The 270,244-nt window shown below is 44.1% G+C and overlaps 11 protein-coding genes across 20 annotated transcripts; 2 read left to right on the top strand and 9 right to left on the bottom strand.

Moving 5' to 3' along the window:
* Positions 1 to 70,633: 70,633 nt before the first annotated feature.
* Positions 70,634 to 189,165, bottom strand: snx29 (sorting nexin 29). The gene is made up of 21 exons (XM_079182051.1): positions 189,083 to 189,165; positions 187,311 to 187,375; positions 186,747 to 186,799; positions 186,070 to 186,194; positions 184,010 to 184,190; positions 183,701 to 183,771; positions 182,458 to 182,718; positions 181,123 to 181,516; positions 180,418 to 180,530; positions 179,909 to 180,005; positions 179,665 to 179,747; positions 174,886 to 174,949; positions 174,084 to 174,212; positions 161,758 to 161,843; positions 127,218 to 127,324; positions 113,492 to 113,608; positions 111,193 to 111,248; positions 110,688 to 110,769; positions 92,681 to 92,821; positions 80,562 to 80,701; positions 70,634 to 73,501 (listed from the first exon to the last, which is right to left on the bottom strand). Exons 1-21 carry the CDS (start codon positions 189,087 to 189,089, stop codon positions 73,375 to 73,377), a joined length of 2,499 nt encoding a protein of 832 aa, XP_079038177.1. The 5' UTR covers positions 189,090 to 189,165; the 3' UTR covers positions 70,634 to 73,374.
* Positions 189,166 to 191,505: 2,340 nt separating this feature from the next.
* LOC306713401 (transmembrane protein 238-like) lies at positions 191,506 to 192,826 on the bottom strand. The gene has a single exon (XM_079183075.1). The coding sequence runs from the start codon at positions 192,743 to 192,745 to the stop codon at positions 192,257 to 192,259; it is 489 nt and encodes a 162-aa protein (XP_079039201.1). The 5' UTR covers positions 192,746 to 192,826; the 3' UTR covers positions 191,506 to 192,256.
* A 1,738-nt stretch (positions 192,827 to 194,564) lies between these two features.
* On the bottom strand, positions 194,565 to 197,188 carry rsl1d1 (ribosomal L1 domain containing 1). 3 transcript variants are annotated; one of them, XM_079183233.1, is made up of 9 exons: positions 197,113 to 197,188; positions 196,702 to 196,841; positions 196,478 to 196,616; positions 196,145 to 196,293; positions 195,954 to 196,055; positions 195,446 to 195,599; positions 195,174 to 195,302; positions 194,935 to 195,078; positions 194,565 to 194,819 (listed from the first exon to the last, which is right to left on the bottom strand). In XM_079183233.1, the coding sequence occupies exons 1-9, from the start codon at positions 197,149 to 197,151 to the stop codon at positions 194,694 to 194,696; spliced, it is 1,122 nt and encodes a 373-aa protein (XP_079039359.1). In that variant the 5' UTR covers positions 197,152 to 197,188; the 3' UTR covers positions 194,565 to 194,693. The 3 variants fall into 3 exon arrangements, with proteins under 3 accessions (XP_079039359.1, XP_079039360.1, XP_079039361.1); XM_079183234.1 differs by having other exon boundaries at positions 194,565 to 194,816; XM_079183235.1 differs by having other exon boundaries at positions 195,446 to 195,539.
* A 418-nt stretch (positions 197,189 to 197,606) lies between these two features.
* Positions 197,607 to 206,251, bottom strand: gspt1 (G1 to S phase transition 1). Its single transcript, XM_079182969.1, is given in 16 exon segments — positions 197,607 to 198,361; positions 198,555 to 198,723; positions 198,867 to 198,956; positions 199,340 to 199,513; positions 199,747 to 199,827; positions 201,144 to 201,237; positions 202,319 to 202,459; positions 202,660 to 202,814; positions 203,083 to 203,263; positions 203,508 to 203,585; positions 203,887 to 203,920; positions 204,016 to 204,201; positions 204,204 to 204,231; positions 204,233 to 204,333; positions 205,536 to 205,580; positions 205,872 to 206,251. Coding segments are annotated over 16 exon segments (1,806 nt in total). The 5' UTR covers positions 206,068 to 206,251; the 3' UTR covers positions 197,607 to 198,308.
* Positions 206,252 to 206,622: 371 nt separating this feature from the next.
* Positions 206,623 to 210,521, bottom strand: dmc1 (DNA meiotic recombinase 1; the record flags this gene model as incomplete). 2 transcript variants are annotated; one of them, XM_079182714.1, is made up of 13 exons in its annotated part: positions 206,623 to 206,692; positions 207,512 to 207,628; positions 207,735 to 207,795; positions 207,971 to 208,085; positions 208,208 to 208,281; positions 208,378 to 208,469; positions 208,799 to 208,871; positions 208,963 to 209,004; positions 209,112 to 209,164; positions 209,643 to 209,725; positions 209,854 to 210,000; positions 210,103 to 210,147; positions 210,465 to 210,521. In XM_079182714.1, the coding sequence occupies 13 exons, from the start codon at positions 210,519 to 210,521 to the stop codon at positions 206,623 to 206,625; spliced, it is 1,029 nt and encodes a 342-aa protein (XP_079038840.1). The 2 variants fall into 2 exon arrangements, with proteins under 2 accessions (XP_079038840.1, XP_079038841.1); XM_079182715.1 differs by having other exon boundaries at positions 210,468 to 210,521.
* Positions 210,522 to 211,547: 1,026 nt separating this feature from the next.
* On the bottom strand, positions 211,548 to 214,099 carry tomm22 (translocase of outer mitochondrial membrane 22 homolog (yeast)). Its single transcript, XM_079182733.1, has 4 exons — positions 213,807 to 214,099; positions 213,224 to 213,342; positions 212,845 to 212,962; positions 211,548 to 212,744 (listed from the first exon to the last, which is right to left on the bottom strand). The coding sequence occupies exons 1-4, from the start codon at positions 213,912 to 213,914 to the stop codon at positions 212,670 to 212,672; spliced, it is 420 nt and encodes a 139-aa protein (XP_079038859.1). The 5' UTR covers positions 213,915 to 214,099; the 3' UTR covers positions 211,548 to 212,669.
* Positions 214,100 to 215,301: 1,202 nt separating this feature from the next.
* On the top strand, positions 215,302 to 218,943 carry maff (v-maf avian musculoaponeurotic fibrosarcoma oncogene homolog F; the record flags this gene model as incomplete). The annotated part of the gene is given in 4 exon segments (XM_079182029.1): positions 215,302 to 215,390; positions 218,256 to 218,278; positions 218,281 to 218,342; positions 218,500 to 218,943. Coding segments are annotated over 4 exon segments (618 nt in total).
* A 3,690-nt stretch (positions 218,944 to 222,633) lies between these two features.
* Positions 222,634 to 233,070, bottom strand: tmem184ba (transmembrane protein 184ba). 2 transcript variants are annotated; one of them, XM_079182064.1, is made up of 10 exons: positions 232,940 to 233,070; positions 232,809 to 232,859; positions 230,828 to 231,061; positions 229,846 to 230,011; positions 227,489 to 227,579; positions 227,116 to 227,283; positions 226,704 to 226,873; positions 226,408 to 226,602; positions 226,090 to 226,116; positions 222,634 to 225,402 (listed from the first exon to the last, which is right to left on the bottom strand). In XM_079182064.1, exons 3-10 carry the CDS (start codon positions 231,059 to 231,061, stop codon positions 225,173 to 225,175), a joined length of 1,281 nt encoding a protein of 426 aa, XP_079038190.1. In that variant the 5' UTR covers positions 232,809 to 232,859; positions 232,940 to 233,070; the 3' UTR covers positions 222,634 to 225,172. The 2 variants fall into 2 exon arrangements, with proteins under 2 accessions (XP_079038190.1, XP_079038191.1); XM_079182065.1 differs by lacking the exon at positions 226,090 to 226,116.
* A 3,175-nt stretch (positions 233,071 to 236,245) lies between these two features.
* On the bottom strand, positions 236,246 to 242,410 carry csnk1e (casein kinase 1, epsilon; the record flags this gene model as incomplete). The annotated part of the gene is made up of 10 exons (XM_079182871.1): positions 242,387 to 242,410; positions 241,024 to 241,121; positions 240,810 to 240,920; positions 239,788 to 239,936; positions 238,362 to 238,590; positions 237,937 to 238,107; positions 237,704 to 237,852; positions 237,386 to 237,584; positions 237,161 to 237,306; positions 236,246 to 236,278 (listed from the first exon to the last, which is right to left on the bottom strand). Exons 2-10 carry the CDS (start codon positions 241,097 to 241,099, stop codon positions 236,246 to 236,248), a joined length of 1,263 nt encoding a protein of 420 aa, XP_079038997.1. The 5' UTR covers positions 241,100 to 241,121; positions 242,387 to 242,410.
* A 1,548-nt stretch (positions 242,411 to 243,958) lies between these two features.
* tnrc6ba (trinucleotide repeat containing adaptor 6Ba) lies at positions 243,959 to 266,261 on the bottom strand. Of its 6 annotated transcripts, none has more exons than XM_079182607.1 (23): positions 265,988 to 266,261; positions 262,678 to 262,767; positions 260,321 to 260,342; positions 259,526 to 259,966; positions 259,213 to 259,406; positions 256,167 to 259,083; positions 255,007 to 255,171; positions 254,603 to 254,805; positions 254,266 to 254,340; positions 253,852 to 254,070; positions 253,521 to 253,640; positions 253,177 to 253,302; positions 251,534 to 251,704; positions 250,968 to 251,117; positions 250,668 to 250,875; positions 250,261 to 250,428; positions 249,980 to 250,126; positions 249,412 to 249,555; positions 248,780 to 248,872; positions 247,717 to 247,920; positions 247,242 to 247,309; positions 246,902 to 247,041; positions 243,959 to 246,395 (listed from the first exon to the last, which is right to left on the bottom strand). In XM_079182607.1, exons 2-23 carry the CDS (start codon positions 262,732 to 262,734, stop codon positions 245,852 to 245,854), a joined length of 6,576 nt encoding a protein of 2,191 aa, XP_079038733.1. In that variant the 5' UTR covers positions 262,735 to 262,767; positions 265,988 to 266,261; the 3' UTR covers positions 243,959 to 245,851. The 6 variants fall into 6 exon arrangements, with proteins under 6 accessions (XP_079038733.1, XP_079038734.1, XP_079038730.1 ...); XM_079182608.1 differs by having other exon boundaries at positions 254,603 to 254,802; XM_079182604.1 differs by having other exon boundaries at positions 256,167 to 259,406; positions 262,678 to 262,857.
* Positions 266,262 to 266,540: 279 nt separating this feature from the next.
* On the top strand, positions 266,541 to 269,229 carry LOC306713222 (putative endonuclease 4; the record flags this gene model as incomplete). Its single annotated transcript, XM_079182870.1, has 7 exons — positions 266,541 to 266,676; positions 266,769 to 266,978; positions 267,135 to 267,317; positions 268,199 to 268,330; positions 268,506 to 268,610; positions 268,758 to 268,887; positions 269,117 to 269,229. 7 exons carry the CDS (start codon positions 266,541 to 266,543, stop codon positions 269,175 to 269,177), a joined length of 957 nt encoding a protein of 318 aa, XP_079038996.1. The 3' UTR covers positions 269,178 to 269,229.
* Positions 269,230 to 270,244: the final 1,015 nt, after the last annotated feature.

Raw genomic sequence — 270,244 nt, 5'->3', positions numbered from 1 at the left:
AAATCTCCTGAGGGCTCTGAAACAGGCACACATGATGAGCGCTGGGCTTCAGACTGCAGACACGCAGGGCTTTGTACTGTGGCTATTCAGGAGCGCCTTCATAAGATCCGCAGCTGAAGGTCGCCCCTTTCTCCACAAGGCTCCAGCACAGAGAATGGAGGCTGTCACACCGGCATTGTTCTGTTCTGATCTCGTCTGCGCGGTGACAGCCGGCCCAGAGGAGGGATGAGGAGGCAGCGAGGCGGCATCTGGATGATGCCGCAGCTAGCAGAGGCTCTACGGAGCAGGATTTCTCGTGCCCGCACATACATTCACGCACATGCAGAAACATATTTTTACTCAAACACATGCAGAAACATATACTGTAGAAATACCGCACACCAGGGTGTGACCAACATGGCTTCTCAAAGAATGATACCAATCATTTCAGATTTGAATTGCGGACGGCTGACATTTCGTTTAATTTGCGCATATTTGTCATCATTCAATTTGACTGTTTTTAATTTCAAAAACTCAGTTCAGTGTTTCCCCAAACTGGTATTCTCAGCAGTGAATTTGGATCGCCACAGTACTCTAAAACTCTTCAATGAAACTCAAGAAAAATGTAACTTTCAGAAATGGCAGCTAAGTCCAAATGACCCGCCGTATCCATTCAAGGACAGGGTACAGTTTTGGATATATAAATATTTTGGAATCAGAAAACCATTTACAACAGGGTTACACAATTAAAGGTGTTGTTTGTTGTTAAGAGTTAGCTGAGAGGATTGATACCACTTATGTTTGCATGTTCAATACGACCCTACAGCCAGTAGTTGGTTAGCTTAGCACAAAGACTGGAAACGGGGGGAAACAGCTAGCCTGACAGCCTAATAACAAAATCTGCATATAAGCATTTCAAAAGATCACTAATTTATATGTTATATCTAGTTTGCTTTTAAAAAAATCTGAACAAAGACCAAACTGTACAATGTTTTATGTGCCAGACTATTTCTTTGCTGGACACAGTAACTTCCTGGAGTCTTATTGTCATCGTAAGGTTGTCAGGCAACTAAATAAAGTATTTCTTTGAAAGAATAAATACATTGTGCAAAAAATAAAGCAATTTTAATGTAGCTCTGTTCAGGAATGGCCTTCATCATATTAGAAGTGGACAAACTGACCTATTAAATGGAAAATGTGTTTTTATGTATGTATTAGTTTAATCAAACAGACAGCACACATAAAATATAGCTCAATTGAGCACCTATATTGTTCGGTAGAGCAAATGCAAGCTTTGGCTTTTCAATATTTCAGTTCTGCACAGATTTTTGCATCGGATGTTATACTTCTCTAGTTTTAGACAAAGGCAAGAAACTACTGTGAAAGGTGGATGTAACAGGAATGAAAAATACTATTTTTTTAGCTGGTGATAGAAGTCACTGCCACAAGGAGCTAGGATTGATTAGATCACTCACCGTCCTCGAGTTTTAGCTGAAAAAAAAAAAAGAAACATCACAACCAGCAGAAAAAGAAAAAAAAACTATCTGGGTTACATGACTCGAACACAAAAATAAATCCTAAAGTCTGACAAATAGGCCAAATCTTCTCGGGGCTTCTCCGAGCCTGTTTGCTTGTTTAGTAATGATGTAAGATGTATTAGCAGCTGCAGCCACACGTATCATATTGACCTTGTTATCTCATATTGACCTTGTTATCTCTAAGACCCTCTTTACGCTTGAGATTTAGACGCACTTTAAGCGATCAGATTGTAATCGGAATATGCTTGGCCACATTAAAATAGAACATAAAAGGCAGCGAGGATGAATTACTCGTCTACATCATCTCTGAAGCTGGTCAGAGAGCCATTTGGCTTCACAGTAAATGCCGTTGCATTATAAATGTGCGTGCAGGTCCAGCCTAGCACAAGCAAGAAAAAAGGTTAAAATAGTCCAATTTTACAGCATGTAAATGTAAGAGAGGTGCATATGACGACCTAATGAGAAAAACAACAACAACACTGCATTTCACATTTGATTGGGAGCTCCAGCAGAGCTACACTGCGTGTCCAGAAATGTAGATCTGACGTACCCCCCGTACGGGTGGTAGGTGGGGGGGGGGGGGGGGGGGGGGGGGGGATCTAACACTACAGCTTCTAAATCAAAAAGATGAAACGGCTAAGGCAGTTGAGAGTAACAGGAGGGGGTCTACAAGGGAACGTGTTTTTTTTCGCCACGCGCCGCGGAACCACCCGCTGCCTCGAGGGTCACATGACTGGAAACCTGGGACCAAATTGAAAGCATGAAACAGGATTTAAGAAGTCATCAGAGCATTCAAATGTGTCACCTTTTACACTCACAACTAAGACATGCACACGCACACACACACACACACACACACACACGCGCACACACGCGCGCAAACAGAATACATTACAGGGTGGACTCTGCTTTTCCCTCTGCTCCCACAAAAGAGTCGGTACTGTTACTGCTCCTGTTGTATATGAAAGACTGTGAAACTCCAGACCATGGCCCTTTGTAGCGATACCTGATTATGCTTTATACATAGCCTCCCTCTCAATCTCTTTGCTTTTTTAAAAAATGTTTCTTCTTCACTCCCCCCCCCTCTCCCTTTTCTTCTTTTGCTCCCTCGTGTCTGACTTGAGAAATATCTGCGAGAAACAAATACAGGGCTGTGATGAATCTTTTCTGCAACAGTGGAGTACACGTCGTGATGAGAAGGTGAATAAAAATAATTCACCCCGCATCTTGAAAGGCATGATTGGTTCCCCCCCCCCATGTGCATTGTTCGAGCAGGAAATGGAAGTGATTGATTCTGTGTGCCAAAAAAAAAAAAAATGTAATTCAGTTTGCAGTACCATTGTGTGTCCTCTTGAACACTGCATCACATTTCACTCTTTATAACTTTTTCTATGTCTGCGTATGTGTGTGTGGATCCAACTTTGGCATATGATTATTGTCTCTGAAGAAGTCAAAACTCAAACAAACGAGGCAAACAAAATGGATCGTATATAATTGGAGTTCACAATCCCATAAACCTGTTAGCTTCCGATGAGAATCCTTTGCAAATTTGTTTTGTTTTTTCCCCCTCCACCTTGTATTAATTTCCGGCCTTTTCTTGCCAGCTGGTGGTTTTGTTTGCGACAGAGTTGAGAAGCAGGTCAATGTTTTCCTGTGGATGTGCATTATCGGACCCAATTGACTTAATCCAGCGAGGCAGAAATGTGGAAATATGATCCCCCCTCGCCATCACGTACTGCTCCATCCTTAAAGCCCATTCAGCTCTGCAAGAGCAGCCGCTGGAACAATTGATAAGCAGACTGGGCAGTTGGTAAACAAAAAAAGAAAAAAAAAACCACCTCATCCCTCACGGTAACATCCAAAATAAACCCTGATAGAAAGCGGGGGAATTGGTTGCGCTTGCTGGGTCGCGGTTGATAGGGTCGGGGCCCACAGATGAGTGGGTTCAGGAGGCAGTCATGTCTGACATTTTTCATCAGACGAGTCAGTCGGACAAAAAAATGCCACAGCAGAGACTAAAGGACACTGGTAGTCTGCAGGCCCAAAACAGCCAGCTCAGTAACAAAGCCAGTGGGAGCTCTAAGAGCAGTGAGTGTTCATCTTTCATTGTGAGATTCGTTTTTTTTTCTACAGTTTGACAACACAATTTGGTGATGAAATGCAGCCTTTGTTTTTTATCATCGGTACCGGCTCAACATACTTTAATTATAAGTACGTTCAGTGGCTAATAAACAACTGTGAAACCAGCCAAGTCCAAAGAAACAGGGGAAGAATTTGCATAATTTATTATATATCATTATACCATTGTCTGGGTGAACACAAAGCAAAAAATAATTTGAATATCATATTTACAACACTGAGTGAAATGTGCATAAACTGCAGACAGTTTGAGGCAAGGGTTGCTGCTACAGATATGTCCTTATTTAGCAATATTTTAGCTCGCAAGCTAACAAGTTTTTTTTTCTTCTCCCCAATAACTCTTTATTGAAATCATGTACGATCTGAGAACAAAAAGCCAGCGGGTAAAAAAGCCTCGGAGAGCTACTGTGACTGACTAGCGCTAGCATGGGAAAGCTACGGTAGCTAACCCTGCCAGGAGCCATTACGTCACCAAACGTCTGTGGCACATTGCGGTTTGACCAGGCCTTGAGTCAAAACGAGTCAATCGAACAATTCCCTCCACCCAGCTGGCCACCTATAGTGTCAGTATAGTGTCAGTGATCACCTTCACCTCTTAGTGTCTTACCTACCGCGACACTGCCGAACGAGTTCCAAAATGAGGGATGACCTCTCAGTGTGAACACATTGCTCCAAACCATGTAGGTCCCGACTGCCCATGTGGGTGTGCGCTGCCTGCGCCAGCTCCGACGTCTTTCTGCATTATTCTTTTATTCCGTCCTGCCTGAATGGTCGTCAAGTGAGGAGCGGCGGTGCAAATGGCCTAATTATAGGAATCAGACCCCCCGAGTTAGAGGGCGCAGCGGTTCACCGGCGCATTGATCGGCAACAGAGGCGGGAGCAAGAGTTCGGGCCAGTCGAACAAGCGGCCCGAAGTGATGTGGAGTTAACGCTTCCCCTGGGTTCTCTTTGGCCTTGTGACCTGGAGTTAATGACTGATAGCATATTGTGTTTTTTTCCATGGATGAAATATTTTGACTGACTTTTACGCCCGTCTTGTCATTATTAATCAGAGTTAATCAAGCAAGACCTATCTGTCTGGTAAATTCCTGATGTCTGGCGACGACACTTTGCTTTCCGGAGTGCGTGACGAACGGAAACACAAACCGCAGGGAGCGCTGAGTTCAGCCTTGGTTTACTTTGCTGTGAAGCGACGGAGTCCAGCTACCTGAGGGAGGGTGGGGGGCTAGCGAGCTTAAGCCACGTGCAGTTTGTTGATTTCAATGATTTCTTTTACTGTATCTTTTTTCCTTGGCATGATCCACACTGCTACACTGTGTTCCTTGTTACTGCTGACCCCTACTGTCATATGTGTCCTCCGATACACTTCTTACCCAACAGTGAAGAGCTTTACTCTGGTTATTGACCCCCCCCCACAGATCCCGCCCCAACCATGAAGTAAGAGTCTCTAGTGCAACGACGAGGATCCCTCACAGCCATAAAGCCACCACTGTGCTCATCTTTGAAGTGTTTCTCTGTCTGGAGCCTCCTTAAGGAGCAAACAGCAAGGGTGTCAGATGAGGGAGAGGGTTTTTGACTTGACTCGAAACAAGACCGGAGGGCAAAAACACCTAACACACTCACCTGCCTACCTACGAAATGCACATTAACGAGAGATGGCAATGACATGACTGAGAATTACATCGGCGTACACTCCCACTAGCCCACGCGAGCTTCACTGAGAGGCAGAAAGTGGCGGGTGAGATGTGAACGGGATTTGAAAACTTCTCCCTTGCTTTAGCAGAGAGAGAGGCCTATTAATAGCAACAACAACAAAAAAAAGCAACCCCATTAGACCAGTTGTGCTGAAATCAAGCCTCTCTTGTTCGGCAGAGCAGACATGTCGCTGTGAGGAAAAACCACAGTCGAATATCTACATGGAATATTCAATAAGAGACCGAAAGAAAAAGGAGCTGTACGGGGACCAGTGGCCAGGGGGGCTTTACGAGTTTTTTTCACTGTGGTCTTTTAATCACCGGAAAACCCAGAGTGGGGAGAGCTCTGGTGCTGCGACGGGGACTCGGTCCACAGTGGCACACCAAGACAGAAAAGGGACTTAATGTCAACACTTGTTAGGGGGGGAGCTTTGAATTATTGATATCGCTAAATGTTGGCGGTGCGCGTGGCACGTGAGCCCTAACAGCTCCATTTGCAAAGCTGTGAATCAGAGATGACTGTTGACTCACACACACACACACACACACACACACACTTTATGTTGTGACAGTATTGTTACAGACTCTCAGACTTGTTTTGATTATTAATGCCGCGGCTCTATAGATTCCCCAAAATCAATCACTGATTCCTCCAGACAGATTGGCCATTACGAACATGCACAGCAACACGTATTTGTCGGCTCCTTTTTGGGCTGAGCGTTTGTTTACACTGTGTATCCCATTCAAGCTACAGATGTGAAGCACGGGTCGTCCTTGATGTCGGACTGAATCGGGACAATGCCGTTGTCTGTAAATATTAATTTCTTGGTGGGGAAGAAAGTCTTTTCTCCCCCTTAATCACGACAGATAAAATGCAAATACTCTTCAGTATACTCTCTTCATTAAAGAACAGAAGGAGCAGCGGTTCTCATGATCAGAAAGTGGGATATGTACAGTACATGTGGGATGACACTAAAGGGCTCAAACACAAGGTTACTTTCTTTTATTTACCAGGTTTTCCTCGACTCTGTTCTTTTCTATCCTTTTCGCTGGACTTGATAGCATTGTAAACATGTACAGCCTACGAGGAGCAGCATCTGTACGATCAAAAAAAAGAAAAAAAATCAATATTATCAGTATATTCAAAAGGGGTTCTCGTCAGCCATGTTTACGACTTTGTATAGCATCGGTCCTTATGCGCAATGTTTTCAACAATCCGGAGCTTCTGCACACGGAGACGGAGGAGACGCAGTGTTTGTTGTCCAGTAACGCTCGACATCTGTTTTAAAAAGGGTTTTTGCTCCAATGGTGTGCTTTATATGTATGATTATCATTTTTGTATTTATTTATTAATAAACCTGTATTAAATATACTTGCTGTTAGAGTTAACGGGACGGATATCAATCACAGCGGATGTGAAGGAAGCACTCTGGTTATTGACCTCTGCTCGGGATTTTCCATTACCTTTTGAAGAATCAATAAGCTATTTGCGATATGAATACTATCCATTAACAAGCCTATCCTTTTATAGAATAACCCATTGATTAACTCATTTTGGTGTTAATCATGCATTACATGCAAAGTTATATGAGATCCAATTTTCTATTTTTGATGTTCAGACCAGTTTGTGGTATTTATGCATATGTGTATATGGATACATATGGCCCCAACACTGCATTTATGCGTAACTACTAGTAAGGCATATTTTCTATGGTTAGAGCCCATCTCCCACTATTGTTTGCACAGTAGCTTATATTATGCACCGTGATGACCCATTGTCCTTTTACTGTTTACTGACTTTATAATTTGTGACATTAAGTTATGAAGAAGCTGTATTTTGGTACTATTCAGATATTGTTAGAAAAAGAGATATAGAAGACGTTTTGTCCCAGAAATATATTACCATAGTGTTTCTATGAATTTGTCTGTTTTATTTATTTTGGGAAGGGATGACAGGGATATTTTTGTTCTTCTTTTGTTGATGATTTGCCATCTGACAGTATATCACCATTGTTCTATATACGACTTTCTTACGTGGCAATAAAAGATGACTTCTGTAAAAAAAAAAAAAAAAAGATACGCACCTCTCTTTGCCGTCCTTCTGTGTCTGTTTTATTCTCTGTTGTTTCTCTGTCCTTTTGTCCTCAGGAGGAGACAAAAGAGAGACAGAGTGAGAGTGTACAGTCCTTCAGCTCTTCTTTACCCCCCCCCCTCCTTTTTCTCTTCATATCCTCCCTCCCACTTCCCTCCGCTCTGTTTCCCTTGGCGCTCTTCTACACAGCAAACATTTGATGTTAAATAGATGTTGTTAGAGCTGATTGAACTAACTTCGGAAACGCATATATAAATAGCAGCAAAGCAAAAGTCGAAGCGACGTTCAAACTCAGCTGCTTTTTTCTTTTTTTTTTGAGGTTGACATCTAAATGCCTCACAGATGTCAATTCAAACTAATTCCAAAGTATTTTTCTGTTATTCTTGTCCGTTGAGTGCTGCTAAATTGTCGCCTCTTTCTCTACTTTCTTCCCGGTGAGCATTTGACAGGCTGGAATGCGCAATATTATTAATAATTTAAAATTAACTTAAGCTTTTAATCCGATAAACACATTTTTGATCCTATTTATGGTCTGCATTTTTTCAGTAACAGTCATTCAAAGTATTTACATTTAGGGCCGGGCAATATGGCCAAAATCTTCTATCCCGATATAAGTAATTTAAAATCTCGATATCTATACATATCGCGATATAGCATGTTTTCTGGTAATTCAATAAATAAATAAAATACCATATGAAATAAGTATTTGTTTTATTAAATTAAGAACTTTAGAGCAAAAGGATCAGATTTTCTGAGAAATGTTAGTGAGTATGCGTGTGTTATCATCAATTCAGTTAATTTCGATATATGATTTCATCGCAATAGAATTAAATTGAAAGACGATAAATAATCCTATTTGCATTCAGTAATTACCTCTCTATACAGTAGTTTTCATTGTTAGTGGCCATTCCCGCACAGTATTTAAATATACCTTGACGTGGGAGTTTGTAAATTCATCTTATTCACGTCAGCTTCACTGTTACTTCCACTTCCCTGATCCCGGTAGCAGTGACTGCTAATGCTAACCCAACATCTCCTACTGGTGCTACTTCAGATACACTGCTCAAAGAGTGCAGAATTCTGGGATCTGAAGTGTTTAACCACATTATCCATCCATTTACTATCCGAGACTATCTGCACTATCCGGGGCCGGGTTCGCGGGGCCGGCAGGGTTAGTAGGGTATCCCAGATATCCCTCTACCCAGCAACGCTTTCCAGCTCTTCCTGGGTAAAACCACATTATTTTAGGACTGTAGTTGTATCAACATCACCTCTTAGAGTTTTAGAGTTTATTTTTGGCAGTATGCCTTTCACTTAAAAAGAACTCATACGACAAAGTCGCTGTATTCAAAATCGACATCTATTCACCATAAAATATTTCCTGGGTCTTCTCCTCTCAAACCTCTCCCCCCCCCCGCTGCTTTCTCGTCACGCATGCAGAGCTGAAGCCAGAGAGTTAATGTGTCCTTGGGCTTCAAACGTAAGATCACTGCCAGACAAAATCAAACCTACTGTTTCTGTTGTGTTTTTTTTTTTTTTTTTTCTTACCTTCAAATGAACCGTGCATGGCATGGCAAGGCAAAAAAAATTAAATAAGACTACACACAAATGTTGCCTTCCCACACATCCAAAAAACAAACACACACCACAGCAGACACACACATTCGCACAATGTGAGTTTACACTAATTACTCAGGCTGCCAGTGCTATTGGCAGCGAGGAAACAGTCCAGGGAATTTAACTCAAAACAAAGCAAACCTGCTTTTCCTCCCGTTCCCCTGGCATTCTCCCTCTACCTTCACGAATCCTGCTCAGCAGAGCAGAGCTGCACAACGAGAGCTTTCTGTGTGTTTTAAAGCCATCTGGCTCTGAATTCTACTTCTACTGTCAGGGGCATCATCATCATCCTCACCATCATCATCAACAATCTTTTTGGCTGTTTTTGGCTGTCACTGGTCTTTTTCATCACTTTTGCCAACAACATTGTCATCATCATCATCACCAATAATATCATCATCGGTCCCCCTCACTGTCATCCTCCCAATCTTTAGTGTATTTACTACAGTTATACAAATCCAATGTTAGTTCAAAGTTTAGTATTTGCATTTTTGCGATATTGGAGCCTGTTGTGTGCTGTCTGGATCATGCCTCATGAATAGTGGATATATTTTTTAGATGTTAACAACAAGACTGGACGACTTATCTGATATAATTGTTGACAGAATAAAGAAATACATCCAAGTATTTCACTCCAGGCTTGATGGTGGTCGCAATAGAACCAAGTTATGGCTTGATCTGTGCATGAAGGTGTTACTTAAAATTAGTTCAAATTGTAACAACCGTAACAATTTAACACAAACTGAAATTCAAATGATGTTTTTTGTAACCTAAAGAGCAATAGACTATATCTATGAATACATGTGGGCTCTTGTAAACAATAGTTTCACTCTTGTTCTAGCAGTTGTAGAATACAACGAAGTACATTTGGGCTATTCAGGAACTGTACTCGAGTACAACATGTGGGAATTGTACTCTATTTGAGTATTTTCCTTTTTATGTAACTTTATACTTGTACTCCACTAAATGTATGTGTCGCTATACTGTAAATTACTATTTAAGCTACTTTGCAGATTCCGATTCTTAATACAAATTATAAAGCAACTACCAAACTATGATGTGTTATTAAATAGTGTACATACCCTAATTATTAAGTATATTAAGTAGTTCAAATTAGCTACAACTTTACCAGCTGCAACATTAATGTGAACACACAATAATGCATCAACAACTATAATCTAATGATATGTGGCCGGACACTATTTGGCCATTTCTGCATAATGAGTATATTTTTAGTTTTAGTACCTAAAGTATATTTTGATGGACGGAGTGGCGAGCCAAACTAAAGCCGGTCACTGCGCCCCTCTGGAGCCAGCCAGCCAGCCCACCCGTGTAGAAATATATCCGGTCCATCATGAAGCTGTGGCAGGAAAACAATATCTCTATGTCTCTGTAAATTATTGGAAACACTAGAGTTAAATAATAAATGTACCGGCTCTGACAGCTTTGGGGAGTTATTAACACCTACAGTAGGTATCTTATAGTGTGTTTACCGGATTCAAACTATTTTTTAAGTTATTGGTCAAAAGAAGCTTGTGAGTTATGTAAGTAAAGTCAGATGTCATCTGCATATAAACGTATTTTCTGGTTTAGTCTCGTGGATTGCCATTTCCTGCGTGCGTTCCTTATCGGTCCATTGCCGAGTTGAGAGCTATGTTAAAATCCCCTCTGATCTCAATCCAATGCACTTTAATTCAATTGACTCCAATGACGATTCATGAGTCTGTGAAGTTATAAAGGGATGTGAAGAATATCCTATGAATCAATGCTGATACACCTCGTTTTATTGAATCATAAGGAAGCAGAGAAAAACTCGACTGAATTCTGGGAACTCAAATCGATGGTCGTTAGATTTTGATTAATGGGTTTCTTAAAGTAGCCATATGTCTGGATTTAATTTATTTATATGATTAAATATTTAATTCCTTTTATATTGCGAGCCAATCCCATGTATATTCCATTTTAGGAATTTAAATGGAACAATGATTTGAGGGTGTTTTGTGGCTTGTAAGCTAAGGTAAAGAACACATCTTATATTTAAACATTTCGGTCTTTTTTAATAAGTCCGCTGAGGCATTCCATTCCATTTCACTGCACAGCGCATCAATTATGTAGCACTCAGCTTTTCACAAATTGCATATGTTATTCTCATGGCCCAAGGCAGCAAAAATCAGCGTCTGTGAAAATGAACCATTCTCTTCTAAAGCTTTAGACCGGGAGGAGTCAGACTATAATCTGTGAAGAGACAGCAATGTACAGCCTGGAGGGAGACCACTGACAGCGACGCTGGGACTCACTTTGTCGTCTCCAACACTGTTTGTTTGAACTGCGAGATGCAACGGAGCTTCGCTTCATAACATAGTAATGCTGTCTGTTTGAAATGTGCCCTGATAGACAGAATATATCATGCTCGATTCTGTCGGGCTTTTATATTTGACATTTTCTGTTAAACTTGATTTTTTTTTCCGCTCTTTTTGCCCGTTCATCTTTTATCTTTCATAGTGAAAATACTACGACCAGGAAGAGGGTGTAAATAACCCAGAGAAAGATGCTTGATGTTCTGCAAATTAACGAGGTAAACTTGAATTTGCTGTAATAGTCGAAGTAGACCGTGACAAAAGAAGCATCTTTCACAGAGTCCATTTTCTTCTGGAGCGATCCTGCCTTGCAGACGCCTCCGGGCAAATTGTGAATGAAAAACAAGGAAAAAGTAATATTAGGAAAGAAAATGTCATGAAAATGTCATGACCAAAAAAATATGAATTCAAAGCCAGATATATATATATATATATATATATATATATATATATATATATATATATATATATATATATAAGGAAAAAAAAGGACTTAGATATGCATAGATGAGCAGAAACGGTAACCACTGAAGAGAAAGACAATGCACTGAGTAATAAATGCAGAAAACAGGGACACCGTACCAAATCACATTTCATGGCAGTTGTGAATCATCACTCCAAGCCACTGCAGCTCTAACCTTTAACCTTCTACTGCTATAAAGACATCTAATAAAAAGACATCAATGTCATACATGTCAGAATAATGTTAACGCTGAACTTGAGCAGCGTAGCTAAAGTCAAAGCCAGGCCTGTCACGTGGAGTGCGTGCTGCATCAAAGTGTCTCTCTCTCTCTCTCTCTCTCTCTCTCTCTCTCTCGTGACCCCGACAGAGAAACGATCTTATGCAGAAGGCGCGGTATGATGGGACTACCCTCCGCACAAAGTTCAATGAGTCATCTTGTCAAAAGAATTGACTGGACAATCACCCTCGAGACGGTTTCTCCTCTTCACACTCTCTCTCTCTCTCGGCCAAGATAATACAGTATTCAAAACACACGCAGAGGGACAGAGTGGGCTCTGGGCTCTGAGGGATAAACTGCACTGTGCTTAAGCTGGGATCCACTCCGTGCTCGTTTGAAGGGTATATAATGTGGAGGAGTTGAATAAATAAGTTCCTCTTTTCATACCCTTCTTTGTCAAGACTCCACACTTGTTCAGTAAAACATCTCGCTAGTGTAAATGAGAGGCAGTGTGTGTGTGTGTGTGTGTGTGTTTTTCTTTTCAGTATCTATCCTTGTGAGGGCAGTAAAAATGTTTTTTTTTAATGGTGGAACGTGGCATATGGCAGGTCACATATGACACAAGAGATCACTGAAACAGAGGTAGTGGTTCATATCATATCTAAACAGTGTGGTTCCAGTAATGTGTTTACAAAGATAAAGGGAAGGGATTTGGAATCGGTTCAGTGTTAGAAGACATTGTGTCATTGTGTGTTTTACGGACCGCCGAGTCCCGTTCAGTGCTGTGTAATAGTACTGTTCCACACCGCTGAGCTTTGTTGTGTTTGGATCAGAGTAAAGTTGGTAAACCGTATTCTATTAGTTATTATTATTATTATTATTAGTAGCGGCTGCTGAACCTGAGTTCGGTTACTGTAGTTTACTATGCCTGTCATTGTATCATCAATGTTATGTATATTATTGACTTTTGATCAGTATTGTTAAGATAAATAAACTCATAAGAGTTTTAAAGAGCAGTTTCTGTGATCATGTTGTGCATAATGTGTCGTGGTAATAGCTGGTTGCTATAGTCACTGCTCCAATTCAAACCTTCACAATTTTGAGACTTTATCTTTGGTTATTGGTCCCTGATCCCACAGTGGTGCCCCATTATTATTAATATGTAAATAGTCCCGTTGGTATTAATACTTTCATTAATATCAAAAATGTGTATACTTACTAATAACCCAACCCGCTCATGCCAGACCCCAACAGCTCTATTTATGCAGTATCAAATAAAATGTTGTTTGCAGCTTGTATTCTGCCTCCGTCAAAACATCAAATCAATAAAGGTTTGAGAAGCACGTGTGTGTGTGTGGTGTCTCTGATGCTGCAGTAAAATGCTCATAGAACCCAACGCATTAACAGGACTAGGAACACATAACAGTAGGTGACTTGACAATGAAATACACTTCTCGTGGGGAAATCAACGCATGTATTTCATGACTCCTTGTAGACCTCTGCCCATGGCATAGCATGGGCTCACCGTGATGAATCGATTTTGTGTGGAAATGTTGCTGCCGTGAGCACAGCATCATTCAGAGGAACCACAGCGCATACAGAGTGTTCCCCGGGTGCAGCGTTGAGATCCACAGGTGAACCCGTCCTTGTCATGTATTTAAAAGCTTTTGTTTCAGGATTCGCATTACTGCATCACCAAATACATCACACTGATTCTAAAAAGAATAAAAACTGTCACATCTACCCCCCCCCCCCTCTGTATTAACAAATTAGCCTGCCAACTAGCACATTTTGCTACGGATGAAGATGCGGAGACGAATGGTGCTGTCCGGAATGAAATGGACGGCAACAAGAACCGCACTTTAATCATTCCTTGCTGATGAGATCGATTTTACAAAAAGGAGAGAATGGGCTGCTGCCGGAGGTCAAGCAGCTTCCCGGGGGAAGAGAGAGAGCGGGACAGGGTGAGGGCGGGAGAAGTGAGAGAGAGAGATAGTGATGCATCTGGACACCAGATGGTTCATCAGCAGGTCTCTCTTTGTCCTCACGGACAGGAAATGGATCGCTGAGGGCCAGACTGTTACCTAATTACTACAGAACCACACACACACACACACACACACACACAACGCAAACGGACACAGACAGACTCAAAGTCACACACACAAGTACAACGCGTACACGCAGCATAAACACATTGATGCATGCTGTACAGTACACACCTGGAAGCACAAACACACACGGCAGGGCACCGGCTGTCAAATAGGCCACTATCTTGGTTTCCTCTTTGCTTTTCCCAGAGTGCATTTCAGCACTAGCTGTCAGATGGCTCTTCATTTCCAGCTGTCCCAGCGTGGCCTGCCAGGCCTACACACACATACACACACGTACACAGACACTAACACACACACAAAACTAAGGGTGCAAATGCACAAACACACAAAAGCTTCAAGATAGATTTTTTAAATATTCTTTTTCATACACACACTAGGGATGCTAATTAAAAAACAATGTTCCCTGACCAACAGCTAATCCTCGTTAGCCTATCGTTAACTGGCAGGATTAGTGCCTTGCGTGCAGCGTGCTGTGGTTGAAGTGGCCAACAAGCTGCCCAACAAGCTGCCCGGCTGCAACGACACAAACAGGTTAAATCCATCGTTTACCGGCAGCGGCGTACGCGCAAAACAGGCACAAAAGTTCCCAGTTCCCACATCCGAGACAGAAGTCACGGTGTTGCGTGAATTATTGTGGACACATGTGGACACTTCCCATTTATCTCCACCGCATCAGTTTGGCTGTGAGGTAGTCGGCTGTGTGTCTGCCTGGCGTACTCCATCAGGGTTTCCGCCAGTCTAATGCAAGCCCGGCCTAACGTTGGCAAACGTCTACCCAAGGACCTCGGGAAAGGAAATATTGAAACATGCAAGAAAAGTAGAATAAAAACAAATGCAAAATAATTGAAACAATAGCTGTACTTGCTTTGTTTTTGAACACTTGGACCTTATTTTTGTGCGTTTGAATGTGACTTTTTACAGTGCTATAAAATGCTTTTGTGCTCCTTTGGGTTCATGTAACCCATGCATTTCACCTGCCAGCTGCTCACTGTGAAAAAAATGATAAATAAGAGTTAGAGGAGCTAATAGGGTTGGGGCAATTTGCCCACGTATGTGATCACAAAAACACGATTTGCATAAAGTGCATCGGCGCATCGCAGGAATGGCTGCATCCGGTCAAAGCAGGCATTCGCCCCAGTTTTTGCTGCTAAAAAAACTCACCCACGTTTCTCTAAAGTGTGGATGTATGTTAGCTTAAAAGCTAAAGCATCCCAGAGCGCTTTGTCAAGAAGGCAGCAGGACCGCACCGACTGTTTACTTTTTGTCCCCACCAGACCACGATGTATTAGTACATGGTGGTTGGTACAACAACACGTGTTTCTGTTGGTAGTAGTCACTTAAAATCGATTTGCTGCTGCTACATATAAACGCAGAGAGCTGAGGGAAACAGACAGGGGGAAGTGGGAGGGGAGAGGAAGACTTCCTTCTACTATACCGGGCCTTTCACTTCTAAGAGAGAGATGCTTACTTAACAAAGAGCATAGCTAAACAGTACAAACCTGAAAACAACGACGCGGATTCCATTTTCTTTTGTGAAGAAAATACATTTTGTATGTTTGACTTTACAAAAAGAACAGAAGGAGACACGGCAAAGCAGAGCAGAAAAGAGAAGCGAACGACTGATCAGTTCAACAGGTGAAGTGGCGACGACTGCCTTTAACAGAGCGACGTCAAACCAAACCGGCATTCATGAGGAAATTCAATTGATCTTTGAGGTTGGAGTCTCAGTGACACGGCAGCTTCCAGCTGAGAGTTACCGCTGTGTCACCGTTTCCTTTGCCAGCAGCCCCTGAACTGTGACAGGAGCGTTTCTCTTCTCACAGCCCAGATTACATGGTGACGCAGTGGCATTAGTCTGTACATGTATACGTGTGTGTGTGTGTGTGTGTGTGTGTGTGTGTGTGTGTGTGTGTGTGTGTGTGTGTGTGTGTGTGTTTTTACCAATTTTACTGCTGGAATATGAAACTTTGGATCCAAAGCTCCCAATATGAAACTGGGTGTAAAACTATTTTTTTTTTATCATTTATGTTAAGTAATGATGACAGAGGAGGGACAATGACAATGACTCAATGACAAGAAGTCCCTGTATTATATGCATATGTATAGAGACTAAATCAAGCAGCACACTGTAGATGCCACCTAAATAGCAAACACCTATGTGATCCACTTTAAAAGGGACCAAATACACATATTGTCATCTTCATGTTCAATGTTCAAAGGACGCATTATTTTTCTTCTTCTTACTGTAACAGCTAGTATTCATAACTTCTTTTGTTTTTATTCCAAGCCTCAATTGAAGTGATTGTTTTTGTTGACAATGTGCCATTCACCATCACAATGACGGTGGGGGAGGAGACTAATCTGTCGACACGATGCCCTGAGAAATCTTTTCAGTAGTCCTTGATGCGAAGAAGAGGCAAAGTCGTGCAGTATTTGAAAAAAGGAGGGGAAACAAGAAACTCATTCACACTCAAACAAAAGACTCACACAACATCAAAACGCGGACACTCTTACACAAGTGTAATCAGTTGTCGGAGTGTTGATGCCAGGTTTTGGCCCTGGTAAACGTAGAAAATCCCAACCCCTGCCAGAACCGGCCTGCCAAAACACAATCCCAATTAGTGTGACATCTCTAAAGTGCATTTTACTCGTTGGCACAATACATCCAAAATGTCAAGTCTCCTGGTGCTGTTGTAATAAGCCCATTAGTTGCCAACTGGCGGCTGCACCTTGCGAGTGGCGCACAGTTTCGGCACCAGCTGTGCAGCATTAGCGATTTGCAGCAATATCTGTGTTCCACCAGCAGGGGTGTAGCAAGCAATTATGGGCCCGCATGGAAGGAAGCGACTCTCAGACACTTCTCTCTCTCCTCAACACTATCATAATGGATCTTTCTCCACAATTCAAACACCGGTTCAGTTATCAGACGTAACATTCTGGGCCTGTATGTCAACATAAATGAAGCAATGTGTGAGTAATCCAGCAATATAAGAACCATGCTGATGCGGCATTCTGAGCCAGATAATGTCAGAATATGTACTGGTGGTGAAAAATGAAGAAACAAAAGTTAACAATGAGTTTTGTGAGTCCTATTGTTTTCTTTTACTGACTTGTATTTGGGAGGAAATCATGTTCTAAGTTAAGATCTACTGAATTAAACGAAGATCTACAGTTCCCATAATGCTTTGGGCGAAGATGGAAAGTTGTGAAGAGGGAGGGCCGCTGGTTCCAGATGTGTTTTTACGCCGTCCGTATTTACATTTTGTATATAAATCTTTATACCATATCATTAAAAGTGCATCACCTGTTTGTGATCACCTGACCCGCCAGATGGTTTGTTATATGGAACCATCTTGGCAGGTGATTGGATGAACCATCTGTCAGTCAAACTCTTGCCAAAGCCAGTCGGGAGGAAAGCGAAAACATATTTCCCGTCGAGGAAAGCTTTCGGTGTTGTTCATTGCTCTTCTTTCGAATAAATACTCTCTAAATACTCCGTATCGCAGCATCTACGCTCACCTCTTCGGGAGCCGCCATTGTTGTTCAGGATGAACAGTCGCCTCTTGGTGTCTTCTGGGCAAACAAGCTGCGCCCGTAACTCAACCGTCCCAAACTCAGTGTGTTTGTTGTTGTGTACCAACGTAAATCTATCGTGCCAATCAGCTGCCGATCAAAACCAGCCTGTTTTCAGCTGATCAGCCTTCCAGCTAAAAAAAACGGGAATAAGAAACTAATCGGCCGGTCACCGGTCATGGCCAATCAGCTAAAAAAACCAGCTGGTTTTGATCGGCAGCTGATCGATCAGTCTCCAATGCTAAGCAGCTAGCCCCAGTACTTGTTCATACCACGTGTTCCTCGAAAGCTGATGGTGAGTCACTGTAGCGCACGTCTGTGCAGCTGCACTGAGGGCTTGTCAATAAAACATCCCTGGTATACCGTTTGATAGTTTGGTTATTGGATCAATTCAAAGCGCCATCGCCTCGTCTTCCCCCCTAACACTATTTGCCGGTAGAGCGTGCTGCAGCTCCTGGAGTCTGACGGACCTTCAATTAGGAGTTAGCTTGAATTCAGCCAGAGAAGACCCCAGCCTCGTGGGTCTGATCCCGGGGGGACTGCTGCATCGACTTCCCACCGGATCAGCACACTTTTTGTTGCTGCCAATACACAGGTCAGACCCAGCACTACACCATTTTTATAACTAATGACTGTAAACATATGTTGTATGGATCCAGTCGTAGAGTAGTATCTCTTTGGAGCCAACTTTGGAGCACCTTTGTTTCAGAGAAATCATGTTTTTCTGTCAGTTTGGCATGAAAAATACTTCCCATGAGCCTTGCTGCTATTGCTCTAGATGAGGAGCCAGTCAGAGGCATGGATGAGAGCTGTAGCTAAATCAAAAGTTCTTACTGTAGTAAACAAAGTCATCCAAAATCGACCCGGAATCAAAAACCCGGACACCAAACACCAGTGTAAGGCAAAACCAGAAAGTAATTCTAACAGACAGTAGATCCATTCCAGTCCACACACTCTGATAATCACCACAGTCCCAATCAAAACAACGATTCTGCAGCAGTTTCAGCACCACAGAGCCTCCATCTTGAGAGTATCTGCATCTCCTCCAGAGCCCACGGAGGCCCCGGCGCTTGAGCAGCTTCCAGCCAATGGATAGCCTCGATCCGGCGGTGGTCAGCGCAAGCCGGGCTGGAGCGGACCAGAGGGCGGCGCGCTTCCAACAACGGCCTGGAGGAAAGCCAAGCGTTGCCACGGTGACAGAGCTGCAAAGAAAAATCTCTTTGTATTGTTACCAAGGCAACAACTGTGGTGGGGAGGGAGGGAGGGAGGGAGGGATGGACTGATGGCGAGAGGGGAGACTAAAAGACAGAAGGGGAGAGATCGGGTAAAAAAAATAACAGGATGATCGGCGAGAGGAAGGAGAAGGGATGATGAGTGGTTGTTTGAGGTGCAGCGATATGAGCCAAGGCTTTATTATTCCCTCCATCTCTGCCTTGTTTATGCCGGGTGACTCTCCGCTGCGTGGGAGAATTTACAGTGTGCTGTAACCTCATCCCAAACAAAGTTACTCAGCAGATTCTTTTGAGTCAGATGGATACATAAGCGCTTCTTTGGGAAGGCAGTTCAAACAGGACACGATAAGTCAACGGCTCCTTAACCGACTCAATGTCTCCAGGCTGGGCGATGTCGTGAGCTCTTCTGCAGCATCTTCTCCTGTGTTTTTCTGCACAGTACGTGCCTCTATTCCTCAGTATTGCAACCCTTTACCTCTCCCTCTTTCTCCCCACTTCTTCTTCTCCCTCTGGAGCCGAGAACTGAGTTTCCGAGAGTTTTGAATTGTGACTTCCAAACGTTTATAAACGAGTCATTTTGATAACTTGTGTGATGCTTCGCTCCGGGAGGGGGCCTCACTAATTCCCACCGTGTTTGAATTGATCGCGTGAATCTAGCGGGGAAGAAGAACACCGAGGCCGTCTTTCTTCTCGGCATTTCTGGATTGAGCATACGCGAGCGCCAAAGTGTGTGAGATGAAAAACGTTCCTCTAAGTGGCTCCGTCGCAGCTGTATCTACACTTTAATACACATAATGAATAATGTAGTCAATTTACTTTCTTGCGAGGCCAGAGAAGTGTATGTTGACAGAGGGACTTGACAGGGAGAGGATGAATGACTTTATTTCTCTTTCTCGCTCTTGGATACATTTGGGTTGTATGTATGTAGATTTATGCAACCCTCTGTTTTTCAGGCTGCTCGTTACTCAAAGCAACTGGAAATTTCTCATCAGTACCCCCCCCCCCCCCCCCCCCCACACACACACACACACAATTCTACACTTCACACGCAGCTCCAGACATTCTAATGTGCACGAGGCGGCGAGATTAGAGGGAAATTGAATCAAATCGAATTGCCCCGAAATTGCGCGAAGCTCGGCAGAAAGAGGACAGATCCAAAAAAGGGAAAGGTATCCGTTATCCAACGCCAGCATCTCCTCTCTCCTCATCGCCTGGAGACAATCAGTGCAAGCTCCCGTGAAACCTCCCGCGGTGGTGCAAATTTGGTCAGCCTTTCAACGTGTCCACGTGAAGTGTTTTTTCTTTCTTTTTTTGCCTCAACACAATCAGGCCGCCGGAGTGACAGGAGAAACGAGCACAGCAGGAGAGGAGAGGGGAAAGAGAAGGCTGCGAGCGCCGCCTTGGTGTTAATTGATATTCCGGCCGAGGAGTCGGAATATTCAAATGTCAGTAAGCTCCGTTATCTCACTTGGGAGTCGGCAGAGATTAGGGGATAGGTGAACGAGGGGCGCCGGGAGGTACCACACTGCTTAAGCGCCTCGCATGCAAACACACACACACACACGCGCAAAATTGCACATGTGCACCCATGCATACTCCATCACAAACATGCAAATATGTGTACACACACACACACACACACACACACACACACACACACACACTCAGGCAGTCCAACTCCCTCCCACAGAGACTTCCCTCTCACAAACACGTCTCTACACTGAAAAACAGAGGAACACACACACGCAGACACGCAGACATACACTCACTTTGTCACTCACATGCTTCGCCTCTGTGTTCTCGTTGTGCGCTCTTTGTTTGCAGGGAGGTCGCTGAGTGACGGCTATTAGCTCAGAGGAGTCTCTCCTGCTGTCCACTCGGGCTCAACTACAAAGACTGATCACTGTTTCCAATCGATATCGCCGCGGACGGATCCTGGCTGTTACACAGAGAATAGTGTGCATTAACCCTCAGCTAATACCGAATCCTATTAGCTTCTTCCTGTTCCATCCCATACGAGCTGGTCGTATCTGATTCTCTCCATCTACAGTACTGGTCTCATGCAAGAACTATAAAAGAAAGGATTATTTTTTTTTATTTTCCAATTTCCTCATTTCATTTGTGACCAACAAACACAACTATGTACTTCAATGCTTGACACTCGTTGACAGAATACATTCCCAACCACCATAACCTTCACAAACGTTTACAAATTGTACTCACACTCCAAAACTCAAATTGATTCTCACAAAGATAGTTGTACAAGCACACACACACACACACACACACACTTAGAGACCATCGGAGGCCCACCTTCTTCTGCAGGCCATAGAGCTGAAGGGCAACTCCACTTCATTCACATGGTTTTCCACTGAGACTCATTGGAAAAACAATTACGGCACGAATAATCAAATGTATATGGATTCATACACACACTGTAGACACTTCGGACCTGCTGCTACCAAAGCGCTGCAAGAATCTACGGTTCGTTTCTCGCCAAACGGCGCTCACGTAAACACCCATACGCACCGCAGACGCAGCATGTGTTTATAGATAAACGCAAGGAGAGACAAGGAATGTAGAGAGAGAGCTCCTTTTCTGAAAGCATGCAAATTTCCCGTCTGTTACTAGTTATTAAAAGGACGCCAGGAGCTACGGTAGCAATCACATGTGTGCAGTTGTATGGGTGGTTTATGTTTCTCTTCCTGCATATCTCTACCTGCGAAAACAGGCACGTTTATCAGCCGCAGGGGAAAATACCAACAAAACAAAAAAAGTAAGGGGGGGGGGGGGGGGGTAATGAAGCTGCGTTTCAGCTCTCGTGGTGCTCATTTGATATCTTCCTTCTTGAATTTTACCAGTGTTCAACAAAAAAGCAAACCCTGATAATAATATTTGAGATGTGAAGGAAGGAAAGAAGGAAATGCAACTGGAATCCATGATGATAGATGTACATTATTATATTCTAGCCCCTGATGATAGTGTTATACTCTGTATTCATCTCACTCCACTACTCTACATCACTAAATTCACATCTGCCTCTATTCTTAGCCTAGCGCTTTACATCCTTCTTAAAAAGGACAGACAATGATGGTCCTCTGCCCACGAAGTAGTGCTTTTTGTTTGTCAAGACAGCAAGCCAATGGAGGTTCAACATACAATGCATCCAGTGGCGGCCGGTCGAGTAGAGGCTGCACATGCGGCGCCCCAACAGCCACAGAGCTTAAATTCAGTCTCAGCTTAATGCATTATTAATACATATTTTAAATGAGCAAAGTTATTATTTTTCTACATTTTACTATGATCTAAAATTAAGTTGTACAGCATAAAATGAACCGCAAATATGAGTTTATGTATTGCATCATGTATACGCTCTCCTAAACGGTGCCATACCAATTCAACGCTAGCTTCCTCCTGATCCCGCCTCTTATCTACAAAACCAATGGGATTTGTTGTGGAAAAGAAGTTCAGACCGGGCCACTTGATGAAGTCTGAACTACTGTTCCCCAACTCTATTCTTATTCTATACTTAATACATACTGCTGTCCTGATGATCTTTGAAGAACGCACTGGAATCAGACAGAGTTTGATGCAATAGTTTATTCTTCAAGCAAAGAACACAACCAAAGCCATTCTCCCGAAAATGACCAACTTATTCTGTTCTTACATAGTCTTATACAGCGTGGCCGACACCGGATTTGCCTGTTTTCCTTTAAAATTTCAAACTTTTAGATATAGTTAAGCAAATAGATATAGTTAATGGTGCTATTATGATGAATCAAACTCCAAAAGATTCACGAGTGATTAGCTGAGCAGCCAATCGAGACCTCACACCCGGAAGGCTGCTCCTGTTTGTACTTCTCACACTATCAATAGTTGTAGTTTGTTAATAGAAAAGCAGAGACTTTTAGCTACTCTTTTCTAAATTTCGAAGTGAATTTTGTGGACAAACGGTGGAATTGCAACTTTGGATCCGTCATGTGATGCCATTGGGCCCAAAAAAGACTTTTTCCCATTGACTAGCATTGGGAAAGAGACGTCTGTAAAACAGGTATAAGGACTGGAGCACCCTGGTTTTAACAAGTGGCATCTCCAAATTACCTCCTTCCATGACAGCAGCGGCGACTTCTACGAGAATCTGAAAGAAGGAAAAGAACATGCCATGCCTGTGACATTCCACACCTAGTCTGACAGAGACATTTCAGAGTTCAGAATGTGACTCCATTGTTGGCCTGTTTTAATGAGCTTTGGCAGTAGCCTGGGGTAAAAGTGCAGTTGGATCCAGTGATAATGAGAAGCATAATGCTGCTCCCGCTGCCTCTTCGTGGCCCCCCGTTAAAATAAGAACTGAGAGTTCGCTTCACTTGAAATTATAGTTGAAAGAAAGTCTGGGGCTCGCAACAGTTCGGTGAGGGGGGAAGGAATTAAAAATGCTTTGACAAGGGGTCTCAACAACAGGGTCAGATGGTACTTCGTGGCTGTTTATATAAGAGCAGCTCGTTTTGAGAACTTCGCTTCAAAGTGTCATCCTCACCAGCCTTCCTCAGGCAAAGCCATTTTACACAGTCTTCCTCTTTTTCATCATCAACATCCTGGCCAATTTTAGAATATTCAAACGTGTTCAGTTGTAAGATCTTGATCTTCAGCTTGAACGCAGTCGTAATTCAATAGCTAGCCGTCAGATGAATGAGTTTTTTCCCTGCGTCGTGAGTCGACTGTCTAATCTGATGAACCAGTAGATTTAAGCCTTTCGGTCCCACACTGTTTGACATCCCGTAACGACGGGACGTCATTTGTCTCGAGCCCTGACTGAACCTTAGTGGTACTTTCGCTAGCATAGAATATCAAGTTGCATCACAGAATCTTGGCATCGACTTGGTACCAAAGTATTTGTTCTCGTGACATCCCTAACTGCAGTTCACTTTTGTTCCACAAGCACCACATATGGGGTCCAACCAATCTGCCTGTTCTGAATGGGCACACACTCCATACAGGCACTGCACCAGTAGTAAAAAAGAAAATTGTGGTGGGCCGCCACAATTAAATCAATGTATAGGAAACACTGCTGGTAGTCCTTAGCAAGTTGGTCAAAATTGGCTATGAATAGAAGATGTGTTTACAGTTACATATAACATACATGCGGCTTTACCTCAACCATCAACTAAACAAGTGTACAGCGTCTTTAAACCTGAACGGATTTATTTTATGATCATGTGGCGGTAGCGTGTCACCTTAGATAGCTAATATGGCAAGAACGTTAGCAAACAGGTTGATTAGAGGAGGAGTTGCCTTTTAGCTTTTGGCTCATTTATGTTCAGACTGTCAAACTAAGTGAATTAGGGCTTGTAAACAAAAGTCCCATGGATAGGCAGATAGGCATTTAATGAGTTGGCATCCTGGTAAAATTAGAGGATTTGATGAAGGAGGGAAAGTCAGCATGATTGAGTGCGCTCTTTGTTGCGGGTAACGACTTGCGTTCTTAATGGGCATCTTAACTCTAATAGGTGTCACCATGCTCATTAAGAAACAGCAGAGAAAGCAAAAGGAGCAATCTTGAGTTGGTCAAAAGGGTAAACGTCCACAAAGTGAAGGCAGATCGATTTTTTTTTTTAGTCCTCATGAGCTGGAAATCAAGGAATACCACACATAGCACACACTGGAAAAACCTAATGATAAGATTATATTTCAATGGAAAATCTAACCTCCTCCATCATATACACTACAACAGAACATCACTCCATCTAGTCATCCTTCATTATGTTTTTACAAACGTGACACCACCCATCCTATGAATGTTAAAATTATAGTCTTTTATTACTATTATAGATTTTTGCCTGTCCATATATATATATACAGGACTGTCTCAGAAAATTAGAATATTGTGATAAAGTTCTTTATTTTGTGTAATGCAATTAAAAAAACAAAAATGTCATGCATTCTGGATTCATTACAAATCAACTGAAATATTGCAAGCCTTTTATTCTTTTAATATTGCTGATTATGGCTTACAGCTTAAGAAAACTCAAATATCCTATCTCTAAATATTAGAATATCATGAAAAAGTATACTAGTAGGGTATTCAACTAATCACTTGAATCGTCTAATTAACTCGAAACACCTGCAAGGGTTTCCTGAGCCTTGAAAAACACTCAGCTTGGTTCAGTAAACTAAATCACACGTATGGGGATTATCACAATATTCTAATTTTCTGAGACAGTCCTGTATATACATTTCTTTATACACACACACCACTCTGTTCTCCCATACACTGACTACATGATGTTAGCTGGTCTGTATTCACTGCTCTTGTCGTCCTCTTGTCGTTATGTTTATGTAATTGAAAATATAAATATATATATACATATATATATATTTTTTAAAAGTGAAATGTCAAAAATCGAGTAAAAATCTTCAGAACAAAAGCAAGCTGGGGGAAAAAAACGGACAACATGGATGGTCTGGTGGTCAGTGAGCAGCAGTAGTTCACTATATGAACTGAGACTAATTAGTTAGGTCAGTGACGTGGCTCAGTGGTGACTAGTGGACAGGTAAAGAATGACAGGACAGTGATGAATGACATGCTAAATATAGGAAATGGATGCTTATGGAAAAGAGGAGGATGGAGCAGATTAAACCACAACAGGTGACCATGCATGAGGTCCAGACTGCATTTTGTGCTCAGTTTATCTTGTTCCACTCAGCTCTTCCAATTATGAGGAGGTGCCGGCCAACAAACGTCAACATCTCTCCGCTCACAGCAGTAAACTCATGCATTTTGTAATTCTTTCCTGAAGATGGTTCGGAATACATTTTCTTCTCCCAACACAAAGTGCACAACACTTGGTATGGAAGAGCAAACTGGCTGGTTTCTTTTGGTGCCACCTGTGCTTAAAGAAAAAAGAAAATCAACTGAACTATGAACTATAAAATATGAACGTGCCCTCATTAACTCAACTCACCTGCCTGCCTACTCATTTTATCAGCCATCCACTCACTCTCACACACACACACACTCGGGGCCCCTCAGTGCCCGTCCGTCCTGCTCTGGGCGAGGTGCCAGTGCTCGCAGATGGCATTAGTAGAAGATGAAGTGCAGCCAGTGAAATGTGAATGACAGTTATTACTCTAACTGCCATCCGATCAGCCTCGCTGGGCGTCAAAGACTTGTTGACTTAAAGTAAAAAAGAGCTACAGGGGCACACTGTGCTACTTGTGCAAAAGAGTGTTTCCCGCTTGTTTCTTCACGATATTCGACTGTATTTTTACGAGGCGTGAACGAGATGAAGAGATTATTGTTAAGCAAGATATTGGTTCGCCCCGATAATAGTACTCACGTGTCCACGACGACAAAAATATATTCATTTGTGCAACTATATCGCATAAATCGGCATCTCTCTCTTCAGCTGCCTTTTGGACGATAATTTTGAATATCCTTGTTTTTCTCAAAATAATATCATGGGCAGGGGAATTTCAATATTGTGTTTGTTTGGTCACGCTTCCAACATATTTCTGATCCTCACTGTTATGTATAATATATATATATAACATTTAATATAGTACACCACACAACCTCTTTTATATTGTGTATTTTTAATTTATATCTTTGAATTAACGTGCAATATTTGTTATTACTGAAGGATACATGTGTTATTGACAATGAAACCAATGGAAAACATCGATTTTTTTTAAAGTGCAGCAAGCATACATTTCAGGGACATAGACATACACTTCTGAAGTTCTAATGCTCTGATGAACTTGATGCATCATTCATTACTTCATTTTGGGTTTTGAGGCCAAAATTAGTATTAGCATTAATAGTATTTTTCTGATTTGTTGTGAAAAGTGAGTCAAGGCAGTTGGAGACGTCGAACGACTGTGACTGCCAGGCAAAAGTGCTAATCAGTGCTAGGCGGTCCTCGCAGAAGAGAAGTGGGCTGTTTGTGGCTCCAGTGATTGGCTACTTCTCTTTTATTCCTTCCATCTCTGCCTTGTTTATGCCCGATTATGCGCGACTGCGTGGGTGCATTTACAGTTTGCTGTAACCCCATCCAAAACAAAGTTACTCACAGAATACTGAATCAGAGAGACGCAGCAGCAGTGCATCTCTGAGGCAGAAGCTCAAACAGAAACAGTACGAGTCTGTGCCTTTTCGCTTTTTTTTTTTCCTTCTTCTCTGATTCAGAGTATGCTTCCAAGCGGAAGATTACACAAGATGTTTTGTTGATGTTTATTATTAGTCCCGGGTTGAATTGTTTTACCTTGAATCTCTGAGGTGGATGTGTGTCTTTACAGTGCGAGCGACCTTCAGGTAAATACATATTTCTTCTTATACATCCACATCGTTGTAGCTCATCGATTGCCAATAACAGAGGCCCGATGCAACAGGTGACCGCTTCAAATCACAGCAGAGCGCGGATCCTTTCCGCTTCTGCTCCGACTCGCACACATCTGTCGCTATGGTAACACAGACACCTGGAGTACTTCAGGTGCTTGCCCACCAGATCAGATCCATCAGATCCATCAGATCCATCGGCCTGTCTCAATATTGTCTCATGGTATACGACAGGAGCATCTCCCACACTACCTCTTTTTTACTTCTACAAGCAATTTAAATCCTTCTCAACACGTTTTGTTTGAGAAAAACTCTTCATCAGCACTTCAGCGTCTTCAAGTATTCAAACCCGTTATCGCTTTGCTCGTTATTCTTGTGCCATTCATGTTATTTAGAATACTGGGAATGTATCGAGCCGTCTGGGTTCTCTGCAAAGCACTTTGTTCTATCAAAGAGATGTAATTTTGCTCTTTTAAAAACACCCACCAAAGCGGCTTAGTGAGTCTGTTGGTGCTCACACATTGACAAGTGGGTGTCCCCATAGAAGCTCTGCTGCTGATGTTATTCGTGTGGATATTTAGCCGCAATATTACTTCAATCTGAGCTGTCAAATTGCAGTAATATTTTTCACCACTGCAGTTTGTTCCCTATTCTTGCCTGATGCATGAAAATGTATTGTGTGCATTAAATCTGTTTACTAGTCATAGGGGAGTATTACCAGCAAAAACAGAGCACCAGCCTGTGAATAGGGACAAATAATGTCCGGTGTGGCTTTGGAGGAGCTTTGTCAAGTCTGAAATAAATAACAGCTGATGATATGTGAACGAGCGTTTACCAGACAGGGAGAGTCTAACAACAAGGTGACGAGCATGCAGCCACGCTACAGCGGCTCTGTCAGGTTGTACCGAGGCACAGTGGTCAGCATGTTAAAACGCTAACAGGCTGGTCTAATGTTTGACGATGTTCACCACCTATGTACAGTATGCAGCAATCTGATGTTCCTTATACTTGAGTTTGTCATGTCTTTGATAGCTAAGTTTACATTTGTAACCAGATGTCACATTAAGCAGCGTTTAGAAAATTGCTTTTTAATAAAAGCAAAACGTCTGCAAAGTTTCCCCACATGCCGTTCCTCAAAACCGGCACATCTGGAGTGAAGAATATCTGTTGTTGTAGCGGCACAACCAGCCTTTGTGCTTCTTCACTTTAAACGGACTCCGGACTACGGTACACAGAAATGCATTAACACTTAACACAGTGTGTTGATGTGGCAGCTTGTGCAGGTATCTCTGTTGTACGACATAAAACGGTTAACAGATAAATAAAGTAATCTATGGAGAGGCCGTGCACATCCTCAGATAACACGGATGAAAATGAAATCCACAGAATATAATGTGAACACTATCACACTATATGTCCATTACTTGACACCAAATGTAAACAACGCAGGTCTAAAAACAGCACAAAGAACTCCTCTTTGCAGCTAAACTCAGTTATAATAACAAATGATAAAGTAAGAGGTCATGTAGGCTACAGACACCTTAGATGCAGTAGGTTCAGACCAAGATGTGTACGTATAAATCATTATAATAATGTCGGCCACCTGTCCTGAAAAATGCATTTATTTGCTGTTTGATTCATATTACATGTGCCATCATCTTAGGCCTGTTCTTTGTAATTTCACTTGACACTCTTCTGTTCATTTTGCACTTAAGTTCTTGAAAAAACGCAGAAAGTGCTCTGTCCTTATCCAGTATTAAATGCACGCGGAACCACACAAAACACAAGCTTTACCACGTGGTTATTTCTCGTGATGTATATCGTTATCGAGATATGAAATCGAAGATTTTGGCCACATCGCCCAGCCTGACATGACAATGTTGCTGGAGCCTTTCCCAGCATGGACGCACTATCAAGTCACCAAGTTTGCTTCAAAGCTGACCTGCAGTCAAACACATTCACACCTACAGGCAAATTAATGTCTGAAATCAAACCTGAGTGGCCTTCTTCGCACTGTGGGAGGAGTGTGGGTTGTCTCACATTTACACATTGATTTAAAAACAGGAACAGCGCGGATGACTGTTACATATACAGTACGTGTTACATTCATCGCATGCACCTTGTTTGCCACATACTGAATTACAGCCTAACAAAAAGCTGCCTGTGTGTGCGTTTACATCTGCGTCGCTTTCCTCATCTGCACAACTCTAAAGCAATCAACACAGTACGCCATCAGCATTAACCAAGTCAACTGCGGGAGATTACTATGCATCTTGTCACACTTTTTCAGTGAGATGCCTTAATAAGGACTGGATTTATTCTGAGTAATTTGTGGCAATATTCCAGCGAGACACACACACACACACACACACACACACACACACACACACACACACACACACACACACACACACACGCACACTCCGTCTTCAAAAGCATTACATCTGTTCTGCAGTGACAGATTATCTCTCCTTTTTCAGAATACAGATTTATGAATTACAGCCAATAATGCTTTGATCGATGGGAAAAGAACAACAGCCCCATTTTCCAGGCGGTGAAAAACAGCAGCATATATCAGTGTCATGGCACATTTTGCAATCCTTTGGCTGTGAAAACATTTGTTTCGTGTTGTCTTATGGGCCTGTTAAATCACCTATAGACAGGCAGACGCGAAGGAGGATTTCAAATTTCTAATGGCCTACTTCAAAGGCCATTACCGTTTTGGATTTAGTCTTTTCTTAATACAGATCATTTTATCCAATATATAAAAAGTTATCGTCTCCTCTGTGCAGCGAAAGCTACGCCACAGACGACTGGAGGTTGAAGAGATTCGTCGCGAAGGTTAAAAGGGATTCTTTGTTGGTTATCCCAACAAGCGGAAACATCCATCACTGTCACAAACCATCAAAAGGGGCTCCTGATCAGTCTTCCACGCGTTAGCTCTTTGATACGATACGGGTTTTCATAAGCCGGCGCAGGTCAAACGCATGAATCACGGCGTGATGCTGAGGATGACACGACCGACGACGAACGCCGCCGGTGGAAATCACATTAACTTTCTGGCAGCATTTCTTTATGTCACCACTGTGCCTCGCGCAGGCACGGGTGAACAAGAAATAGCCCCCACACACACACACGGGCAGACGCGCGTGTACACGCGTGCACACTGAAAGCAAACAACAGACAAGCAAACAGACACACAGAGGCAGTCAAACACTCATCAATCTCTTTCAGCGCTGCGTTCTTCCTCTCCGTCTTGCCTTTTTTTTCTCTTTTCTCTCTTTTGCTTTCACATACAAACACGCAGACGCTCAGGTGGGGGGGTAATTGAATGTGACAGCAAATCCTGAGAGGGTTGTTGGCGGGTTATCAGGTTAACCTGTGAAATGTAACCCACCTGACACCGGCAGGTTGGCTCTGACACCTACAGCAGACACGGTTGAATCACTCCGGCAAAAGACTGGAGGCTAAACACAGTAGCTTCCTCTTCTTCAGCAGAGATTGTTCCACTTTTTTCATGGAGTCGTGGTGGATGTAATCGCAGAGCAACAAAATGAATGCTATCCCACTTTTCTTTTTTTTTATGACAGAAGACTGTAAACTCCATCTTCGTCTGAGTAGTGCTAGAATCCACCATGTTTTAAAAAGGCCCTGTGGTTGTAGAAAAATGGCGACTAGCTGCTAGTTTACCAACCAGCTAGCAAACTAATGGCTAATAGGCTAGTCAGTTGGGAACATGCTAGCACTAGTCAGTCACTCGCAGCACTTCTTTCTATTCCCTCTGAACTGGGCTGTTTACTCTGTTAAACCGGTTCCCAAAGCTAGCTTATCAGCTTGCTAAGTGGACAATAAGTTCACACAGCTCAAAATGTTTTTGTACGCTCAACCCCTCTCTCAACTTCCACCGTTCTTCCTCTGTGGTTATATAAATGTGGCTGGTGCAAACGCTGGTGCAAAACGCCTTCAGTTCTCTGTTCTCTCAAACGTTCTATCAAGATGGAGCGCTGTAGGAGCGCCGAAGTCCTGACGTCAGGTCTGGAAAGCAGCGTTACATTCAATTTAAGTGGTGGGCCCCGATGCACAGATTTATATTTAATGAGCAACTCCCACCCTGCCAACCAGCTTTTGATCAGCACCACGGACAGCAGCCCAATTACCAAATGTTTCATTTTATTGCCAATTTAGTTGCCAAATGTTATCACAGACACAGTTTACAGTAGGTGCGCATTGTCCAACATATGAGACGTAACAATTGCTACAGATTTAAATCCCTGATCCTACTGCATGATAGCGCAGAGGAACGTGTACACACCCATTAGAAGTTCATCCTACGGGCCTTGCACTCAGCAAAGACAACAACACTGCTCAAGAAGACGGTCAACGCACGAGAGCGCCCACCTACAATTGTAAATTGGCAAAAAGGTAATATCGCCTTCCTACAGGGGCCCCTGATAGCTTCTGGGGCCCCTGTGCCGCTGCAACGGTTCCACCGCCGATATTCAGGCCACTGCATCTGGGCTGGCCTCTATTCCACCAGCTCCTGTAACTCAGTGTAATCTCAGAATTTCTAAAAAATAATACATGTTGATCGGGTCTCCATATTCATTGACAAAGGGAGCATCCACTTGTGATGGTCTAGGATTAATGGGATCTGGCTAAATACCACTGAAACAGAAATATTGAAGATAAATCAATATCAGATTAAAATGCTGAACCGTTTCATTCTAATGAGAATTAAATCAAAGTGTTTTAAACCTTAACACAACCCAGTGGCCGGGACCAATTGAACTGGGGGCATTCAGCTTTCACAGGGGAACGGAATATAAGCATGGTTGGAAATATGGTAAAAATACTGTATAGTGACCATATGACAATAAAACCCCAAACTGCTAATATATAGAAATCATCATTGTTTAAGACCCGTGTTTGATACAACACACATTAGAAAATTTTAATTACTCACTCATTCATGTCTGCGTCAGAATACATCTAAAACATTTTCCAACTATGAACACAAGCTGTTTAATTCCACCACAATGCTAAAACATTACTCACGAGCCTGCATTTAACCACTACTGTCAACTCTTAAGATGTTGCGCAACAGACTTGCACACAGCCAGCACGCAGATCTGCGTTATACGGTGGACTCACCATTAGGGGGAGCTGAAAGCGACGCATCCCTCCACCTCATTGCGTCATCAGCGCGTGAGGTCTCTCTTGGAGGCCGTCTGCTCCACATGGCCGCTGGGACCGACGCTGGTCAGTAAAGCCGTTCTGAGGGGGGAATGTTCTCTCACTTTCAAGATCATTCTGGAGGCTGAAAGTTGTGGTCCCACAGACAGTCACACCCGCACTCCAGCTCCGCACAGCTCGTCTTTCTTCCGGCTCCATGCAGGACGTCTATTACGTTTATTTTTGTCGGTTGAATTTCCTTTTGACAACAAGCTACACTTTCGTGTATCCATGTACATCAAGACATCAACTACTATTTCAACTGCTATTTCCTCAAATTCTTTGTGTGTCGGTTTAACCCTTGACCTCGCGGGTCATCCTTAAGTATGTTTCTGTTGTGTTTTTTGGGTTGGGGGGGGGTTTCATGTTATGTGATTGTGTGGCAACCTTTTTTCATTATTTAGCACAAGAAAAGAAAAAAAAGACACTCAGCAATGATGGAAATTATGCTGCAATATAATTATATACACAGACAGTTTATTGAGGAAACATTAAATTAAAAATCAAGAGTGAGAGAAGATTTAATTTAAAACAAACTAGCAAAAAAGAAAAAAAGAAATGATCCTTTCAACAGACGAGGAGCATAAAAAAGCAAGGTAGGCGACATTGAAAGAGACTAAGTATAGACTGAGATATAGATGTATACAGTTTTATGCCTTTCTATTCATTTTCATCACACATTTCAGCTACAGTTAGTTGGCAAAAGTATACATGAACACAGTGAAAGTGCTGCATTCCAGTGTATTAGTAGTATTAGTATTAGTTTGATATTTACTCAAAATAATCACTAGATTAACAATATCTGAAATGCAATTAGTGAAGTTTACCATAGAATAGATTATATTTGACATAATATTAGTCATTTTTAATGACAACTAATAATGGATATCAGTCCAAAGCATTTAGTGTAAGAACAATCAAGAAATAAATGGACAATGGTTTCATCTTCTGAATAACAAAATATGGATTTGATGGTTGACTGGCTGCCTCCTAAATTAGGCCGCTAACAGTTAAAGCATGCCCCATGTTACTCAAGTCGTGTAATATTTGTTACGATGTTCACTGCACTTCAACAACAAGCATATGCAGAGTAGAAGAAATATAGACGTCCACACAACTGCAAAATAGCAAGGAGATATTCAGGTTATTAAGTTACAGCCAACTTTGTAGCAATTGCACAATCTCAGCGGTGTAACATCCCTAAAACCCCTCTCATATGTACAGTACATCTCCTCCTTTGAGATAGAACACGGTACAGAGGGAATAAGGGGTTTTCTACCTGGATTTACATTGTCAAAAACATAAAGAAATGCTTTGATTTGATTTGATTTGGAAGATATGCAGCATAGCGCAAATACACATCTCCCTTCTGGCAGCAAAATATTGTAACAGTGAAAACTGGATTGCAGTTGCAGCCAATTAATGGAGTGCGATGAGGATCTCCAGCTCGAGGCGCCCGCTCCGAGCCGGAGACGTCCGCCAGGCTCCGTTTATTGACAGCACAAGAATCAACAACGCACCCATAACCAATCAGTCAACGTTTCTCATTTCAGCTGTTAAAATCCATCTGCAAGTCTACAGCAGTTCAGCTGACACCAACAAAGCACACGCATGATGAAATGGAGCGCAATCACTCGGGTGCCTGTGTGTTGTTTGGTGTCAGACGCTTCTTCCACACAATGAGGGAGTTTTAACTCCGTGAGGGCCACAAACATCAGTCACTGGTCTTCAGTCACTGATGGCAGCTTTGATCTGCAGGATAAAGGGGACTTTGAGGCAGCATCTGCATGTAAACCATTGCCTTGATAACCCGATGACGACATGAAAATGTTATGATGGCGACAGATATGAAGAGCAGGAGGAGGAAGAGATGGAGGATCAGAGGGAGATGCGTTAGCTGATGATAATATCGATGCTGATGGAGATGATGAGGAGGAGAAAGAGAGTATATGTGAGATTTTCATCAAAATTATGACCATGATGGTCCTGATTGAAATGACAATGAATCCTTCAGATCCCAAATGGAGAAAAACATTATCAGCTGCCGACAGCGTTGTCTTTTGCTTGGTTTATGACTTTGACTTTGGTCAAAATATCTATCGGATGCATTGCCATGAAATTTAGTTCAGACATTCGTGGTCCACAGAGGATGAATCCTGCAGCTTTTTGGGATCCCCTGGTGTTTCCTCTAGCACCGCCAGCAGGTTGACAGGTTTAGTAAAATACCTAAAAACAAATATTGGCTGTATTGCCAATACATTTGGTGCAGGTATTCATGGTGCCCAGAGCATAAACCCTAATGATATTGCTGACATTAGAATTTAGCTGAAAGCACCTCCTTACAAGAACGCTAGCATGGCTGTGTGGTTTCTTGTTTTCTTCAAATTCCCCTCTGTTGGCTTTCTCTGTGCTTTTTATTCACTGCAGTCAGTTGAACTTTTCAACTCATGGAGTGCTTCATTCCAAAGTGAAACAATTAGCTTTTAGGGAAGTTAAAACCTTGAGGGGAAACTGAGTAAATTGTGACATTCTACTGTTTATTGGGGACGTTTAATTCTGACTGAGGAATTTGAACCTCAAAATGAAAGGGGAACTTGAGACTCCTCTGATCTGTGGGAAACAAGCAGTTTCCCTGACTAATCAACTTCACGCTAGTTCTTAGAGCATTCTGTTGTAAACACTTCCTGTAGTTCGTGCTCTGGCTCCGTAACCCTGTTGTGAAAACCCTCCGTAACCGCGTCTTTCTGCATGAAAGGTGAATAATGGCTGGTCAGGACCCCTGCAATATATTCAAGAGCTTACCTGGCTTTGATTGCATTGATCAAGCCACACATGTTGTCCGTAATCCATCTTCACAAATCAATGTGTGCGTTGTGTTGCTGTGAAATCATTCCTGCGGTGCATCACACGCTTGAAAAGATTGCAAACTTTTTATGGAATTTTCCCTCATGGCTTTGTGTGTGTGTGTGTGTGTGTGTGTGTGTGAGTGTGTGTGTGTGTGAGTGTGTGTGTGTGCTGGGGGGAGGGGTACAGATAGATATGGCTCTTTTATACTCTTCACACACTTGCACATGCACACATATATGGATCCTTTCCCATTCCAGGAAAGTGGTGGCTTTGGATAGCCATGTGGCGTTTGCATACGCATATGTAAACTTGCATTCACAGTGCAATGCAGGTAAATTGTATCCGCTATCTGCACCAACAGTGGCTGTGAGATATGTAGCCGCCGTGCGTGGAGCTCTGTCTGTGTATGTATGCCAACATCCCCTCCCTCAGTCTTTTTGAAATTGCAGGTGGAATGTTTGTTTTTGACATTGCAATTTTCCTCAGCAATGATATCTGAAACTGGGGACAGTTATCAGTTATTATATATATAGTTAGTGTGTGTTTGTGTACATTTGGGGAACCTCTGGTGCGCATTTGTAGATATTTGTGGCTAGGGTACAAATACATCAGCTAAATGTTGTGCAAAATAATAACTTCTGTCTCTTTCCCTGTGTGCACTTCCACAGGTAAATAACACGTTTGCCACTAAAATAAACATTCGTGTTTCATGATCAAAGTACAACATGTATCTCGCTCCTTGATCCTCCCGAAAATCAAGAAGCCCCTAATAATGCAGGATTCATCTGATTATTGCAGTTAGGCTTATGCCCTGTGGGATGCTCACATGGGAGCATCTTTTTCCACATTACTGCATGTAACGGACGCATATAGACAAACACAGCAGCCCGCCTGGATGCCAATCTCTCTATTATGGCTTTGATGTGCTTGCGAGGCAGCGATCCCGCAAGGATGCTCCGGTGTGGTTTGGCATTACTGGCATTATTACACACAGAATTATTATTTCGATTTCCTTAGAAGCGAGGGGGAAAAGGGAGAAAGCTAGTGTGTGTGTGTGTGTGTATGGGGTGGATGGACTTTGTGATGGAGTGTGCATGTACAGTTTGCATGTGTTTGAAAGAATTCAGAGGGATATGGAAAGACGGAGAAGCACGAGGCTCAGAAAAGATCGTCTGCAGGCGACGGCAAACATGAGACACGTCCCCACACACGTAATGCAAATGACTGTGGGGAACGTCCATATGCAGCATCACTCGGCCCCCTTGGGATCGAAGCATAGACGGTGGACATCTGTGAAAGACAAACATAAAGACGTACTGTACACAGTTCAACGGGCTCGGATGCCGCGTGCAGCACGAGGAGTAAGACGATTCAAAGGACAATTCTTCAGAGCCTTCGTGAAAGACCGCTTGAAGAGCAACACTTGGAAAGCCATCAGTGAGCGTGTTCGTCAGCCAAGATGAATAGAGAGAGGTCACACATTGATCACACAGTGGCTCGTGTTCTTAGTCTAAATCAGACGAGTGCTAATGATATACAGTACAAAGGGGAAAATAGAAGCACCTGGAAGTCCAAACATAATGATAAAGAGGTACTTCAGTAGTAGTAGTACACTTCCATACAGTTGGGGGACTTGTACGCCTTTTTCTTCTTTGTTGTGAATGGATTTGCCTTTGATTTTCCCCAGAGTGTTGCATATAAAAGGAATGGCTAAAAGGGAAGCAGCTGGGGCCGAGACATTGACTTTTGACCCTCAGGGTTCAAGCCTCAACAATGCTGGATACTGGATTTTCTATAATGTCACGAAAATCATATTTTTGTTAGAAACACCCTGCCTGGTCTTTCAAACTCTAGACCCCCATGTTTGCAGTTGAAAGCAGTCGGTTATAGGTGACACCCGATGACATCACCAGGGTAACTAAAGCCACTAATGACATTACACTGCTGTTTTCATAGAGTGGTGCTGCCGATATCTATGTGCAAAATTGGTGGAATTTCCCTTTAACTTTAAGTGTAATCTATGTAAAGACTCCTTCATCTTTGTGTGTCTGTTCGATGGAGCTCAAATGTTGAACCTACACAGCACACAGCAAAGTGTGTTGCTACACATCATTTATCCAGCGTACATTAAGGGCAACAGGATTATAAAGACTAGAACCCGGCTGTTACAGTGTAACACCGGACTCCCGATCGATACCAAAGTGCAGCAGTTCACATTCAGTGGCAGGCAGTCGTCTAGTTCGGTAGAAACAAAGGAAGCAGTTGCCCTGGCCCGGTTCAGTGATGAGATCTGTCACAGTGATGTATTGCTCCATAAAGAGTGAACTGGAAAAGACATTTTTCACGATGGTGCCGAGGATACGGTTCTGGGGAACTTAGAGCTCCTTAAATGATCAAAGCAGACCAAAGGTTTTCTGGAATTACATTTGAGTTGATCACAAACACCAAACGGGATATTTTCAAGTGAGTAGTAGTGGGTGGTTGTTGGTAAACGCGTCGGCTATTTACACATCCAAAAGACAGGAAGTGGCGTCTATTTGGAGAGCATTCAACTCTCAGTACAACATTGGCAATTTGAGTCAGATAGAATGTCACTGGATATTCCTCTCAGTTTCAGTTAATGTTCTTGCCATCATCATCAGAATTTGTCAACTCAGTTTCCATCTCCAGGCTGATATTGCCTCCATTCTAACTGATATCTGGAGGAGAAGGAAATGATCTTTTTTTCATCAGCATTCCTCGTAAAACTTCACAAGTAACGAAAGTAATAAGCCCACAAATAGTTTTATTTTCCTCTTCTACCGTTTGCTCTTTTATCTACACAATTACTGAATTTAAATGAAATCAACGTACAAAATGGCAGACAAGAACAAATTCACGTATCTATTTTCCTTATTTAACACAAAAATACAACCATACCTGTACACCTGAACTCTTCAGCAAACACACTTCATCCAAAGTTGGACCCAAACCCAAATCGTCCTGCTACTTCACTACTACACTTTTTCTTTGACAATCACCAGCTCCAGTTTGGTCAGAATAAACCCTTCAGATGTGAAAATATGTTGGCATATGTACAATGGGTTTACCAGAGCAGATGTTTTGCTGAATACTGTGGCTGGAAACAAGGTTGATGAGAGTGGTAAACTGACTGTGGGCTATAAAGCCAAAACAATCAGCTGAAAGAAGCTAAATTGCTCCATAAAACCGACGGGAACTGCATTTAATAGCTAAAAAAATAAATAAAATAGTGCAGCTTTAAAATATAGGGTTAAGGTTAAATACTTTGATGATTGTGACAACCAAAACATATTTCAGTAAATGTCAAGATATGGTGTCTGTCTATTTGAGTAGACTCCCCATTTCACATTATAAATCCATTGTCTGAGAGGCAGAGGTACCATTTTGTACACAAACTGTCGCCTCAATAGACCAGAATGCAATTCAATCAAAAGACACGTTCCTTTACGGGGGTTGGAAAGGTAATCTTCTTGCAAACATGTATCACTTTTTATCTGGGGGGGGGTTGTTGGAAAGAAATTATGTGAAATGTAGTTAATCAGTAACAAAAGTGAAGCAGGCTAATGCAAAGTGGGTAAAACAAAAGAGTTAATTATAACACCTCATCAGACGAATACCTTTGAAGAAATTGAAAATCATAGATGATAGAAAAATGAGTATGAGCTGCATACTGTACATGCAGTACAAATATACACAGAGTGCATTTTAGAAGGCAAATTAAATTAGCTTGGACAGAAGCTCTTAACCTTTAATTAACCCTGGTTAATTACAGACACAGATGTAAAAGCACAGACTAAATTATTTCTTTTGACCTAATCGGCTTCTAACAATAAAAGCTGCCATATGATAAATCTCTTCATTTAGATTAGATTGACTTTATTGTCCACCTCAGTGGAAATTTGTCTGCGGCTTCTCCAAGTAGGGTACATACAATACATATAACACACCATTAAAAATGGTTCCCTGTTGCAGTCATTCTGTGTTCAATGCATGTGTGGCATAGGGACTGAAAGATTTCTTATACATGTTCCGGCTCACATTTGGGACCCTAAATCAATGGTCAGATGAGAGCAGCTAATCTAAGATACTGAGAAGAGTTTTAAATATAACTTGTTGAACTAGACGAATGTATGATATTCAAATTCAAGTCATCTATGATGGAAATAGTTTAGCTAGATATAGATGGGAAGATACTGACAGCTGCTTTGGTTAGAAGGAGAGAACATCTGGTTTCCACTTGGCCGTGTCTTTATACATCCGGACAAATTAATGCATTTCTTTCGTTTTGCTCACTGGGCAGAGACGCAGAGAAAATCTAGCATCATGACGCAAGTTAACGCGTGATTCAATTTGCATTACGAGTTCACATTTGTGTGTGTTTCTGCAAAGATTTCCGTACGAGCGCAGACTGGATTGAAGCAGAGTGAATTTATCACAGTCCTCTGCCATCAGTGATTATGTCTGCACGCACACAGACCTCTAACTAGCCATCTCGAGCTCATCTCCAAATAAGATATCGAGACCAATATCGGATCCAAATTCTCATTCTGGTCGGGTGTTCCCCAGAGCTGTGGTCTGAAAAGGCCAGGAGTTATTTCCATATTTATTGTGCCGCTTCAGTCCCAGATGAATAAATCAAAGGCGTTGCTAATGGCCTTCTACAGATTCCTTAATAAATCTCTGCTTTAATGCGCATCATTAAGTACCCGCTTGTGTGTGAGGCGGCACAAAATGCCACTTTGTTTTCATTTACTGCAGTCATTTCTAACGCTGCTGGTGCGGTAAGTCCCTCGTTCTCTCTTGCCACCTTCCTCACACGCGCCGCGTCTTTGCTTTGTGGAGGCAGTCTTGGGGTCTTAATCGTGGTACTCTCCCTGATTAAAACCAGTGTGCTAAGCCAATTAGGATGCCCACAGGTGGGCAATTAGGAGAGCGAATGTGCAGCGCAGAGCTGAAGTGGGTCAGACAAGGCTATACAGGTCGGGGACACATTCTCCTTTGATTGCTCCAACTTTGATGGAACAGTCATTAACGGCGCTCCACTAGTATATTTCCCCTCCTTGGTCAAAAGTAAATGAGAAGTTTCAAACTTTATGTCATGACACCCTCAAGTACAGTAAGAGGACAGTAAGCCTCTCTTATGTCATCCACAGTAGTATTTACTTATTTTCTTTACTATCGCTTCAGTTAAAATCTCGAGGGTGTGATAAGACTCGATTTCACCACAAATCTGGAGTTCAAAGCTCAAACTGAACTGTTTATGAAGGTTACGAGGTAAGAATTGAAAGGATTTTGTCTGACCAGGCAAACTCTCGAGGCGAGGGTCGCATGAGTCGGCAAAACACCGTCACTAGGCTACTTTTTGGTAGCCTTGTTAGCTCGTGTACTTGTACTGGAGGTGTAATCAGGGAAGACTTGCATAACACAACTGTCCTTGAATCACAACAGTAGTATAACTCTCTACAGAAAAGGGGAAGATGCAGTTTATCAAGCTGCTGCGCTTATGATTATGAGAGGAACAAATTAAATAAAGCTGATCTCCCTCCGAAACACGACACCCTTCATGAATATTCATTCCAGCATAACGTCTTAATATCTTCTCGAAAACCACCTATGAGATTTTCAGCATAAGTTAATTTAAAATTGTTGTATTACAGTTCTATTACAGAATGTCCTCTCAAATGTTGTTCTTATGTGTGAGCCCAGCAAAAGTCCAGAATGTCTGGCAGTATAAAAATCATTCATATTCAGCTCCTACTGAAATTTATCGATTTGTAATCTCACAAGCAGCATGACTCTGGGGCTGCCAATGTCATGAGCAAATATCAATAATACACCATGAGCAAGTACCTGCAAAACCCATGACATCCCAATCATTTTGAGCTGTATGATGACTTTAGAGTGCTAATTTGCAGTTGTTACCATGGTAACTCACTTAAATAAGGTGCAAAAAAATGGTGAATATTACACCACCGGCGACTGGCGGAAGTAAACTGCAAAAGTTCCGAAACAAAACTATGGCAAAGTAACTCAATGTGTACCTTCGACTTTACATTGGATACGACTCTGTGCCGCCCATCAGACACATTTAAACTCTGTCAGTTGCTTTGCGCTTCTAATAATGACGACAGATAGGTTTACATGGGAGTTGGTTGAAAGCCCGGTAAGTCCCACACAGATGCTGGAGGGAGTCATTATCGGACGCCGAGGGGGAAAGACCGGTAGCTGCGGTAGCCTTCTTGATGCGGTGGAAATGAGGCCCGGGTTGCACAAAGCTGCTAGTGCGGCTCTGGACTCTCAGTCTTTTTAATCAAACGAATAAAACAACCCACGGTGTCAAAACCGCAGCTGGTCTGCTCTCTAATGTAACATTGTAATATTGAATTGCACAGCCAATAGTGGCCAGCACAAGGCTAAACCTGCTAGCACATTAGCTCGCTAGCAGCTGTGCTTACTTGGCTACTTCTACTGCGTAGCAGTCAATAATGGATGATGTCAATCCTCTTGCTTCTCATGTTTGTGTTCTGATTTTCCAAAATAGAAAAGGGTTGAATGGTTGGTCATTCGGCTGTCTGAAGAAGACAGTATTGAAGTTAAATGGGAAGCTGGGCCGCGCATTGTTTATGTGGGAGAAGATAGGCCTGTGAATGGTGTTTGAGAGTGTTTGACAGTTGGAGGTCCTGAATTCACACAGCCATCACTCTCACTCTGTTCCTGTGCACAGGCTCTCCTCGTGCCCTCTCTTCCTCCTTTACCCCCTTCCTCATCTCCTTCTCCTCCCAGAATCTGTATCGTTTTCAAACATTCAGACACACAGACACACACACACACACACACACACACACACACACACACACACCCACCCTCTGTGCCTCCATCATCATGCAGCCCATAATGGAGCATCTGCATGAATAGCACATCTTCAGTATGAGCAGGGAAGAGGGGAGCATCATAAAAAAGGGGTCGGTCTAAATGGGAGCGTGGCTTTGTGAGGCCGTATTAATCATTTTAATATCCGCAACCTTAATTTTAATGCTAAGCTCTGGGTGCAGATACCCAGCTTGTGGCATGGCTGAGAGAAAATAACACATCGCAGACACCCGAAACAGCCTCTTCCTCCTCCTCCTCCTCCTCCTCCTCCTCCACCAGCAGCACAGAGAGAAAAAGTTTGAAGGCAGACACAGAGCCTCAACTTCCCTTTTAAATAATTCAAGAACTGGACAAAAAAAAAAAAAAAAAGTCCTGGCAAGGTTTTCTTCTGGAAAGTCTCTTGCTGGGAGCCGGTGTGCAGGCTCAGGTATGAGCGGAGATGATTCTCTGGAGAGAGTGGAGCTCTGACGAATGAGTTGGAGAAAGGAGGTATTAAGACGGCCAACAAGCGAGCATCCGTGTGATCAATTGAAAGAATCTCCTCTTGAGAGAATGTTAATGTAAACTCAAACTTCCATCCAGTTCAGCGTATCCGGTTCAACTCTGCTCGACACTCTTCTGTGCTGCACGTACCACTTGGTGCATCTCGTGAGTATTTCCTCTGATGTCTTTAACGCGATTTAATTAAGCTTGAATTCCCATCAAGCTTAAAACTGATGCTGTTATAGTCTTTGCCAAAAGAGTTTGTTTCCATTTTTAGTCACAAGCGTGTTAAATTTGATTGAAGTTTGTGGGCAGTTAGGACACTATAAGCTAGTGATGTTCATTTTTCCTTAAAACACAGTCATCTTATTAAAAACGATGGATGATTTTCATCCTTCCAAAAGACTACAGAAGTGTCAAACTGCAGCAAAGCCATCGCATTGATGGCGATTGTAACAAAAAATGAAATGACATTAGCGCCACGCTTTAACCAGAGTGTTATCAATAGTTGGGCAAATCTGAAGAGCAAGCCTGACAATGTTCATTTGCCCAAACAAAAGTCAACATTACCAGTGTGTATATTAAGTCCTCACCCATCAGAGTTAATTTGAACAGCTGCCTCAGAGCCGTATCCGCTCTATGAGTGGACAAACAGCCCACTCCACTGCAAATAATTGTCACCAGGATGACACTAGAAAATGAGTTGTGCGATTGTGTGTCCTGGAACGAACCTCACACAGCCAGCCCACAAATGTTGCTTTGCATTGCATTGTGGTCTGAACAAGGCTCAGGAAATGGGTGAATAGATCTACCACAGTTGTAGAGGTTCATTCAAACATCTCAGCACCGCATCAGTCACTCTGCTGCTTCTATTTCAGCTGTAAGAACAAACCAACTACTGCAAATGTGCAATAGGCTACTAGGTCCCCAAAGCAGGAGAAGCATATGTGTTTTTAACCAACAAAATGACACATGAATTGTGCACTTCCTGTGACTGGTTCAAATGGCGCTCACACCAAAATGAACCACTCCAGAGTTCACTTGACAGCGGTCCGAGACGACCCTTCCTAGGCCTTGTTTGGTCAGCAGCAGAGTTTGGCGTTCACACCAACCGGTCCAAACAAGGCTGGTGTGAATGTGCCGTTGGACCTCCAACACCCAGAGTGCGTTGCTCACGAGGTGCGGAAATTTGAGAGGTTAGAATAAAAACATAGCAGTGCTCGTTGCCATCATAAACCGCACACCACAGTCTGCTGACAGTCTGGTCTCTCAACTGCTTGGCTCAGTTCATAACAGACAAACATCTCATAGTTCAAACTGGCTTTGGGAGCCATCATCATACGTTTTGACATTTATAAGAAGTGACCTGGGAACAGCCATCCGTAGCGGCCTTAAATGAGATGAGAACATCGTCAATCTAATCAAGAATACCCAGCAGAGGATCTCCTTCCTGTGTCCAGTCAGTGTATCGCAGTTAACTCAATTCTATTGATCGACACGGGCTCATATGTTTCTGCCTCGTACAGCTGTGGGTTGCACACAAACAGCAAGGGAAGGATGAAGGACACCACCTGTTTGACCTCTAACCCTCTGATTGTGTTTACTTGCAAAAGTTGAGTCACTACTCAACCCTGTCTCCTACTAAATATCACACTATTTAGTTTGCCAAATACTTGTAGGAGTAAGCATTACTGCTGTCTGGATTGTTTCACTGGCAATGTTGTTTTCCCAATTCTGGTAGCGTGATGTTCTTATTCTTTATTTGTTTTCATTAGAGGCTGGGGCTCATCTTATGTGCCCCACATGTCATTAGGGTGAGGGTACTACGATGCTCAGTTGAAGATTTTTCTTTTTTTTTTTAGAGGGAGGAAGGGGCACATGGGGGCAGCGCACAGGTGTAAAGTGGTTATGGCTAACTAGCAAACAGTGTCCTGTTTACACAACCGGCAGGAATGGAACAACATTAAATTCCAACAATTGTTCAACTCTTCCTGTGACATTTCTCTGATTACTTTTTTTTTCCTTCACTGCATCTAGTTTCTTCTCTGGTTGTGTTTACTACTCGTCTTGTTCTCCCCTCCGTCGTTCCCTCTTCCTTCATCACTCCTCACCACTTCCCCTGATGCTTCTAATCCTTCCCACTTCTGTCTTCTCAGTGGTTGTTTTTTTAATCCCTCTCTTGTTTGCCTCCACCCCGACCGTAACACCCTCCAATCCCTCCGCGCTATCTTCTATCTTCTTCCTCCTCTGCGGTCTCGCGCACTAGCTGTTAGAGGTGTCAGCGGGTCACATCAGCCCCCCCGAGCCACGCTGTGTGCTGTTTCAGGCTCTACCAAGCTCGGCCAACTGCTCCGTTTGGCTCACCTGGCGGTGCCGCGGTCATTACAGACAACCCCCGTCATCCTCCTCCTCAATCCCACTACAATCAAACTCCACGCCAGTCGCCGAGCTCATTCTTGACTTGTCTAATTGCCACACTGCCTGGCTCCTTTCTTTCTGCCAAGTTTGGGACTTGTCTCCCTGAATGCCAAGCACTGGGCTCATCCAAAAGAGCTTCACCCTACTAAAGGCAAACACTGTGCCCATCCAATATAACACGATTATTCTGATTTCCCATTAGGGCTTCATTCGGTCCCACATCTCTTCTTCCATCAACTGATAATGATCAGCTAAACTAGACCACTCAGATTAAATGTGAGCGCCTGTAGATGTACCTGTTAATCTTGCTGGGACTCATGGGAAACGAGACTCGCTCATGTAGTCAGACAGAAAGAGTAAACATGTGAAAATGAAAATCAACAGGTAGCAAGAGACGGATCTGTTGAATTATTACCATCATTATTTTTATAATCCATGATATACTTTTGTAACACCTTTCATACAATAAATACAGCACAAAGTCCTTTACAATAGGGGGAAATGGACCTAGAATGAACATGAAAACAGGGTAAATAAGATGGAAAATAACTTGATATTAAAATCAGAACCCATATTTGCATCATTCACATATACATCGATTAACACATCAGCATCAAAAGGTCTCCATTCTCTTCTACTCCGTGCTCATCTTTTCTTCTTCAGTGGTGGAGATTTGAACTGTTAAGACAAAAGCTTGAGTGCTCTGTCAACCAATCATTCGACAACTGTTTGCAAACACATTATCCAGTCATGGCTTGTTGCTGTGCTTGTTGCTATGCTTGCTGCTACGAGCTTCTTCTGGAGTCTTCTTCTTGCTCTCTCGTGGCCAAAAGTGGTTTCATGGGATTGGTTGTTTTCATTTGACTTACAAAAATACTTGAGTTCAAAGATAATCCCCCTACATTGTGGCCAGCAAGTTGGACATGTACAGTTAAGTGCTAAAACTCAGCGGGGGGGGGGGGGGGGGGGGGGGGGGGGGGGGGGGGGCATGAACAATGAAACATACAATACTGCACACAGAGTGCATGCTAGCAGTGATGTCGGGTCCTAGACTTCTCGTATTATATTTGCTCCAAAAACGTGCTTAAGCAGACCAGAGGATCACTTTTTGTTTATTGCTGCGTCATTTGAACTGCACATTGACCTACATTGTGTCCTGATGTGTCACAAACCCATTGGATGAAATGTTTGTTTTTCTTTTTATTATGTTATTAGTGCATTGCATCATTCCATCAGCCTTTCAATTTCACCTCATTTATGACATTATATTACTGATATTCAATCATGGAGTGATATCATCCAACTTCATTAACACCTTTGACATTTGTAGCCCATTATGAGACGCGTTTTGCTGCATTTTGACATGAGGTCACCACCACTTAGCTTAGCCAGTCACCGCATTGCTTTTGTACGCTACAGTAAATTACTGCATGTGTTCGACGATCTCTCTCTCTGACTTTGGTGTCAGCAACCAAGGGCGGCAGGAGAGAGCCGAGGAGGGGGACGAGACGGTGGGAGGGCTGTATTTGACAGATGTTGTCTGTTTCTGAGAGCCTTTCTGCACTTTGATCCATTGCAGATGACTGATTTATCAGTCTGATGTTATCAGCGACGGGAGATGACAGTCTGGGAGACGGGATGCCGGGGCGGAGGGGTGAAGATGGAGCGGCACTTGGAGGATACATGCAGGAAGGGAAAGTGACATGAGTGAAAGTGAGGCGATGTGTGAAGAGACTGGGAGAAGTTTCAAGGGATTGCCGGGTCGATAAATGACTGAACACTGCGAGGGTTATGTACTATACACAGACTGAAACTAGATGTAAGTCAGGAAAGGAATAGACAAGAGAGAGAAGAGGGGGGAAAGAGAGGCAGGGAGAGATGATATGCTCAGTAAACTGTGATAACTGGCAGTGTGAGGAAGATGTTGCTCTGCCTCCAAATTACTGACTGCAGCGTGTGAGCATGACGCTGGGCAGAACGGAGCTGCAGCTGCATTGATCAACGAGGAAAATAAACCCCGAAAGGTGAAGCCAAGAGAATAACCCAGCGCGGCCAGGCCAGCCGCTTGCAGCAGTCTTTTATTGCGTGTCTGAATGTGTGTATCGGGTGTTCGCATGCACGTATGAGGTGTGTGCGATTTTGAACAACCTAGCGATGCGTTTAAAACGAAAGCACACACACACCGACCTCACTGTTTCAGCTGCTGCTGTCTAAAGCCCGAGGCACAGCTCTGCGCTTGTGAGCATCGCAAAATGCAACAAGTCGAGCCGGACACGCGCACACGCGCACACACACACACACACACACACACACACTCGCACACGCACACGCACGCACACACGCACCCAACCCTAGTTGCTATGGAAACAGGGCCCTCAAAAAAGGCTGGAGTTTTGAAGGATGCAAAAAAAAAAAATGTGCTGTGAGAGGCTCTGACTTGCAGGAAAATAGCTGTATCAGAAAATAAGAACGTAAGCACTTTTCTTTTGGTTACTATGTTTTTGATGCCATCGACAAGTCATGAATAAGTTCATTTGATGTATCTGTATGGTGCGGATTCGCTCCGTTACATCTGTGCATTCGCTTTTCCTGCTTTGTCAGTGCACTGAAGATCGCTTGGTATGCTGCATGGCGGCTTGGCCCACTTTGTTCGCTCGAGCGGCATGTAACACACAACTTGACAAAAGACATTAAAATAGATGTCTAATCCTTGACTAATTCTAACCAAATCCTTTTGTTCGTGTCCTGTCACATCATATGCACAGAGAGAGGCATGTTCACACACACACACACACACACACACACACACACACACACACACACACACACACACACACACACACACACACACACAGAGAGGAGAGAGGTATCTTATTCCAGGCTTTCAGACAGACCATTGTTATACAGCGAGCCCCCACCACCGGCCAAACCACCCACCCACCCACACACACACACACACACACACACACACACACACACACACACACACACACACACACACACACACACACACACACACACACACGCACACACACACCAATCATGCCCCTCCTATGCTGCCGCCCACCATCCTACCCACACCACCGCACACATACACTTATGAATGTATCCTCCAAAAAAATGTGATGTCCAAAAACGACGTTTAGATATTAAACTCTTCACCGAAACCCAGACTAATGACATGTTTCTGTCAGTCAGCAGCTTTTTAAGGAACGCTGATCCACGGAACTATTCAATGACGGGAGAAAATCTTCACCCACATGCACACACGCCGATAGATCCTTAGCTCCTCTACAGCCAGCCGTCAGCAACTTGACATTTGCCAGGCCCGCCTCTTTAGTGGTGTAACGCCAGCCGGATTCCCTCTTGCTCTGGCAGCCTTGACCCCTGTTCAAAGAGAGGGCATCGCCGGGAAATTGGAATTCGAGCCTCGATTAGAGACCCCACACGCAGAGTCCACGGTGCGTGTGTCACCGATTCGCCCTGCATTTGAGTTGGGCCTGTAATTAACACACACCATTGGCGGTCATCGTTGACAAGCAGGTACAAGGATGTGTGGATTCATTTTACCCACGGGAGCATGAACATACAGTGTACGCATGCAAATGGTGATCTTTTGTATTCGAGGCGTTAATTACTCCCTTTTTTTGGTTCGATAGCTTCCATAAATGCAACAGAAAATGGTATTGAAACCCAGTCAAGCTCAAGTAACAAAAGCCCTTGTTATTCCGCTCGTGAAATTATCCTCGACACCTCTCAAACAATGTTCGCAATCCCCATCCACTGTGAAAATGTTCACACTTTAAAAAAAAATGTCCGTAATGGTTTTGTCAATATCCCGGTTAACAGCCTGTTTGCATCACGCTTTTGCCCTTTTGTTTCAGTCATAATGCCCCATTTTGTCCATCCGTTGTCCATCCACTTTCTCGTCTATTGTCTTGCCTCTCTCTCCAGCCGTTTCAGAGAACATAAATGCCGGGTAGGGAGTAAGGGGAGCAGGGGTGTTTCTAAACCCAAACAGACACATAGATTTGGTCTGCTTATTGAATCCATTTGTCTCCGGATTGGCACTAATGAAAGAGCTATTAGGCCGAGAACACATTAGGCTCTGCACGTGTGTGTGCGTCTGCGAGTGTGTGACAGAAGGAGAGACGAAGCGAGAACAATGATGTGTTACCTCTCCATTGGCCACTAAAGGCCAATAGTCTTTAAAAGAGAATATTAGTCCCTTCTACTGTTAGGCCTCTCTTTAGCAGTCCTCTGGGTGCTATTAGGACTGACTGCATCACTTAAATGCTTCCTTACACACTCAGAGTGACTCATCTTCACAGATGGGCGAAGGATGTGAGGAAGGGTCAGGTCTGTTTGGTGGACGTGCACTAATTACGTTATTTAGATGTTGTAGTATGAGTTGTTTACTCCAGTGAAAGGAGACAGACGAGCCCAGCTGCTGTCTTGTCATTTCAGATGACGCTTGCTGTACTGCTGTTTCAGTCCCCGTGTTATTTAAGCACAGATGAACTGAGATTCCCTCCTTGAAAAAACAGGCTCCTCTATAACCTCCGCCTGCAGTCCTCCTACTCTTTATCTCGGTCTGCTCCTCCCTCCACCAAAGCAGCTAATTCAATAAACAAACCATTTGTTTTTTGTTCTAATCAGTATCTATCTTCCTGATGGAATAGAGTCTGACTCCAGTGATTGTTTCCTGCTGTTTGGAGGGGGGGGGGAGGTTCTGTTCCCCAGGTTTAGGCTTGATGATATACTTGGCAAATTGGAATTTGAATTAGGAATGAAAAGAGTGCCAGCTCAAGGAAAACCCATCACTTCCTACTTATTGCAAAGTAACACGGATTATGTTGTCTAAAACAGCTGCAGTTAACAGGAAAGATTAAGTTCAGTCGACCCAAAAAACTTTGGTTAAAGTTTCGGGAGAAGGGGTTTGGACCTGCTTTCTACTAATTTTGAAGTCGTAGTTCAAAATTGAGGGAAATGCGCTCATTTGATTTCTTGGTGAAAGTTAGACGAGAAGATCAATACCACTCTCATGTTTGTCCGTTCAATATGAAGCTAGAGCCAGCAGAAGGGTAGCTTAGCTTAGCATAAAAACAAGAAACAAGGGGTAACAGCTAGCCTGGCTCTGTCTGAAGCCTAGACTGAAGAAGTAGACGTAGTCCCCATGACGTCACAAGTTTTGAAGTTTTGGGAGTTCTGAAGCCTCAAGTTCGGCATTTTGGCCAACGCCATCCAGGTTTTTTGCAACCAGAAGCAACAGGAGAGTATGGAGCCATACCGAACACTGAATAAAACAAATGTAGGCGACCAAAAGGTTACAGTTAACACACTGTGAAAGGATTAAAGTTGTAAAATGAAAACAAGGACGACACCCGGACAATGCTGTGGTGTCAATCACAAGGTAGCCACGCCCTAAAGCATACCCTGCTTTATGGTCTATTTTACTCGAAATGGCCATAATTTACTAAATGAACATCTTGCTGTATTGACCATAAACTCATGTTTACAATGTTTACTGGGGTAATAAATCAATTGAGTAGTAAGGTCATTTCCTCATTGACTTCTATAAAAACAGGCTTCTTTTTGCAACCGGAGGAGTCGCCCCCTGGTGGCCATTAGATAAAATGCAAGTTCCAGGCACCTCCACATTGCCTTCATTTTTCAGAGGTGCACATTGGCCATCATTGTTGCAGGTTTAAGACTGGAATTTTATCCAAAGGCGTCTTCAGGTCACAGGTTGATACACATGGATCGCTTTCAGATGAGAATGATTTTCAATTTGTGCATGAGAAAGTCGAAACGTTTCTCAGATTGACTGGAGGTAAAAGATTTGGTGTATCGATAAAAGCAGAATCTAATAAAATGCAAGGGAAACGGACTGAATTGACTTATACGCTGCTTTGTCATTGTCAGGCTAAAACAAATTCATTCGTTCTCTCTCGTGTGATCGTAAAATACCACGCAAAATTGGGCTTTAATGAGATCCCCAAAAAATGTTAAATCACACAAAAGGTTACAGAGCTTCCTTTCCCCAAAAACTGCAGAAGTGCTGAAAAACTCCCTCAGTGACAATACATGAGCACATTTGATGAGCTCCATTGTCGAGGCGCGACATGATTCTGCTGCGTCGCGCACTTCCCTTTTGGCGATCTCTTTTCATTATCTATTAGCGCATGTAACATCACGGACGAGCCGCTTTCTGTCCTCCCTCCCTCCCTCCCTCCACTCCCCTTTTCTCCCAAAAATGCCTCATCAAGGTCTGAGTCAATGTGAGCCTGTGAGAAATTAAATTCCCCTAATTAGGCCAGCAGATTTGCCTGCTTTATCCTTCTGCATCCCAAACCTCCCCTCATCCAGACAAATCTCTAATTAATCGCCGCATGCTGCTGTTGACTACACTTCAGAGGCCCGGGCCTCAATGAATGGTTGCAGGGATTCTCATGCTTCTTCACTCTAGAAAGAAGATTCTAAAAAAGGCTATTATAATCAGAGCTCTCCTATATATGTGTATGTGTGTGTGTATATTCTCTTAAGGGTTTTTCAGCACTTACATCAAAGGAAGACTGCTCCAGGCTCTAATTGAGGATGATATAGTTCAGTGAATTTAAGGAAGACTTGCACGTGTTGTATGAACTGTGCTTTCCTGTCTGTGTATTGTAACGGCTGTGTGACAGACTGAGTATGTTCGTGCATGTGTGTGTGTGTGTGTGTGTGTGTGTGTGTGTGTGTGTGTGTCTGAAAACATTACATATGGACAAGCGGCCATAACGAGAACAAGAAGGCAAAAAAAAAAAAAGGATTTCTGCAGATTTCTTCAGCTAATTAGGGATCACGGTTGCCGTTCCAGCCGACTTCAGATTGCTAACAACTGTGGCATCAGTGTCTCACTCTGCTGCCCCGAATAAAACAATGTCCACTAAAGACTATCTCAGCTCATGAGTGAGAATTTTACAGACGTTCAAATATATGTTATGCTTTCTTGCTTGTTTTTTTCTGCAACTTTGGCCCATTTCAGGTGAACTATTGTTGAAATATCACCCGTTTGCATTAAATATTTGGATATATATATATAGTTTTTTTACACTGACTGACTAAACAAATGGTCTTTAATGTCAAAGTGAAAACCGATCCCTGCAAAGGGACCTACATTACATACAAATAGGAACATATATTTGCATACGTATTTGCCCCCTTCAATAGGACACATCATCACTTGTGCAGCCAAGTGGTTTTAGAAGTCACCTGATTAGTTAAATGGAGATCACCTGTGTGCAGTCAAGGGGTTTCACTTGTTTGTAGCAGAAATACATCTTTATCAGAAACTTGTGGTGGCCTTGACATTCTAGTTAAATTGTAGTAAAGTTAGATCAATACTGAGTAAATGAAAAAAGTATGGCACAAAGTACAGGGAAAGCTTGATTGTCCATACTCCAACTTTATCATATTGGTCTTTTCTCCACATATAACATCTATTGCATGTCTGCGGTTGAAAAGTCCCAAAATGACCTCCTAACCGTCTAATCCTAACTTTTCCTTGACCTCTATGGAAAACGTCATGTGGTCAAGGAAAGATGTGAAGGAGACTTCATGAGGAGTTAGGAAAAGACGACCGTGGTGTTTAGAGAATACGATTACACTTTCACTAAGCTACGACGAGTGACAACGACGGATGTCACCGACGTAGGCCATGGCCGAACTAAAACAAAGGACTACAATCATCGCTCGTGGTGTGTGAAAGACAGAAACCGGAAACTGTTCGATGTCAATATTTCCTTTGTGCAATAATGTCGATTCAACAATTTGATTATATTTAGCTTTTTAACAGTTTAATAATTTATCATAGTTTGCTAGTTTGTTTTGTTTTTTACTGATGCTTCTTGTTGTTGAGAATGAGACTTGTTCATTGACAGTTATATTTAGTGTTTCCTATGCTAAATGAGCTGAGAAAGGAAGCATTGAATCACCTTTCCTTAGCATTTAGATCATTCGAACAGCTCTTATCATGGTGGATACGTCTGGGTCATTTCACTCAGTTAGGAACCTTCCTTATCTGAATCAAGGGTCAAGGGAACATTTGACAGAATACTGTGTAGCCTGCAAAAATAATAACACAATCAATGATATTGAAAAAATCGCAATTGGTTTGAGACTTGACTACCACGTTTTTAGCGACATCATTTCATTGCACCCTCTTCTGCATTGGTTTACTGGTAGCCAAGTGGAGAATAACTGTTTCCTCGATGCAACTCGTCAACTCCTGATACTAGCATAATGGCAGTGTATGGCAACAAACTTTATTTCGCATTTTTCTAGTTCATTGTTAAAGGTGCAGTGTGTAGGATTTGGCAGCATCTGGCGATGAAGTTACGCAAACGGAAACTTCTCCTGTGTGCCAAACGTGTAGGAGACGTTCAGGGGCTAATGCAAAAGAAACTTGAATGGCCCTATCTAGAGCCAGTGATTGATTTGTCCATTCAGGGCTTCTGTAGAAACGGTGCAATAAGGCGGACTCCATGAACAGGAGCCGCTCCATGTGTAGATATAAAAGGCTCATTCCAAGGTAAATTTCAGGTGATTAAACACTAAAGGAAACATACTTATAATATATTCCATTTCCGCCAACAGATCCCCCTAAATGCTACAAACTGACCCTTTAATGTCCCGTAGTGGAGTCAGGATCTCAATCCAATCGAGAATGTGTGGCTGGACCTAAAAGGATTAAAGGGAAATCGCATTAACTAAATACTAACTTGTAGGGGCTGAAATACATAATTCAGTATTGTAAGGGATCCATTTTCACTTGTGGGTCCTTTACTGTTGATCAGTGTCAAAAGAGCCACATTGAATCTACTCTGATTCAATGTTGTAAGACAATAAAACATGGAAAATACCTCATAGCCGCTGGATTTGCTGTGTTTTGTCATCAAATATCCCCGCTAACGCTCCACAGAATGACTGGTTCGAATCTGATCGACTGGGAATACGAGTATAGGCACAAACCAACTCCTACCCCACAAATGAGTGCTTTTGTATGGTAATTGTTTACATTTGGTGGCCGTGGTGCGTGGGCTATATTAGGTGTAATGCATATGAATCACGCTCTCCCCAGGCTACATCCACGCCCCACACACAGTCACCTGTTGTTTACCCCAGCGCTGCTAACGTCCCACTGAAGCTCAGTAAGAGAGAGCAATGGAGGATCCATCTCAGACTCCCAGCTGGTCTGAAGCAATCACAGTGATGGGATTCCACTGACTGCTGGCTTTACATATTCAATCTGTCTCTACCCTCTTTAGATAAACATAGCATCCCGGGGTCCCCAGATGCAGTTGCACTCTGGCGTCACTGTAATGAGTCGCGGACCGCTGACAGAGATGTGGAGAGAGGCTCCCCGTCTGCCGCTGTGTGGGTCGAGACTTCTATATGGCTGCGTGTGTGTGTGTGTGTGTAGTACGTGTCTGTGTAAATGAGTGTGTGTACGTCAACGTGTGTCAGGGCTTGGACACTCCTGCTCATTTATATGGAGCAGATGCATTTCTTCTATATTGCACTATTCTCTCTCTTTCCCCCCACATACACACACATGCATGCATGCACACACACACACACACACACACACACACACACACACGATTCACTTCACAGAACACCAGAGTTTCCTCCAGCAGTGGGATCGCCATATCTATCAGAGGTTAATGCAATTCCTGTGAGTGTGGGGGAAAAGAATGAAACAAGGATGCATCTGGACGACACACACACACACACACACACACACAACTTCAGATGTATGGAAATGGATTATTCCCAAAGGGGCGTCTCATTAGACCATCCAGCTGCTTGACCGTCATGCTCCTGCAGCTAACTGTTCATTCATGTCTGTAAATACAATATGTAATTGTCTCCATTTCCACGTCCCATGTGAGAGACTGTATACGTCCATGTGTTCATCAGCTGTACAGGCCCCTGGGATTTCAGTACGCTCGGAGGGTTGCAGGACGTCCCAAAGCAGAACCTTCACGCAGCTTCTAACCACAAGCAGAATATATATATATATATATATATATATATATATTCTTTTATTTTTTTACAGTGCAAAACTGATAATGAATATACTGTACATTAGGAGTTAAAGTTCTTTGCTTGAATGTAAAGTCTTTTTTTCTCATTTTGTCTTAATATTCAAAGAGAGGGTGAGTATTAATTAACATCAGCGTTTCCATGGTAATGTGCAAAGGAATGAAAAGGCCTGGTTGCCATGGGGTTTGAGGCGTATGTTGAGTTAAAAGCTCCCTAAATACTCTGTCAACACACTCAGCGCTCTCCGGGGACGTAACAGGGAGGATCACTCTCTCACAGACAGACACACACACACGCGCGCTGACTGACAGAGTGAACTCACTTTAACACCGGGGCACATCAATCACCAGCAAAATCTGGTGTAATTATAGATTTCCAAACGTAACATCTGATTTGCTTTAAAGTGGGGCTTTACTTCTTTCTGTTTAAAGCTGCATGTCGTGGTGACAGGCTGTCTGGAAAAAGGGGAAGCTGCCGTATGAAAGCAATATAACGCAGCTACTCAATACATCAGACAATTCGTTTTAACCTTTATGTAATTAGGTGGTAAAACAAATCGCTTCAAAGAAGAATTTAGGATTTTCATCCTCATAGGTCCAGCCAGTCAATTGTCATTTGACCCTCTGACATTATATTCTTTATCTTTTCATTCAACACTGATTAAGTTGACAATTCTCCCCATTTCCTTTGTAGGACAGGCTAATCCTGAAAGATTTTTGCCACCAAAAAACTGAATTCAAGTGCAACATTTTTATGAAAACCTCCCGAGCACTGAATGAGCTAAGAAATGTGAAACCACACAAGCACAGCAGAAACTGAATTGTACATCTGTGATGTTGTTTTAAACCCACCATTTAGTGGGTCTAAGGTTGTATTAGACCTTTATCTAAAAGCCTGATCGCTGATTTATTATGTCAGGTCATCAAGGATTGCTGGCAGCCAGAGCTCTCCTCAACATTTTACGTATTCTGTCTCAGCTCCACTGCGCCAAGTTCGCTCAAGGTTTTCCCCGCTGATGTGTCCTCTTGAGCAAACGGCTCACAGTGACTTCCTGAAGGCCAGGTCAGTTGTCCGCCCTAATCCTCTTGATTTCAGTTGGCAAATCCACACACAGACCTTTCTTGAGGGTCGCAGCTGCTCACCACTCAGGACATGCTGTGCTGTGTGACCCACACTCACTGCAGCCAAAACTAACTATGAGCCTACAGCCATGCTAGCAACTCCGGCGACAGCGGTACGCTAACATGCTCACAGTGACAATGCTAACATGTTTTTGTTTAGGCATAGCATGTTAGCATGTTAGCATGCTTACAGCAGTAGCCTACAGCTGAGGCTGACGAGACGAGGTCAGTTAGTCGAGTAAGGACCACTTCACTGCTGTCTGCAGATCAACTTTTGTTGCCTTCCCTCAATAACCACCCTCAGCCTTTACTGCTCAATTCCTGCACTCATTAGTCTACCACCATTTTTTTCATGAGACAAGTCCTTGTTATTTAGCCTTTTTCAAATAAGAGTAAAATTATTAGTTAGATTTTAATCTGAGCTCAGGAACGACGCAAAAAAAGGGCAACGGAATTAATTGCTACGGTTGCATACATGAAAAGACAACGGCGATGAACTAACACCTGTATATACTGAGGTGACTAATGAGTCATTAGCAGCAGCTGTGCAGCCAGCTGATTGGTTCTGGTCATCACAGGTGTGGGAATATGAACAGGGGTGACTAGTGGACAGTTGAGGCATGACCGCATCTGAAATAAGAGATGGTTAACGGATAAAAGATAATGAAGGGCGCTTCATCTGAGCTAATGTCAAACATTGAAGAGGATTTATGCAATGTTAGTTAGAGATGAAGTGGGCACATTTCCACACTACAAAAGTATTTAAAGGTATTCATAACAGCAGTTAAACATATGGGATTAATACGTCATAATAACTGTTGGAGGTGCAGAAATTAAGCATTTAATGTAGAAACGTTCTTCTGTTATCTTGATTTTAGAAGTGAGTCATTATAAGTATTGGAGAGTGGTTGCATAAACCATTGGCGAATCTACTAGGCTGTGTTCATTGGGACACAGGTCTTCTCCAACCACCGGTTATACTGTACATCCACACAAGGATTTTGACTTTATTGGCACTTCACAGATTGTTCTCGGTCACTGGAAGACAAGGCCTGATTTTTTTGGACCGGCTGTTCCATTTATCTGCTCTAATCTCTCGCACCATATTGGAGCAATGGACGTCCCTTTCCAGCTGTAGGTGGAGCGGTGGCTGTCTACCAGATCAGACAAGGAGACGACACCCTCTGCCCTGGGCCACATGTAATTACTCCCACAACAAAAAAAGCACAAGTGAGCCGAGGAACAAGAAGCTGCCAGGCTCGTATGGAAAAAAAGGAAACTCTCTCTGTCATAGAGTTTCCCCCCACGCTGTCGCTTCCACTTTATCTCCCTTTTTTCCTCTCTCATACACTCCACACACACACATAAATAATGAAGCATAACAACACAAGCTCCAACAGCTTCACATGAGTCAGTTGGTTCACAAGTGTCCACACACACACACACACACACACACACACACACGCAACCACAGACACAACTAGCGGATTGCCGCACAACAACAACAACAACAACAACAGCAGCAGCAGCAGCAGCAGCAGCAGCAGCGCTGTTGGGATTCCCGGAGGTTTTGTGGAGCACTATGGTTCATGGAGAGAGTCTTATGTAATCTGAGAGACTGGAAAAAACAGGGCGAACAGCCCCAGCCAGCTTACTGTCAACAAGAGTCACAGCTGGAACTACTGTACCTTCAAAAATATCCTAGCATGGGAGTTTTTTAGGGGGGAATGTCAATACAAATGACTCAATACTTGCATCTCAAAGTACTGAGATTTCTAACTTTCTGGTCTATAATCTATTTTTGAGCACCTCCCAATCCCCCCAGCTTTCCTTTTGCATTTTTAGCTGCTTAACAAATGAGGATGAGTAGTTGCTGCTGCAAGAAATGCCAGCTTGGAACAAAAATCAGTGCTTCAAAAAGATGTTTCTTAAAGGGGACATTTGATGCTAATTTCCAGGTTCATACTTCCTCCTATTTTGGGTTTCTTCTAGAACATGTTTATACGCTTTAATGTTCAAAATAACACTTTATCTTTCTCTGTCTGAATAAACCTGGATTTAGCCTCCGTCTGAAACGCTCCGTTTTTAGCGCTTGTCTCTTTAAGGCCTGCTCCTAATAAAAAAGCCCAGTCTCCTGTGATTGGCTTGTGAGAAGTGCACCTTTGCAAAGGTAGTTCTCAAGCCTGACTGGGATGTGTGATTTCACAGTTTCTGGGGTGGTAGTCACTCCAGATACACAAATGTACGTCCACAAGCAAAAGTGAGTTTTTCATGATGTGTCCCCTTTAAGATAAATCAGGGATATAAATTGACATCATTTTGATGTGGTGAAAAGGATGCTAGATGTACCGTTGCCTGTCCGTGTGAAAATGCCACCTGTTTTTGAAAAAATTAATAAAAAACAAAACAGTCACAAGCCTTTTAAAAATGGAACCGAGGAGGCAATTGTCAGCTGCGATAACTCTGTATTGAAATAACAAGGAGAGAATGTGCGGATAACCTGTGAAAACGAGCACAAGCAGCCTGGCCGACCTGAGATGGTGTGATGTTGCACTTCTCAGAAATAGCAGCAGTTGCCACTGTTGCTGAGAAATAAAGGTAATTAGCACAGGCGACAGAATGGTACAGACACACACACACACACACACACACACACACACACACACACACACACACACACACATTGTTTGTGCACATGAACAAACAATAAAATTCTCACCCTGGCACTATTAAAAAAAAACAGCAACAGAGAAGTATGTGCACAAACACACACACACACACACACACACACACACACACACACTCCGAGATGCACCTTCTAACGAAGCACCAACACTTGCAGCACGTGAGGGAAGCCTTGTGTAGGCGAGGAGGGACTCTACAGTACTGAGAGTGTGATATTTAACAGCTTAGCATGTCGTCTCTCACGGCAATAAATCACAAGGATTCATATGACTCAGTGGTTAGGAAACTTCTGCCATCAGTGTTCTCCCCAAAAGGAACATCTGTCACTTTCTTGCATTAAAGAAGCTGTCTGTGCATAAACATACCTTTTCATAACATGACAGCATTCAGTGAAAGGAAAAGGCTGTGTGGGGGGGGGGGGGGGGGGATAAGTGTGCAACATACAGCAGACGGCGTCTGTGTGAAGATGTTTTCAACCATGAATCTGTCTTTTTGTCAGCTTTAATACAGCAGAAAGTCATGTTTGCACTCTCTAATCCGTTATATTCAAAAGCCAATTGTTTCCACCATTGATCTGACTATTTAGAAATGAATGGTGCTTTCCATTTTTTGCAACTGACAACTCCAGGCATCAATCAGACTGCAACTTTGGAATCATCTCCTCTCACAGAAAGCAAAGCTCGGCATATATTTTTGCTGAAGAAAAACATTCACAATTCGTTTGAAATGTTTGGCAGCCGCCAGCAGCTCCTCCATTTCACTCGGTGGTGTTTTTCACAGCAGACATTTTGACTCGTCACAGCAGGAGAAACACAGCTGCTACTGATGGCATTAACAATGACTCTGTTCCATGTTCTTCTCCAAGTGTCCCAGTAAAGCCAATTAGTTTCAAATCCATATTACATATTAATTATAATCTGGTTTTGAGTATGTAGTGCGTTCACGCTGGAGAACAAAAGGGACGCAGCACATATTCCATCACGTCCTATTTGTCTAAGTGGGTTGAGACTGTGGATTTTTATTCGACCCTGCATAATGGCTGGCCCACAAATGCCCACATAAAGCTGCTTGTTGCTCTCTGTTTTAGGGTAAGTTTCATTCACAAAAATGTCATACAAGAGTAAAAAGATGTCCCGCTGTCAGAAATCTGGCGATCATGTGACAGTCACGGAGAGAGAATATTAGCCTGCAGTAGACGATGTGACGCTGTAGGGAGGACAGAGGATGATACTGGGCTGAGTGAGGACAGCTGTCGGAGAAGAATGCCGAACTGTATTAGTTAAAATATGCTCCTGTTAAAAACAATCTGAAAAAAAACCTCAGTAAATTAACAAGCCAATTCATTTTGCATTACGTTTGTTTCAGTTGGATATTTGAGTTGCTTCAAGTATCAGATTTAAACTACAAATGAATTCAGCTCACAGCGTTATAATTCTGAAGTCAAACTATTTGTGACACGTACGACAGGTCTGGAGCCCTTTATCATCGGACTAAATTGCCATTTTTGTTTCACTTAATTCTTTTTTTTCCTCTTCTCTATTTGAATCGGTGAACACATCTGGAACGTGGCCACTTCAGTGGTGTAGAACCAGGCGGCAGGACCAGCTCAGGACCAGCAGTGCAGGAGTGTGAAACTGGGACACGTTTTTTAGCCAGAATGGACAAAACCAACTATCACAAGTGAATTGAATGCAGCTGCTGATCTGTGGCATCGGTACATTTCTGACAGCAGGACTTGTGCCTAATAATAGTTGCACTTGTTGTGCACTGATTTGTGGCTGCAGATACAAGAAAAATACAAAAAACAGGACGAGCCATTTGAGTAATTTATTTGTAGAGGTTTGACGCCTCATTTTACAAAATGTGATCAAGGTGATATCACCTTTTCCTTGTGTTTAATTTCACACCTATTTTTAAACCTGAGTCCCGTGTTGTTTTCTCACCCTGGGGGTTGATTTATTCAGAATTCAAAATGTTCCCGATGTCACTTCGGGCTCCAGACATGCAAGACCTGCCATGTTCGGCCTTCAAGAGCCTACTTGAGGAGTAAGAACCTTGGCCAGGACTTCAAACCATGTCATTTTTTTCCCCGCTGAAGGCCGTCGTCTCGTACATTCTCTGTCGCGCAGGGGAAAAAAAACACCATTACACATTCATGAGAAGCACCTGTTTGACAGTCAAATGTATCCCCCTTCTGTCAGTCCTGTGTGTGAGTGTCTGTGACAAGAACACACCAGATGGAATCAACCTTCATGTTTCCCCCCCCATCACCGACGGGCCGGCATCATCTTTCATCTCCTTTTGTGCTCCCGCTATCGCTCTCTTTCGTCACATGAAGGACCCCCTTCGTCTCCGCAGAGAACAAATGAGGCTGACCTTCGTTCCAGGCACATGAGATGGATCCGGCGCGTTTCGGCTTTGAATTCATGTCTCCTCTGTACGCTCCATTTCCGTTTCTGAAGAGGAGGGAAGCTTCCTTTCTGTCCCTTATCTCCATCTTTTGTCTTAATCTTGTGAATTCTCTCCCTTTTCTTTTTCTTCTCTCACCGCCTCTCTGCTCATTTCTCCTTCCCTCTTTGTCTCGACCGCTCCGTAACTTCCTCTCATCGCCTCCTCACTTCCCCCCTCATTTTCCTCTCTTCCTGGGCTCCACATCTGTCAATTTTCTACTCTGTCTGCGTCCTTCCGACTTCTCTTTGTCTGTGTGCTCCAGTGGAAAGACACAGTGTCTCAGTGGTAATGACAGGGATCACTGTCCGGGTCCAGCAGTCTCTGCCTCAGAGCTAAATACTAAAAATGGCATGTTGCAGCCAGAAACTGGTACCAGGTGAGAAGAGGGAGAGGGAGAGGGAGACGTTAGCTCGCTTTCTTTAGGCCAACACCAGCAGGATTTCAGCTATATGGCCAGTGTCGCTGCATCAGGGTCATCAAAGATTTTCTCTCCACCACCACCACTACACCCATCTCTCGCTTCTGTTAAGGGTCATCAGTTTGGGCCGTAAAACACCACTTCCCGTGATTAAGTGTCCAATTACAACACCATTCTACTCCCACGCCTCCTCTTGCTCTTGCTTGAAAGGGGGTTTCGAATAACGTCGTGTGGATGGGTCTCAGCCTCCGTTGTTGGTGGAGGAAAATGGGAGGAAAAACCTGAATTTGCAGGTCCAAGGTACCTCAAGCAGGGACCTCAGTTTGTGCTTATATGTTGCAGAAAATAACAGTTTTTCTCCGTTATTTTCATGCAGCCTTAGGAACAAAATCCTAGTTTAAGGAATTGTTCAACAAATATAAAAACTGCCTGTTTCTGTTTATTAATTCATGATCCAAGAAGTGTTAAAACTCGATTTACACACTAGTGTCTAGGAAGGAAAATACGAACAAAAGTGCAAAAAGACAACAACCGTTTTTTTTTCAGCACGGTGCATTAGATTATAGGTTCAAACCTACAGCACTTGAATGGATGAACAAAATGTCTGTGCACTGCTCCATATCTTATCATCAGGTCACACCTGCTGCGACACTCCTTCTGGTCAGACATCTGGCATCTCCTGACGTTTTTATATGTGACCCTTGTGTGAACCGTAAAGAGACGCTGTGTTTAAAGAAGCACACATTATGAGAAATAAAGTGAATGCTTTAGTTATCACTGCATGACAGCATCTGCAGTCTTGAAGTGCATCAAATCCTGTCATGTGTAAGACTTCAGGTTCAAGTGGTATTCTAGCAGAGAACAACAAGAGCGGGATTAGAGGTGGGGGTCCAACTGGGGGGGTTAATCTGACTCCTCTTGTCCAGGAGGGTTTTCTCTAAACATTCCAAGACAGGTGGCAGTGTTTCGGTAAAGTAAACTATCACTAATACAGTTCGTCAACAACCTTTTTTGTCCAAGACGATGACGAGACTGCACCGACGTCATTAAACACATGCAACATGCAATGTTGTTGACGAAAAATGACAAGAAGAAATGTTTTTCCCCGTGCACCGGTTTTGTGTCGTGTGCTGCTCGCGTCGTATCAGATCTACACCAGCAGCACACAATGAGCTCATGAGGAGGACTCGGAGTCACTAGCTTACTCGAGTTAAAGTTAACAATGACAACAACAGTATCAGGGGAAAAAAACTAGCTGATATAAATTATAAATTACGTTACATTACGAAACTTATTTTTCCTTTGGAGGAACTAACGAGATTATTGTCTGTGTCCTGTGTGAATCCAAACATGACGTACTATTCTAACCCAAAACACGATGTTTTACTAAACCTCACTGTGTAGTTTTGTCGCCTAAACCTCAACGCACTTGACAATTCAGATTGGAAACGGCAAAATTGCTACGCATGGTTTTAAACGCTTACGTTCATGGAGATATGTCTTTCTAAAATGTATTTTAGAGAGACATATGTAGGCGGTTTGCAGAACGTACAATGGCAACGTCTTCTCCTGCTCACTGGGTTGGGTAATTTGGCTAAACTAGATTGACTGAAGATTCAAATGAATAAATGAAAATAGACTCATTGACTAAAACTATATTAAAATAGTTACGGTTTTCTTTGACTGAGAACAAGATGCCCAGACTTCAAGTCAACTTAAACTTGACTTTAAAAAAAAAACGCATGAGGTTGATGATGAAATTGAACAAGGACACTTGACATAGGACTTAGACTACATAAAGAAATAACTGAGAAAATGAACACCAGTGGATGGGGAGACTGCGGCGTTTGAAGATGGTTTGGTTCTTGTGACTCTGGGCACACACGCCTTTTGAAATCCCTGCCAGGTTGTATTAGCAGTAAGGATTCTGTACTTGAACAGATGTAAGCGGTCTTCTAAGCTTCACCGAGTTGTGAATGTAGCCTGTAAGACTCCTAGATATAGATGTGAGCATGTGCCTGTCTCTGCAGCTCTGCAGTGGAATCCCCACCTGCAGGGCGTCCCTCCACACATTGGATGCTGGGATTGGCTGCGGCCCCTGTAACCCTGGGAAAAAGGGGGGGGGGGGGTCTGACTCGAGTGCTTCAAGATCATCTACATCCCTCATGTCCAGTACAAGGCTGAGATCTCTGAATAATCAAGGAAGTTCCCAATAATGATGTGATCGTGGGCTTTAATGTTACCAAAGTGATCTCATGGGAAGGACGTTGGTTTCCTGGGTGAAAGTCGTGTGCTTGCTTTAACCCGCCCATCCTCTCCGACCTCCTCCCGACGTGGACCTTCTGACTCTTTATTTGACCAAATAAAGTGAAGATGACAAATACGCATGAGAAAACAGTGTGATAAACTTTTTCACCTTGTATATTAGCGGGTTGTCCTTCCACCACAAGGTTGGCTCGATCCTTCTGTCTACGTGTGGAAGTGTCCTTGAGCGAGACACTGAATCCCAAGTTGCTGCCAGCGAGCTTCACAGCAGCCCACTGCCCCTAAAATGCTTAGGAAAAATATAAATTCATTTTTATATCAGCCTGTTCTCACTCCCAGGACGTCAAATACTGACACTTTGTCACACCCCTCGGAGTCTGATACCGAGGCACAAAATAACTTGACCCCGTTAATCCCAGCTCGTATCCCCTTTGGGTTAACAACCACATGTAGGTCTGAATGTCCCGCTGTTCTCCGTCACCTGTTCCCACTACCTACCTGAACATCTGTTCCCACTTTCCCCTTCAGCCCCTGTTTTTTTATACTAGTTAGTTAGTTCTACTTCTGAGCTGATTCAACTTCCCAGGGTCCTTCAAATGTTCCCGCCGACTTTGACATTTCTGTCGTTTGCTCGACGCAGCCACATCTCATCCCACGCTCACCTCGCACTTCCCCCCTGCAGCAGGTTTAAACGGAGCTGCGAGGGGTTCAGGTGCAGCTTCTGCGTTGATCAAAAGAGTGCCGCGGGCTATTGTGAGAGCCTGTGATAGCTTTGAGGGGCAGGCAGAGCTAACTGAAGGGGGGGGGGGGGGGGGGGGGGGGCGGCCTGCGGGTAAAGGAAACAAAGTCAAATGAGAGGACAAGAACAAAAGAGAGCCTTGTGAACATTTTTTTTTTTTTTTATACAGTAAAGGTTCTTTATACACTTAAATGTATCCACACAGCCTGGTTGTTTGATGCCTTATTCGCAGTGCGAAAGCTCAGAAAAATGAATAAAAAGTACAACACTCTATTTGCTGCGTTATATTTGCATTCTGTGTAAAAGTTTTGACGTGCAAATTAATTGCAAAAAACAAACAAACTGTAGTCTACAGACCAAGCTGGAGCTTTCATGATGGATGAAAGCTCCAAACAGTCCAACCTTCCTGTTTACCGTTATCTTGAAACGAACATGCTACGTCACATGCTCTTATCTGGGCCCCAGCGTGGTGACAATCAGCACATCCATTATCTGATACGGTGACGTTACATTGCTGTATGTTGCCTTAATGCTGAAGAATACCCTCAACAGCTTAGGGATAAATCACACAGTTAATTTCCCATGTTACCAGAACTGAGAGCATATTAATTAACATAATCCATTACATTTTAATTTGGGATTGAATTCAGATAAGATACAAGAGAAACGAATCCTCAGTGAAGAGCCCTAGGTGATCCATCTACATGTTCCAGCCTCCTGCTCCCCGGAACTACAGGACATGTGAACTTTGTTTGACATAACGAGCAAGGAGTCCACGCTCGATACTGAATAAATTGAAAAAGATGAGATGAGGAAAGAAAATTCCAAAATCAATTTTTCTAACGCAGTGTTTCAGGATTCAGTCAGACAGCAGCGGGAGAGTTGGGAGGAGAATCCTCCGAAGGGCTGTCTCTCTCCGTCTCTCCTGCCTCTTTGCTGAATAGGTAATAAACACAGGTAGCCAGTGACGGGCCGAGTAAATACAATGTGTCTCAGAGGGGACGGAAGATGGAGAGAGAGAGAGAGAGAGAGAGAGAGGATGAGGTGGTGATGGGAGGAGGGTGTGAGAGGGAGAGAAAAGTAGAGAGAGAAGGTAGAGAGAGATAATTGGGAGATGAGGAGGAGATGGAAAAGATCAGAGCGAGGGGGGGAGAGACAGAGAGTGATAGGCTGGAGGAGGTGGAGATGAAAGCGGCAACCTGGAGAGGAGAAGAGGACGACGGTAACAGAAGAGGAAAGAGGAGGGAGAGGACAGGAAAGAGAAAGTGACGAAAAGACAGGAAGAGATGACAGAGGAGGAGGGAAGATAAAAAAAAAGGAAAGGAATGGATGTGTAGACAGAGAGGGAGAATATGAGAGAACAGAAAAAGAAGAGAAAGCAGAATAGAGACAGGGAGAGATTGAGAAGGTGTTGAGGAGCTTTTCACCATCTGCAGGGAATACGGTGAACCTTCAATTCAACTTCTGCCAGCCGGAGAACAGGAGCCCGTGAGTGCGACAAAAAAGAAAATTGGCTCACGTGCTTGTTTTTCTGACAAATAATTCAAAACCTGGGGAGGAACAAAAATTAAGAAAACAAACAGCAGCGGTGAAACAAACACCAGAAACAAAACTGAAGTCACACATTTGACTTGGAAGTATGTCACGTCTGCTGCATGGATACAGGTGTCACAGCAATCTCACTGGATTGGGGCTGTAGAGTAACTCAAACATGCTGCGTCATGCCAAAACTCTATCGTCTCTGATACTGAAACGTAAAGTAATGAATACAAAATAATGAGTTGCCATGGTTAAAAATGATTTTCCAAAGACTGAATTAGCTCAGGATGAAGTTAGGTTGCTGGAGGGAGTCGTGGCCGTGATTGGCCGTTTCCAGTCAGCTGGAAGCCGGATGATGCGTCAATATGCGACACAGAGCATGAATAAAAGCACAAAACTCAGCTTCACTCACATTAAATTATGAACAACAAAATAAATAAGAAAATCAACATTTTGATGATTTAAAAATAAGAGCATTCTTACTTGCCGTATCAATGCGCACACAGCGGTGTGAGGAGCGAGTCGGCTTTCGATCTATAGCTTGTGTGCTGTGAGAAAGTGGCTTGTGTTTGATTACAGGTGTTTGGAATAAGATCACATACACTTCATTGTCCCGCAGGGAAATCTGTCTCGGGCTCCAAGCCCTCTGCATCACACAATCCACATGCATAGAACATAGATCATAATGCATAAACACACATGTCGACAATAGTTACGAATAACAAAACAATAAAACCAGCTGTGATCAACACAGATAATAAATAATCAGGTCAGAGTATATTAGTCCCTAATAAAATAATACCATATAATACTACCTGTTGCTATTTAGTAATTTGATGGAGGATGGAATAGAACCTGATTTATGGGTACATTGTGAATGACAATTGACTCTTGGTGGAATATCATCTCCTCAGTTTTCCTCACATTCACAATAAGGCGGTGAGCATCACACCGGTCCACAATGCGTTTGATTTCAGAGAGGTAAAGCGATGCGTCTTTTTGCAGTAGGCCAAGAATGGCGGCGTCGTCTGAGAATGACAACTGTTCAAAAGATATAGGAGGCTTGAACCCTTTGCCCTGATCGACGTCACTCTTACCAGAGACTGCGGTATACGCGGCCTCTGCAGTGGAAGCTGTTTATGCCAGCTACATATTGCATACCAGATGCGTTTTTTATCAGGAAACTGGGGAAGTGAAAAGTATCCTTTAATGAGCAAGCAAAAATGCCCCAGCAATCAAAAGGAGCACAGTTACTGTAATTACTGACTCAAGCATTTCAGATTGATGCAGCTCAGCAAAGAGCTCCTCTGTCTCTGAGGAACATCCGCTGTTGGCCTTCTAGTAAGCAAAGCATAAATATGAAGCTCATGCTAATCGTGGTATCTATTGGCTCCTTCCTGAAGGGCCAGTTGTCTATAGGGTGCCCGAGACGTTCTTTATCATTATAATGAGCATGCGCCCTGATGCCAAGCGGGCATTGTGCTTTGCAGAGATAGGAGCACTGCTTATACAGTGACCTTGTTTAAAACCAGGTTCCCCGTCTCCTTGATGTTCCTCCCATAAAGGTAAGAGCTCAGTAATTGCATGCAGCCCTGTAAAATGAGCAAAGAGGGACCTCCATGTCTTCAGAGGCGGGAGAGTGGGACAAAGAGAGGCATATAGGAATAAATAGACATGGACGCAAATGCATTCATACTTTGAGTGGTCGTCAGAACGTCTTTCTTCAATTGTGAACAATAGTAAAAGCTTTCAGTCTGGGGTTGGAGAGGAGTTGAAGTCCAAGGATTTTTCAAGTCCAACATTTCTTTTTTTTTTTTTAAACACACCGACTGAACCACACGGCCCGTTTACTCACACACATTTATTTTCTACAATTTGCTGGTGCTTTAATAAATATTCACACGCATGCAACAGACCGAGCAGCTCGAGGACTTTGACCAAATGTACCATTCTGCATGTCAGTGTGGGAATATAGCACATGGCTGTATACATATTGTGCCTCAGTCAGCAGGATAGTTCCACATAAAACTGCAACCGCGGCATTAACTAGAATCTTAACTGCATAACATTCAGTGTCTGATCTAAGTTGAATCAGGGGCAGCGCCATCCGGGAGGAAGCTTTGCCTGAAAAGGATCAACGCAACGCAACACAGCTCCGTGAGGCAACAAGTGCTCAAAGCACTTCCAGCTAGTTCGCCACAATATCTGTAGTGAATTCAATTTGTATTTTGTAAATGTAAAATAGAGACGGTGTTATTACAGCTGTGCTGATTACAGATGTGAGTTGGTGGTCATTAGTGTACTCTGTGGACTCTTACTCTGGCCTGGCAGTGAACGGGTTTGACTCACCGGTAGTCTTCAGACAGCCCCCTCTTCTCTTATGTAGCCAGTTCAGGTTTGATTTCATGGGTAAAATGTTGAATGGAAATCTTTGAAATTGTCGCAAAGGGCAACAAAAACAATCTATTCACCCCGGCACCGCTGCTCTCCTGCCGTCTCCCGGGCGTTTGGCGGTTAATGAGAAGTCAAGACTTGTCCCTCGATGTGTGACATCCGTTCTGACCCTCCAATCTCCTTCTTATAAGACTTACCATAAGAGTTACACACAGGCAGAGCATCTCGTAATATACACATTTCCATACGATGTAGTTAGTTACACTTTTTCAGCCCGTTTTCTCACAAATAAATGTCAAGAGCCCAGCCAATGCTTTTCTATTCCATTCTATGAAAACAATAGAAACATTGCAGATGTGTCGCGTCAGCGCTCGGAGAACTTGGCTTCCATGCATCCAATCGTGTGTATGTGCGTAATGTGTCCAACATTGCCAAAGTCAACCATCCACCTCCTAAACGGGCTCCTAACCAATTGTCTGGTCAATGGACAATGAGCATTTAGCACAACCCCGCCATTGTTCTCTCTCTACCGACCCGGTGCGGCATGCCCAGTGCAGGGGAAAAAAAAAACTGCAGCATTTCACCAAATAATAGTCATTGAATGGATTGAATAAAAGCGCAGAGACTGCTTAGTGGAGCGGTGAAGGTCAAATAACCATTCGATGAGCTGAACAGATGCAATGAGGGCCGCAGATGGAATTCACAGCAACTATCCGTCCATGTATGCACCCGGTTCATGTGCAGAGTAAAACGCGAGCGTTGGTGCGTTTATCCCGCCATACAAACACGTGCGCGCTCCAGCGCACACACACCTACTATGTATACCTACGCATGGATGATGACATCAACGTATATACACTGACATGCATCCGCGCAGAAATACTTACTGTTGCAGCAGAATTGCGCAATGGCCTTTTTGCCTCCATCCATAAACGCAAGCAACAAGGTAAACAAAGACAACACTGACGTGGTAGCATTGTACTGTACAAACTGTACTTTATTGTTCAGCTCCTCTTTGCTGTGACACAGAGAGAGATGAGGCCTGACTGCTGACGAAGGACAGAAATGTACACAAGAACAGACGCACTGCACTTAGGCTGCATCTCAATAAGCGAAACCCCACTTCCTTTGCCCGGCATCGCTCTGATTATACCAGCCTCGAGGTACAGTGAGATTCAATTCCTCCAGCGTCGGGAGGATTCTGAGGCGAAGGAGGTGGAGTCATTTAAAAGAGCGGTGATGTTTGTGATCATATCATGAACACGTCTATACGCCCCAAGAACGAGGAGTGAAGCGCGGCACCGCACACGAAAAGGCTTGTACTTGTGTAATCTCAACAGCACCCGAGATATTTCTAGCATTTAGGGCATCAAGCAATAAAAGAAACTACATTTTGACTTTTAGCAAAACATTCCTGATTCAAACTGGTTTTGAATTAGGAATTGAAAAGAAAAGATCAGCGCATTTAAAGGGTTAAAGTGGCCCTGTGGAGTTTTCCTTTGATCAAACACAAGTTAATGATAAAGTCATTCACTTTTCTTTCTTTCGAATGTAACATTTGCAAAGCCAACTTTTGGAGTGTTTTAAATCCTGCAGCGTTAACATCCATGTTGGCTCCAGACACATCAGCAGCCTCCTTCCCTTACTTTGAGGCGTTACCACCGACACCCGTCTGTCAGCAGGCCAGCGTGAAGTAAGCAACGGGACTGTGGACAACCTCACCCAGCTGCTCATGGACCTTATAAGCAAACACTGCTTATAATAGTGAGGAGTTAAAACAGCTTTCCCAGAAAATCTGCACATTGTGAAAGAGTGTTGCATTACAACATATACAATATGGATATTCATGCAGCGAAAGTTAGACCCGCCCAGTGTTCCAAGAGACAAAGTTTGATGCTGTGGGCTGATTTTTTCCAATGTTTATAAGGCAGTAATAACACCAATTCTGTGCTTTTACTGTATCACAGCAGAGAATAGTCTTTAATAAAAAGAATGTCACAAATCACATGTTCTCCATACGATGCAACAGCAGTGCCATTTTTTTTTTCCGATTGAGGAGAAAAAGAAAACCGATGAAAAGCAATTAAAAAGTGTTTTGATACTCGGTCTCATTTTCTTTCCCATGCTGATGTTTTTTTTTAAAATCGGACAGCTCGCCACATGTTGAACCACAGGCAGAATCCCTCTGTAAAAAAGGTCTAATGAAACAAATCTCTATTGGACGGTGACCCCGTGAGAATGTCCCGACAGCGCACCGTTGTTTACCAGCAGACGGATACTCGCGAGGGTCACGTCCGTGTGAGAATAACAGCTTAATTAAAACCCACAAGCCTGGTTTGTTCCCCTCCCCTCGTAGACGGTGAACAGTGTTTACCATTCTGCGAGCCGACCCTTTGATTCGAGTTTTCCCGACAACCTTCTAACACAATCAGTCCTCGTTTGAATCGTGGTCTCTGGCTGCTCTCAGGGATCCCATCCATATGGATGAGCTTCTGTTTTACACACACTTGATGCTCAGCAGCCCTTTCCTTTGCACTCCAACAAGCAGCATTTCTTCAAGTGTTTAGTCTCGTAAAAACATGTATTTGCACACATAACGCCGCATTAAATCCAGCTAAGACACATTTAGTTAAACAATCTTTAAACATTGAATCATTTTTCAGTATATAGCCAGCCGACCTGGACCCATATCTCTGTGATACGGTGGAGTTGTATAGTACAGCCATAGTGGGGTTGAGGGTAAACCTACTGAAACACAGCTCACCCCATCTATTGTAATGTTCCCCTTCCTTTCTGCTCACAAACATTTAAGACGAAAAATGGTCGTATACATCACAGCAGGTGTCCGAGACTGATCTCAGACATGTGGAAAAGATACTTTTGAGGAGAAACCGCAAGAATGTATGCGTATTTATGAACTTTCTCGGAAAAGGGACCGTCCGAAAGCTATTAGGGGAGTAAACAGAGGACAACACTCCTCTTTAACTGTTTTAGGGCTTCATTTGAGCAATCAGTCAACTAGATAAGAGCCCATTATGTCAAACACAAATAATGTGAAAAAATACATTTTCATTGATACAGGTGATTAAATGTCTTTTTCCGTCACTTTAGCCTACAGTGTCATATAAAGTTGGCCTTTAATTTAAATAAAGTTTAGCCTCTTATTTAGTATATCTTTAGGTCTTTACACACACACACACACACACACACACACACACAGAGGGTCTGCCTTTGTCGAGGTTGAAACGAGTCTTGGTTCGGACTACCGAGCCTCAGAATTGTTGTTAAAATCCTCATAAATACGCACCTGAACTCAACCGCACAATGTGATTGGTTGACGCCTTTGTTCACGGTGCGAAAGCTGAGAAAAAACAACCTTTTTCAACGCGTTTCAATGATATTATAATAACAGTTTGATTAATTAATTTAACATCCTCGGTGTGTAAAAGCCTTTACTCTACATTTTGTTGAATTCGGAAATTTCTAATTCCACTTTCGGCTATTGAGAACATTATTTTTCCATCAATATATTAGCGTTGTTCTTTGCCTCTTTTAGTTAGTAATAGTTCGGTGAGTACTTATTTAAAGTTATTAGGAGAACATCAATAGCTCTGGGGGGTGGCTGGTCTTGCTTTTCTCAGATAGTGAATTATAAGATTCACTCCCCCTCACAACCCTGATAACTTTTCTACAGTCCCAAATAGATTCAGTTCATATCCATTCATATGCTCTTTATGTAGAAGATGCTTTTGATACTGCATCCCCGGTGACATTCAGATATGTGTTTCTGCAGATATTCCATTAGCCATGATGACAATAATAGAACAGAAGAAGGACAAAGGAATGCCCATTGCCTTGTGGTCCACACCAGAGACAGTGAATCATCATCTAAAATATAATGGCACTATAATGCTGACACATTAAGCTGAAAAGCAAAATTCATTTCCCAAGATAATACTTAAAATCCACACCCTCCGCTCCGTTCCCAGAGCAGGAGAGCAGCTACAAAACACTGGAGGCACTGTGACCAAGAAACACCGGCACTACAAAACTGAGCGGAGTAAGAAAAAGAAAAAAAAAAGAAAACACCTCTCCGTCGTCTTCATTGTGTTTTAGATCAGAGAGAGCAGTCCAGGCCCGTTCCTGTGCAGTTTGCAGAGAGTCTTTGTGTGTCTCGGTGAGGTAAGAGCTGCTGTATGATTGGGTCCACTGCTAGGCCGCCCTCAGGCGAGTCGTTTGTCCTTTACTCAGCCAGGCGACACATTTACAGTTCTCCTTCCATCTCCAAACCTCCACTGAGGCCTTTAATCTGTAAGGCTCTGAAGGTCCGTCAGACACCCCTAATGTCCTCACACACTGTGAGCCAGTGTGTCACAGTCCAAGGAGGTCCTCCTCGGGCCTATATAGTGAGAGATTATTAGTTCAGCAGCGGCTCTTGGGGGGTAAGGGGGGGGGTTAAAGGTCGCCACTCTGGGGTTCAGGTCTGGTTTCCTGGTTGCGGCTGCGGCCCAGTCTGGGGAAGCGGGATGACGTTTTGGACCGGGGCGTCTTGGACCCGCCGTCGTTGGCCTGGGGTGTGTCTCTGAATGAGAGAAGAGAGGAGCCATGGGCTTTAAATGAACATCTGGCAAAGATTATTACCCAGTTTATTATTCAAACAAACCACTGGTGCTGCATCTGGAGACTTAAATGCATCGTTTCCCTTCTGCCAGAGGACCTTTTCTAGGAAAACCCGACATTTGTCAGAGCAGCAAATAGAGAAGCTTTCATGCACCGAATAAGCTGAATCTAAATGATTCTGCATTAACTGTGCATAAAGAGGGGCGAAATGTAAAAAGCTAATGTTAGTTGCATGAGTTGGTTGAAAATGCAGTCTTTGGTTTTGGCTTTAATTAAGTCGTTTTTGTGATACTGTGCTCTTGTATTGTAGTGCTAGTTTGTCATTTCGTTCATAATATGCTTAGCTTACATATTTGTAATTGTACATTTTCCCTTTTAACAATACAAAGGAAAAGGCTTGTAGGATGAGAACTAATCAAACTATTTGGATTGTGGGTCATAACAAGACAACAATAGTAATATGTGTACTTAGTTACACTGCAAGGAAACCAGTGTTTCTAGACCGGAAACCCCAACGCGCCAGCGTCCGTGTTAGTGTGAGACTGAGAGGTTTCATGGTGTTTTCTAATATTATACTCTTTCATCACGGCAACGGATTCCTTGCAAATGAAGCAAACACACTTCTATGAATGTACTCATATTGCCAACGTTCTGCCACGTTTACGTGATCAACTGAGGTACATTTCTGTGCTAGAATATAGTGATATAGAATGTTCTGGGGTGTTTATGTCTTTGCTTTACCTTTTATTTTTTTCCAACATCTAAAATCAATAAATCGATCGCATACCGCCAGTGATCCCGCCAGCTTCTTCATTATTACCGCCCTCTCCACCACAAGCCGTTCTTCGCGACACGAGGAATGAAATTATAGTCTCTGATCTCTGACCGTACGATGATGTCAAGGCCTCTCATTACTCGGGAGGATATAATCCCGGCCGCTTTAATGACATCATTGCCCCAGTTACCCTGACGACCGCCTTCGCAACACGTGAACCCCTGATCCCCGAGTCTCATCCGGTGAACAACGAGGAGGAATGAGAGCCACTTGTCGGGGGGGAAAAGCCTGCAGTTGAATGCTTTCTTGTTGCGTTTCTTCTGAAGCGTTTCATCGCCAAGACGGCGACGAAGCAGTGATCGGGTTAATGGAAGCGGGTGGGTTCAAGTGCTTCTGTGACAAAAGGGATTTTCAATTAATATTTAAAAACAAGGAAGAGACAGAGGGCATTTCCCTGTCGATGTCCAACCAGGCTTCTTCAATGAAGCATCCCAGCTGCTACAGCTGTGATTAAGGTTATCTGGGACATCTGGACGGCCCTGGAGTTTGATTCCCACAAGAACAACACAAGCTAAAAATAAATGCACTCATGGTGAGGTGCTTTGGCTGATAGTGTCACCGCGGGCCATATGCTTGTATGTGAGGCAGCAGGGGCTACAACAAAAAAATATGAGAAAAAGCAGCACAGTAAAATGGCGGAGAGGCTCTGCCATGTTCAAATAGGCTGAGACATGGAAGAGACCGGCCTGAAAGCACAGATTCAAACTTATGTATGTATGCCTTAACCGCCCCGATCACACAGCTCCGGGGGGGGGGGGGGGGGAATATGGGAACAGCCTGAGTTTTTGCTAATATGGCGAACATTATTCTGTTTTCCTCTGGCACTAAATGGACATTCCTCAGTGGCACAAGTACCACTCTCCGCCGCACCAGGCGAGCTCGATGAGGAGTGCAGTCACACATTTTGAACTTGACCAAGGTTGGCCAAACAGCGATGCAATGGGGAGTTATATCAGCAAAAAAACGTACTAAATTGGGGGCAGCATGCGGAGTCGAAACCACAAGCCATCTCATTTATTCATATCAAACTGGGCAAAGGGGCTAAATGTGCTAAATTAATTAGGCTTATAGGTTTTTTTTCTCTCTCTCTCGCTCTCAGCCTGCGCTTGTCCCCCATTTGGACAGGGTATTGATTTGTGCAGGGTAACAACTTTTCCAGGCACCGTTGGAATATTAATAATTTGACCGCAGAGGTGCATAATTAGGATGAAGAGGGACACAAACCCAAGCATGCATCAAATTGATTGTCTAACAGCAAAAGGCGGGGTGTGGTGATTAGTTGTCTGAATAATAAATTATTCCGAGAACATTTCCTTTCACACACACACACACACACAAAGTCAAAGCCAACATGCACGTGCACAGGCAGACATACATAAATTGTCACAGACAAAAAAAAAAAAAAAAAAGGTTGCATCCTCATTCTGGTCGACGCCATTTTTCTCCGAGGCAGCGGGTCAATAAGGCCAGAGCCCAGCCGGAGAGTGTGTACTTTGTGCTCGGAGTAAACCATGAAAGCGTTGAGGTGGAGCTGCGTACTGAGTGGTGGCAAATCTGGCGAGAGGTGTGACCAAGTCGCTGTTGCAGACAAGTGAGGGAAAAATGCAGCCAGCGCTCGAGGCCGAGTGAGCGCATCAGAGTGAACAAACATGAACGCTGCCGTGCAGGCCCGCTACAGTAATAGAAACTCGGTCCACATATCAGCGGTACAAAGGTGAGTTAGTGGTGACCTATGGGCGGTCAGTAAAAACAACACTCGGGAGTCTACAGACGTGCTTGCAGCGCTGCGACTTTAAGCTCCCGGGAGCGCTTATTTGATCCTCTGAAAACACAAGACGTCGTCCACTCTTATCTTTATAGCTCCTCTGTGGAACATCAGTGTGATCAAAGAGCAACGTCTTTGTGTTACTGCTTTCCTCAAACTACCGATAATGTAAATCAAAGTGCTGGGAACCCTTCCAAGTACGTTTTCTGTCAGCTCGCATCAATTTGAGCGGCTAATTACAAATCTAACCGGGTGATTGGCATGCAACAGTTATTAAATGACTCAACTTCAAGCTGATATTTAGAAGAGAACCTTTTTCTGGCTTTGTAACAGGAACAGTGTCACACACAAAAAAACAACAACACAATAAGGCGTTTGGGTCAGTGCAGCATCATTAAGGAGTTTTGATCAAGTGCCTCAGCAGGAGATCTGATGTGCTGGACCCCAATCAGTCTTCCCTTCTTTTCTCTCTTTCCTCCGTCTCCTCCTCAGACCCCAGACCAGCTGTCTTTCCCAGCACCCTCCAGGGTCCTCTTCCCTTCATCTTTCTCACTAAACCGCCTCTTGTCATTTTCTCCACTGGCTTCAATTTCTCTCAATGCACCAGAACTTCTGTTATCTCGCGCTTGAATCTCTACATCCTTGTCTAGGGCTTTGCCATTGGGTTACAAATTAAGCAACAAAATGTATAAAAACATTTTAAATAATGCTAACTTGTGGCCACATAGTCATCTGGTAACATTCACAGTGAGAGTGAACACTGTGAGGAAGCATATCTTATGTTTAGTCCATTAATGTCCATAAACAGTGGAATTAAGGCCGTGGAAATGAACATTTTGCTGAATTTACCGTGTTCGTACACCGCCTATATTGGCAACGGGCCTTTATCTGTTGGTGCTGGATCATATCTGAGACTTGGCCACTATTTGAGAATTGACAGCGTGCAGTGTTTTCCTAATTTGGATCAGACGTGGTCGTTGCATAATCAAGCAAAGTGCGGTTTCTATTTGGGGCCAAACAGCGTTCTCGCTTACCTCTGCATCTTCTCCGTGTTCCTTCCCGCCCCCCTCATCAAGTTAATGACCAGACTAATCAGGCTTTCATCCCTCACTGAAGACGTTAGACCAGCGCAGGTTTCATCATGTTAAACCATTAAAACACCACGACAACACCGGCAGGCCTCAGCGCAGCATCGGCGACAAACTACAGAGCACTGTATGCCTGTATACACGCACACACACACACACACACACACACACACACACACACACACGAGCCAAAAACATCACGGTATGCTGATCGGTGTTGATTCGATGTCGGCTGCGATCACGGCAGGCCCAGAGAAACCTGCACATGCAAGTAAAAGTCCTGAACCATCAACTTTACTTCATGTGATGCTCAAGATAGTGTTGTGCAAACGTGTTAACATGATGTACTGGTCGTTTCTCTTGCTGCGTCAACTTCACTTTTATGCTAATCATTTCTGGGGTGACTTTTTGGTCACACAGCAAAAGAGATCGTTGACCCACAACATCAGCTGTTTGCGCCACCAAGTAGACCAGAGCTATGCCAGCGTCTCCTGTTGCTTTTGTTCACTAGTGGCTAAAAGTCAGGAGTAATAAGCAGGCACTGACAGGCACAAACACATGCTGTAACTGGGTAAGAGTAGATGAACGTATGAGTGAAGACGTATTAAACTCTGAAGAACATTTCAGCGTAGGAAGAAAGTAACGGATGTGGCTCGACACGGTAATATTTCAAGACGAGACAACAGAAAGGTTTCCATTTCGGCTCAGAGACACGAGGAGAGGTGGGACTATTGAGCCTCTCAGGGCAGACTAGATAATGAACAGTCTGTGCTTTGGAGCTTTACAAAGAACTATGTTGTACTACTGCCTTTAGAGACTCACCTCACAATGTGTCTTTATCTCGGCTTGGTTTGGGGAGAAAGATGCAACAAGTAACCATAATATCTCCATAACTACATTGATGGTTGACGCAATGTTCTGTGACACAGACTTGTGATTTTTCCTGTTTCCGGAACGTCATCCTGTGTGCTAGGATATGAACGCACACGACAATCAGACAAGGCTGATCAGCTTCACTGTCAGGAGAGACGTGGCTAAGCTGGCTACCGACGCGGTCAGCGGCTGTATGAAGGTTACAGTTACATAGAGTTACAGTTACTCTCGTTTCCCTTCTCCACGTACGATTCAGTCAGAGCAGCCGTCAGTCATGACGTCACATCTGTTTTTTATAGCGTAAGATAATGAATTAAAACCAAACAGAAATAATTAACACCAGCATGATAACAACTACCTAAAACGACAGAAACCATCTCCGGAAAAACATTTTTACGTGTGCTTTGATGTTTTTAGTTTGGCCCATGTTATATTAAATAAGATGGAGGGAGGGGGCGGGGCTTATGACCTGTACTGCAGCATGCCGCCAGAGGAAGATATTTTGGCTTCTTTAGATGGACTGAGACGTAATTGGACAGTTTTAGTGATGTCATCCTGCACCGTCAGTGTTACATCACCCGCAGAGACGATCTAACTCCAGTGACTGAGCGCCAACTCAACTACTGTACGTCAAAGTACAATACTGCTACTAGTACAATTGTGAGGTACTTGTACTTTACTTTAGAAATCCATTTCCTGCTATCTACTCCACTACATTAATCATCTTAAGTTACTCGCTACTTTACAGATTCAAATTATTATCACAAAATGTAATAAATAATGATGAAATATTATTTCCCAGCAGTATATAAAGCACAACAATCAACCAGCTGCTAAATGAACACATCCACAGATATAATCCAATAACATCATATTATTCTGAATTGCCATTCTGCAAGATAAGCATATAAGAATATGTTGATGCTTATGTACACATTTGATGCAGGAGTTGTACTTGTATCAGAGTATTCCTACACTACACTCTGGTATTGCTGTGCTTTTACTTCTACCGTCACTGCTCACGACTGGTGACGCTGCATTTTACTGCAGCTTATGAGTTCATTTATCGTCTCTCACTGATGATGATGATAATCATTATTAATCAAGACTACACATGGCCCTCATACTGTATGTCCTATTTAATGTAGCCCAGGTAGGAATAGACAAAGAACTAATAGATGGTACACACAGAGAACAGTTCACCTCTGTTTCACTTAGTTTTCCTTCTGGGAAAATGTGCACATCTGTTACCATGGTTACCAAATGATCTTGGATAATTCCGTGATCCTCTTGAGATCGCCGGACAGGTCTCACGATAAGCAGCTGGATTTAGTCGTTTATCCGTGGTATCCAATATGAAATCACACAATCTGCTTTCACACAGAAAGGTGGTCGGTCTGCATTGCTCGCATGCCACAGAGTCTGATCCAGAACCAGACTGAGACCCGTTTCACGCGGCCTCGTCCAGTCCCCCCCAACCCGGGGACACTAAAGACTGCACTCTTCTCCTTTTTCTACGAATAACAACCTGTGCCGTGATTATTATTTGTTATAAAGGCCATCATCACATCAGAACTCTACACCTAGTGGCTTTTAGCAAAGGCCACAAAGTCCACGTCTATGTCGACTATGTTGTTGTTGTTGTTGTTGTTGTTGCCTTAGCCCGGTGACTCAGATGTCTCCAGAGAGGAAATGACATTCCAGTCAGACGGTGTCACGCCAGCTGACTGATCGCAGTGAGTGGAAACCGATGTGAATGTTGACAGGAAATGACTGGAACATCTCATCTTCAGACGGAGCCTGGTCGGGAGGTGGGTAGCCGGGGCATCGTGCACTTTCACACCCGCCGGTCTGAGTGTGTGTGAATGTGCGTGTGAGAGAACAAATACACTCGTACGAGTGTGTGAGTGTAAAACGCGGGGAAACGCTGAAGTTTGTTTACAAGGGATTTGGCATCGTCAGTGACATTAATCCTCCCCGTTTGTTTCCTGTAACAACTACTGCCACGAACAGCCGTGGCAGCCAATTCTGTCGGAACATCTTAAATTAAATTGTTTAAAAAGCAAACAAAGTATTGTCCAAAAAAACCGGATGTTTTCCCTTTTTAGATGTCACGTGAGCATACAGTGGGATTTATGTGAAGATTAGAGGCAGCTCTACATTTTTAAAGAGGTATATTATTTGGATTCCACCATATTTGAGTTGCTTCGGACAAAACGCAACTCAAACCACCATCTGATGCTATGAATATTTAACGAACGTTACAGAGATACACACATTCCCTGATTTATTTCCTTGACTGTTCTCCTGTTTGGATTCTTTCACAGACAGAAGCCCCTCCACCTGCCAACAGGTGCTGGCATCCCTCTCTCTCTCTCGCACACACACACACACACGTCTCCACATGCTCACATAAAAGGGTAAGAAGCTGTATCGAACATGCCCGTGTGTGTCCACTTACAGACAGAAAGGCAGCAGAGACAGCAGGGTCTCTTTGGTGGGGCGGGCTGTGAACTCTGGCAGCGTCTGGATCAGTTTGTTCATCACCGTGCGAAGGTAGCCCTGCAGCTGCTTCCTCCTCTCCTCCACAAACTTGGCATCCTGCAGACAGAGAGAGAAAGAGAAAGAGAGAGAGAGAGAGAGAAAGAAAGAGAGAGAGAGAGAGAAAGAGAACGAGTTAGTTACAGATAAGATGGTGCTTGGAAAAGCTGAGGTTAAAGCTGCAACATGAAACTTTATTCATCGCACTAACACAATAGATTTTCATTTCAACAATGGATCACATGACTACACGTAAAGGGGTCGCTCGTAGTGATGAACTAACACAGAATTATCAACCGATTCTGCAGTCCCCCTCAGATTTACGGCGCTTTAAACTAATAGTTTTGGTTTTACGGCCCGCAACTTCACCGCTTTGCCGCAGCGCTCCCGCTAGGGATGTTTTCAGATGCAACAGGCAGCTGTTTCCAGCAAAAGAGCTCTTGAAATCACAAAGGGAGGAAGGCGGATCTTAAGAACACATGCTGTCTTAAGGGAACATGCTGCTTATGTCAACGTTTAGTCTGTTTAAATTTGATTGTATTCGGGGCAGCTGTGAACGCAGTAATCGCATTCTGGTGCGGACCAAAACACCGCGCTATGGGTTCGCTAGGAATCGGACCGAGACCTCCTCTCGCAAGCGGTCTCTGATTACAGTGGGAACATAATCCGACCCTACGACTATGTGAAAGCCCCTTTAATGACCTGTGGCTCTGTGACTCTGGAGTAATTATGTCTTGTCGCTGTGCAGGATCAAACCTTGAATAGGTGTCCTGTGTGATTTGTCCCTCTGAGCTTTCCTTCCATCAGTACAAATACCGTATTTATGCAGTTAAGCCAACTAATGCTGATAATGACCAGGCCTCCACATACCATATCTCCCATAACAAGCAATGCTCCACACTTTACCTTAATATTTGTGTTTATTTTGTGATTTGGTTGCTGAGGCACGGTCAAATGAGCATTCACACTCTGAAGGCAGAGAGCCACATGGCCGACGCTAGCATGGCTCAGAACAAAGCCTGGGCACCGCTCTGCTTCACTCTCTGGTGCTTGGGAATGGAACAAACGGCCATGGTACTGCAGGACGCCAACATTTCCCGTCTCTCTTTTGATCTACAATCCCAACACTCAAGTGAACGCAATTGTCTTAAAATACAAATTTGTTTTTCCTGTACACGAAGCCCCGGTACCACACAGCACGGACAACAAAAGGCTGATGTCAGTTGAAATTCATTAATCAACGAGTGCCATATTATGAAATGAATTGTGAACATCTGACGCCCATGGGGGGGGGGGGTTTCAACAAGCTACCTGCTATATTCCCAGGAGCAGAGACATTCCACTTGCACGACCAGCAATGCTTTTGACAAAAAAAATATGATGAGATTGCACTGCCCCTAATTTGAAAAGACAATACAATCCATAACAATCAAAAAAATTTGATAAATACAAGAACACACATTATTTAAAAAAGCAAATAGTAGTCGTTGAGAAGCAGAATAGAAGAAGAGCAATATTGCATTTGGAGACTATTAGTTTTTTGTTTTAATTTTGTAAATTAAATATATATTAGTATTTACTCTTACAATCCAGAAAAAAATTAATTAAAAAAGCCATTTTTCAACTGTTACATGAATCAGTTTTACCTTTTCATGTTCATTTCTTTACTTGGGGAGACTCTGATGCACTAGCACGACTTTTTCTGAATACATGAATTCAATTACTGTAAAAGATTTGTATTTTGTTGCTGTCAAAACAAATGGGAAACAACCACAGAGAGTGTAACGCGTGAGGAATGTCAAGCTTTTCTCCCGGCTCGACACAGATCTAACCACCAACAACCAATCAATGGCAAGGATTCTGGCTCTGCTCCACCCGTGTGTTCCGCAGAGCTTTATCTTAAAGGTATCAAAATAACTGCATAACTGTGATATGACAAAAACAAAATAATGATGACTCATCGTTTTGGTTGAATTTGATTGGTCTCAAAAGAACAAGAAAAACAAACAAATAAATCCACAACTCTCTCAGAGTTAGTCACAGAGTAAGTCGACCACCTCGCTCATCTCTAAAAATAAATTAAAGACGTCAACATCTGATTTGATTTGTTGAGTCACTGACTGCGTGTGGGTCGCTGCGTATCCAAACAAAGCTGCGCACAACAACAACAACAACAACAGGTGGAAAATATGGTGAGAAGATTTTCACAACCTCCACCAGATGCACGGTGACTTTACGGACGCACATCAGCTGCCTTTGGCTGCATATTCCTGGTGCAGTTTGTTCCACATTCTTCCACTGCGAACCTACCAGAAGGTTGGTAGACGACAGGCAAGGCAGTACAGCGGCCAGAGAGAACTTTCAAAAAAACGGAGAGTAGATAAGAGGTTCACTGTCGCCCCAAGTAGTGGATAAGCGTGGATCACTAAACTCTGCTCCGTGCCGGGTAAAGCGGGCGCAGTAGGGACTGGGTAAATGTGATGTGTCAGATTAGGATGTGCGTGCCAGCGTGGGTTTCATGCCGTGTCAACACGGTGAGGGACACCCTGGGCTGCTTTCATGGATGTCGGAGCAGCGAAAAAACACTAATGGACATCGTGACGGATTCATCCTCTCGTGGAGGATGAGGAAGAGAGTGGAAGGCTGAAGAGGCCAGGTGCTTGTCTCTTGTTTGCAGAGAGGAGCGAGAAGGCAGAGCAGAAACTGCTGTGGCATACTGATGCAGGTACGAGGCTGATTCTGTCCTCTCGCATCAAGCTATCTCGACACCGCTCCTTCCTGGTCCCCCCTCCCCTCGTCTCTTCCTTTCCACACCGCTATACCGATATGGCATGAAGCCTAAATCAGTCTATTATTATTCATCATATGGGAAAGGACGTGTACCAGCAGCACATACAAAACATGAAGGTGAGCGAGGCCTATTTCTGTCTTCTACAGGAGCGACGTAAATCACACACACACACACACACATCCTGTTCAACCAGCATGAAGGGAGACATCGGAAGCTGGGTGAAGGCAGTTAACTACATATTTGGGCTGTGTGCTGACTCTGACTTGATGGAAAAATGGCTGCCAGACGAGAGGAGAGAGAGCAGCGGGATTGAGACAAATCCATGAGTCGTGGTGCAAAATTGATATATTTAATGAGAGCAGGGCAGCGCATCGCAACACGAACAGCCACATTTATTACGTTTATTAAGGTTATTCCCGCCACATTGGCAAGGGCAGCCCATAATGCTTTAGCACAGCATCCTTAGTGCTCACCTTTCACAATAAAAGCCCTAGACCGCTGTATCACTGCGTACCAGAGGGAACTAACTCAGAGCATTTCCCGAAGAGTGAACTCAACAAAATGAGCTTTCAATATGTATTTATGACAACAAATATATGTCAGTATGTATTATGGATGGTCCACCAACACAGGATCTGTATTTTTCAGGTATTATGTACTGTAGGTTTTATGGCAAATCCTTTTAACCCTGCTTCTGTAGTTAATGCAGTCTGCCTTTGAAGGGCACACGAGATGGTTTATGGACTATTTCTTGCGTCCTCACCTCTAGATGTCATTCACGTCATGGATTCTAATTTTCAAGATAATACGTTTCTATAAACATGCTTATCAGCAGTGTATGGGGCGATACGGCGTCATGACATGGTCATGCAACGGTAGAGCGAGAGGCTGAAATGTATATATAATGTACACACAAGCACACACACACCACAGCTCAATGTCACTTTCCAGAGAGCAGAGATAGGCAGGAGAGGGGAGAAGTCAATGCAAGAAAAGCGTAAATTAGTCACATATGCGCCGGAGTCTTCACAACGGCTCAGTGAATTTGCTGCCAGCTTTACGCCTTTCAATTCTGGGGGAGGGAATAAAAAAAAAATCCCAAAAGCACGTCTGGAGAACTAAATGTTGCCTGGCAACAAAAAAACATATTCAGAACTGGACAGAAAATCAATGCTTTTGACCAAGACTTCGATCCTGCTTGAAAATTGTTGAATAACTGTGTTTTACAGTGATTTGTATTCCTGTTGTGGCTTTTTGGGGGTTTATTTCTTCACAGAGACTGAGACAGGAGGGACAGTAAGGATGCCATGTAATGGAAGTCCCGGGCCAGATTTGCTGGTTGCATAATAAGCTGCTGTCTTGGCTAATTCAGACACTGATAATGAGCAGACTGAGAGCTCATTTTGTCGAAGGATTTACCGTATGTGAATCAGGCCCTTAGTGTCTGGCATATTTTCTGGGAAACAAAAAAGTTTCTGAGCTTCACATATGCCCAAAAAAAAACAAAACACCCGAGAACTTTCCAAGCCGCCACTTGTTTTTCAGGGACATCAACCCGAGTGTTGATTTGGGCCTGCGGTACACTTGACTTAAACGAGAGTGCACAGCATTGGGACACGCTCGCGACTAAACAAGGTCAAACACTTTCCACCAAGTCAGCCCACACCGGGCCACAGCGAGGCTGAACGGGCTGTTCTCTGAACATGCACCAAACCGGGGATCCGGGGGTCCGGGGCCATGCATAAAACATCACAGGCACTTCAGGAACGCTCGTACGGGACCTCCACAATGTCTCTTTGACATAATTAAAAGTAAAACATGTATATTGCATAATATGTGAACACAACATACTAGGGCTGCTTAATAATTCACTTTGTAGTTTCTGATTAATTAATCAGGGCGGCCTTGGCACTCTTCTCCGTGTATGTGCCGATGGGGCGACTGCCGAGGGCAAACGGTAGTTGTGTAAGCGCCGTTTCTTCTGTTATGACTATACCATTCAGGACTTTTATGTAACCTTACCATCATTATTCTCATTGCCATTGTTTTAGATTCCATCAACACAAATAACTGGTATCTGAGAACGCATCAATTAATGATTTGAATCACTGTTTTCATCTTGCCTATACTCTCTCCCTACGTAAATGTAATCCTCCTGATGTACGTTGTTCCGCGTAGACTTCAGTATTACATTGTTGTTAATGAGTTGGCTGACGATCACGTGCTCTCCAGCTTTAAAGTGGACGAGGTGAATCGTTCCATTGTGTGCTTTACGAATGCTCGGGAGGGGTCTTGCCGAGCCTCTGTAGGACCCGACTTAAAAGGACCCGTCATTCCCCGGAAGCATCAAGTGTCAACCAACGGGAACAACCGGAGAATCCAGGAAGTTAGTGCTCAGAGCCTAGAAACTGTTTGGCACACACGCCTGTCGAAAATGGCAAACTCGCCTGCTGAGAAGAAATCAGAGTCGTATTGATCTCATGTCATCTAACTTTCTGCCAGAAGGCAAATAAGCAAATTTCCTCAAAGGTGGAACTTCTGCTTTAAAAATATTTTGCATTTTATTTCCCTCTGAGCAAACCCCAAACTAATGTAAAGTAATGTGAAGAACGTCTTAATAAACTGTGGTATCAACAGCGACTAAATCAGAGCCTTAAGTCAACAGTGAAATTTACGAGGCGGTCGTAGATGCAGCTTAGCGGCTTGGACGTGCGGATAATGTGCAAAAATTGCGGACAAAACTTGAGAAAATCAAAGTTGATTTTCCACACAGTCTCATACGACTGCTCACTAAACATGGAACGTGCTGATTGAGAGAGTTATCTCAACCGTCTGACGAAACAGTTCACCAAAAGACTCTTCCCCGTTGCGTCTCTCTTTTAATCCGCCGCTCCTGGGAAAAGGAAACCACAACGTCTCCATGTGCAGCCTTGGAGAGAACAAAGAGAGAGAGAGAGAGATAAAAGCCCAAAATGAAGCTATTTGTTTCGGAGCCTGAGGCGGATGAGTGACTTCAAGGAGCAGGAGGGGAGACAGGGACACAAGTGGGCGAATGAGAGAAATTGGTTTTGGAAGACTCGCAAGGGACTTTGGACACAAGTCATAAAATCTGGATGAGGTGAGAAAGGCTGATAGCTGGACTCTGGGGTCTGACGACAACAGCGTGTCTTTGATGTAATCATTGTGGCCCCTCTCTGTCTCAGCGTTCGCATCAGGAGGGATTTGACAGGCGCGACTTGGGAACATTTAGCCTGTATGCCTGGCCAGGCCCCTGACAAATCAGCTGGTTAAGAGCTGTCACAGCCAGAGTGTGTGCATCTGTATCTCTCTTTGTGTGTGTGTGTGTGTGTGTGTGTGTTTAACATCATCCGTATGGTTGGGTCACACAGCTGGACGGTCTCTCCCAAAGCGCTCGAAGACACAGAGAGGGAGAGTCTCATTAGCGGGACCGGACAGGACACAGATGCACAAACGAGTCAACGAGGCAAAGTTCTGGTGGCGACGGGGCCTCGCGGGGCCACGGCTGCCACCGTCAGGGGTCAACGGCCACCGGCTGATGAGACATGAGCCAATTTCTAAATGAAATGAATCCAAATGAGGAGTCACTCAACAGTATTCACACGACTGCTCCTTAAATAGCGATGGCTGAAGGCGTCCCGCTGCATTACCACAGTCTGAAATGTCTCAAAACACTAGTCTGAAATTGGCTGAGACAGAGATTTGGGGAAAAGAATATAATGAATGTACAGCTTCTGTCTGACCTGCACAGTCTGGATGGGAAACTGCTGTGTGGAGAAGCTAATTAAATCCAGCAGGAGTTACTTGCTCTCTTATGATCTAGATCCTTGAACTTGAAGACTTCTTGCATTGTGAGAAACGCATCCTCTCCATCACAAAGACAACTTAAGGCAATTCTGACCAGAAAACATGGTATGAAGCTCCCAAGCTCCCCAATGGCCCCGTGAAGACAGCCCTCTTGGGTTTTAGCAGTCCAGAGTCAGTCCTTAAGCCGCATAACGCTCAGAATGTGATCAAAACACAAGGGTTTATTGGAGATTTATGACCGTGAACTTGATTTCATGGAACAGAGGCTTGAGGCCCACATTTTATTTTTTATTATTGTAGATTATAACCTTTATTTTAATGGTATTTGATGACAATTTCAACATAGAACTGGTTCTACAGGATCCTTTGCATAAAATGCAAATCCTATACTGTAAATAGATTACTGGTTCATCTTTAGAAAGAGGATCTAATCTAAAGGAGAAATAAAGCGGAATTTTGAAATGTTCTAAGAAATAAAACAACCTTTCATGAAAAGAATTTGCCCTATTACAATATAAAAGGGGTAAAGGCCCCGATATTTACTAAAGGTTCCCTGGCTGGAAAAGGTTGAGAGCATTGTGTGTAAAATACTGCTAAAAAAACAATACAGACATTGGCACACATATCTATTACATATTAGTTCAAATTCCCGTCTCTTCAGGTGTAACATGTGATTCAAGCAGAGGGTGCAGGAGTTAAGCCCACATCCGGTTAACACTCTCAACACTATTGATGAGTCCTGACACCACACGAGGCAGAAGATTAGCTGAACGGTCCAATCACAGGGCACCGGCACGCAAGCTGCCTGAGAAGTCAGTGAAGTGTTATAGCATAGATAATCTCACAAACGTGTGTGTGTGTGTGTAAGTTACCTGCTTTACATGTGGCGGGTATGACGATTTTCAGTACGATTTCTACTGACTTAAATCCACAGCAGGGCAGAGCTGCAGCTGTGTTTCCCTCTGAGCTGTCAATCATTCGGGGGAAAGTGTGGACGCGGTGATGAAACCGACTGTCCTTGTCATGTAATCGAGTAAGTTTGTGCACGCATTTCCTCTGCTGCCTGATCTCCACTGGCAGTTGGCGCGTTTCATCCTTTGCAGAGAGAACCACAGCGGAGCAGATATTCACGGTGCTGCCGTTAAAAGGCTTTTGATGGTCTCTCCCTCTCGCTTCACTCCTGACATTAACATTTCTCCATCATTCGCCACGCATCAGAGCGAGAGGCCCCGTGTCTGTGTGTGTGTGTCTGTGTGTATCAAAATCAGCTTAAGGTGTGCAACACTGTCGCGAAAGTGTCACTTTGTAACGGAAGAAAGCAGGAAAGAGGACTTAAAAGACCGATTGTAGCAAAAACAGGGAGACGGAGTTGAGAAAAACTGAACAAATACACGTGAACAGACACAGACGGTTACTCAGTTCCTTTAAAAAGTAATAATTATTACTTTTGGTATCAAATGTAGTTAGCTAATAATATTACATCATTATTATAATCCTCTGAACAAAATCTGAACGGGAAATAACCTTTAATGCGGATTAAGCAGCAAAGTCAGTGACTCTGTCGGCAGCGATCTATGGATGAATGTGTTCGGCTCTGCATCGAGGGTTACGTGACGTCGGGTCGCGTCTCTTTCAAAAAAGCTGTCTGCGCGTCAACTTTTCGCCCCCAGGCCGCTCGATTTTCGTTCGCTTCCTGCACATGTTCAAACGAATGGAACGAGTGCCATTTTCGCCTTCGACACCTGCTTTGGTGTGAATGCAGCTTTCACTGTGGCTTTAAGGGAGTTTATTGGGTTTACAGCAACACATTTTATACATAATCCCCCAATTAGGACAATGCAGCAGGACAGAGATTGCTGAAAACATGGCTGAAGGCAGAACACCCAAAAAAAAAAACAAAAAGTGAAGACGGCTGTATCACCGCATTTTATATTTTTTTATCTGAATTACCGGCACTATTATTTGAAACAAGTAAAACAAGCCGACTCGAAACATCAGCATTTCTGTGGGAGAAAAATAATCTTGGCACGCTTCATTCCTGCAGCAGCACTGCTCCCCTCCTCACCTGTTTCCACCGCCGACACTCCAAAGCGCTCCGAGAGCCAGAAACAAACACCGACTGGTTTGAAATAACAGGGAAACTCAACACGGCAGAACTGCTGATTACCAAGAACACCACACACACACACAACAAACACGCCTGAATATACAAAATATGCGCTCCATGCTGCAGAGGCTCACTTCTGGGGTACAGAGACATAGTTGTGAACACACACACATACACACACACACATACCTCCTGCACACACAGCCAGTACATTCTCTCTGAAACACACACAATAACTGTCTTTCATGCTGTGCTGCTTCAGCTTTCACAGAGAAATTCCTGTTTTGCAGGCACACACACGCGTGCACACACACACACACACACACACACACACACACACACACACACACACACACACACACACACACACACACACACACACACACACACACACACACACACACACACACACACACACACGCATACTTCACCAATCTGGTACTAAAAAGCCGTCCACCTGCTCCCTCATTTCATTTCAGTCTGGTCCCTAAGGTGTTGAGCTCTGTTTTTTGTTGGCAAGTTTCTTCAAAACTTCTGCTGCTACAGCAGCTCATTTGAGAAATGTAAAGAAATGATTAAATTTATTTCAATTCGCAGCTTGAATATCTTCTTAAAATCCACTAGTTTGTGGTGTTTGAAACTCGTCGACCTCGTCTATACTTTGTTGAAAGTTGCAAAGCTGTGGCGTGCACGGCTGATGTTTAATTCATCTTCAAAGTGTTGACTTAGAAGACTTAGAAGACAACACATACAGCGCATACAAAGTCGAGCTGATATGAGACAACTTTTCCAACAATAGAAGTATAATGCATGTTCAAGGTCACAGATATTGAGCTTAGTTTGACCAAATTTGCGGAACGCAAGCTGCTATTTGCGACACGAGATCATTTCCTCGCGCTCATTTTCACACGTTAAAGCATTCATAACAAATACACATGAGCATGCGAGAGCCCTGGAAATTTGTGAGCAACAACCCTCTTGTGAGACGCGACACTTGTAAGAAGTGCCTCGCAGAAACGCTCCTGTGAAGTGGATTAAATGGTTAAAGAAGTTAAACAAGACGGGGAGAGAGATTTTAGCTTCCGTCTCTATATGGGTGTATATTTTAGGCTTTCGTATCGACCAAGGAAGACAAATTAACAGAGAAGCTGGTCTCCACAGTGACAATCCTGACTTGAACATCATCACAGTATATTTGTGGAGTAATGGAAAGTGTTAATGGAGAGAGTGGGAGAGGAAGAGACCTCAAGAGGCTTATAAACGAATCCACTCAAAACAAAAAAAGAAACATAATGGCAAAGAAAGGAAAAGGTAATTTGGGTAAAAGAAAGAAAATGAGATGAAAATATATAGAGAACAGCTAATGTGTTTTGTATTATGAGAAGGAAACACTGAGTGAATGCAACTGAAATACAAAGCAAGACAACAGAAGAAGAGAGATGTATTATTCACGCCTGTTATTAAGAATGATTGAATTTCCACCGCAACGTCATAAACCCTGAAAAACCATAAACTGAACTCTTCTGGTTGAAAGTTTCAACACACACACACACACACAACAGCAGCATCACACCCGGAGTACACCTCCACATGAGTGCAGCGAGGTCAGGAGAAAGAAAGTCTGGTGTTAAGCTACTCTTGATACTTTGACAGGAAAGCGTAAAGCAGAGTGTTCATGGTGTGTGTAGGTCTTTCCAGCAGTGCGCCTGCTTTAAAGTGTAGTCAGAGAGCAACAAAACCGCGGCGCTGCTTTCTGTACAGTGACGGACGACTTCCTGGAGATGGCGAAAACCAATAATTCACACAAACCTGCAGCGTAATGGGCTTTCAGAGAGCTTTCCAGCACACAATGAGACAGAGGCCTTTGATAGACACTTGGACTTCCACATGATCCCACACGGTCCTGCAGACCCACGACACACACACACACACACACACACACACACACACACACCCTCCTCTCACATCTGCAGCACCTGCACATTGGCGTTCAGTCCCTTTTCTAGCTGTGAAAGCACAGTGTCTTTGAAGGTGGTGGAGTCAGACCGCCGTCAAATCCGACCAGCCAGAGAATTGGGGTCAGAACCAAATTATCTCCCAAATGTTGGAGGGAGACAGAGGAGAACAGGATGAAAAAGGAGGGAGAGAGGAGAGGGGTGAGGGGGGGAGAGCGAGAGAGAGAGAGAGAGAGAGAAGGAGAGAGAGATATCTCCTAGTAACTAGACAGGTAAGTGAACCATGGAGACCTGGAGCAGTGTTTGTCCTCTGTAGATGAAGAGGGAGGTTTGGTGTGTGTGTGTGTCAGGAAAAAAAAGATTGCGAAAGAGCATAAGTGAATAAGTGCCAGGAGGGAAATGGTGCTGGTTAACTCCATCTTTACAGGCCTACATGAATGTTTTTGATAACTGGTCACAGTCATGTGGGGAGAGGTTGAAACAACCATTGAGTGCAGCCCTCCCTCTGAAGGGAGAGCTTAGTGACCGTGACTGGGCACAGCGAGTCTGCAGAGCTTTGGCTTTGTCCACATGGGGGCTGTGGTAAGAGCTACACTCTGCATTTAAAGAGTTTAGCGAGTGGTGTTTTAGTTTTTTTAAGCCAATCCAAAACAAAAAACAAAAAAATCAAAAGTGTTCAGTCGTCGTTAAACATTAGCTGAAATGTTAACATGTCTGGCTAACTAGCTTAGCACTGTATTATTATTGTTTTGCATCATCATTCTATATTTCTTTTTGCGCAACAACCCCGACAACGTCTGTCGTCACATTGAGCCACTTGTTAGCAGCCGCCTTTTTAAAATTCATGAGTGGGGTATTTACTGACCTATTTTTTATGTCTTTGAACAAAACGTTACGATCTCTCGAGTTCACCACAGACCTTATTTCAGGGATCTAACCAAAACCATTGACTTTGAGACGAGGGAACCTTGCCTGAGATGAGACAAACTCATTTATGTAGCCATCGAGGGCGTAATTAAGACCCATTTATCAAGATTCTCATATTCAAACGAGGAAGCTGTAAACATTAATAAGACAGCCGGATATTTCGTTTTCAATCAACTCCTGCAACTAACATTAGCTTAATTAGCTAGCTAGCTAAAGCTAATATAATCTGCAAACAAAATCGACGATTGATGACTCAAAATTAAAGTTCTGCTTGTGTCTACTTCAGTCTTAAAAAAAAATCAAGGACACATTATTTTCAATGTTTTACAGATTTTGTCCATAATTATAAAGTTGGTCTTTATGTACTACTTACTGCTCCACAGACGTGTTGGACACAGTCACAGAGAAAGGTCCACAGTCGCTCACACACTCACCTTGTTCCCTATGGCTTTCTTGGGTGGGAAGTTGAAGGTGTCCACCTGTGGAAACTGGGTCCTCAGGTGGTTGTGGAGCTCCCTGAACTCGGTGTAGCGCCTGTACACGTTCCACTCGTTGTCCAGGATACGGATGTAGACCTGGGGACAGGGAAGACACAACACCATCATCACCATCATCATCAGCAGCAGCAGCAGCGTGTCCTCAAATCGTTAATAAAAAAGCAACAGTATAGAGACAAACTGAAACCCTCTTTGAGAAGCTAACGAAACCAGAACTCATTTATCAAATATTCAAAAGGATAAAGAAAGAAAACACCAACAGCACGCTGTAGAGCTCTTACAGTGCTTTACAATAAATGAATGAGATGGGTGAAAGAATGACGTCCTCTCGTCCATGTAAATGTGTGTTTTCACTTAAATGCAGCAACACACAACAGAGGAAAAGAAAAGTCTGTCTATAGGCGCGACTGTGGTGCCACCATTTCCATGCACCATTAGCTGCTTTATTCAGACTCGCGAAAGATAGAGGGAGCAGACGGAGAAGGAGAGATGAGCCTATTACAAGGAGGAGAGCGAGAGATGGGTCCCATTTTCACAGTAGAAACACAGAACACAGAGGCAGGCTTTTGTGAATTCAATTCAAAAAGTGCCCAACAACAACAACACATACAGACTAGATTCAGGTACGCACAAACAGAAATTGATTTAAAAATGTACCAAAGCTCCCGCTCCGCCCCCCCACCAGGCAAATCAAGAAATGAAGTAATCAAACGCCGAGAACGTCTGTGCCGTAATGTTGAACTGCGTGTTCCCTTCTTCCTGCTCTGTCATCATCAGCAAGACGTTCCATGCAAAAAGTCAAGACACAAGAGTGGATGGGGTGCAGCCTTTTAGAGGTCTCAGAGAACTTGTTTAGTCAAACGCAACTGCTGACAGTAGGCAAAGGTTTGAACTTCTCTCTCTCTCTCGCACGCTTCAAATACAACACAACACCATAATTGGCGACCGGGAGAGAACGTCTGGAAATAAGTGGTGTTGTTCCCACATTTAAAGAAGTATCACATCTGTGCAAACATTTAATGATGAGATATTTCACTGGATTAATGAAATCTCAGACCCAGTAGCGGCACTAGAGGAACCATCAGAGGATCACATACGTCCTTAGGATGTATCCTCTCGGGACCATGAATTCCTGGGGAAAATATGATACGAACCAAAGCAAATATCACGGTTGTTCTGGCTAAACACCGCGATATTGTGACGATATTGGAGGGTTGACTATCACAAAATACTTACAGAATGACGTTGTTTCTTTATAAATAATCATCAGTAATGTGTATATTAAGGAAAATGATAGAACAGCTAGAAAAAAAGGTCGGTAAGTTCAGAGAATTTAATGAAAAGACAAGACGTTTGCCATATTACGATATCCAAAATCTAAGACGATGTCGAGTCTCATATCACGATATGTTGCGCAGCCCTGCTTCATATCATGATTCATATGAATAATAAGGCATTTGGGGCTGGGGCTCAATGTTTGGCTTTTAAGGAATTACCTTTCTTAAAAGACATTTGATGTCATTGAATGTCCTCTTCAGAGGTGCAGACAACAAACTATCAGGGACAAACCACAGGTTGTGTCCATATCAACCTCTAAGACATTTTTACGGACATTGGTGCAGGTGGATAATGACAGGTTTCCGTTTTTTTTTTTAGTTTTAAGGGCAACTGTTCTTTTACTGAGTGCTCTTTTGTCAGCATCCACGCTACTGTGCAGTCTAGGTTACGCGGCAAACACGGAACAGTGTGACATTTTGGACAGCCATTAAGAGGAGACTGACAGCTGAGGCTTTGTTAGCCGTCCTAAATGTCTCGCTGGCAGACACGTCTAGACGTCGTTCATGTTATAAAAAGATATGTGAAAATGACTCTTCACGGTGTAGTTGAATAGAATGATCTAAAGAAGGGCACGCACCATCATTTAAATGGATATCTACGGAGTGAGTGGGAGGTGTTTCTAATCATATGCGTGTATCTTGTGTTTTTTAATCACAGAATTATAGAATAATACGCTAAAAGGGTTATAATGTGGCATGAAAACGAGGAAACTCTGATGTAAAGCGGAATTAATTGCCCACAGACTTTGAAACCCTCTGATACACCGTCGCTTGTTTTCTATGAAGAGCAGCAGCTGCCCGGAAAGACGGACCAGAATGCGGTGAATGACAGCGGCGGCTGACGAGATGGGAGCAGACAGGGCTGCTAATGGACGGGACACTTGTCACGTCAGCAAAATGTGTCTGACCCACAGAAGCACAACTAAGTTTTTACCAACTTCTTTTTTGCAAGTTAAGGGAAGGACTCTGTGTGTGTGTGTGTGTGTGTGTGTGTGTGTGTGTGTGTGTGTGTGTGTGTGTGTGTGTGTGTGTGTGTGTGTGTGTGGACGTTACGCCTTCTTATAGCTTAGTGTACGGCTGACTAAACTGGGTCATCAAAGCGAATCAAAGAGTCTTTTACTTGACGATTTTCAGATTTTGATAGATGACCAGAAATGTAGGAAAAACAACTCACCAAGCGAGATTGGCATCTACAGGTAGATTTCTTTTTTTGTTTTTCATATATCATCTAGATCAATATTTTATTATTCCAAACTTTAGTCTGGCCTTGTCAAAAGTGTTAAGAGTGAAAAATAAGCACTCTGACATATCCATCACCTTCATAATCTCCTCAAAAACAATATTGGAGAGCCGAATTTCCACACATCCACAACCTACATGCTTGCCTCAACCCCCCTCCGGCACTGTAAAAACACGACAATAATAATAACTCTACATAATCCTGACTGAACATGCGGTACAGCCTGCTTCAAAGCGCACAATGGGTTCAAACGTCTGTATGTGCTGCATGGTGTACAGCCACATGTCGTCTCTTGGCTCTGAATACACGTTCGGAGCTGCATAAGCACACACGTGGCGATAGAATCAGTCCCGTAGTGTCTGCAGTGTGTCAGACATCAAATGGCTCCACGCGAGTGACGGCGGCATTAGCACAGCGAGCTTAATCCACTTTACACCATCTCATCGGCGTACTTACTCGCGGCAAAGCACACGGCGAACAGCTCTCTCCTTCCCGACTTATCACAAGTAGTCTTTCATTATCTCAGACTAAAATCTCGGCGACGTCCAAATTCAACATCTTTGAATGTTTGAGCGGCGGCGCTTTGATTCGTCCAATAAAAGGCGTCTTCAAAACGGGGACGGGGCCTCTAATCATGCTTCAGAGGGACCTCGCGGAAAAAAAGGGTTGATGGGTTTTTAGGCTGTCGTTGAAAGCTCGACTGTGATGGACACGGTCTTATTGTCTGTATTTAAATGGCTTCTGAGAATATCTGAGAAAGCATTATAATACGTTTGATGAAAATATAACCCCAATGAGTCAATATGAGAAGAAAAATCCACCTTTGTTAAGCGAAGTATCAGCAATTTGTGATACAAAGGCGGGGTTTTTTTTTAGTAGTGAAGTGCTGTAATTTACTTCTTTGGTACACCGACTTTTGCCACAAAATTGACTCACCTCCCCTCAGCTGCAGACTCACTGCACTCAGCTTCGTAGGGAGGGTTTTAAGGGGCTAAAATTAAACATGTAAATACATAGCTAATTAAACGCTCAAATAAATAAAAAAATATGTAATTTAATGCTTAATTGCCACCATAAATGAACAAATCACAAATTAAATTAAACAATAAATGTTAAATCTATTTGTGGATTTATTGATCTATTTATAAATTGTATTTATTTATCTATATATACTTTCATGCAACTTGCTGCAGGTCAGTGAATAAATCAGCTTAAAGCCTCTGATTGGCAAATTAACAGTTTTACAGATCATAAGCCTCGAGGGGGGGGCAGTACTATATTTATTTTTTACAATTTCCGTATGCTCTTTGATCATTAAATTCACTTCTGGTAACTTTTGAGGGGAGAAATCAACCGTGTCAATCTATTTAAGCGTTCAACTATATCATTATTTATGCATCTATCCATTTATTTTCGGCCCGCTAGAGCTTCAGGCCGTATTATCGCAACATAAAAAGGTAAAGACAAAGCGCTGCTCCGTTCTCACACACTTGTAGCCTTATAGAGCGACTGCTTTGCACTCGTGTCTATTGAGACTAATGTCGGCGCAGAGAGTCGTCTCCGTCTCTCCGTGATGGATTCCTCACTCTGTGATACGGAGCATCGCTGCAGAAAAAGGAGGTCGAGGAAGAAGCGCTCACTGTGTCGAGTCTGAGGAGGCGTCTACACTCTCTGCTTACTGTTGACATTTTAGAAAGCATTCCTGGTGTGCATCAAACTTTATTCTCTTCACTGGAGAGACGTTTTCAACATTCGAGCAGTTATCCACGGGGATACACCTGAATGGGCCCAGGAATACAGGGTCCCTCGCCACAAGATTTAGCTGTCAAAATGCATAGAATGTAACGCAATAACATGGGCCTGATGCAAGAGCATGTTCATATTGTTGTCCTTAATCTCCCGTACACTGTGTGACTATACGGGAGACAGAGCGTGGTCACAGAATTGAGTGTAGGCCGACTGCACAATAAGCTTCAACAGACAAAAACAAAATGTATTTAGAAGCGCCAGTAGTCATGTCAGAGGACCCGACACATAAATATTAATAATACAGCTGCCAACGGCGTGAAGTGGACTTTTGACATCATTTTTTACAGCCCCTAAAAAAAGATCAGAAGTCTTCATGTTATTTAAAACACAGAACTTTTACCTCCCATGTGAATAACTTATTTGTTCTCTGTTGTGTCTAAAAATATTTACACAGAGCTTTTTTAATATTTTTCTTTTAAGATGCTCACTTCAGTGAGTCGCACTTATTCCGATAGATCATCGCTGACATTTAAGACAGAACGTCACGGAGCGAGAACAGGACCCTCGCCGTCAGCCGAGGCTCAATATATACCGTGTGACAAAGAACTGATACAAACTGGAGAAATGACAAGAGGATGTCAAATAAAATGTCCAAATGCACAAAAGAAGACATGAATCTGTTCCTCGGTGGTTATTTATATGTTATCTTTTCTACCCGTCCTTCCGGTGATAATTCATTTCAACAATCAACGTCAGATGTGCTCTGTGTGCTCCCACAGCCTGCTGAGACGTGAAAAGGCTCGCACGAGCTCTACTATACTCGTGAAGACCAGCCACCTCCGGCAGCGGTAGCTGGTCCGAAGGTCTGCCGCGCATACATTCACAAAGACGCATGATTTCAAAGTGTAAAGAAGTTCCAGCCCTTCACAGGAGGAATCCACGTGAAGCCTGAGGAGAGCAAGCAAAGTGCACACGTACCAAAGCTACATCTCTGTGGCCGTCTCTCAGCACGACAGCTTCCTGAGGAAAAGAGCACTTGCATGCCGTGAAATAACGACAGAAATAAAGATCTGAAACGGGAAGTCTGTGAAGGGATAATTGCAGCCTTTTTTCTTTGCTTGACATTTCACTGGATCTTTAGCCTGAGGGTAATTCCAACAAGCAGGTGGAATTAGGAGTAGTCGTGAGCCACTGCCGAGGATTCGCAGAAAGTGCAGATGATAATGATGTCTCTCTCTCTCGCTCTCTCTCTGCTGGATTTCTTTGAAAAGAGCTTGGTCTGTTGTTCCCCCGTCTGACAGGCGTGCTAACTGTAGGAGATCCCACTCTGGTGTGCAAACCCATTTGCGGCACCACAGGAGACCCACACAGAGAGCCTTCTAGCTCACTTCACGGTTGATGGCTGACGTCTTTCGTTGGTACCAATCTACGGTACGACCAACCTGACTGGTGTTTGGAGGGAGCCGATTTGAGCTACATTTACGTGTAGCAATGGCAGCTATCACTGGAACGGATCGAAAACACAACAAACCAAAATCCATCTGCCTCCGGCCTGTTTCAACACGTCTGTTGACTTTAAGGACACGTAACACTGGTTGAAGGTGTTGATCAAACCAGAAGGAAGCAAGAAAGAAACAACCGAAACGCATAAAGAAATCGCAAAAAAAAAAAGAATTAGCAGGTTTTAATTGCGAGGCTATGATTTAAACCTATGAAAAACCATTGGGGAAAAAAAAGGTAGCACATGAGAGAGAAAAGCTTTGGAGCACCGGAAAGACAAAAGAGGTACAAGGATGTCTTTTTAGTGAAGGAGACAGAATAAGTGGGCAAAAGAGGAGAATGATTCAAGTCAAGCCAAAGCAAAGGCAGCAGAGGCTCATGTCATCCCCCTCACTCTTCACAGATCATTGTTGAAAAGCCCAATTAGGCAGAAAAGGAAAGCCGTGAATGTATGAGTGCATCCCTGACCCTGTTTTGCTGCCTGAAACCCCCCATCACAGGCGAGCAACAATACTCCTCAGCCACGCTGGTCGCGTGGCTTTAGGGTTGACAATGCGAGTTCGCCGCTCGCTCCAACACTGTGGTCCAGACTGGAATGTCTCATGGATGGATTGCCATGGAATTTTGTACAGATCCCCGTTGGTGGTCCCTTGACTTTTCCGATGAGGTTGAAATTTGTGGTTTTGAGTGAAATGTCTCAACAAAAGAATTGTTTGGTAGAGAGTTTCATGTCCCAGAGAGGATGGTTTGTAATAACTTTGGTCATGTTTGGTAAAATCTAGCGCCATCATCAGGTTTATAACCACATACCTGTACAGGCTCTCCATTAACCGTACGTTTGAACTTTGCGATAGTTCGCAAGCCACCAAACTAAAACGGAGACGATGGCGGACATCAAACATCGGCATGTTAGCGTTGTCATTATGAGCATGCTGACATTTAGCTCTAGACGCTGCTGTGCCAAAGTACAGCCTCACAGAGCCACTAACGCCGTAGACTCTTGACCTCGGTACAAACAGGAGTAGCCTCGGGCCTAAGGTTCGGGGCGCCCAACCACTAGGCCACCAGATTCCGTCCACATCTCTCATAAACATATTAAAATCATCAGACATGAGAGCTCCTCAAGTCACTAAAGCTCTAAGAGAAGAAAATGCTCTCGTTCTTTAAGTATACAGAAAAAGAGAAAGCTTACAACGAGGCAAAGAAGTGCAGACGTGGAGAGTAAATGCCAAAGGCAGACTAGAGTAGTGATTACTACCTAGATTGTAGTAAAGGTGTATATTTTAGAGCTGTGCTGCTGCTGACATGCTACTGAATTAGACTCCGTGAGGAGAAGAGCCAGAAGATGCAAATGAGGAAGACACAAGGAGAAGTGTGCAAAATGACAATATTAGATCGCGAACGGTTGAAATGTCTCCATGATCTGGCTTTACAACTACCGATTACTGATGCCGTTTCATCCTTATTTTTCAGTGAAGTTGGCTGGAAGTGATGTAATGTAGCCCTGGTGTGTTCTATGTGGAGCACTACGCCAGACTCTGCCAAGAAAATAGCCTTTATAATCCTACATCGTTTGTCGGCAACCGGTCATATGGTAACATATGAGGCGGTCGTGGGCTCTGATTCATTTGTCATAATTTAGTTTGAATGAAAACTCAACTCCTGGCATTTGCTCCTTGTGTTCTTCACCAGTTTGGAAGAAGGAAATAACTTCAATAACAGGAAAAGCAGCTTTAAAAATAAGACAATTTCTTTTTAAATAAATTCTGTGTGGTGGATTATGTTTAAGAGTAGTGATTCATGTGGATTTTAAAAAATACCCGAGATATCTTTTGGGAAAGTAACTGATACATATATAAAGAAACGTTAAACAAACGTTTATTGTTGAGAACATCATTTGATACTGTGTTTTGTCACCTTGTACAGCTATAATTCTTTTAAATAGGGAAATAAATGTGGCTGTCCTGTTGAGAAACTTGCAAAATAGTCGTAAAAACCGACATTAAAAAGAACTGTAATAAGACTGTGGATTGTGATCGTGCCTGAAATAAACCGGGTGATATAACATTTTCACCAAATCACCCACCCCTAAGGAGGAGGAGGAGAAAGGTGAAAGAAAGCTGTCGGAGGAGTTGAGAGGAGCGGAAACCAAAGACGTTCAAGACAAGGAGCAACTAGAGAACCTGTGAAGTAACACAAAAACAAAATAGGTGGAAGGTCAAGAAAAGGAAGAGTGTGGAGGAGGAGAAAGTGGAGGCGTGTGGGTGAAAAGTAAACTTAGCATTCTTCTGATGAGAGTGCTTTGCTTTTGAATTATCCCAAAATGATTAAATGGGGGGGAAATGAATGTCCGTCCACGAAACAAGGAAAACAAGCAACGCAACTTCTGACATCATTGTGGCGGCGCGATGAAGCAACGGGTGACGACAATCCAAACTGCTCTGTTTGCTACATGTGGAGGCCAATGAAAGCTGATTCATCGAACACCATAAGAAATACTGTGTGTCCTTTTGATTGCCTTGATTCATGGATCCAGAAGAGTCGCAGTGAATACAAGACTCTGTATATACCGCAGCAAGCTCTACCCCCCCCCCCCTTAGGTCTTCGGTCGTTAACGAATAACAACTCCCCCGTCTGCCTGATACAGGCTGAGATATTTATTTTGGCAGACAAAAAAAAAAAAAAAAAGGCATTCACCTTGTGTGTCCTACACCATCTGTCTCTGCTCGAGGGAGGTTGCCTGAGGTTTGAGGTGAGCTCTTAAATGCAGAGGGGGGAAAAGACGGCCTCCTCTCAAATCTGCCTCACCGATCACCTTCACTCCCAGGGCAAAGAGTCAACGGCGAAATAAGGAGCCGCTCCTCTGTACTTTCAAGTGACCGAAAGGAAAGAACGTGTTTCAATTAGACGTTATGTAAAAAAAGCTGTCTCGTACATTGTGAACATGTGGCGCGCACATCAATGGATCACTTTCTTGCATTAGTCTGTAAAATGGGGAGAAAAAAGAAAGAAAGCTGGTGTTTCACGGAGGATCCTCCTGATTAATACGTAATGAGTGACAATAAAAGAGAGTGACAAAGGAGGTTACTTCCACTCGTTGTACTCACTACCCAAGCTTCTCCTACGTGACTGTATAAAAACAAACAACTCCTAAATGTGGAGGAGACTTATTATTCAAATATTCTGTTTTCTATTTCACCGTCTGAAATGAAGAAGGTGTCGCATCTACAAATCTCGGGCAAACAACACCGCGCGCCTGCCACCAAACCCCTGAGTGCATATTGGTGCTTTTGAAGGAGTTTTGTAAAAAAGAATAGCAAAGAAAGAAGTGAAGCCATTCACAGTAACGACTGTGAAAATAATGCCGGTGGTTAGTACACACCCAGGTACAAAACACCAGCAGGTTAACAACTCATTGAGCATGCTGGACAAAGAATCCCCCCGTGTGGCCACATGGCTTTGTAAAAAAAAGAAAACAGCTTTCTTTCTCATACAAAACAGCCATCGCTACACCAGACACTGTAAGCTTTCTTTTTATCACTTGACGACTCAGCATAAGTTCTCTAAGACCGGCGGGTGGTAACCAGATACGAGCACTCAACTTCTTAGTTAGAGGCTACCTTGGAAAAAAACGGCCTGACGCCGCAGCGGGAGGAAAACAGGACAAGCCGCGGCCTTTATCTCTCATCCCGTCTTTTATCACAATTCCCTCATTCTGTTCTCTTCATCTCCCACTCCCTTCTTCTGTCCACTCCCTCCCTCACACTCCCCCTCTGTGAGGCCGTCCTCAAACACTTGACTAAAAACTAAGCCACGGTAGGAGACTCTCCGTCTCCCTGCCCCGCTTTCATATATGACTGAATGAGTCACTGACAAGTCCTGAAAACTGGCTTTGAGCGTAGTAAGGAAGCCGGGGAGCAAATGATTGGCGGGGAGTGGAGGACGTGGAGCGAAGCAGACCTGAATGAGACCGAAAGAAAGAGGGGAGGGGAAAGCAGAGTGACGGGGGAAAAAAATGAAGCACGACAGGGAGAGGCGGACAATTAGAGACCCAAAGAAAATGGGTAAAAATAAATGGAGAGTAACAAGGGAGCAGGAGGCAGTCTGATAACTTATGCTCCAACCCAAGATCTAATCAGATGTCTTGAGGCTAAAGCAGAGATCATCACACTCCCTCAAAAGGATCCCGATTCCACCACCCTGGAGGGGCCGAGCCCATCTCCACCCGCTGAACTGCGCGCCTTTGAAGTTTGTATTGGAGGGCAGCTCGCTGATGAAGTCGCACAGCATGGACGGAGCAGAGACACCTCGGTTTGTCTTCTGCTGTGTTAAGCAGAGGCGAGATGCAGACGATGGAGACAAAGCGATGAAACAAACGGCAGCATTTTATCAGGAGAGTAGCGACACCTCAACTCACCAGTTAGAGGCAGAGTGAGTATGAATGAAAAAGAAAATGAACAAATGATGGGCCGTTTAGGGATTCATGGCGTCGCACTAAAGCAGTAGAGTGAGTGCACACAATGAAATCAATGCCTGCACAATGGAATGGATTGCTATGAATAACATAGTCCTGTCACACCATTGTGAGAATTATTTTGGTTTTTTTTAATATTTTTCTATACGACTGTGTCAGAGACTCTTAGAGGCTGTATTTGCAATATTTTGTCCAAAACAACAACGTTATTAGCAGAATACAATAAGCTCAACACAGATATATTAGTTTCGACATGTATGTGCAAAAAGAAACTTTTGCAGTAATGAAGGTTTTATTTACAGCACATATTTTCTTTCGTTCACATTTGATTGGACTGCTAAAAGTGGGCGGGCTTAGAATGCAGAGCAGATTGATCGATATCATGACTTTAGCATTAGCATTTTTCATTTCCTCAAATATCCAGTATTATTTAGGCTCAATGAAAGAGGTGTTTATTGCAGGCGTATTGTATTGTATCGCATTATACCGTACAGGCCCCCCCCCTCACAGCTTTGAGCCCTGCCATTGCCGACATATGTCCATCAACAGCTACGCATCTTGTTAAAGTGCCATTGAACAAAACGCTGGATCGCAACCTCATCGCTGTCAATCACTCCGGATAAGAGCACCGACTTAAGTGCCTGAAATGGAAATGTAAAGTAAATGACGCTGAAGTTGTTGTGGCGCCCGTGCTGCAGCGTGCAGCCGTAAAAAGCAGCCTCTGTGTCTTCCCGAGGGTGTTTAATCTGTGACTGATGGATGTAGCACCAAGACAACGATTGTAATTATCATCATCATTGTAAAACATTCATCAAAACCATCATCAACATAATAGTTATCTCCCTCTGTCACCAACCAGCCATTATCAGAACCATAATCACTCACGTGCGCGTCCGCACACACGCAAGACTCCGACGATATTAAAAAAAAATTAAAAGAATCAGGCACAAGATCATCAGCATTACCCGCGTAAAAGAACATCTATCCGTCTTTTGAATGCACACGCACACAGCAAAACCGGCACACACTCAAAAGTTCACGTCGTTACATGTGGCTGCATTATCTCATCTGCATCGCTAAAGTGACCCATCACCATGCAGTCGAAGGCCTCTGGCTAATCACAGAGACTCACACTGAGCCCGTCTGGAAGGAAAGATTTCCGACCCGGGCAGCCACGATTTCCCCAGGCTAACCTGGGCCATATCCAATGGCTAATATAGAAATTAAAGGTGCAGACACATTTCCGGGGGCGGCAAGTCCATCGCAGGCAGTGGTGCACACACATCTGAAAGCGTGTCAACGAGGACGTCTCAATTATTCATTCGGCGGCGGATTTATGTGGTTTCATATGGTGCATATTAAAGCCTTTTGGGAGGCCCAGGGAAGCCAAGGGTGGTTTATATAACGGCTATTAATTGGGACCTTCTATCGTTCTCTTTGCTCAGAGTACGCAAACGGCTGTGGTTAAAGGTACTGTACTATGCACGAAGACAAACATATGCAGAGGAGATATTACAGAGGTAAAAAAAAAGTTTTACAGAAGCACAACTAAAGGGTAGAAGGACAGAGAGACAGGCGTTATCCAGTCTCATCCACATGATTAAAACAGTGAGAAATTTTTGCAGTGAGCTGATGACTTTGTGTGGAAATTATAGGCTCAGCTTTTTGCTGATCAAAGAGAATTGCTCATTTGGAATGTATGCGCATACATCTATCAAATGTAGATGTAAAACAGCCGGTGAGTCGTGGATCAGAGGTGCTGGTTCTCGACATTGGCGCGCTGCTATTTCTACAGACTCACTCATTCATTCACACAGCATTGCATTTGTGCTCGGTGCTTAGATGGTGTTTGTGTGTGTGTATGCGTGGATGGATGGATGGATGAAGTCCATGCAGATGTGGACAAGATAAGGTCTTTGTGTTGACGAAGTCGCATTTTCTCCGCCACGGATAAAACACATGGAGAAGTATTAGGTCTTTGTCTCATCGGGGGAAGTGGTGTGAAGACAAATTTGTGATTCGTTACTGTCAAACTGCCCGCCCCCCCCCCCCCTTTTGCCCGCGGAAGTCATCATCAGGAGCAACAACACCTTCTTAACCCGTCTGAGAATGGAAAATGATTGGGAGAAAATTGGCAAAAGAGTGAGAGACAGAGAGCACAAAAATGAAAGACTGATTGATGAGAAAAAGAACAAGAGAGGCAATAAAAGAGAGAGGAGCGTAGAGTAGACGGGGGGGGGGGGGGGGGGGGGAGCTGGAGAGATGGATGATGATGAGAGGCTTGATCCATGAAAGAGGCAGTAAACACTTTGTTGGACCAAAACTCTTTAAAAAGGTGGACTATGTAATACCTGGCACCACACGCCCTAAATAAATAAGGTGAAGCATTTCAATTATTCAGAAGCCCAATCAGAATGTAAAGCTACGGATAAGTCAACAATCCCTATTATGTTTGTCTCCTCTTCGTCAGCAAAGAAAACTTTATCATAACTTGACGGTGTCAGCTGCAGTAGGAAGGAGTACTTCCCTCCCGCTGCTGCACCACCACAGGTATGACACCGAGTAATCAACGACCTGAAAGCTCCCATCAGACAGCAGCGCGGCGGAGAGCTTCCCAGCAGGGCTACCCCTGAGCGTCTGACAAGACAAATGTAAAATACCTTGAGCCAAATAGCCTGATTCAGAGTTGCAGTCGGGGGATGTTGCGTTGATTATGAACATGAGCTGAACTTCAGAGACGACCAGAACGACCTAGAACTTCAAAGTTTCATTCGCTCCATTGTCGCACTCTTCCCACACTCGCGCGACGACGAGGTACAAAGACACAAAATTGTAGTCGGGAGGAGTGAATCTAATACATACATCCAACAGCTTTCAAGACAAATCACCCAAAAAAAATGACAAATGTCAACTTCATGGTGGCACGAGAGGAAAAGTCAAGAGGATCAGCAGCAGAACGCATCTTCAGTGCCAATCTCTCATAAAAGGAAGATATTCCCCTGGAAAGGTGTAAACGTTGACCTGCTGGTGGCGCCAGATAAAAGCTCGGAGTACTTAGGATTCATCCAAAGGAGAACATGAACGTCTGCACCGAATTTCATGGCAGTCCAACCAACGGTTACTAAAATATTTCAGTCTGGATCAGAGTGGAAGACCAACCGGCTGACAGTGCCATATCTATATCCAGATGCCTCTCATGTTCTTTCTGTGTACACGTTTAAGCTCACTGCCTTATTGCACACACACACACACACACACACACACACACACACACACACACACACACACACACACACACACACTCCACAGCCCCCCCCCGCCCAATATCCTCATCAGCTTCTGACTGATGCTCTTTTCACAGCACAATGCCAGCCTAAAATACGCAGATAATGAAAACACAGACACTCCTGCACACACCAAATGAGTCCGTGTGTTCGTTGACGGCGCGCTAAGGACGCTTCCTTCCCTGCTCCAGTGATAGCCTCTATTGTTGGTATTGTGTGGGAGGGAGACACTGATTTGCCGCGGCCGGTATAATTCTCTCATTACGAGTTCAGAAGGGGGAGAAGTGGCACAGGGAGGGATGGAGGGATGGAGGCCCGGAGGCACGACGTGCCACAAAGTGCAAAGCCCGACTGATAATGGAGCAAATCCATCAGTCTCTCGCTCTCCCATCGCACAGGCCTTACTGAGCTTTAGATGGAAGTCATTTCAGAAAGCTCGGAGAGGAAAGTGGCTCTGAAGAAGAGGGAAAATGGAGTACGAGCGGTTCGAGCGGCGCCATAATGCCGCGCAATCTGGCACAGGGAGGGAGACGGATAGGGAGGCTGAAAAAGAAGTGCAGATGGAGGGAGGGAGGGAGGGAGGGAGGGAGGGAGAAGAAAGCAGACATTCCGGGACACACAATGCGAGAGGTGGTTTTTGGATCGGTCTTTGTTGCTCTCTTTAGGTGAGTTTAGCAGCAGCACAGAACTGTTAGCGTGCTTATTTTAAACCACAAGGTTACTGTGACCTAACTTCTAAAATCCCATCCACTCCCCGACCCTCCCTAAACCCTCTCTAGCGCCGGCTATGGCTCATTGCTCTCATCATCGGTTCAATTTTGCAAGCATATGCATGTGTGTGTGTGTGCGTGTGTGTGTGTGTGTGTGTGTGTGTGTGTGCGTGTGAGAGAATGAGGAAACAAAAACACTGAGAAAAGAAAGTCTATGAACCCACTTGAGGGTATTTTAACAGAGACCCCTGACTTTTCCTCCCGATACTCTCCGGTCTTTAAGACTGTTGGCTCGGTGTTCAATCACCATAACAACCTCACCTTAACAACAATGACTCCAGTAACCTTGGCCATCCATTAGCCTGTCTCAGAACAAAAGCTGTTTCCATAGGGAGCCATTAGACGAATATAGCTCTGGGAAGGGAAGTATCCAATACACCAGATGGGCTGCGCTTTATACTAGCTCCAGGGCTGGACAGCAGTCTCACGGAGCGTTATTGAGAGGGAGAAATTAGGCTAAATCGGTGCAACACATGGAAAACGTGCAGGTTCGATGATGGAGTCAGTCCAAGAATGTGAAACTGCAGGTGGAACACCGATTATTGCCCAAAGCATGGCAGATAAAAGCACACTCAATGCGTTCAAACTGTTTTCATATCTAATTCTTTTGTGTGGGATTTCCTCAGGTTTAACATTAGCTATCGACCCTCAAGAGGACATTGGTTTCTATTATTGTTTGACAGTAAATGTCTACCTTCATGTTGGAGATGAGTGCCAGCTTGTGCCTTCATGTATTGCCATTACATTCGAGTCATAGAGCTAAGCATCAGCTTGACTGAAAAAGAATAATACTTATTACTAATATTTGTCAGTGAACACTCACTGAAGGTATATCCAGAATTATCAATGTCTGTTTTAACCATTAAGATGCTTTCTTAACATTTATCTCTGCTCTTTTTGTAAAAGAAATTATCAAAATATTAGTTATTTGGTACAAAAATGTAAAATATTGGAGTGAAACATCTATATATATATCAAAATAACTAATAATACAATCTATAATGTTGGTTCACCTCAAGATACGCAATATCTGGCTTCCATCTTTATTTGGATGAGAAACACATCACGACTCATATTTATCACAGAGCAGGTGACGCATGTTTACATCCTGACAGGAGTAAGTGTTTAAGGTTTGTGGAAATGACTAAAATAGCCGTTGTTAAATGACCAAAGATCGGTGTGTATTTACCTTCCAGTAAAATCAGATGCTTAGCTCTATTATTGATGTAATGGTAATACATGAGAGGCAACGTCCCTCCGTGATGTACCCTCCAAAACTCTGCTTTAATGACGGCACCATTACCACGTATTTTCCCCGGCAGTCCTGCCGCATGAATAAATCCCCAAATTGCAAGGAACAAGTCGAAACACAGTGCTGGAATATTAAAGTGAGCGGCCTTCCGCACGAGCGCTTCACCGCCGCCGACGCCAGAAAGTTCGAAATCGCTTTCATCACACGTGTTGGGAAATGCCCCGGACATATTCATCAACGTGTCTGTGCCCTCCAACAAAGAACGGCGAACACTGGGGGTCTGAAGATGGAGGTGACAGGAACGAGAGGGATTAAAACAATGCATCTCATTTGTCATTGTTGCGCCCCTGTGCTGTCCAAAGGACGGAGATAATTCCACAGGAAAAAAAAAAAAAAGGCGCCAGACATTTCTCAGCTCCGAGCCCCGAGTTGTGAATTTGACATCTATTATGTATAAGGCTTGGGCTCGCTGGCCAGCCAGTCCTGACTATCAGCTAGAGCTGAGGATGTGTCACCTGTCTCTTACCGTCCCATATGGTTTCCCCTGAATGACGTTACAGCTGTACCCTCCTGGCTACAGAGCAGATAACAGCACAGTGTGTGTGTGTGTGTGTGTGTTATTCTGTCAAGTGGTTTTGAACAGCATGACGAAGTGTATCTACGGTACCTGCGCTTGCATGTGTTTCTGCATGTATCTGTGTGTGTGTGTGTGTGTTTTCTTGTGTCTGTGTATTTCAACCAGTGAATATTATATTTGTGTTTGCACCCCTATATCCATTTATGTCAGTGCTTCAGTTTGCCTGTGAGTGTGCTTCCCTGTCTGTCTCACAAGCGAACCATGGGACCGAATGTGTGTGTGTGTGTGTGTGTGTGTGTGTGTGTGTGTGTGTGTGTTTCTGTCTCACAGGGGGGAACCGGGGGACGGCTGCGGTGAGGCAGCTGGAGTATAAGACCTCGTTAATGTGACAGTAACAGTAAAACAGTCACCGATGGAACGAGCCGCTGTTGTCTACTTTGCTCGATAACTTGACAGACACAACAAGAAGCAGCAATTTGATTTGTTGAGGCTGCTCTCGAGTTCAGTTCCCAACTCGCCGTGGTTAGATAAGTGTCTGGCACCAGTGGAGCTGTGCTATTATCATTGCTGTGAATGCAACAAGTTCTGATGAGACTTGATTACAAAGTGGCACAGACTGGAGCGGGGAGTGGAGTCACTATGTATGGATTGATTTAGGTCCAGCAATGTTTTGTCGAGGTACCAATCAATACCAGGGCACACACGGCTTTGTTGGAGGGCGGACAACACAAATAAATGGGGCTGTAACTTTAAGCTTCTTCTTCTGTGGTGGAAAAGATCGGTGAAAAGTTTTTCTTTTCTTGGCACTTGAACATGGCATGAAGTTTCGAACAGCCCGTTTCTAAGCCTGACAAAGTTCTGTTCACACGATACGCATATATTACAGACTGGATGAGTCTACAGCCCATTAATCCAATCGTCTATGAGACCAATCACGCCACAGAACCACGTATGTCAAACTGACGCAAGAGGAAAAGACAGCCAACGACAAAAAACATTGTTGTGACAACCAATCTAATAGATGTCGAGATATTTCACTCAGAAATGGAAAACTTTGGCCTCGTTAGCGTTCGTCCTTTGGGCACCGTGGACATCTGCAGCACATTTCCTCAAAAACCTTTTGAGATATTTCAGTCTTGACCTAAGTGGTGAACCGACTGACTGACGAGCGTTCCCACCCCTTTGAGCTACACTGCTAGCATGGCTAAAACCAGGTTCGTGCCAATCGCTTGATTACAAAAATCTGCTGTGGCGGAGGGATGACCTGCCCCACTCTGCCTCTGATTGGCTCGTAGTCGTTGCCTTCGTTGGTTGGCTTGGTTAGCCGTAGGCATGAGGAGAATAAAGTCACGTCCCGGTCTCTGTCTCTGTCCAGGAAAGTGTTCCGTTTTACCACTTGAGCAGTCGAGTGGGGAAACAAGGCCCCGAATGCAATAATGCTAATGAACACTCATGATGGGGTATTAATGCAACCTTTAAGGTTTAATTATTTCAGGGCTTGCTCATTTGTTCCCTCATTGGCTTAATGAACTTGTAACTTCATCCCTCTGTTGTTCGGTTTAACTCAAACAAATTGATCGCGGAAAAAAAAACCTTTCGCTGCTACTCTTGTCTTTTTTTTTTTTTTTCATCAGTTTCTACGACATGTTAGAATCGTTTCCCACAAATGCCACCAGCGAGCAGAGCAATATGTCGTTTTGTGATGACTTGCTAGTTTAGCCCGGTAATCAGAGGATGCAGATATGAAGTGTCTGAGTGTACCTGGTAGACGTGGTAGGCGTTGGCAGCTCTGCCCTGCAGGAACACGGAGGGGATCCACACGTTGATGAGAGCACGATGAGCCCTGAGTGACACAAACAACAAACCGTCCTTACTGCCGTCGCCATTATCATCATAATCATCATTATCACATTATCACTAAGACAGCAACGGTGCGTCTTTGCACTGTGCCTGGACAGCTCCAGCAAATTACAGCTCACTCTGGTTAAAACTCCTTAAAAATGCAATTTGGTTATGATCTGAGTGTGGAGCAACTGAATGAATGCATGAAATCAAACAGTGTTTTTAGCTTTGTTCACAGGTAAACTCGAGGAAGAATAACTTACAAGATTACTCTGGGAAAAGTGATATTTGACATGGATAAGATACAAAACAAGAGAAACTGCAGGGGTAAAAACTGCAGAGGTATGAAAAGAGGGAAGGTTGGAGGAGGACAAAGTGAGGGGGAGAGAGTAATGGAGGAGAGATAAAAGAGAAATATTCTTACGTCTCAAAATCTGACAGGCTGGGGTCATCCGACGTCTGGCTTAAATCACCTGGAACCTGGAAAAGAGAAGAGAGGGGGAGATTGAGAACAAGTAAGAAAAAAACAAAAGACATCCATTTAACATCCAGTTCAAACTCATATAGCAATAAACACACACGCACACACACACACACACACACACACACACACACACACACACACACACACACACACACACACACACACACACACACACACACACACACACACACACACACACACACACACACACACACACGTCCGATATGTAATTGATTCCCAAACAGAGGTACTTATAGACCCTCGGGGTACGTCTGCAGAAGATTGTAAAGTAGTTAACTAATTTGCATATGTGGAAACAGTCATGGATTAACAGCTGAGACAGTCGCTAAAAGTGGTGGATAAACAATTGAAATAATTATCTAAAAGTAATTCATAAACAGGCTAAAACTAATAAATGGTTACATTGTCACTGTAGGAGTAGTCTATAAACAGTTCAAACAGTAAACGCAATGTAAGTTAACAATAGCTAATAGCTAACTAGGGGAAATGGTTAGCAACATCATGCTCCTGCAGCTCCGCGTGGTAGATATACAAACTTAACCAAACCAACCTAAATCACTGACAGTTCAACTAGTAATATCTGACGTTATCGTATAAATAACCACCACTTTAAAGTCAATGGAAATGGCCGTTCCTGGTGGTGTCGATGAAGGGGCACTTGGTACTAAGGGGTTTGTGGGAACCACTGCAATACGCGATACACTGTTCCCTCATCTGAGTCACCCACCTGTGATGCCTCTTCATGCGCATATGTGTTATGTGTATGATGCTATTAGTGTTGAGTATCCTCAGTTAGCAGCGCTCATCCTAATCTGACATTCTTAATGCAAACGTGTGTGCTTGTGTGTGTCTTCGTCAAGCCTGGGATTTGCTCCACTCTTTGCAATGCCTCGAGGTCCTTTTGAGGAACCACATGACCAGGCGCAGATGTTGGCCTTCTGGATGTGTGTGTCTGTCTGTGTGTGACAAAGAAAGAGAGAGTGTGTGTGTGTGTGTGTTTGTCTCTTCCCTCTGTTGCTCTCGTCCAGAGCTTGGCCCGTCACCATCTCCATTTTAAACACCCTCAGCACAGCCCCCTTCAATGGGGTTTGAGCTGAGGCTTTGATCAAACCCTACGAGAGTGTCCCACACAAACGGAAACACACGCACACACCGTGAAAGTAATTGAGGAAGAGAGAGAGGGTGAAGTGTAGAGGAGGCGAAAAAAGTGACCAGCATTTGGTCATCTGCAGCAGCAGCTATTGGGAGCTGGAAGCATGCAGCAGTCATGAGCCAGAGATGGACACACACACACACACACACACACACACACACACACACACACACACACACACACACACACACACACACACACACACACACACACACACACACACACACACACACACACACACACACACACACGCACAGAATGTGTGGTCCAGCAGAGAACAGCTGAAGCTTGGGGATAAGAGGTCCTATGTTCAGCCTGGGGCTCCCATCACTGCAGCCGTTGTGTCGGTGTGTGTGTGTGTGTGTGTGTGTGTGTGTGTGTGTGTGTGTGTGTGTGTGTGTGTGTGTGTGTGTGTGTGTGTGTGTGTGTGTGTGTGTGTACCACACTGCTTCGAGTTCTCCTGAGCATGACCAGATGTTGGCATTCTGTCTGTGTATGTTGTTGTTGTTGTTGTTGTTGTAGTAGAGGACCACTTTTAAAGTGAGGAAGTTTGAACTAGTTAGCGTTAGCATTGATTGGACACCGGTGTTAAACAGGCACCAAGAAGAACACCACCTACAGACACTCAAACTCAACAGAGAGGTAGAGGGGTGTGAGCGCACGCTGTTTGATTGACAGTTAATCTCAGAGCTGCAGGGCAGAGGCGCCGAGGACAAATGAAAACAGAGGAATCTCACAGATGTTCAATGAAAATTGCAGTTAGCCGTTATTGACCGCAGAGAGAAATGAGCAGGGCAAACGCCACAGAAACAAACAGGGGGAAGTGGAGATGAAAATCAAAGAAAATCACAAGGAGGAGAGCGGAGAAAATAGCAGGGTGACACAGACGGGAGGGAGGAAAAGAGAAAACCTGCCGAGGAATCAGATGAGAGGGGACATTGTAGTGTGTGTGTGTGTGTGTGTGTGTGTGTGTGTGTGTGTGTGTGTGTGTGTGTGTGTGTGTGTGTGTGTGTGTGTGTGTCTGTCTGTGTGCGTTTTAGAGCGTGTGTGCGTCCAGTCACTCACCGGGCCTCTCAGGTCAATGAGTTCCTGTCTCATCTGGACAATGAGGTGGTCTTTGGCCATGAGGGAACGGTACAGGCGCTCATTAAACTCGATCAACTCACCGTGCATCTCGGCCACCTGCAGCACACACACACAGGAACAAAACACACAAAAAAGGGCACTTAAATGAATCATGCTGGAGAACATTATTATATAAAGCACAATTAAGTAAAAGTGGACAACAGAGCAGCATGTAAACACATTATGGATAGCCTAAGAACATTCAAATATACAATTCTTACTTCTGGTTTACTGTAACACACAAAAGGCTGAAGCACTCCAGGTGATGAATGAAATGACGTAATGAATGCTGGCAGAAGGGCAGATTCTGGGAAACCAGACAGGGAGGGAGGGAGGGAGAAACAGACAGAGAGTAAGGGGGGGGGGGGGGCTGAAACCAGTTCATACCCTAATCAGTCAGACTCCTGCCAGCCTGTTAATCAATTCTCATCAGCTCTAACTAACCTTGACGTGGTGTTATTCACGTCCATGTGTGTATGTGGAAATATGGCCGAGCTATTCTCTCTCTGTGTGTGTGTGTGTGTGTGTGTGTGTGTGTGTGTGTGTGTGTGTGTGTGTGTGTGTGTGTGTGTGTGTGTGTGTGTGTGTGTGTGTGTGTGTGTGTGTGTTCTCCCCCCCCCCGACCTGTCTGCCTAACCAGGCTGGACAGTGTGGACAGGTCTCTGTCAGCAGACTGACAGCTGTGCTGTATGGAGGACACCTGCTGTCACAGCCGCTTCAGCAGAGCGCCGTCTCCGGCTGACAGGTGAGCCGAGGCCGCCGCCGCCGCCGCCGCCGCCGCCGCCGCCGCTCCAACCCACCGGCCTTCGTACGCTCACTTATTCACATCCCGTTTAAGAGCCCACACACTGCCGCGAAGGCGGAGGAGAGGCTCCTTATGCAAGAACAACAGCAACAGCGATGACGATCGTAATAAACTTCATTTAGAAAACAACCCGAATGCTTCACAAAATAGTGTCAAAAGTAGATTTCGGCTTCGATGCCAGTTTCACACCCAAGATTTCATGTTATGACAAAACAACATTGAAAAAAAGTCCCGCATCAGAACAGATTAAGCAGCATGGCTCCTTTCACACAAAGGCTGCATTGAAAGCAGCAAGGATCTAAAAACGAGACAGTTTAGTGTTTGTACTTATTTTACTCCTGGCTACAGTGTATTCACCTGGTTTGAGGACAGGTTCACATGTTTTAAAGTCTGTCTTAATAACTATCACTTGGTCGAGAGCAGTGACTTCAGGAGGTGACGGCTCCCGGGCAAAAAAAAAAACAGTTCCCTCGTTGTGTCTCCCTTTTCCTCGCGGGAAATCTTTCGCATCAATACAGCAACCGAAAGTGTTGTAAATGAATATATCGGCATATTCATGTTTTCGTCAGACAGAAGAATGTGAACCCGTCCAGGAGCCAGACTGCAGCTGCACACATCAAGCCTACTACGGTCCAATCTACAGTCTGAGGCAGCAGCTGGGACATTTCAGGAGAACACATTTCAATCAATGTTTCAAATTTTCTTTTTTCTTTTTTTTTTTAAACAATTCGCTGAATTCAGTTTTTGGCAGTGCTATTGAAATAGTTTCAAGCCTCCAGTTGCCATGACAACCCCATTTCTAGAAACACAGAAAGCAAGAACATGTGTTGTCCCCCGCCTCTGGAGCAGACTGCCTCTGGGACAGAATAATAACCGATATGTGTCCCCGTGCAGCCCACATGTCCGACGCACAGCCTCTCACCGGCCCAGAGAGTCAAATAAAACGATGCCCTCTGCAGCTCACGCTCGTGTTTAACGGTGGAAACTGTGGCGTGACGAGGTCGATCCAACCCGGCTAAGTGCAGCGATGGGGTTTCTTTTTAATGAAAATTAAACAAAATGCTACTTTTCATTAGAACGGTCTTACTCCACTATTTTATTTACGGAAATATATGAATTTAATAATCTTACGAATTTGTGAGTTCTTTCTCGTATATCTATGACTTTATATTCACAAAAGAGTTTGTTTTTGAAGGTATTTTGGAACTTTAATGACTTTCTGTGAATATTATCCGCTCCCCTGGCTCCGTATTTTTTTGTATTTACCTAAAGTGGCCCTAATATGCTCGTAATAAGGCCCTCACTGCATAAATTAATCTGTTAAAATGATATTAACACGAGAGGACTGAGAGAGAGAATATAGAATACATAACATGAAACACACAATTACATTTCACTCACAATACGATGTTGTGCACCGGATATAGTACACAACCGCTCCCTCAAAATAAAAAGCACACCACAAATAACAACAACCACCATTTTCTATATCATACAATATGTAAATTCAGTCTCCTGTGTCTCTCAGTGAGAGAAAGTTTGTGCTGTGATTCACGTGTCCCTCTGTCTGTCTTGGTTTCTCCATATTACTGCCTAACTGCAGTTCAGACGTTATTAAGTGAATACTGATGTGCCTATCCTCAGGCAGGCAAACGCAACCTGAGCTCTATAGGCGGTAATCCATCCAAAGTGTTATAGAAATGAGTTGCAACAAGTCAGGGACTTTTGAAAGGCCTTCAATCTCTTGCAGCGGATTACACGTCAACAATCCGAGTTCTGCTAACCTGAGACAATGGGAGTCAGGTTTAATTAAACTGAACTGCTCAGTCTATATCCTCATCTCTCTTCACCACACAGACTTTAGAAATCTCAGGATCAGAAAGGGCCGCCAAGCAATAAAACACAGCTGACGGTGATCTTAGAACATAAAACATAACAAGAGTCCAGCTCAAAAATGAATCCCCCAAACCTGACATCTTAACGTTCCCGTTTGTGTCCTGAAGGGAGACCTTGACGTCACGCCCGGACACACACACTTCTGAGTGGAGCTTGTGCGCCTGGTCCAACGGGCCCGTGTCACATCCCTAAAACACTCAACGTCATTCATCACCTCGTATTATTTAGCCTCCACGACTCTCAAATAGGACATTATAAAATAGGGAATTCATCTGAAGCGTGAAGAAACCCAATTAATTCTCAGTGAGAGGGAGCTAATCAGTTTGTCACTCTACGGCCATATATGTGTGTGTGCCTGAATGTACACTATAGAATGTACACTATAGTACTACATGTGTGTGTCGGCTTGTGTGAAAGGGTATTTGAGAGCGTGCGTGCTAATTCTCTTGTCTGTGTTAGGCGGCGGCTGTGTGTGCCAGCGTTGCCAATGTGTTTAAAGGAGTTCTTCTTCTCTACTGTTATTAACGCGGGGTCATTAAGATGCACAGCCACGTTTTGGGGGCTTCATTCACACTCATGCCCGGACCTCACATGCTATGGGCATTACTCAGCTGCACTATTGTCACGCTCTCTAGCTGACCTTTCTCTGGTCGGGGCCACCGAAAGGCCGGCTTCAGGCTCGCATCAGCCAATAAACATCTGCAGGACACGGGCTAATTAGTGGCTGCAGAAATCAAACCAAACCAAACTAAATATACGAGGGGGGGGGGGGGGGGGGGGGGGGGGGGGGAGATTGGTACAGAACAAGGCAGTTATGGAGACTTCAAAAGCTTAAGGGCACCGTCAGAACGGGTTCGGTTTAGAGTTTAGTTAAAGCACAAATGATGGAAACAACAAAGACAGGCAATAACAAGACAAACAAAAACACAGGCGAGGGAGACGATATTAATTCCAAGTAGTGCCTCGTGGGATATGTGTGGGTGTGTGCGTGCGTGAGGACGCGGCACGTGTCTCTACCTTCACTAACTCTCTTCTCTTGACGCCCGCAGCCCGAACAAAAAAAAACCCGTTCCTCTTGAAGGTGATGGACTGGCTTACAATATCCTTCAAGCCAGTGGAGTTTCAAGTTGAAAAGCTTTCGGTGTGAAAGCCATGAAAGGAAACATCACAATAAACCCGACAGCTCAACAAGGCGGCAAAGTAGAAGCCTGACACACACACGCTGGCGGTTTGTCTGCTCAAGGCTGCAGTCGATCCGGAGCCTTGGAGCTCCTGCAGGCCGTCCTGCGATCACAGATCAGGACCGAAAGTGACCAGAGAGTGTGTGGAGCTGAGACAAGCAGCAAATCAGCAACATGGTGACCAATCTCTGACTGGTTTTCTTTTTTAGCGGCTGGAAATGGTAGAAAATGAGTATATGCAGCTAGTAACTCAACAGTTAAATTGTTAGGAAGTACAATGTCCTTTAATTAGAGACGATTTCGTGGTAAACCATGACATCGTCTCTAATTAAAGAGCGTAACTGTAACCTATTAATGTCAGGAACTTGTATGCGCTGTATGGAAAGTTTAAAGGTATCCTGTAAAATGTCATTAATAGTGCTGTGGAGCAATGTTTCGAGGGTCCCCGATTTGTCAGAATCCTTGTTCGTATCTCGCCTACAACAACGCATATAGTATAAGATACACATTGCTGCTGCCTGCTTATCCACTGAATGACGTTAAGTGGCGGTAATGTGAAAAGAAACGGAGGCGTGCCATAAAAGCACAGGGTACTTGAATTGGTTATTTTGCTGGAATCAAGGTACTTGGACATAAATGAGTTTTTTTCTTATGTAGAAATAAAGGACACACTGTCTTTGGATCCATAGCAAGGATGTGGAAATGTTGATGAAAAAAGATCGAGCAAGAAACATATACTTCATAGTGGTATACATGTTCTTTAAAAAAATGCAATATAATAAGTAAAACATGTACTTGACTGAACAAGATAGAACGTGACAATATTTTTTCATGGCTTAAGGCTTATCTCTTTCTAAATTTCATTTTCCATGGAACTTCCATAATGTGTACAGTTAATAATTACACCGTATACAACTATAACTAAGTGAGGGCTGGAAGTTAACGGCGAAAGGAAATGAAATGCAGTGATCTGACCCCGTTATGATTAATAATAACAGAAGTACTACACTCGTATGCCCCACGGTAAACATTACCGTCTATGTTGGTTATTCTCTTTGCAACAAAGACAAATTGTCCTGATTTAAATCATGCAACACTGCAAAGTACAACTATGCTTCTTAAAAAGCAAATAAGAAGCCAAGTTTACTTTTGTTGCCGCACAAACACTAAACAGTCCCTCAGGACCAACAGAAAATAGATAGAAACTCAGCCCTCACAGCAACAGCGTCACACTTTTAAGAGAAGCATTCATGTTTTTGTATATGGTTGCAAATACATTTGTACCTGATATGACTGAGGAACGGGACCACAGCAGAGCAGTGTGAGGCAAAGTACTGTTTGCCATCAGACACTCAAGTCCGGCCTGCAGGGCTGGTTTAGTATGACGCAACCGTCGGCACCGCTGGAGTCATCACAGCTAACTGCCACCCAAGTGATGCTGACCGCACGCTCTCTCGCATAAACACACTCTATCCCACCCTCATAAACACACACACACACACACACAGGTAGACACAGAGAGACACACACACACACACACACACACACACACACACACACACACACACACACACACACACACGCACACGCACACACGCACACACACAATCCCCTCCTTCATCCATCTTCATCCGAGCTGAGCCGACCTGATTAAAAAGGCTAAGAAAGCCTCGGCTGCACGCCGCACATTCTGCCTGCATTAATATTATTTCATATCTATTTCACTGTTCCAGCGTTTCACGATAAGCACGTCACAATATTTCACTAACAAAGTCCAAAGTCAAATCTGTTTACTGCCCTTGTGGTGAGAAAAAGTCTCTTTTAAACAATCATTTTCCAGACATTGTTTCTGGTTTCTTTTAAAAAGATTGACTGATAGTCACACATCATCTTTTCATATTTAGCATTATTTCTAATTAGTTCAATCTTAAATATATATAGATAAATCATTACATAAAAAAATGTTCACATGCTTCTCCAAATACTGTTCAAAAGTCAATTTAATTCTTTCTGATATAAATACTTCTTTGAAAATATTATATGTAATACTTCAGGTGAAACCGTGGGCGCTCGTCTCCTTTCCAATTCAACATCAAGCATTTCTTCTTTAAAGAATTACACGTTCACATCCTCAGAATGGGTTATCGTGTACCGTGATGATGCATAAAGCTTAATGGCAGGTGGTTCTTATTAAGCGCTCATGCTCCAGAAGGGAGACCCGGCCGCAGGGTATCAAAGGTTCATTTAAACATCTTTAAACCGAGTGAGACCTCAACCAGAATACGGCCGAAACTGTGAATGCAGCTCGTCTCTCTATCTGCGTTTTCTGACTCACTTCAGCGCAGCTGCTCCGAGAAGAGACAAGGCGGAGAGACGGAGGGGAAAAAAAAAAGAGGAAGAAAAAGAGGGTGAGAAAGGACCAATTTAGACATCACAAGCTGTGCTCTCCACTATGAACTGAGGTGGAAAAAGGATACAAAGAGAGATGAGTTAAGAAGTGTGAGCACACGAGAGCGGCAGATGGACCAATAGAAAAGACAGAAATGGTTTATGAAAAAGAAATGGCAAAATCTAGCCTGTGGTACAGACGCGGCTCTTTGTCACTGCTGCATCACACAGCGAGCTCCGGGAGCACTTGGATCACACATTTTTTGGGGTTGTGCAGTATTATTACTTTGAAACGACGCAGTGGTGACAATGTTAAAGTACAGTCTGTCAGCTTCGACACTGAGCGAAGCTAAAGCCCTCTCTTAGAGCATGTTCTCCCGGTACGGGTGACAGAAGTATTTAAACATATTTAGATTAGGTTTCCATTCGAAAAGTAGTCACTTTCACTATCAAGCGCCTGAATTTAAATATACACTGACAGGGCTTTGCCAGTATGACGGTAGTGGATTAAATGGATGTTGGGTAATGGCATATGGTGTGTTTTACTTATTGCTACATGAATCTGTGCTTACATGTTGCAGAGTTAAACAGGTTAGCTACCGTAACGAGGCATGGCTGGTCTGTCAAGCTTTGGATCTCTGCAGGTTGCAGGCGGTGTGCATGGGGCTGTAGCACCAGCTTTGTTTTGCCTTTCCAAAACCAGAGAGCGAACATGTAAGGAATGTTTAAACTGTGTATTTATCTGCTCTACCGTAGGATGCAGCCGTTAGCATCTCAGGCTAACCAGCAGCGGCACATCAACTGTCCCCAATTGTGCTGGTCCTGGATGCTATTAGGGTTTAGGCTAACGTTAGCAGTTCTGTCCTGCTCTGTGTCTGATTTGGGGACGTTTACACTCCAGCAATCACAGCCAACGTTGCCCCAATTTTCAAATTTTAGAAGTAAAAAAAATACAGTTTGAAAATTCAAACTGAACCAATATGTAAACCACGCAGCCAAACAAAGCTATGTTTGAATGAAATTAATAAATAAATAATAAGTGCTACGTCGAAATGCACAAACAATACAGTTTCATTATTTAGCATTACAACCTCACAGCTTGAGCCTCAATGTTTTAGCACGTTATCTTGTATGTATGTACGTAGCCCAACGAGTCAGCAGGAGAGAGGGCAAGGGGCAGCGTTAGCTCGACTAGCTAACTAGCTACCGACGACAAAATAAACTTGCAAAAGTTGCCATTGCAGGTGACAAAATTGACAGCTGTGGGCTAGAAATAGGCTGTTTTAGTCCAATTCCGTCTGAGGTCAAGGACCAATTGTTTTAAAAATGACTAAGAGCTTCAAGTGCTAAATCAGCCACTGTTTTTACAGTAAACTGTGTATGTCCCGTGTGACAGGTGGAGCAACCGTAACTAAAAGGGTTTGGGGCTAACATATTACAAGGCTGGCAAGTCTGATAATCAACAAGTTGGACTTGCACACACTTTCAAACCTAAATCCTAATATCCGCTCGCTGCATCCGCGAGGGACGCGAGTGTCCGCCTGGCTAAAGTGACGTCGCAATCAGACGCGGCCCATCACGTGGTTCCGTGCGCATCCAACGTTTTCTAGCAACGCGGTTACAGACGGGCGGAGAGAACGGGAAAAGAAACCTGCACGGATTATAAAAGAAACATAACCGAGGCTTTACAGAGCTTTCCGTAGCAACATGCATGACTCCAGCGGCCGTTAGCCCACTGAGCTCAATCCTAAAAGTAGCCGAGATAAACTTAAACATACATGCACATCTTCAAGCTACATGGCAGGGACATTACGTTGTAATACTGGTGAGATGATTAAACTGCACTGTGGGCCTTTAATGATTCATCCACATGATTAAATGATTATCATGTAACATTAAAACCATTATTGCTCAGTTGTCATTTTACCAATCTGAACATCGTTACATATCAACAATAATTCAAGTAAAAGCGGATTTAGTAAGCCTTAGAATGGCTTTTGTACTCAGAGCATGTATGAACACTTCAAAGCAGACTCTGCACTGTTCTGAGAAGAATCGCATGCATTATGCAGCTTTTTTGTCTTTTCAAGGGTCACATTCACTTGCATTACACAGCAAACACAACAGGCATTAAACAGACATTTCTGTTCATATGCTACCGTTTTTTGGGTTTTTTTTTTACTGTGTCTCTTCTCTGAGGAGATTCAGAGAGACTCTGAGTCGGTGGCTTGTAATTGTTGTTCTTGTTCTTGATGTTGTTTATGGTTAATTAATGAGCTTGTGGATCAAAGGGAGAATCCCTGATCCCACTGGAGGTTTCGACCCATATCTCCTCTCTATCCTCCAAAAGCGCTTTGCCTCTTCTTATCAATACAACACAGCAGATATTTGAAAGAAAATGAAAAAGAACACCATGGGAAACCGGAACAAAAAAAAACCAAACAGATCGGCTGTAATTGTAACTGCATAGTCACAAGACTCCCAATGTAGTTAGACATTAATGTAGTTTGTTTACTGGATGTGGGACAGACGTCTGCTGAACCATTTGGGTTCGGATGATCCAGCCACAACATAAATGTTCAAGGCACTTTTTAATGACTCGCAGGCGTCTGTAGTAAGAGTACACTGTTCCATAGCAATGACCGATCACACCACGCTGCCTCTGCAGAGGTTTGACAAGGTTATTTTACAGCAGCTGCTGAGATAATCCGCCTTTCAGAAGCACACCAGCCTGTATTATGGTTGACACATTCAAGCATCGTATCGCATTTTTGTTCTCAACCTAAATGGACAAATTACATAACAATGTTAGGTTTGCACAGTGGTATTGTCTCATCAAGCCGTTCTGTGTGATCTGTGCTCTAATTAGCTGGATAGCATCCCATTGAATATGTCCCTGTGCTACAGTAACCTGCATCTTAGACCGGATTCATTTGATTGCCATCGACAGAGACCGATAAAAGTCATGCAAACTACTTTGTGGATCTTTAACAGGTTCGAAATTCTCAATTCAGAGCATTAATATAGCAGCAAACAACTGCTTGCTGTGTCATTGGGGTAATTGTGTCTTGAGCAGAGAATGAAGTCACTTTCGCTTTGTGTGTTATCATTTCAGCATCTGTGTGTTTTGTTTATGTAGCCAGTCTAGCCTCACGTGCATGTTGGTGCATTCAATTCACAGTGTGTGAATTGTGCGCTAGCTTGTCGCCTCTGCTCAGCTCTGCGCTTACCGCTGATAACATCGTCTCGACCAATGGTGTTGTTACGCAACGCCCACCCTCAGGCTTCCCGCAGGCTAACACCCTTACCTCTGTCAACACAACTTGTTGCTGTTGTTTGCACTTTTTGCGCTGTTAGCACTGTTAGCTTCACTGTTAGCTGCGAGCTCAGCTTTCGCCATGTTGAGAACCATTAAAGCCTCTGAAAAAAACCTGAAAATCTCAAATGCATCTGCGGATGCACCGTGAAAGCTGGTGTTTGTAGTGTATATGTAGTTCCATATTCATAGTTGCATCAGTCAGGCATAAGCGCCTTTTTGTTGCCAGCCTTTCCTTGAACTCCCCTTTGTTTGTTTTTTAACTAGCAGTTTAGTTCTTGAAAAGTTCTTCAAAAGGCTTGAATCTGTTTTTCCGAGACACAAATACTTGCTGACTTCACTCGAGAGGAGTCCCTGAACGCCTCGTCTCGCAACAGCCTGAAGTGGCGTCGAAAAATTCCAGGTTTGTTGGAAAATCTCGCGTGCCTGAGGAGAGGTAAGGCTTTACCTTCGTCTCCGTTTCATCCAAAAAAAACGCAGCTGGGAAATCCTCTTTCTCCAGGACTCCCTCCTTCATTATTTTCATCTTATGCGACTGTGGCTTCTTTCTCTATTTTGGAAACGTACAAAACTGACATATTGACAATAACAATATTGACAACACCCTGACGTCGTTCTATAACAAAGGGCACGGCATGCAATTAAATAACGAAATGCCAAATGCGTGCCGTTATCATTTTAGTTTCATAATTGATTTAAAATGTAATTAAAAGCGCACAGTCACATGCTGGTGAGCGTGAATGCTTCTCAGGCCCATGAGTCCAGAGTGGTGCTTCTGTGCTGTATAACTTATAACTTCACCAACAGCTTGTGCACACTGATAAGAGGATGTGTTACATCATTACCTGCCCACCTTTTCCTTATCACCGGAGCCTCGCAGATCAATGGCATGCAGTTTTGGTGTTTCTCAGAAACCCCAGTGGACATACTAACTGCATTATGTAATTTGTTTTTATCACTCATAGACAAGGAAAAACCCCACGCAATAAAGCTGAAAATTAAAATGCTTGTGCTTCTATCCCCTCGAGTTCTTGCAGTTTCACTTTCTTCCCGCTTTGTTTTTATCTCTCTCCGCATCAGTCAGTCTTTCACTCATTTTCATCATTTCAATTGTGTTTCCTTTCATTTCAGACAAGCACCGGTCTATTGGGATATGTTGAATTGCCCTCCCACTCCGATAGCTTTTTAAACCCACTTAGAAATCCGGCATCCATGCAGATCGGTGTGAGGAACCCCACTCACCCGGACCAGACTTTGCACATCTGGTAAATGCACGCGTACGTGAACGCACCTCATATCGCTTTCTCACTGTTGCAGCAGAGAGGTGGAGGAGCAATGGACACGAAGAAGCGAGTAAGAAGGCGGCAGGAGGAAGGGAAAAAAAAGGTTCTGGAGTCATCAGAGGGTAAAAATAAATGCTTCCTCCTCAAGTCGAGACTAAGGGAGGCGCTGATAAATTAAAAAAATCATAATAATAACAGAAATCAGGAGGATATAAAAATGTGAGAAAGACTGGGATCACAGGAGGTGTGAGGAGAGGAAGGACACACTCACATTAACACTACGGCCAATTTACAAATCACCTGATCTACTGTGTGTGTGTGTCTTTGGACGGGAGGAGGAGACCTGCGGGATCAAAACACAAACACTGGGAGACTCCACAAAGTCGGCCCTGCTGGTTAAATCACAGGACATTGCTTTGGGGCGACAGCGGCAAACATTAAGCCCAACATCTGGCCTCTCGGACAGCTGTTTAACGGCGTGAGGTTCAACTTTCTACTCTGTTTAATAAACCCCCCCCTTAGCCCCAACCCAGAGCCACTGGCAGGCAGGATGAAAAGAGCATGGAGCACCTTGAGATTTGGCTCAAATATAAACAAAGTCAAAATCAATACCATGCATTAGCATCATTCAATTAAAACTCAACTGGGTCACAGAACACGGGCGTGTTTCCCAGGTTAATGAAGGCTGAGCCCTGTCTAATATTTATTTGTGTCTGGCAGGCCCGTAGTTACCCAACAAGGCTCGATGTGACATTTCAAAAAAATCAATAACCTGGTGAGTCAGATTTTGTTTCAGTCGCTGAAGCCAGACAGCTGAATCAGCATTGCTGACAGCTGCTCAAGTAAATCGCACAGTTTCTGAATCCTCACATCAGGACCGGCAGCGGACGCTGAACGGACGCACACATACGCGCGCTGACAAGCACTCTACATATATGAAGGCAAAGCAGGTTGTTGAAAACATTGATGGCGGTCAATAAAGACAGCATCCTGTATCTCCTGATTGCTGCGTATCTTTCCCGTTCCGCTTCCCCCGAGGTTAAGACACTTGCTGACGTCATTAGCCGCTAAACGACTTTGTTACACTCCAGGGATGAAGGAAAAGCGCTTTTGTCCTGCATGACAGGCTTATTCAAACAAAGCCGTCAAAGCCTGGCTGGCGTGGGACCAGTAGAGAGGCTGAGGTGCCATTGTGTCCCACACCGGTCCTCCAGGCTTCGCTGCGAAAGCCCGATCGAGGCCGACAGCCAAGCAAATGGACAAATAAATAAGTAAACACCATTAAATATGTACCACATATACATGTGCATAAATAAGTGAGAAGGTAGTTTGGCCAAACACAGGCGGAATTATTTCTTATTAAAGGAATATAAAACCGTGGATTAATTATTCATACGGACGCCTCTAACACCTCACTAACCATTAGAAAAGACAGATGTTGCCGTTATTCTCCTCCGTCACTCTCGCAGGGAGGGTTTCCCCCATTGGTCAGTCTAACAGGAAACTGGACATGGTCCCGCAGTTGGTATCATTATGCCTGATGTCCAGTTATTAGACTCATGCATAGAAATATCCATATCTATGAGAAAAACCTGCTCAGGGAATAGCTCTTGGCACTGTTGAGGGTTTTAGATCAATGCGGCTGCAGAAAGTAGAATTCTCTGCTTTATTTAGATTAAGTATCTCTGTGAAGATTTTCTCTTCTGCACGGCTCTCACAAGGCCAAAAAACTTGTTTTATCATTCTTCCTGTACGCTTAATGTCCTAATTCAGGTATTTCTCAATGCAAAGCTCCATGTGGATCTGTGACATCAATAAACCATTACCACATATACTGTGTATATATATATATATATATACATACATACACACACACTATTTTTAGGATTGTGTGGCAGCAGCTGGGACTTAGACAGAAAGGCAGTGCATTGCACTGTGCATCTATAGCAAACAACGCTAACGTTATGTGAGGTTCTGGCGCAGGCAGATGATACAAAAAATGAAATATGCAGATGGCAAAGAAATTATGTTTACCCTTTTCATTAAAGCGCACAGGATGAACCTGAAGAATCAACTTCCTCTTTGGAACAAGATGCAACAAGGTTTATGTTGTCTGCATTTTGATGACGTTTTTAACCCTGGTTCATTAACGAACATTAACTATACGGAGGTGTCGCACTGAATTTCATTAAGATATTTTTCACATTTTAGGGAAACAGGACTGACGCCACTTGTGTCTGTATGCTAAATGAAGCTCCGGGCCAGCAGACAGTGAGCATAGCTTAGCATAAATGCTGGAAAAAGGGGGAAAACAGCTAGCTTGGCTTTGTCCAAAGTCAAAAAAGAAATAAATCCACCAACTAGAACTTTTAATTAACAAGTTGAATCTTGTTTGTTTAAGCCGGACACAAACCGAAATGTAAAAGCAACAATTTGTGTTTGTGTTTTTTTTACAGTGAGATATGTGCAGAATTATATATTTTAGCCTGGTCAACGTCAACCTGAACTCGCCCGGCTTCCCGATAGCCCTCCCCCCCTGCTTCCAGTCTTTGTGCTAAGCTAAACTAAGCTAAGCTATCAATCTTCTAATCTAACTCTCAGCAAGAAAGTGACTAAGAGTATAACTGTTCCTTTAAATGCTGCAAATAGTTCTTTAAAATTGTTTCACAACGCTCCAGTTTAAGATGAGTTGTTATCCACTGGGATGAATGAACATCTGGAATACAGAACCGTGGCCTTTCCTTTGACCTGCATCATCGCTTACACGCGGCAGAGAACTAAAAGAGGCGGCACTCACCTCTATGAGTTTGCGTTCATAGCTGGCGGCCAGCTCCTCGATGTCACCCATGAACTTATTCTGTGGGACCGGAGCCTGGTCTTCAATCGGCCGCAACATTGACATGCCTGCAGCAGAAAGAGAGAGAGAAAACAGCTATGTTTACACAGAGGTACAGATACGTGGCACGTCGATATCACACACACTGCGAGGAACGACTCTTGTCACAGCTAATTAGAAACAGCACGTTTTACGCCAATTATGTGCATCGTGTCGTCTTCTGCAGCGAGATGCGACACCTGCGGCTGTTTGACGCTTTTGTTTCAGCAGCTGGGAGCAGCAGATCTATACAATGTACACATTATCAGCCAGGCAAGAGCTACCCTCATTTCCATTTGATTTAATTAATGTCACACGCTGAAGTAGATACGAGTCAAACAAACAGACACCCACAGAGAAACCCCCCATAAGCACACAAATCCTCAAACACATGCACGCACACATTCTTGTATATACATTCGAAAATGCTGCGGCAAACACACACACACACACACTTTTCCTCCTGAGAAAACTTCATGCTGTTCTTTTAAAATGATAAACTCCCCTACTCTCACCATCGCCTGATTTACTCTGACACTCAGTTCAGATAAAGCTTATTGTTTCTGTGCACAACCGTAGCTCGCTAACCAGCTGAAGTCATCACTGCGGAGCCTAAAGCGCCGCATCTGAGGCCATAAACATCCAAGTAATCGGGTTCCCTCAGCAAAGAATGGCACAACTTAGCAGAAGCCGGGGCTCTGTATCTTTTTGGCGGTCGGGGGAGACGGATTGTTTCTTCACCACAGCGAAAGCCAATTAGCGCCGTTCACCGCTAACAACATAACACACGGGCTTTAGACGGAGGAGGGAGCGACGGCGAGGCGGTGGGGAAATAAAAGTACAGAGGTAGAAATTCAGCACGTCCAAAAGGCTGCACAGAACTCAGATAAAAGTGAGGTACAATGGCACTTAGGGGAGGAGTTTAAAAAAAGATATATATACAGTTGGACTGTGATTAGAAAGAATGTGAACCCCCTGTAAGTGTCTGGAGGTCTAGACAGAGTGAGGCAGGTATTGATGGAGGAGGCCGGCTCATTGTAGTTCCAAATAGACGGGACCGTAGAGGAAACAGCTGCTGAGAATCAATAGCAGACGCGGTTACAAGAATAAGAGCACTGTTGGATAAAGGCCGCCTAATGGACACACACATACACACACTCTATATGTGCTTTCTCAGACTAATAGATTGGCCTTCCTGGTGAGACTTTTAGTCCTTTCATTGCACATTATATCTCAGACAATGTTTGCATTTTTCTTTTTTTTTATGTTTTGTGCTCTACTGAAAGAACAGGGGATTTTGCGGTTATGAGGTTAGCTAAGCGCTCCAGGGTGAGAACAATATGATGAAGAAGTCATACAGAGTCAGGAATAGGCCATCACAAACCATATCCTAGGCTCAAATAAGTGATCAACTTGGAATCAGTCTGCGCACCCACAATGATTCAAAAGAGGTTCAGGCGCAGACTGTTTATGATGGTATGAGAAAATGAAAAGAAAAAAAAAATGAAAATTGGCATTTTTATTTGATTAAGTAAATTTGGTTAAAATAGATGATTAGTTAGTTTTAAAATGAGTGATCAACTTATCGACTTCATGTTTTAGTATTAATTTAGACCCCTCAAAAGAACAACACCACGGATACACATGTATAGAAATACACACACACAGCGATACAGACGTCAAACCAAAACAACAGTTCAGTCATACAAACTACAATTACTAGCACAGCAACAAAGTTTCACCCACACAATCCTTCACACACGTATAGAAGATTGTATATACCCATGAACTCTCTCACACACACCCACACACACACAAACACACACACACGCTTTATCATGGCTCCTGCAAAGGGCCCGGCAGCACAGCAATCCCCAAGCTTATCTTTGGCCGACCAACAGCACTGTACTGTAAACCTCAGTCAGCAGCCCAATACCCTAGACAACTATTGTACACGCACACACAAAGAAAATATATACATACTGTAAAAAATACACACACACACACACAAAAGAAATGGGAACAGTGGCATAAAAGCGGCAAATAATCACTTGAACGCACGCACACACACACACACACACACACACACACACACACACACACACACACACACACACACACACACACACACACACACACACACACACACACACACACACACACACACACACACACACACACACAGGATTGCTGACGGTTGCTCTTGCTGTACAAATTTGCCATTTTTTTCCCACCTTAAGTTGTATTTCTGTTACCTGTCACAGTGATAGGCACTTAATAATGAAACATATACGGGGTGTGTGGGCGAACGAGGGAGAGAGCGAGAGAGAGGTGGAGAGACGAGGGGGCAAACGCAGATGTTCCTGACTCTAGGAAATGTCGCAGACAGCTGGTCTGTAATAACAAAACTAACTGAGCAACACAGCAGCTGTGCGTGTGAGCTGCCAGGGTACAGCCGTACTTTACGGTATCCTACTCATCTACTTGCAGTCCTTCCACTGCTTTGGAAACTTTGGAGTTCTCAGAGTGTTATTGTTGCCTACAAGCCAAGTGGACAACCCCATCGGGACTGTGTGTTCTTATCTTGTGTATTATGCAAGAGAAAAAGTGTTGATTGAGTACGTTTACATTTTGAATTAAAATATCTTCCTGGAGAGGAGGACCAGCGTTTATATGTTTACATTTTTGCTTTGTTATTTTATGATCTTGAATGTATATATACAGTATACACATGGAAGAGATTGTGGGGTTTTTTCGTAAAGTGTGTGTGTGTGTGTGTAGTAAACGTCACAAATGTCGTGCTACATACCAGCAATATTGCAAATCCAACTGCTGCAGAAAGCATATCAGATGTTATTCTGAAACTGTTTGTGTGTGCGTGTGTGTGCGTTTTGTGCTGAACTGTCCCATTCCCAAAAGTGTGCATCCCCCTGGGGTTCCACCTGAGTGTGTGCCTCTCCAGAGGAGCGTCTCTAATGATCACAGTGTGTGAGATAATTAGCCAGTTTAGTGGGGAAGTCCACCGAGAGACGGGGACACACACGGGCCAGTGGCTGCAGCTCCACACCGAGAGGAATTTCCCAGGAACAGGACTCGGTGTTCAGATCGTTCCATCCAGAAACCAGGAGAGCAAAGTCGTACTTTTGCTTACATACACAACACCTTCTATGCTGAGATATTAGTGTCATGTTCACATACTTCCTAGACAAACAACTTCTTATTATTTGTCATTCATAACAATGCTTTTCCCATTTCAAGCGAGGCTAGACATTATGTCACCGTACAACAAAAACATCAATTCAGGATGTCTGATTCAGTATACCGATAGCATGTGACACACACTTCAACGGTCACATCTGGACAGATGTCATCCTCAACTGTAACTGCCATCCAGAAATGTTTTAAGACATAAAACACACTTTGTGCTACTTCTTCACTAAAGTAATTAATCTATGAATATGCAAATGTAGTATATTCATAAAGTTCCCCTGCTGGACACAAATGATCTCCTGTCACAAAAACATGTTCACACGTACACATGATGAACTGAGACTTAAAGGACCCGTATTGTAGATATAAGTGAGATTTGTATGTCTTTTTTATTATAAGCAGGTCCAGGTGTTATTTAATACTGTGAAAATATCAAAACGAGCAGCCAGGACTTCTGCTGCTAAACTCTGTGTCGTCCACACACGCTGACCAATCAGAAGAAGGGGGGGGGCCTTTAAGAGACGGGCACTAAAACGCAAATTTATAGGCAGTGGTAGATATCTCTGAGCACAAATCATCACCACATACAGATAAAAAGCCTTTTCATATCTTTCCATCCATGGGAGAGCAGAAACACCAACACAGCATCAATGATGTGCTGTCGGCACGATGACTTACGCTGAACAATTGTGACGTGTAAAGAGGATCTTATAAAAAACTCATTGTGATGCTGTTGTTGCCTATGTATATATATGTATATATATATATATATATACATATATACATATATATATATATATATATATATATATATACATATATATATACATATATATATATATATATATGTATATATATATATATGTGTATATATATAGGAATCATCCCACCATTCGTGAGACCTTCATCCTTTTGTTTTCCTGGGTTTTTGCCTCAGACTCCCAGAAGCACAGAGCCGAGAGAGCAGCAGCAGCAAGATGGCTATCATACATAGATAATGGTCCACAGCTCGCACTGAGCCGATTCCCCTCAGACCATATAAGATCTCACGCCAATGACGGACAGGTGGAGCATTTAGAGAGGCAGGAAAGCGGCAAAAAAGCTGGTCACCAACACTGAAAATACCAACACTTGTGTCGAAGGAGGAGAACAAATCGTTACTGTTTCAGAGAGAGGTCGCGTTCATCAACAACGGCGTCCGATCGTTTGAATTTTAGAATTTTTCCATGCATCCTCCACATTTCTGTTGTCTTCACTCGCGGATTAAAGCGATTCTGATTCTGAACCGCAGAGCAGATGGTAATCACAGCCTGCAGATTAAACTGCAGTCTGAGGCAAAGTCTTCCTCACATATCTGACAGCGTTGAGGGGAAAGTTGTTGCAAACTAACTCCTGCCTGCAGGTCAGGAGGTTAAAGAGGAAGATTGACCACAGAACTGTGACGGCGGAGGCATTTCCTCTCTCTTGTGATCTCGGGGTGGGAGAGAGACAGATTCAAGTCAGTTTCATCACAGACCAAAGACATGACAGACGGATGATCGGTGTCCGTCATCCGTCCCGCGCTTTGATTGGACGGGAACACTAGAAAGGCCGTACATAAACAAACTCTGTTTACTATTTACCGTATACAGCAGCGGGTTCATATACAGCCCACACTGTGTTCCTCTTAAGCAAAAAAAAAAAACAGAAGCGAGGCAGAGACACAGAGATCCCCACATTAGTAGCGACTTGTAACCTGTGAAATCAAGAAAAAAAGCTTTGAGCGTCCTCTCCGAAGTGGAAGCTTTTGACGGGTGATAACAGAGAACGGGGGGGGGGGGGCCGACACACCCGACTGACTGCTGCTCCGTCCATTAGCAGTAAAGGAGACGTGGCTCTGCAATCCGCGACCCCGAGCACACGCCGGCAGGGCCGGAGAACTAAACAGACGTTGCGGCCAAAGACGCTCGGCGAGCCGGAGCAAGCCTGCTGAATAAAACATGCGCAGGGCTCCCTCCACAATAGGACTTAATGCGCAATCGAGCGGAGCGCTCCTCGCAAACACCTTGCGGCACTCACACCACTGTGAAATTGGGGCTCTTCGGAATCTCGTCTTGCGTATCTTATCTTCTTCTGATTTCGCGCCATCCCTCCCAGCTCCTGCTTCCCGTGCCTTTGTTCTTTTTTTTTTGTGCCCCTTAACTGTCTTTCATCTCCTTTCGCTCATAAAACATGTCCTTGTTTCTGTTGATTCCTCTCCTCTATGAAGTATTGATTTGGTTTTATTTATTTTTTTCCCCCCGCTCGTCTTTGTTGCATCTTTCTTTCAAACTCCAGCACACCCTCTGCTCATTTATGCAACCTTCATTCATCCTGTTTTTTGCTTTACCTTTGAAATCTTCCTCCCTCCTTACCCCTTCATCCTCCTCCTCATCGTCTTCCTCACATTTCTCCTTTTATTTCTTTTTTTCCCCCCATCTTATCAATCTTTCATTGCCGTTCAATTCAAGTCGGCGGGGTGCTGCGCTGTTGTGCTATGGCGGTCCCAAGCCACCAATCAAGCATGTTGTTGAGGCCAGCCACTAAACGCCATGCATATCAATGGAAACATGCATAAAAGAGTTTTCTCACACACACACACACACACACACACACACACACACGTCACAGCAAATTGAGGTTCAAGGTTCATCTGTTTCTCATTATAGAACTACAAGATCGAAAACCAGGGGTAGGAGACGAAATGTCTTTGTGCCTCGCTACACTAACAATCGCATGCATTCACGCCACACACACACACACACACACACACACAAAGTTGAGTTAATCACGCAGTGAGGCCATACATTGTTGATGCGCTGGCTAGGGAGCAGGCAGGCGGCTGACTGAGTTAATTAACGAGTGCTAATCAAAAACAATCTTCTTTCATTTTCTAATCGTTCATAGCTCATTTATCGTGTTGCCCCCCTTCGGATAACAGAGGCCTTTGTGTATGTGTATTGAGAATTGGGGGGGGGGGGGCCGACTCACTGCTGTTACATGGGACAAACAGGGTTTCATTCAAAAGCACGTGAGGCAACATGTGTGGAAATCTCTATTCTCCTCGCTCTGATGGCTCCAATCAGGGAGCTTCTGCTCTGGCTACGGCTCATCATCTGAGTGGAGAACAGCTCTCTGTCTCTCTTTCTCCCTCTCTCTCTCTCTCTCTCTCTCTCTCTCTCTCCCTCTCTCTCTCTCTCTCTCTCTCTCTCTCTCTCTCTCTCTCTCTCTCTCTCTCCTCTCTCTCCTCTCTCTCTCTCTCTCTCTCTCTCTCTCTCTCTCTCTCTCTCTCTCTCTCTCTCTCTCTCTCTCTCTCTCTCTCTCTCTCTCTCTCTCTCTCTCTCTCTCTCACACACACGTGCACAAAAAAATACAGCGTAGCTATTCCACACCTGTATACGGCTTTCCTGAGTTGACTGAGGCGGCATTGAAAGGTGCCGCTCCAATTATGACGGGTAAAGACGCGTAAAGCGAGAGAACAAATCTCTTGATCAGGAATCTCAAGGACGCCAAGAAATATGCATCAGATCCTCTTCTGAGTGAACTATTCAATAGATTAAATGTACAGCATTTTAACTATGTTCATGTTTTAATTGAATATTTCACCCACACACACACACACAGTAATAAGAGCCGTGTGTGTCTAAAAACATACCCAGAACGGACACACACACACACACACACACACACACTCAAACCTATCATTTGGAAACCATCTGGCTGTTTGTGCGTTTGCTCTACTTTCATTTGGAGGGCGCTCTCTGAGCTCTGTTCTTGGAAGAGTCCAGAATAGCACCAATCAGAGCGAACCACGGCCATGCTTCCAGCCCTGCGTCACACAAAAGGGTGAAAAGCGGGTTGCAACTACTTTTCTTCTGCACCCCAGAATTTGCATCCACACACACACACACACACACACACACACACACACACACACACACACACACACACACACACACACACACACACACACACACACACACACACACACACACACACACACACACACACACACACACCAGGTGAAATTATGCCCCAATTCCGTTGAATAGAAATCCAAAAGCTAGCTTTCGTCCTGGAAATGTAAAAAGGAGCAAAAATGTCCCGATTTTACTTGCGGACTGCTCGTGGAGGCGCCGTCTTAACAAAGCGTATCATTGGCTTCAAAGCAATCAGCTGAATGACCGCGATATGAAATGTAAGTGTAAAATCAGACATCAGCAGATGGCGAGGAATACTAATGGACAAACATTTCCTGTTTACCAGCCCTTCATAGTAGCAAGACGAGACGTCGCAGGCCTGGTGACATAACGGCACCAAAAGACGGTCATGACTCATGCAGAACAGTAATATTAAGAAAACATTAGCAGGGTGTTGGGGAGTGTTATTACACCCATTATCCGATTTTGTTCATGATAACGTGGGCACAGTCAGCGCAACACATGTTGAAGGTCTCCTTGTGACTTGACACTCTTCGTTATTTGAATATCATCATATTTCCACTACCACTGTCTTTATTATTTGAATATTCTCACATTTCCACTGCCAATACAGCTCTTTTGAAGCTACGTGCTGGTAGCCTTTTAGCATCTTTCAGCTCTTTGTTTTGGTTTTTACGGCCTACAGCTTTACTGTTTTGATTCACTCTCACCATTCCCATCACTGTAAGCGGATGATGACTATACTTCATTTGTTTCCACCTTTTCTTTATTTCTCATGTAGATTAGCATCTACTTTCCCTTTGTATATTTATCACATGAATATGAAGTAATGAAAAAGACAGATTCACTATTTACTGAATTGTCAAAAGATGCAGTTTCAAAATATTAAATAGTTGTTTTAATTGTGGGAGGAACAATACGTTTCGTTACAGCAGCAAAAAAAAGAAAATGTGAACAATGGTGACCAAAACTAAAGTTAAAGTAAACATTTATCTTACTTATTAAGTGTAAGGAGCATGTCCTCCGTGTTTTAAAGGTCCCATGAGTAAAATCATTTCTCTTTAAGGAATCAACAGAGAATAAAACCATGCGTTTGTCTCGTTCCCCAACACACACACACACACACACACACACACACACACACACACACACACACACACACACACACACACACACACACACACACACACACACACACACACACACACACACACACACACACACACACACACCTCTAATCGATGTTTCTGCAATGACCCAATTTAGCTGCCAGGATCAATAAAGTTCACGTGACCCGGAGGATTAAAGGTGATTATGTTGACAGATCTGCGGGGCGACTGTTGACAAGCGCGTCACTGTGTGACCTGAACAAGCTGCGACGCGTTCAACTCTTCTGACAAGACCAATTTCGTAGCTTTTCTGCTTTATCACACACGTACGTAAACAAATCTGTGGAACGGTTGGCTTCCATCTTCGAACATATGTTTTGAGCATGTGTTCTAAACTCTGTCCAAACGTTTCTAACCTGCTGCTGCCAACACATATGTGCTATCTGAAGATAACCTGTGTTTTACCCCCCCGGCACAGTATGTTCCCTTGGTGGTGATTACTTGTATTATCTGCGAGTCTCCATTTCCTCTCTCCTCGTCTCCTATTCTTCCCTTCTGCAATGACCCAGTTTCCCCCCGCAGGGATTATTACAGTTTCATTTTTATCATCGGCTCTGATCTGAAGTGCTCGGCCTTTGTTTAGCCTTCGCACCTCGCGTCGTCACGCTGAGGTTACCGTCGCCGCGTGCGTCACTGATAAGATGGGGGCAGTGCTCGTGTAGGGGAGGGGGCGGGCGATCAATATTCGGATTACGTGTCGCGGAATGATTTAATAAATATTTATAGGAAGTGTTGATTGTAATAATCAGAATGAGCACACACATTGGATCACAGTGTGCATGTGTCTGTATCCTACATGCACAGACACCGAGCGCACGTGTCACAGATTCATGTCGAGAATACAGACGCAGAATCCAAACCGCACCTCTCACTTCTCCAACACCTGCCATGAGAAAATCTCATTTCCCTAAATTAAACCTGTGGGAAAACTATCTTCATTCGGCACATATTTACTACCTTGATGGCTGAAGTTTTCCGCGGGCGAAGCTCAGAAAAATAAGCCATTTTGTTATGGTGGTCCAAACTTTTTTTTTAAATCACATTTTTAATACAAAAATGTTGTTTTTCCCCCTGCTGACTGTAAATTCACTTCACCTCAACATAATACGGAGTTATTGCAGTTAACTTATAAATGACTTTATGTTGCATGATGATCATTAGCACCTTAAAAACAAACAAACAAAGAAACTTGCCAGATAACTCTTCTGATAACTTCACGGCATAAAATGATTCTATGTAAGAAAAAAAAAAAAAAAAGTGAAAAGAAACACTGTGGGTGGGTGGAGGGGGTGGGGTGTGGGGTGTGGGGGGGGGGGGGGTGTTGTAATTGAATTTGGGTTTTATAAATCGCAACGTGCCCGGCTCTATTCAACAAATAGGTAACAGTTAGTTCAGCAGCTTCAACAGAGTGATTATCGTTTCTTCTCCGAGCCCGGTGAAGTGAGGATTCTATTAAAAATTCCCATTATCTCGGCCTGCGTGCGGTAAGAAGATTGAGTTTCCGCTAAATCTTTGACCTGACAGCGCTTCACCTGTTTTCGCTGCCTGATCCGAGACGACCATCTTTCCACCTTTTGTCAGTGTGTCTTAAACGATATGTCGCTGCGGTGCTGAAGGACGGCAGACAGAGATGCGTGTGAGCAGGTGCCTGCCGTCTGCTGACGTGTGCGTTTTGAGAAGGGGGCGAGAAGAAAACCTAATTATTGCTGCGATCAAAGCAATTATTAGAAAGAAAAAAAAGAAGAAGACTGACCCAGAAACGTCTCAGCTGGAAAGCATCGCAGCTCAATCTGCTGCATCCTATTAAAAGAGTTATCAAGCATTCATAGAGCGCGCACGCACGCACGGAATATTGCATTCATAACGTGTGCATAACCTCTTCACGTGTAGGTGACATATTCCTAGACAGCTCAGGAAAAAACTACTTTTACCAAAGCAAACGCACTGCAGTATATGTGGGCTTTTACATCGACAGCAGATGATTTGTTATTCATATAGAAAGTACACTCCGTGCATATTAAAGTCTGTGATCCTTACTCTGCGGACGTGATTCACACATGGAAAAAATAGTGCTGAGAAGTGCAGTGTTATACCGGAAAATGCTATTTCAATTCTCCAAAGCATTTCTCCGATGGATTGATGCATCGGGTCTTTATTCTGTCAAATCTGCAGTTAAATTCAGGTTTCAAGTCAGGCTCAGCAACGGTCTTCACTTAACCTGCCCGCTGAACTGGTGACTTTCTGTATCGTAAGCTTCAATACATGCAGTTCACTTTGGTTGAAGGTGGATCTTTAATTGATATTTTCATTGGCTCAAACTGAACCTAAGAGGTTAGTCAGCCAATCAAAGCGGCACAAATTACTGAATTGATGCGTCTTCTTTTGGATAAAGACAACACTTGTTAGTTTAAAGAGCATGTTGAAACACCCATGTCTGTTATTTTCTATAAAAGCTCACACACTTGATCAATAATGGAAAAAAAAAGTTGTTAGTTCCCCCCTACACAGCGCCAACATCAATAAATTAGTTAACAAACAGCAGTTTCTTTTTCAACAAGAAAAGCCCCAAAAAACCCTACTGTAATGTTCAAGTGATCGAGTCTTTTGGGTAGATTTCTTTGTACCCGCGAGGAGCCGGTTCCTCATAAATCGGATGATTTCCTAACCTACTCTGGACAATCTAACAGAGGTGAAACTCAGACAGTGAGCTTTCATCACTTTCTTTGTGGACCTCTGAGAACCTTCATTGGGCTCAGTGACATCCTGAGTACGTGCTCATATCCTTCACCACCTCAGAATCCCAATGCGGCCACAACGTCGACGATGTGTTTACACCTGTGAATAGACGTGTCCCTCAGTGACAAATAGACCCTTTTACAGCCAACGTCACGATTGTCACGGCGTTAGCTGTGGAGGCAAAACAAAGGGAAGACTGGAGGCCAACATGAATCACCTCAGAGTAGTGGGGTAATACACATCGAAACAAATACCATCGTGTTGTGTTGTTGGGTGGCAGAATCAATATCACAAACGTTTGAGATGATTAGCTGTGATTCAAGGCTCTGGCGGCTCCAATATCGGCAAAGCGTTTCAGAGATGGAGAGAAAATGACGCTAATAGTTTAGCCTCCTGCTAACCTCCTCAGCCGCCACGGTTGCTGCACCGCAGCAGGCTAAATTATTAGAGCTGGAGAGAAATGTAGGCGAAACTATTAAAAAGATGGAGAGACGGCACGCTGCTGGGCTCATTTTCTGTAACCAGTGTAGCGTCAAAGCATGGTGGATATGAAGTGCTGCAGGATTGAGTCCTAAAAACCTGGAAAGTAGTTTGCATTTTTCTACATTACGGTTCCCTCGTCTCAAAGTTGATGTTTTTCTTTTAATGGGTTTTTGGTTAGATGCCTGAAATAACGTCCGTGGTTAGCACAGGCTGAAGAGATTTCAACGTTTTGTTTTTCGATAAAAAAATACATCAGTAAATACCCCTCTTGTGAATTTTTTTTAGAAAATGGTTGCTAACAAGCGGATAAAGGAGACTACAAAACGTCATCACGCTGACCAGTCCGCCTTAACAACCTCATGTGGCGGTGATGTAGTTAATTTATAGCGTATAACGTTATCTTTTTACTTCTGCCGATTGCATTCATTCTTCAAAAATCCCATTGTTGTTTTGTTAAGGGAATCAGTGCCATGCTAACTTCTGGGGTTGGCCTACAAAAATACGTCATCCCTGCAACACTCTATTAGCAAGCTAACTAGCATACGGCTAATTAGCTAGCTTGCTTTGTGCGAGTGGCATATTGAGAGAAACTTTGTCAGCCATTATATAAAAAGAAAGGCAACAAAACTAGCCAGCGTTTTTATTAAGCGCACCCAAACCAAATGCGACATTGTGTTTACAACAGAAAAGGGGTTTACATGAACTTAAATGGAAAGCCGGAAAAAATTCAAAACTGGTATCAGCCTCATTCCCATGACAACATAAGTTTCTTGTCTGCTTTCTTGTACATCCTTTGACCACAGAGAGATTACATGCACAAAAGCATACAAGCTCATTTCCATGGAGAGAAGATCGCCTTTTTCATAATTTTCTTTAAAGCGGTGTACTTCCTCCTTGAATAACAAACAGACTGGGCCTCACAGGCAGACAGGCTCGCAGTCAGAGCTGTTCTTCAGACAGAACATTTCAAGCCAACGCACAAAGCAGTGGAAAAGTCAAGTTAGAGTCGTATTCACAGAGACGTCACTTGATATTTAAAAATGTGGGATTAATCTACGTCGGTCAACCTGGCACCGTCTTTGTTCCGACAGGAGACACAAGACAAGGACAGATGTCTGCACAACAGCAAAAATAAAGACACTCTGTGAGAACGGGCCTGGTGAAGTTTACTTTTAAGATTTAAAAAAAATCTTTGTAGCATCTTACAAAAATAAGTTTGAACAGATCAGCGTGCTAAACCTTGCAATCTTGCAATTGAGTCTTGCAATGTGCGACTGGCCAGACATGGATCAATGAAAGTGTTAGAATATGCCATGTTTGAATCAATATAGCTCGGAGTGTGAAAAGTAAATCAGTCAGTGTTGGACATGCTGTTAACAGACAGAGCAAGAGGTCGAGCTGGTGTACAGTAAGTTCTCATATAAAAACAGTATTCAAATAATGGTCCGTATTAACAAAGGCCAGACACTAAAACCAGACCATTCTCGCCACTGTTTCTAATTTAAACCAAAATACCGGTTTAATCTATTTATTAATGTCAGTTTTTCCACTTTTTCAATTGTAACAATCGTCATAAACTACCGTCAATTAAATGTAGAACGTACATCTTTCAAATTAAAAGCCTGCCAATGTCAAGGCCGGCATAAAGACTTTTAATGTGAAAAATCAACTGGAGGTGTTGAGGTGCATTCACGGTACCTTAAATTGATCGGGTAATTATTAATTGGTGAATGAAAACTGTACTTCTGTTAGAGAAGAGAAGCAGCAGTGTGGTGAGTATAACATGATGGAATTAGTGTTGTGGAAATATACACTATGCTAAATAAATAAAGAAAACAGGCAAACATGGAGGGAGTTTAGAGTTTGCATGGGAAGCACGGGAAATTAGGAATAAAAGCCTGTCTTTAATAGCAGCCAAATAAAGGCCTGGTTGATGATTAAGTGCATCACATGACAAATACAATCTGACGCCTTTCTCCCTGTGATGGCAGAACAGCTAGTTTCCTGTTTTTGCGAGACGATGGAGCAGCAGCATCACCAGCGGTATTCCTCTCATCACGCGTAAAATGAAGGCGAACAGCAGCTTTTCTTGTTGGTGATCAGCAGCTGCATCATCGCCCAGTGAACCAGTACTCACTCACTCACTCACTCACTCACTCGCTCTCTCCCCCACTAGCAGTGCAGCAGCTTTTCTAATTGACTGCCATTTTAAAAAGTCAATCTAATTGCTTTTTGGTTATCTTGTTAATAGTCTGCTGTTAAAGGGCACCTGCGCCGCTAACATCCAACACAGTGACACAGACCATTTGTCGTATGCCGTTTGGAGCCGCCCACTGACCAACCGAACCACCATTTAGCAATGATGACTAATGAGAAGGGTAAAAGGGGTCAAATTATTATTAAGATTATGTTAGATTGGATAACTCTGTAGCAAACATCTAAACCACAATTACATGGTAAGTACAGGGAGCATGCGAGAGCCGAGAAAATGTTGACTTTTGGATTTCACGGACAAAATGAAGAAATCTGGGTGGGAAAAACTAATGGGGGCCAATCTCACCTCTTTAAAAAGTACTGTCAAGGTGCCCTTAGTGCCAGCAAATGAGAGCATCTTGCACTAAAAGCTTTGAGTGCGTAGCTTATGGAAGGGGAAAAAAAAAAGCTGTCTGTGCTCAGCCTGCCTTCCCTGGTGAAATAAAGATTGAAATACTCGCAGGATGGAAAAGTGAGTGAAGAGTTTGTATTCTGGTCAGAGCAGTCGCTTTGCTCCCACAATAACAGCGACTACGATTCTCCTCGTCTCTGCTCGCAATTCAGTGAAAGGAAATACTGTATGTAACTATGCAACCAGAAAGCATCTAGCCCTGACATTTACAGGTGTATAACGGCTGAGTTCCTCGCGTACTTAAAAAGGCAGCACGGAGCCATAGTAACAAACGAGCGCGTCTAGCCGTCCTGTCTGCCACGGATCGCTGCACAAGCATACATTGAGTTAACAGCGTCTGCTTCGATTCAACCACCTCCAGTTTAACACACTGACTCGCCCGCAGGTTTGACAGAAAATGTACTGAAACTACATTTCGGAGTCCAGCAAATGTTGGTGGAAGGTGATGAATAGTGTCGCAGAGGCTGACGCGACATGGCAGACTGTGGTCAACACATGACGTTATGGCAGAGATGACTAATACTCTTACACCATGGTATTGTTACAGCGCTGAAACAAGATGATTAATAGATTGGTAGATTAGCAGAAAACCAATCAGTGACTACTGTGACATTGACTAATCACTAAGGTAATTAATCAAGTAATAAGAACACGTCTACAGGCATGCTAGCACCCCCTTAAGGCTGTACTTGGGCACAGTGGTGCTTTGAGCTGAATGCTATCATTAGCATGCTAACATGGTCACAATAGTCGTGTTTCTGTTCAGTTTTTAAGCATTAATTAATTATGGAAGTCAACATCTGGCGAAACAACATCATAGCTGGTTGTAATCACTCTATTTGCATTTCTTTTTTTGCAACGTTTTATTTCACTTAAAATGCACTTGACAATGCGGACATAGGAGGTTTAGCAGGTATGATGTTTACCAAGTTCACAGTCTAAGTTTAGCGTGTTCGCATTCTAACATTTGATCTAATAAACACTTAGCACAGCAGAGGCTGATGGGAATTTGGTCATAAAGTATTCGACAAACTGAAATGTAGACCTGATCACCACCTTTATTTTTACAATTCATCCTGAGGGAAGTATGAAACACAAAGAGAGTGTCTAAAATTCTTTGGTTGTGGATGAACATGTCGTGAGTTCATTTCTCCGTTACTTCTGTTCAAATCTGCCATTTTGAGCAACTAAGACTTTGATTTCAACTTCACAAAATTCTTCTCTTTTCTTTTCCTCTCGACCTTAATAACACGAAGGCGAGCACCAGCCAAATCAAAGAGGCCAAAGGAGGTTGGCAATCTTCTCGGTGATTGTCTGGTATGTAGAAAGTAATTATTGTAACGTCGCTATATTAACATGCTAATGAGCTGCCCTGCATGACGTACTTTTAATCAGGATTTGGCTCCGGTGTCTTGGGAGTGTTTATTAAAAAAGAGAAGACTACGTCTTGTAGGTGTTTCAGATGAGCGGAGTGAGATACTGAGCGATGCCCTGTGCTCTGGCTTTGTACACCCGGAGGGGGGGGGGGGGGGATAACAGCATGGCAGAATGAGCATTAAGAATTGATGTTCCCATCTGGAGGAGAGGAGAGTTTTTCCTCCCTTCAAGAGATGATAAGAACAATCCTTTCATTTAGTATCAAATGAAATGTGTTCCCTAATATTGAATTAAAAAGAAGACGACAGAGGGTGGGAGAGAGGGAGAACAGTGCTACTGCAAGCTATTAGCAAGTGTAATTTAGGACATTTCCTATTTTAGAGCTGGGGGAAAGCCAGAAGGATGGTGACAGAGTGAGGCTACTGAATGACACAGAGAGAGAGAGAGAGAGAGAGATTATAAAATGAAGAGATGATGGGACAGATGGAGACAGACAGTGAGAGCAAACAGGACAGAGGTTGTTAACACACAAAGATGCATGCACATACCAGTATCTGATCTGTATTTCCTGATATCATCATATCGAAAGGTTGCCAGGCACACGGCGTGTTTGCTAAAACAGGGTAAATCGCTGCCAAAGAGAAGCAGGAAAGACGTAGAGTAGTGGATGCCAGTGGCTCCCATAGTGGGCGCCGCATGATTTATTTAGGTTTTTCTTTACATTCTTAATATTCACCACATCGAATGAGGCGACATTTACATTAGCTGCATTCATATTTAGGAGACGACGCAAAAACGCTTTGATCTCGGCATATTACGTCGAATTCATCCTGCTGGAATTGACGACTGGAGACGACGTCACACAAGGTTTCTATGAATACAGCAGTCAGAGATATCGACTGTCACAAGAAAAACATTTGTCAATGTTAACCGGGCTCAAAGAAACACTATGCAATCCATTCATCCACAAACAAAGGCGACGACTTGGCTTAAAGCTAAGCGGGGGGGGGGGGGGGGGGGGGGGGGGAGTTGACTTTGGGATCAATACCAATATTTTCTTTATTCTATCATGGTATAGTTATACTATTGCTATTTTTGCCAGTGAAAACATCCTAGTAACTGTCGAATTTGTTCCCGCGCGCAAACATCTTCTGCTGGAGTGAGCTGAGCCGAGCAGATTGATACGATCGCTGGGTCGGCCATGTTTTTTAGATTGAAAAAAAAAAAAAAGGACGCATTGCAAACAAGTCCTTCTTAAAATAGTCAAGAACTAGACGGCTTTGTGCTGCGGATGAATCTATCCGAGGACGAACGCTTAAGGCCAAGTCAAAATCCATCTTTTCCAAAGACTAAGAGAGGTAAATGGAAGAACACAATCAACGCACGATTTTTTTTTGGGCCCCTCGCTTTTGAATATCAACTTCATTTTCACAGAGCCTCCAGACACAGGAAAATAAATCGTCCCTTTCAAGTCTATCAATACTTCTACAAGACACGAGACAAAAGACACCTCTCCCTGGAATCAGCCAAAATGCTGCTCTTACTCCTCTTTGGTGCTGATCCATAATGGATGAGTGGGGGGTGGGGGGGGGGGCAAAGACCATTGGCTCCATATGAGCCTCGGGAACAAAAGGCATCTTTAATTGAGCGATTCCAAGCAGAGGGACAAAAGAGGAGGTGGTGAGACATTGAGAGCGATGGCGCTCGTTATTTGTACAACCCTCTCTGCCGCGGTGACCTTATCAACAGGTTCGGATCACTTCATCCCGCGTCTTGACAGAACGGCAGAGGTAGAAAAAGAAAGACGGCGTTATTTCCCATTGTTGTTGTTGTTGGTCCTCTCGTCCCACGTCTTCACCGGTATCATTAGTCAAAGCCTTCGTCAAAATCAATGAGCTGCTCGGGTGTTTTCGCCGGCTCGAGGTCAGGCCATGGCACAGCGGAGCGAGATGTCTTTCCGAACTGTTTAACAGTGTACATCTCATTTCCTCTCAGGCCATTACTGTAAATCTGCATTACGGAGGCCTGTCGGTGGCCGTCTGCCTCTCCTCACACCATTACAGACCAGCACACACACACACACACACACAGACGCCACGCCGGAGACTCGTGGACACACTGCCATCTATGGGTAAAAGACGTCGACCTGGAGAGAGCCGGTGCGTCCACGGTGCAGAAGAGCTTGTCCCACTAACGGAACGTCACGCCACCTTTTACTCTCATCAGCGTCCATAACTGAGCTCCTAACTGCTCTTTTATTATACCGCGGGTCATCAAGTTTTAAGTCTGTGTGCTCTGTGTATTTGCAGACGTGCAGAGCAGCAGATATTATCAATATTAAGCAGAGAAAAGAGTTTGTTTTGTCACTCGTGTTTTTTTTTTTTAGCAGCCAGAAGTGAATAAAATGAGGACAGTGGATTAAAGATTTTGTTCTTTTCTTTTCGGTTGAGGATTTTTCTCGCTGTGCTGTTTCTGCTGGTGCAGTATCTCATCTGCTGCTGCGAGAAAACAATAGAATCTGCTGTGACAGCTTAGCATTAAAGTCAAAAATCTCCAGCCCAATCGCAAGTAAAAGAACAATCCATCCAATAATCCCAAACAAAGTTATATTGAGGCCTTCTTAAATAACAAGCTGACAAGACATTACATCAAGATCTTTTCCTGTCACGACCGCTGCTCATGGTGCTGATTCTGTAGCGGTCCAGAGACAGAAGGTCATTAGTTTGACTAATCTGCCTCTACATCGGTCTCCCTTGTTGCTAAGTAGTGGAGACGCCAACGCAACGCTAACCTCACTGCAAACCATCTCCGGTTCAATGCAGCAGAACCAGAGGTATCGCATTTTTAATCACGTGTGTGTTATTAACCTCCTCAGGTTAACACTCTTAGCTCTGTCAGCACTCTTGCTATAGCTTGCACTGCTCTTGCTATTAGCACTGTTAGCTGCTAGCCTCCCGCTCACCATGTTGAGAGCCGTGTGGAGGCAATGCCTCAATCACAGATATGCTCCGACTTTGAATTCAGCACCTTTAAGCGACATTATAAATTCCTTACAGCACGAAAAGTTCCTCACCTCACTGCGGTGTGAGAAAAGGACCCTCGAACACCTCGAACACAAAAGTTGAACAACTTCAACTTCCCAAGGTCATAAACAAACACAACCTACTGCATACGTTATTTAATCAACACAAGTGGCAATTACGCAGGAGATGAGGGTGCTATTACACACTAAAGTTCAGGCGAAGCCAATCACTGGAGGTGACAGCAAGTTTCAATCAGCACCACCTGCTCGTCACTCATTGCCCTTGAAAACAACTGTGCCGTGTCGCATTTTTTGTTTTTGTAAACTTCCCTCTTGAGTGCGAGTCAAAAGCCCGGCTCGTTCACACCCTCAGACTGACTCGGTGCGCTGGAACTAATGCAAAAAAAAAAAAACGTGTCAAAGTTCATCAGGTGGCCTTTAATCACGCTAACTTGTCTGCAGACATCCACGCTTCGTATTTGTCGAGCCGAATCAGCAGAGCAGGGAAAATGACCCCTGGTGTTGTGTTGATGTGAAGGATCTGCATTACGCTCATGATCCCCCCGCCCCCCCCAAACACAAAACAGATCACCTTTCTTGTCCCTGGCATATGCAAAACACACACACAGTCATTAAGCAGCGATCTTCCAGGAAGTAGTCTGCAACTTCTCTGATGTCAACAGCCCCCCCCCCCCCCCCCCCCCCCCCCCCCCCCCCAAAAAACCATCCTGACACTACTTTCCATATACATATTTACACATCGAGGAAAGAGCTGAAGAAGAAAACCAGCGCTTCAGAAGCTTTTCACACAAGCAAAGGGATGAAAGGGACGCGGAGTGGAGCAAAGACACTCTAAAGTGTACTTTTGTGTTTTTTTTTTTTTCTTTTTGCCCCGACTACCTTCCATTATTTCTCAGACACGGCAGCAGCTCCAAACATGGGCCGATATCAGCTGCTACAGCTGCTTTCTACGTGTGGTCAAAGGTCCGGAAGACGATCAAATATACATTCAGCATCTTATTCATATCTCCGCATCCACTCTGCATTAGCGTGGGTTATTAATGCCACAAGATAGGTGGTGAGGAAGAGAATAAACGTGAGAGAGCGAGGATGAGAGACAGAGGGACAGCGACGGAGGGGGGGGGGGGGAGAGAGAGAGAGAGAGAGGAGAGAGAGAGAGAGAGAGAGCGAGAGAGCGAGAGAGCGAGAGAGCGAGAGAGCGAGAGAGCGAGAGAGAGAGAGAGAGAGAGAGAGAGAGAGAGATTGCATGGGGCTCGGTGCCAGTGTTAAATATTTCAATCGCAGATTGAGTTGCTATAAAAATGCTTTTGATCCAGACTCCAAAGGACTTTTACAAAACAAGCATTTCTTTAGAGTTGGCTGCAGCACAGTCGGATTCACCGAGGGAGAAAGTCCAAAAGAATGCTCTGAAGGGAAAAAAATAAAAACTTTCCTTACTAAGTGGATCCCCTCCAATCTTCATTATGTTGTAGAAAGTTCTTTTTTTTCCCATCTTTCAGCACTTTTGTTCTGATTCCAAGATAAAAGATGCTATGGGTTTTGCATGTATATTAAGTTCTGGGAACATGCTAATTTTTGAGAACTCAATTTAATCAGCGCGACACAGTTTTCCAATTTAAAAGACGACGGGCAGTAGCAGGGGGCATGTAGAGGATAACCCAATAATGAACCTTTTGGTTATGAATTCAGTCGGCATTTCACATTAATGACCACAAAGTGTCTACATCTGATTCTGAAAGCCTGTAAAAATGACATAGGAGGAGCTAAAATAAGCTAAAGGAAAGGGTCGGAGGCTTTCTTTCAGCATAAAGTAGAACTTTTACAGAGCACTTGACGCAGTCTGTCTGTGAAAAGGACTTCCTGTTCCTCGTAGGATCCAACATGAGTCAATGCCCGCTGTGATGGCCAAATAAGCACCTACAGAAATACACTTTGATGTCTTCTGTACACTAAAGCTAGAGCTGGCATCTCATTAGCTACGTTTAGCATAGCCAGTCTGTCTCTGTCAAAAAAAAAAAATTTAAAAAAACCCACCTTGTCGCACACTGTTTTCTGCAGGGATTTCACAAACAAGATATATCACGTTGCTCAGGAATCTTAAGAGGTGAGATTTTTTATACCTTTAGACTGATCCAGGCTAGTTGTTTCCCCCCGATTCCAGTCTTGATGCTAAGCTACGCTAATCAGCCAAAGGCTGTAGCTTCATATCGAATGGTCAGACACTCGGGTGGTATCAATCTTCTCATATAACTCTCGGCAAGACAGCTAATAAGTGTATATCCCAAAATATCAAACTATTTCCTCCATTGAGACTAATGGCCATATCATGAGGGATCATGAAACCTGATGCGATTACAATGGTTTCCCAGAAGCTTTAGCTTTTAGAGTGTGAACAATTTGAATATGCTTATTTTAGGTTTATCTATATCTATATCTGTAATGCAATTATACACTAAGGGATTGTTTGCGTTTGCGTGCATGTTAAAGTTAACACAGATGATGTAAGATGAGAACTAGAAGTGAAAGCAAAAAGTGGAATTTAATTTTGAACACTGGAACCCGAGAGAATAAGGACTTAATTGTCAAGCTAAAAACAAACTGCGGATCAAGTTAAATCTTAAAACCCCCGTCTCTAAACCCGTTAATCTAAACTAATATCATAATCAGGCGTGAGCCAAAAAAATTATATTTATCTCAATCACAATCATTGTACTCTCAATGCAGATCTTCAGATCCGCGATTACAGCGGCTCAGATGAATCGTGTATCAGTGGTGGCTGTCCAAAACCAAAACGTCGGCTGTTCACTTTTACAGAAAATGTACCGTTTACTTCCGTCTCAATAGGATCCTTTCCATCAGACATGTCAAATCCACTGCACCTCACTTAGTAGTAGTAGATGAGTTGATCTTCAGTACGTCCTGGGTGCATTTACACCCGGATTTTATTCATTCTTGAGCTCGCGAATTAAAATCTGATTACCCTTGAAGCGTGTTCGAATCAAAAGGAGGACATAAATTACTGGGAAATGACTCCTCCCCTCCGTGTGTTCCTGGAGAATATGCTTCTCTGCAGACGAACCGTTTCACCTCTTCATCAGTATTCTGGGTCTGATGTGGTACAGCTGGTCGGATAGACAGGTAACGCCTGTGCCCCGTCCCAGAGGAGGACAAATAAATGAGAAGAAGCACGGCAAATGCCTTTAGAGAGCTCTCCTTATCCTCGGCACAGGTATTTGACCAATACAAAAGAGCCTTCTGGAAGCGGTTAGAATAAGCAGCTCTGCAGCATCCCTCATCATCCTTCCACACCCTCCTCCGTCTAGCATAGTCACGAACGGTGACATGTCGACGCTGCTCCGATGCTGTAATTCAACATTGAATTCTGCACACTTGTGATTCTTTTCACCAACTGTGTGCTGCAAGCCCAAATTGTGTTTCAGGATCACGCTGGGTAAAAGCTTATATGTTGGAGGGAAGATGTATTGAAATAGTTTAACAAAGACTGCAGAGCTCCAGTACTATTGACGGTGAATAATAGCAGAGGAACATTGAAGCACCAGAGACCATGGCAACGTTGAACATCCACCAAGTCTTCAACTGAATTCTTGTAAATTATACTGGTCAACAAAAGTGCAGCGTGTGGTAACACTGTTATTCTTGTTCAGGTCATGACACACACTCAAATTCAAACTAGAATTCTTTGTGGAAGGAAATATAAAATGTATGATGCTGCAGCTGTTGTGCATAGAAAAGAGGAGAAAAACATTTGTGGACATATTTGTGAGGACTGATTTAAAAGGAATAGATCAGCCAAAACCAATATAAATTGTATATAGTACTCACCTCCCTATGGACCCAGAAATAGTTTTCTATCAAATGGCATTAAGAGGAGCGGGGCAATCAAAAAATGAACAATGCTGACGGAGGACGAAAAACAACAAATAACCCCAATAATACTTTTAGAAAATCCCCATGCAGCAAAGTGTCTTGCATCCATTAGTGGGCTCATGTAAATCTAAACCAGGCGGCAACCTCCGGTTCTGCCGAGTGAAGCCAATGAGGAAGTTTCTTGAAACGTGCATTCTCTCTATTGACCAGCAGGGGGCGCCTCCTCTGGTTGCAAAATAAAAACATGGCGACGGCTGTAAGAGACGAACTTGCGGCTTCAAAACAGCAGTCCACACACCGATGGGTGACGTCACGATGACTACGTCCACTTCTTAAGTACAGTCTAAGATCTAAACACAACCATGCATGCGCACAAACCACAGGCAGGAAATGCTTTGTACAGCAATAGATTCCATGACTTGCATTCGCTCTATTGACCAGCAGGGGGCGGCTCCTCTGGTTGCAAAAAAGAAGTTTGATTGTATAGAAGTCTATGAGAAAAAGAAAGTCTTTACGTTGCACATATAACCTTTTTTGCCGTCTTTCTTTCCTCCGTCAAAGTCTGTTTGTACTATATGTGTTTGGCTGAACTATTCCTTTAAGATGTCCCTTTAATAGTTTACCTGACAGTTTTCACACACACACACACACACACACACACACACACACATATATGCACACCTACACCCCTCCTCTTAAGCTTGGTGGTCTTTGAAGGAGCAGAGAGCGGTGCTCCCCGGCCCATAAGATGCAGGATTAAGTTGTTTATGGAGCTGGGCTGTTATCGCAGAGCACATTAACAAGCTAAACACTCAAACATGAGTCAAAAGGACACACATCCACACACACATGAATGAAGAGAGGAGGGGTGAAATGCGCTATGAGGCCGCGATAAAGAGATAGAGATTTGCTGGTGGCACTTATTCAGGAGAGAGTTTCAGGCGGCTTCTCAAAGGCTCCATGGGGTTTGAAAAGAAAAGGGCTCCAAACGAACGGGGATAGTTATCTGTGTAAGACTGTAAATATTAATATCCAAATCCCAGCAGTGCTCCAAAAAGGAAAAAGAAAACTCATAATCAAGCCGAGATATATCACTCTAAACAGATTACTCCCACATGTTTGGAGACTCAATCTGAGACGAGAAGAAGTATTCTTTTGTGGTGTGCAGGATCCCTGGCTTCCTCGAAAGGCACTCGCAAACCAAATGTATTATTATTATTATTATAACAATTATAGGGGATGCTGGTGAGCAGAATAAATTGGGATATGGCTCTTATTTTCTGCTATTTTCTTTGCACTTACTCTGCTCTACATGCTACAGCTCTGGTTGCAGCAGTCTGTCACGTCACTGTGGGTTTGTCTGCTTGTTCTCTCACTGATCAAAGAACAGAAACTCATCAGTCTGCACTCACTGAGGATTACCCTGGATAAGACCAGGAGGATGATTACGGTATTACTTTTCAAACTTGCATTATTTTTCCTTGTTCCTGCCATTACGCCAATCAGTTCTAATCATGATTTATGTCACCGTACAATTACATCCCTTTCCCTTCCATACTGGCCGGCGTGGCTCCAAGGAAGATGATGTCGGTCTAACGTCTGTGTAACTCACCCGTTTAAATTCTATTAAGGCTTAAGATTATGCATAAGGTCGCTGGCCGGGAGCAGTTTTCAAACTCAGCTCCACTGCTGAGCCACCTCTTTGCCAATTTTTGGAGTTAGGGTGTGTCATCCCTGGCAAGATGTCGCCGGCCGGAGGCACCCACTTTGAGCCTCACAGCGGCTCTTCGGAAACTTTTTTTTTTTTTTGAGATTTCCACTCACGGATACTGCTCAGTACACTCGTATCACACGCCTGCTTTTTATGGGTTTGAGAGTGATTACGCAAGAGTGTGTCGCGGGATGTGCGCGTACGTAGCGGCGGAGAACTTTTATAAAACCATTTAACTGGTACCGTGTTCCGAAAATGAAGCCGTCTGCTGATTATACCGCCATTACGTAATTGCCGTAATGGCGGGAACAAGAGCAAAAATGATGAGAGAGAAAGAGAGGACGACGACGGAGGGGAGGGAGAGACAACGAGCGCTCACTTGACATGGATGATTAAAGGGTGGCAGGCAGGGATTAATACCATGCTGACGTTTAAAACTGTGCTACCAAATCATTTGCTGGTGCAACCGACCGAGAAAGTTGGTCGCTCCAGTGCTACCAGTGCAAAGGTGATTCTGGAGTCCTGCTTTCACCATTATCAGGTCAAAACATGACCGCACTCCTGCAAAACTGATTAAACTCCCATCAGCCTCAACTGTACTTTGTGCTTAGCCCTAATTAGCTCATGCTAGCATGCTAACACGCTAAACTAAGGTGGTGAACATGGTAAACGTTACACGTGCTAAACATCGGCCTGTTAGCGTTCACATTACGAGCATGTTAGCATGCTGATGTTAGCATTTAGCTCACAGCACCACGATGCCCAAGCGCAGCCTCACAGAGCTGCTAGCACGCCTGAGGACTGTTAGTCTTGATCCCTGACTAACACGCTGACACGTGACCCGAGTTTAATCTCATAACTATGAATTGACAGTGAAAAAGACATTTACCGGTAAATCACGTTCTTGACATTTAGCGTCTGGTGGTTCTTACCAGTGAATCGTGTTAAAGCGGAGGCTCCTTGTCTGAAAGCTTCACCAGATAGCAGAAGAAATTATTGCAGTTTTATGAAATGTGACGTTAACCTTTTCGGGGGGGAAAAGGAGAAGATGAACTGTATCGCAACAACAAAGGCTGTAATTCAATGGGTGAGGCAATTGTTTTGACAGTCATCTAGCCATTAAATTGATCATGAGACGAGATGCGTCACAATCTGTCAAACTGACAATGAACGACTGATCACATTGTGCATTCGCTTTGAGGTAATGAATCAGAGCAGCACATCGCAACGTCAGGGAAAGTAGCAAACAAAAAGAGAAGTGTTTGAAGATGTTTAGCTGGTTCGGATATTTTCCACCGGGCATCACAAATTGTGGAAATGAAACAGAAAGAAACATTTAACATAACAGGAATTAAACTGATGTCAGCTGTCTGATGTTATAAACATCCCAATTACCTTCCACATTCAAACTAATTTATTCAAACCGTACTTTTGAACGCTGGGCAAGCATCTGCTTCAGTTCATTTAGCGTTCATTTTGAATTCACCAGCGGATCCCTGCTTTTATTGTTTCAAATTAAACATATGAACACTGTTAAATCCAAGCAACGAAATAACATCATGCTGCTTCTTCGAGATAAAAAAAAAAAAAAAGACGATGGTGAGAAATCGCCAGAACGTTCCTGTAAATGTGCTCAGGTCCAGCTCAAATCTTTTCAAGCATGAGAGGAGAGCACTAACAGGGGAGAGGACAACAGAGACAGATGCTCCTAGAGTTTCATTATCAGCTCCGTGTGTGGGACGCCGCGTAGGTTGGCTGTCACAGAGCACCGATCAGCTCTGATTAATATCCCCCTCGGTCCAACCAAGCCAATGACATCACTGCTAATAAAGTATCCTTGTAAGCCTCGGCCTCCCACCCAGAGTGCATTGCGACAACTGCGAGAGGAGGAGTGGAAATCGGCGGGACTGCCGCAGGTATCCGACATACAGCTGCTGTTGTAATTAAAAAACGCCCCCCCCCCCGACCACCCTTTTAAACAAGCGATTCAAGACACACACACACTTAACCTCAAACTCTCCTTCTGTACTTAGCGAAACTCACACAACCGCCTGTCGCACCACCTCACAGCTCCACCACGCACCACTGCAGCAAAAAAGAAAAAAAAAAAACATGTGTCAAAGTCAAACAACAGCCGGCATGAAGAGAGGCCGCCACGCCGCCCCTCTGTCCCCGACATCCGCTCTACGCAACCCGGGCCCGTTTAGGCCTCGCTCCGGGCTCCGGCAAAAACCACAGAGCAGAGCGAGCAGTCATGCAGGAAATGACTGGCTAGCCTGGCCTCTGCTAATACAGCACCAGTTAGTTCCTACTCTAGGTTGGGAGGCAGCCGGGGGAGTTGGGATCAGATGTAATCACCTCCCAAGATAGAGTTGGGAGGCAGACGGGGGGAGAGGAGGAAGAGGAGATGTGGAAAAGAGAGAGTGTGTGCTATGAGTGGACTGTATATAAGGCTCCTCCAGTCCATGTCGATGTGGGAAAGACACCCAAATGGCTCCCGTAAGCTGTGCCTACGATGTGTGTGTGTGTGTGAATGTTGCACCAACGGTTAGTTGGTCCTGATGGGCAGGTGGCACCTTGCATGGTAGCCATCAGTGTATGAATGGGTGTGAATGGATGACTGACGTAGTGTTAAAGCGCTTTGAGTGGTCGGAAGATTAGAAAGGTGCTTTACAAGTACCATTTACCATTCACATAGTCACCGTGACGCCACTCGTTGGTTTGTGGACTACTGTCTTGAAGTTCAGCATTTTGGTAGTCGCCATCTTGGTTTTTTCCAACCAGAAGTGACAGGAGAGGGCAGAGCTAGGTACAACCGAACGATGAAAAATACGATTTTTAAGCTACCACAAATGTTACATTTAACCTTCACGAACTGAAAACACACTGTGAAAGAGCTAAAGTTCTCAGACAAAAACACGGACAACTCAAAGACGTCGTGGTAGTGACCTGTCAATCACAAGGAAGTCGACTAGAGATTGAGACCATAAACTCATGTTTACAACGATTACTGATGTAATAAATCAAGTAAGAAGTAGGGTCATTTTCTCATAGACGTCTATAACATTTGACCTCTTTTTGCAACCAGAGTCGCCGCCTCCTGACGGCCATTAGTAGGAATGCAAGTTTAGGTAACTTCTGCTTTGGCTTCACTTTTCAGACCCCGATGTGGTGAGGTGGTACAATCTCGCAAAACAAAACCCAGTCTCACACACATGTAAACCAGCGGGATGCAACTTGCGGAGACTTTGTGTACCAGGTACAATAACGGCCTGGAGGCATGTGTGTATGTGTGTGTATGTACGTGTGTGAATTCAAAAACACCCTAAGGCAAGAGAAGAGGTGAATCTCCAGAAGCAGGCAGCCCCCCCCCCTCCTCCCTTCTTCCATCTCCTCTCTGCAGACTCATAGCCGCGCTCTCTTTACTTAATCCAGTCTCAGAGACAGACGCCTCACTCCATTACAAAGCTTCAAGAGGATTGAGCGAGCACAAATATTAGAACCGTCCTCCTTCAATTGACTTGCTCTCAAATTTTGCACACAATGCCTCCGCTCGGCGGAAAGCTTGAAAATCCCCCCCGAACCTCTTTAAGCTCTTCTCTGATCCTTTTTGAAGATGATTTCATAGTTGAAACAAGTAAGAGATCTTAGCTTTTACTTAGATTTACCTAGTTGGGCTTTTGTATGGAACATAGTTTATATTCAAAGGGGGGCTTTGGAAACAGTGAATGTATTCTTTTCACATTTTTATGCCGGTGCTTTGATATTATGGTTCTAGTCTGATAAAGTCCCCGGACAAGAGGCAGCATGAGCTCCAGAAACAGACGACATCATCTGGGTTGAAGGTCATCAGCCATGAGAGAGCGGACAGTTGGAGAAGGAATCCGAGGCCAGAGGCCATCTTTGAACAGCTAGAGGAGTCACGACCTCCCGTTATCATGTGACCAAAGCGCCACACTTTCATGTCAACTGTGCCATCTGATACATGTACTGATGCTAGCATGTTATTAATATCAAGACGGCGATTTCAGTCCTATTACACAGTTCTTACTTATACTTTTTCTTTTTTTTTAGGCCATCAATGGTCATCCTGTCAGCCCAGTTATTCTACTCAATCCCACCAGCTGCTCCCGTTTCTGTCACTGCTGCGTTACATCATTTACTGCAGTGGTTCCCGAAGTGGATGTCTCAAGGATGAGCCAACATTACATTGCCTATGTAAACCGATGGAAAAAAAAAAGAATCAAAATAACCCTATTAAATACCCTTTAAAATATGCAGCAGCTAATGACATCCCACAGGCGTCGTAGTAACGCTGAAGCTTCTTTGGCTCGTGAGTTTTCCAGGTACGAAAAGGTCAGAAAAAGAAACAAGCGACAGAGATTTGTTACTGTAAATCAAGCTCAAACAAATGCTGAGACATGAACAATGAGTCTCACTGAAGATCTAACGAGGGAGAGCCATGGCTTAAAAAGTGTTTTAAAAAACTTGATTTTTATGTGAAAAACATGTGTGTATCTTTAATTCGGAGATAACTAAACATTGCAATGTTGCAAGTATTGCAACAAAAAGCATGCAAGTCAAACAAATGCTACAAATTGGTTGCCTAAGAGCCAGATGATGCATCACATGGGAATCTACGCTTTCCCTCCTCGGCTGCGTGTTTTCTCCATGTCTATCTCTGGGAGAGGCGGACGAGATGACACCCAGCAGGCTCCGGCGTTCAGCGAGATGATTAAAATGTTCATTAACACTGAGCCGTCCAGGTGTTGAAATCTATCCCCCCGCACGCCCGCGTGCATTGGAAGCGGCCTGCGAGACATGACGCGGCGGACGCGGCGCGACAATCGAGCGGTGACCACCGGTGACAAACAACATGCAGATCTCTCTTGTGCCAGGTAAATAAACACGGCCTGCATGGATTCATCGTCATGTGGACACACAAACAGACCGCCCTCTGCTGAATAAATGAAAGCCCCTCGCACCTTTTGAGCTGGTAAACACGCCCAATCTGTTGGACTCAGACCTGAGAGGCTAAACAATGCAGGCTGTTGTGATCTGCGGCTGAATGTGTGGGCACAATTAAGTTCAGTTCACATAGAGAATGACTCATCGTTTGCTCTTTTACAGTCGGCCTACTGAGACGCAAATAACCTCATAACATAAACCACTTACACACCAGTTACAACAGTTTCGTACCCACCTACAGCCGCTAATGCACAGTTTAATTTAGGCCTCACACACATACAAACACACACACCGTGTCTCACCTACACTCACTCAATGGGACTCGTCCGCAAAATGACAATTAACACTGATAGAGTACATGAAGGCGCACACATATGCCCAGACAAAACACAAACCTACACACATTAGCTTAATAATGACCCCCCTCTCGCCACCGTGACCTGCTTTTCTCGCACTAACCCCCGAACACACACAGCTACTCATTAGTAGAGTAATGAAAATCCACCTCCACAATAACACACATCTACACACACACACACACACACACACACACACACACACACACACACACACACACACACAGAATATTGTTGGATTAACAGCCACAGGAGACACCAACCACACGCATCCAAAGTTTTTATTAACATGCTAACACACCTTCAAACTTTTATACATACACAAGGCAGGCGTGTGCACGTAAACAACACACACACACACACACACACACACACACACACACACACACACTGAGCTGACACCTCGCACCAGGATGCCTGACCTCCCCGAGGCCCCGCAAGGGCAAAACAGAGCGCACAGAGTGACAATAAACGCAGATCTATGTGTGTAATGAATAAGTTACACACTCCGATTAGGGCAGGCAGCGATGACAAATGCCTCTCATTCACTCATTAGGCCACGGGGCTGCCGGGGGAAGCAGGAGAGACCAAGGCGAAGCAGAGGGAAGCTTATTGGGTTTTAAGCGGCCATGTAATCCATTTCCTTACTGGAGATGAATAAGCTGCCGTCCGCGGCGAGTTTATTTACGGATAAATTAAACACGTACACAGTGACAGGCAAAAACGACAGGCGAATTAATCAGAGTGCAGGTGTGTGTCACTGTGCACATTTAATCCTGGTGGGGAAAACACAGGTGAGAGAGAGGGGGGGGGGGGGGCAAATGTATTTATACATAAGTGTCAATCAGAAATATATATCTTTGAAAGACAGACAAACTTTTGAAATGATTTTAAGGCAAAAAAGAATGAATGGAATGTTTGAAAGAAAGCTAATCCTCCCTCCTCTGTACTTTTATATCTTGGAGGTCACTCCTTCTCATTGTTGCCGTTTCTCCAAGAGGGAGCATTAATCTAAAGGAATAATGGACTGTTTGGATAAAAATGAGAGGAAATGGAGGAATCACAGAGCTCTTGATAAGAAAATGGAAGAGAGGGAATTCCATCTCGCCAGACTCACCGCCCTCTGACCCGTTATCGATCTCCTCGAGTATCCTCGGCGAAGCCCAGCCAGTACTTAACAGGTTAATAACTCCTGATCTTTATCCCACCACTAGCAGGCCAATCTTTTTTCTATATATATATATATATATATATATATACACACAGCACAGCAGGACAATTTCAGCCGACCACTTGGAGCGATCAGCCATGTCAGAGGGAGGAGGTGAAACCCCGTTTACCCAGGTTCGGTAACTATCCCCTCGGGGAATCAGTCCCCTGGGCAAAGCAGCCAGTCGAACGGCAGCCGGTCAACCAGCCAGCCATTAAACCTCCCCACTGGGAGGCTGAAACGCCTCGAAACGTTATGTCCCAAGAGACCAGGAGCTTCCACTGAGGACGCGGCAGCGCTCTGAGAAAACTGGTGTTTTCTTATCCAGTCAATGCCCTCGTTTTCTAAGCCTCCTTATCGTTGCACCAATGGGCTTCCGGCGATAGCGTGCTATCTCAAGTCACGCCGTCCTGTGTTTCTCATACCACGCTCAATTATCCAACCAAAAAAAAAAAAAAAACCCAGCCCAGTGTTGGCAGCTCTTTTCCAATGATCGCAGCTAGCAGCACCAGAGCTCCAACCTGGTGAGAAATTCGGCAAGTTGGCAACAGCTCGTCCCTTTAGGCCTCCCTCCAACGCCACAATATTATAATTACGACAGTAAAGTACATGGCTATTATAGTACTGACAGCTGCCGAGCATGCAGAGGGAGCGCAGGTACACCAGGTAAGCCCGTCCAATCGTTTCATTCAGGCCGAATAAAACGATTGGACGGCCTTATTACGGACCTGCAACATCCACAGATGTCCGATTTGTTTTTTTCATATTTCTTGATTGCTTTCGGGAAGTTATTTCAACAAATATAACAAAAACATAATAAAATCCATTACCTGCCACAGCTTTAAGTCGACGGACTGCCACCACTAGAGCCCCTCGATTTCCCAATGACCTACTGCATCAAGAGCCTGAGAGGAGAGCTGCCATGTTCACTTGGATGCGGTCCCAAACGGAGGAAGATGTGTCACGGCAAAATGATGAAACTGGCTGCAAACGTTCAGCATCTGGTTGATGGAATGCCTTTTCGGGGGGTATGTATGCACGACAAAGGCTTTAAAACCAAAGTGAAAACTAACTTGCGCTATCAATGTCAGATTGCATTACTGTGGAGAATATATCTGAGATGTATTGAAAAGGCCCTGGCCTCCTACCAGCATCATAATAAATGCCGCATGTGTGCAGGGGACTCGCACACTTCATAGTGATTTAAAAAAAAAAAAAAAATCATATTCTGCTCTCTCTTCAAGGCCACCGACTTATGTTCAAAAAAAAAAAACTTGTTCAGACTTATTACGTTCTCCAAGAGCCACGGGAGCTGTGTAAAACTGGGTCAGCGTTGGTGTGATTATTCTACATGTGCTGCTCGGCGTCTCTCCCCGGAGACTTCTCTTCAGCTAACTCTGCTTTACAGTAAACACGACCGTCACTGTTACACTACAAGTCCTCTGGGGTCGTGCTAATGGTTTCTCCTAATGGACGTGCACGCATACAAATGCACATAGACGCGCTGCGAGCGCACCTATCCGGAGCCCTTAAACGCTCAACTCCCTTTGGCGCCACACCACCTGGAGCTACGCCAACGTGACATGTAAAAGAGTGTCGTCTGCTGCACAGATACCGTTTGGGATTTGTCTAAACGGATTCGAGCACGTGACACACATTTTGCGCGGTACTGTAACACACACACACTCGCGCAAAAGAACACACGGCAAACACAAACACACGGTTTCTCAATAATTAGCACGCCTCTGAAACAGTAGAAGGGAGAACCGTCTTCTGTGGGATGTCAGTGGGGCTGACGGCGCCTGAGGAGCGCTGGAGAGATCACGTCTGCAGCGCTATCATTAGACAGGAGGGGTTTCAGATGAGCACGGGGAAGCATACTGACAGCACATGAAAAAGGAGCGCTTGTGTATAAATTCATCCTCATCTTTTTTTTTTTTCCCCCCATATGATTTTTGCTCCTCCTAAACTGCTCACACATTATTCCTCCTCCACTACTCTCAACACACACACACGCAGACCGCGGTAGTCAACATCAAAGTGTGATGGAACGAGAAACATCATTAGCAGGAGAAGACAGAGGCGAGGGAGGATGAAATCATTTAGACGCCGCGGTGGAGAGGGAATTACTACGGCTGTCGGTACGGTAGCGGCGGTTTTTAAGGGAGAGGGGAAGACAAGAGGGATGAAGGAGGGGTGACGACGGAGAGGGGAAAGGTGTGGGGTGGGGGTGAAAAGTCAACATGAGCGAGAAAGATAATGAGTGGCGGTAAAACAAGAAGGGCAAAAGACAAACAAGAGGAGAGCCAGAAGGTGTTCGTCGAGACTGTGCAGTTGAGCTGGGTGATGGCTATTTCCTGATAATATATATATATATATACACGAGGGAATCACCATTTCTTGCCTCCTATCATCACCCATCATCAGCGTTCCACTCCCCGCCGTGCTCCCCGGTGCCAGTGGGCCGGGCGGCCATGTTTGACCTGCTGAACACGGTAATTGCCGGCGACACCAGTGGGATGAAACGGGAATGTGATGTTTTTAAACATGAAGTAGCACAGGTCAGTCCACGGGGGGGGGGGGGGGTGTACACTGAATAATTTCATCTTTTTATAGAATATACCATGAATGTTTTAATGCGGGGAAAGCCTCCACCAAAACAGGTGAGATGCTCCTCTTCAGCTTTTGTCTTCTAAGCTGCCAGCTCGTCACTTTGCCTGTAAGCCTTCAAGCACGGATGACATAATGTTGTCTATTAAAGTTTTTGCCATGTCATGTATGCCTAGATATCCCTGTCTTGGCCATGGTATTGGGTTATAAATGTACACAAGGCGTGAACGAAGCACTGTTCACGCACAAAAGTCCAACATCAGTGTTGACCCATCACACTTGCCGTAGCTGTTTGTTTGTGTGCCTGCTCGTTTCCTGCTTTGATGCACCGGCGTTGCCGTGTTTTTATCACAGATAGAAATTCTGACAAAAATCCGGTCGCAGTAAACAATTCCTGACTAAATAAATGAGAACAGGATCACACAAACACCGAGCTGGAGTTACGCTGCGTTCTTAAAAGGGTTTATATCACAAAAGTTTGTTCTCGTGACCTCTTTAATAGAATGAAACAGTGTTAACTTGATATTACAAAGTTCTACGTCTCCCTTTACCTCCAACAAAAAAAACATACAAGAAAAACTCACAAACACATAAACCCTCCGGGGTGTCACAGATAACCGCTCTCCCTTCTATCCCCCAAAATGCAATTAGCCATTATGTGGCCCTCTATAATCTGCCTTGTTCAGTTTATTTGCCTTTGATACAGCAGGAGATTATCTCACCAGTCTTTACACAGAGCACCGCTCACATCCCCCGGGCAACACGGAAAACAAAGTCAAAGTTATCAAATCTACCCCAAAAAACTAAAAAAAAGAAGGACGAGTCAGAATGTGAGAAGGGCTTTGGCGCCGTGAAAAAAAAGGGCAGGTTGGTCATCTGAGCCCCTGAGAAACACATCTGAACTGATCTGGGATGTGGAGGGAACTGATGACCTTATTTCTCATCTATAAGCGTTTCTGTTTCAGAGCGTAATAGATGGACTGGGACACAGATATGAGATGTAATATCAGGTCATAATGATGCAGTGTGTGTGTGTGTGTAGGTGTGTGTGTGTGTGTGTGTGTGTGTCAGGTTTACCATCATTGCCCTGGCTTCCCTCTCTCTTCAGCATCTGCACCGCCCCCACATACTTCTTCAACTGGACCTTCAGGACCTCATTCTCCCTGCAACAGACACACACACACACACACACACACACACACACACACACACACACACACACACACACACACACACACACACACACACACACACAGTTTAACCAGAGAGCACTATCAGTAAGGAAGCTATAACCACATTACATTGTATGCAAGCATTTCTTTGATAGCATGACTATTTAATGTCAAATCGCCTTACTGTAATTCATAAACAGACTAGATTCAGACTTGTGCATTTTGAAGAAAAAAAACAACCATCCGCTGACTGGTTGTCACAGGAAAGATGCTATCATGCACAAAGTGACGAAAGGTTATTTTTCGGTCCAACAACCCCGAGAGCTGCATCGAGCCGGTAGCAGGAAGTTGTTTACTCTGTTTTATGACAGCGCGCAGTGGAGGGACACAGTGTGAAACCTGCTGTGACATCTTGTCACCTGTGGAACAGTGAGAGTAAGAGCCAGGTGGTCAGACTGAGCTTTTTAAAATCCACCTACAACAAAACAACAGTCAGTCCAGTCTTCACACTTGATATCAACATGAACCTTTGATGACTGTAATCAGATGTTTCCGCACACGAGGCAGAAATCCCCGGCAGAAAGGCATTGAGCATCAGATCATCAAAACCGGCTGCTTGGTGGACTGAAATATACAGTCAGTATTTGGACTGTGACACTATTTTTCTAATTTTGCCTCTTTACACGACTCCAGTGGATTTGAAAGGAAGCAGTCAATATGTGGTTGAAGTGTAGACTTTCAGCTTTAATTCAATGGATAAAACTAAAATATCACATGAACCGTTTTGGAATTATGGCCATTTTTACACAGCCCCCCACATCTTCAGAGGCTCAAAAGTAATTGGACAATTGTCTGACAAACGGTTAATGAACAGATGTGGTTGGTTCTGTCACTATTTCAGGAAAGATTATGCAGGTAATAGGATTCAAAATGTTAAATTAGCATTTGGTAGCTGGTCCTTGGAACTCTCAGCATGAAACCAAAAAGGTGTCAATGCACGCGAAGGAGGACATTGTTAGGCTGAAAAAAGCCAGATAGCAGAAACATTAGGATTGACCAAATCAACAGTTTGGTACATTCTTAAAAAGAAGCAATGCACTGGCAAGCTCACCAACACCAAAAGGCCCCGAAGACCACAGAAGACATCTAAAGTGGATGATCGCAGAATTCTTTCCTTGGTGAAGAAAAACCCTTCATAACATCCACTGAAGTCAAGAACACTCTGGAGGAGGTAGGCGTGTCATTGTTAAAGTCTACAATCAAGAGACGCCTTCATGAATCTAAATACAGAGGGTTTACAACAAGGTGCTAATCCCCTGGTAACGATTAGACTTTACCAGAAAACGTCTGAAAAAGAACGACCAGTTTGGGAACAAGATTCTTTGGACAGATGAAACCAAGATGAACTTGCACCAGAATGATGAGAAGAGAAAAGAGTGGAGAAGGAAAGGAACGGCTCATGATCTGAAACAAACCACATCTTCTGTCTAACATGGTGGAGGCAGTGCTTTGGATGGGCATGTATGGCTGCCAATGGAACTGGGTCACTGGTGTTCATTGGTGATGTCACAGCTGATAGAAGCAGCAGGATGTGTTCTGAGGTGTTGAGGGCTGAACCATCTGCTCAGATCCAGCCTAATGCTACAAAACTGATTGGATGGCGCCTCACAATGCAGATGGATTATGACCCAAAAGATAATCTGAACACAACCCAAGAGCTTCTCAAGGCAAAGAAATGGAATATTCTTCAATTGGCGAAGTAAGTCACCTGATCTAAACACAAGCGAGCAGGCTTTTCACTTACTGAAGATAAAACTGAAGGCAGAAAGACACACAAACAGGCAGCAGCTGAAGGAGGCTGCAGTAAAAGGTCAAAGGTCTGGCAAAGCATCTCCAGGGGAAAAAAACTCAGTTTTTGGTTTTTGGAACATCTTCCACTCAACGTGTTATGCGGACCTACGGGTCAAGCAAGTTGATCGGTTGATTTACTGCCAAAACTGAGAACTAAAAGACAAACTAAGTAAAAGTTGTCCAAACAAGTATAATAGAAACGTCTCCATGCGACTCCATGCACATTCGCCTACGTGCATCTCGGAGAGGCATAATGTCAGCTTCAGTCCAAAATTGATTGTCAAGATACTGATGTTTGGAGATTGGGCAAGGCAAGATGTTACTGTGGATGTTTAAGCATGTGAATATCGAGAAGTAGGTCCAAGGCAAGTACTTTGGCAGCTTGCGATCACTACTGTCCACATGCACTTTGAAGACTTTTGGTCAGGGGCTGTTGTTCCTCGTTTGAGGCTCTTTAGCTCAACATACGACGTATTGGAGACAGTGTGCGTCCAACTTTGTGGGGACAGTTTGAAAATGATGACGCCCTCATCCACAAAGTCATTGTGTCCTATAGAAATGGTTTTCTGGAGCCATCCTGATGGTTGAGTCGCTAAGATGTGAACCGTAAACAGTAACCACAATGTCTGGGTCGTATTCCGTCCGAGATGCCTTCGCATCCCCCTAAAAGCACCAATGAGAGGGAACGGCTTTCCTAGTTTGAGTGGAGGATTGACTGACTAGACCGGTCCTGACCTCAACCCCATCCAACACATTTAGATTGACCTTAAACCTGCTGCGAGCTGAAGTCCTACCGGCCAACATCAATGCTCAACTTCAACGACGCTCTTGTGTTTTGTTGTGGAAAACTATCCCAGAAGACGTTGAAACACCAACATTAAAAGTTAATCTCAGAGATGCATTTTAAGAGCACTTGTAAATGTGATCCAGCCACATCAGATAAAAGACAGTTTGGGCAGAAGGAGCCGGTTAATGGTCAGAGTTCTGGCCCAGTTAAACTACAATCCAACATTAGCATTGCTCGGAGCAGTGGCGGTGTGTGTGTGTGTTGGACTGCAGATGAGGACCCAAATACAGAGACAGAGTGATAAAGAAACGGCGTGAGAGACAGCGGTACTCTCTTTACAAGCCGTAACCGGTTGAACATCATCGACTTTGGGGAGGAAATCAATCAGAGTTGGAGTGCGCCTTTATGCCCTTGGCAGTTAAATTTAACAGCCTTTGTCTTGCTCTGCCCCCCCCCCACCCATCATTCTCCACGGCTGATTTCTGGTGCCCTGCTTATCAGCCCTCATTCCCCCCCCCCCCCCCAACAAAAGAGGTACCTGCCTGGAGACCTGCCGAATCCACGCGACGACCTCTCCGAGGAGCCGTCCCCGTCGCCGTTATCGGAACCACCCGCAGCCCAGACGCTGTTCCAGCCTGATTAAATTATAGCCAATACACGCCGCTTGCTCCGAGTGTGCCCGTTTGTGTAAGGGCTCTGGGAGATACGCAGACATTCTGACTCGTCTCATTTCACGGACAATGGGTCCGTTGTTACAGTGAAGTGTCACCGATACTTGACACTCCGGTGAATAAAAAGTACTTTTAGCAAATGTAGAGCTTTTGATACCTCAATTACTTCAGCTCTTTTACTTGCGCGTTCCTGTCAGTCTTCAGATGACAGAGATGACACGTCTCGTAGACAGACCTGTAACCGAGTTTCTCCACAAAGAATCACACAAAAGCATCACTTTGAATCTTGTGTTCACCAGAGATGTGCTCATAAATTTCTCGGAAATAAGTCCTTCAGCATGAAAAAAAAGCATAAAAAACAACTAGTTAACTACAGAAACGTAGACGACTAAGATCAAAAACGACCGATTAGCCGACTAACCAACTAAGGGGGCAGCCCTAGTGTTTAATACACTGAGTGTGTCCATCTGTGAAGTTCTGTGGCTGAATACGAGTCCTAAGACGTGTCCTTTGTCTTCTGTTTTATTAGCAAACCTAACAGTCCTTTAAATAACACAGATCACAGAGCTTACCGAATAATCATTTGAAAAAGAAGTTGTATTAAACTTCATAAACTTGTTCATTTGGTTTAGCCCGTCATATCAGTGGCCGCATGTTGAGCCTGAATGATACTAACTGGAGAAAAGGAGGGACAGACTCCGTGAAATACAGCCTAATAATTTGGGGAAGTGCCCAGATGTTATAAAAAGTAGCCCAAATGATCACAAGCCATAGAATACCATTTTAACCTGCCAAATCAAATAAAACGGTAGTCCAACTGGGTTGACAACTGCCCATTCTGGCAACAATGTCAGCGCCAAACAGCAGATGGACAAAGTCATCATACACATGACGAAGCGATTAGTTGTTAAAGAGCCAAATATTTCCCTCGGGAGTTGGTGGAGAACAAAAACAGAGCTACAAGGAGCCATATTGGCCTTACGCACAACTCAAACGGCATGCTAATGTTGCTCCGTGTCTGCTGGATATGTAAAATCGTCTGATGTTGAAAATATTTTTTTTATGGTAGGCTTAAAGACGTTTAAACCTTCACAGCAGGAAAAGCCAGGTGTTACAACAGTAACGAGGGGTCTGGACCAGGACACCTGAGCTGGATCACATCATTAACGTTATTAACTACACATTATTATGAATTAGTCTTGCTGTTATTTTCCTAATAATTACCGTTGACGCTAAATTTCATACCACTTTTATTAGAATAATTATATGTTTATATGTGTTGTTCCTTAGGTTCAAATGCTTAAACGTTTCTAGTAACCTTTAGCGCAAGTAACGGGTCCAACACACTGCGACGATGTACTGTGAGCCCTTTCTAACCTGCTGCATCAGACCACGTCTCTGAAAGGGCTTCCAATCCATCATGTAACTGCATAATGTCAACAGCTCTAATGGCTCACCACAATTGAAGACGCTGCCAATAGAAATTAATTCCCAAAAGGTTCTTCAGCTAATCAAAAATAATACTGTTTGTTCTTCTTTGTTCAGAGAATCACTTATTCACACCAAGCCTTATTTCTGTGAATAAAGCATTCGCTGAACAAACAACACCATCATTTCCTTTTCAGGTTACAACAGCCTGATAATGAACGGTTTGCTGAATTATTGATCGCTCTGATACAATTGAAGTGTTTTCAATGCGCTTGCTCTCTTTGCAACAGTGAAGACAGAAAACACCGCGTGACATGAAAAACAAAAGGAATGTTTAAACAGGAAAAGGCTCAAACTCAGCTGTGTTGGCCATTAAAATGGAATGATCAGTAATCAGGCTTTCTTGATATTAATAAGTCTGGTTTGATTATTGATTCCAATGCCGAGTCATTAAATACCTTCCTACCTGGACTTTCTACCAACGTCTACAATATTTACACTTGAGTAGCCCAAGGTTCAACCATCTGTATGGCTCCTTGCAGAGAGACATACGCATGTTCTCAGTTTACCACCTCATTACATCAGATGATGGAGACGGAACAAAACAGAATCCTGACACAGGTGTCGATCACACCTACGGTTCGACGCGCATCCACAATATAAGCGGTCTTCGGGGAAATTTGGGGAAGTGTGCCGAGGCTGCCGATATTGCTTGTGAGTGGGACAATGTAAATGAGCGAGTGTACCGCAGGTTATGAGGGAACGTCGCTCCCAACGACAGCCTTACCTGCGTACCTCGGTACGTTTTCAAATCCAATTTCGGAGCAGACTGATAAAACACAAGCCGGAGGTTTGAAACACACACTCCGTGTCCGGTCTGCGTCGGAGCGGCTTCCCTCGGGTCGTAGAGCAGTTCATGCTGCCACATGTTAGATCAAACACAGAATTCCTTGTTTTTTTCCCCCCCCACGAGCAATTCACCTGCTCATTACTGACAAGGAAACTGTCCACCTCCAGACATTCAATTTTCTTCCTTTTCTAACTTTTTTCTTTTTCCATGAATGTTGTAAGCTTCCGTTTATTGCTAGGAGAAAATACATGGCGTCCTCCCTATGGAGTATCTGTCCGAGGCTCACAGGCTGTTTTTAATGCATGTCATTTGACTTTGTTAATTTGACACTTCCCTTTAGGGCTGCAAATAATGATTACATTCATTATTGAGTATTCCATTCATTATTTTTTACAATGTCTCGTTTAGTCAATTAATGTCAGAAAATAGTGAGAAATGGTCCTCAAGGTGACATCTTTTGCTTGTTTTGTCCCAACAACAGGCCAATACAGATCAGTAGTGACTCCTGACTTCTGAGAGGCTGGAAACAGCGAATGTTTGATATTTGTTTCTTGATGAATTGTTTTAAATAATGAATGGACCCTCTGCTAAGGGGGGTTGATGAACAATTTTCTGTTGATAAACTAACTGATTAATCTGTTGGTTTCCAATCTTTGCTTGCAACCTTGAGCAGTTTAACTAAGTGCTCTTCACTTCTCAGACCGCTCCATCGTTTTAATAGTTTGTAGAGGTCTGAAGATGTAAAAGACGAAGAGTCTATAAGCTCTTTGAGGCTGCACTTCCAAAGGAAAATGTCAACCTCATGGTGGCGCTACAGTAAATGTCAGGCGATCATCAAAGTTCTGAAGATACATCGTCTGGAGACCATGAATGTGTGTACAAAATGTTGTGCCAATCCATCTTGTAGATGTTGACACATTTCATAGAAGGAAGTAAAACCTTTTGACCTGCTAGTGTTGCGGGACTTAAAGTCAGAGGATCACCAAAGTCATTAGGATTCATCCCCTGGGCACCATGAATATATGTACCAAATTTCATTGGCAGCCAATCCGACAGGACAGAAGAGATGAACCGACTAACTGTCTGCTAGCATGGCTAAATAATCATTTTGTGGAAATAATTTAATTCGCTTATTTTTCTTCTTCTGTCCTATTTTATTCATCATGTTGTGACAACTTAGGTTGAGAACCACAAATCGATTAAATGTTTCGGCACTACTTTTATGTGCACTATAAAAGTGACTGAATTTCTCCACGGCAAAGGAAAACATTACTGATAATGTCGAAATTGTTGCTTTATATATTTGAGCCCGTGAGTAAACTACCAGTGTTTAAATTGTATCCAACCATTTGAAAAGCCGTATGCTATTAAACAGCCACTTCGGCCGAGACTTCTGTGTTGCATTCACTTCCTCAACGCCTCTTGGCGAGTTCATCATTGCAAACTCAGTTTAGTGGACAACCATTACTCAGACCCACAGGATAGAAGGTAAATGATGGACACCAAACAAATCTAAACTACTAAGCCCCCTGGGAGTGACAACATTGCACAACCTTTTCATCCTTAAAACTGTTGCAAGAAACTGCAGCTTCGACTCTCTGTTAATGCTTTCCAATTGAGAGGGATCCATTAAGCGGTTTGGTGCTTTGCTTCTAGTGAATGTTGGTACGCTGGAAATGTGGAGTGTTTGGAAGTCATCTGAAACTTTAAGTGTCTTCTCTGCCTTAAGGGACGGTAAAGTTTTAAATGAGTGTGTCCAAAGTCAAGCACTTGCTCAGCATCTCTGCTGCTAAAACTGCATCCTTTGTCCAGCTGATGTGGGACCGGACACAAACCCCTTTCTCATTAAGGGCAAGAGTCTGACCCAGAAATAGTGTTTGTGTGTGAACCAATGCACGGAGGAGAAGCCTATTAACTAGGTTGGCTAATGTTGAAGTCATCTCATCTTCTTCCATGCGAGAGACAAGCAGGGAAAGACGAGCAAGAGGAGATTTAGAAGAGTGTTTTGTGTTGCAAAAGGAAAAAAACAGCGAGTGTGCCTTGGAGATATATTTAAAGAAATTGTTACTGCAAGAGCGGGAAACAGTGTGTGCGTTTGCCAGATAAAAGACATTGTAAATATTTTCTGTGAAAAGGGGGAAAGTCAAGTCTGTAAAGTTTGCAAGTGTGTTTTGAATAAAGCAAATACTGTAAGAGGCTAATAGAAAGAGAGGATGGATGTAGGATCTTCTCTTAAGGAAGGAGCACAAAAAAAAGGTATCTCAGGAGGGAAGCTGAAATTTAAACTACACCCAGTAATTACTTAAGTTGAGAGATGCCCTGGGGTCGGTCTTTTCTCTCTCTTGTACCCCCCCACCACCACCCTTCCCTTTATTATCCCTGTGCTCGCTAGTCGTCTTAATGTGCAATAAACACAGCTGAACTGGCTGTTCTTCAGGTATGATCTGGCTTTGTTTGGAAGTAGTAAATGAGAGGTACAAAGACGCCTTCAGAGACAGACAGCTCAGTCGCTGGGTAATGCTCCTGAGAGCAATTTACTGCTCAGCCTCTTCTGAAAAACAAGAAAGAAAAAACTTCCAAGCATACACTCTTGTGTCATACTTCCTCAATGCTCAGAGCTGTATAAACACACACACACACACACACACACACACACACACACACACATATATATATAATATATAATTGACTTCCCAAAGAAGGAAAACAGTGAGCCTAAACACTCCCAACAAGTAAACTAACAAGTAAACTGGGCAAACTTCAGAGCCGCTCTCTCTGCCACTTCTTAGATCAGCTGTACCAGACTGCCTGGAGAAAAGAGACGGCAGCTCAGCCAGCTAAGAAAAAGGCATCTGCTCCTGTCCAACCGCCCCCTCTTCCAGTGATGAGGTACCACTTCCCGGACCGAGCCCACTCGACTGGCCGCTTTCCCGTCTTCCTGCTGCCAGAGGCCTGCTGCCTGCTCTGCCAACTGACGTCTAAAAAAGGGGCACAAGACTATTTAATGTCCCCAAAAGTGATGTGAAGTAAACATGTGTGCGTGTGTGCGGTTTGGGACATCTATTTTAAAAGCCACAGTTTTTAACTACTTAATGTCTGTTATAATTAGCAGTGATAGTAACTAAATAAAAGGCTCTGAGACGTGAGGACAGATATCGAGTGGGATTTTGGTTATCATAACATATTTAAACCTAAAGTAGGGCTGAACGATTTGTATCAAATCGCCTGTGTGTGTGTGTGTGTCTTGTACATATTGTGCAAAATTTACAAACAGAACTGAGACCCACTCATAACCACATTGCCTTTAAATTGTGATTATTTTCTAAAAGCTAAATTTCCATGTGTTTTGTGAGATAATATATGCATATATATATCAATTTTTCTTGAATATATTACATATTCAAAAGGGACATTTATTTACCAGAAAATGCATTTCCTGACAGCTGAAATGTTTGCAAAGAATTGCATTTGAATTTTCTTTCCTTACCTCAGTGTTGCAGCAGAGTAAAATGACCACCCAATGTCTACTAGCTTCGTTATCAGTGTCACATTACCAATGATTGGTCAGTCAGAATGTGTGTTAATGCTGTATATTATGAAGGCATTAAGAGAGATCCGCTAACGTCTGTCACAACACTGATCGGTAATATCGTCGATAATATTGTGATCTTTGCTGTTGAAACCGGTGAAGTTCCTCCGGAGGCAATCTGACGCGCCTTGTGCACGCAAACGTACATCTGTTACATGTGCGCTCGGATTCCTGCAGTCTGGTAGGAGTTGAGGGTGAGGATGTGGGCTGCTATGTGTCATTTCCATGTTATATTTGGATGCCTGTGTGAGTAAGGGTCCTGCTGTACATCTTGAGTTTTTTTGTGTGTGAGTAACTCAGTAAGTGAGCAGCGGGCTCATTTTAGCCCACTCCCCTTCATGCCGGAGTCTACGTCAGCCGGAAATCTATCTATGGCGACTCGCTCATCCTCTGCCACCCCCATATACAGCCGGGCCTCAAGACACACACACACACACACACACACACACACACACACACACACACACACACACACACACACACACACACACACACACACACACACACACACACACACACACACACACACACACACACACACACACACACACACGGGTTTGGGTTCTGCTCTACTGTACTACTACGAGGAGAAGCACTGAAATAAGCAGATGAGCGGCAGCCTCTTCCTTTAAACAACGGGGACCATCTGGTGCTGAAGATAAACATTTAACCTGAACTTTTTGTTTTTGCACAGATTCGACAATCTGTCTCAGTAACGCCGCAATTAGCTCAACTCAGCTAGCGGTCCGCCGGCGAGCGACATGTTACAGTTCGGTGTCAGGTTTCACGTCAGGCTTACTGACTTCCGATTCCCCCCAGAGTGCGAGTGAATCACAAAGAACTGTGGGATTCATAGCAAACCTCTTCCACTGATTGAGGCTGACAGCTTCTCCAGCCCTCATTCAGTGGCTATAGCTGCTCCTTCAGGGGTATTTATAGCCGCTATTGATCGAGACAGATTTGGCTGAGAAGGAAAAAGCAGCACTTAAGACTTAAGCGGCGGACTGTCGAAGAGGCTTTTGTGTGTGTGTGTCTTCGAGTGTGCGCGTTTGGCCGCGGCGGACGAGCGCAACGTACGTCACAGTGAGTGAGCCATCCCTTGTCCCCCTTACACTCTTTCTCTCGAACCTCTCGTGCCATTTCAACTCCATTAAATTGTTCCTTGTGAACATGAAAGTCGTCAACCCCCCCCCCCACACACACAAGCAACTGCACCGTCCTCGCCATAAGCTTTAGCGGTCCCTACACACTCAAAACCTGAGTCACTCGATCAATCCCAGCTGGTGGCTTGACTAACTGTAGGAGGCTACTATGTGAACGCACGCTTGCTGCGCCGTTCCGTTTAGACCGCTGAGGGGATGAGTAATCCTCTATTTAAAGGAATCAGGGCTCGACTGACGACTTCTGGCATACGGGTAATCGATTGTAAATGCTGAGGTGACTCAACTCATGTTCAGGGAAGCGGTAGGAGGTCGCTTATTGGGATAAAAGCGCGTTTATGTGCGATTGACCGAAGGAAACGTAGCACTCTACAATTCGGTCTGAAAGGGAAACGTTACTCTTACATCCGACCTCTGATACTTTTCACCATGAGTAGAGAAGTTTAAAAGCAGTTTTCGCTTCCCGGTATAGATTCCAACACCTGAACTTGAGTATCAGCAGATCCAAAACCAGTGTGTTAAAAACAAAAATATATATATATTATATTGATTTTTAACAGCTGTGTACTACGAAACCTGTGAAGTGATCTTAAAACATGTAAAACGTGAACACCCCTTGTACACGTCGCCGTTCTATTGGTGGGATTTTCCAGTGTGAAATATTGCCGACTTGGTGACATTTTGCTAGCTCCTGCTAACGTCACACTGTCCGCTAGCAGCTCCCCGATCGCTACTTCACATGTGCAACTCTCAACAGAGACGAGAAAGAAGCGACATGGCTCGCTAGTTAGCTACTTGGATCCATTTCAGACGCTGCGATCTTTTCTAGCTGAGCTGGTGACGGAAGCACCGAAACGAGTGAGTCGTACGGATCCGTAACAAGCACCACGTGTTGTTCCTGTGCAGCACATGAATGAGCAGATAAATTACATGGAAACGTGATATCGAAACAGTGCATGGACTCGCTTACTCGCCGATATCCGATCTAGCATTTTAGGCTGCATCCGAGGCATTTCCAATACCGGTAACAGTGACAGTTGTACAAATATAGTTCCCTTTCCTGTCTGGGTAAGGCTCCTGCTACTGGTGTAGTGGTAATTACTGAGATTATGTGTAAAACACTGAGGCAGCTACTGTAGTTATAAGGCACGGCGCGGCACAATCAGCAGCTTTAATCACAAGACATGAACGTCCTTGGCGGTATTAAAGCTTGTACACAATGTTTACTGACTGTTTTGGGTTTTAATTTGTAGTTACAGAAGACAAAAGCTCCCAAACTGCAACTAATAACGTTTATAACGACTGTAACATGTGATGACGAAGCTAAATGCCTGCTGTGAAAAAGGTCTCATCAAATGTGTCATAACGTCATACATGTACTCTCATGTTCAGCTGATGGTGGAGAAAACAACATCCAAGTAACTTTGCATTAGGTAGCATACAGTTCATGGTTTGCTTTAAGCTAACATTAGCCCTCATTTGGTGACAATAACATAAACCGCTCTGTCTGATGTGGGCCTTACTGGGTATTAAGATATAATACGTCTTTAAGAAGCTGCATTTTGATAAATCAATTAACCATTCGGTCTATACAATGTCCCAGAGCCCAAGGTGACATTCTCAAAATATTCAGTTTACTGTAAATAAAGACAAGCAGAACGTCCTCATATTTGGGATGCATTAGACGGGGATTTTGGAGGATTTTGGCTGGTAAATGTCTTACAAGATTATACATTATAACGTTGATGATTTTATAGTTGAATTGATTAGTTGACTAAATGGCTCACCTCTGTTTTTCTTAGTATTTGTTTTTGACACGTACAGCTTTAATCTTCCATACCAGCTGAAATGACATCATTGGTGTACGTTCTGCAGGCGTCCCAGCTGTTTCTTACCTGGCCAGAGTCTGGACCTTGGCTGTGTGTCTCTCCTCCAGCTCTGCCAGCTTCCTCTTCAGTGAATCGGTTTCCTGCCTCAGGCCTGCCGAGTGCTCCATCTCCCCATCCAGCAGACTGCGAAGAGACCTGTCAAAACACACGAAGCGGATCACGGACCTGTGTATTTTCTGTGCCGTTTACCCTCAGGTTGATACATCTTGTGCAGACCTAATCCTCCATATATTTAGACGTGCTAAATGTTGACATTCCGGTGATGCTATTTTCATAAACAGTGGATGGGATAAATATTATTAAGCTTCTTTAATTGCAGTCACACTCAGCTCCGATACAAAACACTTAATCAACAGCCATCTGTGATTGCATCGCTGTTATCTTAATGCCCCACGTACAAATACAAATCACAGTTTATCATAAAGATCTAAATACGGCTTGGCAGAAGATTCACATTTTTTTTTTTGGATTAATTGCAAAGGTGTGTAAACATAACGCCGTGCTTTTTTGGTCATTACAACAGACTCTTATTGAACTGTGTGCTTTGCAGTTTGCACAGCAGTTGTTCATTTGCGTAAATCACAAAAGTCTCCGGTGGCTTAATGCTCAAAACAAAACACAACAAAACAGTCTCCAGCCCCTGAAGTTGGCACAAAAAAAACCCCTCTTGTCTCGGGATAAAAACAAAACAAGCCTACTTAATTTATACAGAAAGGTCATTTGATGTCTCCCTCCAGTCTGTGTGTGTGTGTGTGTGTTGTGTGGAGGTTTGCGAGCAGCAGATAAGGAGAACACATCGAAAACGTACGTGTTTTGTTCCTCCAGCTCGTCCTTCCTGTTCATCATGGCCACAATGGCCTGACGCAGCTCCACTGCAGATGAAAAGAGAACAGATTTCAGGAAAACTACCTCCGATACACAAAACACACGCCGTCGCTACACACAGCAATATGCATAAACTTAATACTCCACCGTTCTCAAAATGTAGAAATAACAGAATCCCACTTTTAATGCTGCACTTTTTGTTCCGTCCTTGTGATGAACTGCTTCGATAAAAAAATCTGGTTTCCAGCTGACAGAAGTTATACACGATGATATCTATTTCACTCACAGAGAAGACTTTTATTACTAAAGGAAGAAAGAAACTAACACAAGATAAATGTCGGGGAAGACAAACACTGGCTACCGTTTGCATTAAACTATGTATCAAGAAAATATGAATCCAAACTCACAACAAAGAACAAATCAAGACATCATACGGTCGAGCACGAGGAAACCGGCGTCTTCTTTGGCCGTTCTGGCTCATACGTCTCAAAACCAGACATTTTTTTTATTGTGTTAACAGCCAAAGTATCGCCCTCCGATGAATTCACTGATATATTCAGCTGATGTTTTGCCCTTAATAACATATTATGGGCTGTCACATCCACCTCTGATTTAATGGAAGTTCCTCTCTTGACTGCTGCAAAATATAATATTAATCTCAAATTTGTCCATGTAACAGAGCTGTCACCCAAAACAATTTCCTGGGTAATGGTTTCTGATGTTTCACTGACTCGGTGCTGAGATCTTGTAAGGTGCTCTGGCTTTACGGGGGGGGGGGGGTTCAAAACACTGGAATTTTTGCTAATAATAAATCCAAACAGTGTCTCAAAAGACGGCTTGTACAGTCATCTAGTGACTGAATTATGTTTTACTGACGACGCACATTATGTGCAGCACTCGTATCCGTTTAGAGAGTTTTTGCATCACAAAATGAGATTAAATGATGTTTTTATTTGCAACCCTGAGAAGAAGAAAACTGCTGAGTGCTTCAAATTTGCTTCACCCATCGGTACTGCACATGTGCAAACTAGTGGTACGCACCTGTGGTTAAACCCTCTCTATTTGTCCCTTATGATGCTACATTGTGAACAACGAATCTGTGTTAAGATCGGCAACAGGAAAGCTAGTTAGCTGTTAGCCGCTGGTGGGCAGCACAGTCCTGCTTGGCTAAATGACGGAGCTAACGGCTAACGTTAATGGAGTTAGCATCGAGTCCCAGTATGATGCGTTCAAGATCCATTCAGTAAAACTGAGCATCAGGCGAAGGTTAATTATGACGTTTTCAAATGTAAATTTTGTTGTTGGCGAGAAACTGTTTGAATGAGATGTTTTCACAGCAATATAAATACATTACAGAGGGAATTATTCACTTATATTTAATGTTTTTAACGCACTACTCGGTATCGGCCGATACACAAGTTGAGGTATAGGTATCGGGAAAGAACATAAAGGGACATTTGCTCTGCAAATTTGAACAAAACATCAAAGAGCAGCAACTTCACTCCGAAGTCTTCAGTATCCTTTCCAGTTCAACCGTATCAGCTGCAGCCGAAGTCTGCTAGCAGTCAGCTGCTGGCTGATGTTAATCTCCATGCTGATGTAAAGGACAGATTTGGGGCGGGCTGTGTGGCGGTACAGTGACTCATCTCCATAGTTACGCTGGGAGGTGCACATGAAGGTTTCAAAGCCCCTAACTAGGCTGCTACCAGGACTTCCAAAAATAACAACCATGAGACAAGGAGTTAATCTACCCTGCACTTTGCATTCCACCATCACACACACACACACAACATGCAGAGACCACAACTCTATTCTCATAACTAATGTAGGGTGTCGATGTAGCCCCAGACACAAGTAGGTCTCCTCCAGCCCCGAGCTACGAGCCTGGTAGGGGGAGGAGGAGGAGAAAGAGGAGTGTGATGAAGAGCACAACAGAGATCAGGGGAGGAAACCGGAAGTCTATTATGTCCACAGCTCTGCTCTCCACATCAGCAGGCCAGAAATAAAAGTGACCTCGAGTCCGACCACACGTTCACAGCGGAGGGATGGGGGGGCCACAGGCGAGCCATTAGGGACTTCAAGTGGAGCGGACGCCCCTCCGTCGTTGCAGACGTGCACGGACAAATTACAGCACAAGAGCGAGTGTGAGGCGGAAGTACATACGCACTTGCAACTTTGTCCTCGTGTGTGTCAGAGCCACCGTTGCTGGGAGAAGTGTGTGCTGAAAAATATATATATACACACACATGGAAGAGATTGTGTGTCTGTGTGTGTGTGTGTCCACCGGAGCTCAATTGTTCCAATAATAGATGCATTAGCAGAGAGCTAGGCCATGTAATCGAGGTGTCTTGTGAATTATAGACTCCATACTCGCCAATCAATGCACTGATGGCCTCACACGCTGTCAGGCCAGAAGGAAATCACTGAGGGAGAGCTTGCGCTCAACACCGAACACCCTTTTATAAAAATCCTGCATGCTTTGTATTCGACCGAGTGTGGGAACAAAGCCTTAATCACAAAAAAGGGGCAAACACTGCCATTAACAGCTGTAGCAATCTTAAGCACCGAGTACACACACACACACACACACACACACACACACACACACACACACACACACACACACACACACACACACAGTAATGATGTATTGTCCTATTCATAGAAGGTCTTATTACTCTCTTGCCCACGCACAATCAACTGCTCATCTTAATTTATGACTTAATCAACACGCTCAAGCTATTTAGTTTTGCATGTGCATTCTTTTGGAGGAGACCTTAAAAAAACAAACATTTGATCCTACATTTCCCATGATGCATCTCAAAGGTCTTTCATCTGACCCCTAGCGCCTCGTATCTACCGACTTCTTTTCGAGCCCAAGCTGAGATAACCCTCATGGCATCCCTGTGACATCATGATGGTCACTTTGGAAGACATTATACAACCGTTGTGTTTGACTTGCTTAAAAGCTAAAATTTCCCGGGTCAACTTTGAGCAACCCTCTCCGGAAAAGGCGCCAGTAACTTGTTGCTATGGTTTACTCGAGGAGGCGGAGAGAGCAAAAGGCAACAGAGCCAGCGATAGAGAGAGCAAGAGAGAGCGAGAGAGAGAGAGAGGTTTTCTTTTTTTTTACCAGTCGAGAAAAAGTCACGGTCATTTGCTCAAAATGCAGAAATCTGTTTTGGCTGCGTTGCATTCTGGTCTATTGAGCAGACGGTAGGCATGGAAATTGGTAACTCTGCCTCTGCCGCGACGGCTTTCTTCCTGTGAGACTGTTGGATGTCAGTGAGTCTGGAAAGGAGCTGTTTGCTCTTTGATTGTGAGGGACTGACACAAAAAAGAAAACCGACTTTACAGCTTTACAGTATTTCAGGGTAGGATTTGACTTTCAACTGGTCTGCTGTTTTACATCTCGGTATCTCGAAGACTATTTTCTCTGCATATACAACAGAGACGTTGAGATTCTTCTTATAGCTCCCACTAGCCCTTTCCCTGACCCTGCGACCTCCTCTAACTCAGGGCTAATAGATTGGACGACGGCTCAATCCAGGCCTTACAGGCAGCTCGATCACCTTTCCTCCCCGAGCTCTCTGTCGCTTACTCACACACACGCACGCACACACACGCACAGAATCCAAGGTATCACATAGCATCAGTGTGAGAGTCTTGTGGTCTGATTAGCTCCAGGGCACCGAGCAGAAAACACCAACCCCCCAAAATCCGTGTGTGCTGTGAGTCGCGCACACATTAAAGTGCTCATCACTGTGTGTTTAATGCACATCTGAAATCGCACAGCTGTTGTAAACGGCAGGCAGAAAACACGATCTGACTGGACCAACAGTGCCACCTGGTGGATCGTTTTTTGAATGATGGAAATGTTCTGGAACTGAAAGGCACAGTAAAGGCACGCTCGTAGCAATTAGATCACTTTAAGCACACGGGGAAAACAGCGAGGTTTGAAAGTAACAGTCTGATTGAATTTGCTGCAGACGACAGCTGCTGGGGACATTTCCAGATGAAGACGTGGCAGGACTTCCACAGGATTCATTATCATCTCAAACTTCTTGGGAATACACTCCAAGATGAGCTTGTCTTCCGACAAAGCCTCAAGAGGAACCGGCGATTCGACGTATGGGATTTTTGCTGTCATGTTGGAAAATAATAATTTTCATGTTTGATGTCATTAATCCTTGGAGCGACAAAGACATTAAGGGACTTCACCTATTAGGCCCTAAACTCAAAGGAGTTATGCTAAATCTTACAAAGTATATTTGTCTAATTACTAGTCAAAATATCTCATAACACTTAGTATAAATCACCTATCAAGTTACAAATCAGTGAGATATAGGGACTTATATTCAAACAATGCATCTTGAATATCTTGTTAAGTTAACTTTAGAGCATTGCAGGCTTATTATAACACTTCCTAATACTAGTGCAATGCAGCTCGAAATGAGTTTTCTTTTTAAATAGATAATAAAATTGCACTTTACTCAAGAAATCTTACCAAGCAAATGTTCACTTGCCCCATTCCATTTTTTTTTGACTAAATCTTAAAGTGGCCCCGGTCGAGGTGATGTCATTTCTATGTGTGAAGTCCAGTGCAGAGACACTGTTCCGCTGTCTTGTGCTAGCTCACTTGTGGCATAAAATGCTGATTCACAACACAAAACCGGTTTGGTAACAAACCCAACTAGCAGAGCAGCAGAGAGTGAGGAACAGCAAGAGGCAGACAGGTGGGGGGAAAAGCAGAAACACTCACCCACTGTCATGGACTCGGGCAGACCAGATGTTGGCAGCACACCGGAGAGCGGAGCTGACAGCGTCGGTGGACTGGACTCCATACTGCAACACATTTTACAATTCATTTCTGCGAAGAAAGCTGAGCCTGCACTAGCGAAACTTATCTTGTTTAGTCCTGCAGCTAAATCTGACGAATAGTTTGCCCTAAACTGAAAAGAATTCGCACAACAGCAGAGCAAGTCCCGCCTGAAACGACGTCTTACTTGAATGTTAGTGGCGACCTGCCGCTCTCGCAGTTTCCCACCGGTCTTGTTGACTCACGCTGAGCAGGAAACGCAGCTGTGTCCTCCACAGAGCTCACTGAAACCAAATAGAAGTGAAAGTGAAGGTGTAGACTAACACAGAAAGTACCGTGATTCCATCTTATTGACATCCAATCCCTGAACTGAAGCCATAAGCAGCTGTGGTCAGCAGTAAAAACAGTCGAGCAAACATTACAGAATCTTAAAATGCGCTCTTAGGGCTGCTAGAGCTTCCACAGTACAACTTAAACTCTTGATTTATATACATATTTATATTTTAAAAAACCTATGCGATGTAAACTGAGGCTCAGTGTGGCAGCGTAGGCTAAAAGCACTCAGGAAATAATATACTGATCTGGGAACAGAGTGCATCCGGAAGTGCTTTAATGTTCTTCGATCTTCCTTGAAGCTGCAGGATTGTGAATTAAGTCTGCAGCTGTGGTGTTGTCGTGTTTTGAGGACCACGGTACCTGTCTGAGAGTCTGCAGGGTTCAGAGGAATGAGGATGTCCGCGCTCCTGTGTTCGGTCATCACCTGTAGGGGGCTCCAGGTGGACACACTGGACAGGCTGCCGACCACCACCCTAGAACAAGAGCGTGCAATCAGTACTGTTCACGCCACTTCTGCCTCAGTGTGGACTGCACCACACATTTTGGAGTCTATTTCCCATGATGCTTAGGAGGTTTTACGGATATATAATCAAATATATATACAAGCCAAATCAGCGGGTAAAACCTAGTTTCCCAGCATGAGGGGGGATCATTTTATTGAACTACAAAATAATGCAACTTGCACTGTGTATTGGAAAATGAAGACCAACATTTATGGTTCATCTTGAAGATGAACCATAAGTACTCAGGCTGTGTGTGCATTTGTTTTCTGATTAAAAACACTTAATGTGCCCAGAGGAAACTGACTTTTGGATCCTACTAATCACCTCCAGCAGCCCATCATTTGAGAACTCATCCAATAAAACAGGGTGAAACCACAAAGATGAGCACTTTTTAATTAAAACCGGATTTTTTTCATGATCTCACGTGCGTCTAATGAACAACCTCCAAGGGTATTTTGTCCCGAACCCACATTAAATTCGGTCGCAATAAATCTTAAAAAATGGGAATATTTCTCTTTATACTTTTTATAACCTGACATTCAACTGAAGACATCGGACTCACTGATCAGAGCTGCTTCTCCTCTCCTCCTCCTGGGTTTGTGCTCTGGGTTTGTACATCTCCTCCTCTTCCTCTTCCTCATTGTCTATACCCTTACTGTCAGGCAGAGGAGGAGAAGTACTGGGTGGAGAACGAGAGGCATGCGGGGACCCCACCCAGCTCATTATGCCCGGCTCAGCCGTGCCGTTCTGGGCGGGCGACTCGGAGAAGACCGGCTCCAAAGGGTCTATTCCTTCCTCCACGCTGCTCTGAGCAGGAGCAGTGTGGCTCTTCCTCATCGCGCCCATCTTCTGGGGGTCCTCCTCGCCCTCCTCCTCATCCTCCGCACCTCCGTCATCAAAGGAAATGATGTTGGTGATTTTCTTTTTCCTCCTGCGCTCTTTCCTCAGCCCGGAGTCTGGGTGGGGGAAAAAGATGGAAAAGGGAGTGAACAAAATCCTCAATTTCTACCTTGAATAAAGTGAAACTTAAATGAATTCAGTGCTTTCCACCTGTCTAGACTAGCTGCCTCCAAATGTTCATGCAGCAAGGTTTAGTACTGGTGACATCAGCATCTTGAGTTTAGTTCAATTAAGCCTTTGAAAAGGACACTTTCTGTGGCTCTCTATTTTCAGGACCGAAAGGCCAGGCAGTGAATTAGCGCGTCTCCTACCAGCGAATAATCTGAATGGGTTTCCACCTTCAAGAGTTGGCACGCAGCTTAGAATTTACATTCAGTCCAGCGGAAAGTTTTAGCACCACACAGTTAAAATTTAAAAGCTTGTTCATCCCACTGAGCAGAAAATAAAAGAGAGAAAACGCTGCAAGTTGTCCCCGACGGGATGGACCGGGGCAGACGGCTAAATGAGGTCAAACAAGGAACCGACACTCTGGAAGTTTATTCATTTCATGGGGGATTTCCTCACTGACGCAGCACTCCGCTGCAGACGCCTTGTGTTGCATCCACTAGATTTGTTCCACCGGTGCATTCATTATACATGCTCCGACTGAAGCATATGTTGTTTTACTGCATGTGCCGGTTCTGTGACACTTCTCTAGGAGAAAATATACAGCAAGCTGCAATACTAAAATATGGCATGTGTCCATCCTCCTGCAGGTTTTATTTCATGTTGAGAGCCAGAGGACTGTGATGTAGAAGGGTGGACGAAATAACAGAAACAACTTACAAGACAGGGAAATAGTCCCAAAAGGTAGATGCCATGTATGCTAAGTTTCAAGGGAATGTTTGATTTTTGAAATAAAAGGCCCCAAAAATGCAGCTGCTATGCATTTCTTGCATGGCTACTGTATTGTATTATGAATTCATTGTTCCGTTTATTAAATATTGCTCTTTCCTACCAGCCGAGCTGCTGCGTGGCAGGACAGGCAGCGGGTCTGAGGCCCCGTCCACTCTGGGGGTGAAGCCGGGCACCACAGCCGTGGCGGTGCTGATCTCTCGCAGCAGGCTGCTGACCCCCTGAGTGGACTCTTTCCACAGGCTGCCGATGCCCTGCGTGGACTCCTTGAGGAGGTGGGACACCGAGGAGCCCCCTCCTCGCGTCACCCCGCCGTTCAGGTCAGTGTTGTCGATGTTGATGGCAAACAGGATGGAGTTCAGACCTGAAGACCGCAGCAGAAAGAGGGAGTTCATTGCAGATCAGTCTCGTTAAAATCATATAAAGCTATTCAACTTCTGCAAAGTGCTTTGTAAGCTTTATTCTGGACGCGCACAGATAAGAGTGGGCAACCTAAGATGAACTCAGCCTATCTGCCCGTGTATGAACAGAGAGGAAAAGCTCTGGCACAAGATCAGTGGTTTGTATTCTTAATATTTTAGAGTTTATGCTCAACCGAGTTTCGCTCATCAATAGTTTAACAGTAAGAGCACAGTCATGACCACTAATAGGGTTAGGACTTCAGTTCCCACCAAATCCAGTCGCGCTAAACAAGTGAAGTGCAAAAGCAGTTAATGTTTTTTACAGCGGCTCCGTTTGTGTGAAGCATGTTTAAATTTCAATGAGCCTCAAAGTGAGGCTGTAATGCTCATTAGAGAGCGGAAGACACAATATTTGGATGATAAAACACGGGGACACCAATTTGCTGTTTTTAGACCCTAGCCACCAATGGGGCAAAAAAATACAGCCTGGCGTGAATGTGGCACCAGAGGAACGTCTGTGAATCTAAAGGAGTGTGTGTTGGCCATTAAGTTTATTGTTAGCACACTATCATGCAAACATGCTACACATACAAACTGCAACATGTTATCATGCTAACTGAAATGCTAAAATGACCATATCATGCTGTGTTTATGCTAATGTTACATTACATGGAAATAATTAGTAAAAATACTAACTGTACTAAAACACTAGGGCACAGGCCTAACATGACCATATTAGCATGCTATGTTAGCATAACATGCTACACTAACTAATGTAAGGTGTTCACTTCCCCCTCTGAGTGGCATTTCAAATTAGAATAATGCTAATAATTAGCCACGGCCCTAGCGTGGCTAAGCATTTGACAAACCCACATCCCTACTACAGTGTGGTGCGTTCAGTACTTTTACCCTGAAAATATCTCCAACATCAAAACACAACCTCACCTGCCGCCATGGTGGGGAGCATACTGGCTCTCTCTTCATCGAGAATAAAAGCCCAGTCTTCATAGTAAGTTCTAGAAAACAGGGAGGAGGTGAAGTTACATCTCTGATCAGGACAAAGAGAGGAAACACCAGCTTTACAGAGCAGAACTGTGGAAGTCAGTTGATTTTGAAGTGTCAGTATAATGCATGAAAAGAGCGTGCAAGATCACACTGAAATTGCAAATAACTTTATTATTGAGTTCACTGAGCTAGAGTGAAAGTCCAAAAGAAATCATGCGTAAAATCCACACAGACACGCAGTGTACTAACCCCAGGCGAAGGCGGTCGGCCAGCAGCGTGTGCAGGTATCGCTCCAGCGAGTGCTCGTTGAGGGCGCAGCGCAGCCAGGCACGACCGCGGCCCAGCTCTGAGGAGATGTGGCGCAGGGAGTAGAACCGCTGGAGCTCGTGGCGGTTCAGATGCTCCTTCACATAGAACCAGAAAGTCAACTCTGGTGTAGGAGATGGAGGAGGAGGGAAAAAAGGGGACAAAGAGGGAGAGAATAAGTTCCATCTCATTTGTGAAAAACAAATGTTCATGAGTTACTCAAGAGGTTCAAAAGGTCGCAAAAACACTTTTCCCCCGCCGAGAGTCAGCACATTCTCTCATTAACATATAGATCTACACCTCCTTTCAGCAGCTCCATCCTGACCTCTGACCTGTCACCTCTACATATTTTGCGCTCACCGCAGAACTCACACAAACGTAGTACTTTCTATAAAACCGGGAAAAAAGATAAAAGGCAAAAGGAAACGTATGGGGGGTCTTTTTTTAATGTCAAGTTTGCTGAGGTGTGGTAATTAATAGGAAGAGAGGAGTGCTATGCATATTATTAGCATATAACCTCACAACGAGGGGTTAAAATGATGGCTGCTATTTCTGGCTTTGTCAGCGGGCTTGGCTTCATTAGGGAGCTCCAAATCCACGAGTCCAGCCACAATCCTTTCTTCTAATTGTCTGTGAAATACAGGGAAACGTCAGATATGCTAATATTTATGACGGGGTGGCCGTTACAGAAGCCATGCATTTGTCCTCCATCTGAGCCACAAGGTTCTTACATTTGACACAGTAGAAACTATTTAGTAGAATGTAAAACTAATGTCTCTAAAAGGTCTTTATAGGCTTTGGTGGCTGCAAGTAAAACTGAATCTGGAAGCTTTTACTTTTACCGTTAATTTCCTCATGGAGATTCCCAGTCAGGGGTGCTTCTGCAGATAATTTAATAGAATATAAATTACACTTTGATTATTAAAAGATTTTTAAATAAATTGCCAAACAGTAACGTTAAGGGTAAAAAGTTTAACTAATTAGCTGATTAAAATGCAAACACTAATGGATTAACAGTTAAATTAATAGCTAAAATAGCAGATTTGTAACATGATGGGTGGCGTCACTGAGGGGGTGCTTGAGTTCATCTCCACAAAAAAAAGGGTTGGGAACAAATCTCAGCAGCAACAGATAAAAACAACACGAGACTTCTTCAGTGGGACGAAGACAGTTGGAGGCTACTTATAAAAGGGTGGCTATAATAAAAGAAAATGCAATTATCTTCCACAGCGTGAACTAAAAAGGTAAAAATCCTGAAAATAAGGGAGAAGGCGAAGGAGGATGTTTTCCACACAGCATGACCGTATCGCATACTGTACATCATCTATCTATGTTTATCCCACTCTTCACTACAGCAACACATTAATCATATCAGTGTACAATGAATAAAATATTCAAACCACGTTGTTTTCTTTATGGCTGCACTATTTCATCAACTGGCAACATCACAGATGTCTCCTGCACTTCAGTACCAGCGATCATCTCTCCCCGTAGTTCAGCATGCCACAGGCTGTTTGGCATCTTTGGGATCTTTTTGACAAACGTCTGTGGGTTTTGAACAGTCCTTGAGCACACAACGTGCATTTGTAATGACAGACATGTACGTTTTAGCAGCGCGAAAACACAGCAGGTGTGCTGCCCACCACAGGCGGAGACACACACAGAGAGAGAGAGAGAGACACAGACAGACAGACAGACAGACAGAGAGAGAGAGAGAGACAGAGATCTGAAGGCAGGAAGCAGAGCACAACGGAGAGAGTGAAGCAGGGAAGCAGAGACATTCCTGTGCATGCCATTCTGAACTGTAGCCTAGACTGTGCATGTGTGTGTGTATGTGTGTGTATGGTTATCCTGCAGCTCTGAGCTTCCCACTGACACATCTGCGTTACCCTGCAGCAAGGTTAGCCTTCTCAGCTCTGCTTTTTTTTTTATTTCCAGGCGGTTAAAGTTAAGTCGCTGCCGTGATTTTTAACCGAGCCCATGCGGCCGGTGAGGCGCCGTACCTGCTTCGGTCTTGGTGTTGAAGCCCGCCGCCTGCTTGAGAGCGGCGGCGGTGAGAGCCAGGCCTCGGCTCTTCCTCAGGCCATGCTGCAGCACCGCTTCAAACTGGGCACACAGGCAGATCACCCTGCAGAGACAAAGACACGTTACACCACTATGTGCACCCCCCCCCCCCCCCCCCCCCCCATTTGAGTGTTTTTTTATTGCCACTTCAATATATAGAGCTGCACTTTAAACTTCCGATGGAAAGATGAAATTGTAATTCATATTTCAAAAACTGTAGCTACAACCTCAAAATTAGATCCGAGCAGCACAGGATATGAAACTTTGATCAAATATTTCTCTTTGACTGTGTTAAGCTCTGATGGAACAAGGCCGGTACATCGTTTTTCTTACACATACAAACCCTCTTATTGCTTCAGATGTGATGGAAGATATTGTAAATCTCTCAAACTCCCCCCAAAAAAATAAGGTGATTTAGTTCATTGCAGCGTATAAAATAGATTTTAGCTTTTGACGGATCGCTGTACAGAAGAAGCTGAACGTAAGATACTGGAGCCTGAAGCGCCACAGCATCACGTGACCTGGAACTACGCGCGCAAAGCAAACAGCCTCTCGGGTGCCGAATAAACACAGAAACAACGAAGGAATGTCTCGGGCGACCGGCGGCTTCTCTTACCTGCTGTCTGAGTCTGTGGCGATCTCCTTTCTTCCTCCAAAGCGGATTTGGCACTGGAAAGATATGAAGGGAATGATAATAGCTGCCTGTGAAATAAAGACTTCTTTCTTCAGCGTATATATATATATATATATATATATATATATATATATATATATATATATATATATAATAGACCAGGCTAGCCCTGATACTGTACATGCAGTCCTCACTTTCTTTGTCCCTCTATCTATGGGAAAGGACATGACACACAATGACAAAAACTAAAATCTCAGCGACACAAATCTGCTCAACATATTTGCACTCTATTCAATAGAAGATCAGCTTTGTAAACACTGCTCAGTTTTACTTCCTCCAGGGTGTTTTGGTAAACGGTAGAGAAAGCATCTAAAAGGTACACTGACACCACAAACCAACGGTGAGTTACTTCCTCGTTTCCGGTTAAAGGCCATCGACTCGAGACACTTTTAAAAAGGTGACACAAGCCAGAGCAGATTTTGAGACAAAGTTTGGCACCAATGTCGTCTCCCAGGTAAAGAGCGGGCGGGTGGACGGGTGACTCACCTGTTTGACAGCATCCAGCAGCCTCTCCAGGAGGTGCTGTCTCTTGGTATCACTCTGCTGAGTGCCTGCAGAGGTTAAACAGACAGATTATGGAAAATGACCCAAATTTAGTTTGACGATGGATTCAGGAAATCAATTACAGAGTCATTGTTCCTGTATTAATTATGCATGTCCGAGAGGAGGGGAAGAAGGAAACGAACTGCTGAAGAAAATCATGGCCCTCGCAGTCGGTATAAAAACACGGTTTGAATATAATGGAGAAATCCTTTTTATGGATTCAAAAAACATTCAGTATGTCTGCAACATTCAACAGTTCATTGTGAGGAAACTATACTTTTTGGATGAAAAAATAAAGAATGACTGTTTATCAAAAGAAATAACACCCCGGTGGTGCCTCAGCCTCACTCGTTCCCCGCTGAAAGACTCCTCTGCCGGGAGGAGAGCGGGCGCCAGCTTCGGAGAAGGACCGCCGCAGCGTTGGCAACCCTCCCGCCTCCGTCTCCGTCTCCGGAGCGACCGTGTGCTCTCCACCCGGCTGTAGTCTCCAGCGGCGGGGAGCAGGAACCCGTCACGCTGCTCTGCTCATTCTCTGTGACCAACGCAACGGTCGCGTGATGACATGGCGGGATTAGCAAGCTAACGTCAGCCAGTCGCTGAAGGAGCTGTGCTGTTAATGCTACACAGTGGTTACTGAAAGCTGACACGGTGGGGGGAGAATAGAAGAGGCGTCTCATGAGAGTAATGTTATAGTACGTGTCTTTCTATTGTTGTTACTAAATGTGTAGAGTGCCCTTCTATAATGACTTTGGTTCACAGTTACAGAAAATGTAAATGAAACAGTTTCGATAATATATTTAGAGTCCATTTTTTGAAGTAAAACTCAACTATTCTCTGGTTCCAGCTCCTCCAGTGTGACGACGTGCTGCTTTTCTCTGGAATACATCGTTATAAATTGAATCTCTTGGGTTTTGAACCATGGGTCAAATAAAACAAGACATCTGAAGGCATCACATCAGCCTCTGAGGACACAGCGGTGAACATCTTTCACCATTTTCTGACATTCTATTGACTAAACGAACAATTCAAAAATCATTTTAGTAATTGAAATGACACCATATGGTATTTGTATGTGCATCGTCCCGGCATTTTCTCTTATTCACATTTAAATTGTTATATATATTGAACAGGAGTTTTCCAGTTCTACCACAATATTCTAGCTGCTGGCCCACTGGACCAGCTCTGGGACAAGTGCTTTGCTAAAGAGCACCTCGGCAGTTGAGTGACAGACGCTGCACGGAGCAGTCTCTTTCCTCCACCCACATGTTTCCATGGGAGTCACACTTGCAACTTGTCCCGACCACACTTCCACAAACTCCAAGGCTACTTGCAGCCTCGAGAGAACTGCTTCACGTGGTGACTTGTCACTTCAAAACAAACCGAACAAAGTGTTCTGCGGGTTTGTCTACAGTGGACCTGAACAGCATGAGGTTCAGTGGCGGTGGACTGAGCTTACAGGACGCAGTTTAAACTTGTAGCGCCTTAGAGAGTACTTTTGAGCGGTGTTTGTATTTTCTCTTTCGGTTCACTAAGGTTAGACAGACCAGACAGGCCGTGCTGTGTGTTAACATTGGGGAAGTATCTGCCGTTAACAAGTCAGCAGAAACCAAACTGCATGTACACAGAAGGCACGAGCAACTTACTCCATCTCCTCCTGCATGAGGTGCTTTAGTGGCAGAGTGACTACCGAAAGGCAATGACACCACAACACTCACCGTTCATTCTGACAGCCAAACTCCGGCAGCCGTGACATCCAAGCCTAACCGTTCATCAACCGGTGTGGTCGCTTTGAATCATGAGAGCAGTGGCTAGCGATGCACCGGGCACATGCTTCCTCCGCGGCCGAGCCGGAGCCACCCAACCGCGGCGTGAGGACGGATGCTCGCACGGTGAACGGAGAGGCCTGCCGGGGAGCCGCTGGGCGCTGTGAGTCTACCACAGGCTGACATGCAAAGAGTTGTACGAAGCGCGAGAAGCAGCGGAACTGTGCTGAGCACGAGCCGGAGTGCAATTTCGCGGACACGAAACTATCCGTTTTTAAAAATGTGGCTGTTGGTTAGAAGAGGAAAGCGGTGTTTTCAGTCTGGGACCTGACCCGCCGCAAAGAACGGGAAGCGGAGGACTGAGCAGTGTCAAGGTCACGTGACAAAACACACAGTGGTCATATGATAGGCAGGGCCTAGTGGGAGTTGTAGTCTTTTGCTGTTGGAAGTGTCGAACTACAAGACTAACCTTTTATATTATGCAGAAAGATTCTTTAAAAAAAGACATGAAATGTCTGTGTATTTCAAGCAACATTAACACGTCTTCACCTCCTTTTTATTTTAAAAAGGAATAAAATACATTAGTATTATTTTTATTTAGTGGTAAAGTGTTTACAGTCGTTCTTGTCTTGTTCACTGCTTCCTTCAATGGAGTTATTTGACCTTTTACTACGTATAACTGCACATCCAAATATAAATGGATCTGTCTCACTAGTTTCCCTCTATTTCACTGATTATTTTTTTTTATTTATATTGCTATAAATCTGCTTATATTTATTTATCAATTGGTATTATCATTATTCATTTATATATATATATATATTCTTTTTTTTTAATGGTTGTTTTTTGGAGTAATGTAGTTTTTGTGAATTATATTTAAACCTGTATTTAAATCTTTAAACCGTGAAACGTCCAGCTGATGCAGTAACACAGTGAGTGGGTCTAACCCTTTTAAGACTTTAAATTGAAAACAGAGTACATTTAATGACAACTTGGGAATATGGAATACCAGACGAGGAGTATTTAATTTATTTCATACGTGGAATTGCTTGTTGAATAAAATTGTATAATATGCAATCAACGCCTGAGAACTGCTTGAGAATATGCAATTGAATGGAAATCTGAGAATGAAACCCTCAAAGCTCTTGGTGGCTTCAGATAATGATGTTAGCACACACACACACACACACACACACACACACACACACACACACACACACACAGGTCTTAAGCAGCTGCAATGTTTCTGAGTGACTCAATGAGAAATCTGGTTGCATCAATGTCACCATGAAACATTTTATTCTCTCAGAATGTATCTTTTTATTCTGCTGCATAATATATTCAAGCTAAATACAAATATGAATACATTGATAAATTGACAATGACGTGAATAAATAAGTGATTAAATCTAATCTAATAATTTAAATAGTTAAATAGCAAATGTAAAAAAATAAAATTCCATCCAATTTATTTGAAATATATATCCACTGAAATAAATACGTATGTGTATTATCACAAAACTGCATTCCCATTATATTCTTTTGCTTCCATGTATTCTGAGTATGTACTTGAAGGCTGGCTCTTCTATTTTTCTTCTTCATTTTCTTTCTTCTTCTTTCACGGTGTATTTATTTCAGGATGATACTTGCCCATCAATCAACCTCTGGGGGGCGGGATCAGGCTCAGGAGGAATTGTAATCACGCACGACTCAGACTCTTTTATCCAGCGCCATCATCAGGTTAAACTTCAATTTGTCCAATACTTTGGTTTATAACAAATACATTAACAACTCAGAAATAGCCTCTGATCCTGCAAATCAAACAAAAAGCAGCAGATTAGAGAACAGCCATTATGTGACAGTATGGTGTGACATTTCATGTTCTTCCCTTCAACTAATTCAGACAGAGCCACTAACTTATCACATGACTCCATCAGTGGTAATCAGATGACCTGAGAATCATCACAGTCCGCTTCAATCTGTACTCTGATCACTTTGGTCATATCTAATCTAAGGCTTTAGTGTCTGTACATCACACATGAGTGTGTGTGTGTGTGTGTGTGTGTGTGTGTGTGTGTGTGCGCGCGTGTGTGAGAGTTGCCGTTTTATCAGGAAATCACAAACATGAGATATTTTCAGATCAAAGGTGAAAGAGACTGTCTGAGATTTAGATAACTTTAGATTCTTTCCTTAATGTGGATGCTACAGTTTTGACAGTTGAAGCAGAACTTTGTGTACTATATACTCTACAACTACTGCTGTTTGTATGCTGACATTTTTTTTAGCAACGATGCATATAGAGAGCAAGATACATTTATTAATTCAGTATATTTTGTACATGAAGAGATTACACTCCAGGAAGCTGGAGATGGCTGTGAGACAGTTAAATAAATAAATATGAAAGAGGGGGAAACTGAAATACTCCGACCATGTACAGCTTTATTGATGGTTAGTCATAAATGTCTTAGGAAGGAAGTCACAGCCCAGAACCAGAACATTATTTATGAACAATAAATGCAAGCCGCTCACTGTCCAATATTCGACTGCATTGAAAACACACAATCAGCTTGTCAGACTTGAGACTTTTCAGTGCAGTTGGAGACAGATGGCGATCGACACATGTACTGTAGAGACGGGTGAGATTACAGCTTCAATTTAACATGAGATATAAAAATAAATATGGAAGGACTGCATGACTTATCCTTCTGGCTGCATTTGGTTTATTTCCAATGGTGTCCTTGTTAAAAAAAAAAAAGGCAGCTATAAATATAAATATTCTGGTCACACAATCAGCCTTCATCCTAATTAGTCCCTTATCATAGCTTTATTTCATCACATCCCTACTCTGCAATATCTCTGAATCAACCAAACATGACTGATGAGAATTCTGTGGTTTCTAAATCAACACTGTGTAATAGTGTGCAAAGTTTACATCTTATCAGCGAGATAAGAGCATGTTGATGTTATCTAGACAAGACTACAGCGTTGTCTAATCATTACAAGTGTGGCATGTTAGCGGTGCAAACACAAAATCCCTTTCAACAGAATAAACTGACGAGAAAAGAAAAACAAACATAAAGATCCAAGTTCAGTGTGTCCTTTCCAGTCCATAAAAAAGGGGTTTAGTTCATATTGACAGTGTCTCTCTCACGAGTTCTTTATTAGAGGAGGTGATGGTCGAGTCATAGATGGTGGAGAGCGACACCTCTGTGTTTGAAGGCCTGCTGTTGCCTGTTGGGTCTTCTCTGATGAACCCGCCGCTCTTCCCGAAAGAGCTCCTGATCCTGCTGGTGAAGCGGTCGGACACGCGCCTCACCACCCGGCTGAGCCCGCGGTTCTTCAGCTTGATCAGGCCGACGTCGTCCTCCAGCTCCTCGGGCGGCACCTCGATGTTCCCGGAGTACCAGAACACCCACCAGATCAGGCTGAGGAAGATGACGATCGCCCCCGCGTAGATGAACAAGTCGTGGATGACGAGCCCTCCGAACACCCCCACCATCATGATGAAGACGCCGACGATGTCGTGGGCCACCGCGAACCAGAACGAGCACTTGCAGCGGCCCACTCCTCCGTAGCCTCTCTCCGCGAATGGCTCTACCTGCACAGATGTTGACATGGTGGCAGCGGAGCTCCTCCGAAGGCAGAGTTAGTCCAGATGTGCAGCTGCCGGGACCAGTGAAGCGCGATCCTCGTCGACTCACAGACAAACCTGCAGTGGTCAAAGTGCAACGTGCGCAGGCGGTTATCAGCAAGCACCGCAGCAGCTTTGTGAATGTGTCGGACGTTTTTCACAGGAAACAGTTGCATCATCACTGACAAAAATGAGTGTGTCCACTTTCACACTGCGGAGTCAAGCCCCCCCTCCCGGCTGTACCGTTTCCTCCTCTGCTTCTCGTTCAACACGGGGATCCAGACGAGACCCATCACAACAAACATCAGCCCTAAGGACAGGCAGGCCGAGGCTACGGAGCGGGACGCCTCGGTCACCCCCAGGGACTGGAGCAGGAAGAGGAGTCCGCCCGCGGCAGACATCAGAGACCCCATCACCATCACAATGATGGGTTTGTGGAGGTGGGCCCAGCCTGGGCGAGGGTCCGGACACGGGCTCAGACTCCCAGAGTCATCTGGAAGTGAAGTTTCTCCAATTGCTTCCATGGTTGCTTTGAAGAGAACAATGGCCCTGTTGCCGCTTTGTCTCTGCCCTCTGAGAACCTTTAAAACATGAATAATGGGAACACCAGCCGCCGATCGTCCAGACCTTCCCTTGAGCTCGTCCCCGTTGCAATGCAGCCGCCTGCTCTACGACAGTCACACCAAGGAGCTTTATCCTCTGTATGATCAGAGTGTTCGCATGATGCATCCCTCGTTCTCCTGCCCAGCAGCCCGTGAACACTGTAATTCCAGATGGCCCACCACACCCACACAGCAGAGGGAGAGCTTGGACGGACAGTCAGACTCGGCCCACCTGTTGAACAACCGATATCTTCACCGCCGATTGGCCGGCCACTTAAGTGACCATCTTGTTGCGTTTCACATCCAAGACAAACATGCCGTGTGTAGAAATGTAGGGAAACTCATATTTCAGTGTCTCAGATCTGCTTGTGTGCAGAATGTATTTTTTTTTTTTTTAGGAAACGTTGTGAAGACGCAAAGCCTCAAAAGGAGGATGCAGTTGTGCTCACACAGCATTATTGCCAGGCAGCGGCAGCTGAACAAGCCCGAGTATTAACCAGTCAACAATAGGCATGTCATTTGATACGGCTAGCAGCTTTACGTGCACAGCTCTGACGGCTACATTCACTACGAGCAAACACGTCTCCAGGATAATGTACTTCAGATGTTTGAGGATATAAAAGGTGTGTGGACAGATTCTGTGTATGAAACCATTCAGTGTTGTGTACAGACGGATGGTTTCAACCTTGAAATGAGACGTTGCTGACTTGAATCCATGTGTTTATTATTTTTAAGTGCTCAAAGGCTTCAGTCTAAATAAAAGCTATATGAATCATAATTCGGTTTATTAATGTTCAGCGAGTCATTCTACAAAGTTCTTGACGTGTTTGACTCCTATTTAGAGAAATACATTCCTGGAAAACTCATCACATTGGGTGTTACTTTAACTTTGCTCGAATCAATGATAATCAAATAAATCTGTCATCTCTTTCATGGATTAAGTTTTCCTGAGGAATTCATACTGACATAGCAGGAATATGACATAAGTAATTATTAATACGGGATGAACTCCATGTAAGCCGCACTAGTCTCAGGACTCCGTCTCTATGTATGATGGCTGATTGATACAAATAAATAAAAACAGACTTCATTTATGATATTAGTTCCAGTCGTGCTTTTCCTGCTCTGACAAAAGCGTCTGCTGTGACGAAGGTCTTTTGTTAAAAAACATGTAGAGAACACAACATAGCCACGGATAGTTTTAGATAAAGTTTATTATCGGCTTCATCCAAGCAAAAAAACAACAACAGACTGAATATAATGATAATTCTGTGAACGATCCTGTGTAATACGTCCTTGTAGAGAAGGTAATGTGTAATGTGTAATGAGAATCATTTCACTTTAGGAACTTTTCTTTTTACTTTAGAGTCGGTCTTGCCGGCCTTCTTGGTCCGTCTCTTCGGTGATTTCTTTGTCTTCTTCGTCTGAGCGGCTTTGGGAGCTTTCTCCAGCTGCTGCTACAAAGACAGAAAGAAAGGCGATGAGGGTCTGCAGTCCACTTATTACGACAGCGCTGCCCCGGTCAGCTACAATATTTACATTAGTTTGAATGTTAAGACGAGCAGCACTGACCTCCAGTTTAGGCTTTTTGCTAGGTGTCTCTATGGGAACCAGCTGTGGGATTTTGCCATCCTTTTCCTCCTCCTCTCCGGTGGCAACGGTTTGCTTCATGAGCTCCCTCTCGGCCTCCTTCTCCAACTTTCTGGCCGCAGCTTTCTGTAATTCGCACACATGTTGGCTGTTTATTTAACACGTTTCTCAAAATGAAGCTCGGACACGAGATGAACATGCGAGTATGAACGTGTTCTCGCCTCTTTCTTGATGAGCAGAGCCTGTGCCTCCTCTTCCAGCACAGTGAGGTGGGTCAGGTCTGAGTTGTAGATTGGCAGGGCCACTGATGTTTGACTCTTGATGTGGATGATCTTTATCACGGGTCCTTTCTGTAAACGGCAACGCAAATATAATACATACACGAGAAGAGGAAGCAGCAGCAAAGACCAACGTAGTATGAAGAATAAGACAATATATGTTACTTATACACACGCACAGAGACGTTGAGCTGGAAGTTATCCAGGGAACTCACCGTGCGTAGTTTTGCCACCACTGTTTGGAATGCAGCCTCGATGTTTTCCGTCACCTCGTCTGCAGTCATGCCGGCGTGGGCAACGCGCGCCATGCTAAGATACCGGACATTCGTGTGCGAAAACGCAGCGTTACTCTGTGAAACTGAGGTGACGCTGCAAACAGCACCAATACAAGCAGTATAAAATGCAGCTTTTTTTAATGCGAACGTAACGTATTGTGTATCAAAATTGTAGAGACGAGCTCCACGGGAAGAGGAGGTCCATCTGGTCTCACATTGAATCTCTATGGCACCAGCATTTGCCCAAATCAAACACTTCACAGAATCGACCGGGTTGCTTTGAGGTGCTATTCATGTTTGAGGACATAAAAACATTCTGTGAAACTCTAAACGTTTGGTTTCCCATCGTGCTGAAGCAATACTAAGGGAAATATGTTTTCCCAAAGCTGAAAAAAAGATTGTTTTCATATTTCACTGGGAACACAGAAAGCAGTCGTGCAAATCTCACCAGCAACTGCCCTTGTTGGTGACTTTCAGGTTGGTGCCCTGGATGACTCTGTGGATGTCTCTCGCCAGATGTTTGCTCTGCAGGTTCACACACAGCGGCTCTCTGGGAACGACAGGAATGGCGTAAGAATCCATCTACTGCGGCTAAAGAACAACTCGTTGGTACCAAAGAGTGGAAGAAAAGGGTCTCACCTTTTCCTCAGGTAGAAATGTTTCCCGAGGTGGGACGGCAGCAGGCGGCGGACGCGTTCGTCAGAAAGGAACATGTCGAAGTTCCCCAGCAGACGACGCTTGGCTTCGTGCGGTTTGTACTCCGTCTTCAGGACCTTGTACGGGATGATCTGCTCCGGATACAGGGACACATTAGGATTGTGGTTCCTCCATCAATAGTTCTTAATGTAGACCAAAATCATACTCCGCTGCCAAAAACTACTGTTTTTTAGGAGTTACCAGCAAATGTGATTAGTCAGTCAACCTTGCTGTAATAGAATGTATGTTTGTGTTTTATTGTACTTGTGTGCATACCTCAGTGATGTTTTTCACTCCCTTCTCTTGCAGCAGCTTCTTATAAAACCTCTGGGTCTGCTCTGAAGTCATGTTGGGCTCGTCTCTGGTGAAGAGGCAAACCTCTTCTGTGTCGGGCCGCTGGCCATGGGGCAAGGGACTGGGGGTGGAAGGAGACATCAGTATCAATGAAATCGGTTCAGATGAGAGCAAATATATCGGCTACACGAAGGCAGTGGACTCACATGCGGATGGTCTGGGGCTTTTTGGGGATCTTCCAGAGGGTGAAGAGCAGGCTGATCTGTCGAGTCTCGTCCAGAAACAAGGAGTCCCCGGTGGACTTGGATTTCAGGAAAGCCTGCAATGCCTGGACGGCCTTTTTCACCTGGTTGAGACATTAACGCTACAGTTATAAAATAATTTAAAAAACCCACCGACAAACTTTAGTTTTCTTCCAGAGTTCGGGCTCGTTGCTGTGCCATTAGCCTCGTTGCTAAACCAGTCAGCTAGCAAACAAGCTAGCTGATACTAGCTAGCTTACAGTCGCTGTAGATTCATAACATCGTGATTTATCATAAACACATGTAAACTTCTATCAACTGACATCATATTTACAAAGAGTTTAAACTGTATTGCAGCAAAAATAGTGTTTTTACCTGTGCCCTGTCTAACGCAATCTCCACTACGTCGGCCATGCTGTCTGCTTCACGTGTGAACCGTAGTCACGCATGCGCAATCAGTCTTCTCCACGTCACAAAATACAAAAAAAAACTTTATTTAAACGAGAGCTCTGGACACACGAGGAGGAAAAGTTGCCTCATTGCGAGATTATTTTCAAAATAAATTAGAAATGATGGATACAGATGTTGCAGTCTTAATATTGAAGTATCTGCACTGAAAAAAAAATATTTTATATAATGGTAAAATAAATTACAAAGGTATGGTGGCCCAAAAGGGTAAAAAAAAGCAGCTTTTAAATCGGATTTTAGTTGCAATACATCCAGTTATATTAATATTATAACAAAGGATAGGTAACTTCTATAGTATTATGCTATCAATATTCAAAAGGAAATAATAATAATAATAATAAATATTGATCGCCCATCCCAAATGGGAATATTTATTAAAAGGGAAACAAATACACCTTTGTGTTGCAGCTTGATCATTTATTTTCAGTTTAGATTATGTAACAGCTGTGTGTGCGTGTGTGTGTGTGTGTGTGTGTGTCTGTGTGTGTGTTCATCCATGGTTCATGAGTAGCATGTGAGCTCAATCAAATTAAACCATCTCATATGGAGAGAGACCAAATTCCAAAATTCGGGCAATACTTATAACCAAATTAAAAAGTCCGTCGGATTCCTAATCCCACTCTTAAACCCGGGACATGTACTCTGCAAATTGTAATTACAGGCTAACTCTGGACTTCTGCAGTATATGAAACCATTCTGTAGAATTCGGTTTTTCTTCCCCAAGCTCGGTTACACTGCATCCATCTCCATTCTAAAAACAAATGGCGCGGCCAGCCGACTGCGCGGTTAGCCGTGGGAGTACAGAAGGGGGGGGGGTGGGGGGGCGTGTAGCTACATTAGTGGCATAGCTGAGCTCTCAATATGAGAAAGCTGACACACTGGACTTGGTCTCTAGTTTCATATTGTTCATCATAAAAACTGATTCAGTCTTGTTTTTCTTCATTTGACGCAATTTTAATCTCCATCATCACTCCTCGTTGTCATTGCGGTTCTCTTCAGCACAGTTGGGTGTAAAGAGAGAGTGGCCGTTTGGGTCGGCTGCAGCAGCGTTTTCTCCTCCGGTGACGGGTGGAGGAACTCCATGCATGCTGCCGCCGTTGCATTTAGTCCTTTTCTGGCACCAGCTTCAGCACTTTGCCGATGGCGATAGTTTTACCTGGAGGAGACGGATACGAAGAGAGAAGTGAGGGACATGACGGGGGGATTCAAATCATTGGAGAAATAAGCCGTGATGTGCACAGGAGCAAGCAAACAAACAACATGTCATCTCTGCGGTAACATCTATGTCCGTAGGCAAGTTGTGCAAAATCTATTAGTTTAAGAGAAACAAAGTGTCACATCGTCCTTACCTTCGTCTCGCAGTGTGAATCGTCCCATCTGAGGGAAGTCTTTGAAGGTCTCTAAGCAGATGACTCCAGCTGCCCGGAGCCTGGCGATACACACCTGGTCCTGCTTCACGAAGCGCGGTCGTGTTTTGCTTTTCTCCCCTGATTTCTTGTCCACCATACAGATTAAGGCCTGCAGTCAGGATTATAAAGCTTAGAACCACAGTCCAGTACGGCCAGGGGTTGACTGAGCAAATAAAATACATTCCAAAAGAAAGACACTCTAGTAGCGTAAACCCTTTCAGCGACAGCTTCGAACGTGGTGGAGTAACTTACTGAGATTTGCACTTCTTCAATGCAGGTGTGGATATGAAGGACTGCATTGTAACCAGGACAAATGATTGATTTGTGCTCGATTATGACGATCTGGAATAAACAAGAGAAAATGTGCATCATCCAAAGAGATGATAAAATCACGATCAGTTGATAATACTTAAATATAGCATTGAAACAGAGGCGGATATATCAGTTCATTATCTATACTCTCCACATCTTCAAATTAGTCAAAAACAAGCTACCGACTGCCAAATAGCTTTAAAATGTGTCTTTAACTGATTAAATGGGTTGGAATCGACAGGAGTGAGCGGTGGAGACTCTAGCTGTTAGCATCAAATTGAATAAATGAGAGCTAATGAAGCCTCGACCTGAAGAGATTAATTGAAATTCTCCCCACAAGTAATGACTCTGAAAAGTCAGATGAGGACACAGCATGCAGTGGCTTTGCTCTTCTGTTGTTGTTGTTGTTGTACCTGTGCGTCAAAGGTGCGGCCCGAGTGGCAGAGGTTGTCGGGGCTGCACAGGATGAAACCGGGGAGGATTTCTTCCTCCTCGATGCCCTTCAGCCTCAACTTGAGATTCTCCCCGGGACACGCATCGTCTGTCTCCACGTCGTCGCTCAGCAGGATCAATACCTCCACAGTGTGCTGCAACACACAGTTCATTTAATAATCATATTTGAAATAAACATTATTACTGTACATAAACAGGATATGTTGCTGGTGTTAGAACTGAAACTATATCATTATGATTACAGGATGTTCTTTCCGTCGAGGCTGCAGTAAATTAAAATCAAGAATGAGGCCTTGGACTTATTTCCAGTGGAAGGTTTTAGCGGTCCCTTGTGAGAAGCAGCAAAGTCACACAGAGGAGATCTCACCCTGTTTGGCATCATGACCAGCTGCTGGGCTTTACTGATGCATCCAGACTCCAGCTTGCCGAGAATAACTGTGCCCATGTCCTGCAAGGACACAAACGACAAGTTCAGAAGGAAGGACCGGAGCGTTTCAGTGACTTGATGCTTATTAGTCGAGTGCGCACCATAACATCTGTAGTAGAGGTAAACATTACAGTGGAAACTCTGGGAAATGCAGCATTTTGTCACTGCCCAATGAAAACCATGTATCCAGCAGGCAAATATGAGCTAATGGGATTTTAATGCTGATGATTACGGTTGACCTCCAGTATGAGAGCAACTGTTCACTTTCTCGCACTATTGTCCATTACGCAGTATTTGTGTAACTTTGTCACAGAAGCATCTTGAGCCCGTCAAAGGAATACTTTTCCCACAAAATGACCATTTGTGTGTCAGTTGCTCACCCGGTTACCTTGAATGTTTTAAGAAAACGTCCTGCTCGCATGCCTCCACCATAAACAAAGAATCAAAAGAGGAGAAAAGTCGAGATAAATTGAAGTTAAAAGCGGCCCCCATTCACTTCAATTCATCTTGGGAGGCATGTGAGATGACTTGACATAAATTTAACTTCAATGCGAGTAATTGATGTGCAAATGGTCATTTTGTGGGTGAAATAATGCGTTTGTGTGTAGCAGTCTAGAACCACACAGTTTCAAGAACTGTGGCCGTACACAGAGTTCTGACACAAGGCTTAGAATAAAGTGATTTCTGACTGCGGTTGACAATCAGGATTTCCAGTATCCCTCCCAAAATAATCAGGGGTAAGAATTGTTTTATCCACAGCTGGATCTGCAGAAAGCTTGCTGTATGGTAATCGTGGGCCATTAGTATGCGGCACCCAGTTTACTGAACCATAATCCCCTTACACCAGGAAGACTACTTAATCATATAACCACTTATGCAAATCACACAGAGAGAGAGAGGAGTATTTATACAACTTAAAGACAAGAGGATAACGAGAAAAGATGAAACGTGGAAAAGAGAAAGATGATTAATGCAGGCAGAACTGAGGGAGCTCCAAAATAACTCCACCAACACTGACAGAATGTGTTGAACCGCTTCCAACATCTAAACTGAGGCAAGTGCCAAGACGCTGAATTATCTTAAAAAGAAATGACTTTGCCGAGGCTGCAGCGTGCGTGTGTGCGTGTGCGTGTGCGTGTGTGTGTGTGAGCATGTTGGTTTGCTCCTGGAAACGCGCCCAACAGGAAGGAGAATGACAAACTGGAGAGGGAACATTAAAAAGGATTTTGGCCAAAAGAAATGTGACGCCCACACGGTGCAGTGGAGAAGACGAGCTGCACACGGATTTGGGTTTTCCTCTCGTTAGAAAAGAGAACAAACGGCCTCCAGCTGCTCACCTTGTACTTGTCTACAATAGGTAGCCTGACTGGTCCATCGTTGGATCTGGTGAAGTTTGGCAAACTGTCCAGATGGGCAATAAATGGCAAACCCCTGGTAAAGAACAAAAATAAAAATCACCAGTCATATAAACATCATCAAATATTGTCAGAAATGTGTTCATGAGTGCAGCTGCTGCGTCTGACCACGGCCGACTGTGCGGTTGGTGACTACGGCTTTTATTTCAAGAGCGTTCTGGCAGATTTAGAAAAGGTTTGGATCAAACCACAGCTGTGCATCAGGTCAGAAGCAGCAGAAGATATTGCATTAAGATACAAATACAGACTCCACACAAACCAAACCAAAACCTCACATGTCAAATAATGAATAAACACAACCGTGATCCTTTTCTATCGACCATCTTTGGCTCCGTATTGAGCAACAACTCTGAGCCCGCCCACTTTTAAGCGGTCCAATCAAATGGGAAGGATTGGAGTTTCACCGGGACTTTAACGACAGTTGGTCCCTGAATTGTCTTTTATGAATATATATTATATATATCTACACATATATATAAATTGTGCTGGTCTTTCTATACTCTGAGCAAAGGGAAAGGTCAGACCATGAAGGCCCGTATGAGATGGAGATGGCTTGCGTTAGTGTTCGGTGGCCTAATTTAACGTCATTATAAAATAAAGGATAAGCACTTGTTGGGTGGAATAAGTCTACAGTAAGCAGATTAAAGGAAATCAATGTGTTCCATTGTAAAAGGCAGACGCCAAGAAGGGCGCTACTGTGAACATTGTGTCAGCGCCGCATACCAGAGGCTCTCCGGTCACCTCTGGGAATCATTAGCAAAATTGTGCCAGAAAACAGCGCGATAGCGACGTAGCATTACAAATAAACAGGAAACTGCTGGCAGGTGAACCAGATTTTCCTGAATGTACCTTTCAACCATGCAGTCAAGATGTCATGCTCATCACGCCAACATTAAAACATGGCTGCTGAAAGATTTCTATGATGACTTTGTTAACACAAAGCAATCATTGTTCAGGTAAATTAAGCTTGTGTGTATGTGTGCGTGTAGCCGTGTTTGGCCGGCTAAGAGGATTGACGGTACATCCAGTCACAGCATCTAAAGTGTCCCTCTGTACTACCGTGCTGCCATACAAACTCATCCACAGAGCCCACTTACGTGTACCAGAGGCACTCGGGTACGGGGTCCTTGAGGTTGGAACCTGTGAGTCCGGAGCAAGGCATAAAGTGGATGTCCTTCTTAGGGTTGAAGCCCACCTTCTTTAGAAATGGAACCAGCTTCTCCTTACACTCTTCATACCTGCAGAAAAGTCAGGAAAAAAAACAACCTTTTACTAAAATATGAAATGCGTAACAGCATGAATCTTTCCAAATAATGTGCCAGAAGTCTTGTGGGAAGTGTAAAAGCAACATCTGACTAAAACAGAACCCCGACACGGCATTAAAGCCAACATAAAACACGTCATATCTGTTTCCCCCCCCCCAAGCGTCCTAGCTCACCTGTCTAGGCTCCAGTGGACAGTGGGGTCATCCATCTTGTTGACCAGGACAATGAGGTGCTTGACTCCGGCCGTTTTTGCCAGCATGGCGTGTTCCCGTGTCTGTCCACCCTTCTCAAAGCCGGTCTCAAACTCCCCCTTTCTTGCCGAAATCACCTGATACCAACCAATAAGGGAGGGCAGAGGGAATAATTCCAGCATTTAGTGACATTTTAAAGAACGTATTTATAGGATATCTAACAAAGAGGGAGAGTGGAAAATGGATTATGCTGAGGAGGTGGTTTGAGAAGCTTCCATGGACGTGTATACTTTTTTGTACAAGATGTATATGAATAACTTCAGTCAGTACAGGATTCAGTCTGCGTGTCAAGAGGTTTGGGGCTAGCTAGCGTTAGCGTTGGTTTCACGTCCCGGTCCGTCTCACCAGGACTGCCAGGTCGGCTTGTGACGCTCCACCGATCATGTTGGGGACGAAGCTCTTGTGTCCGGGGGCATCCAGGATGGTGAAGTGTTTTTTCTCCGTCTCAAAGTAAGCTCTCCCGACCTCGACCGTCTTCCCTTTGTCCCTCTCCTCCTGGTTTGTGTCCAGCGCCCACGACAGGTACCTGCAACAAAACCCGTATTCACTTATTCATGTTTCATAACTCTGCTATGAGCACGTAAAAGATTGCCGGACCAAACAAGCCCGCCGTAATCAAAACCGTTGCGATATTTGCTTAAATGATTCACATTGAAAAACAAACATATGGTAGGCCAAATTGAACGCTTTCATTCAAATAATTTAAGCAGCTTACTGCAATTTGTTCCCATATATTAATAACAAAATCAAATGCATTTGGCCACTCTCACCATGTCTCCCTGTTCTTTTCTTTCGCTTCTCTTTCATATTTTTCCAGGGTTCGCTTTTCCACCATGCCAGTTAAGTACCTAGAAAGGAGAAAACAAAGAAATGGACACGTGGTCGGAGCATTATTTATTGTATCTTTGTCATTACGGAGGCAAAAAGGTGAAACTGAGGCTTAAACTGGAAAACACTGAGCTGTATAAGAGGCCACCTGTTGCATTGCAGCCGACAGTCGTAGTGGCAACAATTGACGTGGATTTTAGTTGTTTGACACAGTTTAATTAAATTACAAATGAACTAAAAGGGTTTAAGATAAATACAAGATGTTCTATCCATTGTGCAGCCCTGTGAGGCAACACAGAACACGAAAAATGGATTACTCACATGATCTGTCCTCCAATCGTTGATTTACCGGCATCTATCAGACACAAACATCACGAGGTGAATAAAACGTTCCAGTCTTTCTAAGATCAATGAACACACACACGCACACGAGACGCACACGAGACGCACCCACGTGACCGATGAAGACCACGTTCACGTGTTCTTTCTTGGGGGCATCGGGCGGGCCCGGCGCCACCTTGGGCATGGGCATCTCCTCCTCTTCCTCCTCCATCATCTCCTCGTCCTCAATCCTCGCGGTGCAATCTTCACAGGCTCCTCCTGAACCCAGGTCCTCCTGTCCTTGTCCTGCTCCTCCTGCTCCTCCTCCCCCCCCTCCTCCTCCTCCTCCTCCTCCACCCTCTCCTTCTCCCCCAGGCTCCTCCTTCTGCTCCCACGTCTCCTCCTCTGTGGTCATGTCCGCCTCTGTGCCTCCATTCTCCACCGGAGCTGGAACCATACACATTCACGACACCGGTTATTTCTCCGCCAGGTGTGGAGGCTAAAGGCAACCCACAGCTTGGATGCAGGAGGAGCTAAGTAATGATATATGGTACTTTTTGGCTGGAATGAAAACCTGCAGTCTGATCATGAGTGAATCCTTTCTGCCAGTTACATGTGAATACCAAACTTTACCAACCGTTTACCACATTTGCACAAACATTTGGAATGAGATCCCCTTTTGCACACATGGAGCATGCGTTGAATCTCCACGTGTGTCACATAAAGGCCTCTAGGAGAGCACACAGAGCTCTGCCTTCACGGATCATTTAAAGAGTTGCATGACTTCACCGCCTGTGGTCTGCAGTTCATTAGTCCTCTCCACTTGTTAGAAACACAATCGATGTTCCGCCGAAGCGAACAAGTACAACTAAAAAGGAAAACGGTAACAATGGTACGCTGAAATCTGCTGAGCCCTGCCGAAGAAGCATCTTCCCATGGAAACAAATAATCCCCCCCCCCCCTTTTTCCCCATAACTATGAAATGATGCAGCCCAGCAGTCATGCACAAAGGCTATTTTCCTCTCAACCCTCCTCATTTATAAATCAGCCAGTGAGATATTGCTGCTGGCAAACTCAGAAATCCGATGAGGTATGAGAACGAGCATCTCTGTAAACATTCCTGTGGGAAAGGTTTCTCCGGATCACACTCACTGCCTGCCTCTTACGTACACCACACCTGATCTTGTGTCACTCACTCTGCTACAGCTGCGGTGCTCAGCCACTCTTATTAGAAAACAAAAACACCTTTTCTGTAACTCGAGTAGAGGCCCACCGCATCAGACTTTGCCTGACTCAGGCAAATTAAAAACTAGGCAGCACAAAGTGGTGGAATATATTAAAGTTGGTCTGACAAACAGCAGGCCTCTCTCACAGACACACACCACTATGGGCCAATGAGATGTCTATTTCGAGCAGGGACAAGTGAGGTTGCATCATGTTATACGTAGGCCTTGCGCACATAGATTCACCTCTGCCAGCAATCCAAATATGGCTCAGTAAGTGAACCTACAAGTCACGAGCATACTGGTTCTCCCACTCTGGTCTGAGATTTTCAAATCTGACTGCAGGTAAATGCACACACCTGAGCCCGTAACCACAACCTGATCAGTAACGTGATAACCTTTAACACCACTGTGGCTCGTGCGTACCGGCTGTTTCTGCCACCTCCATGCTGGCAACTGGATCCGGGGCACCTTTGAAGAGAGAAAGCAAAGCATGTCAAACTTTCATAAATATTCATTTGACACAGCGTGTTCACGGGATTGATGTCTTGTTTTGCGGCTGTTACTGCGTTATAAAGCAGCTATTGCGCCACTATAACACGACTAACACTCGAGCCGACTTGTTGATTAGTTAGCGGAAACGCGAGAACTGTGGCACCGTGTCTGGTCCGAGCACAGAGAGGAATGCTAACGTAGCTGGATTAGCAAGCGAGCTAGCGAGTTAAGCTAACTTCCAGCCAGCTTGTCGGGCCGTTCGCTCACCGTCTGAAGCCGGGATTTCTACGGCGCTGGCTGGAAACAAGGTCGGTATGAACGCCGGGGCGTTGACGTTGGGTACAAACGGCTTGGCGTTCACGTTAAGAGCAGCGAAGGCGGCCGGGAGCTCCGCCGCGGCAGCCGGGGCCTCGGCATCCTCCTCTAGCTCCCACGAATCCGGGGCTGTGTCTCTCGGGTCCATCGCTCCTTTCGCCGGAGTTGACAAGCTTTCCGCTACCGGGGAGGTGGGTGGTTCTTTAGAGTTCCGTCAAGACGCGTTGAGTTGCCGGTGTGTTTTAGACTCTTAGCAGCACATTTGGTGAAGTTGCCATCGCTTTGTTAAGCCTTGCTTTCGCAAGCATATGGATCTCGTAGCCGACGAGAAGTGGCGCACAGCCGCTGCACGTCCTGCAAACACCGCGAGAGGCCAGCACCGGACTTCTGCTCACTGAACCGTCACCGCTAACTTCACAGTCTTATCTCTGTCAGAACTATATACTATTACAAAAGTGCATAACAGAGTCTCGTCTTGTTTTGGTGTTTATTCCAACATCAAAACACAGGAAAAATACAACAAAGTGTAGAATAAATACATCAAAAGTACCATGGTAAAAGATTGTCAGTGTAACTTTAAGAAGTTAATATATTATATAAAAGTTATGAAACTCAATAAATAAAGCCATTAAAAATACGTGAAATAACTTTAAACTGATGGTTACAGAGGACTGTGTCAACACGTGTCTCCTCCTTTTATTCTTCACTCTTTGGCATCACTAACTCCTCCAGCACAGATGGCAAACGTGGCCTCATTCTCAGGCATATCGGGACTGGAGGAGATCAAGGAGAGATAAATCAGAAGAGCAAATGTTAGTCACAAAGATTTTCACTGTTCAAATAAAACTGAGATCTGAGTTCATTCCTCAGGCCAGGTTAAAGCCCTTAACAATCAAGTCTAAACATCCACTTTTAGTTTACTCAGACCACGCAAGAACCACCAACGGTGTGTTTAAAGATACGTTTTCATATCAGGACTCTGCTGATGATGAGCAGGTACAGAGTTAGGCTCATGTTGAAAATGGGAGTGTTTAATACTCAAATCACAAGATAAGTTTTGGGGTGAGATATTACTTTAGGACACACAAAAAGCAATGTTAAACAAAGCTTGATGATATGCAGAAGACCTTGCTGTGATATCACACCATCTATCAGGGTACGGAAAATAACATGTCATCTGACATCATGGTAAGAGGAAGTGAAACGTCAACTGTAATTTGCAGCACACATGCTCAAGTATTTAATAAAATTGTTACGGGAGAAAACGGAGAAATTGGTTTGTTTTCTTTAACAGTTTACAGATCGTGGGTTTTCTTGTAAACATGTTAAATGAGATGTGTTCGTTTGCATGAGATTGATGTATGTTTAATAGCTCTTCACAGTGAATGGCTTGTGATTCATTGGCTGGTTGTTCTGATCTCAGGCTGATGTTTGCACACATGTGTTTTATTGGGATGTCTTGTCTGCGAGACACTTTTCTCTCATTCAGACGATAAAGTCAGCTGAAACTTTAACATAACAATGTGCCGTGCATCATAATTGACTGAATCCCCAAAAAATCCTGCTTTCCCCAAAATAAAACCGCCAACTACCTGTCAAATATTTTGGCAATTCTCATCTCCGCACGCCCTTTCCTCAAGCTGATCCGTGTGGTGGAGGCGTGGGCCAGGATATGCCCACCAATTGGCTTCTTGGGATCAGCTTGAAACCTAAAACGAGGACCGACAAAGAAACATCTCATCAAAGCTTCAAACAACGACAGGAAACAGAACTACAAACACAAAACGTGTCGGATTTATTCGGTACGACTCTTACGTCATTCCTGCACCGGGATCAGCGGTCATTTGGTTGGTGACAAACACTGCTACGTTGTACTCTAAGAAAAACATAAATGAAAACCAGACATGGGCAAAATCCTAAAACGTTTGTCATTATTTGGAACATTACTGCTTTATACTTTATGCATTTTTGCAGATATTCCCTGTACATGCCAGTTATTATATATATATACACATGGCGAATGTTTGTGACAGCACAGTCCTGGTTCAGACCTTCAGAGATCTTCTGCAGCCTGGAGAGCATCTGGGCCAGTTTCTGCTGCCGCTCAGCCAGCTCGCCTCGACCAGAGAAGTCTACTCTGAACAGAGCCATGATGGAGTCGATGATCTGACAACAGGGAGGAATTCATGCTTAGCGTCACAGAGCATTACATAAATAGAGAGGGGGAAGTAAAACCATAAATGTGATGAATATGTGAATAAGTTCCTTAAGTCCATTTTGAGCCTCACCAAAAGTTTGAACACTCCTCCTTCCTCGTGGAATTTGGCAGCTACAAAGTCCAACAGCTCCATCTGGTGTTCACCTGAGAATCGGCAAAAAAGAGCAAAAGTTGAATTTCCTTTGCACACCACAAATGTGTCCAAAAGTTCTCTGGTCTAAAGGAAGTGTGTGTTCGTACTGGTATAGGCCCGCGCGTAAAGCACGTTGTCCAGCACAGCACCGTGGTCCACATTGAACCTGTCGGCGATGTCTTTCAGTCGGTCCGGACGACTTGGACCAGAGTCAAGGTGCTAGTGAAGGATGAAGTGACACACAACAACGAGAAAAAAAACCTACTGATACACACATGAACGGTCATTGTATCGTCACATTAGGACAACTTCTGGAGCAACATCTCTCATAAACATGTTTTCTAAATCAGCAGGTGGTAGCATGATATGTATGGGGCAATGCAGCACTATCTATAGCCAGGGTTCTTCCTGGGACAACAAATAAACACGATACGTCAGTGAAGAGAGACGGTCGATTGAAACACTAACCAAAGTGCACAGCACACACACACACACGCCGTACGGTTGTTCCAATCGATACGAGGATACAAGGTGTTCTCTGTGTCAATGAAGATGACTTTCCCGCCCGAGTAGCCATCCTCGCCTGGCAGCTGAGCAGTGACTGGACAAAACATCTGTTTTATTTGACTTGCACGGTGTAGTTTTATCTTTCACTTTGAGGCAGACATTTTCAAAAAAGGCTCCTAACTTACCACAGAATGTGTGAGACAGCTGGGTTTTCCCTGTGCGGAACTCTGTGGGATGAAATAGTTTAGTGATTGAGCCAGTGCAGGAAACTGAGTGACGTTAAAACAATATAAGCATACGCAGTATATTTAGCGTTAGGAAGACATCTCCTCACCTCCAAAGGCCTCCGTGATAGCCATACTCTCTACACCTCCACCCAAGAGTTTACTGGAGAGATGAAAGGTTGCCTTACAATCAGGAATATTTTAACAGATTCACAATCAGAGAAACTAACTTATACTTTTCATCCACCGTGCCACAGCATCTGCTGATTAATCCCAATGTAAAAAACTTTACCACACCAGTCAAATACATATTACAGTAAAACCAAACTTCATTTTTAAGTGTCAGTGTATCTGGTAAAGTTGAATTTAGATTAAATAACCCAGCAAATTGATTTTGTGTAACAAATTACAAAAATCATATAAATTAACTGTAATTAAGACCATGATGAGGCACATTTACATCATTATATCAGAACAACTTGAGTCCCGGAAGATTCTCTGTATTAAATCACTACAAATCACTTGAGTATATGGTATATGTAATTGTGAATTCTTAAAACACAAACAAACACTTAATATGCTCAGCAGTGTAAATCCTAGAGTTTTAGTACTTGTTATCAACATTGAGAGTAAATCTTAACTCAAACTCCTGGCTCCCGGTTGTGATGTGGAACACCTGCTTCCTCTTTGCACTGTACTCAAAGGCGGTCTGGAAACCAACATTCTACAATGTAAAGAAAATGATCTAATACAAAAAAAATAGTCTCAAGTAATTCAGTCTTAAGGCCACCAGAATAACGTGGTCCAGGTTGAAGAATGACGTTAAATTCAGAGTAGAAAATCCCGTTTTACCAGCATTTTACCAGCAGCCTCCTTGATCTTCTCCACTTTAGCCTCTGACAGGCCCTTGATGTTGCACAGAGCCTTCCGAGTCGTCATCTGGATCCCCTTCACGGTGCAGATACCCACTAACTTCATCTTCTTGATGTCTGCCACATTCTGTGGTCACAGGTTGGAAGCACAGAGAAATATTGTCAAAGACAACTGACTTTTGATCTAATGGGAAACTCTGACTGTGTCACAGCGCTGCTGTTTACTCACTATCCCATGTTTCTGTAGGAGGTCAATGTCTTGGAAGAAGGTTTCCTGTTAGACAAAAAATCTACATGAGTTAGTCGCTGAGAAGTAAACTTCATTATTGGGAAGGTTTACCATAAAAAAACTATTTTAATATCACATACGAATACAGCTTTCTTAATTAGATTATCACACTGTTGTAATACAGTGTTTTTACCTAAATTATTGTTATGAATAAATGATATATCATATATAGATTATTTTCATATGATTAAAAATTGATTCTGGTCATTTTAAATGTTTGACAGGCTAAATGTTTTACAGATGTGGATTGTTCTAGTCAGTGAAGGCCAGATAAATTAAAATGCTATACTATATTATCTTACCTCATCATCCTGAAAACTAGTATCCTCATCAACAACCTGGTCCTCTGCAGCTTTCATTTTCAATGTAGTATGGGTTAAACGTTGGAAGATAAAATGGATTTTGGCTGATTCAGTATCTTTAGCCCGGGTCAGCTAAGTTAATGTAGCTAATGCTAACCTGTCTGTGTAAATGCTAACGTAGCTAACGCTAGCTATTAATAGCTAATTAGCTGTTACTCTGGTCTATCAGCTGCTCACAACATTAACAAGACTGTCAGTAAAAATATCACAACTAGGATATATTATTGTTAAATACCGTTAGAAACAAAACGACAAGAGATACTGACGAAAAAAATAATATCTTAAGTTAAAAGGCAAAGTGCTCTTTGGCTCTGAAAGGAGCTCGAGACAACTGGCGGGAATTCGCGATTTTAGTCTGTTCACATGCAGTCGGAAATTATAAACTTATCAGTTGAACATAAACTATGGACGTATCGTGACATTGCTAACAATTATTGCTTTTAAAATGCGAACACATACAACTTCATAAAGTGATTTCAAAGTGTTAATAAGTTATAGTGATTTCCAGAAATGCTCATTAGTTGCTGGTCTGAGCCAAAAGAGAACACGTTCCCATTATAACTCAAAAGACTAAGGGCTGAAAAAGAGCATGTGAATGCAGCATTGGACACTGGCATTAAAAATGTGTGCACAGATATTCTTTATTTTCTAAACTTTTTATAGTGGTTGAAAATACATGTGTTGCATTCTGGAAATGTTTAAATAATATTTTACGCCATGGGGACCGGGCATAGTTGTATGCATGACACAATAGTAAAAATCTTAAGCATCGTGACTACGATAATGGAACATTTTCACTGCAGACATGTTGATATGCCACAGCAGGACAAGCACACGTTTTCATAATAACATAAATTATGGCCGCATTATATTTAGTTGCTCAGGTTCCAGCTCTTAGGTAATCACAATAATAATACCTATATTTAGACATAAAATATATCTACAATTTGTAAAAAAATCATCAGCATTCAGTGAAAAATAATCTTACACTCTACACTCATTTTGATATCAGAAAACTTGAATGAATTATTTGTTAACGTCTTTAATATTATAACTTAGCCTGGTCTGTCATTCATAAATCCCTACTTAATGCTGTTTGGCGACACACAACAAACATGCTGAAAGTAAACACTTAACTTTCCTTTTGATTTGGTGTTTTAATTACCGCAGTCATGTTGAACAGAAAACAGAGACATGTGTTTGCTTACTGAAAAGAGGAAAGATTGTAAATTCACATGGATGTCAAAAGAGAACAGAAAATAACATAACGCAGACTGGACATGTCAGGACTATATTGAGACATTTAGCATACATTGTCCAAAACCTTATGACATGTGTCCCGTCTTCAATGACAATATAATTTCACTCTTCACACACTATCAAGAGAAAAGGACCCAACAATCTTTGAATAATTTAACACCATGGAATCTGGTGTTGCTGCATTATACAATCTGTTGCTTAAAACTAGAGCAATGCAATCAATCCAATAACTGAAGTGAGAGACATTGCACTCTGACATACACACTGTAGATAGTCTACAGTTGAACTGTGCCATGTGACAAATGTACTCATAGGAATGGGCCACATAGAAAAGAGTGATATTTTGCTTGTCGAACTTAAAGAGGCCATCCTGTAGACCACGTGTCTATTAATAGCGTTTACAGTGTGCTTCACAATGCATCAGACATGTCCCGTTAGATGACGACGAACAAAACTGCTAAAATACTGAAAGTATAGCATATATGTTCTTCAGGCTGCAAACACCGAGACATACGATTGGTAACCTTTTTGCTTTCAATTGATCCGCTTATACCTGCTATCCCCTAAAGAACAAATTATTCATGTCGATTTATTTAAAAAAAGAAAACAGAAGCAGTGCTCCTGGAAATAAGTCTCTGCGTGATGTTGGAGTAAGGAGAGACAGTGAGAGAGAAGTGTCAGAAACGCATCACATCCTCCTTCCAATCCAATATGTTTGGAGTGGGCCTTTCATGCTGCTGACCATCCAGCTTTTGCTTCTCTTTTCTCTAAACTGCAGTTCTTTGCCCTTCTCCACGGTCTCTCTGTCTCTCCTTGCGACCGGCCTCCCCCAGCTGTATCGCTTAGCAGCAGATCTCAGGTTCATGTCGGCCCCTTTTCCGTGTCTCACATCTTGCCAGGTGCAGGAGGCATCATGCCCGGCATCCCGCCAGACATTCCAGTGTTGGGCCCCAACAGGATCTGGAAGCGAAAGAGTCGATCAGGTTGCTCACCAGTGTACTCAAACAACACATTAGAATTGGCAAATCGCTGGTTACTGTACATGCACATGAACGCTCACCTGTCTCTGCTGCTGTAGCTGCTGCTGCTCCAGCTGTAGTCTTTCCGTCTCGAACACAACAGGCAGCACCAAGATCATGAAGGAGGTAGTACCGACCCAGAGCGCCGAGCGGGAAAAACTGAAACAAGTTTAAAAACCTGATTGGTTTCTGATTTTTAAGATGTGCCAGGTATGGACTAAGGACATGTTTTCTAAAATCAGCCTCCAGTGATTTACAATGTTTGGTAGATGTGAGTCTAACTTCGTAAAACAAAGACAGGACCACTGGCTGCTGCTGGGATCAGGCCTATGAATTAGTAGTTAATCTCTTGATCCACTGGGCTACTGTAACACTCTGTATGAATTCCTGCAGTGACAAAAAGTGAGACTTCAGGTCTACCTGTAAAACTTCTTGGCCAGTGAGACCGAGCAGTGTGCAGACGCTTCAGCAGCAGTGCGAACTGTGTTGGGGAACATCTCGGTCAGGCCCCACAACCTCTCCATCAGTGTCTCGTCCAGCTGAAGGAGACAAACATCAGACATGACACTTGTGATACAAAAAGACTGTAAGCACTGAAGCAGCATCTTAATGAATAAAGGCATGCAGAAAAAATACATCCAAAATCTAAATATAGCTTTTTCTCCCCCCATATATGGTCCATACTGAAGTTTGTTACAGGTTGGTTTGGCTGGTGTTAACACTGATACATAATTTTACTGTCATGACGTGAGAGTGAAATCACTGCTAGTTCGATTAAACAATGTTTTAATTATTTAACAATTGCTATAGCAATAAGCTTGCAACAGACCATAGACTCGTACAGGGTTTGTCACAGCCAGAACAGCCCAGGTGCTACCTAATTAGCATTGGTACATCCGTGTTAGCTAGCTATGCTTAGCCCAGAAAGAACAGAGCGACTCTATGTTATTTTTTTTGTTTTCATTCACATTTACGAAATACCACAGAATGACTAGCCACTAACATCTTCATCTTCTTCGTCGTCGTCAATCTCGTCCTCCGGGGGCCGGGTGGACACCGGGCCCGCAGCGGGGGAAAGCTCCCCGATCGCGGCCATGTCTCCTGCTTCCATTCCTGCTATCCCGCTCCTCTCTGTCGGCCTGGATCAGCTGTGCGCACGGCGGGGAAAAGTCTCTAGAAAACACCGTGAAGCCGACAGTCCGTTCAGTGTGTTTCGGATGACTTCCACCAGGTTTTCATCGAAGCTAAATGCTAGGAGGCGTGCATCTGTTCAACGACAGTCCGAGGTCACAGTGGGAAAACGTGAGGTTTGCCAGGGACGCGTTACGACAGCAGGTCAGGGGTCAGTTTGTACGTCACCCCGAAATAAACAGCGCCTCCTGTCGTTCAGGCTGTCCGATAGCAGCCTGCGGTGGATGTGATGATTGTTTGTTTTGTCTAGCAGTGAGTCCAGGGCTTCCCAAGTAGTCATTAAAGCATAAATCAACCTTAGATTTGAACAGTTTATTTCAATTGCAGATACAAATGCATTCTTTCAAAAATGCATGTAATATAGATTTTTATATTATAAAACACCTGTATTTTGTTGGAACAATAAATAAGCCTTTTTAGAGCACTAGTACATGCTTATTTCATGCTTTGATGTGACCAAAGTTGCCACCGTTTTGCATATTAGTGGGCCTGGAAAACAGTCAGGAAATATAACAATAATATTCACTCAGCTCAAATGCAGGCTACTCAGCCACATCGGACAAACCAATGAATGGTATTTTTTCTCAGAATATGTACAATATAATGTAGAACTGTTGCTCCTAATCCCAATGTTTAATACACATTTGCAACTACAGGTACATTAAATACATTTATATACTGTATATATATATATACTTAAATTGAGCATATTCTGAAGTAGGCTATTTGTGATACATGCTTTGTCTTCTGTGTATTTTTATTTATATATTTCTTTATTGTCAGCTACACAAGGTTACGGGAAACATAAATATCCCTATATAACGTGTAACTAAATATAATAAAATAGTCCCAGCCCTATAATCCTTAATAATTCCTTAGTTAGAAAAACAAACGCATAATGGACCACCTCTACATTGTTGTCTGTCATGCAGCAGGGAAATCTAATCTCCTATAAATGCCACATTTATATTGTAAACTATGAGTACACATGTGTTTGTGGGTAGGGTGTGTTTTATCTTTAGTACTTGTTTTTGTTGTTGGATTCTGCCTGATTTTTAACTTCCCGATTTTATAGCTTCTACTGCTTGTGTCAGCAAAGGGTGACTCTCAATCCTTTCCCAGTGTTTTAGCCTTTTTTTTCAGAGGAGTTGTTGTTGCTTGGAACAGGGAAAGGGGGCCTGGTCATGGAAAAGTTCTGGGACGAAGGGATTCCTTGTTTACATCCTCCCGGAGTACGCCGCGGGGGCGGAGTTAGCTCCGCCCTCATTCTTTAGACCTGACGTCATGGTCGCTGGTGTTTTTTGTGAATGAAAGAATCCAACCTCAGAGAGCAGCGGAGTAATTCCGGGAAAAGGCGGACTGACATTTTGTCGCCAGCGTCGCGTCGACCCAGCAGGTAAATTATATTTATTTACTAAATATTAAACGTTAAAATATTCCGCTGGAATGTGATGGCGACAGACAAACACTAGACGACTTCTCTCCGCCGGGGACTGGCCAACCAACCAAGGACAAGTGAGCAGGCAGCTGTTTGCTTTAATCTCCTTTAGGTTAGCTCGTCAGACGCCGCCGATGCTAGGTGCTAACAGTTAACATTACTAGCATGTTTGAGATGATGCTCGTAATTTGGCCCCGCGCTTCATATTTAAGCCTCTATACTTGTAACACCTGACAGCCAAATGATGTCCCCACCTCCGTCTTTGTAACTATACGTTTTAAAACAATCTAAATGTATTATTTAAAGTCTTACTAAAATGGATGTCGAGGGCACTCGTGATGGCTGTTTACTATATAGCAGCAGCGCCTTCACCTCAAGCTGGCCAGCTCCTCTCCGTATAAGGATACGGGTGGATTCTGGATGTAGCTTAGCTAGATACATATTTCCAGAGGTGGTCTCTGTTCGCTATGTTGTTTTTACAGTCATTTTGAATTCAAACTGGATATATACGAGGGTGTTTTACTTTACAAACCCCGCTAACTAGCGTTAGTTGTAGCTTTGGCAGCGCTGCGTTTCACTTGTTGCGTACCACTTTGGGAGCCGAAAAGTACGTCGTCTTAAGTGGTATTTATAGTGAGGTACCACCGTGGATATGCTGTGCTTGTTTGGACGAACACAGAGAGACGTGGTCGCAGCTGGGTTTTCTGGGTTTGGACTGACTTGCAGTCTTTGAGGAGCTGAGCTGAACGCTTTATTGCTGAATCACCCTGACTTTACGAAACGGCGGTCTCACGGGTTTACAGCCGGGCTGGTCGGACAACCACTATTCCTGCAACCTCCACTTCCCACGCATGTCGGGAAATGCAGTCAAATGTCAGCAAACTATAGGCCATAACGTCTTGTATGAGGAGCAACACCTACCGTACACGAGTTTAAGGCCTACATGTACCGTTAACGCCCAATTCCACTATTATGAAGTCAAGTTTTTACGGAAATTGGATTTTTGAAACTGAGGTCGAGGGCCCTAAAAATGAAACCGATGAAATGTGACTAACTTTAATGACTCCTTTTTGCTTTTACGTTTCCTCCTCCCTCCTGCCTGGCAGCATGGTTACCTTGCTGGGAGTCCAGTTTGTTTTCTGACATGTTGCTGGAGAGCGGCACACATCAAGCCTTCTCTGTACACCCACTGTGTGCCGCTCTCTCTACACACATGTTTACCTATTTAGATTTCATAGTTTTGATTCATTAAACAAAAAGGCCTTTAATTAGTTTATAGGAGTGTAATATCCTTTCATATAACGGGTCGTAATTGTAATGAAAGTGAGCGTATCGCAACCGAAAGCAAGGAGAAGATCTGTTTACTTGGAATTGTGTTAAATAATTCACACTAAAAGGTTTCTAAAAATTCACAGATTCACGCAGGGATTTCCCCAAAGCTTCTGCCACACACCACTTTTAAAACAAAGGGCCTGACCGCAGATTTTGTTGTTGGTATATGTACAGAAGGAAAGATACATTTAAAGAAAGGTGAGAGAGATCATATGACACACCGGTAGCCGGCGAAGACGACAATCAAGAAGTTAATTCCAGCTGCATCGTGATGTTGAGATCAGTCTGTCAAAGAATAAGGAGTTAGCTCAATAGTGGCGCTGTCAAAAAGCTGGTCAGCACCCTCAAAGCAACCACTCCACTCACATCCAGTCTCATGCAACCATGCGTGTTAAAAAGAATATATATATATTTCTACATTTCTGGGCTACAAAGAGACTCACTGAAAGCCCAGTAGAGAAGAAAGTCCACTGTTGCAATAAATGTGAAAGTACACTGTATCACACACTTTCACTCTCCCAAAGCCATGTGGGGAAAAACCCTGTGGTTTGATGATGTCAAAGTAAAACTTAATTAAATGCCAATGTCAGAGGATATCTTTGCTAAACACAGTCAACACACTGTAGCTCCTCGTCAACAGACATGTGGTCAATGGAGGCGAAATTGGTAAATGGCTAAAACATCCTCAAGTTTAAGTGCAGAGTCATATTTATTTTTATCAGCATGACGGCGACCTAAAACACACAGAAGAAGTCAAGACGGCTGGCCCAGTTAGATGTTGGACTTTAATCCCACACAACAACATTCGCGAGCTGACCTTAAGACGAGTGTAGGAAGTCCCCGCGCAGTCTGTGTCAAGCATTCAGTCAGAAGAACGGGAGGTCGTTTCCAAACACACTTAAACAAACACTCTCACTGCTGCTGTTACAGGTTGGTACTGGAAGCAGCAATTCAAGTGTGCACACTTACCCGATCTCGGTCTCTAGACTCCTATTTTTATTATGGTTTATACGGGAAAAAAAGCATTATAGAAAAGTTTCAGCAGGTTTTCTATTTTAGTGGTTATTGCAATGTCGTGTTCCATTTCACTTAAATGTCTCTTGTAACGGTGAGGAATAGACGTCACAATGAAAGCTTTGAACCGTTGGTGTTGTGTTGACAAGAGGAAGTGTTGAGGGGATTGGTTAGGACACCTGCTTTGAGCAACCAAAAGGACAGACGCACGACAACTTCCTCCTCGCCGTTTCAGCTAACCGAGGCCGGCGTGTCGCTTTCAAAACCTCCTCTTCCTTTTAATATCAAACCGCAGGGTTTAATGAGAGAGCAGCAGTTTGGAGAAGCATGAAAGGTCTGCGGGTTCTCCTTTTTCTTTATCGTGCGTGACTGGTTGTCTTGTGAGCGGATGGTAGATGTCAGGCCAGATCTGAACCCAAAAAACGGCAAGAGTCACATGTCACAACATACTTATGTGTCCTGTTTCTGTTCTTCCAGAGTGTCCGTATCTGTGTTGACTGGTGTTTTGGAGAGGCCGAAGACAGTCGGATCATGACATCAGAAAGAAGCAGCAAAGCCCTGAAGGTAAAACTCAATCAGTCATGTTTGACTGTTTTTACTGGAGGGAAAACGTCTATTTTAAAAAGAAGTTTTGCGCTCCTTCCTGTCAGTTATTCTTTAACACCATTGGTCTTATTTTTGTCTTCTCTTCCTTCCACGCGGTCACTCTTTTTCTCTCCAGGTGAAGCAGGAGTGCGGCGAGAACGTGCCTGTCCTGTCGGACAACGAGCTCATGTCCCTCACGGTGCGAGAGTTGAACCTGCATCTGCGCGGCATGTCCCGCGACGAGATCCAGAAGCTGAAGCAGCGCCGGCGCACCCTGAAGAACCGGGGCTACGCCGCCAGCTGCCGAGTGAAGCGCGTGTCCCAGCGCGAGGCCCTGGAGCTGCAGAAGACGGAGCTCCAGAGGGAGGTGGAGAGGCTCGGGGCGGAGAACGCCGGCATGAGGAAAGAGCTGGAGGGGCTCGGCGCGCGACTGGCCGCCCTCCAGAGGTTCGCCCGGGGCCTGGAGGCCGGGGGGGGCAACCTGCTGGCCACCGCCCCGCGTCTCAACACCGCTTCGGTCATCACCATCGTGAAGAGTCCGCCACAGCCTCAGACACAGAGAGATCAGGAGCCGTCCTAGAAGGAGCTGCTGGACTGGGGAGGGGAAGGGGGGGGGACGGGGACGCGGACGCACAACCTGCAATGCAAACACACACAGGCATATATATATATATACACACACACACACACACACACACATGCCGAAGAACAGGAAAACGACTTTAGTAGGAAAATACTAAGCACTTGTCTGCGTTACGCCTCGTTCACATTTTCTAATTCCATAGGATTTACATAAGCAGGAGTCATTCATTCCTGGGTGACACGGTGTTGACGGAGCCGAGTGTGACGTCACTGGACAAACAACAGCCGTGAGTAGTTTTCCAAAGCAAAGGCCCCAGACCGAGGTGTCCTCCTCTCATAGTCGGGTTAGGACACTGCGGCTCAGTTGGCCGACATTTACTTCAGTGCATTTGTTCAGAAAGATGCAGCAGGTCTAATGTGAACGAGGCGTCGAGCACTGATGCACTCACACAGTCAACACACACACACACGCGCACAAAAAACCCTCACACTCAGTCCCCGGTCCACACGGGGTGTAGACATTGACTAACTGGACTCTGACTGAAGCCAGACCGACACAAACCACAGTTACTGTACATGTTCCCTGCTCGCAGCAAATCCAGCTCCGTCGCTGGCGTCTCTCTGATCGCGCTCCCGCCGCCTGTCACGGCACCCGACCGACAGCGAAAAAAACAAAAACGCCAGCGTGGAGCGGACGCATGTGCAGCTTCCTCCAGCTCTCCGGCTCGCATTCCTGGTGCAGTTAACCGTCTGAAGCTACTGGCTGCTTCCTCGTACCAGCCCAGGACTCTCCGTCTGCCTCTGCTACTGTGCAAGAAAATGTCCCAAAGTCTGATTCATTCTCTTCTGTTAGTCATTAATGCAGAGTCTCCCAACCTCAATCTCACTTGACATGTGTGTGTGTGTGGGGGGGGGGGGGGTCATGAGAGAAGACTAACAACTGTTCGGGTCACATGGGTTTCAAAAGCAAAAGTGGCCACAAGGTTCAGAACACGGTTGAGAACACGGTTGAGAAAACGCCGAATCTGTGAGTCATGAATTCCTTCCCGTTGGTTTCGGTGACGTTTCTTCTCTTTTTTTTTTTTGGATGCATCCGCCGCGACTTCCTACCTGTTCTACGAAAGTAGTTTTGTACTGCTCGTGTACACGTTCCTCACATTAACGCAGTGCCTTCAGTGTATGTGGGAGTGAGGAGAATGCAAACCTAAGAGGGGAAAGGGTGAAAACAAGACATTGTCGACCGCACATTTCTTTATTTAGGCTTTCTCTGAATTTCTGAGCTCTAATCCCTCATTGCTCATTTCACAATCTCCACTGTGCAGTACATTTGCTACAGTCTGCTCTTTTTTTTTTCCATATCTGGTAGACTCCCAACAACAGATGTTGGTCATTTTGGGTTTTTTTTGCTACAAACGTGTAATAGCGGAGTCGCATCTGGTAGGAATTACGCTCAAGCCGATGCAAATACCTCCGCATACATTCCCGTCTTGTGTTCTTATTTGTAATTGTTTGTACGTGCCGTTGAGAGACGAAAATGTTGAGTGACATTTATCAGAGATATATTCTATATTTTATTTGTATTTAAAGGTAGATGTTATGAAAAGACAAGCTAACGAGTGCTGTGATGTTCTGTGTGTTCAGAAGTACTTACTTATGACTAGTCCGGGGATATTCTCACGTCTAATTATTGTGTTGTGTGGCAACGATGATTACTTTACAAAATGTTAATTATTAGCTATGTAGAAATATGCTCAAAGCCAATGGCCATATTGCTGTATGATGATTTTTTTTTTTTGTGCGTGCGTGCGTGTTCTCGCCATGTTTGTACTGGCTTGTCATAGTGGATTATTGGAGGGATATTATTTTTCTATGATGATTTTTTTTTGTTTGTTTATTTGTGTGAAAAATTAAGGTCACTTCTGTATTTGGCTGGTTGGGCAGATCCACGGGATGTTAAAGGAAATATGGAAAGAAAGGTGGAGAAGAGGAGGAGAGAGGAAGGGTAGAGGAGTCGTTGGAAGGATGGAGAAAGAAAGTAGGCATGGCGGACTGGGGAAGAAGGTTGAAAGAGGTGGCGCGTTATTCACTTGAAAACCTCCATCAGTCGAAGCCGTTTCAGCCACGACGTGCTCCAACAGGCTCGGCTGTCGTGGAGTCCAGGCCACTGAATAGTGCTCGCAATATCATTTATAAGCAGGCGTCGTAACACAACACACTGTGTTGACCAAGATATGAGGCATATATTTAGCTATATGAATATCGGTGTGGCAAAAAAAAGCATTTATTCCCAATATTTTAACGTCTCACATCTGTCAAACTGTGCTGGATGTTTTGTAATACTTGCAAAACAAAAAAAATGTTTTTTTTGTATTTATTACTTGTATTTTTTCTATTGTGAAAATTTAAGTACATTGTCTATTTTATATATTAATTATAATAAATGTTGTACATATTGTACATAACATGGTGTGTGTGTGTGGTTGTGGGTTGAAAGGGAAGGGGATCCACAGGATGTGTTGCTCAAGTTATCGCTCCGGATCAGAAGATAAACTCGAGGCTAAAAGTAGAAACTGAGTTTTTGAACCACGGATGAACTTTAGTGACACTATAAGTGCTTACAAGGCAATTATTTTTAAACGAGAGAAGTGTTATTTCTCCCTTTTTAATGACCCATTTCAAAATATATTTTATATGTATATATAATTTATATGTAAATGATGTTCAGATACACTTCACATGCCAGACATCCTCACGTTGTGCAATGCAAAATAATGCTGACTCACCAAGCAACAACATCAGCACACAGCAAAAAGACGCTAACAGCTAATGTTAGCTACCCACACAGGGTGTCATTATGAAACGGTTTAGTTTGCCTTTAGTCACTCTACAACCAAAACTCACCTGCAGCCAAAGAAAAGAGAAAATAAACCACATAATAACCATCAATTATGTTTTGCCGGTGCTGTTTTGTGGTCACACGTTATGCTCCGGGGCGTTTTAAAGCTGCTCGCCCAACGTCTCATTGTTGGGTTGACTCCACCTGTCTGTGGTCACTTGCACGCTGTGCAGGAGCTTTTGCACACGGCCTTCCTTCCTCCCGTCTGGAACAGCTCCTAAACCTTCTGCGTGAGAACGCGGGCTGTGTCTCCTGCTGGTGGGTGAATCGTGGAAGTGCACTCATCCAAAATGCTTTGGCCTTCAAAACAAGCATGGGCCCGGTTTGTTTTTTATTTAAAGAAAGCCTTGTGTTTAGATGGAATTAAAAGAGTTTTACCATTTTTTTTACATTTCAACTGGCTCAGATGGTGCCCAAATTTACCCAAATCAGTCACAGGTAATGCTGAGATGGTGCGATATGTTTTTGAGCTGCAACTGCATCATTCGAAAGGATATTTGCTCTTAAATTGTACGGTTTTATGTGGAAATTAAATCTTTAGTCTGACCCAGTGACACACATACTAAAAAAGTGAATTTCAGTAGTTCACAATCTAAACACAAAAAGATTCTGGATTTTTCAATAAGGGAGAAGAAGTAGATGCAATTTTAAGAAATGTTAACCAGTTATTAGTATTTTACTTTATTTAATGGAAAAATACTTTCAGACAAGTTATTTGAAGCAGTGTATCTGTGTAGGAGGATCTTTAAACAGTTTACTGAGGCTTTAAACAAAACAAAACAAGCGGTTAACTTACATACCAGACTAAATATCTTTTATTATATCTTCTCCATTTGACATGAAATAATAGCGTCATGAGCAGCTTCATCATATACAAAGAACTAGAAACCAAAAGTCATCAAAATAATAAAAAAAGACATGTAGTAAAAATACAAAACTAGGTCTTTTTTTCTTCTCGCTCCATCTGCAGAGCATGTATGACTATTTCAACACTTTCCCTCCTGAAGACAGAACTTAAAACTATTTACAACATTAGTCTGCAGCATTTCTTCAGCTAGATTCATAAACATCAGGACATCTTAACACGCAGAGAAAGAGGATGAATTATGGCATTCAAAGTGTGTCCAGGAGTGTTTGTAAAACAAACACCGGGTCATGTGTAGCTGGATGACGCTGTCAGTGTATTCATGTCAAAATGCACGGTCTATAAATAGCACGCTGCTCCTGTGCACAGACATGGCTTCTGTCCTGTTCCAATATGATGTCAGGCAGAAGCAGAAATTAAAATAATTTAAAAAAAAGACCCACGACCACTGTCTGAGGCGGGCTTCTCTCCTCTGGTGAGAGGATTAAAAGAAGTGACAGACTGGTGCTCAGATAAAAGCAGTTACATGCGCGCGCAAGATAACTGGCTGTCTGCTCGCAAGATAAGAGCGTCCCGTCTTTTCCACGTGGTCCCCTGGTGTTCATGCCGAGCTACAGCAGAGCAGTGACACTGGGTACCGGCGGCACGACTCGAGGACTTGAGGACTTCAATTTTGTGTAAAAAGAAAAGAAAGATAACCAGCTCTGCCTGCGGTAAAGTTACAAGTTACAAGAAAAGACTGGAGGAGCAAATGGTGTTTTGTTAACAGAGAATATTGATTATATTGTAAATGCATAAGATGAAAATGTGGTAAACATAATATATATATCTTCCCATATTACTGTGATAATATTCTGTTTTTTCTTCTTTCAAATTTACCATAACTCACTGTAAAATGTGCAGAAAATATATTTTAAGATACAAATTTAAGTCCTTACAAGCCAAACACGTACAACATTGAAACCTGACACAGCGGTCACTACACTGCAGAAAACTCCCCTGATCTGGATGGATGCAAGTCCGTCTTAAGTATTTGGAGCCAATCAGGAACACTCGCTGGTGAAATGGGTGGATTTTTGATATCATCTTGAAGTTAAATTATTACAAAAAAATAGTCAAAATAAGTCAAACAGAAATACATTTTTGCTAAGAAATAAACCCGCGTTTCCTTTGTTGTTTTTTTAAAACATGAGTACTTATTTGATCAATCATCTAGATATCAAAAGGAAAAATGTTGAGAGATCTCCAGGGGGCATGAATTTTAAAGTTTGGGTAGCGACTGATGATGTCACTGGGAGATGCTCAAATACAGTATGTCCTGAAATGAGTTCTCTTTTGAATAACAGAAAATGATGCACAATAGCTCTATTATTAATCCCTTTCACACTAAAGTGAGAACATTTTAATTTGAGTTTGATTTAAATATTTGGAATCATGTACGTAGTAAACAGAGAAAAGGTTTAATTCCTATGACACCGCTCCTCTACAGAGAACAAGCATCTAAAGTTATTTTTAACCTAATATTCCTCTCTTGTTTATCCCTCAATCCAGTTAACCTACATTGTGGTCTGCAGCGGTCCTCTCCCCGAGTGAACAGGCACCGGCTTTAATCCCGGCCACTGAAATCACACCAGTGTACTGTAATCCTTCAGTCCTGCTGCAGACGTACTGTATAATCTATAATCTGCTCCCACTAATATCACTGACCACGTTGATCCATACAACTGACATAAACTCATGTTTCTGACTACGTTTCCCTTTAAATCCATCCCCACAATGCAGTGAAGGACGTCCCTTAAAATCCCACAATGCACCAGGGTACCCCCAGCTCTCTTACACTGCATCTAGACATAAGTTCCCCATTATATTGTTTAATGACTGCACCACAAAACAGCTTCTGTTTGAAGCACAATAATGCATTTGCAAAACAACTAATTTGTTAAATTGCTGCAAATTAATATCAAGTTTAAAGTTCATAAAACTAAAAAATATTCTTCTTGAACTTTAAAGGATGTTCATGGCTTGATAAACAGCCAATGACAATCTGAAAACAACAGGGCCTTCAAAATGCAATACAGGTCCAGACAAATAAAAAAAATGTAAATCCACGAGGACGACTACAGACTGAGCTGAAATGTGAAATTATTCGAGCCAGAAAACTTTCATTCCAAAAGTCAAGTATGACTCAGTGTGTAAGAGTGTGACTCACAAACTTTCCAAACTTAAAAAAAGTTGGCCAGGAAATGAAAACGGTTTGTGTTGACACCAAAATCGGCTCAAAGTGTTCCCACCAAGACGCCCTAGAAATGTGGCTACATGAATGTTTATGCAGGAAGGTCCTCGCATTCGTGATCAGAAACAGAAAAATGTCACACACACACCTTTCTAATCACTCACACGTCCAAGAGGGCCGGCTGCACGGGAGGGGTTAAGTACCATCTGCCATAAAAAACATTTAGTCCTGCTCTAGAATTCGTCGTCGGAGCTCAGCAGGAGAGTCTTCTCCGTGTCGCCGCGGCTGCCGACGGCACTCTGTGTGCGGGAGACGGGCGGCGGCGCCCCCTGCTCCAGCGTGGACTGCTGGGTGTACTGCTGGTAGGCCGGGGAGAAGTTGTGGATGGCGTCCTGCACCATGTCGCCCGGGTTCATGGTCTCCTTCAGGCTGCTGGAGATGCTCTTCATGGGGGCACAGCGGCCTGAGGGAGGCGGACGACACCAGAGAGTTAGAGGTTCGGGAGAAAGAAAGAGAGCAAAGGAGGTTTAAATAAGAGGAAAAGGGGAGAGGAAATAAAAGGATGTAGGAGTGATTTAGAGGAGAGAAAAGTAAGAAGAGGGAGGAAAAAAAAAGTGGGAAAAACATAATGGTGGGGTGGATTTATGGAGATTTAAGCAAAGATGTGGGAGCAAATCAAATGGGGAGGCGGGAGAGGAGAAGAAGAGAGAATAGAGTCAGAGGAGAGTGAGACGAAAAGTGATTTAGTGGAAGAGAAGAAGGGTGGGAGAGGAAAAGACAGAAGAACGGGGCGTCGGTGATTTAGAGAGTGTTAAACAGCGGGACAGAAGGACGAGATGGGTGAAAGAAAAATGAGGGGGGGAAAAAAGGAGGAATTGTAAGAGAACAGTGGAAGTGATTTAGAGAGAGGAGAGGGGAGGAGGGGAAAGCGTTCACAGTGATGGGGAGGGAAGAAAAACAGGATAAAAAGGGGAAAGTAAAGGATGATCAGTTTAGGAATAGGAGGAAGACGTTAGATACAAAATGAAAAGACAGCAACAGAACCAAATCACAATCAAAACCTTGGAGAACTGAATAGAAAGTAAACTCGGAAGGACAGGACTATCTAAAAACAGCAGCAGCATGAACAAAAAAGAAGTGTTCAACCTACCAAACTCTCCGTATGTAGGAACGGGTCCTTTATGCACAGCAGAGAAGAAAAGAGACACAGAGATGGATGTGTAGAAACAGGAAAGAAAAACATGTGAAAAATAACAGAAAAGAAAATAAGAATAAAGAAGGAAGTAAATCAAGGTGTGATCAAAAGAAGGGAGATGAAGTAGAAAAAGAAAACCCATTGGACCAGATGGAGATGAAACAGAGACACAAGGCTATTTAAGAACATTTAGAGGTTTCCTTTAGTAACAGTAAACTCTGGTGTGGTGTTAGAAGTCACACTGTAAGGGTCCTCCCCCCCCCCCCCCCTCACCTTGTGAATCGAGACTCTTCTCCATGTAGACTTTGTACGTGAAAGCGTGGCGCAGAGCCAGAGCTGCGAAAAACATCTCAATGCAAATGATGAAGTTCTGATAGCCGGCGGCGACCGTCCCCTCGCCCACAGACACCTCCACCGAGTTGATCTGGGGGATGGCCCCGCACTTCTCCAGGATGGCCAGCAACATGCCTGACCACAAATGATAAGATGGTACTTAGTGAGGATTAAAAAAAAAAAAAAAAAAAAACATATTTTAAAAAGCATGCTGCGTCTTGTGTGGTTACTCCTACCCTGCCAGAAGGAGAGGAAGATGACGGACTTGACCATGAGGAACTTGAGCATGGGGCTGTACGGGCTGAGCAGCTCTTTGGTGGAGAAGTAGAAGAGGAAGAGGGCGTACAGAGACAAGCTGACGGAGACGTTGTAGACGATGGTCACGTACAGGTAGCCGCCCGCAACACTGTCGAGAGAGAAGAGGTCAGAGAGAGAACGATGTTAGAGGCGTTGGTCGTGCTAAATGCCTAAACCTGCCATTAGAGATTAACTCCCCGAGCTGAAACGATTAACGGATGAGGTGATGATCAGTAATCCACAAATCACTGTTTTTGTTTCTGCCTAAATTTGGTGGCATCTTTGTTTTTCTGTACTGCATTTTTTATGTTTTTGCGAACTTTCCCTCCCGGCCTGTTTAGCAGCACTTACTTGAAGTCCCCGTCCTTGTATTTGCCGTAGGCCTGCAGGATGACGGTGACGGCGGCCATGAGCGGTTTGACCACGCAGAACTGCAGCGTGGCCTGCTTACAGAAGCGCAGGAAGCCGATGGAGTAGCCCTTTCCTCTCAGACAGCAGGTGCCGTACATGCAGCTGGACCTGATGGGACCAAAACACACCTGGTTCATACCTGATGTTTGTGATATTTGTGGGAAAACCTTTATGATGGTGAATTTAGCCAATTAAGGCAATAGATTCCTAGTCCTGCTCCCGGAGCCATGCTGGGAGGGCCTACATGTTTCATTCTGGCTTTAACAGCCGTTCAGAATCGGATTCTTCGACAGCGGAGATATCTGAGACTCACTCGATGGGTTTCCCTCTGATCTCGGCCATGATGGCGCTCTCTCCTCCCAGGTATTCATAGCACAGACTCAGGAAGTTGTAAATCACAAAAGCTGGGGACAAACACAGGGAGAAAGGGTTAGTTGATATTATCTCCATGTGTTTACTTGTTTTAATAGTCATGGTAGTCCTTCACAAGCCAGCTTGATGTTTCAGAGGACAGTATTTGGCTTTTTATCTACTTTGACATGTCAAAATGTCTTCCTCCAGGACTGGAGCCTGTTCACAGTATTTATTATTATAGTAAATACACGTTTACTTCATGTAGCCTGTGTGACAACAGATTTAACAGCACTTTGCAGACTTTGCACAACAGCAACTGCAAACAGCCACAGTGAGGAAAAACTGCTTTAACTGTAAAACCACAAACTACAAACGTACAGCAGAGAGAATCCTTCAGTCAGCCGACCCCCACATCACTTCCTGTCCCACCTATTTAGACATCTGCAGACAAACACCTTGCAGAATCATGTGTAGTTTATATGTAGTTAAACTGCCGATTGTAGCTGATGACACTCTGTACGGACGTAAAATGTGAAGATTTATACCATTTCAGCAGGACAGTAAGACTGTGAATCACATGACTGTGACTGTGAATAGCACACACACACACACACACACACACACACACACAGTGTGACTGATCTTCACCTGACCGTCTCTTGTGACCGGTGGATTATCTCTCCTCTGTGCTGCTCCAGTGAGAGAAACACAGCCGGGCTAATCCTGTTAACACACTCTCTAGTCTCATGACTGTGCATGTGAGGGGAAGATACGGCGAGCGGGGCAGGGGTGTGTATCGCTTATATCTTGGGCGTGTGCCATGGTGTGTGTGTGTGTGTGGGAGGTTCAGGGGGATGTTTGTACGTGTTGTGTCACAACACTGATCTCAAAGCAGCTGTACTGCTGGCACTGATTCTTGTTACCTCAGTGATCCGATGAGTTGTAATATTTTTTCCTCACTCTTGACTCCCCCCCCCCCCCCCCCCCACTTCTGGTTCTGGGGTCTACTGTCTTACGTCAGACTGAAGTGATAAGACGCCATAAATTCCATCTCACAGTCTGACTTCAACACAAAAGCGAGCGCACAGAGCTGACGGCTGAGCGCTGGCAGATCTGCGTAGCGCTCCGTGTCTCAGCTGTTCATTGTGCTCCTTCACTTCTCTCCAAGGACCCCCGTGGGCCGGGCTAGTTGCCACGGTGATACAGTAGGCCTTCCGTGCAATGAGAATCTGAACTTTGCAGCGAGTTTGGTTGAGAGAAAGTCCTTATGGGATGCGGCCGTTCTGGTTGATGAGGAAGATTTGCGAGCAGCGGGTTGCCACGCAACAGGTCGGGCCCTTCATAGCTCAGGAAAAGATGTGGAAGGGAGGGGGGCTCAGATGCATTGTGGGAAGGGGGAGACAAACGGGAGGAAAGAGAGGAGGAGGAGCGGGACAAGGATAGGAGGAAAAGTTGGAAAGGTGCTGAAAAGGATTTGGTTGAGAGTGAAGAGGAGGGAAGGTAAAGAGAGGAGAGCCTTCTGTATGAGAGAGCGACACCACGACCACAACACAACGCTTCCTGCCGAAAGCAGAACCGCACGTAGAGCGCCACCCCCCCCCCCCGTCACATTCAAATGCATGCGACGTCATCAGTGCGCGGATACAGGAAGTGACGCCCGTGTCACTCCCAGCGAGCGTCACAGCTGGCTCTGGGGAATGAGGAGCGGAGGCCGTCGAGCTGCCTGTCTGCCGATTCAAACGTTTAACAGTCGCCAGGGATTCAGAGCACCGGACGGCATGCGTTTTGTTTTTGCGTCATCCATCCGCTCAGCAAAGCTGCCGGCTCACCATTAACTTCACTGACCCGACACAAATAAACCCAGTCCATATTACACCTTGAACAGTAAGCCATTGATCCACGTTTACATCCCAGGTTCACCAGATTCTAGTCGCACCAACTCAACTACAAGTAATATCAAAACCAAATGTCCAATTTATCAACTAAAAACAACTTGGGAATGAATAAGAGCTTCTAGCCAAATACATATGGATGCTTTTGAATCATATTTCATTTCACAATTCAATCATTAAAGTCCAGATGAAATGAAAAAAGCCATATTTAATAACATAGGCAAACATCTAATAAGCGTGAGAGGGCACTTTGCTAAATAAACATTAACTGAGTGGGTGGAATAATCTGTTCAGGACGAACAGACAGATTTGATCACAATGCGTTTTCAACCAATCAAGTGGAAAAGTCGCCCTCGAAAATCGGCATCATCACTGCAAGTCACCGACTGAGCTCCACAGGGTGAAGACAAAAGCTCGCCCTTACCCTCATAGCAGTCCCGGACGGTGTCAAAGTACACGTAGTACTGGTCGTTGGTGAAGAAGAGGAGGCTGAGCCACGAGTCGAAGGCGTAGATGGGGACGATGAAGAGGATCCGCACGATGTGGCGCTGCTCCCTCGGCGAGCTGTAGAAACGAAGGTGCATGTAGATCTGGGTAGAGACAGGAGAGACGCTTTAAAACACCGACAGTAAAACGGCCGCACTACGTCAGAGTGAAACTCAGTTTACGGTGCTCTGCAGGCTGGATTAGAAGGAAGATACGCTACACCTTTGTGACACAAGTGTGAAAAGCTGCTTCCCTGTTCTTACTGTGGCGCGTGGACTCGTAAGCCTGAATCAAAAGGGTTTAAACACGCGTGTAGGGAGATAACAGAGCAAGTCTACAAGGCAGGCTTAAACAGAGCTTTTGGGAGCTTTATGGGAAAAAAAAGAAACGTCATTATGAGGACACAGATTCTTGAGAACATTCAGATGTGCGTTATGTCGATCATTAATGTCTCTCGCTGACCTTAATCAATACATCCCATCACCTACATCACCGCTCAGGAATGTGTCAAAGAGAAAAACACAGAGTCTATTCAGCTATTCATCCACCTGGATCAAGTTTCACCTTTGTGTGTGTGTGTGTGTGTGTGTGTGTGTGTGTGTGTGTGTGTGTGTGTGTGTGTGCATTCACGCTCTGTATCACAAACACCTGCTGAGGGATGTTGCCAAGCAACCCCTGCCCTTCTCTGGGCCTGAGCAGATGTGTGTGTGTATTGGCAGGATCACACCATTTGTGCATTAAACACACACACCTGCCTGCTAAATATAGTTTACGTCTTTGCGAGCACCTTCTCAGGAAAAGCCAATCTGCTCAGTCAAATCACAACATCTGTATCTCCAGCTGTGTAATTCAAACAGTTTAAGGATGATGATTTAACCCCCCCCCCCCCAGCGCTCCTTCTGCTATTTGGAAGCAGTTACCTGGTGACAGGTGAGGATGAGTGCGGTCCAGACGAAGAAGCCGGACACGGCCTGCGCCGCGGGAGTCATGAGGAAGATCGGCTGGTCCGTGCTCAGCAACGGGGCTTCTGGGAGCCACGACATGTTGGGGCCCGTCGGGGCGGCCGTCGGCGGGGGGGCGGGTGCCGCAGCCAGGACCGAGTCCTCCCCCAGCCTCTCTGAGAGCGGCACGTCTCGTCTCCACACATTCAACATCTGGAAGGGACACGGAACACAGATGAGGCATCTGCGAGTACACATGGAACCCGCTGAAACTCTTTTCAAAACTGTGAGACGATTCCTCATGTGTGAACATCCATGTTCACGAGTAATCATCAACCTGGAATATAGATCACACGCTCCGTTATCAGTGCCAATGTATAATCTGAGACGGGAAGACAAGATAAGAGGACAAACACAGGTCCACATTTCACCATGAGTCGAGCATGTGTGTGTGTGTGTGTGTGTCATTTTGCACAATGGTATACGTGTCGGACTTTCTGGAGAGAAAACTCCCAGAATGCCATTTGACCACTGCCAGATAGCATGGCCAAACATCAACGAGTCAGCTGTGGTTTAAGGTGGAGCGTGTGAGCTCTATAGCAGTCCGTTTATTTCCAAGTTAACAGAAAGCAACGTGTCATTTAGCTGCAAGGCATTCTGGTATTTTGAGGCTTCACTGATTCCTGATATGATAATCAAACAATGGGGGGAAAACCCCTTGAGGAGGCCCGTTACCCTCCATAATAACAACAAAAAACAGACTAAAACAACATAATTGACCTAAAAATGTAATTCCCACCTCTGATATTCACATATCTTTCCATATCCGACTAGTGACAGTCTACAGGTTGACCAAATTCAGGTGGAGATGGGCAAAAGACGGCACACAAACGCCGCAGCTCCAGAAGATGACTGGACTTTAAGTGGCCGGAAGACACGTTACGTAAGCAGCAGCTCGTCACGGTCTCCAAGGTGACGCAGTAATGTTCTCAGGGTGATGTGTGTTCGTGTACACCGATACAGGACTGAGCTAGAGGGAGACCCTGACGCAAATACACCCACACATAATTTCAAGATACCAATAAATAAAAGAGAGGACATGAATAGTCACTGAATGAGAAAGAGGCTTTCCATCATCCTGACCTATCAGGCCTCGTCTACCAGAGAAGCATGGCAACCACAGGTCACACAGCCCTCTAAACAAACAGCACGGACAATGACAGGCTCACATCATGCCATTCCACACACACACACACACTATTTCTTTACAACACTAAATGCATTTAAAAAGCAAGTGATTGAATTTTGTGGTTTGATAAACCAGTTAGGCTGCTTTCACACTTATATATGTGAGGCTGAGAGGAGCTATGGGTGCCGTGGTTTGTGTGTAAAAGTGTGTGTGTGTGTGTGTGTGTGTGTGTATCTGAGACTGCAGGCCATTTGTGTTAGTTTGCCAGGCGTCAGCACATCTACAGGTCAACAAGGAGAAGTGAAGGCATCAGCAGCCACACACACACACACACACACACACACAATGCCAGTGACAGTAAAATGATGCTGCGCTGAAGCACGGGGACATCTGTGTGTTTCATGTGAAAGGCAATAAAAAGGTCAGTCCCACACACACACACACACACACACACACACACACACACACACACAGGAATAATATATCAGAGAGGCAGGGGGTCAGGAATAAAGCAACGCAGCAGATGGATATGGGTGCTGATGGGGATAATTCAAAGCTAGTAATGGTATGGGTGACAGCCAGACTGGATTATCATACTGACTGAAGCAACAACAACAACAACCACTGGGCTTTATTCAGCAGAAACTTTCCATCCGTTTTAACCTTACTTCAACAACAGTGATTTGTTGTACTGCTGTGAATTAATAGTATGGAAATGAAGCTCACATTCAGACAAGTTAACCACAAATAGCAAAGTTTGAAATGACTTACCTCAGCTAACGGCTAACCTCAACAATGCACAGAGTGGATATGTTTTTAAACCTGGAAATTGGAAGAAGAGACACTTTATTAGTCGGTGTTGAGTTAAGAAAAGGCATTTCCAGCCCGTTTTGGAGGCTCACCTTGCAAACAGGCTACTGCTTTGAAATCCTCCTGAGCTCCGTCAGTCGAAGTCACGAGCAGAGACTACCCTGAAAACAGCCTTAATTCCTCTTCACCGTTGCTCCCCGAACATCCATGTTGAGCCCTCCACGGACTGCCCCGTCAGCCTCTGCGTCCCCCCCCCCCCCCAAAAAAAAAACTCACCTCTAAAGTTAGAGAGTCTTGTTAAACAACTTCTATATTATCCTGTTTGTTCTCTTCTGTGCATTAACGTTGTCTAGTGTCCGTGTTTCTGAAGTTAAAACAGTGGACTCCGTCATTCCTCTCGGCTCCCTTTTCTCTCCACTCCGTTGATTTCAAACCAATCCCTGTCGGATTAACTGCAGGTCAGAGAAGCTCTGCCCACACCGCGAGGACGAGCCTGTTTCAGCCAATCACACGCCAGTAACCATTATTAACCCGGAACAGGGCGGAGTTTGTTCACCGAACACTGAGCATGCGCGGGTCTATTCTCGGTCCAGCCCGCACAGCACAGCGGCGTCTAAATGTGGGTGATGTACAAAGATGAGTTATTTGTTTATTACTTCCTGTCCTAACTGTGTAGTCAGAGAGCGTGGGCAACAAACACTCACCATAACAATAATTGTGTATGTTGATTGTCATTTTTAGGTAGGTTTTTGCATTTTCCAAGAACATTTAATGCTATACTTTTGAGGACGATTTGGGGCTTTGATCAATAAAACAAAAAATAAATAATGAAATCAAGTTTGGGTACGTCTATGTGAGTGATGCTCTATGACATGTGATCCCCAGACCTCCATAGTCAGATTAAGAATATTAAAAATAAAAAAAAGAAAATCAAGTTAATAAGAATATTTATCTATATAAAATGTGCCATTTCAATACATAAACAAGTTAAGTTGAAATATTAAAATGAAATGTCAAGGGGTTAATGAGTAGGTGCCATTCACAAAATGTACATATACATTTAAAAAAGGAAATAAAACATATATTTAGCATCAAATAATAAATGTGAATCGCCAGATATTTTGCAATCAGTTGAAACATAATATTAGAAGTCTGTATAAGCTGTGTATATTTTTATTGATTCAGAAAATATACACAAATATCATAGTAATAAAGTTGAAGCATGGGTAAAGAAATGTACAGGACATCAGACAGCTCATGAGCATCAGTGGCATCAGTCCATCCTGACAGGTCCGGGTCAAAACACTCCTTGAAATATTAACAAGAAACCTTTCTGTCATTGCCCGCCTCAGTGGAAACCAGAACACACACTTCTGGCGGACTCTAAAGGTCAGTGGTACAAATGTCCGTTTCACCCCCCCCCCACACACCCCCAAACAATCTGTCACATTCTGGCCAAAGGTATCTACACATTTTACATGTATTATAAAACAGAGGAAAGAAAAGCTAAAGTAATGAACAAAAATACAACACCAGACTTGTTCACCACCAAACTTTCTCAAGTCTTTTCGTACCCGGAGTTACAAGCTGGACTAAGGCGTTATCATATCGTACAATCCTCGCGGCTCTCCTTCTTCATTCTGTCCTCAACTCACAGCAGTCTTCCTCCTCCTTCCCCTCAGTGTAGCATGTTCCCCCCGGTCAGGCTCTCACAGGCAAGACAGCAACAAGTGTGCCGAAAAGGAAAAGGAGGTTTTAATCGGGGACCGGCCTTCTGTCACGATTCATGGGTAATTCATCCAACAGTCACCTTCCCCTCCTCCATCCCTCCAGGCTCTCTAAAGCAAATCTAAAAGGCAAAACGAACACTTAAGACGGCAACACGCGGACAGACAGCGACACGTATGGACATAAAGCAGCCTCGCTTCCACTCTCGCATTTATTCCCTGCCTCTGATCCTCCCTTTGATCCGTTCCCAAGCGTCCTCCTGTCTCGGCTGTTGTGTGTTGTGTTTTGTCGCCATAGTTGTTTACATATTTATTCAGAATCAAGAACACCATAAGCAGCGGATGTAGCTCGTAGCAGGTTAATAGTTGATGTTTTTTTTTTATCACAGGTGTAAACCACAGAATTTGTGAAATTTAGTCCACTTTGTGCACGTTTTTTTTTCTTTTTCTGTTGCAAGTTGAGCCTCTTGAGTCGATGTGCAGGTGAATATTAGTAAAGAAGGGGCGGGACCTGTGTGTTGTTTGGCCCACTTCCCTCCTTCCAGCCACATCCCGAAAAAGCAGCACCAACCAGTTCCAGCCAAGAGTTTGTTTGTTTCCGCCGGTTTCTATCGTTTCAATGTTCCCTCGGCTCCTCCTGGTCACCACTGTTCACACAGCACACTGACAGACACACGGATGGCCTCCATCCCCACCTCCTCCTTTAAGGGCCTGCCACGCCTCCTCCTGCTCCTCTTGTCCTCCTCCACTCACTCATGTTTTCATTCATCCATTTGAAAAGTAAGGGGTATGTGATACCCTGCAGCTGCTGAACCACAAAGAAACAAAACAAGGAAGAGAAATGTCACTTTTGTGGCTTCACATGAAAGTACATGACTGAAAATATTCTGTCAACAAATCCCGTGAAATGATACAAGCGATGCATTATTCTGTCTCTCGATACATTCTGTGGCACTCAGCCCAAAGCCCATTAGTTCCTACTGAAGAAATGAATCTTTAAAAGCAGCTCACAAATACATACTGCTGCTTGTTTTTTTTTTAGCAAACATCACAGGAACAGGAGGAAATAGTGCATTTGTAGGGGACTATTTTCATCAGCACATTAGATGTGAGTTGTAATTATTATTTTTTTTCTAGATTTGTTTTAAACAACCCCTCCCGCTTGCATGCCTCCTCCAACCAGTCATGTTGCAGTTTACATCCATGTCTGTCCAAAATGTCATTATTTCATAATGTTATCGTACATGCATGCATCCTATTAGACTGTAATACTAAGATGGGCCAGCAACATTCATTCTACAAGGACAACTTTTTTAATTCTAGAAATAAAAAACTTTTCATTCAAAAATGTCATGTTGAATGTTCCTCCTTTTCTCCTTTTACTTGACTTATTAAACGCAACGCCTCATCTCTCTATTTGATTATTTATTTGCTGAATAATTGGTCTTTTTTTATCAGAATCACTGCAGTTGAAAAACAATTGTAGCACAGTATCAACAATTTATTTCTTTATGTATATTAAGGGTAAGGGGGTCAGGGATCATCAAGGACAAAAGACATGGATAGCTGTTCAAGCATGCTGTTTGTGTGTGTGTGTGTGTGTGTGTGTGTGTGAGAGAGAGAGAGACTTGTCCATACCTGCCACTGACCTGCAGGTCAGCCAGGAGTAACTCACTTTGCCAGATGTTCAAACGGCACACTGACCTGAGTGTGGAGGGAAAGATGAGAAGCTTGAAGCAGATCAAATGGAAAAGACAGAAACCTGAAGAATACACTGTATTTAAGATCTCAGCTCTTTCATGCCCAAATCATTTTGGACCTCTTAGTTCTTGATTTAAGTTGATATCTTCGGTCAGAAAATGGATATTTGTGATCTGTTAAAAAGTGTCCCTGGAGTTTTCCTCTCACAAAGTAGACCCACAGAGGAGCAGAAGCACACAAATGGACAAAAGGTTTGGACCATAATTACAAAAGTGTCAAGATGATAGAAATATACACAAACGTCCTTATTTTGTCTGCTTCACAGCTAATCCATGAAAACGCAGACTGTGCAGTGTCATTGAGATTGTATCCGTTTGAATTTGGAACAGCTCCACCAGATTACGAGTGCACGTGGGATTATTTGAGCGGTGATGTAAAGACAGTCTGGATCTCTAGGATGCTGACACGATCCCTAATCAACGAAAGAGCGATGGAGGGAGTTTAATTACAAATTAAAAGCAGGCTTTGGGACACAAACCTGACTCGGCGGATTAGTCTACTCTGTTTGTATCACGTCAGACTGAAAACTGCACAGCAACGACAACTCTCCACATCAATATATTGGTGGTGGTAATTATGAGTAGATTATGTTTGGTTATTTTCCTAGCTCCAATATTTGCAGTTTGGCATCATGAATTATGAATTTGCATCAACGTGAGTGGCAAGAATAACAGAGAATCCAGCAATGTCAACATCCAGTTCAAGAATAGATCCTTCCGTGGTCTCTGTGTGCTCTATAAACCGCCACCTTAACCTGAATGGATTTCCTAATAAATAACACGCGGGCACTCTCAGCCGAAGCAACTGATGCCACAGTCTTCCCACCTGTGATGTGGCGATGCGCGATTGGTCGAGGCGTGCAGCGACGTCGGAGGCGGAGACGTTGGCGGGGGCCCCGCGATGAAGCCTCATGGCCACCTTCCTCTCTCGCTCGGCTCGCTCGGCTCTCCCCGCCTGAGGGGAGCGGTTACCTGCAAAACCAAGACACACGTTGAACTGAGAGCGTCTGTTACGGTTGCGTCTCCGAAAAACCGCGGGCGTCACCCTGACCTGACTGCTGGACCACGCGCGTGGCCGGGTTCGAGGGGGCAGCATCCGCCTCGTTCCGGACCCTGTTGGCCGCTGAAGGGTTCGGACCGGGCGGCAGAGCGCGACCTCCGGCGCCCCTTTGGCCTCCTCCTGCTCGCTCCTCGCCCTCTTTTCCCTCCCTCCTCTCCCTCTCTCCATCCTCTGCGGTCCTGCCGGCCCCCTGAAACACAGAGCAACAGCGCGGATGTGAATGTGTGCTGGCGAGGATGAAAAGAGGCCTTTGAACCTCCGAGCTTGAGCTAGTTGGACGAAAGCGCGACGCTGACAGAGTTCACTCACAAACTTCAGCATGTTCCAGTCAAAGACGTAGTCGTAGGAGAAGCCCTGCCTGTGGAAAAGGTTCCTGAAGAGCTGCCTCAGGTAGGAGTAGTCCGGCTTGTCGTCGAACCGCAGGGAGCGACACATGTTCAGGTAAGTGGAGAACTCAGCTGGGAAGCACAAGAGAGCCATCGGAATCAGCCTAACCTCTTTAAATTGGCCTTTTTCTCCGGTTTCTGTTTGTCTTTACTCACATGGGTATCCCTTGCAGAGCACCTCGATGGGCGTGGACATCTTCTTCTCGCTGATGCGTTCGTACTTCTGCCTCTTGGTGGCAGCCTTGAGCCCCTGCCAGGGCAGAGAGCCCAGGTTGAAGTACATGAGGACGTAGCCCAGAGACTCCAGGTCGTCTCGCCTCGACTGCTCTGTGGAGGAGAAGACAGAGAGAGGAGAGAGAGAGAGAAGAAGAAGAAGAGGGACAGGAGGAGACAAAAAGAGAAGTGGAAGATATAAGGAAGAAGGAAAGGAAAGGAGGCTGCTGTTTGGAGAATCCAGTTCTGACCAACAAACGTGCAGATCGCAACGTACTCTGCTGACACTCCACAGCGGCGTCAGCAGAACACACATAAACTCCTGCGTAGATATGTAGGCCGAGCGCTGCCTGTGTGTGCTGCCTTACCAATGCCCAGGTGGGTGTTGATGGAGGCGTAGCGGGCGGTGCCGGTGAGGTTCTTGTTCTCACGGTAGGGGATGTGCTGGTGCGTTCGGGCGTCCCGGTATTTCTTGGCCAGGCCGAAGTCGATGATGTAGACCAGGTTGCCCTTCTTGCCGAGCCCCATCAGGAAGTTGTCAGGCTTCACGTCTCTGTGGATGAAGTTCTTGGAGTGGATGTATTCAATCCTGCTGATCTGGAACGGAGAGGTGGGGAACAGGATTTAGTTGGGGTTAAAGACGAGTGTTAGTAGTGTTGCATGTTGATGAAAATTGTCATATTTAGCGTAGAAATTCTTGCGTTATGGCCAGAAAACGTGTTTTTGTGAGTTTACAGTGACCTTTGACCACCAAATTCTAATCAATACATCTATTCAATCTTGTGTGCAAGTGGTGCATGTGTGCCAAATTTGAATAAATTCCTTCCAGGTGTTCCAAGTGATTGTCATAACGTGTTAAAAGAAGTGGCGGTCAATGGCTGCCTATGAGGTGGTATGCTATAGAAAAGGGTATAGTATTCGGTCAGTAGGTCAGTATGTACAATTGTGGGCTACGGTCCTGTCAGTCATCAACTTGACGAGGGATTGATGTAGTTAAAGAGCGCTCGGTCTAAAACTGAAAGTGACTTTTAAAGGCCACAAGTCTCATTGCCCAGTGAGATAATAGTCGAGTCATTGGTATTGATCAATAACCCTGTCAGCCTTTCTGTAGATATATAGAGGCCATTCAGAATTATGAGACAGTTAAAACCTTAGTTATTGCCCCTGGAGAGGAGAGGAGAGGAGAGGAGAGGAAAGGAAAGGAGAGGAGAGGAGAGGAAAGGAAAGGAGAGGAGAGGAGAAAAGTTACTACGACGACAGCAGAAAGAGCGATTAGGAAAATGGGTCGACGGTTTCAAAGAGACATTTGGGAGGAAAGAACAATTGTGCCAGTTGCAGACTAAAGAATGACATATGAGGGATTAAAGAGACTCATAAAAGACAGCACAGGCTTGACCCCTGCCACGAGGATTAGGCCGTCTTGCGGGGGCTGCCGCGTCCTAGATTGCCATTGACTTTTACGGAGGAGCTGAATGGTCAGAGATAGTGAGGGGATGAGCTTTGTCTCGGGTTAGGGAACAAGCGTCAGAGAATTATTCGCCGATTTTTCAAATGATCCATTTAGCTCCGGTCTTAAAATAGCCACATCCTTTCCAACTTCCCAGCCGGGGAGTTGACTTCAGCGCATTATGTGCAAGCAAAGGTGCACATCCGTGAACTTTAACAGCGAGCTCTTCTCGTCGTGAGGTACTACTGAGGGCCCGTGTGGAAATGATTGGCTCCGGATCTGAGGATCAACCCTGATGAACTATTAGGTTTTTTGCAGACTGCGGCCGGCCGGTCGGTCTGTCTCACCATCTGGTCGGCCAGCAGCAGGACCGTCTTCAGACTGAACTTGCGGGAGCAGAAGTTGAACAGGTCCTCCAGACTGGGGCCCAGCAGCTCCATTACCATAACATTGTAGTCGCCTTCCGCTCCGCACCACTTAATAGACGGGATTCCCACTGTGGGGAGGAAGGCGGGGAGGGGGGGGGGGGGGGGGGGGGGGGGGGGCAGAGGGTTAGGAAGCAGAACAGTGCGTAATAACAGGGGTGACAATGGTTATAATCCACCCACTGACACTGACACACATTTTCCCTTACTTGACTGCAGTTTGCATTCATGCTACTACCGCTGTAGCAGAAGATGGACGTTTATTTTACCTGTCGATTTTTCCACTATGTATTTATTTATTTTAGCTACTAATACAATCATTTATTCGTTTCTTGGTGTTGTAGCTGACTCAAAAGAAAAAGAAAATAGAAATGTTCTATCTCATCAAATGACAGTATTTGGCTTTAATGTTGCACATTATAACAAGCAAACAGCAACAACACACCTGCACCGTGTCCTTATGACGTTTTGTATTATCACTATGGAAGTAATATAAGTAGTAGTAACATAGCTAACGCAATACATTACATTGCTTAAAATCTATTTATAACACTTTATAATAATGCTATATATATATGCATACACAATACAATATATATATACAGCGCATATACTATATATACTGTATATATTCTCTCAACACCCCTGACTACACCTCAACACTACTGAATGGCCATTAATATCTCTCAACAACCTTGAACTGACTTAAATGCTCCTAAATTCCACTCAAAGTCGCCTTTCAGTGTCCCTGAATGCACCTCAAACACCCTTAAATGTCCTGAAATCCCTCTTTAAGGTCTCTAAATGCACTGCAATGCCTCCTAAACAACACTCCCATCATCATTCCCCTCAGCACCTCTAAATACCCCTTAGCTCCCCCTGAACTCTTCACTGCCTCTCAGTGCCTCCTAGTAAAGCTTTAAAAAGCCTTAAGCACATCTTACCTCCGCCCTGCATCATCTTGTAAAACTTGCTCTCGATGTGGAGCTGTGGATGTTTGGTTTTCACACATTCCAGTTTGATGGCTACTTCCTCTCCTGTAGCAATGTTAGAGCCTGGCGGGAGAAATGCCGGAGATGTAGTTACAACACATCATGTCATTCCCAACAAATGAAGATAGAGGACCGATATCGGGTCACAAACAGTTCAAATTCTCACCGAGGTAAATATCTCCAAAGGATCCGCTCCCTATCTTCCTCCCAAGGCGGTACTTGTTCCCCACCCTCAACTCCATGGCTTCTGAGCTTTTCAACTCACTGAGGGAGTAAACACACACAAACACACACACACTCAGATACAAACACACACACGGAGCTGTCATCAATCAGCGGTGATCAATACAGTACAAGGACAGTGGTGCAAAACTGCAGACTTTACACTGAAAGCTATGTACCCTGGGGCGGCTGCATCGTGGAAGGAAATGAAACTGGAATCTTGGATGAGAAAGAATGAAAAGTGAAAATTACTGAGGCAAGGCAGTGACGTAGTGCAGCCTGAGTTACTGGAACTGTGGAAGGAAAATGTTCCACTGCTCCACTTGCAGTTATGAAGCGACTTTATGTGACTGAAGCCACTGCGGAAGCAAAACATTTTCAGGACTTCAGGGTCTCATGTCGCCATCAATTCGGGCGTCTCAGAGGACGACAATGCAAGGCCAATAAAGTGTTTATAAAGTGTTGTCCTCTGAGGAAAACACAGCGTGTAGTTGTATAACATGATTTATTCAGAGCTGATTGGAGGGGGGGGGGGGGCTAGATCAGCATCTTTCTCAATCTTCCCAAAAGCACTCTAAGGGGAGTCTGGTCCTGTGTACAAGGGATTTGCACAAACTCTCCAAATTGTCGAATGAGTCATGTTTTTCCTCATCCAAGGCCCTCTGTGTGTGTGTCTGAGCAGCCATGGAACATGGACTTAAAAGTGGGAAATGACTGAGGTTAGGCTTTGCAAGCCAGTTTGACAATGCACTTAACGCTGACTAAGTTCTTTTATTTTATTTTTGGTCTTGGCTGCGTTGTAGACCTTGCACACGTTCCCGTCCACATACAATGTGCAGGGGGGGAAATAAAGCAGAGCGAGCCACTGCTGCACATTACCAAACCCCTTCAGCTCGGGTCTCTCCTCAGAGCTGCTCCACTGTCAGTGTTACAGAACGGAGACCCGCTGCTGCTGCTGCAAAGGACTGCAACAACAAACAAAACACGGCGAGAGACGACGTATATTTTTTCAGAGAGAATACTTCACGCAGTTGCCCCAGATGCCACAGCAGAGGGGACGGGAAGAAAAAAAACCAAAACACACACACCGTTCATCCCGCATTGATGATCAAATGTGGGAATAATTCCCATAACCGCACCCCTCCACACACACAGGTGCCTCTGAACAAGCGCACCCCCCCGCCCAAAACACGACTCTATGTGGACTCTTTATTTGTCTAACCCCAAACGCACGCGCGCGCACACACACAAGCCTCCAGACACCTTGACTAGCCAACATACACCGCCCCCCCTCACCTCCTCCTCACCGGGTTATGTCAGGCTCCGTGGTCGCCCCGCTGGCACCGTCTCACTCAGGACCCTGGACAGCGAAACACGGACGCTTCGGACGGCTCATATCCTCGGAGATGTGTGACCCGAATCCCCCACTCCCTTAAAAAAACACACACACACACACACGCACCCAAAAAATATACAAGCTGATCAGAGTCGACCGGAGCCCCGCGTCTCTGGAAGATTCTCACTGTCACGATTTCTTTTTTTTTTTTTTGGGGGGGAAGGAAAAACGCCGAAACCAGACACTGAGGTCCTCTCTCCTCCCTCTCTCGCTCTCTCTCTCTCTCTCCCCGCACACCCCCTCCCTGCCCTCTCTCAGTTTACACCATTGACAATATCAATGATGTCATCCGTGGACTTGAAGAGATGCCCGGATTGTCTTAAAGTCGCCGCGTTGCTGCTGCTGCATGCTGATTTTTTGTTTTTTTCGGAGGCACGAATGAAGCGCACCCTTCACTCAAAGCTGCTGCATGTTTACATCTCAAATTAATTCCTGCAGAAACAATTATGACAACTATAACATCTGCAGGTCGGTGCTCTGCGAGTGTTCCACTAATGGTTGTGTGCAAGTGTCAGCGCCCTCTAGTGGTAGCCTACATCCTACACAAATGTATTACTTTATAAACACGACATGCAAAAAATGATCAGAAGACTATTTGAAGTGGAATTGGAGGCTTTTAACATTACTCGGTAAACAGAAAAGAACTGCAACCACATTACAATTGAAACAATACATACCAGTGCTTAAAATAATTGAATGGTGAATACATAAGTAAAGTATGCCAACAATGTGTGGAAGCTGCGATGATGTAGATATTCACTGGAGAGCGACTTTCATATGAAGTGAAGACTCTCTCATTAAAAGTTGAAACATGCACCGAGTAACGTTTAATAACTTCAGGCTAATTAGTTTCACCTCAGTTGGGACTAAAACTAGTTTTTATGACTGACTGCAAGTAAAAAGCACTAAGACATTTTTGCCATTATAAATTATTTTTTGCCAAATTGTTTTTGGACATAATTGTGAGAAAATGCAACAAAAAAAAAAGATGCAGCATGTGCCAGAGTAATGAACAATAATTCCTTATTTCAAAACATGTATATAAATTAAAAAATATAATAAATTACATTATTATATATTTATTGTTAGCTTTACTTCGAGACATTTTTTTAAATTCTAAATAATAAAAAATCCTCTAAACCCAGGTCAGTTATGTTGAATCTTAAACCTTGAGGTTCTTTTGTGTTATAATTAGTTACTCATTTAAAAACAGAACAAACATGACGGTGGGATGGGATGGGGTGAAAAATCAGGAACGGCTTCAGAATGTATGAAGCATTCACTCTTACGCGACCTTTTCTAGCACTTCCTAACAAGTACCAGGGAGATTCTTAACCTATATTTTGGGGAGCAGGAAGCACACGTCCTTCACGGTGTTTGGAATGAGACGTATGAAGGAATATGTGCTTCGGACACCAGACATCCTGAAGTGAACCGTCAACGACCCGGTCGATCAAACAAACAAACCACAGCAGACTTCAATTCAACCTTTATTATCTTGTTCTTTTCTGCTTTAAATTAATTTCCTCTTCTTTTTGTAACATCTGAAAGAAATGAAAACATCCTGAACAGGAGTGATAATAAAGACTGACTTAATTTAAATTGATACATAACAAAAAGAAACAAACAGTAAAACATAACAGGTAATGTCTTTAACGTGTCTGTAAAACACTGTTCCAGCTCAGCTTGGTATGGGAGGATTTGGCATCTTTATAGAAATGCCTTCAGTTGGGTTGCTTCGTCTTAAAAACTAAATATTCTGTTATTGCATTTGGCAGAAAAAAAATAAAATACAAACGGGAACAAAATGCTGCTAAAAAAAAAACACAACTTAAGAGACATATGCAATAGTGCCAATGTTTTTTAACTTTTTAGCTATTACAATATCCAGACAGTCAAACATGTACACGCATCCACAAACACACCCGTTCTCTCAAATATAAGCTGTCAGATTAACATCGCTTCACTTCCCTGACTGGAGCAGATAAGTGTTCAAAAAGCAAGCACACGCACACACACACACACACACACACACACACACACAAAAACATTTCTCATGAATCTCTCACGGACAAGAAAAAAAACATTCAACATTGTAGCAATAACACAGACACTCCCGATATCATTATTATCTTCATCACATCCTCCTCCAGTCGGTCATACTGTCATCACTCCTTTCATGCACACACAGGCAGGCAGGAGGGCACCTTGTACAGCGAGTAAATAAGTGATCATAGTCATCATTAACGTCATGACAATATAGAATAACCAACTTGATTTCTCGAGTAAGAAAAAATAATAATAATAGAATAGCGAGGTCAGTGTTTGAAGAGGGGGGGGGAAACAAAAAGAGGACATCTTTGAATTTCCACAAAGTTTCACACTTTTCTCTTTTCTTTTAAAACAGAAACAAATGATAAACAACCGACATACATCAACGAGGAGATACAATTTCGCTTGTCAAATATAAGAGCAGTGTGTAACTGATGAGGAGGTGTGAAGGCTGCTGACATGGCGGGCGTGCGGCCGCTGGTTGTTAGCCAAGGCCACTGCTGTTGTAACATTAAGTCATCCGGTACGGTCTGTGTAGTTGTGTTGTAGCTGTTTCCCCCAAAAAAATAAAAATAAAAAAAATGGAGGGATTTGTGGAGGATTTGTGAACAACAAACCCAGAGGCATATAGTGCAAGTTTGGCTAATGTTGTTTCGGTTTTGATTTTTTTTTTTTTTACCCTGGGTCCCATGTTGATGGCATGTTCACACTCTCCTTTTCCAGATCTCAAAAGGTTGCCGATCGTCCATTTGACTCAGTAGTGTGGCGCCGTCCCCGATCCTACACAAACTCCAGATCCTTCCCCCGCTCTAAAGCTTCCAACACGAGAACTTAGAAGTACGCCAGCCAGGTCGACGAGGGCTCAGTCTGCAAGTCGGAATTTTTGAGATTCGACCATTAAATAGCAATACAAAAGAAAATAAATGGTGGCACACTAAAAACAGCAATAGCTAAACTTGTTGACGTGTAGGACTCTGGCTGAGCCTGTCTACAGTGCATGCCTGAGTGAGCGGGTCTCTGAATGCAGATGGTGGGAGTAAGAAGACAAAGAGCTATCCAGATGAGTCCTAAAAGAGTTTAATGGATTTCACCTTTTCCCTCGGTTCAAGTTTTACTGTCGTCTTCATTTAAAGTTAAGCGGTTTACTGTGTGTGTGTGTGTGTGTGTGTGTGTGAAAACAATGTGTGCATGTACTGCACGTATCCTGTGTGTCGTATGAATGTTGGGTGACCAATGGCGCTTTATTCATGTCATCTCTACGTGTAAATAAATAGAGTATGACACATGTATTACAACTTGGGTGTAAAATGTGTGTGTGTGTGTGTCAGTCGGCCCCCCCGCCCAGCAGGTCCCCGGGCAGCAGTGAGGCGGGGCTGCCCATCTGGTGACGGTCATCTAGTGCTGGGGAACCCCAGAGGCTACTGCTGGAGTACCCGGCTCCGCTCATCCCGCCCATCCCCCCCCACAGACCCTGCCTTCCGCCCTCCACGCCTCCGGCCCCGCCCACCACGGTCCCGTTGCTGCTCCACTGGGCGAAGATGCCCAGCCCGGGCCCCTGGGTGGCAGACTGGTCCGATGAGCTGCCTGTGCTGTCCAGACTCTGCCACCCGGAGCTGGAAGGCCCGGCTCCTCCATTTCCTGCTCCTCCAGCTGAGGAGCCACCTTCTACGCCTCCTGCTCCGCCTCTCTCGCAGCTCCCTCCGTTACCGTTGGACCCCACTGCGGAGGAGGACGTCGGCCCGGAGCCTGCAGAGCCGGCTGCGGTTCCTCCGCTCCCTGCTCCTCCTGCCTGGGAATGTGCAATGTAGCGAGCCACATCCTCCTCGCTCACGAACTCCGCCAAGATGGTGGTATTACCCAGAACACACCTGAGACGAACAAAAAGTCTGTCAGTGACTCTTAAAAGGGTTTTTAATTTTGTTTTTAAAAGTCTATTGAACGAACTACAATGAGCAATTTACACTGGGTTTTACAATCAATTATATTACGTTATGTGATACATGAGGTGCTGATTTCATTATATTTTGAATAGATTAAATTAGTTTAGTATTAATGAATTTAGTGAGAAATAATCCTGAGGACTACAGATCATTTTGGCCCAAATTGACTGAGGTTATCAGTAACAAGAGGCCTCACACAATGCCCACATACTAACAACAACAGTGAATAACTTGAAATTCACTTCAACTTTAAAAGGATTCATTTCAACACTTTGGGAAATATATCTATTTGCTTTCTCAGCGAATGTTAGATGAGAAGATCCGAAGTGTAGAAATGACACTTTCACTTGTAGAGGCTACTGGATTCTGTTACACAGTGACCATACGGACATGCGAGTGTTATCAAAAGTATGATATCAAAACGACAGTCTTACATGTGGAGTGCGCTCTGGGCCTTGGCCGCCTCCTGTTTGGAGCCGTAGCGAATCAGAGCGGTGCCCTGGGTCAGGCCAAGGTGAAAGGTCAGCAGAGGGCCATGCTGCATGCAGATGGTCCTCAGAGTGGAGCCATCAATCTGCAGGAATATGCAACATAGACGATGGAGAACTTTGGAGAGGGATGGCTTGATGTATGAAATTCAAAGCAGTGCTTCCATCTGGAAAGACTTTTGTGTGCTCGTTTAGGAGGAGCGCTTGCATGAAGTGAGGCTAATCAACCCAGCCCGGCTGTATCACAATCGTTACAGCTCTCGATTGTCGTGCGTCTGTGTGTTACCTGTGGTGTGAGGTTGCTGAGCACCAACCAGCAGCTTTCCCGAGAGCTGCCGTCACTCCAGGATGAGGCTGCAGAGACAGAGAGAGACACAGAGAGACAGAGAGACAGAGAGACAGAGACAGACAGAGACAGAGACAGAGACAGAGACAGAGAGAGAGAGAGAGAGAGAGAGAGAGAGAGAGAGAGAGAGAGAGAGCGAGCAAACAGGGAAAAAATAAAAATGTGAGAGTGAGTTTTCTCCTCGGCTTCTCAAATCTAATAGATGATGAATGTCTTTCCCTGTCGCTTCCAAATCAAATATAAGCAGAGTCTGTAGTTCAAAGAGCACTGTGTTGTATCTCAGCAATCAGAGCCAGCTGTTTTATCTGCTGTGTACATTTAAATCAGAGGACTATTTCCACATGCACCGTGCCTGAATGATAAATAAAGGGACAACGTTTGGTTACGAAACATGATAAATGCGTCGGGGCATTACCAGTGGTGCTGGAGCCACCGCCCCAGCCCCGGCCAGCCAATCGAGGGGCTCCTCCAGACCAAGGGGAAGGCGATGGCTGCTTTTGACTGGCTAGTCCTGGAGGTAGGCGGGACAGCTGGCTCTGGCTGCTGCCACGGGTAGCTTTCCAGGATTTGTGTCCGATGGGCTCTGGGGGCCAGCTGGTCTTGTAGTCTGTGTACTTTGCTGTGGCGTTACAGAGAAGTGAATGAGGCTCTGGGGGGGGTTCTACACTTCTGAATACAACGCCAATATGTAACGATACCAGAATCAATCAAGAACAACTTTCAACAGTTAGGACAAAGATGAGACAGAGAAAGCAATGAGACAGGTATAAGATAAAAGGTTAAGACGGCTCACAATAAAAACTGTTAAGATGTAACGTCATTATGCAGATGAAAGATGAAGAAGCCTTTAAGCCGTTCTCTTGAAGGCTTCTCCTACATCTACTGTGACTTTCTCTTGTTTGACATAATCAAATAACTTTCATCTCTTATAATACTGCACCAGGAATACAATGTTCCAGCTTGTTGAAGCACATTTTGGAGACGGTGCATGTGGCCCAGTTATAACTGGTAAAGTTATTGTGTAAAACTCCCATTTAAATTGTGACTTATATCATTCAGTTATGTACACAACATTCCCTCAATACATCAAGACAGATTACAATATGCGACTGACTACCAGAAACAGGGCTGTGACTAAACAAAAATATTTTCATTATTAATTCATCTGGTGATTCATTTCTCAATCAATCCACTCATTGTTTGATCGATGAAATGTCAGAGGATTGTGAAAAATCACAATTCCTCACAATCGGGACTTCCTAATGAACACACTCGAACAATTAAAAAGGAACTAAAGAATGTTTGACATTTGAAAAATGACTTAACGAACAATCAAAGGGATTAGTTCTGTAAGTAATTCAATTGATTGACTAGTCACTTCAGCTCTACTCAGAAAATCAAGAGAAAGCAACACACCAGCCCAGAGACGAGATGCTGTGAGTGTGTGTGTGTGTGAGTGTGAGTGTGTGTGAGGTTACCTGAGTTGTGTGCATTGTTGAGGGGACTGTCTGAGGCACTGTAGGGCCAGGCACCAGGTGAAGGCAGCAAGGTGTTGAGGGGAGGGGTGGAATCTGCGAATAAAAAAACCATTCATGAAAAAATGTCTATCGTCCCCGAGTACATGCACGCTTCCTTCTGACGCGCTGATATGTTTGGGAGAAAGAAAATAGTTCCTACATGAAACATATTCTAACAAGGTCTGTGGATTATCTTGAGTAACCTGGTCATGTTTCTAGTAAGAAACATTGCTGTTGAGTTTTTCAAGTGTGTTATTTGGCGTTTTGAGCACCACAAGCCCAGTGCCAGCTAATCCCATTATAATAGAGAGAAGGCAGACATCTCCAACACTTGGCAACTCGCACCAAAACGATCTAGACTGAAAAATAGCACTACGGGTAGGAGGAAAAATACGTATTTTGTTTTGTGGTGAACTTTCTTTTTAACCTGTATGCAAAGTGAACACAAGCAAATATATGAAAACTAAACAACAACAAAAAATGGTACAAGAAGACCAACCATAAAGTAAGGAAAGCAAACTAACTGCTAGATATGGTGCCATCTAACACCTTATGATAAGGATAATGAGGCAGTGGAGCTGGTAAATGCTTACCTGTATTGTCTTGTAACAACTGGTGCTCAGTATCGTTGAGGTTGGGGGACACTGCGTTTCCCATCATGCTCCCTGGGGTCATGTAAGGGTCGGAATCAGGGTCGACACGGTCGATTCCCTTCCAGGGAACGCCAGGCTGGAACTCTAACAAAGAAACACACATGTGGTCCGTTTAAAGCAGTGTGTGCAGGTAAAGAGAACACATTCCCAAATAGTTCTTTAACGTTTAGCCCTGTGCTACCAGCGGAGGAGCCTCTGATTACTCTGTGAAGATGCATGGGAACGAATTACAATTAGTGTCTGATTAGGTTTGTTTGTTAGGTTTTTAAGGTGGCTTATTTTGAACCACATGTGGCGTGTACTGTGACGTTACTCTGTGTGGCGACACATGAATATCATGCTGCTGCGGCACACGTGTGGAAATGTGATCAGATGGAACTGAAAACCAGATTGATCGGATCATCTCTGTGCTCTACCGGTCAGCACGGTATAATCAGAATGCATACAGGGGTGCACTCTCTATAGCTTCCAGCCCTAGTTATCCCTTTAACCATGACTTGTCACTGACCAGGGGGCCAGCTGGGCGTGGCGGTGGGCTTGGTAACCATCTTGTTGCCAGGGGTGCGATGCCAGTTGTCTCCAAGCCCGTCCCCAACCATCATGTCGTACTGAGAGTAGGGCGAGCCCCCCGGCATCTTCATGGGGGTGACGGGACCTGGAAGGTGTTGATAATGGTAGTTACTAATCACCTTAATACGTGACTTCACATCTAATCCCATTAACACGATCTGCCTCAACACGTCTTATAAAATAAATGCTTTTTGTATAAATACATTTTAAAAATCTCACCGTTTTTGTGGAATGCGTTCTCAGGTGAGGAGGTGTCTGGAGAAGAGTGTCCTTCCATCATCCATTTGAAGCGGGACTGCTGAATCCCGAGGTCCTTCATGCCCCCAGGACCCCCGACTACAGAGCCGCCCAGGTCCAGACCTGGGAGGTTCACCCCAGATCCATATCCTGCTCACAGGAAAGAGGAGACAGAGAGTATGTCGTTAGGAAACTTCTGGTGCTACATTAAAATAGCATGCCGACCCACACCCATCAACAGAAAAGGAGACGTACAACATATTTCACAGTGCTAAACTGATTGTGAGTTAACCTGTGATCTCTGGGTGAAGTACTGCATAAACACTACACTGGAGTGAGCGTTTTCTTTCTTTTTTTAAAAATAAAACCGTCTGTGAACAAACGCTCACCGGAATATGGTCCAAGAGGTTTCTGGTGCAGATCAGCCACAGATCCCGCCAGGCCTGGATGAGGCAGGGAATCAGCCCCCAGCAGTTTGGGACCCCCTCCGCCACCTCCACCGTGGTGGGAGGGGGAAAGCTTGGAGCTGACGCCTAAACCCCCGACCTGCTGCTGCTGCTGCCTCTGCTGCTGGAGCACTGCCATGATCCTGGCCAGCTGACACAACAACAAAAAACCAGAGTCAACAGCTGGGAGGAGGAAGTAAAGGAGTGACAAAGGAGTGAGTGATATGTAGTATTTATGTGTACCTGTTGAGGGTCAGCCTGCTGCCGCACATTCGGTGTGAACTTCCTCTGGTTTTGTAGTAGATGCTGTGGCTGCTGCTGCTGCTGCTGTTGTTGCTGCTGCTGCTGCTGTTGCGGCGGCTGCTGCTGCTGCTGCAGGAGGAGCTGACAAGCCTGAACGAACACGGACGGAACGAAAAAGTAAACTGAGGAGGAATGAGACTGCAACAGAGACACTCTGCACAATAATTTGCAAGTTTGCACTTGATAAACCCACGTGTCAACCGATTGCTATGTAGACTATTGGTTCCACTAGGAGTAATAATCACATCCAGATATTTGGGCAGTGAGTTAGCGCTGTAGCAAAGGTTTGTTTCCCAAAAATCACAGAATCTTGTAAAATGTGGTTTAAAATAAGTGTGATCTACCATAACAACGACGTCTAAAGACCTTTTATGGGGACAGGGTTCCTATACTGTTTGGTTTGATTTCATGGATTTCGCTGGTGTTGATGAGTTACATTTTAGTGAGTCATTCCGTATCAACCGTCACATGCAAGGGGAGTAACAAAGTTAGATTTTGCTTCTCACCAACTGGAACTGGATGTGAGGTGGGTAGATGCTGCTGAGCATGGCAATATGCTGGGGGGACAGCTGTGGAGGGAACACACCTCCCCCGACGCCTGCCGCTCCGCCCACGCCGCCAACACCCCCCACGCTCCCGCTGGGAGGGGGCATCTGCTTCAGCACGGAGCCTGGCACCTGGAGACAGACACAACGGCAGAGGCACCTGTTACCACAGAAACGCTCCGCTGCTGTAACCACCAGCAACCATATTAGTACAGCGCCTCTCCCCGACGAACATCGATTCTCTTGCATGCACTCGTTCACTGTTGGCAACAAGCGACCCAAGTGAGCGGATGAAAATGAGTCAATTCCTTGGTACAGGCGTTGTTTCACTTTGTATTCTTTAGAAGCGGAGGAAGATCAATGTTTTCCTGAAGAGAGATTATGCACCGATTTATAGATACAAACAAAGCCAGCAGACTCTGTAAGCTCATAGACATCAGAATCAGACAATTACACATGATGTCAGAAAGTTCACCCCCCCCCCCTCCCCAACCGTGATCAGTATATACTGTGCATGTCCCCCATTGGAGGCAATTATAATAAATAACGGTTTCTCCACCATTGCTTCACTGCTAGTTTCCACCTTTAAAATGAATATGCATGAAGTGCACGGAGCTACAAATGATACAAAAGCAATGTCCACGTTCTATTTTTCCACAAAATAGGAGTTACGAGCTGATCAAGTGCCACGGACATTATTATTATTATGACTTAAACTTAATTATTGATCAGATAAAAAGCATCTTTTTTCATTGTTGGGGATGAGAATAAATGGGGAATGTAACTTGTAATGTTTACGTTTATAACTCAACTGGTAATCCCGTGTCTCTTTGACCTAATTTCCGCTAATTAGCGTTAGCTAAATCAACCGTCTCTATCAGATTTTCACGGACAAATGCACGACTACAGGTTCATTCTCAAACAAACGTAACAAGACAGAAATCTCTTCGATTTGTGAAGGATCAATGTAGTCAGGCATTAGCTTTATCGAGGCCCTGCTACAGTGATCCATCAGAACACAAAGAGGAAACAGACGTATTTCTGTCCGTTACGTTTGTTTTTAAATGAGAACCTGTAGTTGTAGCCTCTGTATTATCTTTCTCTGCTGTATCATTAGTCTCTGCCTCTGACTTTTCAAACATGAACTCCAGAGACAAATGAGACATTTCCTGAAATTTATCTCATGAGCTACTTCCTGCCCCCACAGAGACATTGTCAGACATTGTTAGGCTACATATGACTCCAGTAGATGCTGAGAACTGTCGTCACGAATGCAATAAAACCCTCACATGTAAGACAAGTAATACCAGCAATTTATCAAAACATTTGGCGAACACGCAGAACATAAATGTGCAGAAATGCACAGTTCTCGACTGTTTGGTGAGAAGACGTCCATCCTCGTCCACCGCAGGTAACGTTAGCGATGGCAGACGGAGTTTGGTTAGATGCGAGGATTTGGGAACTTTGTGTAGATTGTCGGGCTGAGGCTTCCTAAAGATGACTCATCCCACAACCAACACTGTTTGACACCGACAGTCAACTTACATACCTCCTGTGTCAGTGTAAGTGTGAAATATGTAGACAGCTGGGAAGAATACTGGTACCTGAGGTGACAGGAACGGATGAGGCACTTGCGCTCGTATCCCTGGGGACTGGTTAATGGGTGGGACACTTGGCTGGTGCCTTGACTGAGCCATCCCTCCACTACTGCCAAAGATACTGTGACCGCCCTGTGATCGTAGTTTGAAAATGAAACCTTAGGAGGACCCATAACAATAGAGACGTATACATGAAAACATACAGATTACACAGACCAGGACAGACTGGAGGAGGACAATTTGGGGGGGTGGGGTAGTAATTGTAATGTTATCTTTTAATAACAGAAAAGTACAAGAACCCAATGCTAAAAAAAATGGCAGGACAGAAACAAGAGGCGCGGTTCTCTTACTTGTCTAAAGGGAATATTGTGGCTGAAGAGGGAATGGGGCTTGTAGACAGTGGGTGGTGAGTACAGAGAGCTAGGACCCTCCTCCCCAAGGCACCAATCCTGATTGGTCAAAGGCAAGGTCTGTCACAGTGACAGCCAATGGGAGACCAATTTGAGTGGCGGTGAAGGGGGGGGCGGGGGGTAGGGGAAGAATGAGACAGGGAGGAATGGAGCAGACGAGGAAGAAAAAGGTAGAATCACAAGAGGAAACAAAGAGTAGTAAAGACAAACTGCTATCTAGACATGAGCCAAACATAGAGGACAGACTGCTGAGGTGGCAGTGAGACATTACCTTGTCGTAGTAGGACCCAGCATCCCCAGATGCTGCCTCTTTGGAACCAGGTGGACGATAAGCCATCCCCCCTCCTCCTCTTCCTCCTCCCTTCCTTATGTCTCCATTGTAATCATTCATCCCCATCCCCATCCCCATGGCTCTTTTCTCCATATCCATCTTCTTCTCCTGGAGAGAACCCGGAGCCAGGTCGATGTTCGGGCTACTGGGATCATCATTCTGTCCAGCGGAAAAGACCACCATCATCATCATCATGTAGGGAATAAACAACCTGCTAAGCGTCTAAACATTTCGGCTTGTACGTGTGTGGGTGGGGTACAAAACAAAGCATCTAAATAGAGTAAAGTTTTGACGTTTCCCTGCCACAATGACACTCCAGTTCATAAGTAAGATACAAAGACATGTTTGGCTTACCAGCAGCCCCATGTTAGAAAACTGTTTGTTGATGGGGCTCATCCATGAGTCTCCTCCGCCAACCTTCATTGGACCCTGAGAGAAAAGTACAAAGCGAGCACACAATGAGTTAACGTTTAAGTTCTACGAGGGTTTTAACGGAGAAATTATAATTTAGATTAATGCAACAACATGACCAAACTAAATCAGTAGAAACAATTTAGTTAACTTTCATATACTATATATATTATTTGCACACATGAAGGTTGCAGGACCCAAATGTAAATGCCTTTGTCTTTTGAATAAATCTTAATTTGTTTGCCCTTTTCTTTTACAAAGATCCATTTTCACAGCCCACCTTGTTGGTGGGCTTCTTCCCCGGGTGGCTCTGCCCCCAGCCACTGTTGCTTCCCTGTCCCCAAGACGAGCCGCTTCCCTGGGAGCCAGAGCTGTTCCACATGCCGCCGCCTCCCTCCTCCTCGTCCTCCCAGCTTGAGTGCCGCGAGGCAGCCACAGAGGCCTCTTTATCCCCCCAGCCATCTTGCATAGACTTTGAACCTGCTGGAGAAAAAAAAAAAAAAAAGTCATACTAAATGCCACTGTCAAGCTGTGAGGTAATTAACGGATCAATCTGTAGGTTTTCGACTAGCGGATTAGGCATGCCAATGTTTCAAATGCAATGCACCAAATAACTCTAGGTTAACCTGGTACAATCAACACAATACTCAAAAGCATGCTTTAGTCTTTATTTGGTTTTCTAACCAGATTTGATGGGGTTGGGAGGAGGGTTGCCCCAGCCCGTGTTCTTCCCTCCAGCCTCTTCAGGGTCTCCCCAGCCAGTAGGTGCGTCAGTATTCTTTCCCCAAGCTCCGGTGCCATTGTCTCCTGTAGGACTAGTTGGAGAAGTCCCACCCCAACCTGATGGACCTACATCACACACGGACAACACAAGTTAAGTTGGCACAACCTGGTGGAGACCCTTTGGGTAAGGACACAATTGTGTCTAGAGTGGAGGCACAGGGTTTAAAATTGATGAGGAAACAGATATTGCAACTCTCTTCCTCAGATGTAAGTTATTGGCTTGGTGTCGTCTGGTACATTGGTCTAAAATCGAAGCAGCTTCTCTACAGTCACACTATTACCCAGAGAATATCCACTGACAGAAGATGGGATTTTACCTCGGCTGTACTGAGTTTGCGCACCCACTGAAGCTACAGTACTGTGGATGACTGCTTTTAATGTGGTTTTGAGAGGAAACTACAGAGATAGTAAGCAAGTAGCTGGCTGAAAAACGACTTTGTCTCTCAGTTGTCATTTTGATTCGCTAAACCTCCATGCTGACCTATAAACAGCAGATCAACCGATCCCATAAAGGCAGCAGTTGTAGAAGTGCTTTTATTAGTGAATTTCACAATACTTAGGGACATTTGTCAACGTCTTTAGCTGTCAAACTGCCACAGTTGATTCAGAAACAAACATGACGTCAATTGTTTTCTTATTTCGGGAATCTGATTCCTTCACATTGTGCTAGTAATCAATGCTTTCCAATCTCCATGCAGCAAATTAACTACTGGATCAACTTCAGTTCTCAACATTATGTCCTAAATGCTCCAGTAGACTCCATATCTAATATCCATGTTTAATTAATCTTAATCCTTAATTTGGCTGATGGTTGTTTGAACAAAAAAGTAGCTCATAATGAGAGTAGATGGTTTTAATTAATATTTCAGCTTTTCTGAAAACACGTAAAGAAAATAAATTCAAGAAATAGGTTTATTAAATAGATTATCATCTTTCCCCAATTGGAGGATAAAATCCCACCACTGCATTCAATTATTGTATGAATTAAACCTATTTGTTTCTTCATGACAACTTAAAAAACACTATTATTATGCTCAAAAACAAAGTTTGTGGTGTCTTACCAATAGCTGAAGTTTTTCCAGGTCCATGGCCAGTCTTGAAGTCTCTGTTACCTCCAAGCGCTGCAGCTTGCCTGCTAGGCTGCTGTTGTATTGGAGGAGCCTGCTGCTGCTGTTGCTGTTGTTGTTGTTGTTGTTGTTGTTGCTGCTGCTGTTGCTGTTGTTGTTGCTGCTGCTGCTGTTGTTGCTGCTGCTGCTGCTGCTGCTGTTGTTGCTGTTGTTGCTGCTGCTGTTGTTGCTGCTGCTGTTGTTGCTGTTGCTGTTGCTGTTGTTGCTGCTGCTGTTGTTGTTGTTGTTGCTGCTGTTGCTGTTGCTGTTGCTTAGCCTGAGCCTGAGCCTGAGCCTGGCTCTGTGGCTGCTGGTCATGTGGCTGCTGGTCATGTGGCTGCTGCCCAGCAGGGGCACTGTTCTTATCCCACAGGTTGACCGGCTTGTAGTTGTAATGGGTTGGGTCTCCCCATGCTGATGTTCCATCATCTATCTCGTTCTTTCTGCTTATAGACTGTGGGGAGGGTTCCTCCCAGCCGCTTGGTTCAGATCCACTTCCACCTCCTCCGGAGTTACCAGGAATGGGTCCCGAGGTCCAGCCTGAGCTTTGGTTCTGATTCTGGGCTTGAGGGGTGGGTTTCCTCCCCCCGACCCCTTGCATAGCCCCTTGGTCCATCGCTGGCTGTCGCTGTGGATGCTGATTGCGGGGCTGTGATTGTTGCTGTTGCAGTTGTGCCTGCGGGCCTGTGATGGAGCCCGGCTGGCTGTTTGGCATCTGGTGCATTTTGTTTCCTCCACTCCAACTTTGATGGGGTTTGGATCCCATGCCCCCAACAACACCCACCCCCCCTCCTCCCCCCCCTGTGCCACCGGCTCCCCAGGTTCTCCGAGGAGCAACTTCGTCCCAGCTCCCCCAACTACCCACACCTGAATCCCCACCTGAGTTTCCTCCTCCATTCTTCCTGTCATCCTCCCATCCCGCTCCTCCACTATTTGATTTGGACTGTTGCTCCCCCCAGTCCCTACCTGCCCCAACCTTCTGTCCTGATCCCCACCCGCTCCCTCCTCCATTCCCTCCCATTTCTTTCCACCCCCCTGCCCCTTTCTCCTCCTTATTTCCTCCCCAGCCTCCACTCACTGAGTCACCCTGTTGCCCAGGATCACCCCATCCTCCTCCTCCATTTCCTCCTCCATTTCCTCCTCTACTACTACTACTACTACTACTACCACCGTCTCGCCATTCCTCATTTCCCCAGCCCTTGGCCTGCTGGGCATCCCCAGCCCCCGTCCCTCCTCCACTCCAGCCTGTAGCCTTACCCTGCTGGCTATGTCCTGGCATTACCCCTGACCCCATTCCGGGTCCTGTTGTGGTCACTGGCCCAGATTGTGAGACGCCAAGATTCCTCATGTTGGGGCCTGAAGTTGGTGGGGCTCTCCCAGACAGAGAGGCCCCACTACTGCTACTGTTGCTGCTGCTCTCCCAGCCCTCTCCGGCGGACCCAGCAGATGGAACCAGGGAGGGATTGACCCCTGGACCCGTAGAATCAGTGATTGGAGTCCTGGGTCCACCAGAATACTGAGAAGAACCACTATGAGAAGATGTGTGTTTCGATGTCGCTGATGAAGATCTACCTTTACTCTGTCCTCCACGTTCTTCAAAGTCCCAGGACGTGTTTTGTCGGATCTGTGTTTGGCCCCAGCCGGTGTTGGACAGGACCCGAGGGTCCAGATCAGACCGGCTGAGCAGGTTTTCTAAGGCATCTTCAGCATTAGGTGCAGGGAGGGGAGGACGACTGTGTCTACTGTTAGGCCCGCTCCCATTTCTGGAATTTCCACCACTAGATGAAGATCCCCCCTGTGCTCCCTGTACATCTCCTCCTCCCCCACCCCATTCCCCTGTTTCACTCTCCCCCTTCTGATTGTCCCAAGCTCTGGTCGTAGTGGTGGCTGTTGAGGAAGAGGAAGAGGTGGCAGGGGGGTTGCCAGCTGTGCTGCCCCCACTACTGCTGCTGTTACTGCTGCAGGCTCCACCAATTCCCTCACCTCCTGGATTAGCGCCACCAATACCAGTGGAGCTCCCACCCCATTCACCACCAGAAACTCCTCTCTCTCCTCCTACTCCTGATGAGCCCCACCCTCCCTGAGATACCCCGGAGGTTTGACTACTGTTTCCCTCAGTTCCAGCACTGCCCCAAGCATTAACCCCACTAGTGGAACTCGGATACCCCCAACCTGAGGTCCCATTATCTCCTTCAGCAGCTCCGAATCCCCCTGTGCCACCTCCTCCACCCTCCCACCCATCAGTCCTTGAGGCACCCATTTTGGAGTTAGCTGCAGAGTAAGAAGACTGGCCTCTCCATGAGGAGGCAAGGCTGTGGTCTCCCACACTTATCTCGCTTCCTCCCACACCACGGTCCATTCCTCCCCCAATCCCTTCCCCCCCTGCGATTTTTGGTCCCGCTGATTCGCTGTCCCACTTCCCCCCTCCCATCTCTCTGTCTCTGGATTGCATTTGGTGAAGTTGCCGCTGATGGGTGCTTGATTGATTCACAGATAAAGGTGGGTGACCCCCCAGCACTCCGGCTGCCCCGCCTCCCAACGCCAGGCTCAGGGAAGCAGAGTTGTTGGCAGATAAAGACCCCCCAGGGCCCTGGGGATGGAAGGAAGACGGACCTCCTTCCCCTGCAGCAGCGGGCCCATCCTGCTGCACCAGGGCAGGCCAGGCCGAAGGGTTGGCATTTGGATTGAAGTTGGCACCTGGAATCCCACTGCTGCCGTCGACGGGGCCACTGGCATCATGGCTCCCTGGCACAGCGGAGGCTTTGGAAAGTGAAGAGGGTGGTTGTAGCAGAGGCCCAGCTGCAGCTACCGCATTCCCTCCTCCAAGATGACCCTGGGAGGCAGCCATCCCCCACGCCACACCGTTGGACGACTGCATACATTCATTGGGCAAAGAGAACGAGGAAGTGGGTGAGGATTGGTTGCCAGAGGCACTAATGCTGTTCACAGGTATTCCGTTGTTGCTGCTGCCCCCTCCAGCCCCAGTGAAAGAAGCTCCTACCCCTTCACTGCCAGCGATGCTGGGCCACTCCTCCAGGTCGTTGCCATCAACGATCACCTTCTCCCTGCCCTGAGAGGGGACCTGGCTGCCTGAGCTTGCCCCCCACATGGAATTTGCATAATTAGAAGTAGTAGTAGAAGCAGCAACTGATGATGAGGTGAGGGCCAATGATGAGGAGGCAGCTGCACCAGAATCTGAAAAATAAAATCCCACAAGAGAGAAACTTTAGAGGTCAAAAGCAAATGTTAAAGAAATGATCTTAACATAGAATGGATCAATTCTAAATGTGACCTACAGCATTGCTAAAATGTACCTGAGACAGCAGCCATGTTTGCATTGGGGCCATCCCCTCCTCCTCCTCCCCCTCCCAGCAGCATGGAGGACAGTGGCGGCTGACCCCTCTTCAGTAGCACTTTATGGTCCTGCTGGCAGCGGAATCGCGGCGGCACTTCTCTCGGCATGTAGCGCGGTTGCTGCTGAGGCGCTTGGGCTCCGCCTCCGCTACTTGCGCTGCCGTTTCCAGCAGCACCGGGGCCGCCAGCGGTGGAGGAAGAAATGGTTGTGGAGGTGGGCTGTCCGTTGGCCACCGCCAGGCGCTTGGCATTGTTGCCGCCCTGTGACGGGGAGGCAGCACTGCCAGGGCCCAAGGTGGCTGGGGATGGGGAGGCAGAGGGGGTGGGTCCAGGGCTGGGGGAGGCAGAGCTGCTCTGAGTGGCAGGAGACTGGGCAGACACCGGCTTGGTCAAGTCTGGCACTGCAGGAAGAGCAAGGCAGAGAGAGAAATGGATAGGGGGAAATTAAACATAATTTAACCAAGTACATCTCGGTAGAACAGTGCACAATTCCTGTTCTGTGAATGCACTAACAATACATTTGTATGAAGTAAATAAGGAAAATGCTACAAAGCATTCCCTAATAGCCTTTTTCCCCCACAAAACTGAAACATGCAAATACTGCGAAAGCTGATTAAGACAAGTCATGAAATATTGTTGATGTTAAATAAGTGTTCCATAAGAAATAGACCAAACTAAAATAACCACAATTTAAATATATAAAAAAACAAAACAATAAAACTGAAACTGAAAGCTCAAATCAACTGACTGCTTACCTTTGTTTTTTTGTTCTGTGACCTAAAATGATGAGAAACAAAACACACATTAGTTACTCGTGAGGACACCCTGAGAAAAACTAAATACATTTCATTCATTCAAATGTCAAACCTCAGTTTGAGCAAAGATGGAAAAGAAAGTATAAGACAAGAGACAACATGGAGTTCACAAGAACTAATCTGTGATTGTGGTTGGATAAAGAAAACAGTCTAGGAGTGCCCGGATAATAAATACATCACATTGTTGAGGCTTGTTCTTGTAACTCGGACAGAAGTAATTCCAACATCATTGTTGACTCGTGATTTGGTTAGTACCGTTTCATATTCTCAAAACAGTGCAACCTAAAACGTGTCCCGAGCTCAATGCAAACTTTTGCTTTCTAAGAGAAACTTTTTAGAGTCACTCTGACTTCCCCCCAAAACAGCAACTTGACGTGGACTAAAACAAAATACACAAATGTTTGACATCCCTTTAAACATTACCTCATGCAATGGATTGACATCCATTTGAATTGTCATATGACATGTGACAATGATGACTACATATCATGATCATATTGTCAAAACCAACATATGATAATTGGATGTGAATTAAATCTATACAACGTTTAAAGGACAGTGGGCCTCATATCTATGAGTGGCACACTTTAAAGCTGCAAGATCAGAGATTAGGAGCATTTTGAGAGCCTCTCAACAGCTCTCAACATGTCAACAGTTAACAGCTAACGCTGCTTACAGCACTAGCAGTGCAAACTACGGTGAAAGTGCTGACAGAGCCAACCGTGTTGACCTGAGGGGAAACTGGGGGGTGGGTGCTACGCATCAGTGACAATGCTGTCGGTTGGGACGGCGTTATCAGCTATAACCTCCATAAGAGAGCCGAGCAGTACAACAGCCGTGAGCTAGTGGGTCTCGCTCACATGCACCAATGGCACTAAAACCATATGCGGCCAGCCCGGCTATGTCAACAAAGCAATGAGACACTGGAATAATAACACACACACACACACAGAGAGAGAGTGACTGTTCTCTGCTCAGACAGACATTACTCCACTATAGACTAACATAGCCATAGTTGTTCGCTGCTTTATTAATGTTCAGAATGCTCCTTTAAGGACAACACAATTAACTGAAACAAGCAGAACAGTTCCACAACGATTAATCCATTTGTGCCACCAAATAAAAAGTTGACCTGCTATCCGCTCCGATTCACTCAGATGAATGACAGACTTTGAATTATGTTTTTCAATGTAGACTACGTCAGATGTGTATTTTTTCTACACTCCATAGATGGGAGTTAGACCTTTGCGGTGCTGGTGAACAGCTGATTTTCACTGACAAATACAATGACATAACTGACCTGTTCTCAGTTTACTTCTCCCCACAGAAGTTAGTTGTCAAATGTATAATGCAACACTATCAGCTCTCTGTCCATGATACAAGGCAGGCAGACAAAATCATTAAGCCGTTACTTTGCTCATGTTCAAACATAAAGGGTTAGTAAGAGTGACATTAAATATTGTAACAGGACGTGCAACAAATATAATCCTGGCCCGGTAATGAGCCACGGAACAGGGCATTGCCCATTGTAAATAAATAGAGCCAACGATGTTATCCATCAAACCACACTTCAGGATGTTCTCTTGTTAATTCAGACAAAAGAACGGTTAATTAAAAACCGTGTATGCAAAAGTAGCCTACAGAAGTAAAGCACATGATGAAATCAAGCTGTTAGCAAACTTTCCCTTTCAATTCTCTCTTTATATATAAAGAAGGCTCTTATCTAGACTGTTTATTGTTAGTGGTAAATGGACTTGTACTTGTATAGCAAAGCGCTTTAACATTACATGTCATCATTCATACACTGATGGCAGGGGCTGCCATGCAAGGTGCCACCTGCCCATCATTCATACACCGCATGCACAGCAATTAAAATTTCTTGCCCAAGGACACATCGACAATGACTAGCGTAGCCCGGCATCAAACTATCGATCCTCTGATTGAAGGACGACCCTGCTCTACCACTGCGCCATGGCTCCAGATTCATTTGTTAATGTTCAGTGATCCAGTTTCTACGCAGGTATTATTACTTTGATAAGCCGTTTGGTTCGATTAATCGGGCGTCAGCTTTTTCCTACACGTCAACCTCTAATATAAAACATCCAAGTCAAGTGTTTTTTGCTATGGAACCACTTTCTTTTGATGTGAATGTAAAAGAATCAGAAATACAGCTTTTAAACTTTTACATTTGAACACAGTATAATCTTAACTCATCACAAACATTACACAACCACAAATAAGCAGAAATAGCACCTCTAACAAAAACATAGCCTGCAGGTCATTTTGAACTTGCTCACCTTCTGAGAGGCTTCCCTTTTCCTTTTGTCGTCTTTTTTCCTTTTCTTGTCTTCCATGAACTACTGCTCCTGTCCTGATACTCCGTTCTTCTGGAAAACAAAAGGGTCAAACGTTCACCATCTTTAAAGTCCAGAGTGCTTCTTTGTATAGCCGCTGGCTCTTTACTGGAAAGTAAATCCCTGAAAAAAGAAAAAAAAGAGAAAAACATTGACCAATATTTAATGACAACTGCAGAAAGGACGGATTTAACAGTTGCACTGTGGATGGAGGCCACGTGAGCTTCCATTCATGTGTGTAAGCGACAATGCACTGCATGCTTGATTGGATGAATCAGCCATCAGGTGCTAGAGCTAAGAATACTGCTGGACATGTGGGCAACGAACAGTAATTATCCCCATCATACGCATGCAGAATGCTGTAAGCTGATGACACTGGTAGGTTCAACCAATGTAGACGGTTTACACGGGGCTGGATTGATAGTCAACCAACTCATCTAGTAAGCAGACTGACTGAGTCTGCATATGGCTGTGGAAACCATAACAAGTGACCAACTGGAGGTTTGAGACCCACGCTTCTGCTGTAATTGTTCATAAAATGGAGTGTGCACATATCTTCCAGATTACATGTCGGCTCTTCAACCCCCTGAACCCCAAAACCCTCCAGCGAGATGGAAGATCATGTTTTCTTTGAACCATCTCCAAAAGTACACCGTTTATCATAGCCAGAAGCTGTAATAACCATCAGTATCGTCAGATTGTCTTTGGACACATCATGTGTGACGAACGCTTCTGTCAGAAAAAGCAACCGAAACTAAGCTTGAAATTGTGATATTTAACCAAAAACATTGTATTCTACAGGTCTCATTTAAAATGTTGCCCCAAATAACCGTTATACTCCAACCAGTTCAATTCTGTGCTCCTCAGTGCAACTAGGAAGCCATGATTGACTCGGTTGTGACAAACAGTCTCGTGACAAAAAGTCTGTGAAACTTTGACTGAACTGCAGCGGTTGTAAGAATGTGAATAGCTCAACATATGTAGCACGTGGAGCCTCCATTTTCCCCCCACCATTGGTAACACTTGTGGCAACTTGGAAACAAGTTGTATATTTAGATTCCATTGTTTGCCAATATTTGTAACAATAAATGATCAAAGAAATTAAACTTGCATTTCTTTCTTTGATGATTTATGGCATTGTAATTGTAAGACACGTTTTAGTTCCCTCTACATGGTTGTGTTGTTACCATAGAGGTGCAGGACTTTTATACTGCAGTGAAAATCAAAGCCAGAGTAAAAAATGTGTCGGGAGCGGGAAAAAAAAGTCCCAAAACTGATTGGGGTTCAGAAGGTTTCCAAAAGGGAAAATTTGCCAATTGTCAACCTTAAATCTACCCAACTATGTTAGGCATATAGTGTGAAAACTCTGCGTCTCTGGGGCGCAGCTGCCAAATCTGTTGAGCAATGTAGATATTATAGTGTTTCGGCTGACTCGGATATTCATCCGTATTCAGCCGAAGAGAGGCCACTAGAGGCTGTAGTGGCTGCGGGGAGGATATATGGCCGGCAGGGACCCACCAGAATCCGAGCTGCCGAGAGCAAGCGCCGACTTGCTCTCTGATACAACAGAAATGGAATAATTCTGCTGTAATGAATGTCAGCGTGGGCAGTTTCTGTTGGCCGCCGACGCCAATGACAACCCAGTGAGAACGAGCTGTGTGTGCAGCATTACGATGCATGAAAGTTTTCCTCTTCACTGGGACAAAGGTGTGCTCTAGACCTTTGTTATTTGTCAGACAAAGAGAAATTGTTACTCACACATTACTACACATTCTGGTGCATGTAGGCACAGCCCGTACGCCTCTGCAGCAGGAGGAATATTCGTTCAATATAGCGCGCACTGGGGAATGTATTTCTTCGGTGGACTACATTTACCATCAGCACTGATTGGACATCCATGTAAAAAAGGTGGCAAATGTTCCCTTTAACAACCGTGAGACTATGCATGCAACACAAGAACACTAACTAGTGCACTGTGATTAAGATCCTCAACAGAAGAACATCGCTGACATGGACAAACCCAAATAACAAACATTTAGTTAGATACCTCTATAAGGATAACTATTGATATAACGGCAGTGCTCTTTTAGGGTTAGATTTTGAGGCCTAAAGATATTTATTTTTCCCTAAAGATAAAACTTAATTGATAGCCAAACGGGTAATGATATTCACTGTTAATTTAACTTTACCATTCTAATAGGTTTAGAAAATATTGACACTGTAATGTAGCACAAATGTAATACACCAGTGTACTAGAATATACCGTCAATAACCAAAATCCCACAGGACACCAAAGCTCATAACACCATGTTGAAAATAGTCAGTTCATCCATATTCTAGCCATTAAATGCAAACACTCGTTAAAGTGGTAGAGTCTATTTTTAGTTGGTTTCGTTTCTGCTTAGTGCCATGACACTTTCAACAGGCAGGATTCCTCGGTTGACAGAAGCTGACATCCTCGCTAAAGCATTTCAGACCTTGGGCCCGGTGCACCACAAAGACAGACCCGAAGTTGTTACGAGATTTGCATTCAGCTCTGTCCATCAGTAACTACCGTTAAACGACACCAGCTAATTGTCGTCGTACCTGCGTTGCCCCCGTCAACGTTACGACAAGCTCATCCGCATTAAGCTAGCTAACGTTACAGCGTCGGAAGAGCTTTCGTGTGCTAGAAATGTAAAAGTGTTCACCAAAAACCGAAGGCACAGGCGATTAACGTCGCCTAGCTGACCTGGACCGCCATTGAGCGGTCAGCGTTCATATCCAGCCATCGTCATCCATGTACTGAGAAGTTTGTACAGGCGACAAGTTAAACAGCAGCTGCTGGTTAAACGTTTCGTCGATGGCTAACATTAAGGAGTGGTTTCTGTTCATACTTGTTAAATACGCAGACATAGAGCCGCGCGCACATTAACTACCACGTTAACGAGAGCAACCAATGAAACGTTATGTTAACTAACGTTATTCTGTTCTGTGTACACAACGGTCCTTGACAGCAAATACACCGAGCCCTGAGCCACATATCCACCTCTGCTAATGCACAGACACTGCTAATGCTATCGAACATTCGCTAAGTGAGCTAAGTTACCTACTGACAGGAGCTACAAGTAGCCAGGCTAACGGTGTTGGCTTGGCTAGCAAGTGCCTTTGCATTTCATTGACAGATATGTTGCAGTCATTTTGCATGCATAGCAAATACGAAATGTTAAAACGATGAGAAACATTACGCACATCTCCTGCTCGCATTACTCACCTCTGGAATCACATATGAAGAAAAGCTAGCGTGCTAGCTAGCTTAGCTAAAGTGCTTCAGTGCGATTTTTTTTTTTAGCTTTTTGAGGCATTCGTCGAGGCTACAAGAACAGCGACGCCTGAGCGGACAGTCAAGTAAGTGGCAGATGATGCAAATACACGCGCACTAAGCTACTGGTTTGTAAATAAGTACTAACGTTGTAATAGTGTAAACCCTAATGTGCAGAAGAATTTAAATTTCAAAGCGCTGTGGAGTCAGTCGGTTGACGGGCGGCCATTTTGCTGCTGAGCATGAAGCGTCTCCAATGGCCTGTGGCAGCTGCGTGGAAGCCTTCTGACTGGCTGGCTCCTGCCGGGAGGGATGCATAAAAAAAAACTCATTTTGACCTTCATAAACTTTTGGCAGTCAAACTTTGCACCGCTGTCCGTGCATTATAGGTTAACAGCCTCCACTAATGCATATTTTAAAATTAGCCCCTAACGTCATAAACAGAAGCGCCTTTCGCGGAGACTGACATTATCATAAACGCCGCTCACAACTTTATCTTGATAGTATGGGCCCGAGGAAAAGGAAATCCGTGGTGGCTTTGGGAGGAGAAAAGGAGGGAGAGGACACCGAGGAGAGGAGAGACAGGAGGAGGAAGGACCGAGGGAATAAGAAATACATTGGAGCGCACGTAAGCATTCAAGGTAAGGCCTAATGCCATCTTGTTAGAGTTTAAGTCATTAAAACACACACGCGCACACATTTCCAGTGCCGCCTCTGTTTTTCTACGCCTTAGGTGGGATATGGAAAGCAGTGGGGTCCTGCACAGAGATGGGTGGCAGCAGCTTCGCCCTGTTTCTGGGCTCCCAGCGGTCATGGAAGAGGCCTGCACTGGACCAGACAGCTGCGGCCCAGTTTAGGGAGCAATGTTCCCTGCAGGAGTATGACCCCGCTCACATCCTGCCTCATGGGTCCTACTTGATGAACTGTGGATCTCCTAAAGAAGGTTTGTCAGACAGCGATGGATGTCTTCTACACATTCTGTCCTTGACTCCCCCCTTTGCTCTCTCCCACTCAGTTACCCGCCCTTGTCTTTCCCTTCCAACCGTGTCTCCTGCCCTCTGACAACCTCCTCTGTTTTGGTGTACCATGTTGCACGCAGATGTGTTTGAGAAGAGCCAGGCCCTGCTGGTGGATGAGCTCAGCCGCTGCAGCCTCCTGGGCCTCAACCTCTACAACTTCCACCCTGGCTCCTCCCTGGGCTCCATCACCACCGAGCAGTGTGTGGAGAAGATAGCAGGAGCCATTAACCACGCTCACCGGAAAACACCTGCTGTGGTTACAGGTGCAGTGGGCGGGTAAACTAAGGGCAGATAGTCACTGGTGTAAGTGCACCAACTGCAAACACTGCAAACTGATGTCATGTAGCACGGAGAAATAAGTGTCAGATAACCACAATGACGCATGCTACATAGAGGAAAACAGCAAAGACGAACCGCGGAGAACCTCACCAACACTGACTCACTGACACTTAACTGTGTAACGCTACACACTACAGCCTCCACAATCACAGTGGCTTTAATCCATACCTCTTGGTGGCTTTGTCGAGCAGAAAACATTAAAGCTTCACTGAAAATGTACTGCAAGACAATGCTTTATGGAGTCTTGTGAATCTCAGCATAGCGAGAGCACTTAGCAGCCAAACTAATTAAAATCTAATGTGACCAAAATCACAGTTGGTGGGTTAATCCCTTTGCATGTAATTAAGAAAAACTGGGCTTTAAAATATTCTTGACCCTATTCAGGAGGATTAATATTTCACTAACACAAGTCGGTTATCAAAATAATGGGCATGTCATCATCTCGTACGAAACCATTTGACCCGAGACTGACTTCTGTGTTAATGCATAACTTACAGTTTGCGAAACCGACTGCAGGCTTGACACCGATGTTGCATTACTTGTGATTCATTCTCACAGTCCTTTTGACTCGCATACCTCAAATGCCGCTGGTGTGACAAGAATACACACTGCAGTGGAATGCCCGCAAAACACTGAAGCAGTAACCTGCCCCCAAGGCTGTGCGTCAGGAATGAACATCAGCCAAACCCAAGTCTTGGATGTGTGTCAGGCGTTGTAGCAGGTTGGGGTAAATATTGGAGTTGAATGGGTGTGTCAAACTGATAGTGCCCTTTTTTCTTCTTTTTCTTTTGTTCCATGTGGTCAGTGTTGGAGAACATGTGCGGTCAGGGCAATACGGTGGGCGGTAAGTTCTCTGAGCTGAGGAGCATCATAGACAAAGTGAGAGACCAGACCAGAGTAGGGGTGTGTCTGGATACCTGTCACGCCTTCGCAGCAGGTGAGAGAAACCTGAGGTTTACCCTTTTTGATACGCAAAATCAGCAGAAATCCCCAAAAAAAAGGGTTCATAGTTTGCCCAAACTCCCTGGTGTAAACTTAATCTGCTAGAAATCCAAGCCTTTAAGTATTACAGCTTCCATTCGGGCTGTGAGTGTTGCTTCTTGTCTTGGTAGGATACGACGTGGCTGCAGAGGGAGGAGTGACGGCCATGCTTGACGAGTTTGAGCAGGAAGTGGGACTCCACTATCTTAAAGCCCTCCATCTCAATGACTCCAAAGGTACAGCCAGGACTTTCACACCCAAATATCACATACACAGATTAGATAGATGACTTCTTTGAGCAGTACGAACTTTGTGACCTTTTATGAAATCAACTCTTGCTGCTTCGTTAGCGCTCATTGTCCTTTCTGTTATTATTTTTGCAGGTAAACTAGGCTGCAACCTCGATCGCCATGAAGACATCGGTAAAGGTCACATCGGGATCTCTGCTTTCCGAGACATCGTGAATGAGCCCCGACTGGACAACATCCCTCTGATACTGGAGACACCTGGACGGTGAGATAACTGCAGAGACGAGGAGTCTGTTGTTGTGAACAATGAAACAGATATGATCTTAACATTGGACAACGCATCTTTGTTTATTTGCAAAATGAGAATATAATGGAGAAGGAGTGCATAGCCTGTTCTGACTGCGTCATGTGTTTCTTTTCATTCCAATAAATTATTTATAGACCATTGCACTGGTTAAGTTTGAACATGACTGTTGCGTTACCTTTCCCCACAGGCCAGGTTTCGAGTATGCTGAGCAGATTGAACTTCTGTATTCTCTCTATGAGAAAAAATAATCAGCACCAGTACTGAGGAATTGGCCCCGCGAAACTGAACCAAACCTCAGCTCACACGTCTGCTAAGAGAACCGGACTGCGTTTGTCAAGGACCTAAGTGGATAAATGGAGGAGCCAGTTCTCCTTAAACACGCTCAGAGTTGGTTTGGTTGTAAATCAGTGTGAACAGTTTATGAATTGATTTGAATAAAAGTGTTGTTAAAAGTTGACGTTCGACTTGTTTGGAGTCGTCTTGTTCCCAGTGAACCACTAGAGGGCAGCAAGCACACGCAGCACAAACCTGAAGTCCTCAATGTGATTCCAAATGATGCAGGCAGAGATGAAAAAAAGAAATACAAATCCAACTGGCATGCACATTTGCATTTGGCAATTTTTAGGAGTTATACATATGTGTTGGTAGCTTTATTTAGCTTATCTGATATGTTGACTTGTCATTATTTGGAGAACACAGATGACCCTTGAGTTGAATTTACAAAGCTAGAAAGATATCAAACATAAGGGAACAAGCATTAGGACGTAGGATATATAGGAAATATTATTATATACATTCAAACATATTAGGGGGGGGAAGACTTATGATTAACAAATGAATTAGGATGTATTATTATAGGATACTCTATATAAAGTAATTAAAATTACACCTTTACCAGCTGCAACACTAAAGTGATGCTTACACATTAATGTTTCAATAATTATGATCCAGTAATATAATATATGATTCTAAAATTGGGACATTCTGCATGATTAGTTTTTCTTTCACTACTTTAAGTACATTCTCAATACTTTTATTTGTATATTTATGTGTATTTACACACTATGTCTTGCTACTTTTACTTAAGTAAAATATCTGACTGACAACTGTAACATATGTACAGTATGTAGGACCCCCCTACAGCACACATGCACCACTCTCATCCATACTAAACCCCCCACATTCCTGCTCTAAAATGGTCCAGCTGTTGAATACCAACACTTTGGTGCAGCTGTTGACACCCTGGGTGGACACCAATTGATTGTCACGCCAATTCCAACACCCCACGGTGCACATAAACATGCATGTAAACACA

This window comes from Pholis gunnellus (genome assembly GCF_910591455.1).
Source record: "Pholis gunnellus genome assembly, chromosome: 21".
Classification (NCBI taxonomy): Eukaryota; Metazoa; Chordata; class Actinopteri; order Perciformes; family Pholidae; genus Pholis; species Pholis gunnellus.
The sequence above is the reverse complement of the archived record's forward strand: the minus strand, read 5'-3'. Positions and strand labels throughout refer to the sequence as shown.

What these genes read in the sequence shown, in the direction of transcription:
- tmem184ba (XM_079182064.1), bottom strand. Translation starts at nt 231,061, where the DNA reads ATGTTGAATGTGTGGAGACGAGACGTGCCGCTCTCAGAGAGGCTGGGG. An exon ending in TCATCCTCACCTGTCACCAG is followed by an intron (nt 230,012 to 230,827) that starts GTAACTGCTTCC and finishes GTCTCTACCCAG; the next exon opens with ATCTACATGCACCTTCGTTT. An exon ending in TCCTACATACGGAGAGTTTG is followed by an intron (nt 225,403 to 226,089) that starts GTAGGTTGAACA and finishes CGCCTCCCTCAG; the next exon opens with GCCGCTGTGCCCCCATGAAG.
- rsl1d1 (XM_079183233.1), bottom strand. Translation starts at nt 197,151, where the DNA reads ATGGCCGACGTAGTGGAGATTGCGTTAGACAGGGCACAG. An exon ending in TTGCGTTAGACAGGGCACAG is followed by an intron (nt 196,842 to 197,112) that starts GTAAAAACACTA and finishes TGTCTCAACCAG; the next exon opens with GTGAAAAAGGCCGTCCAGGC. An exon ending in AAGCCCCAGACCATCCGCAT is followed by an intron (nt 196,617 to 196,701) that starts GTGAGTCCACTG and finishes TTCCACCCCCAG; the next exon opens with TCCCTTGCCCCATGGCCAGC.
- LOC306713401 (XM_079183075.1), bottom strand. Translation starts at nt 192,745, where the DNA reads ATGTCAACATCTGTGCAGGTAGAGCCATTCGCGGAGAGAGGCTACGGA.
- snx29 (XM_079182051.1), bottom strand. An exon ending in CCCTGCAGACTCTCAGACAG is followed by an intron (nt 180,006 to 180,417) that starts GTACCGTGGTCC and finishes ATTTGGTTTCAG; the next exon opens with TGAGCTCTGTGGAGGACACA. An exon ending in ACGCCTACCACGTCTACCAG is followed by an intron (nt 92,822 to 110,687) that starts GTACACTCAGAC and finishes CCCTGTCCCCAG; the next exon opens with GTCTACATCCGTATCCTGGA.
- tomm22 (XM_079182733.1), bottom strand. Translation starts at nt 213,914, where the DNA reads ATGGAAGCAGGAGACATGGCCGCGATCGGGGAGCTTTCCCCCGCTGCG. An exon ending in ACGACGAAGAAGATGAAGAT is followed by an intron (nt 213,343 to 213,806) that starts GTTAGTGGCTAG and finishes TGTCTCCTTCAG; the next exon opens with CTGGACGAGACACTGATGGA. An exon ending in CTGGCCAAGAAGTTTTACAG is followed by an intron (nt 212,963 to 213,223) that starts GTAGACCTGAAG and finishes AACTTGTTTCAG; the next exon opens with TTTTTCCCGCTCGGCGCTCT.
- tnrc6ba (XM_079182604.1), bottom strand. Translation starts at nt 262,734, where the DNA reads ATGGAAGACAAGAAAAGGAAAAAAGACGACAAAAGGAAAAGGGAAGCC. An exon ending in CACAGAACAAAAAAACAAAG is followed by an intron (nt 259,967 to 260,320) that starts GTAAGCAGTCAG and finishes CTCTTCCTGCAG; the next exon opens with TGCCAGACTTGACCAAGCCG. An exon ending in ACAATATTCCCTTTAGACAA is followed by an intron (nt 253,303 to 253,520) that starts GTAAGAGAACCG and finishes CTACGATCACAG; the next exon opens with GGCGGTCACAGTATCTTTGG.